Source organism: Bombina bombina, chromosome 3, assembly GCF_027579735.1.
Source record: "Bombina bombina isolate aBomBom1 chromosome 3, aBomBom1.pri, whole genome shotgun sequence".
In the NCBI taxonomy this organism is placed as follows: domain Eukaryota; kingdom Metazoa; phylum Chordata; class Amphibia; order Anura; family Bombinatoridae; genus Bombina; species Bombina bombina.
This window is the reverse complement of record NC_069501.1, coordinates 1,256,822,624-1,257,110,981: the sequence shown is the minus strand read 5'-3', so window position 1 is coordinate 1,257,110,981 and position 288,358 is coordinate 1,256,822,624. Positions and strand designations below refer to the sequence as shown.

At 40.6% G+C, this 288,358-nt stretch overlaps 2 protein-coding genes across 2 annotated transcripts in view; one reads left to right on the top strand and one right to left on the bottom strand.

Annotated features, from left to right (window-relative positions):
• The window catches only part of XNDC1N (XRCC1 N-terminal domain containing 1, N-terminal like), a 446,185-nt gene extending 351,377 nt beyond the window's left edge, over positions 1 to 94,808 (bottom strand). Inside the window, exons 1-2 of the mRNA XM_053705638.1 lie at positions 94,724 to 94,808; positions 40,962 to 41,052 (exon numbers count right to left, since the gene is read on the bottom strand). Coding sequence (XP_053561613.1) covers positions 40,962 to 41,006 — 45 coding nt within the window. The 5' untranslated portion in view covers positions 41,007 to 41,052; positions 94,724 to 94,808. The remainder of the gene's footprint in view (positions 1 to 40,961; positions 41,053 to 94,723) is intronic.
• Positions 94,809 to 95,869: 1,061 nt separating this feature from the next.
• RNF121 (ring finger protein 121) lies at positions 95,870 to 221,613 on the top strand. The gene is made up of 9 exons (XM_053708793.1): positions 95,870 to 95,985; positions 106,448 to 106,485; positions 123,123 to 123,264; positions 134,449 to 134,603; positions 152,020 to 152,127; positions 152,285 to 152,405; positions 182,194 to 182,327; positions 184,288 to 184,389; positions 220,310 to 221,613. Exons 1-9 carry the CDS (start codon positions 95,923 to 95,925, stop codon positions 220,428 to 220,430), a joined length of 984 nt encoding a protein of 327 aa, XP_053564768.1. The 5' UTR covers positions 95,870 to 95,922; the 3' UTR covers positions 220,431 to 221,613.
• Positions 221,614 to 288,358: the final 66,745 nt, after the last annotated feature.

The following is a 288,358-nucleotide window of genomic DNA, read 5'->3' as shown; positions in this document are numbered from 1 at the left end:
TGAACAAACATTTTCTTAAGGTAACCCTCTAACTTTTTATCCATTGGATCTGAAAAAGCACAGCTATCCTCCACCGGGATAGTGGTACGCTTAGCTAAGGTAGAAACTGCTCCCTCCACCTTAGGGACCGTTTGCCATAAGTCCCTTGTGGTGGCGTCTATTGGAAACATTTTTCTAAATATCGGAGGGGGTGAGAACGGCACACCGGGTCTATCCCACTCCTTAGTAACAATTTCAGTAAGTCTCTTAGGTATAGGAAAAACCTCAGTACTCGTCGGTACCGCAAAATATTTATCCAACCTACACATTTTCTCTGGTATTGCAACTGTGTTACAATCATTCAGAGCCGCTAACACCTCCCCTAGTAATACACGGAGGTTTTCCAGTTTAAATTTAAAATTTGAAATATCTGAATCCAGTCTGTTTGGATCAGAACCGTCACCCACAGAATGAAGTTCTCCGTCCTCATGTTCTGCCACCTGTGACGCAGTGTCTGACATGGCTCTAATATTATCAGCGCACTCTGTTCTCACCCCAGAGTGATCACGCTTACCTCTTAGTTCTGGTAATTTAGCCAAAACCTCAGTCATAACAGTAGCCATATCCTGTAATGTGATTTGTAATGGCCGCCCAGATGTACTCGGCGCTACAATATCACGCACCTCCCGAGCGGGAGATGCAGGTACTGACACGTGAGGCGAGTTAGTCGGCATAACTCTCCCCTCGTTGTTTGGTGAAATTTGTTCAATTTGTACAGATTGACTTTTATTTAAAGTAGCATCAATACAGTTAGTACATAAATTTCTATTGGGCTCCACTTTGGCATTGCAACAAATGACACAGGTATCATCCTCTGAATCAGACATGTTTAACACACTAGCAAATAAACTTGCAACTTGGAAATACAATTCAATTAGAATAATATTAAAACGTACTGTGCCTTTAAGAAGCACAGAAGATCTATGACAGTTGAAAATTAATAAATTGAAACAGTTATAGCCTCAATCCTTGTAAACAACACAACTTTAGCAAAGGTTTAATCCCATTAGCAAAGATAACAAATTCTGAAAGCAGGAAACAAATTACAGAATAAACGTTTTTTATCTCAGTCAAACTATAATTCTCACAGCTCTGCTGAGAGAAATTACCTCCCTCAAAATAAGTTTTGAAGACCCCTGAGCTCTGTAGAGATGAACCGGATCATGCAGGGAATACAATGAGTTGCTAACTGAAATATTTGATGCGTAGTAAAAGCGCCAAAAAACGGCCCCTCCCCCTCACACACAGCAGTGAGGGAGAACAGAAACTGTCAGAAAACAGATTAAGCAACTGCCAAGTGGAAAAATAGTGCCCAAACATTTATTCACACAGTACCTCAGCAAATGAAAACGATTTTACATTCCACCATAGTCCTCTCACACATCCTATCTAGTCGTTGGGTGCAAGAGAATGACTGGGGGTGACGTAGAGGGGAGGAGCTATATGCAGCTCTGCTGGGTGAATCCTCTTGCACTTCCTGTTGGGGAGGAGTAATATCCCAGAAGTAATGATGACCCGTGGACTGATCACACTTAACAGAAGAAATTACACTTTTCTACATTGTAAAGTAGTGAGTGTACAGCCTGTATAACAGTGTAAATTCGCTATCCCCTCAAAATAACTCAACACACAGCCATTAATGTCTAAACCGTTGGCAACAAAAGTGAGTACACCCCTAAGTGGAAATGTCCAAATTGGTCCCAATAAGCCATTTTCCCTCCCCGGTGTCATGTGACTTGTTAGTGTTACAAGGTCTCAGGTGTGAATGGGGAGCAGGTGTGTTAAATTTAGTGTTATCGCTCTCACACTCTCTCATACTGGACACTGGAAGTTCAACATAGCACCTCATGGCAAAGAACTCTCTGAGGATCTGAAAAAAGAATTGTTGCTCTACATAAAGATGGCCTAGGCTATAAGAAGATTGCCAAGACCCTAAAACTGAGCTGCAGCACGGTGGCCAAGACCATACAGCGGTTTCACAGGACAGGTTCTGCTCAGAACAAGCCTCGCTGGTGGATGTTACCTACCGTTTAAGGATGCCCCACAGATGCTCAATAGTGTTTAGGTCTGGAGACATGCTTGGCCAGTCCATCATCTTTACCCTCAGCTTCTTTAGCAAGGCAGTGGTCGTCTTAGAGGTGTGTTTGGGGTCATTATCATGTTGGAATACTGCCCTGCGGCCCTGGCTCCGAAGGGAGGGGATCATGCTCTACTTCAGTATGTCACAATACATGTTGGAATTCATGGTTCCCTCAACGAACTGTAGCTCCCCAGTGCCGGCAGCACTCATGCAGGCCCAGACCATGACACTCCCACCACTATGCTTGATTGTAAACAAGACACACTTGTCTTTGTACTCCTCACCTGGTTGCCGCTTGACACCATCTGAACCAAATAAGTTTATCCCGGTTTCATTGTACCACAGGACATGGTTCCAGTAATCCATGTCCTTAGTCTGCTTGTCTTCAGCAAACTGTTTGCGGGCTTTCTTGTGCATCATCTTTAGAAGAGGCTTCCTTCTGGGACAACAGCCATGCAGACCAATTTGATGCGGCGTATGGTCTGAGCACTGACAGGCTGACCCCCCCCCCCCCCCACCACCACCCCTTCAACCTCTGCAGCGATGCTGGCAGCACTCAAACATCTATTTCCCAAAGAAAACCTCTGGATATGACACTGAGCATGTGCACTCAACTTCTTTGGTCGAAAATGGCGAGGCCTGTTCTGAGTGGATCCTGTCCTGTGAAACTGCTGTATGGTCTTGCCCACCGTGCTGCAGCTCAGTTTCAGGGTCTTGGCAATCTTCTTATAGCCTAGGCCATCTTTATGTAGAGCAACAATTCTTTTTTTCAGATCCTCAGAGAGTTCTTTGCCATGAGGTGCCATGTTGAACTTCCAGTCACCAGTATAAGAGAGTGTGAGAGCGATAACCCCGGATTTAACACACGTGCTCTGCATTCACACATAAAAACATAGAATTTGACAGTAGATAAGAACCAAAATGGCCCATCAAGTCTACCCATATTACATGTTACTTTTTCCTTAGGATAGCCTTATGCATGTCCCAGGCATTTTTAAATTCCTTTATAATCTTTGTGTTTACCACCTCAAATGGAAGTTTATTCCATGAATCCACCACCCTTTCGGTAAAAAAATGCTTCCTTAAATTTCTCCTGAATCTGCTACCCTCTAACTTTAGATTGTGACCCCTTGTTTTGGCATTTATTTTTTTGTGAAAAATGTTTTCAGCTTCTATTTGAAGGTTTCTATCATGTCACCTCTTTCCCTTCTATCCTCTAAACTACACATATTTAGATCATAGAGTCTTTCTTTGTACGTTTAATATTTTAGACCATGTACCATTTTAGTAGCCCTCCTTTGGACAGCTTCTAGTTTATTTATATCTTTCTGAAGATATGGTCTCCAGAACTGTACACAGTATTCCATATTTGGTCTAACTAAAGATCTGTAAAGTGGCATAAGAACCTTGCTAAGACCTTGTAACACTAACGAGTCACATGACACCGGGAGGGAAAATGGCTAAATGGGCCCAATTTAGACATTTCCACTTAGGGGTGTATTCACTTTTGTTGCCAACGGTTTAGACATTAATGGCTGTGTTTCGAGTTATTTTGAGGGGACCGCAAATTTACACTTTTATACAGGCTGTACACTCATTACTTTACATTGTAGCCAAGTAATTTCTTCAGTGTTGTCACATGAAAAGATATAATAAAGTATTTACAAAAATGTGAGGGCTGTACTCACTTTTGTGGGATACTGTATATACTCTTATGTCGTTAGTACACTAAGGGTTCATTGTATGTTTCTGCATATGAATCAATGCTGTTAATTTTCCCGCTGAGGTGATTTCTCTTTATGTCTTGTCATCAGGGCTTTTCCTTGGTGAAATACATGTATTTTATTAGTGATCTTAGGACACTAATATCTTTATTTTTGTTACCCTAAATTTATGTATAGGGGCTCTACAATAGACAGTCTGTGACATCATGTTTCTTTCCTACATGCTATATTTCTATTGATTAGTCCATTAATATGTTTATATTTAGTTTTCCTTAAAGGCACAGTCAAGTCAAAAAAAAACTTTCATGGTTTAAATAGGGAATGTTATTTTAAACAACTTTCCAATTTACTTTTATCACCAATTTTACGGGCTCTTCTGGCAGTGGCCAGATCTTAGGGAATCGCGGTGGTTCCATTCCTGGAAGGTGAATCTGGAAAAGAGTCTCTTGGTGCCAAATACCAGGGTATGTTTTTTGGGGACGATCATAGACTCAATCTCCATGAAGATTTACATAACGGCGGTCAGAAAATTCAGGCTTCTTACTGCTTGTTTTTCACTTCTGTCCTCTGTACGTCCGTCAGTGGCTCTGTGTATGAAAGTAATTGGTCTAATGGCGGCTTCCATGGACATTATTCCTTTTGCTCGTTTCCATCTGAGACCTCTACAGTTATGCATGCTCAGACAATGGAACGGAAACCATTTGGACCTCTCTCAGAGCATAGTCCTGGAAAACCAAACGTGAGACTCTCTGTCCTGGTGGATCTCCCAGGACCATCTGTCTCAGGGCACATGCTTCCTGTGACCATCTTGGGAGATTGTGACCACGGATGCCAGTCTGTCGGGCTGGGGAGCAGTTTGGGGTTCCTTAAAGTGTCAGTAAGCCTTAAAAATAATGTTATATAATTCTGCACATAGTGCAGAATTATATAACATTATATTATCCTTATCTGTATAAACGTAATATTCCCCTTTAATTTTAAAAAAACCTGGCTGTTTTAAAGACCCGCTCTCTGCTCTGCGGGTCTTTTTTAGTCACACAGCACATCGGGCCAGCTGTATAGTCACAGCCCGGCCCGACCGCGCCATAACACAAAGTGCATATCCGCATATCCGTTTGTACAGATATGGAAAATATAATGTTATATAATTCTGCACTATGTGCAAAATTATATAACATTATTTTTAAGGTTTACTGTCCCTTTAAGAGCTCAGGGACTTTGAACTCAGGAGGAGTCTTCCCTTCCAATATTGAGAGCAATATTCGATGCTCGGGCAGCTTGGCCTCAACTGAGTTTGGTTTATCAGATTCCAATTAGACAACATTTCTTCGGTGGCGTATATCAACCACCAGGGAGGAACACGAAGCTCCTTAGCTATGAAGGAGGTGACTCGTTTTCTTCAGTGGGCGTATTCTCACAATTGCCACATATCTGCTATCCACATCCCAGGCAACTGGGAAGCAAATTATTTGAGCAGGCAGACTTTTCAAACAGGGGAGTGGGCCCTCCATCCAGAAGTGTTCTCAATGATAACGCTAAGCTTCCATATATGGATCAAGGGATCCGCAAGAAGCTCTGGTCGACACTTTGGCGGTTCCATGAGACTTCGGTCTAATTTGCCGTTTTCCACCGTTTGCTCTCCTTCCTCGGGTGATAGCCCGTATTACACGGGAACAGGCTTCGGTGATTCTGATCGCTCCAGCTTGGCCTCGCAGAATTTGGTTTGCAGACCTGGTTAAGATGGTTTTTTTCCCCGTGGAAATTGCTCTGAGAAAGTACCTTCTACTTCAGGGTCCTTTTCTACATCCAAACCTAGATTCTCTGAAGCTGACTGCTTGGAGACTGAACGCCTAGTCTTGTCTAGATGTGGGTTTCCAGAGAAAGTTATTAATACCATGCTTCAGGCTCGTAAGTCGGTAACTCGCAAGCTTTACAAAAAGATCTGGCATAAATACCTTTTTTGGTGCGAATCTAGGAGTTTCTCTTGGAGTCGGGTGAGAGTACCCCGCATACTGTCCTTTCTTCAGGATGGCCTGGAGAAAGGCTTGTCAGTCAGTATTTTGAAAGTTCAGATTTCTGCCTTGTTGATTATTTTGCATAAATGTCTGGCAGACTTGTCAAATGTTCTATCCTTTTTTCAGGCCTTGGTCAGAATCAGGCCTGTGATTAATCCTGTTGCTCCTCCATGGAGCCTTAAAGTGAAAGTAAATCCTAGCGTTTTACAAACGCTAGGATTTACTATTGAAACAAATAAAGGACACTTTCATTTATGTAGTATAAGATACTTCATGTAGAAAGCTCCTTTATTTTATTCAATCGATCGCCGCTCTTAGCTCCTACAGCAGCCCACGGCTAAAAAAAAATTTGGCTAAGAGGTGACGTTTTCACCTCTTAGAAAATAGCCGTGCAGTAAATCCCGCTCCCATGGGCGCCAAGCCCGATTTACCACACAGCTATTGGTTAAGAGGTGAAAACGTCACCTCTTAGCAAAAAATGTTTTTAGCCGTGGGCTGCAGTAGCAGCTAAAAACGGCAATCGATTGAATCAAATAAAGGAGCTTTCTACATGAAGTATCTTATACTTCATGAATGAAAGTGCCCATTATTTGTTTCAATAGTAAATCCTAGCGTTTGAAAAACGCTAGGATTTACTTTCACTTTAATCTTGTTCTTATGGTTCTGCAGCAGGCTCCGTTTGAGCCTATGCACTCTGTTGATTTTAAATTCTTTTCTTGGAAAGTTTTATTCTCGCTATTTCTTCTGCTCGTGGAGTCTCAGAGCTTTCAGCTCTGCAGTGAATCCCATTACCTTGTTTTTTATGCGGATAAGGCAGTCCTTCGTACTAAGTTGAAATTTCTTCCTAAGGTGGTGTCAGACCGCAGGATTATCTGTAAACCAGGTAAAAAGAGAGGCTTTCTTAAACTGCGTAGAGGATCTCACTTCTCTGGGAATGATTGTCCCAGTTCCTCTGGCGGAACAAGGCCAAGGTTTCTATTCCAACCAATTTGTGGTTCCCAAGAAAGAGGGAACTTTTTGTCTCATTTTGGACCTCAAGTGTCTCAACAAATGTCTCAAGGTTCCGTCCTTCAAAATGGAGAATATTCGTTCTATCCTCCCTTTAGTTCAGGAGGGTCAGTTCATAACTACCTTCGACCTGAAGGATGCGTATTTTCGCGTTCCTATTCATAAGGAACATTTCCATACCTTTGGTTTGCCTTTTTGGACAAACTCTTCCATTTTATAGCCATTCCTTTCGACCTTGTCTCTACCCCTCAAATCTTTACAAAGGTTCTACGGGCTCTTCTGACAGTGGCCAGATCTCAGGGAATCGCGGTGGCTCCATTCCTGGACGATATCTTGGTTCAGCCGCCATCTTTTCATTTAGCAAGATCTCATATGGATTCTCTGTTGTCAATTCTCTGTTCCCATGGGTGAAAGGTGAATCTGGAAAAGAGTCCCTTGGTGCCAAATACCAGGTTAGGTTTTTTTGGGGATGATCATAGACTCAATCTCCATGAAGATTTTCTTAACGGTGGTCAGAAAATTCAGGCTTCTTGCTGCTTGTTTTTCACTTCTGTCCTCTGTATGTCCGCCAGTGGCTCTGTGTATAGAAGTAATTGGTCTGATGGTGGCTTCCATGGACATTATTCCTTTTGCTCGTTTCCATCTGAGACCTCTACAGTTATGCATGCTCAGACAATGGAACGGAAACCATTCAGACCTCTCTCAGAGGATAGTCCTGGACAATCAAACGTGAAACTCTCTGTCCTGGTGGATCTCCCAGGACCATCTGTCCCAGGGCACGTGCTTCCTGTGACTATTTTAGGAAATTGTGACCACGAATGCCAGTCTGTCGGGCTGGGGAGGAGTTTGGGGTTCCTTAAGAGCTCTGGGACTTTGGAGTCAGGAGAAGTCTTGGAGTTGAGAGCAATATTTCATGCTCTGACAGCTTGGCCTCAACTGAGTTTGGTCCGGTTTATCAGATTCCAATCAGACAACATTTCTCGAGTGGCGTATATCAACCACCAGGGAGGAACACGGAGCTCCTTAGCTATGAAGGTGACTCGCTTTCTTCAGTGGGCAAAGTCTCACAATTGCCACATATCTGCTATCCACATACCAGGAAACTGGGAAGCGGATTATTTGAGCAGGCAGACTTTTCAACTAGGGAAGTGGGCCCTCCAACCTGGAAGTGTTCTCAATGATAACTTTCAGGTGGGGGTTCAGGAGAAGGATGTAATGGCGTCTTGTCTAAACGCTAAGCTTCCATATATGGATCAAGATCAAGGGGATCCACAAGCAGCTCTGGTCTACGCTTTTGCAGTTCCATGAGACTTCGGTCTAATTTGTCATTTTCCACCGTTTACTCTCCTTCCTCGGGTGATAGCTCGTATCACACAGGAGCAGGCTTCGGTAATTCTGATCGCTCCAGCTTGGCCTCGCAGAATTTGGTTTGCGGACCTGGTAAAGATGTCGTTTTTTTTCCCATGGAAAGTGCCTCTGAAAAAGTACCTGCTACTTCAGGGTCCTTTTCTACATCCAAACCTAGATTCCTTAAAGCTGACTGCTTGGGGATTGAATGCCTAGTCTTGTCTAGATGTGGGTTTCCAGAGAAGGTTATTAATACCATGCTTCAGGCTCGTAAGTCGGTAACTTGCAAGATTTACAAAAAGGTCTGGCATAAATACCTTTTTTGGTGCAACTCTAGGGGTTTCTACATGCCACTGGAAAGAAAGCAAAATGTATGCTTATCTGATAAATTATTTTCTTTCTTGGCATGGAGAGTCCACAACCCACCTTTAATTTAATTTTAAGACGGCTTTGGTCAATTTTAAACCTCAGGCAGATCTATACCGTTGTGTCCTCTTCTCTTTCCATATTCCTACGGCTGAATGACAGGGGGTTTATGGGAAGTGGGAGTGATACTTAACAGCTTTGCTGGTGTGTTCTTTGCCTCCTCCTGGTGGCCAGGAGTTGAATTCCCACTAGTAATTGAACGAATTTGTGGACTCTCCATGCCAGGAAAGAATATAATTTTTAAGGTAAGCATAAATTTTGTTTTTGACATGAGTGTCCCTTTAAATGAAAAAGTTGTTTTATTTCTAATGTTTATAGCTCCTCTTTATTTTAAAAAAAGCCTTACAAGATACAGCATAGAAATTAAAACAACTTTCTGAATTACCTGTGTTATCAAACTTGCTTCATTCTATTGCCATCCTTTGTTGAAGGAGTAGCAATGCACTACTGGAAGCCAACACACAAGGTGAGACAATGACAAGAGGCACATACAAGCAGTCACTAATCAGCAGCTAGCTTTCCAAGATAGCTATTGGTTCAATTTCTAAGTTGAACAATAAAGGTGAGAGGGGACAACCTTGTCTTGTACCTCTGTTTCATTTAATCAAATTAGACTCCTCACCATTGACAAAGACTGGCTGTAGGATATTTATATAAGGCTTTTGCTATAGCAACAAACCTTTCCCCAAAACTATAATTTTACTAAAACTGTAAATGAAGACATATTATTTTATCAAAAGCTTTTTCTGCATTAATAGTACTGGATCAGATATGTTAGTAGTTAAATCTTCAAATGTTTCCATCTCCTGAGAATCTATAAAACTAATAACACATATTTAATATTTCCCTTGATGATCTACCCTTAAAGGGACACTGAATCCAATTTTTTTTTCTTTTGTGATTCAGATAGATCATGCAATTTTAAGCAACTTTCTAGTTTATTCCTATTTCCACTTTTTCTTCGTTCTCTTGCTATCTTTATTTGAAAAATAAGGCATCTAAGCTTTTTTTCTTGGTTCAGAACTCTGGACAGCAATTTTTTATTGGTGGATAAATTAATCCACCAATCAGCAAGGACAACCCAGGTTGTTAACAAAAATGGGCTGGCATCTAAACTTACATTCTTGCATTTCAAATAAAGATACCAAGAGAATAAAGAAAATCTGATAATAGGAGTAAATTAGAAAGTTGCTTAAAATTTCATGGTCTATCTGAATCACGAAAGAAAAAAAATTTGGGTTCAGTGTCACTTTAACCCCTTAGTGACCAGAGCACTTTTCCATTTTCTGTCCGTTTGGGACCAAGGCTATTTTTACATTTCTGCGGTGTTTGTGTTTAGCTGAAATTTTCCTCTTACTCATTTACTGTACTTACACATATTATATACCGTTTTTCTCGCCATTAAATGGACTTTCTAAAAATACCATTATTTTCATCATATCTTATCATTTACTATAAAAAAAATTATAAAATATGAGGAAAAATGGAAAAAAACACACTTTTTCTAACTTTGAACCCCAAAATCTGTTACATATCTACAACCACCAAAAAACAACCATGCTAAATAGATTCTAAATTTTGTCCTGAGTTTAGAAATACCCAATGTTTACATCTTCTTTGCTTTTTTGTAACTTATAGGGCCATAAATACAAGTAGCACTTTTCTATTTTAAAACCATTTTTTTTTTTCAAAATTAACGCTAGTTACATTCGAACACTAATATCTTTCAGGAATCCCTGAAAATCCATTGACATGTATATATTTTTTTTAGAAGACATCCCAAAGTATTGATCTAGGCCCATTTTGGTATATTTCATGCCACCATTTCCCCGCCAAATGCGATCAAATACAAAAAATCGTTCACTTTTTCACAAATTTTTTCACAAACTTTCAGTTTCTCACTGAAATTATTTACAAACTGCTTGTGCAATTATGGCATAAATGGTTGTAAATTCTTCTCTGGGATCCCCTTTGTTCAGAAATAGCAGACATATATGGCTTTGGCATTGCTTTTTGGTAATTAGAAGGCCGCTAAATGCCACTGCGCACCACACGTGTAATATGCCCAGCAGTGAAGGGGTTAATTAGGGAGCATGTAAGGAGCTTTTTGGGGTATTTTTAGCTTTAGTGTAGTGTAGTAGACAACCCCAAGTATTGATCTAGGCCCATTTTGGTATATTTCATGCCACCATTTCACCGCCAAATGCGATCAAATTAAAAAAAAACGTTAAATTTTTCACAATTTTAGGTTTCTCACTGAAATCATTTACAAACAGCTTGTGCAATTATGGCACAAATGGTTGTAAATGCTTCTCTGGGATCCCCTTTGTTCAGAAATAGCAGACATATATGACTTTGGCGTTGCTTTTTGGTAATTAGAATGCTGCTAAATGGCGCTGCGCATCACACGTGTATTATGGCTAGCAGTGAAGGGGTTAATTAGGTAGCTTGTAGGGAGCTTGCAGGGTTAATTTTAGCTTTAGTGTAGAGATCAGCCTCCCACCTGAAACATCAGACCCCCTGATCCCTCCCAAACATCTCTCTTCCCTCCCCTACCCCACAAATGTCCCCGCCATCTTAAGTACTGGCATTTTTTTTTACACTTTACTTGTAACTTTTTTTCTGTAGTGTAGCGGTTCCCACCCGCTCCCGCCCCGTGCACGCACCCGCCCGCCACCCCACGTGCACGCCCCCGAAGGCTCCGTCCCCGATCCCGCCCCCCTCCACCTTACAGAGCTCACCGATGGCCGCCCACCCGCCTCCCAAGTCGGCTCCCACCCACCAACGATACCGGCCATCGATGTCCGGTGCAGAGAGGGCCACAGAGTGGCTCTCTGTGCATCGGATGGCCAGAAAGTGTTATTGCAGGATGCCTCGATGTCGAGGCATCACTGCAATAACCGGAAAGCAGCTGGAAGAGAGCAGGATCGCTTCCAGCTGCTTTCCAGACTGAGGACGTGCAGGGTACGTCCTTGGATGTTAACTGACATCCTTTAGAGGACGTACCCTGAACGTCCTCGGTCGTTAAGGGGTTAACCCCTTAATGACCAACGACGTATGGGGTACGTCCTGCAAAAAAATGCAGTTAATGACCAAGGACGTACCCCATACGTCGTTGGTCTTTGAAAGCAGTGAAAGCGATCCTGATAGCTTCCAGCTGCTTTCATGTTATTGCAGTGATGCCTCAATATTGAGGCATCCTGCAATAACTGTTTTTAGCCATCCGATGCAGAGAGAGCCACTCTGTGGCCCTCTCTGCATCGGCTATCGATGGCCGTTATTGTTGGTGGGTGGGAGGCGGGTGGGCAGTCATTGGTGGAGGAGGGGGGAGGGATCTTGTGCGTGCGCGCGCGTGCACGGGCGCGCGCGTGCACGTGAGATCTATGAAAACAGCATCAATATGCTGTAGATCTGGAGGGTGGGAAAGAGGACTGGGGAGGGTGGGATTTTAAAATCAAGGCATCTGGGAGAGGGTGGGGGGCTGGATGTTGAGGGGGGGCAGCTACACTACAGAAATAAATAAAATATATAAAAATAAATAAAAAATACATTATTATTTTTCAAACTGGGTACTGGCAGACAGCTGCCAGTACCCAATATGGTGCACAATAAAGGCGGGGGGGGGGGGTTAAAGAGCTGTTTGGGGGGGATCAGGGAGGTTGGGGGCTAAGGGGGGTCCTACACAGCAGAAGAATTTTTTTTAAAAAAACTAAAACCCCCCAAAAAACTTTTATTTTAGTACTGGCAGACTTTCTGCCAGTACTTAAGATGGCGGGGACAATTGTGGGGTGGGGGAGGGAAGGGAGCTGTTTGGGAGGGATCAGGGGGTGGGATGTGCCAGGTGGGAGGCTGATCTCTACACTAAAGCTAAAATTAACCCTGCAAGCTCCCTACAAGCTACCTAATTAACTCCTTCACTGCTAGACATAATATACGTGTGATGCGCAGCGGCATTTAGCGACCTTCTAACTACCAAAAAGCAACGCCAAAGCCATATATGTCTGCTATTTCTGAACAAAGGGGATCCCAGAGAAGCATTTACAACAATTTGTACCATAATTACACAAGCTGTATGTAAATAATTTCAGTGAGAAACCTAAAATTGTGAAATATTTAAAGTTTTTTTTAATTTGATCGCATTTGGCGGTGAAATGGTGGCATGAAATATACCAAAATAGGCCTAGATCAATACTTGTGGTTGTTTACTACACTACACTAAAGCTAAAATTAACCCTACAAGCTCCCTAATTAACCCCTTCACTGCTTCGCATAATACACGTGTGGTGCGCAGTGGCATTTAGCGGCCTTCTAATTACCAAAAAGCAACGTAAAAGCCATATATGTCTGCTATTTCTGAACAAAGGGGATCCCAGAGAAGCATTTAAAACCATTTGTGCAATAATTGCACAAGCTGTTTGTAAATAATTTCAGTGAGAAACCTAAAGTTTGTGAAAAAAATTGTGAAAAAGTGAACTTTTTTTTTTATTTGATCGCATTTGGCGGTGAAATGGTGGCATGAAATATACCAAAATGGGCCTAGATCAATACTTTGGGATGTCTTCTAAATATATATATATACATGTCAATGGCTATTCAGGGATTCCTGACAGATATCAGTGTCCCAATGTAACTAGCGCTAATTTTGAAAAAAAGTGGTTTTGAAATAGCAAAGTGCTACTTTTATTTAGTGCCCTATAACTTTCAAAAAAAGCAAAGAACATGTAAACATTGGGTATTTCTAAACTCAGGACAAAATTTAGAAACTATTTAGCATGGGTGTTTTTTGGTGGTTGTAGATGTGCAACAGATTTTGGGGGTCAAAGTTTGAAAAAAAAAAAAATTTCTGTTTTCCTCTGGTCTCTAAGGGGTTAATGAAAGGCAGTTTGATCTTCATGCAAATTTTATTTAAGTTTTGTAATCGATCAGTCAGAATCTTGGTCAAAATTTTGAAGTCAATATTTAACAATGCAATAGGTCTGTATGGCTCTAATTTTTCAGGTAATTTCACAGGTTTTAAAATCAGACATATTGATTAATTTGTAAAATCCTGATTTGATGGATACACCCTCTCCAAAAAATGATACATGTTTACTAAAAGTTGTGTAGTTAGTTGTAAAGATTTATAATATAGATTTATAGTAATCAGCAGCTAGCCCCCAGTAGGCACTGCTGCTTCTGAGCCTATGTATGCTTTTCAACCAAGGCAACTAAAAGAACAAAATAAATTACATAATATAAGTAAATTGGAAAGTTGTTAAAAAACATAATTTATGCTTACCTGATAAATTTATTTCTCTTGTAGTGTAGTCAGTCCACGGGTCATCCATTACTTATGGAATATATCTCTTCCTAACAGGAAGCTGCAAGAGGATCACCCAAGCAGAGCTGCTATATAGCTCCTCCCCTCACATGTCATATTCAGTCATTCAACCAAAACCAGACGAGAAAGGAGAAACCATAGGGTGCAGTGGTGACTGGAGTTTAATTAAAATTTAGATCGGCCTTAAAGACAGGGCGGGCCGTGGACTGACTACACTACAAGAGAAATAAATTTATCAGGTAAGCATAAATTATGTTTTCTCTTGTTAAGTGTAGTCAGTCCACGGGTCATCCATTACTTATGGAATACCAATACCAAAGCTAAAGTACACGGATGAAGGGAGGGACAAGGCAGGAACATTAAACAGAAGGAACCACTGCCTGAAGTACCTTTCTCCCCAAAATAGCCTCCGAAGAAGCAAAAACATAATTTATGCTTACCTGATAAATTCCTTTCTTCTGTAGTGTGATCAGTCCACGGGTCATCATTACTTTTGGGATATTACTCCTCCCCAACAGGAAGTGCAAGAGGATTCACCCAGCAGAGCTGCATATAGCTCCTCCCCTCTACGTCACTCCCAGTCATTCGACCAAGGACCAACGAGAAAGGAAAAGCCAAGGGTGAAGTGGTGACTGGAGTATAAATTAAAAAATATTTACCTGCCTTAAAAACAGGGCGGGCCGTGGACTGATCACACTACAGAAGAAAGGAATTTATCAGGTAAGCATAAATTATGTTTTCTTCTGTTAAGTGTGATCAGTCCACGGGTCATCATTACTTCTGGGATACCAATACCAAAGCAAAAGTACACGGATGACGGGAGGGATAGGCAGGCTCTTTATACAGAAGGAACCACTGCCTGAAGAACCTTTCTCCCAAAAATAGCCTCCGAAGAAGCAAAAGTGTCAAATTTGTAAAATCTGGAAAAAGTATGAAGCGAAGACCAAGTTGCAGCCTTGCAAATCTGTTCAACAGAGGCCTCATTCTTGAAGGCCCAAGTGGAAGCCACAGCTCTAGTAGAATGAGCTGTAATTCTTTCAGGAGGCTGCTGTCCAGCAGTCTCATAAGCTAAACGAATTATGCTACGAAGCCAAAAAGAAAGAGAGGTAGCGGAAGCTTTTTGACCTCTCCTCTGCCCAGAGTAAATGACAAACAGAGAAGACGTTTGTCGAAATTCCTTAGTTGCCTGTAAGTAAAATTTTAGAGCACGGACTACATCCAGGTTGTGCAGTAGACGTTCCTTCTTTGAAGAAGGATTTGGGCATAAAGAAGGAACAACAATCTCTTGATTGATATTCCTGTTAGTAACTACCTTAGGTAAGAACCCAGGTTTAGTACGCAGGACTACCTTATCCGAATGAAAAATCAAATAAGGAGAATCACAATGTAAGGCTGATAATTCAGAGACTCTTCGAGCCGAGGAAATAGCCATTAAAAATAGAACTTTCCAAGATAACAACTTTATATCAATGGAATGAAGGGGTTCAAACGGAACGCCCTGTAAAACATTAAGAACAAGGTTTAAACTCCATGGTGGAGCAACAGTTTTAAACACAGGCTTAATTCTGGCCAAAGCCTGACAAAAAGCCTGGACGTCAGGAACTTCTGACAGACGTTTGTGTAACAGAATGGACAGAGCTGAGATCTGTCCCTTTAATGAACTAGCAGATAAATCCTTTTCTAAACCTTCTTGTAGAAAAGACAATATCCTAGGAATCCTAACCTTACTCCAAGAGTAACCTTTGGATTCACACCAATATAGGTATTTACGCCATATCTTATGGTAAATCTTTCTGGTAACAGGTTTCCTAGCCTGTATTAAGGTATCAATAACTGACTCAGAAAATCCACGTCTTGATAAAATCAAGCGTTCAATTTCCAAGCAGTCAGCTTCAGAGAAATTAGATTTTGATGTTTGAAGGGACCCTGTATCAGAAGGTCCTGTTTCAGAGGTAGAGACCAAGGTGGACAGGATGACATGTCCACCAGGTCTGCATACCAAGTCCTGCGTGGCCACGCAGGTGCTATTAGAATCACTGATGCTCTCTCTTGTTTGATTCTGGCAATCAATCGAGGAAGCAACGGGAAGGGTGGAAACACGTAAGCCATCCTGAAGTCCCAAGGTGCTGTCAGAGCATCTATCAGGACTGCTCCTGGATCCCTGGATCTGGACCCGTAACGAGGAAGCTTGGCGTTCTGTCGAGACGCCATGAGATCTATCTCTGGTTTGCCCCAACGTCGAAGTATTTGGGCAAAGACCTCCGGATGAAGTTCCCACTCCCCCGGATGAAAAGTCTGACGACTTAAGAAATCCGCCTCCCAGTTCTCCACTCCCGGGATGTGGATTGCTGACAGGTGGCAAGAGTGAGACTCTGCCCAGCAAATTATCTATGATACTTCCATCATAGCTAGGGAGCTTCTTGTCCCTCCCTGATGGTTGATGTAAGCTACAGTCGTGATGTTGTCCGACTGAAACCTGATGAACCCCCGAGTTGTCAACTGGGGCCAAGCCAGGAGGGCATTGAGAACTGCTCTCAATTCCAGAATGTTTATTGGCAGGAGACTCTCCTCCTGACTCCATTGTCCCTGAGCCTTCAGAGAATTCCAGACGGCACCCCAACCTAGAAGGCTGGCGTCTGTTGTTACAATTGTCCAGTCTGGTCTGCTGAATGGCATCCCCCTGGACAGATGTGGCCGAGAAAGCCACCATAGAAGAGAATTTCTGGTCTCTTGATCCAGATTCAGAGAAGGGGATAAGTCTGAGTAATCCCCATTCCACTGACTTAGCATGCACAGTTGCAGTGGTCTGAGGTGTAAGCGTGCAAAGGGTACTATGTCCATTGCCGCTACCATTAAGCCGATTACCTCCATGCATTGAGCCACTGACGGGTGTTGAATGGAATGAAGGGTGCGGCAAGCACTTTGAAGTCTTGTTAGCCTGTCCTCTGTCAGGTAAATCTTCATTTCTACAGAATCTATAAGAGTCCCCAGGAAGGGAACTCTTGTGAGTGGAACGAGTGAACTTTTCTTTTCGTTCACCTTCCATCCATGTGACCTTAGAAATGCCAGCACTAACTCTGTATGAGACTTGGCAGTTTGAAAGCTTGAAGCTTGTATCAGAATGTCGTCTAGGTATGGAGCTACCGAGATTCCCCGCGGTCTTAGTACCGCCAGAAGAGCACCCAGAACCTTTGTGAAGATTCTTGGAGCTGTAGCCAATCCGAAAGGAAGAGCCACAAACTGGTAATGCCTGTCTAGGAAGGCAAACCTTAGGTACCGATAATGATCTTTGTGAATCGGTATGTGAAGGTAAGCATCTTTTAAATCTACAGTGGTCATGTATTGACCCTCTTGGATCATAGGTAAAATTGTCCGAATAGTCTCCATCTTGAACGATGGAACTCTTAGGAATTTGTTTAGGATCTTTAAGTCCAGGATTGGTCTGAAAGTTCCCTCTTTTTTGGGAACCACAAACAGATTTGAGTAAAACCCCTGTCCCTGTTCCGATCGTGGAACTGGATGGATTACTCCCATTAACAAGAGCTCTTGTACGCAGCGTAGAAACGCCTCTTTCTTTGTCTGGATTGTTGACAAACTTGACAGATGAAATCTCTCTCTTGGAGGAGAGTATTTGAAGTCCAGAAGGTATCCCTGAGATATTATCTCTAGCGCCCAGGGATCCTGAACATCTCTTGCCCAAGCCTGGGCGAAGAGAGAAAGTCTGCCCCCCACTAGATCCGATCCCGGATCGGGGGCCCTCAATTCATGCTGTTTTAGGGGCAGCAGCAGGTTTCCTAGTCTGCTTGCCCTTGTTCCAGGACTGGTTAGGTTTCCAGCCTTGTCTGTAGCGAGCAACAGCTCCTTCCTGTTTTGGTGCAGAGGAAGTTGATGCTGCTCCTGCTTTGAAATTACGAAAGGAACGAAAATTAGACTGTCTAGTCTTGGCTTTGGCTTTGTCCTGAGGCAGGGCATGGCCTTTACCTCCTGTAATGTCAGCGATAATCTCTTTCAACCCGGGCCCGAATAAGGTCTGCCCTTTGAAAGGTATATTAAGCAATTTAGACTTAGAAGTAACATCAGCTGACCAGGATTTTAGCCACAGCGCCCTGCGTGCCTGAATGGCGAATCCTGAATTCTTCGCCGTAAGTTTAGTAAGATGTACTACGGCCTCCGAAATGAATGAATTAGCTAGTTTAAGGACTCTAAGCCTGTCCGTAATGTCGTCCAGAGTAGCTGAACCAATGTTCTCTTCCAGAGACTCAATCCAGAATGCCGCTGCAGCCGTGATCGGCGCAATGCATGCAAGGGGTTGCAATATAAAACCTTGTTGAACAAACATTTTCTTAAGGTAACCCTCTAACTTTTTATCCATTGGATCTGAAAAAGCACAGCTATCCTCCACCGGGATAGTGGTACGCTTAGCTAAGGTAGAAACTGCTCCCTCCACCTTAGGGACCGTTTGCCATAAGTCCCTTGTGGTGGCGTCTATTGGAAACATTTTTCTAAATATCGGAGGGGGTGAGAACGGCACACCGGGTCTATCCCACTCCTTAGTAACAATTTCAGTAAGTCTCTTAGGTATAGGAAAAACCTCAGTACTCGTCGGTACCGCAAAATATTTATCCAACCTACACATTTTCTCTGGTATTGCAACTGTGTTACAATCATTCAGAGCCGCTAACACCTCCCCTAGTAATACACGGAGGTTTTCCAGTTTAAATTTAAAATTTGAAATATCTGAATCCAGTCTGTTTGGATCAGAACCGTCACCCACAGAATGAAGTTCTCCGTCCTCATGTTCTGCCACCTGTGACGCAGTGTCTGACATGGCCCTAATATTATCAGCGCACTCTGTTCTCACCCCAGAGTGATCCCGCTTACCTCTTAGTTCTGGTAATTTAGCCAAAACCTCAGTCATAACAGTAGCCATATCCTGTAATGTGATTTGTAATGGCCGCCCAGATGTACTCGGCGCTACAATATCACGCACCTCCCTCTGAGCGGGAGATGTAGGTACTGACACGTGAGGCGAGTTAGTCGGCATAACTCTCCCCTCGTTGTTTGGTGAAATTTGTTCAATTTGTACAGATTGACTTTTATTTAAAGTAGCATCAATACAGTTAGTACATAAATTTCTATTGGGCTCCACTTTGGCATTGCAACAAATGACACAGGTATCATCCTCTGAATCAGACATGTTTAACACACTAGCAAATAAACTTGCAACTTGGAAATACAATTCAATTAGAATAATATTAAAATGTACTGTGCCTTTAAGAAGCACAGAAGATCTATGACAGTTGAAAATTAATAAATTGAAACAGTTATAGCCTCAATCCTTGTAAACAACACAACTTTAGCAAAGGTTTAATCCCATTAGCAAAGATAACAAATTCTGAAAGCAGGAAACAAATTACAGAATAAACGTTTTTTATCTCAGTCAAACTATAATTCTCACAGCTCTGCTGAGAGAAATTACCTCCCTCAAAATAAGTTTGAAGACCCCTGAGCTCTGTAGAGATGAACCGGATCATGCAGGGAATACAATGAGTTGCTGATTGAAATATTTGATGCATAGAAAAAGCGCCAAAAAACGGCCCCTCCCCCTCACACACAGCAGTGAGGGAGAACAGAAACTGTCAGAAAAACAGATTAAGCAACTGCCAAGTGGAAAAATAGTGCCCAAACATTTATTCACACAGTACCTCAGCAAATGAAAACGATTTTACATTCCAGCAAAAACGTTAAACATAATCTCTAGTTATTAAACAGCTTTATGTATTTCTTACAGTGTAATTCTAGTGAAGTACCATTCCCCAGAATACTGAAGTGTAAAGTATACATACATGACATTATATCGGTATGGCAGGATTTTCTCAAATTCCATTGTCAGAAAATAAAAACTGCTACATACCTCTATGCAGATTCATCTGCCCGCTGTCCCCTGATCTGAAGTTTACCTCACTCCTCAGATGGCCGAGAACAGCAATATGATCTTAACTACTCCGGCTAAAATCATAGCAAAACTCTGGTAGATTCTTCTTCAAACTCTGCCAGAGAGGTAATAACACACTCCGGTGCTATTTTAAAATAACAAACTTTTGATTGAAGATATAAAACAGAATTTATGTTTACCTGATAAATTACTTTCTCCAACGGTGTGTCCGGTCCACGGCGTCATCCTTACTTGTGGGATATTCTCTTCCCCAACAGGAAATGGCAAAGAGCCCAGCAAAGCTGGTCACATGATCCCTCCTAGGCTCCGCCTACCCCAGTCATTCGACCGACGTTAAGGAGGAATATTTGCATAGGAGAAACCATATGGTACCGTGGTGACTGTAGTTAAAGAAAATAAATTATCAGACCTGATTAAAAAACCAGGGCGGGCCGTGGACCGGACACACCGTTGGAGAAAGTAATTTATCAGGTAAACATAAATTCTGTTTTCTCCAACATAGGTGTGTCCGGTCCACGGCGTCATCCTTACTTGTGGGAACCAATACCAAAGCTTTAGGACACGGATGAAGGGAGGGAGCAAATCAGGTCACCTAAATGGAAGGCACCACGGTTTGCAAAACCTTTCTCCCAAAAATAGCCTCAGAAGAAGCAAAAGTATCAAACTTGTAAAATTTGGTAAAAGTGTGCAGTGAAGACCAAGTCGCTGCCCTACATATCTGATCAACAGAAGCCTCGTTCTTGAAGGCCCATGTGGAAGCCACAGCCCTAGTGGAATGAGCTGTGATTCTTTCGGGAGGCTGCCGTCCGGCAGTCTCGTAAGCCAATCTGATGATGCTTTTAATCCAAAAAGAGAGAGAGGTAGAAGTTGCTTTTTGACCTCTCCTTTTACCGGAATAAACAACAAACAAGGAAGATGTTTGTCTAAAATCCTTTGTAGCATCTAAATAGAATTTTAGAGCGCGAACAACATCCAAATTGTGCAACAAACGTTCCTTCTTTGAAACTGGTTTCGGACACAGAGAAGGTACGATAATCTCCTGGTTAATGTTTTTGTTAGAAACAACTTTTGGAAGAAAACCAGGTTTAGTACGTAAAACCACCTTATCTGCATGGAACACCAGATAAGGAGGAGAACACTGCAGAGCAGATAATTCTGAAACTCTTCTGGCAGAAGAAATTGCAACTAAAAACAAAACTTTCCAAGATAATAATTTAATATCAACGGAATGCAAGGGTTCAAACGGAACCCCCTGAAGAACTGAAAGAACTAAATTGAGACTCCAAGGAGGAGTCAAAGGTTTGTAAACAGGCTTAATTCTAACCAGAGCCTGAACAAAGGCTTGAACATCTGGCACAGCAGCCAGTTTTTTGTGAAGTAACACTGACAAGGCAGAAATCTGTCCCTTCAGGGAACTTGCAGATAATCCTTTTTCCAATCCTTCTTGAAGGAAGGATAGAATCCTAGGAATCTTAACCTTGTCCCAAGGGAATCCTTTAGATTCACACCAACAGATATATTTTTTCCAAATTTTGTGGTAAATCTTTCTAGTTACAGGCTTTCTGGCCTGAACAAGAGTATCGATAACAGAATCTGAGAACCCTCGCTTCGATAAAATCAAGCGTTCAATCTCCAAGCAGTCAGCTGGAGTGAAACCAGATTCGGATGTTCGAACGGACCCTGAACAAGAAGGTCTCGTCTCAAAGGTAGCTTCCAAGGTGGAGCCGATGACATATTCACCAGATCTGCATACCAAGTCCTGCGTGGCCACGCAGGAGCTATCAAAATCACTGACGCCCTCTCCTGATTGATCCTGGCTACCAGCCTGGGGATGAGAGGAAACGGCGGGAACACATAAGCTAGTTTGAAGGTCCAAGGTGCTACTAGTGCATCCACTAGAGCCGCCTTGGGATCCCTGGATCTGGACCCGTAGCAAGGAACTTTGAAGTTCTGACGAGAGGCCATCAGATCCATGTCTGGAATGCCCCACAGCTGAGTGACTTGGGCAAAGATTTCCGGATGGAGTTCCCACTCCCCCGGATGCAATGTCTGACGACTCAGAAAATCCGCTTCCCAATTTTCCACTCCTGGGATGTGGATAGCAGACAGGTGGCAGGAGTGAGACTCCGCCCATAGAATGATTTTGGTCACTTCTTCCATCGCTAGGGAACTCCTTGTTCCCCCCTGATGGTTGATGTACGCAACAGTTGTCATGTTGTCTGATTGAAACCGTATGAACTTGGCCCTCGCTAGCTGAGGCCAAGCCTTGAGAGCATTGAATATCGCTCTCAGTTCCAGAATATTTATCGGTAGAAGAGATTCTTCCCGAGACCAAAGACCCTGAGCTTTCAGGGATCCCCAGACCGCGCCCCAGCCCATCAGACTGGCGTCGGTCGTGACAATGACCCACTCTGGTCTGCGGAATGACATCCCTTGTGACAGGTTGTCCAGGGACAGCCACCAACGGAGTGAGTCTCTGGTCCTCTGTTTACCTGTATCTTCGGAGACAAGTCTGTATAGTCCCCATTCCACTGACTGAGCATGCACAGTTGTAATGGTCTTAGATGAATGCGCGCAAAAGGAACTATGTCCATTGCCGCTACCATCAACCCGATCACTTCCATGCACTGAGCTATGGAAGGAAGAGGAACGGAATGAAGTATCCGACAAGAGTCTAGAAGTTTTGTTTTTCTGGCCTCTGTTAGAAAAATCCTCATTTCTAAGGAGTCTATAATTGTTCCCAAGAAGGGAACCCTTGTTGACGGGGATAGAGAACTCTTTTCCACGTTCACTTTCCATCCGTGAGATCTGAGAAAGGCCAGGACGATGTCCGTGTGAGCCTTTGCTTGAGGAAGGGACGACGCTTGAATCAGAATGTCGTCCAAGTAAGGTACTACAGCAATGCCCCTTGGTCTTAGCACAGCTAGAAGGGACCCTAGTACCTTTGTGAAAATCCTTGGAGCAGTGGCTAATCCGAAAGGAAGCGCCACGAACTGGTAATGTTTGTCCAGGAATGCGAACCTTAGGAACCGATGATGTTCCTTGTGGATAGGAATATGTAGATACGCATCCTTTAAATCCACCGTGGTCATGAATTGACCTTCCTGGATGGAAGGAAGAATAGTTCGAATGGTTTCCATCTTGAACGATGGAACCTTGAGAAACTTGTTTAAGATCTTGAGATCTAAGATTGGTCTGAACGTTCCCTCTTTTTTGGGAACTATGAACAGATTGGAGTAGAACCCCATCCCTTGTTCTCTTAATGGAACAGGATGAATCACTCCCATTTTTAACAGGTCTTCTACACAATGTAAGAATGCCTGTCTTTTTATGTGGTCTGAAGACAACTGAGACCTGTGGAACCTCCCCCTTGGGGGAAGTCCCTTGAATTCCAGAAGATAACCTTGGGAGACTATTTCTAGCGCCCAAGGATCCAGAACATCTCTTGCCCAAGCCTGAGCGAAGAGAGAGAGTCTGCCCCCCACCAGATCCGGTCCCGGATCGGGGGCCAACATTTCATGCAGTCTTGGTAGCAGTGGCAGGTTTCTTGGCCTGCTTTCCCTTGTTCCAGCCTTGCATTGGTCTCCAAGCTGGCTTGGCTTGAGAAGTATTACCCTCTTGCTTAGAGGACGTAGCACCTTGGGCTGGTCCGTTTCTACGAAAGGGACGAAAATTAGGTTTATTTTTTGCCTTGAAAGGCCGATCCTGAGGAAGGGCGTGGCCCTTACCCCCAGTGATATCAGAGATAATCTCTTTCAAGTCAGGGCCAAACAGCGTTTTCCCCTTGAAAGGAATGTTAAGTAGCTTGTTCTTGGAAGACGCATCAGCCGACCAAGATTTCAACCAAAGCGCTCTGCGCGCCACAATAGCAAACCCAGAATTCTTAGCCGCTAACCTAGCCAATTGCAAAGTGGCGTCTAGGGTGAAAGAATTAGCCAATTTGAGAGCATTGATTCTGTCCATAATCTCCTCATAAGGAGGAGAATCACTATCGACCGCCTTTATCGGCTCATCGAACCAGAAACATGCGGCTGTAACGACAGGGACAATGCATGAAATTGGTTGTAGAAGGTAACCCTGCTGAACAAACATCTTTTTAAGCAAACCTTCTAATTTTTTATCCATAGGATCTTTGAAAGCACAACTATCCTCTATGGGTATAGTGGTGCGTTTGTTTAAAGTGGAAACCGCTCCCTCGACCTTGGGGACTGTCTGCCATAAGTCCTTTCTGGGGTCGACCATAGGAAACAATTTTTTAAATATGGGGGGAGGGACGAAAGGAATACCGGGCCTTTCCCATTCTTTATTAACAATGTCCGCCACCCGCTTGGGTATAGGAAAAGCTTCTGGGAGCCCCGGCACCTCTAGGAACTTGTCCATTTTACATAGTTTCTCTGGGATGACCAACTTGTCACAATCATCCAGAGTGGATAATACCTCCTTAAGCAGAATGCGGAGATGTTCCAACTTAAATTTAAATGCAATCACATCAGGTTCAGCCTGTTGAGAAATGTTCCCTGAATCAGTAATTTCTCCCTCAGACAAAACCTCCCTGGCCCCATCAGACTGGGTTAGGGGCCCTTCAGAGATATTAATATCAGCGTTGTCATGCTCTTCAGTATCTAAAACAGAGCAGCCGCGCTTACGCTGACAAGTGTTCATTTTGGCTAAAATGTTTCTGACAGAATTATCCATTACAGCCGTTAATTGTTGCATAGTAAGGAGTATTGGCGCGCTAGATGTACTAGGGGCCTCCTGAGTGGGCAAGACTCGTGTAGACGAAGGAGGGAATGATGCAGTACCATGCTTACTCCCCTCACTTGAGGAATCATCTTGGGCATCATTGTCATTATCACATAAATCACATTTATTTAAATGAATAGGAATTCTGGCTTCCCCACATTCAGAACACAGTCTATCTGGTAGTTCAGACATGTTAAACAGGCATAAACTTGAAAACAAAGTACAAAAACGTTTTAAAATAAAACCGTTACTGTCACTTTAAATTTTAAACTGAACACACTTTATTACTGCAATTGCGAAAAAACATGAAGGAATTGTTCAAAATTCACCAAATTTTCACCACAGTGTCTTAAAGCCTTAAAAGTATTGCACACCAAATTTGGAAGCTTTAACCCTTAAAATAACGGAACCGGAGCCGTTTTAAACTTTAACCCCTTTACAGTCCCTGGTATCTGCTTTGCTGAGACCCAACCAAGCCCAAAGGGGAATACGATACCAAATGACGCCTTCAGAAAGTCTTTTCTAAGTATCAGAGCTCCTCTCACATGCGACTGCATGCCATGCCTCTCAAAAACAAGTGCGCCACACCGGCGCGAAAATGAGGCTCTGCTTATGCTTTGGGAAAGCCCCTAAGGAATAAGGTGTCTAATACAGTGCCTGCCGATATTATTATATCAAAATACCCAGATAAAATGATTCCTCAAGGCTAAATATGTGTTAATAATGAATCGATTTAGCCCAGAAAAAGTCTACAGTCTTAATAAGCCCTTGTGAAGCCCTTATTTACGATCGTAATAAACATGGCTTACCGGATCCCATAGGGAAAATGACAGCTTCCAGCATTACATCGTCTTGTTAGAATGTGTCATACCTCAAGCAGCAAGAGACTGCACACTGTTCCCCCAACTGAAGTTAATTGCTCTCAACAGTCCTGTGTGGAACAGCCATGGATTTTAGTTACGGTTGCTAAAATCATTTTCCTCATACAAACAGAAATCTTCATCTCTTTTCTGTTTCTGAGTAAATAGTACATACCAGCACTATTTCAAAATAACAAACTCTTGATTGAATAATAAAAACTACAGTTAAACACTAAAAAACTCTAAGCCATCTCCGTGGAGATGTTGCCTGTACAACGGCAAAGAGAATGACGGGGTAGGCGGAGCCTAGGAGGGATCATGTGACCAGCTTTGCTGGGCTCTTTGCCATTTCCTGTTGGGGAAGAGAATATCCCACAAGTAAGGATGACGCCGTGGACCGGACACACCTATGTTGGAGAAAACTAAGTATAATCACCATAGTCCTCTCACACATCCTATCTAGTCGTTGGGTGCAAGAGAATGACTGGGAGTGACGTAGAGGGGAGGAGCTATATGCAGCTCTGCTGGGTGAATCCTCTTGCACTTCCTGTTGGGGAGGAGTAATATCCCAGAAGTAATGATGACCCGTGGACTGATCACACTTAACAGAAGAAAGTGTCAAATTTGTAAAATTTTGAAAAAGTGTGAAGTGAAGACCAAGTTGCAGCCTTGCAAATCTGTTCAACAGAGGCCTCATTTTTAAAGGCCCAGGTGGAAGCCACAGCTCTAGTAGAATGAGCTGTAATCCTTTCAGGAGGCTGCTGTCCAGCAGTCTCATAGGCTAAACGTATTATGCTACGAAGCCAAAAAGAGAGAGAGGTAGCAGAAGCCTTTTGACCTCTTCTCTGTCCAGAGTAAACGACAAACAGGGAAGAAGTTTGACAAAAATCTTTAGTTGCCTGCAAATAGAACTTCAGAGCACGGACTACGTCCAGATTATGCAAAAGTCGTTCCTTCTTTGAAGAAGGGTTAGGACACAGTGATGGAACAACAATCTCTTGATTGATATTCCTGTTAGTAACTACCTTAGGTAAGAACCCAGGTTTAGTACGCAGAACTACCTTGTCTGAATGAAAAATCAGATAAGGAGAATCACAATGTAAGGCAGATAACTCAGAGACTCTTCGAGCCGAGGAAATAGCCATCAAAAACAAAACCTTCCAGGATAACAGCTTGATATCAATGGAATGAAGGGGTTCAAATGCAACGCCTTGAAGTACGTTAAGAACTAAGTTTAAGCTCCACGGCGGAGCAACAGTCTTAAACAAAGGCTTAATCCTAGCTAAAGCCTGACAAAAAGCCTGAACGTCTGGAACTTCAGCCAGACGTTTGTGTAGAAGAATAGACAGAGCAGAAATCTGTCCCTTTAACGACCTAGCAGATAAGCCCTTTTCTAAACCCTCTTGTAGAAAGGACAATATCCTATGAATCCTAACCTTACTCCATGAGTAACACTTGGATTCGCACCAATATAAATATTTACGCCATATCTTATGGTAAATTTTTCTGGTAACAGGCTTCCTAGCCTGTATTAAGGTGTCAATAACCGACTCCGAGAAGCCACGCTTTGATAGAATCAAGCGTTCAATCTCCATGCAGTCAGCCTCAGAGAAATTAGATTTGGATGGTTGAAAGGACCCTGAATTAGAAGGTCCTGTCTCAGAGGCAGAGACCACGGTGGACAGGACGACATGTCCACTAGGTCTGCATACCAGGTCCTGCGTGGCCACGCAGGCGCTATCAGAATCACTGAAGCTCTCTCCTGTTTGATCTTGGCAATCAAACGAGGAAGCATCGGAAATGGTGGAAACACATAAGCCATGTTGAAGACCCAAGGGGCTGTCAGAGCATCTATCAGCACCGCTCCCGGGTCCCTGGACCTGGATCCGTAACAAGGAAGCTTGGCGTTCTGGCGAGACGCCATGAGATCCAGATCTGGTTTGCCCCAACGATGAATCAGTTGAGCAAAGACCTCCGGATGAAGTTCCCACTCCCCCAGATGAAAAGTCTGGCGACTTAGAAAATCCGCCTCCCAGTTCTCCACGCCTGGGATGTAAATCGCTGACAGGTGGCAAGAGTGAGACTCTGCCCAGCGAATTATCTTTGAGACTTCCAACATCGCTAGGGAACTTCTGGTTCCCCCTTGATGGTTGATGTAAGCCACAGTCGTGATGTTGTCCGACTGAAATCTGATGAACCTCAGAGTTGCTAACTGAGGCCAAGCTAGGAGAGCATTGAATATTGCTCTTAATTCCAGAATATTTATTGGGAGGAGTTTCTCCTCCTGAGTCCATAATCCCTAAGCCTTCAGGGAGTTCCAGACTGCGCCCCAGCCTAGAAGGCTGGCGTCTGTTGTTATAATCGTCCAATCTGGCCTGCGAAAGGTCATCCCCTTGGACAGATGTGGCCGAGAAAGCCACCATAGAAGAGAATCTCTGGTCTCTTGATCCAGATTTAGTAGGGGGGACAAATCTGAGTAATCCCCGTTCCACTGACTTAGCATGCACAATTGCAGCGGTCTGAGATGCAGGCGCGCAAATGGTACTATGTCCATTGCCGCTACCATTAAGCCGATTACTTCCATGCACTGAGCTACTGACGGGTGTGGAATGGAATGAAGGACACGGCAAGCATTTAGAAGTTTTGATAACCTGGCCTCTGTCAGGTAAATTTTCATCTCTACAGAATCTATAAGAGTCCCTAGAAAGGGAACCCTTGTAAGTGGTAATAGAGAACTCTTTTCCACGTTCACCTTCCACCCATGCGACCTCAGAAATGCCAGAACTATCTCTGTATGAGACTTGGCAGTTTGAAAACTTGAAGCTTGTATCAGAATGTCGTCTAGGTACGGTGTCACCGCTATGCCTCGCGGTCTTAGTACCGCCAGAAGTGAGCCCAGAACTTTTGTAAAGATTCTTGGAGCCGTAGCTAATCCGAAGGGAAGAGCTACAAACTGGTAATGCCTGTCTAGGAAAGCAAATCTTAGGTACCGATAATGATCCCTGTGAATCGGTATGTGAAGGTAGGCATCCTTTAAGTCCACTGTGGTCATGTACTGACCCTCTTGGATCATGGGAAGGATGGTTCGAATAGTTTCCATTTTGAATGATGGAACTCTTAGGAATTTGTTTAGGATTTTTAAGTCCAAGATTGGTCTGAAGGTTCCCTCTTTCTTGGGAACCACAAATAGATTTGAATAGAATCCTTGCCCGTGTTCCGTCAGTGGAACTGGGTGGATCACCCCCATTAGTAAGAGGTCTTGTACACAGCGTAGAAACACCTCTTTCTTTATTTGGTTTGCTGATAACCTTGAAAGATGAAATCTCCCTTGTGGAGAAGTTTTGAAGTCCAGGAGATATCCCTGAGATATGATCTCCAACGCCCAGGGATCCTGGACATCTCTTGCCCAAGCCTGGGCGAAGAGAGAAAGTCTGCCCCCCACTAGATCCGTTTCCGGATAGGGGGCCCTCTCTTCATGCTGTCTTAGGGGCAGCAGCAGGTTTCTTGGCCTGCTTGCCCTTGTTCCAGGACTGGTTAACTTTCCAGCCCTGCCTGTAACGAGCAACAGCTCCTTCCTGTTTTGGAGCGGAGGAAGTTGATGCTGCTCCTGCCTTGAAGTTACGAAAGGCACGAAAATTAGACTGTTTGGCCTTTGATTTGGCCCTGTCCTGAGGTAGAGCATGGCCCTTACCTCCCGTAATGTCAGCTATAATTTCTTTCAAGCCGGGCCCGAATAAGGTCTGCCCTTTGAAAGGAATATTAAGCAATTTAGATTTTCAGCTGACCAGGATTTAAGCCATAGCGCTCTGCACGCTTGGATGGCGAATCCGGAGTTCTTAGCCATAAGTTTGGTTAAATGTACGACGGCATCAGAAACAAATGCGTTAGCTAGCTTAAGTGCTTTAAGCTTGTTCATAATTTCATCCAATGGAGCTGTGCGAATGGCCTCTTCCAGAGACTCAAACCAGAATGCCGCCGCAGCAGTGACAGGTGCAATGCATGCAAGGGGCTGTAAGATAAAACCTTGTTGAACAAACATTTTCTTAAGGTAACCCTCTAATTTCTTATCCATTGTATCTGAAAAGGCACAACTATCCTCCACCGGGATAGTGGTACGCTTAGCTAAAGTAGAAACTGCTCCCTCCACCTTAGGGACCGTCTGCCATAAGTCTCGTGTGGTGGCGTCTATAGGAAACATATTCCTAAATATGGGAGGAGGGGAAAAAGGCACACCAGGTCTATCCCACTCCTTGCTAATAATCTCTGTAAGCCTTTTAGGTATAGGAAACACGTCAGTACACACCGGTACCGCATAGTATCTATCCAACCTACATAATTTTTCTGGAATTGCAACCGTGTTACAATCATTCAGAGGCGCTAATACCTCCCCTAGCAATATGCGGAGGTTCTCAAGCTTAAATTTAAAATTAGAAATCTCTGAATCCAGTCTCCCTGGATCAGATCCGTCACCCACAGAATGAAGCTCTCCGTCTTCATGTTCTGCAAACTGTGACGCAGTATCTGACATGGCTCTCACCTCATCCGCGCGCTCTGTCCTTAACCCAGAGCTATCGCGCTTGCCTCTTAATTCTGGCAATTTAGATAAAACTTCTGTCATAACAGTAGCCATGTCTTGCAAAGTGATTTGTAAGGGCCTCCCTGATGTACTTGGCGCCACAAAATCACGCACCTCCTGAGCGGGAGGCGAAGGTACTGACACGTGAGGAGAGTTAGTCGGCATAACTTCCCCCTCGTTGTCTGGTGATAATTTCTTTACATGTAAAGATTGACTTTTATTTAAAGTAACATCAATGCAATTAGTACACAAATTTCTATTGGGCTCCACATTGGCCTTTAAACATAGTGAACAAAGAGATTCATCTGTGTCAGACATGTTTAAACAGACTAGCAATGAGACTAGCAAGCTTGGAAATACTTTTCTAAATAAATTTACAAGCAATATAAAAAACGCTACTGTGCCTTTAAGAAGCATAAAAAGCTGTCACAGTTGAAATAACAATGAACCAAAATAGTTATAGCAACCAATTTTTCACAGTAAATGTATTAAGTTAGCAAAGGATTGCACCCACCAGCAAATGGATGATTAACCCCTTAATACCCAAAAACGGATAACAATTTAATAATTAACGTTTTTATCACAGTCAAAACACACTGTCACAGGTCTGCTGTGACTGATTACCTCCCTCAAAATGAATTTTGAAGACCCCTGAGCTCTCTAGAGACGATCTGGATCATGGAGGATGAAGTAGACAGATTGTGACTGAATTTTTACTGCGCAAAAAAGCGCTAAAATAGGCCCCTCCCACTCATATTACAACAGTGGGGAAGCTCAGATAACTGTTTCTATGCAGAAAACAAAGATGGCCATGTGGTAAAAATCATGCCCCAATAAGTTTTATCACCAAGTACCTCACAAAAAACGATTAACATGCCAGTAAACGTTTTGAACATACATTTCAAAAGTTATGAAGTGTTATTAATAAGCCTGCTACCAGTCGCTTTTACTGCAGTTAAGGCTCACACATTACTTCAGTATTAACAGTATTTTCAGAGTCAATTCCATTCCTTAGAAAAATACATTCAGTGTACACACACTCATCAGCCTAATACCAGTCGCTATCACTGCATTTAAGGCTGAACTTACTTTACATTGGTATCAGCAGTATTTTCTCAGTCAATTCCATTCCTCAGAAAAATAATTTACTGCACATACCTCGTTTTGCAGGGGGGCCCTGCATGCTATTCCCCTTTTCTGAAGTTACCTCACTCCTCAGATGAGAACAGCCAGTGGATCATAGTTACGTCTGCTAAGATCATAGAAAACGCAGGCAGATTCTTCTTCTAATGCTGCCTGAGAACAAACAGCACACTCCGGTGCCATTTAAAATAACAAACTTTTGATTGAAGAAATAAACTAAGTTAAAAAACACCACAGACCTCTCACAGCGACCTATCTTTAGTTAGGCTGCAAGAGAATGACTGAATGACATGTGAGGGGAGGAGCTATATAGCAGCTCTGCTTGGGTGATCCTCTTGCAGCTTCCTGTTAGGAAGAGATATATTCCATAAGTAATGGATGACCCGTGGACTGACTACACTTAACAAGAGAAATTGTATGCTCTATCTAAATCATGAAAGAAAACTTTTGGGTTGCGTGGCTCTTTATCTGTTTACATGAATATTGTATTTTAATACATCATGGACTTTAAAATGAATGACAAGTTTGACAATATGCATAATATAATGGTTCCTCATCAGTTCACTGTAAATTCTAATGTTAAATGATATTTAAGCCGATATCACCATGCAGTAATTGATGCTAAGAAGGTAAAGACTGTATTATTATTATTGGTATACATTTGGGCATTTTAAGAATTACACAATAATCCTGGAAGTTACAGATATTAATAGTTTGAAAAATAAATATATAAATATATAGATATGTAACAGTGAAACAGTGGCATAAACTGTACAATTGATCTGTTTTATACAGCTTATAATATTTTTGAACAAATTATTTTTGCTCTATAATTTCTTTTGTTTCACTTCTTATCTCCAATTTAACTCTAGTTTTAATTCATTCAATTTTAAGTGTTACCATAATAATAATGTTAAAGTACACTGATAACTTTTTGGGGGATGTAATATATATATCCCCTTAATGAGCAGCGTCGTAAGCTGTAAGATACTGGTCGTTATGCCCTTAAAGGGCCACTAAACCCAAAATCTTTCTTTCATGATTCAGATAGAGAATAGAAATTTAAACAACACTACAATTTACTTCCAGTATTTATTTTGCTTCATTTTTTTAAATATCCTTATTTGAAGAAAAAGCAATGCACATGGTGAGCCAATCACACAATGCTTCTATGTGCAGCAACCAATCAGCAGCTAGTGAGCATATCTAGATATGATTTTCATCAAAGAATATGAAGAGAATAAAACAAATTAGATAATATAAGTAAATTAGAAAGATGTTTAAAATTGCATTCTCTTTCTAAATCATAAAAGAAAAAATGTGGGTGGCATGTCCCTTTAAGGACCTGCAGTCCTGGGCTTCTCTCTTCTGCAATCTCGTTTAAAAGAGCGAGATTGCGCTATTTTATTTATCAAATTCTACAATAAAAGCTAGTGCGCATGCGGAATTTCTTATGACGCTAAAAAAAGCCAGACCCTTGAGAAGAACTGATTAAGTGCTCCAAGAAAACCTGACACATAATAGCTGTGTAAGCACCGGGTTCATCTGTTTCTCACAAGCTTTACACTCAGGCCGAGCTGACTAAGTTTTCGCTTGTTACAATATTCAGCTGCAGAACCGCTGAGCACACACAATATTTATTATCAATGATTGTTTATTTCTCTAAGCAAACCTCTATGTTTTGAGCTCATTTTACTCAAATTAAACAGTTACAATATGTAGAAGCCTACAATTTTAATAAAACATATTGTAAAACAGTAAAATACAGTAAGTATCAACCGTATTTGATTTCCTTATTGTAACTTCGTACGCGACCGATCACCAGTCTGGCAGTCACAAGTACTGCCTGCAGCCTAAGGGTTGAGGGAGGGGGGAAATAATTGATTTAAAATCGATCAGGGAGGGGGTAGGATATTGAGGGGGGGCAGCTACACTATGGAAACATGGGGTACAAAATAAAAATAATAAAAATGAGCACATTTTTAAGAAACTGGTTACTGGCAGACAGCTGCCAGTACCTAAGATGGCCACAAAAAGGAAGGAGGAGGGGTCTCTAGAGGTTGGGGAGTTAGGAGGGAACCTACACTGCAGAAATATATATATATATATATATATATATATATATATATATATATATATATATATATAATAATAAAATCCTTTAAAAAAAAACATAATTTATGCTTACCTGATAAATTTATTTCTCTTGTAGTGTATCCAGTCCACGGATCATCCATTACTTGTGGGATATTCTCCTTCCCAACAGGAAGCTGCAAGAGGATCACCCACAGCAGAGCTGTCTATATAGCTCCTCCCCTAACTGCCACTACCAGTCATTCGACCGAAGACAAGCAAGAGAAAGGAGAAACTATAGGGTGCAGTGGTGACTGTAGTTTAAAAATAAAAAACACCTGCCTTAAAATGACAGGGCGGGCCGTGGACTGGATACACCACAAGAGAAATAAATTTATCAGGTAAGCATAAATTATGTTTTCTCTTGTAAGGTGTATCCAGTCCACGGATCATCCATTACTTGTGGGATACCAATACCAAAGCTATAGGACACGGATGAAGGGAGGGACAAGGCAGGTGCTTAAACGGAAGGCACCACTGCCTGCAAGACCTTTCTCCCAAAAATAGCCTCCGAAGAAGCAAAAGTATCACATTTTAAAAACCCATGTGGAAGCTACCGCTCTAGTAGAATGAGCTGTAATCCTTTTAGGAGGCTGCTGGCCAGCAGTCTCATAAGCTAAGCGTATTATACTCCTTAGCCAAAAGAAAGAGAGGTTGCCGAAGCCTTTTGGCCTCTCCTCTGTCCAGAGTAGACAACAAACAATGCAGATGATTGACGAAAATCTTTAGTAGCTTGTAAATAAAACTTTAAAGCACGAACCACGTCAAGATTGTGTAAAAGACGTTCCTTCTTTGAAGAAGGATTAGGACACAGTGACGGTACAACAATCTCCTGATTGATATTTTTATTAGATACCACCTTAGGCAAAAAAACAGGTTTGGTACGTAACACTACCTTATCTGCATGAAAAATGAGATAAGGGGAATCACACTGTAAGGCAGATAACTCCGAAACTCTTCGACCCAAGGAGATAGCTACTAAAAACAGAACCTTCCAGGATAAGAGCTTAATATCTATGGAATGCAAAGGTTCCAACGGAACCCCTTGAAGAACTAAATTTAAACTCCAAGGCGGAGCAACAGGTTTAAACACAGGCTTGATTCTGACTAAAGCCTGACAAAACGCCTGCACGTCTGGAACCTCAGCCAGAAGTTTGTGCAAAAGAATAGACAGAGCAGAAATCTGTCCTTTTAAGGAACTAGCTAACAAACCCTTCTCCAATCCTTCTTGGAGAAAAGATAATATCCTAGGAATCCTGACCTTACTCCATGAGTAACCCTTGGATTCACACCAATGAAGATATTTACACCATATCTTATGATAGATTTTCCTGGTGACAGGCTTTCGCGCCTGTATTAAGGTATCAATGACCGACTTGGAGAAACCACGCTTTGATAAATCAAGCGTTCAATCTCCAAGCAGTCAGACGCAGAGAAATTAGATTTGGATGGTTGAAAGGACCCTGAAGTAGAAGGTCCTGCCTCAGAGGCAGAGTCCATGGTGGAAAGGATGACATGTCCACCAGATCTGCATACCAAGTCCTGCGTGGCCACGCAGGTGCTATCAAAATTACCGATGCTCTCTCCTGTTTGATCTTGGCAATCAGACGAGGGAGCAGAGGAAACGGCGTTGAAGGACCAAGGCGCTGCTAGAGCATCTATCAGTGCTGCCTTGGGATCCCTGGACCTGGATCCGTAACAAGGAAGCTTGGCGTTCTGGCGAGACGCCATGAGATCCAGTTCTGGTTTGCCCCAACGTTGAATCAACTGTGCAAACACCTCCGGATGGAGCTCCCACTCCCCCGGATGAAAAGTCTGACGACTTAGAAAATCTGCCTCCCAGTTCTCTACTCCTGGGATATGGATAGCTGATAGATGGCAAGAGTGAATCTCTGCCCATTGAATTACCTTTGAAACCTCCAACATCGCTAGGGAACTCCTTGTTCCCCCTTGATGGTTGATGTAAGCTACAGTCGTGATGTTGTCCGACTGAAATCTGATGAACCTCACTGCCGCTAGCTGAGGCCAAGCCTGAAGAGCATTGAATATCGCTCTTAGTTCCAGAATGTTTATTGGAAGGAGTGCCTCCCCCTGAGCATTCAGAGAGTTCCAGACTGCACCCCAGCCCAGAAGGCTGGCATCTGTTGTTACTATTGTCCAATCTGGCCTGCGGAAGGTCATACCTTTGGACAGATGGACCCGAGATAGCCACCAGAGAAGAGAATCCCTGGTCTCTTGATCCAGATTTAGTAGAGGGGAAAAATCTGTGTAATCCCCATTCCACTGACTGAGCATGCAGAGTTGCAGCGGTCTGAGATGTAGGCGGGCAAACGGAACTATGTCCATTGCCGCTACCATTAAGCCGATTACTTCCATACACTGAGCCACCGAAGGGCGAGAAGTATAATAAAGAACACGGCAGGAATTTAGAAGTTTTGAACACCTGTCCTCTGTCAGGTAAATCCTCATTTCTACAGAATATATCAGAGTTCCCAGGAAGGAAACTCTTGTGAGAGGGGATAGAGAACTCTTCTTTTCGTTCACTTTCCACCCATGAGACCTCAGGAATGCCAGAACAATGTCCGTATGGGACTTGGCAATTTGGAAATTCAACGCCTGTATCAGAATGTCGTCTAAGTAAGGGGCTACTGCTATGCCCCGCGGCCTTAGGACCTCCAGAAGTGACCCCAGAACCTTCGTAAAGATTCTTGGTGCCGTAGCTAACCCAAAGGGAAGAGCCACAAACTGGTAATGCCTGTCTAGGAAGGCGAACCTGAGAAACCGATGATGATCTTTGTGTATCGGAATGTGAAGATAAGCATCCTTTAAGTCCACGGTAGTCATGTATTGACCCTCCTGGATCATAGGTAGGATGGTTCGAATAGTCTCCATCTTGAAAGATGGGACCCTGAGAAATTTGTTTAAGAGAAAGATTGGTCTGAAGGTTCCCTCTTTCTTGGGAACCACAAAGAGATTTGAATAGAAGCCTTGCCCCTGTTCCTCCTTTTGGAACTGGGTGGATCACTCCCATAACTAGGAGGTCTTGAACACAATGTAAGAATGCCTCTCTCTTTATCTGGTCTGCAGATAATTGTGAGAGGTGAAATCTTCCTTTTGGGGAAGAAGCTTTGAAGTCCAGAAGATATCCCTGGGACACAATTTCCAACGCCCAGGGATCCTGGACATCTCTTGCCCAAGCCTGGGCGAAGAGAGAAAGTCTGCCCCCTACTAGATCCGTTACCGGATCGGGCTGATCTTTCATGCTGTCTTAGAGGCAGCAGCAGGCTTCTTGGCCTGCTAACCTTTGTTCCAGGCCTGGTTAGGTCTCCAGACCGGCTTGGACTGGGCAAAATTTCCCTCTTGTTTTGCATTAGAGGGAGTTGATGCCGCGCTCGTCTTAAAGTTTTGAAAGGCACGAAAATTAGTTTGTTTGGTCCTTAATTTATTAGACCTATCCTGAGGAAGGGCATGACCTTTTCCTCCAGTAATATCAGAAATGATCTCCTTCAGTCCAGGCCCGAATAGGGTCTGCCCCTTGAAGGGAATGTTGAGAAGCTTAGACTTTGAAGTAACGTCAGCTGACCAGGATTTAAGCCATAGCGCCCAACGTGCCTGTATAGCAAAACCTGAGTTCTTAGCCGTTAGTTTGGTTAAATGAACAACGGCGTCAGAAACAAATGAATTGGCTAGCTTAAGCGCTTTAAGCTTGTCAAGTATATCATCCAATGGAGTTTCTACCTTTAAGGCCTCTTCCAGAGACTCAAACCAGAAGGCCGCAGCAGCAGTGACCGGGGCAATGCATGCAAGAGGCTGGAGAATAAAACCTTGTTAAATAAACATTTTCTTAAGGTAACCCTCTAACTTTTTATCCATTGGATCTAGGAAAGCACAACTGTCCTCGACGGGAATAGTTGTACGCTTAACTAGGGTAGAAACTGCTCCCTCCACCTTAGGGACCGTTTGCCATAAGTCCCGTGTAGCGGCATCTATTGGAAACATTTTCTTAAAAATAGGAGGGGGAGAGAACGGTACACCTTGTCTATCCCATTCCTTAGTAATAATTTCTGAAAACCTTTTAGGTATTGGAAAAACATCAGTGTAAACAGGCACTGCATAGTATTTATCAAATCTACACAATTTATCTGGCACTATAATGGTGTCACAGTCATCCAGAGTAGCTAAAACCTCCCTGAGCAACACGAGGAGGTGTTCAAGCTTAAATTTAAATGTAGACATATCAGAACCAGGTTGAAGCATCTTCCCTGAGTCAGAAAAATCACCCACAGAAAGAAGCTCTCCTGCCTCATCTTCTGCATATTGTGAGGGGATATCAGACATAGCTACTAAAGCGTCAGAGAGTTCTGTATTTTTTCTAGTCCCAGAGCTGTCTCGCTTTCCTTGTAACCCTGGTAGTTTGGACAATACCGCTGTAAGGGTATGATCCATAACTGCCGCCATGTCTTGTAAAGTAAACGCCATGGGCGCGCTAGATGTACTTGGCGCCACTTGAGCGGGAGTCAAAGGTTCTAACACATGGGGAGAGTTAGTCGGCATAACTTCCCCCTTGTCAATTTCCTCTGGTGATAAATCTTTGAAAGACAGAATATGATCTTTATAACTTAAAGTAAAATCAGTACATTTGGTACACATTCTAAGAGGGGGTTCCACAATGGCTTCTAAACATAATGAACAAGGAGTTTCCTCTATGTCAGACATGTTTAAACAGACTAGCAATGAGACCAACAAGCTTGGAAAACACTTTGATAAATGTAAACAAGCAAAAAATAAAAACGGTACTGTGCCTTTAAGAGAAACAAATTTTGTCAGAAATTGAAAAACAGTGATAAAAAGCAGTAAATCTTACGAAATTTTTACAGTGTGTATAATAGACTAACAGAGCATTGCACCCACTTGCAAATGGATGATTAACCCCTTAGTTTCAAAACCGGATCAAAAAAACGATATAAACGTTTTTTTAACTCTGCTGTGGCCCTACCTGCCCATACAACGACTTTTGAAGGCACAAAAACCCTTTGTAGAGGTCCTATGTGTTCAGGAGACTCCTTCAGGGAAGCTGGAAGTCTCAAGCTGCAAAAACTACTGCACGATTTAGGCCTGAAATTAGACCCCTCCCAACCTGTACTCACAGTGAGAGGGCCATAAAAAACTATCCCTAGGCAAAATCTAGCCAGCCATGTGGAAAAAAACTGGGCCCCAATAAAGTTTTATCAACAATATGTAGAAAAAAACATTTAAACACTTCCAGCAAACGTTATCTTATTTTCAGTAATGTGAGAAAGTAATAAGAATATTACCTTTTACAGCAAGCATGATACTAGTCGTTATTAAATCACTGTAATCAGGCTTACCTTAAATAAATCCGGTATTAACAGCATTTTCTAGCATATTCATTTCTCTAGAAAAATTTAAACTGCACATACCTCATAGCAGGAGACCCTGCACGCCATTCCCCCAGCTGAAGTTACCTCATCTCTTCAGTTATGTGTGAGAACAGCAATGGATCTTAGTTATAACCTGCTAAGATCATCAAAAACCACAGGCAGACTCTTCTTCAACTTTCTGCCTGAGGCTAAAACAGTACAACTCCGTTACCATTTGAAAATAATAAACTTTTGATTGAAGATAAACTACATAAATTCACCACATCTCTCTAGCTACTTCCTATCGTGTCGAGAGCTGCAAGAGAATGACTGGTAGTGGCAGTTAGGGGAGGAGCTATATAGACAGCTCTGCTGTGGGTGATCCTCTTGCAGCTTCCTGTTGGGAAGGAGAATATCCCACAAGTAATGGATGATCCGTGGACTGGATACACCTTACAAGAGAAAAAGGCTTTAATTTTAGTACTGGCAGACTTTCTGCCAGTACTTAAGATGGCGGTGACAATTGTGGGATAGGGGAGGGAAGAAAGCTGTTGAGGACTTCGGCCCGGCTTGGATGAAGACGTCTCCCGGTAAGTCGATCTTCAGGGGGTTAGTGTTAGGTTTTTTAAGGGTGTATTGGGTGGGTTCTATTTTTAGGTTAGGGACTTTGGGCAGCAAAAGAGCTAACTGCCCTTTTAAGGGCAATGCCCATCCAAATGCCCTTTTCAGGGCAATGGGGAGCTTAGGTTTTTTTAGATAATATTTTATTTGGGGGGTTGGTTGTGTGGGTGGTGGGTTTTACTGTTTGTATTTTTTTACAGGTAAAAGAGCGGATTACTTTGGGGCAATGCCCCGCAAAAGGCCCTTTTAAGGGCTATTGGTAGTTTAGTTTAGGGTTTTTTTTATTTTATTTTTAATAACTATTTAATAACTATTCTACCTAGTTAAAATAAATACAAACTTGCCTGTAAAATAAAAATAAACTCTAAGCTAGCTACAATGTAACTATTAGTTATATTGTAGCTAGCTTAGGGTTTATTTTATAGGTAAGTATTTAGTATTAAATAGGAATAATTTAGTTAATGATAGGAATATTTATTTAGCTTTATTTAAATTATATTTAAGTTAGTGGGTGTTAGGTTTAGGGTTAGACTTAGGTTTAGGGGTTAATAACTTTAATATAGTGGCGGCGACGTTGGGGGTGGCAGATTAGGGGTTAATAAATATAATGTAGGTGTCGGCGACATTGGGGAAGGCAGATTATGGGTTAATAAATATAATGTAGGTGTCGGCGACTTTGGGGAAGGCAGATTAGGAGTTAATAAATAGTATGTAGGTGTCGGCGATGTTGGGGGCAGTAGATTAGGGGTTCATAACTATAATGCAGGTGGCGGCGGTGTCCGGAGCGGCAGATTAGGGGTTAATAATATAATGCAGGTGTCAGCAATGTCAGGGGCGGCAGATTAGGGGTTAATAAGTGTAAGATTAGGGGTGTTTAGACTCGGGTTCATGTTAGGGTGTTAGGTGTAGACATAAATTTTATTTCCCCATAGGAATCAATGGGTATGCGTTAAGGAGTTTTTCGCTGCTTTTTGGCAGGTGTTAGACTTTTTTTCAGCCGGCTCTCCCCGTTGATTCCTATGGGGAAATCGTGCACGAGCACGTTACACCAGCTCACCGCTGACTTAAGCAGCGCTGGTATTCGAGTGCAGTAATGAGCAAAATTTTGCTCAACGCTCACTGCTTGTCTTTTAACAACGGGTTTCTGAAAACTTGTAATACCAGTGCTGCATGTAAGTGAGCGGTGAGAGAAAACGGCTTGTTAGCACCGCACCGCCTCTAACGCAAAACTCGTAATCTAGGTATATGAGTTTTGTTTTTTAATGAGTTGAGGGTGTCTCTCTTTCACACCCAGAACCCTGCATAACAAGACAAATAATTTTCAAGCTAACATTTGCATTTCTAATTTATTTGTTTGTTATAGGTTTTTTTGTTTGTTTTTGATGGATCTTGCAGTGCTGACAAGACTTTTTAGATAATCTCGCAGAGAGGAGCGCTTTAAATCATCAGGCCCTTATTAACAAGCCACATTTTAAAAATGTCCTAGGACAGAACAGATTAATTAGTGCCAATGAGATCTACTCACCAGTAAATAGCAGATCATACAATATATTTATAACGGGTCTGAAATCAGAAAGTGAAACACTTACCTGTGAACTGAATGACACAATGTGCTTGATTCTTATTGGGGCCATTATTAGAGCTTTTGTTGTTTTAGATACTTGTATTAAAGTGTTGGTCCTAAAATAAAAAGTATTAAAAAAAAAAAAAAGGCTTTTTAGACAAACTCAAAAGGCTCCACTTGGAAACAATTCCAGGAACAAAAAATATTATTGTTAAAATAAACATGTTATTTTTGCCTTTTTGTAATCAACAGGAGTAGTTATTTAGAATTTAGCCTCACCAAGAGAGCTATTACAGTGATACTAAACACTTGGACTGGTGTCCAGAAATGGGACAGTGGGACATTGTGTGAGCATATAATCTCACACAGCACATGGATAATTGTTATACATGTTTTATTTTACACTTTGCACAAAAACAAGCCTGTCTTTATACTTATTATTCTTTATTAAAGGGATATGAAACCCAAAAACTTTCTTTTGTGATTCAAGCAGATCATATAATTTTTTAAAAAGTTTCCACTTTACTTATATTATAAAATTATCTTCATTCCCATGATATTCTGTGTTGAAGAATTACTTAGTTAGGCATCTATAGCACTAGATAGCATTCTTGCTTAACTGCTGCCATATAGTGCTTCACAAATGGGCCGGCTCCTGCTTTTCAAAAGAAGATACTAAAGAACAAAGAAAAATTGAGAATAGGAGTATAAAGTTGTTTAAAATTGCATGCTCTATCTGAATCATGAAATAAATATTTTGGTTTTCATATCCTTTAAAGTTCTCCACTGAAGACAGTGTTAACTCCATAATACGTTTGAACGCAGCATCCATCTCGTGGCAGTGTTTCACTTACCAGATGGTCCTTACAGCTCTCTTTCTAGTAGCACTCCCCAATATATATATATATATATATATATATATATATATATATATATATATATATATATATATATATATATATATATATATATATATATATCTCTATAGCTATATAGGGTCTGCCTAGGTAGATTACCATACTAGTTCTTCATTGCAACAATGCACAGGGCTAGTGAAACATAGAAAGGCACTGTGTTGCCAAGGTGGAAGGAGTAATATAACACTGTTTTCCTACATACTGCAAGGCAGATCCCGTCGGAAACGGAGTACATCTGTGATCAAGTCCTGAAGAATACCCAACCCATTACTGGCTATGAGTTTAAAAAAGGTCTGTTTCCTGAATTCAAGTAGCTAACTTTGTCCTTTCCTAAAAGAGTATTATCAAGTACAGTCTCCTGATCTTAAGTTGTCAAATTAGTCAGTTCCAGAATAAGTGTTCTGCCAACTAAAGTCATGTATTAAGTAGCTGATCAGGACCATATACAGTTGCAAGAAAAACATAATTTATGTAAGAATTTACCTGATAAATTAATTTCTTTCATATTGGCAAGAGTCCATGAGCTAGTGACGTATGGGATATACAATCCTACCAGGAGGGGCAAAGTTTCCCAAACCTCAAAATGCCTATAAATACACCCCTCACCACACCCACAATTCAGTTTAACGAATAGCCAAGAAGTGGGGTGATAATGAAAGGAGTAAAAAGCATCAACAAAGGAATTTGGAAATAATTCTGCTTTATAAAAAAAAATCATAACCACCATAAAAAGGGTGGGCCTCATGGACCCTTGCCAATATGAAAGAAATGAATTTATCAGGTAAGTTCTTACATAAATTATGTTTTCTTTCATATAATTGGCAAATGTCCATGAGCTAGTGACGTATGGGATAGTAATACCCAAGATGTGGAACTCCACACAAGAGTCACTAGAGAGGGAGGGATAAAAATAAACAGCCATTTCTCGCTGAAAAAATAATCCACAACCCAAAATATAACTTATTCTCATAATGAAAAGAAAAACTTAAAACATCAGCAGAAGAATCAAACTGAAACAGCTGCCTGAAGAACTTTTCTACCAAAAACTGCTTCTGAAGAAGCAAAAACATAAAAATGGTAGAATTTAGTAAATGTATGCAAAGAGGACCAAGTTGCTGCTTTGCAAATCTGATCAACTGAAGCTTCATTCTTAAAAGCCCACAAAGTGGAGACTGATCTAGAAGAATGAGCTGTAATTCTCTGAGGCGGGGCCTGACCTGACTCCAAATAAGCTTGATGAATCAAAAGCTTTAACCAAGAAGCCAAGGAAATAGCAGAAGCCTTCTGACCTTTCCTAGGACCAGAAAAGATAACAACTAGACTAGAAGTCTTCCTGAAATCTTTAGTAGCTTCAGCATAATATTTCAAAGCTCTCACCACATCCAAAGAATGTAAGGATCTTTTCAAAGAATTCTTAGGATTAGGACACAAAGAAGGGACAACAATTTCTCTACTAATGTTGTTAGAATTCACAATTTTAGGCAAAAATTTAAATGAAGTCCGCAAAACCGCCTTATCCTGATGAAAAATCAGAAAAGGAGATTCACAAGAAAGAGCAGATATCTCAGAAACTCTTCTAGCAGAAGAGATGGCCAAAAGGCACAACACTTTCCAAGAAAGTAGTTTCATGTCCAAAGAATATATAGGCTCAAACGGAGGGGCCTGTAAAGCCTTCAAAACCAAATTAAGACCCCAAGGAGGAGAAATTGATTTAATGACGGGCTTAATACGAACTAAAGCCTGTACAAAACTGTGAATATCAGGAAGTTTAGCAATCATTCTGTGAAATAAAACAGAAAGAGCAGCGATTTGTCCCTTCAAGGAACTTGCAGACAAACCATTATCCAAACCATCCTGAAGAAACTGTAGAATTCTAAAAGAATGCCAAGAGAATTTATGAGAACACCAGAAAATGTACGTCTTCCAAACTCGATAATAAATCTTTCTAGAGACAGATTTACGAGCTTGTAACATAGTATTAATCACTGAGTCAGAAAAACCTCTATGACTTAGTACTAAGCGTTCAATTTCCAAACCTTCAAATTTAATGATTTGAGATCCTGATGTAAAAACGGACTTTGAGACAGTAGGTTCAGCCTTAACGGAAATGTGGCCAAGGTTGGCAACTGGACATCCGAACAAGATCCGCATACCAAAACCTGTGTGCCATGCTGGAGCCACCAGCAACACAAACGATTGTTCCATGATGATTTTGGATATCACTCTTGGAAGAAGAACTACAGGCAAGAAAATGTAAGCAGGATGATAACACCAAGGAAGTGTCAGCGCATGCACTGCTTCCGCCTGAACATCCCTGGACCTGTACAGGTATCTGGGAAGTTTCTTGTTTAGATGAGAAGCCATGAGATATATCTCTGGAAGACCCCACATCTGAACAATCTGAGAAAACACATCTGGATGGAGAGACCACTCCCCTGGATGTAAAGTCTGACGGCTGAGATAAGCCGCCTCCCAATTGTCTACACCTGGGATATGTGCCGCAGAGATTAGACAGGAGCTGGATTCCGCCCAAGCAAGTATCCAAGATACTTCTTTCATAGCTTGGGGACTGGGAGTCCCACCCTGATGATTGACATATGCCACTGTTGTGATATTGTCTGTCTGAAAACAAATTTGAATGGTTCTCTCTTTAACAGAGGCCAAAAATGAAGAGCTCTGAGAATTGCACAGAGTTCTAAAATATTGATTGGTAATCTCGCCTCTTGAGATTTCCAAACCCCTTGTGCTGTCAGAGATCCCCAACCTGAAAGACTTGCGTCTGTAGTGATCACAGTCCAGGTTGGCCAAACAAAGGAAGCCCCTTGAACTAAACGCTGGTGATCTAACCACCACGTCAGGGAGTGTTGAACATTGGGATTTAAAGATATTAACTGTGATATCTTTGTATAATTCCTGCACCATTGATTCAGCATACAAAGCTGGAGGAGGTTTCATGTGAAAGCGAGCAAAAGGAATCGCGTCCGATGCTGCAGTCATGAGGCCTAAAACTTCCATGCACTTAGCTACTGAAGGGAATGACTGAGACTGAAGGTGCCGACAGGCTGCAACCAATTTCAAACGTCTCTTGTCTGTTAGAGACAGAGTCATGGACACCTAAAAAGGTGACCCTTGTCTGAGGAATCAAAAAACTTTTTAGTAAATTGATCCTCCAACCATGTTTTTAAAGAAACACTAGTTGATTTGTGTGAGATTCTGCAGAACGTAAAGACTGAGCTAGTACCAAGATATCGTCCAAATAAGGAAACACCGCAATACCCTGCTCTCTGATTACAGAGAGTAGGGCACCTTGAACCTTTGAAAAGATTCTTGGAGCTAATGCTAGGCCAAATGGAAGAGCAACAAATTGGTAATGCTTGTCTAGAAAAGAGAATCTCAGGAACTGAAAATGTTCTGGATGAATCGGAATATGAAGGTATGCATCCTGCAAGTCTATTGTAGACATATAATGTCCTTGCTGAACAAAAGGCAGAATAGTCCTTATAGTCACCATCTTGAAAGATGGTACTCTTACATAACGATTCAAAATTTTCAGATTCAGAACTGCTCTGAATGAATTTTCCTTCTTTGGGACAATGAATAGATTTGAATAAAACCCCAGACCTTGTTCCTGAAAAGGAACCGGCATGATTACCCCTGAAGATTCCAGGTCTGAAACACACTTCAGGAAGGCCTGAGCTTTTACTGGATTTGCTGGGATGGGTGAGAGAAAAAAAATCTTCTCACAGGAGGTCTTACTCTGAATCCTATTCGATACCCTTGAGAGACAATGCTCTGAATCCATTGATTTTGGACAGAATTTATCCAAAAATCCTTGATAAACCTTAATCTGCCCCCTACCAGCTGAACTGGAATGAGAGCCGCACCTTCATGCGGACTTAGGGGCTGACTTTGTTTTTTTTAAAAGGCTTGGATTTATTCCAATTTGAGGAAGGCTTCCAATTGGAAACAGATTCCTTGGGGGAAGATTTAGATTTTTGTTCCTTATTTTGACGAAAGGAACGAAAACGGTTAGAAGCCTTAGAGATTTACCCTTAGGTTTTTTTATCCTGAGGCAGAAAAAACCCTTTTCCTCCAGTAACAGTTGAAATAATAGAATTCAACTGAGAACCAAATAAATTATTACCTTGGAAAGATAATAATCTAGACTTAGATGTCATATCAGCATTCCAAGATTTAAGCCATAAAGCTCTTCTAGCTAAAATAGCTAAAGACATGGATCTAACATCAATTTTGATAATATCAAAAATGGCATCACAAATAAAATGATTAGCATGTTGCAGTAAGCGAACAATGCTAGATATGTCAGAATCCAATTCTTGTTGCGCTAAATTCTCCAACCATAAAGTTGATGCAGCCGCAACATCAGCCAAATAAATTGCAGGCCTGAGAAGATGACCTGAATATAAATAGGCTTTCCTTAGATAGGATTCAAGTTTCCTATCTAAAGGATCTTTAAAAGAAGTACTATCGTCCATAGGAATAGTGATACGTTTAGCAAGAGTAGAAATAGCCCCATCAACTTTGGGGATCTTTTCCCAAATCTCTATAGAAATTGCTGGTAAAGGATACAATTGTTTAAACCTTGAAGAAGGAAAAAAAGGAGTACCTGGCTTATTCCATTCCTTAGAAATCATATCAGAAATAGCATCAGGAATAGGAAAAACCTCTGAAGTAACCACAGGAGGTTTAAAAACAGCATTTAAAAACGTTTACTAGTCTTAATGTCAAGAGGACTAGCTTCCTCAATATCCAAAGTAATTAACACTTCTTTTAACAAAGAACGAATATACTCTATTTTAAACAAATAAGTAGATTAGTCAGTGTCAATATCTGAGGAGGGATCTTCTGAATCAGATAGATCCTCATCAGAGGAGGATAAATCATTATGTTGTCGGTCATTTGAAATTTAATCCACTTTAAGATAAGTTTTAAAAGACCTTTTACGTTTATTAGAAGGCGGAAATGCAGACAAAGCCTTCCGAATAGAATCAGTAACAAATTCTTTAAAATTCATAGGTATATCATGTACATTAGAAGTTGAGGGAACTGCAACTGGCAATGTACTATTACTGATGGATACATTCTCTGCATGTAAAACTTTATCATGACAACTATTACAAATGACATTCGGAGATATAATTTCGACAATCTTACAACAAATGCACTTAGCTTTGGTAGAACCGATGTCCAGCAAAGTTCCAACAGATACTTATGAGGCAGGAACAGATTGAGACATCTTGCAAAATGTAAAAGAAAAAACAAGATATAAAGCAAAATTATCAATTTCCTTATATGACAGTTTCAGGAATGGGAAAAAATGCAAACAGCATAGCCCTCTGACATAGAGAAAGGCGAGAAGCAAACAGCAATGGGGTATAAAATGAATGAAAAATTTGGCGCCAAGTATGACGCACAACATAAGAGAAATTTTTTTGGCGCCAACAATATCCGGAAATGACACACTTGCGACACTAACGACAAAACCGTGTGTAAGGCTTCTGCGTCAACTACGACTCCGGAAATGACGAACTTGCGTCAACGGACGTACTTTTCGCGCCAAAAAAAATCTCGCACCAAGAATGACGCAATAAAGTCAAGCATTTGGCGCACCCACGGGCCTAATGCTGCCCGCAATCTGTAAGAAAATAGTAGTCAATTTGAAAAAAGACTAAACCCCAGGTAAGAAAAGAATATTTCTTAATATGTTTATTTCCCAAATATGAAACTGACAGTCTGCACAAGGAAATACATGAACCCAACTCATGGCAAATATAAGTACAATACATATATTTAGAACTTTATATAAATGCATAAAGTGCCAGATCATAGCTGGGGTGTATTAAGTAATATAAAACATACTTACCAAAAAAGACACCTCTCCACATATAGCAGATAGCCAAACCAGTACTGAAACAGTTATCAGTAGAGGTAATGGTATATGAGAGTATATCGTCGATCTGAAAAGGGAGGTAGGAGATGAATCTCTACGACCGATAACAGAGAACCTATGAAATAGACCCCCGTTAGGAAAATCATTGCATTCAATAGGTGATACTCTCTTCACGTCCCTCTGACATTCACTGTACTCAGAGGAATCGGGCTTCAAAAAAAGCTGAGAAGCGCATGTCAATGTAGAAATCTTAGCACAAACTTACTTCACCACCTCCATAGGAGGCAAAGTTTGTAAAACTGAATTCTGGGTGTGGTGAGGGGTGTATTTATAGGCATTTTGAGGTTTGGGAAGCTTGCCCCTCCTGGTAGGATTGTATATCCCATACGTCACTAGCTCATGGACTCTTGCCAATTACATGAAAGAAAAGTTTTTGAACCCTTTGGAATTACCTGGATTTCTGCATAAATAAACAAGGCTTAGATTACAAGTGCAGCACAAAAATGTTATTAAAAGTTTAAAGTCAAATACCACTCAAGCAAAAGCCTAGGGCGCACTAAAATTTGGATGTTGGATAAAGTGTGTGTGCTTAACTTCTCACATATTAGAATTCTTTGGGGGTGATTTGAATACATCTTTTAGGCTATCGCTTGATTGCTAAACCGAAGGTCTTATATTGGAGTTCTTCACTAACAAAGAATGCTTTTTTATTGTTTATAGTTTTGTTATTGAAATAAATTATTTCAAAGGATATGGTATATGATGACAAGGTGCTGGCATTGGAAGGGCTCAAAGGTTTAAATAGAGAAAAGAAATGGGATGCATAATATCTGTGGCAACAGGGAATAATGCACACCTAATAAATGTTTATTCTCCAGGAAACAGTTAGGATACATATATACAGGTTGTAGGTGGCGCAATAGATGGTAACTCCCACTGTTAAGAGAATATTACGGTAATAATAAAAAGGATGTATATACATATAAAATATAATCAGATAATGACTGATCTTTAACTAATAATTCGTTCAAACACTCAATAAAATTAAATACATAAGTTTATTAATGTGGTATAAACAGTAAAATTGAATATATAAGACACCGGTGTCAGCATAAAATATGTCCTAAAATGTCAGTAGATAACAAATAAAGTATTTAAAACAAATGCTGCAATGTAAAGTTTAATGAATGACAGTACCCCTGGTTTTAAAAGTATTTCTAAAAACTGGGCACTCATTCATTCAACTTTACATTAACTTTAAGTCTTAGTGGATACCACTTGGCCACAACTCGAAAAGAAAGTGACTTTATAATGCTTCTCACAACATATGCTATTTTGAACCTAGGTTCAAGTCAAGACTCCACTTTAACTGCACAAGTTTAACATAAATGTAGTACAAAGCAGAAAACATTACAAGCATATACGACTCTACTGGTAGTAGAGCACTGAGTACTAAGAAGCAAAATATAAATAAAACACTTAATTTATGCTTACCAGATAAATTCCTTTCCTTCCGGATAGGGAGAGTCCACGGCTTCACTCCTTACTGTTGGGAAATACAACACCTGGCCACCAGGAGGAAGCAAAAACACCCTAGCCAAAGGCTTAAAGGGACATGAAACCCAATTTTTTTATTTCGTTATTTAGAAAGAGCATGTCATTTTAAACAACTTTATAATTTACTTCTATTATCTAATTTGCTTCATTCTCTTGATATCACTTGCTGAAAAGCATATCTAGATATGCTCAGTAGCTGCTGATTGGTTGCTGCACATAGAGGCCTTGTGCGATTGGCTCACACATGTGCATTGCTATTTCTTCAACAAAGGATATCTAAAGAATTGAGCAATTTAGATAATAGAAGTAAATTGGAAAGTTGTTTAAAATTACATGCCCTATCTTAATCATGAAAGTTTAATTTTGACTAGACTGTCCCTTTAAATATCCCTCCCACTTCCTCATTACCCCAGTCATTCTGTTGAGGGAACAAGGAAAAGTAGGAGAAACATTAGGGTATAAATGGTGCCAGAAGAATAAAATAAATAACAGGGGACCGCCCATAGACAAGAAAAAATGGGCGGGGGCCGTGGACACTCCCTATCCGGAAGGAAAGGAATTTATCTGGTAAGCATAATTTATGTTTTCCTTCCTAAGATAGCCAAGCTCTAGAGGACACTGAATGAATAACGGGAGGGAACAAAAAGGAAGAGGCAGACCCTATTCTGAGGGCACCACAGCCTGCAAAACTTTTCTCCCGAAAGCTGCTTCAGCCGAAGCAAAAACATCAAACTTGTAAAGCTTTGAAAAAGTATGTAAAGGGACCAGGTAGCCGCCTTACAAATCTGATCCATAGAGGCCTTGTTCTTAAATGAGTCGTTATCCTCTCAGGAGGATGATGTCCTGCTGTCTCGTAAGCTAAACGGATGACACTCCTTAACCAAAAAGATAGGGAAGTCGAAGTAGCCTTCTGCCCCTTACACTTCCCCGAATAAAAAACAAAGAGGAAGATTGTCTAAACTCTTTAGTAGCCTGAAGATAGAACTCAAAGGTGTGAACCACATCCAAATTGTGAAGTAAGCATTCTTTCGATAAAGAAGGATTAGGACACAAGGAAGGAACCACAATCTCTTGATTGATCTGACACAACCTTAGGAAGAAAATATAATTTAGTTTGTAAAACTGCCTTATCTGCATGAAAAATCAGATAAGGGGGCTCACATTGCAAAGCAGAGTTCTCAGAAACTGCGCACAGAGGCAATAGCTGATAATAAGAGAACCTTCCAAGATAACAATTTAATGTCAACGGAATGCAGAGGCTCAAACAGAACCTGTTGCAAAACCCGAAGAACAACATTAGGCTCCAAGGAGGATCCCCAGATCTAAACACAGGTCTGATCCTAATCAGAGCCTTAACAAAGGACTGCACGTCTGGAAGCTCAGCCAGTCTCTTGTGCAATAAAAACGACAGGGCCGAAATCTGTCCCTTCAGGGAACTAGCAGAAAGACCCTTCTCCAGTTTATCCTGGAGAAAAGATAAGATCCTGGCATCCTTAACTCTGTGCCAAGACAAACCCCGCTCTTCACACCAGAATAAGTAGATTCTTCACACCTTGTGGTAGATACGCCGAGTAACTGGTTTACGAGCTTGAATAAGAGTATCAATGACACTCTCAGAGAAACCTCTCTTGGCTAAGACTAAGCGTTCAATCTCCACGCAGTCAGCCTCCGAGAATCTAGATTTTGGTGAACAAATTAAAGGACCAGTCAACACAGTAGATTTGCATAATCAACAAATGCAAGATAACAAGACAATGCAATAGCACTTAGTCTGAACTTCAAATGAGTAGTAGATTTTTTTTCTGACAATTTTAAAGTTATGTCTTTTTCCACTCCCCCTGTACCATGTGACAGCCATCAGCCATTCACAAATGCATACACGTACCATGTGACAGCCATCAGCCATTCACAAATGCATACACACTTATTCTTGCACATGCTCAGTAGAAGCTGGTGACTCAAAAAGTTTAAATATAAAAAGACTGTGCACATTTAGTTAATAGAAGTAAATTGGAAAGTTGTTTAAAATGGCATGCTCTATCTGATTAATGAAAGTTTAATTTTGATTGAGTGTCCCTTTAACTTTGTATCAGCAGGTCTCTGCGACAAGGTAACTTCCACGGAGGAGATGAGGACATCTCCACTAGATCCGCAAACCAAGTCCTTCGCGGCCACGATGGAGCAATCAGGAATACTGGTACCCGCTCCTGCTTGATGTGGGCCACCTCTCGAGGAAGAAGCGGTAATGGAGGAAAAAGATATGAGTTTAAACCTCCAGGGCACTGCTAGTGCATTTATTAGATCCGCTTGGTTATATTGTCTGATTGGAATCTGATAAACTGGGACGAACCTAGAAGTAGCCAAGCCTTCAAGGCCTTCAAGATTGCCCGTAGTACCAAAATATTGATCGGGAGGGAGGACTCCTCCTGCATACACAACCCCTGTGCCTTCCTGGCACCCCAAACAGCTCCCCATCCGGATAGGCTTGCGCCGTAGTCACAATCTCCCAGGATTAAGAGCATGTCCCTCGGGACAGATGATCTGGACAGAGCCACCAAGAGAGCAATTCTCTTGACCGGCTGTCTAATACAATCTGTTGAGACAGATCTGAATGATCGCCCTGCCACTGCCTCAGCATGCACAGTTGTAAAGGTCTGAGAAGGAACCTGGCAAAAGGAATGATGGCCATGCAGGGCACCATGAGACTCATCACCTCCATACACTGAGCAACAGAGGGACTCAAGGAGGTCCGGAGGGCAAAACATGCCGGTTAGCTTGCAACATCTCTGGTCTGTTAGAAATATCCTCATGGATATGGAGTCTATTATAGTACCCAGGAATTCCACCCTGGTACTTGGGAACTCCAGGTTTATCTTCCACCTATGTGCCTTTATTTTGCGTTTGTTAGAGCAAGGTAATGCACTGAGGACCGCAGACACCGCCATTTGTAACTGCGCGGCAAAGTCCACAGAAAGAAGGCCCCCTCCGGATGGAGGATTAGATGTGCTACAGGGAACTGCATGTGGAGTGGATAATGTAGCAAGGGTAATAATCTCACGGGACGCCGAGTCCTAAAAGATAAACTGCTCAGAGGGACTAAGAGCCTTAGCAGGCTTGTCTCCCTTCTTAGACTTTATAACGGTGTTAAGGCATGTGGAACATAATTGAGTGGGCGGGAAAATCATGGCCTCCTCACAATATAAACAGGTATAATTTAGTACAGGAGTACCTTCTAACATGTCAGAGTCCTCCATAGCTCAAGTTATACCCACAGAAGGACCCAAATAAAAACAGAATTTATGCTTACCTGATAAATTTCTCTCTCTCTTACGGTGTGTCCGGTCCACGGCTTCATCATTACTTGTGGGATATTCTCAATCCCTACAGGAAGTGGCAAAGAGAGCACACAGCAGAGCTGTCCATATAGCTCCCCTCAGGCTCCGCCCCCCAGTCATTCGACCGACGGTTAGGAGAAAAAGGAGAACCATAGGGTGCAGTGGTGACTGTAGTTTACAAAAATAAATTTAAACCTGACTAAATTGCCAGGGTGGGCCGTGGACCGGACACACAGTAAGAGAAAGAAATTTATCAGGTAAGCATAAATTCTGTTTTCTCTTACATTGGTCTGTCCGGTCCACGGCTTCATCCTTACTTGTGGGAACCAATACCAAAGCTTAAGGACACGGATGAAGGGAGGGAAACAGTCAGGTAACCTAAACGGAAGGCACCACTGCTTGCAAAACCTGTCTCCCAAAAATAGCCTCCGAAGAAGCAAAAGTATCGAATTTGTAAAATTTAGCAAATGTATGCAGTGAAGACCAAGTCGCTGCCTTACAGATCTGTTCAACAGAAGCCTCATTCTTGAAAGCCCATGTGGAAGCCACAGCTCTAGTGGAATGAGCTGTAATTCGTTCAGGAGGCTGCCTTCCAGCAGTCTCATAAGCCAACCGGATGATGCTTTTCAGCCAGAACGACAGAGAGGTTTGTCTGAAGTCTTTAGTTGCTTTTAGATAAAACTTTAAAGCACGAACCACATCAAGATTGTGTAACAGACGTTCCTTGTTAGAAATTGGGTTAGGACACAGAGAAGGAACAACTATTTCCTGGTTAATATTCTTATTGGAAACCACTTTTGGAAGAAATCCAGGTTTGGTACACAAAACCACCTTATCTGTATGGAACACCAGATAGGGTGAATTACACTGCAAAGCAGACAATTCAGAAACTCTTCTAGCAGAAGAAATAGCTACTAAAAACAAAACTTTCCACGATAGTAACTTAATATCTATGGAATGTAGGGGTTCAAACGGAACCCCTTGAAGAACTGAAAGAACTAAAATTTAGACTCCATGGAGGAGCCACAGGTCTGTAGACAGGCTTAATTCTGACTAAGGGCTGTACAAACGCCTGAACATCTGGCACGGTTGCCAGACGCTTATGCAACAGAACTGACAGAGCAGATATCTGTCCCTTTAGAGAACTAGCTGCCAACCCTATCTCCAATCCTTCTTGGAGAAAGGATAGCAACCTTGGAATCCTAACCTTACTCCATGAGTAACCTTTGGATTCGCACCAACAAAGATATTTCCTCCATATCTTATGATAAATTTTCCTGGTAACAGGCTTTCTAGCCTGGATCAGAGTATCTATAACTGATTTAGCTAGAATTAAGCGTTCAATCTCCAAGCAGTCAGTTGCAGAAAAACCAGGTTTGGATGCTTGAATGGACCTTGGATTAGAAGGTCCTGTCTCAAAGGTAGCTTCCATGGTGGAGCCCATGACATATCCACCAGGTCTGCATACCAAGTCCTTCGTGGCCACGCAGAAGCTATCAGGATTACCGAAGCCTTCTCCTGCTTGATTCTGGCTACTAGCCGGGAGAGAAGGGGAAACGGTGGAAAGACATAAGCTAGATTGAACGACCAAGGCGCCACTAAGGCATCTACCAATGTCGCCTTGGGATCCCTGGACCTGGACCCGTAACGTGGAAGCTTGGAGTTCTGGCGTTACGCCATGAGATCCAGATCTGGGAAGCCCCATAGTCGGGTTAACTGGGCGAAAACCTCCGGGTGGAGTTCCCACTCCCCTGGATGGAATGTCTGATGACTCAGATAATCCGCCTCCCAGTTGTCCACTCCTGGGATGTAAATTGCGGATAGATGGCAGGAGTGATCCTCTGCCCATTTGATTATCTTGGATACTTCCCTCATCGCCAGGGAACTCTTTGTTCCTCCCTGATGATTGATGTACGCTACAGTCGTGATGTTGTCCGACTGAAATCTGATGAATTTGGCCTCCGCTAGTTGGGGCCAAGCCTGGAGCGCATTGAATATCGCTCTCAATTCCAAAATGTTTATCGGGAGAAGAGATTCTTCCCGAGACCATAGACCCTGAGCTTTCAGGGAGTCCCAGACCGCACCCCAGCCTAAGAGGCTGGCGTCGGTCGTGACAACGATCCACTCCGGTCTGCGGAAACTCATTCCCTGAGACAACCACCAGAGGAATGAGTCTCTGGTTTTCTGGTCCATTTGTATCTGGGGAAACAAATCTGCATAATCCCCATTCCACTGTTTGAGCATGCACAGTTGCAGTGGTCTTAGATGATGAATTTGAGCAAAAGGAACCACGTCCATTGCCGCAACCATTAGACCTATTACCTCCATGCACTGAGCCACAGAAGGCTGAGGAATGGCATGAAGAACTCGACAAGTGTTCGAAAGTTTTGACTTCCTGACCTCCGTCAGAAAGATTTTCATTTCTACCGAGTCTATAATTGTTCCCAGGAAGGGAACCCTTGCGAACGGGGACAGAGAACTTTTTTCTACGTTCACCTTCCACCCGTGAGACCTTAGAAAGGCCAGAACAATGTCCGTATGAGCCTTTGCTCTGTGAAAGGACGACGCTTGTATTAGGATGTCGTCTAGGTAAGGTGCTACAGCAATGCCCCTTGGTCTTAGTACCGCTAGAAGGGACCCTAGCACCTTTGTGAAAATTCTGGGAGCAGTGGCCAACCCGAAGGGAAGAGCCACGAACTGATAATGTTTGTCCAGAAAGGCGAACCTCAGGAACTGATGGTGATCTTTGTGGATAGGAATATGCAGGTACGCATCCTTTAAGTCCTCGGTAGTCATATATTGACCCTCCTGGATCATTGGTAAGATTGTCCGAATGGTTTCCATTTTGAATGATGGAACTCTGAGGAATTTGTTTAGGATTTTTAAGTCCAGGATTGGCCTGAAAGTTCCTTATTTTTTGGGAACTACAAACAGGTTTGAGTAAAAACCCAGTCCTTGTTCTGCTGTTGGAACTGGGTGTATCACTCCCATTTTTAGAAGGTCTTCTACGCAACGTAAGAATGCCTGACTCTTTGTCTGGTCTAAAGACAAGCGAGAAATGTGGAACCTTCCCCTTGGAGGAAGGTTCTTGAATTCCAGAAAGGTACCCCTGAGTGACAATTTCTAACGCCCAGGGATCCGGAACATCTCTTGCCTAGGCCTGAGCAAAGAGAGAGAGTCTGCCCCCTACTAGATCCGGTCCCGGATCGGGGGCTACCCTTTCATGCTGTCTTGGTAGCAGCAGTAGGCTTCTTGGCCTGTTTACCCTTATTCCAGCCTTGCAGGGGTTTCCATGCTGGTTTGGACTGGGAAGCGTTACCCTCTTGCTTAGTGGCTGTAGCGGAAGAAGCAGGTCCGTTCCTGAAATTGCGAAAGGAACGAAAATTAGACTTGTTTTTAGCTTTGGAAGGTCTATCCTGTGGAAGGGCATGGCCCTTTCCCCCAGTGATATCTGAAATAATCTCTTTCAACTCTGGCCCGAATAGGGTCTTACCCTTGAAAGGAATATTCAGCAATTTTGTTTTGGACGACACATCTGCCGACCAAGATTTTAGCCAAAGCGCTCTGCGCGCCACGATTGCAAATCCAGAATTTTTTGCCGCTAATTTCACTAACTGAAAAGCGGCATCTGTAATAAAAGAATTAGCCAACTTCAGGGCGTGAATTCTGTCCATGACCTCATCATAAGAAGCCTCCTTCTGGAGCAAGTTTTCTAGTTCCTCAAACCAAAAAGCCGCTGCAGTGCTTACAGGAATAATGCAAGAAATAGGTTGAAGAAGAAAACCTTGTTGAACAAATATTTTCTTAAGTAAACCTTCTAATTTGTTATCCATAGGATCTTTGAAAGCGCAACTGTCTTCTATTGGTATAGTTGTGTGCTTAGCTAGTGTTGAAACTGCCCCCTTGTAACATATCTCAGCCTAATGTCACTATCCCTTTAAGACTTCCTTCTCTGACTGCTGCATTTGGGCAGTATTCACATTCAGCTTGCTTGCCTGCCTGATTAATCATTCATGCACCTGATTTACCTCAGCCTCTTTTTAAGCCTTCTCAGGTCTAATGTGCTTTGCATTAACATTGAAGTGTGATCCTGAACAACAGAGGCTTGTGTTAGTTTTCTGCTTGAACTTACCAACTATTCCAAGATACAGCATTTTCTATTACCTATGCTAAATATCATCAAACCGCAAGTATCAAAAATATCTCCATTCTGTTTCCTGGACGCAGCTACTTAACAATCTCTGAATTTTATTATAAATCTACTATGCTTTTGCTTACCATCACTCTCTAATTACAATAACATCATCTTACTCAGAACTTTATAACTATTTCTGTGCTTCTAGTTTCATTGCTGAAATAACCTGCAACAAACCTAGTTTGATCAAACAGTAATTAATGCCTGAGACTTGTAACTTGTCTATCACTTGTGCTGCTCTAATTATACTGATATACAGCTTTACATAATATAATGAACTGTGAACCTGCAACAAACCTTGGTTTGAATATAAATGCACAAAACAGTAATTAATGCCTAAGACTTGCAACCTGTTTATCACTTGTGCTGCTGTGTTTAACCCTGACATACAACCTTATAAAACATTATGTACTGTGAACCTACAACAAACCTTAGTTTGCATCTAAGTATCAAACTTCTACCTGTTTACTTTGGAGCCTGAACATTGCTATATATTTCTCTCATTGAATCCTGCAGCTACTCCTGTTAACTAATTATAACTCACAGTGAAGCCAGTATATATTGTAAACAAATATTGCACCCTCCATTAATTCTTCAATAACTTCTAGCAACTATGAATCACAGAATATCATCTATCCACGTCCAGGATACTCTTCCCCGGGTCAGAAGTCGGTGTCTTCAAATCCCTATCACTGCCCCGAGGGTCTGTTTCTTGAGCGCATGTACACCGGATCATGACACCCCTCTACCTTAGGGACCGTCTGCCACGCGTCCCTTCTGGGGTCAACAATGGGGAACATTTTCTTAAATATAGGGGGGGGGGGGAACAAAAGGTACACCTGGCCTTTCCCACTCCCTAGTCACGATATCCGCCACCCTCTTAGGTATCGGAAACGCGTCAGTGTGTACCGGGACCTCTAAGAATGTGTCCATTTTACACAATTTTTCTGGGACCACCAAGGGGTCACAATCCTCAAGTGTAGCCAGGACCTCCTTAAGCAGGGCGCGGAGGTGTTCTAGCTTAAATTTAAATGCTATGGTATCTGGCTCTGCCTGTTGAGAAATTTCTCCTGTGTCAGAAATTTCTCCCTCAGACAGGCCCTCCCTCACCGCCAAGTCAGATTGTTGTGAGGGCACTACAGAAATTATCCGCTGCGTCTGATTGCTCATTTTCTGTATTTAAAACTGAGCTATCGCGCTTCCTTGGAAATGCTGGCAGTTTGGATAAAAATGCTGCGAGAGAATTATCCATTACTGCTGCTAACTGTTGTAAAGTAATAGGGATCGATGCCCTAGAGGTGCTGGGCATCGCTTGCGCGGGCATTACTGGTGTCGACACAGAAGGAGAAGATAGAGTACTATCCTCACTACCTTCAGCTAAAGATACATCTTGGGCTACATTTTTAAGTGTCACTGTATGGTCCTTAAACTGCTTGGAAGCTATAGCACACTTCAAACATAAATTCAATGGGGGTACCGCCATGGCTTTTAAACATATAGAACAAGGGCTATCTGAAGGCTCAGACATGTATGACAGAGTTAGACAGCACTATAATGCAAGAAAAAATACTTTTGAAAAAAACGTTACTGTGTCTTTAAATAATAAAAGTGCACACTTTTACCAACACATCAAATAACCATCAAATAAACATCCGATCTTAATGAAATTTTCACCACAGTATCCTAATGCTTTGAAAAGATTGCACACACATTTTCAGATCAATTAACCCCTTAATGCCCAAACCGGAGCTAAAAACAGCAGTTAACCGGTTAAACACACTACAGCACGATGCCACAGCCTCTACTGTGGCTTTTACCTTCCTTAGGGATTATTTGATGAAGAAATAAGCCTCTCTGAAGTCCCCTCTGAGGTCTCTGGACTCCACACGTGAAGTTGCATGAACTGTCTAGCCAAAAACAACTGCGCAATTGAGGCGCGAAAATGAGGCCCCCTCCCTCTTCATTACAGAGTGCTGGGGCCTTTGAGGTAGATTAGGAGTCTAATCCAGTGCCAGGCGAATAAAAAAAAACAGAATTTATGTTTACCTGATAAATTACTTTCTCCAACGGTGTGTCCGGTCCACGGCGTCATCCTTACTTGTGGGATATTCTCTTCCCCAACAGGAAATGGCAAAGAGCCCAGCAAAGCTGGTCACATGATCCCTCCTAGGCTCCGCCTACCCCAGTCATTCGACCGACGTTAAGGAGGAATATTTGCATAGGAGAAACCATATGGTACCGTGGTGACTGTAGTTAAAGAAAATAAATTATCAGACCTGATTAAAAAAACCAGGGCGGGCCGTGGACCGGGCCACACCGTTGGAGAAAGTAATTTATCAGGTAAACATAAATTCTGTTTTCTCCAACATAGGTGTGTCCGGTCCACGGCGTCATCCTTACTTGTGGGAACCAATACCAAAGCTTTAGGACACGGATGAAGGGAGGGAGCAAATCAGGTCACCTAAATGGAAGGCACCACGGCTTGCAAAACCTTTCTCCCAAAAATAGCCTCAGAAGAAGCAAAAGTATCAAACTTGTAAAATTTGGTAAAAGTGTGCAGTGAAGACCAAGTCGCTGCCCTACATATCTGATCAACAGAAGCCTCGTTCTTGAAGGCCCATGTGGAAGCCACAGCCCTAGTGGAATGAGCTGTGATTCTTTCGGGAGGCTGCCGTCCGGCAGTCTCGTAAGCCAATCTGATGATGCTTTTAATCCAAAAAGAGAGAGAGGTAGAAGTTGCTTTTTGACCTCTCCTTTTACCGGAATAAACAACAAACAAGGAAGATGTTTGTCTAAAATCCTTTGTAGCATCTAAATAGAATTTTAGAGCGCGAACAACATCCAAATTGTGCAACAAACGTTCCTTCTTTGAAACTGGTTTCGGACACAGAGAAGGTACGATAATCTCCTGGTTAATGTTTTTGTTAGAAACAACTTTTGGAAGAAAACCAGGTTTAGTACGTAAAACCACCTTATCTGCATGGAACACCAGATAAGGAGGAGAACACTGCAGAGCAGATAATTCTGAAACTCTTCTGGCAGAAGAAATTGCAACTAAAAACAAAACTTTCCAAGATAATAACTTAATATCAACGGAATGTAAGGGTTCAAACGGAACCCCCTGAAGAACTGAAAGAACTAAATTGAGACTCCAAGGAGGAGTCAAAGGTTTGTAAACAGGCTTAATTCTAACCAGAGCCTGAACAAAGGCTTGAACATCTGGCACAGCAGCCAGTTTTTTGTGAAGTAACACCGACAAGGCAGAAATCTGTCCCTTCAGGGAACTTGCAGATAATCCTTTTTCCAATCCTTCTTGAAGGAAGGATAGAATCCTAGGAATCTTAACCTTGTCCCAAGGGAATCCTTTAGATTCACACCAACAGATATATTTTTTCCAAATTTTGTGGTAAATCTTTCTAGTTACAGGCTTTCTGGCCTGAACAAGAGTATCGATAACAGAATCTGAGAACCCTCGCTTCGATAAAATCAAGCGTTCAATCTCCAAGCAGTCAGCTGGAGTGAAACCAGATTCGGATGTTCGAACGGACCCTGAACAAGAAGGTCTCGTCTCAAAGGTAGCTTCCAAGGTGGAGCCGATGACATATTCACCAGATCTGCATACCAAGTCCTGCGTGGCCACGCAGGAGCTATCAAGATCACCGACGCCCTCTCCTGATTGATCCTGGCTACCAGCCTGGGGATGAGAGGAAACGGCGGGAACACATAAGCTAGTTTGAAGGTCCAAGGTGCTACTAGTGCATCCACTAGAGCCGCCTTGGGATCCCTGGATCTGGACCCGTAGCAAGGAACTTTGAAGTTCTGACGAGAGGCCATCAGATCCATGTCTGGAATGCCCCACAGCTGAGTGACTTGGGCAAAGATTTCCGGATGGAGTTCCCACTCCCCCGGATGCAATGTCTGACGACTCAGAAAATCCGCTTCCCAATTTTCCACTCCTGGGATGTGGATAGCAGACAGGTGGCAGGAGTGAGACTCCGCCCATAGAATGATTTTGGTCACTTCTTCCATCGCTAGGGAACTCCTTGTTCCCCCCTGATGGTTGATGTACGCAACAGTTGTCATGTTGTCTGATTGAAACCGTATGAACTTGGCCCTCGCTAGCTGAGGCCAAGCCTTGAGAGCATTGAATATCGCTCTCAGTTCCAGAATATTTATCGGTAGAAGAGATTCTTCCCGAGACCAAAGACCCTGAGCTTTCAGGGATCCCCAGACCGCGCCCCAGCCCATCAGACTGGCGTCGGTCGTGACAATGACCCACTCTGGTCTGCGGAATGTCATCCCTTGTGACAGGTTGTCCAGGGACAGCCACCAACGGAGTGAGTCTCTGGTCCTCTGATTTACTTGTATCTTCGGAGACAAGTCTGTATAGTCCCCATTCCACTGACTGAGCATGCACAGTTGTAATGGTCTTAGATGAATGCGCGCAAAAGGAACTATGTCCATTGCCGCTACCATCAACCCGATCACTTCCATGCACTGAGCTATGGAAGGAAGAGGAACGGAATGAAGTATCCGACAAGAGTCTAGAAGTTTTGTTTTTCTGGCCTCTGTCAGAAAAATCCTCATTTCTAAGGAGTCTATTATTGTTCCCAAGAAGGGAACCCTTGTTGACGGGGATAGAGAACTCTTTTCCACGTTCACTTTCCATCCGTGAGATCTGAGAAAGGCCAGGACAATGTCCGTGTGAGCCTTTGCTTGAGGAAGGGACGACGCTTGAATCAGAATGTCGTCCAAGTAAGGTACTACAGCAATGCCCCTTGGTCTTAGCACAGCTAGAAGGGACCCTAGTACCTTTGTGAAAATCCTTGGAGCAGTGGCTAATCCGAAAGGAAGCGCCACGAACTGGTAATGTTTGTCCAGGAATGCGAACCTTAGGAACCGATGATGTTCCTTGTGGATAGGAATATGTAGATACGCATCCTTTAAATCCACCGTGGTCATGAATTGACCTTCCTGGATGGAAGGAAGAATAGTTCGAATGGTTTCCATCTTGAACGATGGAACCTTGAGAAACTTGTTTAAGATCTTGAGATCTAAGATTGGTCTGAACGTTCCCCTCTTTTTTGGGAACTATGAACAGATTGGAGTAGAACCCCATCCCTTGTTCTCTTAATGGAACAGGATGAATCACTCCCATTTTTAACAGGTCTTCTACACAATGTAAGAATGCCTGTCTTTTTATGTGGTCTGAAGACAACTGAGACCTGTGGAACCTCCCCCTTGGGGGAAGCCCCTTGAATTCCAGAAGATAACCTTGGGAGACTATTTCTAGCGCCCAAGGATCCAGAACATCTCTTGCCCAAGCCTGAGCGAAGAGAGAGAGTCTGCCCCCCACCAGATCCGGTCCCGGATCGGGGGCCAACATTTCATGCTGTCTTGGTAGCAGTGGCAGGTTTCTTGGCCTGCTTTCCCTTGTTCCAGCCTTGCATTGGTCTCCAAGCTGGCTTGGCTTGAGAAGTATTACCCTCTTGCTTAGAGGACGTAGCACCTTGGGCTGGTCCGTTTCTACGAAAGGGACGAAAATTAGGTTTATTTTTTGCCTTGAAAGGCCGATCCTGAGGAAGGGCGTGGCCCTTACCCCCAGTGATATCAGAGATAATCTCTTTCAAGTCAGGGCCAAACAGCGTTTTCCCCTTGAAAGGAATGTTAAGTAGCTTGTTCTTGGAAGACGCATCAGCCGACCAAGATTTCAACCAAAGCGCTCTGCGCGCCACAATAGCAAACCCAGAATTCTTAGCCGCTAACCTAGCCAATTGCAAAGTGGCGTCTAGGGTGAAAGAATTAGCCAATTTGAGAGCATTGATTCTGTCCATAATCTCCTCAAAAGGAGGAGAATCACTATCGACCGCCTTTATCAGATCATCGAACCAGAAACATGCGGCTGTAGCGACAGGGACAATGCATGAAATTGGTTGTAGAAGGTAACCTTGCTGAACAAACATCTTTTTAAGCAAACCTTCTAATTTTTTATCCATAGGATCTTTGAAAGCACAACTATCCTCTATGGGTATAGTGGTGCGTTTGTTTAAAGTGGAAACCGCTCCCTCGACCTTGGGGACTGTCTGCCATAAGTCCTTTCTGGGGTCGACCATAGGAAACAATTTTTTAAATATGGGGGGAGGGACGAAAGGAATACCGGGCCTTTCCCATTCTTTATTAACAATGTCCGCCACCCGCTTGGGTATAGGAAAAGCTTCTGGGAGCCCCGGCACCTCTAGGAACTTGTCCATTTTACATAGTTTCTCTGGGATGACCAACTTGTCACAATCATCCAGAGTGGATAATACCTCCTTAAGCAGAATGCGGAGATGTTCCAACTTAAATTTAAATGCAATCACATCAGGTTCAGCCTGTTGAGAAATGTTCCCTGAATCAGTAATTTCTCCCTCAGACAAAACCTCCCTGGCCCCATCAGACTGGGTTAGGGGCCCTTCAGAAATATTAATATCAGCGTCGTCATGCTCTTCAGTATCTAAAACAGAGCAGCCGCGCTTACGCTGATAAGTGTTCATTTTGGCTAAAATGTTTTTGACAGAATTATCCATTACAGCCGTTAATTGTTGCATAGTAAGGAGTATTGGCGCGCTAGATGTACTAGGGGCCTCCTGAGTGGGCAAGACTCGTGTAGACGAAGGAGGGAATGATGCAGTACCATGCTTACTCCCCTCACTTGAGGAATCATCTTGGGCATCATTGTCATTATCACATAAATCACATTTATTTAAATGAATAGGAATTCTGGCTTCCCCACATTCAGAACACAGTCTATCTGGTAGTTCAGACATGTTAAACAGGCATAAACTTGATAACAAAGTACAAAAAACGTTTTAAAATAAAACCGTTACTGTCACTTTAAATTTTAAACTGAACACACTTTATTACTGCAATTGCGAAATAACATGAAGGAATTGTTCAAAATTCACCAAATTTTCACCACAGTGTCTTAAAGCCTTAAAAGTATTGCACACCAAATTTGGAAGCTTTAACCCTTAAAATAACGGAACCGGAGCCGTTTTAAACTTTAACCCCTTTACAGTCCCTGGTATCTGCTTTGCTGAGACCCAACCAAGCCCAAAGGGGAATACGATACCAAATGACGCCTTCAGAAAGTCTTTTCTAAGTATCAGAGCTCCTCTCACATGCGACTGCATGCCATGCCTCTCAAAAACAAGTGCGCCACACCGGCGCGAAAATGAGGCTCTGCTTATGCTTTGGGAAAGCCCCTAAAGAATAAGGTGTCTAATACAGTGCCTGCCGATATTATTATATCAAAATACCCAGATAAAATGATTCCTCAAGGCTAAATATGTGTTAATAATGAATCGATTTAGCCCAGAAAAAGTCTACAGTCTTAATAAGCCCTTGTGAAGCCCTTATTTACGATCGTAATAAACATGGCTTACCGGATCCCATAGGGAAAATGACAGCTTCCAGCATTACATCGTCTTGTTAGAATGTGTCATACCTCAAGCAGCAAGAGACTGCACACTGTTCCCCCAACTGAAGTTAATTGCTCTCAACAGTCCTGTGTGGAACAGCCATGGATTTTAGTGACGGTTGCTAAAATCATTTTCCTCATACAAACAGAAATCTTCATCTCTTTTCTGTTTCTGAGTAAATAGTACATACCAGCACTATTTCAAAATAACAAACTCTTGATTGAATAATAAAAACTACAGTTAAACACTAAAAAACTCTAAGCCATCTCCGTGGAGATGTTGCCTGTACAACGGCAAAGAGAATGACTGGGGTAGGCGGAGCCTAGGAGGGATCATGTGACCAGCTTTGCTGGGCTCTTTGCCATTTCCTGTTGGGGAAGAGAATATCCCACAAGTAAGGATGACGCCGTGGACCGGACACACCTATGTTGGAGAAAACCATAAGCGTTTTATAAGTTTCACAAAACACCATATCCAATCTTAAATCATGCTAATAAGCAATCGATTAAGCCCAAAATAGTGACAACCAGAAATTAAGCCCTTAATTTAAGCCATCATTTTATACAGAGTCTGAGAAAAATGGCTTACCTACCCCTGTGGGGATTTCTGACAGTCTTCTAGCATTACTGAGTCTTGTTAGAAAAATGACTGATCATACCTGAAGCAGTTAAGCCTGCAAACTGTTCCCCCCAACTGAAGTTCTCCGGTATTCAACAGTCCTGCGTGGGAACAGCAATGGATTTTAGTTACTGGTGCTAAAATCACATTCCTCTAAGCAGAAATCTTCATCTCTTTCTGCTTTAGAGTAAATAGTACAAGCCGGCACTATTTTAAAATAACAAACTTTTGATAGAAGAAATAAAAACTACAAATCTAACACCACAAACTCTTTACCCTCCCGTGGAGATGCTACTTGTTAGAGCGGCAAAGAGAATGACTGGGGGGGGGCGGAGCCTGAGGGGAGCTATATGGACAGCTCTGCTGTGTGCTCTCTTTGCCACTTCCTGTAGGGATTGAGAATATCCCACAAGTAAGGATGAAGCCGTGGACCGGACACACCAATGTAAGAGAAAACGTTTTTTATTATAGAAAACTGCACCTTTATACTCCCAATGGCTGGGGCATTTACCACCTCCTAGACCTAGACAGTTAACAGAGTAAACGCTCTCCTCAGGTTCAAGTCTCAGCCGAAATGGAGGAAATGAACATAGACCACACCCGGTCACATAGAGTGCATGACAGTACTTCCCTGTTATTACAAGTACAGCAAGTAATAGGAGCTGTGCAACACTTTAGAAAACGAAAGTAAAACCTGTTTGTTCCAAACCAAAAACACACAGTCTATCAGCCCAGGAAAAAAAAATCACACAAAGCAGCATGTAAATAATTAATGCCCTGATTAATTAGCCCCAACTGTTCAATAAACCCTTTCAGAGAATATTAACCCTGGATCCTATCAAGGTATAAAGGAGCCACAGTGTGACCCTGTTATAGCGTTTTATGTGTAAAAATTTAAACAATCTTACCTCCAGGATCCATGCTGTGGAACAGAACACAGCCTCTCAAGTGTGACAGTCTTATAGCAGCGCTACTGACCTGGACTTGAGTGAGAGAAAGCAGGCAGTGAAACTCATCAACACTGATTGCATAGGAGCTGTTAGCAGTAGTCTGGATGGTTTCGCAGAAAAACTTTCCCTGCATCTCCAGACTCTAACTTTCAACAATACTCTCACTGAGAGGTTGACATGATTACTTAAAACGCCAGTCCTATCTCGAAGGGCAGATAACCTTTTTCAGGACTCTCCAAATCTTCTGCCACCTCCTAACGTGACAAAAGGCAAAGAATGACTGGGGTAATGAGGAAGTGGGAGATATATTTAAGCATTTGGCTGGGGTGTCTTTGCCTCCTCCTGGTGGCCAGGTGTTGTATTTCCCAACAGTAAGGAATGAAGATGTGGACTCTCCCTATCTTAGGAAGGAAATACTCATACATTTAAATCACTGATGAGAATTACTACAGACTGTCACAAATGTAAACATCTGGTGTCCGATTACAAGAGATATTCAGTCTGGTGTGCTATCCAAAGCAAGATCAAGAGTAATCCACACAAATCATTTGAGCAGTGAGAAAAGATTTAAAATAATGAGGCTGTCTTTTCAACTTAAAGGTAAATTAAATTCAAAATATTCTCTCATGAACATTATTATTAAAATTCTTAAAAAATTGTTGATGTTGAAACAGAAAGTATATTTTTGATAACTAATCAAAAGGTACATATGTTCACTTGCTGATTAATACAATTCTCAAAGTTCTACTGGTGTACAGTGACATGCTCCATGATCTGCAACCGATATTTATGAAGCAATGGTATACATTATTATTGCAGTATAACTTGCAAATAACATGTAAACATTGGGTATTTCTAAACTCAGGACAAAATTTAGAAACTATTTAGCATGTGTGTTTTTTGGTGGTTGTAGATGTGTAACAGATTTTGGGGGTCAAATTTAGAAAAAAAATTGTTTTTTTTTCAATTTTTTCATCTTTCTTTTTATTTTTTATAGTACATATAATGGTATCTTTAGAAAGTCTATTTAATGGCGAGAAAAACGGTATATAATATGTGTGGGTACAGTAAATGAGTAGGAGGAAAATTACAGCTAAACGCAAACACTGCAGAAATGTAAAAATAGCCCAGGTCCTTAACGGTAAGAAAATTTTAAAATGGTCTGGTCACTAAGGGTTTAAGTGAACAAATGAATACATACTCAAATTTGTTAGAGAATGTAATTTTTGTACTAGCAACCTAAAAACTGTGTTTAACCCCTGCAAAGCGGTTAGTCATAGATGAAGAAACAGCTGTTGAGCCAATTAGCAGCAGAGGTTGCAGAACCCATCCGTGCTACTGCTGATTGGCCCACTGGATCAGAACCAGCAGTTTATTGGTACTATCTGCGACTCTTGAATGGTACATTGTGGGGTTTAAACACAACGACTTGCAGTGTCTATTTGAAGGTTTAGGAATCAGAAGTCTATACCACTGATTTTCAAACCTGTCCTCAGGCCTCCCTAACAGTCCAGATTTTGCAGATATCTGAACAAGAGCACAGTTGAAATAATCAGCTGATTAGTAAACATGGTTATTTTACCTGCTCCCACCTAAGGCCTGTTAGGGAGGCCTGAGGACAGGTTTAAAAACTAGTGGTATAGACTTATGATTCCTAAACCTTTAAATAGACACTGCAAGTTGTTGTGTTTAAACCCCACAATGTACCGTTCAAGAGTCGCAGATAGTACCAATAAACTGCTGGTTCTGATCCAGTGGGCCAATCAGCAGTAGCACAGATGGGTTCTGCAACCCCTGCTGCTAATTGGCTCAACAGCTGTTTCTTCATCTATGACTAACCGCTTTGCAGGGGTTAAACACAGAGTTTTTGGGTTGCTAGTGCAAAAATTACATTCTCTAACAAATTTGAGTATGTATTAATTTGTTCACTTAAACCCTTAGTGACCAGACCATTTTAAAATGTTCTTACCGTTAAGGACCTGGGCTATTTTTACATTTCTGCAGTGTTTGTGTTTAGCTGTAATTTTCCTCCTACTCATTTACTGTACCCACACATATTATATACCGTTTTTCCCGCCATTAAATAGACTTTCTAAAGATACCATTATATGTACTATAAAAAATAAAAACAAATAATTATGAAAAAATTTAAAAAACTAATTTTTTCTAAATTTGACCCCCAAAATCTGTTACACATCTATAACCACCAAAAAAACACATGCTAAATAGTTTCTAAATTTTGTCCTGAGTTTAGAAATACCCAATGTTTACATGTTCTTTGCAAGTTATACGGCAATAAGTACAAGTAGCACTTTGCTATTTCCAAACCATTTTTTTTTTTTTTTTTAATTAGCGAAAGCTACATTGTAACACTGATATTTGTCAGGAATCCCTAAATAACCCTTCATCTGTATATATATATTTATTTTTAAAAGAAGACAACATAAGGTATTAAACTTGGGGTATTTTGACTCTTTTCATGCAACCATTTTACCACCAATTTTTTGACACAAATAGCAATTTAAGAATACATGTACTGAAAAAAAAACAAAATTTATGCTTACCTGATAAATTCATTTCTCCTGTAGTGTGGTCAGTCCACGGGTCATCATTACTTCTGGGATATTATCTCCTCCCCTACAGGAAGTGCAAGAGGATTCACCCAGCAGAGTTGCTATATAGCTCCTCCCCCCTACGTCACCTCCAGTCATTCGACCAAAGGACCAACGAGAAAGGAGAAGCCGAAGGGTGTAGTGGTGACAGGAGTATAATCCAAAAATTTTTTTAGCCTGCCATAAAAAACAGGGCGGGCCGTGGACTGACCACACTACAGGAGAAATGAATTTATCAGGTAAGCATAAATTTTGTTTTCTCCTGTTAAGTGTGGTCAGTCCACGGGTCATCATTACTTCTGGGATACCAATACCAAAGCAAAAGTACACGGATGACGGGAGGGACAGGCAGGCTCCTTATACGGAGGGAACCACTGCCTGAAGAACCTTTCTCCCAAAAACAGCCTCCGAAGAAGCAAAAGTGTCAAATTTGTAAAATTTGGAAAAAGTATGAAGAGAAGACCAAGTTGCAGCCTTGCAAATCTGTTCAACAGAAGCCTCATTCTTAAAGGCCCAAGTGGAAGCCACAGCTCTAGTAGAATGAGCTGTAATTCTTTCAGGAGGCTGCTGTCCAGCAGTCTCATAGGCTAATCGTATTATGCTACGAAGCCAAAAAGAGAGAGGTAGCCGAAGCTTTTTGACCTCTCCTCTGACCAGAATAAACGACAAACAGGGAAGACGTTTGACGAAAATCCTTAGTTGCCTGTAGATAAAATTTCAAGGCACGGACTACATCTAGATTGTGTAGCAGACGTTCCTTCTTCGAGGAAGGATTAGGACACAAAGATGGAACAACAATCTCTTGATTGATATTCCTGTTAGTGACCACCTTAGGTAGGAACCCAGGTTTAGTACGCAGAACTACCTTGTCTGAATGAAAAATCAGATAAGGAGAATCACAATGTAAAGCAGATAACTCAGAAACTCTTCGAGCCGAGGAAATAGCCATTAAAAACAGAACTTTCCAAGATAACAACTTGATATCAATGGAATGAAGGGGTTCAAACGGAACACCCTGTAAAACATTAAGAACTAAGTTCAAACTCCATGGTGGAGCAACAGTTTTAAACACAGGCTTGATCCTAGCTAAAGCCTGACAAAAAGCTTGAACGTCCGGAACTTCTGACAGACGTTTGTGTAAGAGAATGGACAGAGCTGAAATCTGTCCCTTTAAAGAACTAGCAGATAACCCCTTTTCTAAACCTTCTTGTAGAAAAGACAATATCCTTGGAATCCTAACCTTACTCCATGAGTAACTCTTGGATTCGCACCAATATAAGTATTTACGCCATATTTTATGGTAAATCCTTCTGGTAACAGGCTTCCTAGCCTGTATTAAGGTATCAATAACTGGCTCAGAAAAACCACGTTTTGATTAAATCAAGCGTTCAATTTCCAAGCAGTCAGCTTCAGAGAAGTTAGATTTTGATGTTTGAATGGACCCTGGATCAGAAGGTCCTGTTTCAGAGGTAGAGACCAAGGCGGACAGGATGACATGTCCACTAGATCTGCATACCAAGTCCTGCGTGGCCATGCAGGTGCTATTAGAATCACTGATGCTCTCTCCTGTTTGATTCTGGCAATCAATTGAGGAAGCATCGGGAAGGGTGGAAACACATAAGCCATCCCGAAGGTCCAAGGTGCTGTCAAACCATCTATCAGAACCGCTCCCGGATCCCTGGATCTGGACCCGTAGCGAGGAAGCTTGGCGTTCTGACGAGACGCCATGAGATCTATCTCTGGTTTGCCCCAACGTCGAAGTATCTGGGCAAAGACCTCCGGATGAAGTTCCCACTCCCCCGGATGAAAAGTCTGACGACTTAAGAAATCCGCCTCCCAGTTCTCCACTCCCGGGATGTGGATTGCAGACAGGTGGCAAGAGTGAGACTCTGCCCAGCGAATTATCTTTGATACTTCCATCATTGCTAGGGAGCTTCTTGTCCCTCCCTGATGGTTGATGTAAGCTACAGTCGTGATGTTGTCCGACTGAAACCTGATGAACCCCCGAGTTGTTAACTGGGGCCAAGCCAGAAGGGCATTGAGAACTGCTCTCAATTCCAGAATGTTTATTGGAAGGAGACTCTCCTCCTGATTCCATAGTCCCTGAGCCTTCAGAGAATTCCAGACAGCACCCCAACCTAGAAGGCTGGCGTCTGTCGTTACAATTGTCCAGTCTGGCCTGCTGAATGGCATGCCCCTGGACAGGTGTGGCCGATAAAGCCACCATAGAAGAGAATTTCTGGTCTCTTGATTCAGATTCAGAGTGGGGGACAAATCTGAGTAATCCCCATTCCACTGACTTAGCATGCACAATTGCAGCGGTCTGAGATGTAGGCGTGCAAAAGGTACTATGTCCATTGCCGCTACCATTAAGCCGATCACCTCCATGCATTGAGCTACTGACGGGTGTTGAATGGAATGAAGGACCCGGCATGCATTTTGAAGCTTTGTTAACCTGTCTTCTGTCAGGTAAATCTTCATTTCTACAGAATCTATCAGAGTCCCCAAGAAGGGAACTCTTGTGAGTGGAAAGAGAGAACTCTTCTTTTCGTTCACCTTCCATCCATGCGACCTTACAAATGCCAGTACTAACTCTGTATGAGAATTGGCAGTTTGAAAGCTTGAAGCTTGTATCAGAATGTCGTCTAGGTACGGAGCTACCGAAATTCCTCGCGGTCTTAGTACCGCCAGAAGAGTACCCAGAACCTTTGTGAAGATTCTTGGAGCTGTAGCCAGTCCGAATGGAAGAGCTACAAACTGGTAATGCCTGTCTAGAAAGGCAAACCTTAGATACCGGTAATGATTTCTGTGAATCGGTATGTGAAGGTAAGCATCCTTTAAATCCACTGTGGTCATGTACTGACCCTCTTGGATCATGGGCAAAATTGTTCGAATCGTTTCCATCTTGAACGATGGAACTCTTAGGAATTTGTTTAGGATCTTTAAATCCAAGATTGGCCTGAAAGTTCCCTCTTTTTTGGGAACTACAAACAGATTTGAGTAAAACCCTTGTCCTTGTTCCGACCGCGGAACTGGATGGATCACTCCCATTAATAAAAGATCTTGTACGCAGCGTAGGAACGCTTCTTTCTTTATTTGGTTTGTTGACAACCTTGACAGATGAAATCTCCCTCTTGGGGGAGAGGTTTTGAAGTCCAGAAGGTATCCCTGAGATATGATCTCTAACGCCCAGGGATCCTGAACATCTCTTGCCCAAGCCTGGGCGAAGAGAGAAAGTCTGCCCCCTACTAGATCCGGTCCCGGATCGGGGGCCTTCGATTCATGCTGTCTTAGGGGCAGCAGCAGGTTTCCTGGCCTGCTTGCCCTTGTTCCAGGACTGGTTAGGTTTCCAGCCTTGTCTGTAGCGAGCAACAGCTCCTTCCTGTTTTGGTGCAGAGGAAGTTGATGCAGTTCCTGCTTTGAAATTACGAAAGGAACGAAAATTAGACTGTCTAGCCCTAGGTTTGGCTTTGTCCTGAGGCAGGGCATGGCCTTTACCTCCTGTAATGTCAGCGATAATCTCTTTCAACCCGGGCCCAAATAAGGTCTGCCCTTTGAAAGGTATATTAAGCAATTTAGATTTAGAAGTAACATCAGCTGACCAGGATTTTAGCCACAGTGCTCTGCGTGCCTGAATGGCAAATCCGGAATTCTTAGCCGTAAGTTTAGTTAAATGTACTACGGCATCTGAAATAAATGAGTTAGCTAACTTAAGGGCTTTAAGTTTGTCTGTAATCTCATCTAGTGTAGATGATTGAAGTGTCTCTTCCAGAGACTCAAACCAAAATGCTGCTGCAGCCGTGACAGGCGCAATACATGCAAGAGGTTGCAATATAAAACCTTGTTGAACAAACATTTTCTTAAGGTAACCCTCTAATTTTTTATCCATTGGATCTGAAAAGGCACAGCTATCCTCCACCGGGATAGTGGTACACTTAGCTAAAGTACAAACTGCTCCCTCCACCTTAGGGACCGTTTGCCATAAGTCCCGTGTGGTGGCGTCTATTGGAAACATTTTTCTAAATATCGGAGGAGGTGAGAACGGCACACCGGGCCTATCCCACTCCTTAGTAACAATTTCAGTAAGTCTCTTAGGTATAGGAAAAACATCAGTACTCGCCGGTACCGCAAAATATTTATCCAACCTACACATTTTCTCTGGTATTGCAACTGTGTTACAATCATTCAGAGCCGCTAACACCTCCCCTAGTAATACACGGAGGTTTTCCAGCTTAAATTTAAAATTTGAAATATCTGAATCCAATCTGTTTGGATCAGAACCGTCACCCACAGAATGAAGTTCTCCGTCCTCATGTTCTGCCGCCTGTGACGCAGTGTCTGACATGGCCCTAATATTATCAGCGCACTCTGTTCTCACCCCAGAGTGATCACGCTTGCCTCTAAGTTCTGGTAATTTAGCCAAAACTTCAGTCATAACAGTAGCCATATCCTGTAATGTGATTTGAAATGGCCGCCCAGATGTACTCGGCGCTACAATATCACGCACCTCCCGAGCGGGAGATGCAGGTACTGACACGTGAGGCGAGTTAGTCGGCATAACTCTCCCCTCGTTGTCTGGTGAAATATGTTCAATTTGTACAGATTGACTTTTATTTAAAGTAGCATCAACACAGTTAGTACATAAACTTCTATTGGGCTCCACTTTGGCATTAGCACATATAGCACATGTATCTTCCTCTGAATCAGACATGTTTAACACACTAGCAATTAACTAGCAACTTGGAAATGCTTTTTCAAGTAATTTACAATAATACGAAAACGAACTGTGCCTATAAGAAGCACAGAAAAAATTATGACAGTTGAAAATAATTAAGTTATAGCATCAATCTTTGTCAGAAATATACAATTTTAGCAAAGGATTGTTCCCATTAGCAAAGGATAACTAACCCGGGCAGCAGAAAAAATACACAAATAAACGTTTTTTATCACAGTCAACTACAATCTTCCCAGCTCTGCTGTGATGATTACCTCCCTCAAAAAAAGGCTTTGGAGATCCCTGAGTTCTGTAGAGATGAACCGGATCATGCAGGAAGAAAATGAACCTCTGACTGAGTTTTTTGATGCGTAGTAAAAGCGCCAAAAATGGCCCCTCCCCCTCACACATAACAGTGAGAGAGATCAGTGAACTGCTTTAATTTAAACAAAACTATTGCCAAGTGGAAAAAATAGTGCCCAAAACATTATTTCACCCAGTACCTCAGAGAAATAAACGTTTTTACATGCCAGCAAAAAAACGTTTAACCTCAATAAATTAATTGTTATTTAAAACCTATTGCAAGTCCCTGCAAATTAGGTTAAGTCTATGCATACAGTATAATCCAGTGAAGTACCATTCCCCAGAATACTGAAGTGTAAAATATACATACATGACAGCCTGATACCAGCTACATCTACTGCATTTAAGGCTGAGTTTACATTATAACGGTATGGCAGGATTTTCTCATCAATTCCATGTCAGAAAATAACAAACTGCTACATACCTCTTTGCAGATTAATCTGCCCGCTGTCCCATGATCTGAAGTTTACCTCTCCTCAGATGGCCGAGAAACAGCAATATGATCTTAACTACTCCGGCTAAAATCATAGAAAAACTCAGGTAGATTCTTCTTCAAATTCTACCAGAGAAGGAATAACACACTCCGGTGCTATTATAAAATAACAAACTTTTGATTGAAGGTATAAAACTAAGTATAATCACCACAGTCCTCTCACACATCCTATCTATTCGTTGGGTGCAAGAGAATGACTGGAGGTGACGTAGGGGGGAGGAGCTATATAGCAACTCTGCTGGGTGAATCCTCTTGCACTTCCTGTAGGGGAGGAGATAATATCCCAGAAGTAATGATGACCCGTGGACTGACCACACTTAACAGGAGAAATTAAGGTTTACTGTCAAAGAACACCCCAATATGTGTTCAGCAACTTCTCCTGAGTACAGTGATACCACCCATGTATAAGTGTGTTGGGTTCTCTGGGGGCTAAAAGGCCTTATTTTTAGGGGGCGCATTCCAGTTTTCCAACTTGGAATTTTCACATCAGGTCATCATGCACCCATGTTCTATTTGGGACATTTTTGAAGCTGGCCAATGTAATTAACCCCCATTAAACCATATATTTTTAAAAACTAGACACCCTAGGGTATTTGAAATGAAAATGGTATTTTAATACTTTCCATGCACTAATTCAACCACCAGTCTTTGTCAAACTTTTGGGTAGTAATTTTTTGTGTTATTTTTCACACACGTTGTACTTTAGGCATGGATTCTCAGTTCCTGTTATGTGTTACTGCCAAAGAACACCCCAATATGTGTTGAGCAACATCTCCTGAGTACAGTGATACCACCTATGCATAGGTTTGCTGGCTTGTTTGGGGGGTGCAACGCCAAACTTCTGACATGTGTTTGTGATTTTGTTTCACATTCAAAAAATCTTTTTGGGGCCTTTCTACATACCCCAATTTATTTAATTGCCATGAACGCGCATATATTTGAAAAGTCGACACCCCAATGTATTGTATATGGAGTGTTTTGATGCCTTTGATGCAACTGTTTTATCCAAAGAAATTGGAGAAAGAATATGGTGGTAATTTTTTATTTTTACACGCACATTTGTTGTTTTCTGCAAGACCTCCTGAGTACACGCATGTCACCCATGCATAGGTTTGCCAGGATTTTGAGAAGGTTCAGTTACAATTGTATGACTTGTAAGTTGAAAGTGAGAGTATTTCTTCTGATAGGCCTATCTTTAGTTTGGGGCCTATTGCATACCCCAGTTTTATTTATTGCCATGAAAAAGTATATATTTGAAACGTTGACACCCCAAAAAAAAAATTGGACCAAATTGTCATACCGCTTGAAGCAGTCCCCAATGCAGAGTCCAGGCTGTCCAGGGCAATCAGGACAGTAAAAGGTGGTGTCCTTTCTCTGTCCCCTCTTGGTACAAACTGATAGGCATTTTTTATTTTATTTTTAGGATTCTGCGCATTAGTAGGGATTTTGAAAATAAAATTGGTAGCCCCAACTCTGCTCTTTCCCATTACCACCCGGGGAGCAGGTGCATCTTGGTACAAAATCCACAAAATGATCTGGAGCTGAAAATGTAAAAAAGTCAGTTTCATTCCGGGGTTTGCTTTTTTGAACAACAAAAAAGTGTTGTGTGTTGCAATCTGCATTAAGTAAATTGCAACCTTTTTGTACCAGGCCCTTGTCTTCTGCATAATTGGGTAGGGCTGCAGCAGTTGATCTGCCAGATTAACCCCACCCATATGCCAGTTATAAGCCTTGATGCACACTGGCTTCCTTGTGCTCTCAGCTCTGCCACTTACATAGACCTCCACAGTCCGCTCAATGTGGATGGTGGTAAGAAGGTACACATCCTTCTTGTCTCTGTAGTTAACTGCCAACAGCTCCTCTTGGCGCAGAGCTAAGGTCTCCCCCCTTCGTAGCCGGTTGCGTGCAAGTTGTCAAGGGAAACATGTGTGGTTCTTTCTAATTGTACCGCAAGCTACAGTAGCTTAACCAAAAAGACACTTGTATAGGACACTTGTATAGAAATTGTCTAGATACCCTTTGTTCATCAGGGGTAATATCAGGGCCCAGACAATCTTGACAGTGGTTCCCATATCTTCTAGGCAACCTGAAGGGTCAAGGTGGATATCCTTTCCCTCGTACACCCGGAAGGCTTGAGTATACCCAGTCTCGATCTTACAGAGCTTATACACCTTTACTCCATACCTGGAGTGCTTGGAAGGAATATAATTAATCCCAGCCTTCCCTTATACTTCCTCAGGGATTCATCCACGCATAAAGTATATGCAAACCTGGAAGCAACATGGGTAATCAGGGGGCGTGTTTTATACAGTCTGTCAAACTGGGGATGCACCCTAGGGGGGCACAGGCTGTTGTCGCTGAAGTGCATGAAATGTAGAATCATTTCATACCTCTTCCTCGACATACACTGGGAGAAAATGGGGGTAGAGCAGATGGGGCTACTGCCCCAATAGGAGCGGATGGAGGGTTTCTTTATGATGCCCATCAGCATAGTCAATGCCCAGCATTTTTTCTGGAACATCGATGGGGGCCCATTGCTGCTTTGCCAAATAGGAATCAGGCATTGCAGCACGGAACTGATGGGCATATAAATTAGTTTGGGCGACAATGTTCCCCAATACTACATTACCCAGAAACACCTCCATAAATTGTTGGGGGCTAAATCCTGCGACATCCACATTGATGCCAGGATTTGCAGCGAAGGGTGGGATATCTGGCCTCTGGTGATGAGGCGCTACCCACTCCTCAGCTGCAATGCCAGCTGGAGCAACATGTCTCCTTCTGGCAGGGGGGCTAGCAGCCACAGATACATTACTATCAGTTGACACTGTATCTAGTGATGCATCTGAGCACTTTGCAGGCTCACTAATATGGTCTGAGTTAGACATAGAGGCGTATGACTCTAACGCAAGGATGGCATACGCCTCCTTAGCACTATATGTTCTCTGTGACTTGATTTATTTTTATCTGTCACAAAAAAAAAAAAATTACTAAAAAAAAATGCACACAATTTAAACTAACTAAAATTAGCTAAATGGCTCTGAAAATAGCCTTTGGGTCTCACAACAAAAATTCACAGAGAACAAAAAAGTGCTGCTGTGCAAGAGCCAATGATTTAAATGTATCATTGGCAAGCTAAGGGTTAATGGCTCTGAAAATGGCCTTTGAGTCTCACAATTTTTTACAAAAATTAAATAAAACTCACCAAAAAAATTACTAAAAAAAAATTAACCCCTAAGAAAATGCATAGAGAGCAGAAAAAGTGCTGCTGTGGCTCTGAAAAGAAAAAACAGAATTTATGCTTACCTGATAAATTACTTTCTCCAACGGTGTGTCCGGTCCACGGCGTCATCCTTACTTGTGGGAATATCTCTTCCCCAACAGGAAATGGCAAAGAGTCCCAGCAAAGCTGGCCATATAGTCCCTCCTAGGCTCCGCCCACCCCAGTCATTCGACCGACGGACAGGAGGAAAAAATAGGAGAAACCATAGGGTGCCGTGGTGACTGTAGTTAGAGAAAATAATTCATCAAACCTGATTAAAAAACCAGGGCGGGCCGTGGACCGGACACACCGTTGGAGAAAGTAATTTATCAGGTAAGCATAAATTCTGTTTTCTCCAACATTGGTGTGTCCGGTCCACGGCGTCATCCTTACTTGTGGGAACCAATACCAAAGCTTTAGGACACGGATGAAGGGAGGGAGCAAATCAGGTTACCTAAACAGAAGGCACCACGGCTTGCAAAACCTTTCTCCCAAAAATAGCCTCCGAAGAAACAAAAGTATCAAATTTGTAAAATTTGGCAAAAGTGTGCAGTGAAGACCAAGTCGCTGCCTTACATATCTGATCAACAGAAGCCTCATTCTTGAAGGCCCATGTGGAAGCCACAGCCCTAGTAGAGTGAGCTGTGATTCTTTCAGGAGGCTGCCGTCCAGCAGTCTCGTAAGCCAATCGGATGATGCTTTTAAGCCAAAAGGAAAGAGAGGTAGAAGTCGCTTTTTGACCTCTCCTTTTACCAGAATAGACGACAAACAGAGAAGATGTTTGTCTGAACTCTTTTGTAGCTTCTAAATAGAATTTTAGATTAGTTTTGTACTCTTAGTACGCAAAACAACCTTATCCGAATGGAACACCAGATAGGGCGGAGTACACTGCAGAGCAGATAGCTCAGAAACTCTTCTAGCAGAAGAAATAGCAACCAAGAACAAAACTTTCCAAGATAACAACTTAATATCTATGGAATGTAAAGGTTCAAACGGAACCCCTTGGAGAACTGAAAGAACTAGATTTAAACTAAAGGGAGGAGTCAAAGGTCTGTAAACAGGCTTGATCCTAACCAGAGCCTGAACAAATGCTTGAACATCTGGCACAGCTGCCAGTCGTTTGTGTAGTAAGACAGATAAAGCAGAAATCTGTCCCTTTAGAGAACTCGCTGATAAACGTTTATCCAAACCTTCTTGTAGAAAGGAAAGGATCTTAGGAATTTTGATCTTATTCCATGGGAATCCCTTGGATTCACACCAGCAGATATATCTTTTCCATATTTTATGGCAAATTTTTCTAGTTACCGGTTTTCTGGCTTGAACCAGAGTATCTATCACAGAATCTGAAAACCCACGCTTTGATAGAATCAAGCGTTCAATTTCCAAGCCGTCAGCTGGAGGGAGACCAGATTTGGATGTTCGAATGGACCCTGTACAAGAAGGTCCTGTCTCAAAGGTAGCTTCCATGGTGGAGCCGATGACATATTCACCAGGTCTGCATACCAAGTCCTGCGTGGCCACGCAGGAGCTATCAAGATCACCGAGGCCCTCTCCTGCTTGATCCTGGCTACCAGCCTGGGAATGAGAGGAAACGGTGGAAACACATAAGCTAGGTTGAAGGACCAAGGCGCTACTAGTGCATCCACTAGAGTCGCCTTGGGATCCCTGGATCTGGACCCGTAGCAAGGAACCTTGAAGTTCTGACGAGACGCCATCAGATCCATGTCTGGAATGCCCCATAATTGAGTTAATTGGGCAAAGATCTCCGGGTGAAGTTCCCACTCCCCCGGATGGAATGTCTGACGACTCAGATAATCCGCCTCCCAGTTTTCCACTCCTGGGATGTGGATCGCAGATAGGTGGCAGGAGTGATCCTCTGCCCATTCTATTATTTTGGTCACTTCTCTCATCGCCAGGGAACTCCTTGTTCCCCCCTGATGATTGATATAAGCAACAGTCGTCATGTTGTCTGATTGGAATCTTATGAATCTGGCCTTTGCTAGTTGAGGCCAAGCCCTGAGAGCATTGAATATCGCTCTCAGTTCCAGAATGTTTATCGGGAGGAGAGACTCTTCCCGAGACCAAAGTCCCTGAGCTTTCAGGGATTCCCAGACCGCGCCCCAGCCCACTAGACTGGCGTCGGTCGTGACGATGACCCACTCTGGTCTGCGAAAGCTCATTCCCTGGGACAGGTGGTCCAGGGTTAGCCACCAACGGAGTGAGTCTCTGGTCTTCTGATCTACTTGAATCACTGGAGACAAGTCTGTATAGTCCCCATTCCACTGTTTCAGCATGCACAGTTGTAATGGTCTTAGATGAATTCGCGCAAAAGGAAATATGTCCATTGCTGCAACCATCAACCCTACTACTTCCATGCACTGAGCTACGGAAGGACGAGGAATAGAATGAAGAACTTGACAAGCGTTTAGAAGTTTTGACTTTCTGAGTTCTGTCAGGAAAATCCTCATTTCTAAAGAATCTATTATTGTTCCCAAGAAGGGAACTCTTGTCGACGGAGACAGGGAACTTTTTTCTATGTTCACCTTCCATCCGTGAGATCTGAGAAAGGCCAGAACGATTGTATCAATAGTATCTCTCAGCGCTCATAATATCCCAATGATGCTTAATGACAGATGGGGTACCTAGCTGCCCCAAAAAATGGTTGAGAAATGTTGATTGTATGACAGAAAGCGCCTAATTAAAGGCTATGGGAATTAGGTTTGGGAAATATCGTATATATCTGTTATTCCTAATATGATTAATTCTCATATGTGTAGGAATGTATGCCGGAATACTGTATAGAAATATATACAATTTATTTCTTCATACAATTAATAAACATATAATAGAAACATACATTTAAAAAACATGGATCCATGTGAGAGTATACAAATATAATAAATTACGATCTTTGTTCATGAAATACAATAAAATAACATAATAATTCCTAAATTGGTTTCTTAAAAATCTCTAAATCAGTTCCTAAATTAGTTTCTTAAAATCTCTAAAAAACTTTTATAAAATTCTTACAAAATTGATTAAAACATATAATCCGTTGTGGTCCCTAACCGGTTAGGGTGATTTGATATTCTCAAAACAGTATTAGTCTCTTACTTGGTGTGAATTCAATAATAAAAATGTGAGACAAAAAATGTGAAGCAAAAAATAGAGTGTGAAACACAAAATTTCTTTGTGTGTTGTAATAGTGATAAAAAATATTTTGAAAAAATGTGTGAAAAAAGCTTCTAAAATAGATTCAAAAAACTTTTAAAACGTGAAGTCCAATGTTCAAAAATCAAAAAGTGAAGCTAATATAAAAAACAACATAAAATTCTTCCGTGTTTTAAATCCAAAATGGTGGTTGTGGTGGTTGTGAAATACCAAATGTGTTGAAAAATATGGAGAAAAAATAAATGATGAATTAAATCCAAATCCTTATCAAATAATAAGTCTGTGATTTCTATGGGTGTAGAAAATTAAAATTGGTGTGAATCTTCCTTCTCCTTAACAAATGGTTTGTTGTTGATATATTGATTCTAAGGTATTCGGTCTGTGATGAAAGACTCTATCCTTATCAAACCTGTAAACAACAAAATAACATAGTGCAATAATGCTACAAATGTAATGGAAATAATGAAAATCTGCTCACCAATGACTGTCAACGCGTTTCGGCCTCTCAGTAAGGCCTTTCTCAAGACTATAGTTTCTGGTGAGTTATGGTGGCTATTTATGGCGCTTTGTGCCAATCAAAGGGTAATGATTTTGGCGCCAAAAAAACGCTGTTCAAGCGTAACCCGGAAGTGGTATTCATACTTCTCTTTCCGTTTTTTTTTTCTGGGGCTCTTTTTCTTGTATATTTACTTGTTTTCCCCCTTAAATTTGATGTTATATCAATTTATTATTGTTGTCGATGCACTTAGTGTTGTTGTCTTTGTAAAACTCTACTTTTATTTTAACCTTAACCGGATGTTTGCGCCTGTACGGAAAACCGGAAGTGACGTCATTGCATATTGCGTCACTTCCGGTATGTTCGTTGTTTACAAACATACTCGTTTCCATGCCGATACTTCCGGTGTTTATGAAATATTACGGATTTTACTCAGCAATGAAATTGCAGTTTTTTGGTACTAATGCGGTTTGGGATATATTATTATCATAAAAATAAAATAAATGTCATGAATAACAATACTAATAATCTCAGATTTACATATGAAATGAGCAGAGAAGGAATTACCTTTTTGGACCTTAAAATTGAGATAACAAATGGCAAGCTCGAGACGTCCACTTACTTTAAGGAAGTGGACTGCAATAATTATATACACAAGGAAAGCTGCCATCTCGAAAGATGGAAAACGAATATACCGAAAGGACAATTCCTAAGGCTGAAAAAGAACTGCTCAGACTCAAATAAATGGGAGGAACAAGCAACCACCATGAAAGAAAATTTTTTGGAAAGAGGCTATGACGAAGAGACTCTTAATCAGAACATTGAAGAAGTAAGACAAAAAGATAGGAAAGATCTCCTAATCTATAAATCGAAGAAAATAAACATCAACCTTGAAGAAGATCGACTCACTATTCCCTTCATTACAGAGTTTAGCGAGAACAGACGAACTGTGGAAAGAATCATAGAAAAGCACTGGCCACTTTTAAGAAATGATGAGGTGATAGGAGAGAAACTAACAACTCGACCTTTTTTTATATACAAGAAAACAGAGAATCTGAAGAGTAAACTATCACCCAGCGTACCTAGAAATATAATAAATAAGACCAAAGATGTGTTTGGTAAAGAAATCAAAGGTTTCTTTCCCTGCTTGACTTGCAAAGCCTGCAAAAGAGGTATCAAAACAAAAGAATTTACCTCAACTAATACAAAGGTCAAATATAAGATCAATGACCTGATAAGGTGTACCAGCAAAGGAGTCATTTATTTGATATGGTGCAGTTGTGGACTTCAATATATAGGACAAACATCCAGAATCCTTAAAGATAGAATCAGGGAACACCTATTGAAGGTCAAACACAAAAGCACAGAGACTGCACTTTACAAACACTTTACAAATCACCATCAGGGAAACAAAAAAGATTTCCATTACACAGGGGTACAACTAGTAAAACCGAATTGGAGAGGAGGGGACTACGAAAAAAGTCTACTTACTGCCGAATCAAGATGGATTTTCGATATCGATAGTTTATACCCTAGGGGCTTAAACAACAGAGAAGACCTCTTACATCTACTAAACCTGAAATAACAACCTATATAATCTCGTGTAGGATGACACATAGCCACTCAGCATGTATTTTCATACTAGCTCCTAAAGCTATAAGTCACTGGAAACTTTATTATATATACAGTACCAGTAGATAACTAAATAAAATAGTTTCCCCCACCATTTTAGGGTGGATACTTAACTTGAACAAAGACACAAGGGTAGGTGTCCTAGATCCATAATATTATTGGGGAATTCTTAAATCACATGAAAGATATCCCAAAAATAATAGGATAATAGACAATTATAGATACTCCTCCCCATGTAGTTTTAACAATTAGTGGACCAGTACACCTAGGGGACATAACCACAGACAGAATATATCCATATTGTCCTAACATAGAAACACACATAGCTAGACCACCAAAATTAAGATTAAGTCTTTTTTAGCGATCATCATATTGTCAGCTATTTGTAGGGATTATACTGTTATCCAAGCCAGAACTCATTTAAATTATTATGCATTTCATTAAATTATTATGCATTTTATTAATTTTACCAAACAAATTTTATTCCTTTTATTATATATTTTGTATTATATTTCTTATCCGAAACCGCTTTTTAATAGCATTAGTACCAGATACCTCAATTAGTAATTTTATCGTTTAGATTTAGACCTTTTTTTAGCGATTATTATATTGCCAGTTATCTGTAAGGACCATTTTGTTATTCATGCCAGAACCTAATAGAACCCAATTTATTATATTTTTTCCGATTTTTTATCGACTTTTATCAAGTAGATTTTATCCCTTTATTTTATATATATTTTTATGATAATAATATATCCCAAACCGCATTAGTACCAAAAAACTGCAATTTCATTGCTGAGTAAAATCCGTAATATTTCATAAACACCGGAAGTATCGGCATGGAAACGAGTATGTTTGTAAACAACGAACATACCGGAAGTGACGCAATATGCAATGACGTCACTTCCGGTTTTCCGTACAGGCGCAAACATCCGGTAGCTAAGGTTAAAATAAAAGTAGAGTTTTACAAAGACAACAACACTAAGTGCATCGACAACAATAATAAATTGATATAACATCAAATTTAAGGGGGAAAACAAGTAAATATACAAGAAAAAGAGCCCCAGAAAAAAAAACGGAAAGAGAAGTATGAATACCACTTCCGGGTTACGCTTGAACAGCGTTTTTTTTGGCGCCAAAATCATTACCCTTTGATTGGCACAAAGCGCCATAAATAGCCACCATAACTCACCAGAAACTATAGTCTTGAGAAAGGCCTTACTGAGAGGCCGAAACGCGTTGACAGTCATTGGTGAGCAGATTTTCATTATTTCCATTACATTTGTAGCATTATTGCACTATGTTATTTTGTTGTTTACAGGTTTGATAAGGATAGAGTCTTTCATCACAGACCGAATACCTTAGAATCAATATATCAACAACAAACCATTTGTTAAGGAGAAGGAAGATTCACACCAATTTTAATTTTCTACACCCATAGAAATCACAGACTTATTATTTGATAAGGATTTGGATTTAATTCATCATTTATTTTTTCTCCATATTTTTCAACACATTTGGTATTTCACAACCACCACAACCACCATTTTGGATTTAAAACACGGAAGAATTTTATGTTGTTTTTTATATTAGCTTCACTTTTTGATTTTTGAACATTGGACTTCACGTTTTAAAAGTTTTTTGAATCTATTTTAGAAGCTTTTTTCACACATTTTTTCAAAATATTTTTTATCACTATTACAACACACAAAGAAATTTTGTGTTTCACACTCTATTTTTTGCTTCACATTTTTTGTCTCACATTTTTATTATTGAATTCACACCAAGTAAGAGACTAATACTGTTTTGAGAATATCAAATCACCCTAACCGGTTAGGGACCACAACGGATTATATGTTTTAATCAATTTTGTAAGAATTTTATAAAAGTTTTTTAGAGATTTTAAGAAACTAATTTAGGAACTGATTTAGAGATTTTTAAGAAACCAATTTAGGAATTATTATGTTATTTTATTGTATTTCATGAACAAAGATCGTAATTTATTATATTTGTATACTCTCACATGGATCCATGTTTTTTAAATGTATGTTTCTATTATATGTTTATTAATTGTATGAAGAAATAAATTGTATATATTTCTATACAGTATTCCGGCATACATTCCTACACATATGAGAATTAATCATATTAGGAATAACAGATATATACGATATTTCCCAAACCTAATTCCCATAGCCTTTAATTAGGCGCTTTCTGACATACAATCAACAAAGGCCAGAACGATGTCTGTGTGAGCCTTTGCCTTTGAAAGAGACGACGCTTGTATTAGAATGTCGTCCAAGTACGGTACTACTGCAATGCCCCTTGGTCTCAGAACCGCTAGAAGGGACCCGAATACCTTTGTGAAAATCCTTGGAGCAGTGGCTAACCCGAATGGGAGGGCCACAAACTGGTAATGTTTGTCCAGAAAGGCGAACCTTAGGAACTGATGATGTTCTTTGTGGATAGGAATATGAAGATACGCATCCTTTAGATCCACGGTAGTCATAAATTGACCTTCCTGGATTGTAGGTGGAATCGTTCGAATGGTTTCCATTTTGAACGATGGTACTCTGAGAAATTTGTTTAGGATCTTTAAATCCAGAATTGGTCTGAAAGTTCCCTCTTTCTTGGGAACTACAAACAGATTTGAGTAAAATCCCATTCTTTGTTCCGCCGATGGAACTGGGTGTATCACTCCCATCTTTAACAGGTCTTCTACACAATGTAAGAATGCCTGTCTCTTTATTTGGTTTGAGGATAAGTGAGACATGTGGAACCTTCCCCTTGGGGGTAGTTCCTTGAATTCCAGAAGATAACCCTGAGAAACTATTTCTAGAGTCCAGGGATCCTGAACATCTCTTGCCCAAGCCTGAGCAAAGAGAGAGAGTCTGCCCCCTACTAGATCCGGTCCCGGATCGGAGGCTACTCCTTCATGCTGTTTTGTTAGCAGCAGCAGGCTTCTTGGCCTGCTTACCCTTGTTCCAGCCTTGCATCGGTTTCCAGGCTGGTTTGGTTTGTGAAGCATTACCCTCTTGCTTAGAGGATGCAGAATTAGAGGCCGGTCCGTTCCTGAAGTTACGAAAGGAACGAAAATTAGACTTATTCTTGGCTTTGAAAGGCCTATCTTGTGGGAGGGCGTGGCCCTTTCCCCCAGTGATGTCTGAGATAATCTCTTTCAATTCTGGCCCAAAGAGAGTTTTACCCTTGAAGGGAATATTAAGCAATTTTGTCTTGGATGATACATCCGCTGACCAAGACTTTAGTCAAAGCGCTCTGCGAGCCACAATTGCAAACCCTGAATTTTTCGCCGCTAATCTAGCTAATTGCAAAGCGGCATCTAAAATAAAAGAATTAGCCAACTTAAGTGCGTGAACTCTGTCCATAACTTCCTCATATGGAGTCTCTCTACTGAGCGACTTTTCTAGTTCCTCGAACCAGAACCACGCTGCTGTAGATACAGGAACAATGCACGAAATGGGTTGCAGAAGGTAACCTTGCTGTACAAAAATCTTTTTAAGCAAACCCTCCAATTTTTTATCCATAGGATCTTTGAAAGCACAATTATCCTCGATAGGAATAGTAGTGCGCTTGTTTAGAGTAGAAACTGCCCCCCTCGACCTTAGGGACTGTCTGCCATAAGTCCTTTCTTGGGTCGACCATAGGAAATAATTTCTTAAATATAGGAGGGGGGACAAAAGGTATGCCGGGCTTCTCCCACTCCTTATTCACTATGTCCGCCACCCGCTTGGGTATAGGAAAAGCGTCGGGGTGCACCGGGACCTCTAGGAACTTGTCCATCTTGCATAATTTTTCTGGAATGACCAGGTTGTCACAATCATCCAGAGTAGATAACACCTCCTTAAGCAGTGCGCGGAGATGCTCTAATTTAAATTTAAATGTCACAACATCAGGTTCAGCCTGTTGAGAAATTTTTCCTGAATCTGAAATTTCCCCATCTGACAAAACCTCCCTCATGGCTCCTTCAGATTGGTGTGAGGGTATGACAGAGCAATTATCATCAGCGCCCTCCTGCTCTTCAGTGTTTAAAACAGAGCAATCGCGCTTTCTCTGATATGCAGGCATTTTGGATAAAATATTTGCTATGGAGTTATCCATTACTGCCGTCAATTGCTGCATAGTAATAAGCATTGGCGCGCTAGAAGTACTAGGGGCCTCCTGCGTGGGCAAAACTGGCATAGACACAGAAGGAGATGATGTAGAACTATGTCTACTCCCTTCATCTGATGAAACATCTTGGGCAATTTTACTATCTGTGGCAGTACTGTCCTTACTTTGTTTGGACGCTATGGCACAATTATCACATAATTTTGAAGGGGGAGACACATTGACTTTCATACATATAGAACATAGCTTATCTGAAGGTACAGACATGTTAAACAGGCTTAAACTTGTCAATAAAGCACAAAAACCGTTTTAAAACAAAACCGTTACTGTCTCTTTAAATTTTAAACAGAGCACACTTTATTACTGAATATGTGAAAAAGTATGAAGGAATTGTTCAAAATTCACCAAAATTTCACCACAGTGTCTTAAAGCATTCAAAGTATTGCACACCAATTTTCAGAGCTTTAACCCTTAAAATAACGAAACCGGAGCCGGTTACAGTTTTAACCCCTCTAAAGTCCCAACTACAGCCTTTGCTGCGACTCTACCAAACCCAGGGGGGAATACGATACCAAAAGAAGCCTTCTAGGAACTTTTCCAACTACTTTCAGATCCTCACACATGCATCTGCATGTCTTGCTCTCAAAAGTAACTGCGCAGTAATGGCGCAAAAATGAGGCTCAGCCTACAACTGGGAAGGCCCTTCCAGACTGGAAAGGTGTCTAACACAGTGCCTGACGTTAAAAAACGTTCCCCAAGTTTATAAGAGTGAATAACAAGTATAAACATGTATAAAATGCCCAAATAAAGCAATCGATTTTGCCCTAAAAGTGTCTACCAGTTTTATAGCCCATATTAAGCCCTTTATTCTGTTTGAGACTAAGAAAATGGCTTACCGGTCCCCATGAGGGGAAATGACAGCCTTCCAGCATTACACAGTCTTGTTAGAAATATGGCTAGTCATACCTTAAGCAGAAAAGTCTGCTAACTGTTTCCCCCAACTGAAGTTACTTCATCTCAACAGTCCTATGTGGAAACAGCAAACGATTTTAGTTACTGTCTGCTAAAATCATCTTCCTCTCAAACAGAACTCTTCATCTTTTTCTGTTCAGAGTAAATAGTACATACCAGCACTATTTTAAAATAACAAACTCTTGATAGTAGAATAAAAAACTACAACTAAACACCACATACTCTTAACCATCTCCGTGGAGATGTTTCCTGTGCAACGGCAAAGAGAATGACTGGGGTGGGCGGAGCCTAGGAGGGACTATATGGCCAGCTTTGCTGGGACTCTTTGCCATTTCCTGTTGGGGAAGAGATATTCCCACAAGTAAGGATGACACCATGGACCGGACACACCAATGTTGGAGAAAGGGGTCTCACAATTTTTAACAAATATTCTTTTAGCTAAATCTCTCTCCCTAAACACAGATCTCTCTCACTAAAACACAAGTGAGGAGAGGGAGGGAGATCCACACTGGTCAGAGTCAATATTTACTAATACTGACAAGGACAAATTGGATGTTTTATTATTATTAGAAATTTAATTATAGGGGCAAGCTCAGATTGGATGACCCTAGCCTGCCCCTACGATGAGGCAGGCTAGGGACACCCCCAGAAGCCCCATGATGCACTGGGCAGCGCCATCTTTGAAGCCATATGGGCGAGGGGGGCTATATGGGGTGGGGGTTTATAATAAAATATTTTTTTTTCATTAATAAATATAACTTACTGAGTGCCTCGACCCACCGAGGCACTCAGCACACAGTCAGAGCATCAGAAGCCTGTCCGATGGCTTCAGATGCTCTGCTTGACTGCTGGGCTCCACTTAAAGCAAAACCGTAAGTGATCACTCCGTGGGAGTGATCAAAATGGGGCCCGGCAGTCAGGAACATTATTGCAGGATACCTCAACATTGAGGCATCGGCTGCAATACTGTTTGAGCAGCTGGAAGCGATCTCGATCGCTTCCAGCGATCAGATTACAGAGGACGTGCCGGTCACGTCCTTGGTCCTTAATGACTGCTTTTTGTAGGACGTGCCTAGCACGTCCTCGGTCGTTAAGGGGTTAAAGGCCATTTAAATGTTAATAATCAAGTAACAGTGGTTGGGAGTCTGGGCTGTTTAAGGGATCAGATGATTTCCAAATGATATATAACACTTATACCTATATAAGCAGCAGCTCTGGTGTCAGAAGCACCTTGTTGAGCTGTTAATTACACCCAGCCTTAAATGGACTTGAAACCCAAATATTTTCTTATGTGATTCAGACAGAGCACACAATTATAAAAAAAAAAAACATTTTCAATTTACTTCTACCAAATTTCCTTCGTACTCAATTGTATTTGTTGATGACACATCCAGATAAGTAGCGTGCACATTTCTGCAGCAGTACATGATACGAAACACTGCTGCCACCTATTCTTCTTGCAAATGTATAATAGTTATAAAACTGCTGCCATATATTGCTCCAGTAATTGGCATCTTTTTGTTAAAAAGCAGGTAGGAAGGTGGAGGAGTGTGTTCCTACAGTTACGTTCACTTACTCCGGCTCCAGGAAACCCCGCTGAGTCGTTGAGTACACGTACATCCGGTGCGCAGCACACAGGCAGGGAGTCGCTACTAGGCAACGGATCCATGTTGCCACAATACAGCAAAATAGGACACAATGAGTAGCGACTCAGGAGATCAAAAAATGGGTAAAAAAATGCAATCTTTATTCTAATAACTTAAAGGGACACTAAACGCCCAAAAAATATTTCATGATTCAGGTAGAGAATACAATTTTAATTTGCTTCATTCTTTAGATATCCTTGTTGAAGAAATAGCAATGCACATGGGTGAGCCAATCACACAAGGCATCTATGTGCATCTACCAATCAGCAGCTACTGAGCATATCTAGATATGCTTTACAGCAAAGCACATCAAGAGAATAAAGCAAATTAGATAATAGAAGTAAATTAAAAAGTTGTTTAAAATTGCTTGCTCTTTCCAAATCATGAAAGAAAAAATTTGGGTTTCATGTCCCTTTAAAGGGACACTGAACCCAAATTTTTTCTTTTGTGATTCAGATAGAGCATGAAATTTTAAACAACTTTCTAATTTACTCATATTATCAAATTTTCTTCATTTTCTTGGTATCTTTATTTAAAATGCAAGAATGTAAGTTTAGATGCCGGACCATTTTTTGGTAAACAACCTGGGTTGTCCTTGCTGATTGGTGGATAAGTTCATCCACCAATAAAAAAGTGCTGTCCACAGTACTGAACCAAAAAAAAACAGTTTAGATGCCTTGTTTTTCAAATAAAGATAGCAAGAGAATGAAGAAAAATTGATAATAGGAGTAAATTAGAAAGTTGCTGCTCTATCTGAATCATGAAAGAAAAAATATGGGTTCAGTGTCCCTTTAAAAGTGATCTGTGATGGCCCACAAGAGAGATGTCTGACATGTTTCGCGCCCCCTACTGGCGCTTATTTATAGACATGTCTCCCTAAGGAGAGCACTCTCATATATACCTCAGATGTTAACCCTTAAAGTGAAGGTAAAGTTTATTAAATTTGAGTATATATGAATGATTTATTTGACCATATAATAAGCTAATCGCTAACTTTATTTAATATATATTTTTATATTTTTAATGTATTTATATCTATATATTTCCCTACCGCGTCTAAGATATCTCCTCCCAACCTCTATTTCCGGATACTAGGTGCTGTGACGTATAGAGCGGTCCCACCCGCTCTATACGTAAGATCAGAAGCATGTTACATTCAAAATGCGCATGCGCAAATTGACTATCAATCACTAATGCGCATGCGATAGTCGGCGAAACAGATTAAAAAAAAGGGGAACGCGCTTCTACTCAGAAATGAAGACTGTAGCGCATGAGCATAGCATCAAGTAGGCGGATGACGTGTGGTCACGGCCGCCTATCGGCCAGATTTTCAACTGGCTGATCGAAAAACGTGACCAGGATATTAAAAAAAAAAAAAAACGGGTTGATTTTGCGGAGCTGAAAAAGGGGAACTAAAACCAAGATAACTGTATTTATAATAAATATTTAAAAAAATCATGAATGAAACTCCTATTTATTTGTAACATAGAATTTGATTGGGGATCAGCGTCAAGGTAACTTTACCTTCACTTTAATGTGCAAGATAATAAAAAATGGTAACTGGTTAAAAACAAAAGGTAATCATGCAGGCTATCGCGTAAATATGGCACATTATTTTATACATTATAATACGTTTGCAAAAGGAGGTAAAACATACAACTTGCTATCCATGTTAAACAGTTTTTTTATACACAAAAAGAAATTATTAATGTATTACCTCCCCAACCAATTTAGGTCTTCATATGTCTACATATAACATACTAGCATATGGTATAATGTGTCATAGTAGGGCTGGGCGATATGGGCAAAAAAAAATAATATTGCGATTTTCTTATAAATGACTATAACACCTTCATTTTGCATTAAAAAATGTATATAACACTACAGAATCTTAATGTACATGTTTCTCAATGTCCAATACACTCTTGGAGCATAACAATACAAAACATAAAATAGTTAAAATAAAATGTGCTGCCTGTGATGTGATTAAATAGTAGCCACTAGCCAGTTATTAGGTCTTATGACACACAACATGGTCATGTTTTCTTGGACAGTCATTCTAACTGTGGACAATGGTATGATTAACAAATGAAGTAGTGTAAGCTACATACATATATATATATATATATATATATATATATATATATATATATATATATATACACACACACACACACTTTATATATATATATATATATACACACATACACACACACACATATACATACACAGACATATATAATATACAATAAATATATATATATATATATATTTATTTTTTCTTATTTTTTTAAACATTTCAATTTGACTGCAAATGAGCCCTGCTCCTGTCCAGGAATCCAATACAGGCATATTAGCAGTAGGGGTGGGGGGCTGCTCCTTTCACAAATGCTGTGCCTTGCTGATATCAAATACATTGTAGATGCAGTTAAGTTAACCCAGCAGCAGAGGGGACTGCAGTTTTAGCCTTTTTGGCAGCCGTGGGGTTAACTGCATCTGCTATGTATTTGAGCTGTTTCTCAGAGAGCAGGAGATTGTGTGGGAGGTTCCATAATGATTACATACCCTAAGTTTCAGACTGCAGACATCCCTATGGGGAAATATAAGTGGCTTTCCCTTCTCTTCGTTCCTGCATAGGCTCTGCTTTTAGACTTCTATAGATTGATTGATCGGACTGAGGTCATTTTACAAATGTGTGCTAAAAGCAACCACTAGATGGAGCTGGTTTGCAAGAAATCACATACAAATCAATGCATTACAGCCACTTCTGAGGATTTTTTTTTTTTTAGCAAAAAATTGTGACTCTCGCGGTTTTAAATCACATATGCGATTAATCGTGCACCCCTATGTCATAGTATAATGAAGCAGCTAATAAGAGTAGAGGCTTGCTTTAGGGACATTTACAATTATTTACATAGATAACATATCCCATTCTCTATTCATACCCTTTGGTATGCTGGTATGTAATTTTAGTATCCAATATAATTCTTTTTTATCTAAGATATGATCCCTATTCCCTCCTCTGCTAGGTACTGTTGTTATGTCTATAATTTGAATGGTGATAGCCTCTATGCTGGTGAAGTGTGTGCCATTGAAGTGTGATGCCACAGCCGAATCTTGATTGTAATATTTAGTGTCCCTGCCATGTTCGCTATATCTAGTCCTGGCCTCTCGTGAGGTTCTACCCACATACTGAAAATGACAGTATTTACAAGTTAGTAGGTACACAACATACTTGGTACCGCAATTAGCATAAAAAATAATATTGTGGGAATCAACATTAGCTGTTGGATTAAACATATACACTGCTGCCATCTAGTGCTCAAAAGTGTACAACAGCTGCCATATAGTGCTCCAGACAAGTTTATGCTACTTGATATAAAACCCTGCATCTTTAGTAAAAAAACAAATATGTTTAATAAAAAGAAACATTGTTTTAAAAAAACAGCAAACAACTTACTATTTTTCTAGCTAAATGAGCACTTAGAAATTCTCAGTGTAGCCACTGTCTGCAGCTAGATAAGGAAGCTACCATTACACTGCCATATGCTTTTTGCAGCAAACGTCCTCTACTGAGTGTGGGCAAGATGTCTCCTAGCAACACTTAAAAGGAAAAGCAGCTGCTCTCTGCCTGTCAAAACCACAGCCCCCTTGTAGGGCTGTGACAGGAAGTAATAAACCCTTAATAGATGAAGTTTGAAGAAGAAAAAAAAAAAAGTTAAAATAATTGTGAAGTGATGAATACTACATATTACAATGATTTATTTTAAGTGTTATCCACTGCTTATTGATTTTTTTATTAAAACAGACTGTTTATTATATCCGTTTGATAGTAGAAAATTACATTCACTAACACGTTATTAGAGCATATATTTTTACGTCTATCATCCCTGCACTACTAAGTGTTTAACCACTGCAAAGGAGTTACACACAAAGTAGAAGTGCTGCTCGTCCAATCAGCAGAGCTAGTCACACTACGCAGATGTGCAACTAGCACCGCTAACTAGATCAGCGGCAGTTTCTGCTCTGAAACAGAAGTGCTCTGCGGGTCCTGTGCAGCTTATCTACTGTGTGTGTAACCCCTCTGGTGAGGTGACGCACATTAGTGCAGGGTCAAGTCATAAAATGACATGCTCTTACAAATATGTGCAAGTCATTTTTCGACTATTATAGCCCTTTAAAGGGACACTGAACCCAATTTTTTTTCTTTTGTGATTCAGATAGAGCATGCAATTTTAAGCAACTTTCTCATTTACTCCTATTATCAATTTTTCTTCATTATCTTGCTATCTTTATTTGAAAAAGAAGGCATCTAAGCTTTTTTTTGGTTTAGTACTCTGGACAGCACTTTTTTTATTGGTGGATGAATTTATTCACCAATCAGCAAGAACAACCCATGTTGTTAACCAAAAATGGGCCAGCATCTAAACTTACATTTCAAATAAAGATACCAAGAGAATGAAGAAAATTTGATAATAGGAGTAAATTAGAAAGTTGCTTAAAATGTCATGCTCTATCTGAATCACAAAAGAAAAAATATGGGTTCAGTGTCCCTTTAAGTATGTTCTTTAAAGTGAAGGTCCATTTTGATGAATTAGTGCCCGGTTTTTAATAAAACAATTAAAAACAAGGGCACTTTAATTCATCAAAATTGACATTTCACCATTTTCTTCAAAAACGTACCTTTTAATCCTGAATGCTGCTCCAGCGATTCCCCCAGGCGTCGTAAAACTCTGCTTATGTCAGAAACGACGAATCAGACTTCCTCCCATCACTACTCCCCCCCCCCCCCGGGGGAATCTTGGCCTGATGCAACGCTGTGATTGGAGGAAGACTGATTCGTCATTTTGGACCCACGAAGACAGCTTGCGGAGGAAGTGCTGGAGCGGCTGCCAGGATTAAAAGGTAGGTTTTTGAAGAAAACAGTGAAATGTCAATTTTGAGGAATTAAAGTGCCCTTGTTTTTAATAGGTTTATTAAAAACCGGATACTAATTCATCAAAATGGACCTTCACTTTAATATAGATACCATAACAGGGAAAAACTTGATCTCACATGGTTTTATAGCAAATAAATAAGTTAAATGCCTTTTCGCCATTATGAAGATCACTTTTAGCAGAGTTTACACGGCATTTATTTCTTAGCTTTATAATAAAAACATCAGGCACATTCCCCACTGTGAAACGATATGGCATGAGGAAAACCAGGCAAGATCAGTGAAACATTTTGGTGTTAGGAAACATAAGCAACTTTGCTTTCCCTAAACACAGGATATGCCGCCAGCAACATGCGATCCCCCTCAGTAAACAAGCTGCGCGAAGCTGGGACAAGGGTGCAGCCCCCATATTTACTCACCTCAGCTGTATGTGGCGGGAAATCCTTAAATATATTTGTGCTGTTACTATGGAGATCCCACCTCGCGCTACATGGGCGTGGCATAATAAGATTGTCAACTGGATCTGGCGGGTAAAAACTGCAGCCTATAAAATGTATAAAACAAATGTTCCCGCCCATTAATTTTTCTAGCCAATCAGAAGTTTGTAAATTTCTTGCGCTGTCAAACATTCATTTTTTACATTTTTTTTTCTAGACAAGAAAACAAATACACTGTACGACCGCAAAGCAGTATGGGAATTTGAGTGGAATGCCACTTTGCTGTGCACATTTTTTTTATAAAGCTTTATTGTTTTAAGACATCTAAAGTTTTATTCTATGGATATAACTTTATTTTTCTGAAGCTTCCTTTAGAGAGAAAATGTGTGGGATGTTTGGACAGAAGAACATATTTAGGTCAAAGGCCTGCATATATTGTCTTTTTGTCTACATGGTTAAAAAAACATGTTGCACCAATATAGATTGGAATAAAAACAGCGTTATTGTTATAAACGTAAATTCCGTGGAATATTGCTGTTATATATATTGTATAATATAGATATAATATTGAGCATTTTATTTGTAGCTGATCTTGAAAGTTATATGAAGATCATCAAAATATCACTTCACTACTATGATCACGGGAACTGAGCTGGGATGTAGGCAACATATGTACATTGGCTGGCATTCTTAGGATATGATTTAAAACCATAGAGGTCTTATCCTAATGCCCGTGTATCTATTATCAAATGCACTTTGGGAGCTAGCTGATTGTATCTGGTGAGCCAATTATATGAGGCATATGTGTGTAGCCATATAGGAAAAGCACAATGAATGAATGCATGCCATGTAGGTGTAGGCGGGCAAATCAAACGGACTACGGACCAATCACATAATACATAGGAAATAGGCGTTACTGCATTATCTGATTGGTCCGTGAAGTCACTGGCTGGACAAACCATAAGGTCGTGTTGCCACTGTGCCGCTAGCGCCTTGTGTTTACACAGTTTTGGGTGTAGCAAGATGGCTGCCAACAGTAAAGCCCAATGACATTCCACGCAGATGAGCGTCTAACAGCGTGATGACGCTCAAACTTCAAGCAACTGATTGGTGTAGCCAAGCCGCCGGAAAGAAATCGCTGATTGGTCAGATGCTCCCGGAACCCGCTGTCGTGGCGCAAGATGGCGGCGGCTGTGTTAGAGGTGGATATTGGAGGAGCCGGGGCTCGTGAGGTAGCAGATGAGGTAACGATGCTTCAGACTAGGGGTACTGGTAATAAGATGAGGGCATTTGCATCAAGGTATTGTCTAATGACTTCTCAGTTCAGTGCATTATCACGAGATATTATTGTGTATTAGTGACAGGAGGAGAAGCCTCCCATTCGAGGGCGACTACTGGGGGTTACTTACAGGTATAGAAAATTCTCATCTGGAGCTGACATGAAAAGAAGCTTCACTCTTGCAGTGACCGAGAGGAGTAAAGGGGATGGTAAACGAGGACCTCTCAAATTTTGGCGTTGACTGATAGATGGACAGTTCCAGGGGGACAAGTGGGGCTAACAGTGGAGGACCACGGGCTTACGTCTGCAAGGCGTCTGGGAGTTGACCGCTGGAGGGCCCTTTTCATTGGGGGGGGGTGACAGCTGGAGGGCCCTTTTCATTGGGGGGTGACAGCTGGAGGGCCCTTTTCATGGGGGGGGGGGGTGACAGCTGGAAGGCCCTTTTCATGGGGGGGGGGGGGGTGACAGCTGGAAGGCCCTTTTCATTACGGGGGGGGGGTGACAGCTGGAGGACCCTCTTCATGGGGGGGGGTGACAGCTGGAGGACCCTCTTCATGGGGGGGGGGTGACAGCTGGAGGACCCTCTTCATGGGGGGGGGGGTGACAGCTGGAGGGCCCTCTTCATGGGGGGGGGATGACAGCTGAAGGGCCCTTTTCATGGGGTGGGGGGATGACAGCTGAAGGGCCCTTTTCATGGGGGGGGGGATGACAGCTGAAGGGCCCTTTTCATGGGGGGGGGATGACAGCTGAAGGGCCCTTTTCATGGGGGGGGGGATGACAGCTGAAGGGCCCTTTTCATGGGGGGGGGGATGACAGCTGAAGGGCCCTTTTCATGGGGGGGGGGGATGACAGCTGAAGGGCCCTTTTCATGGGGGGGGGGATGACAGCTGAAGGGCCCTTTTCATGGGGGGGGGGGATGACAGCTGAAGGGCCCTTTTCATGGGGGGGGGGATGACAGCTGAAGGGCCCTTTTCATGGGGGGGGGGGATGACAGCTGAAGGGCCCTTTTCATGGGGGGGGGGGGATGACAGCTGAAGGGCCCTTTTCATGGGGGGGGGGGGGGTGACAGCTGAAGGGCCCTTTTCATGGGGGGGGGGATGACAGCTGAAGGGCCCTTTTCATGGGGGGGGGGGGATGACAGCTGAAGGGCCCTTTTCATGGGGGGGGGGATGACAGCTGAAGGGCCCTTTTCATGGGGGGGGGGGGATGACAGCTGAAGGGCCCTTTTCATAGGGCGGGGGGATGACGGCTGAAGGGCCCTTTTCATAGGGCGGGGGGATGACGGCTGAAGGGCCCTTTTCATAGGGGGAGGGTGACGGCTGAGGGGCCCTTTTCATAGGGGGGGAGGGTGACAGCTGAGGGGCCCTTTTCATAGGGGGAGAGGGTGACAGCTGGAGGGCGCTTTTCTTTGGGGAGTGACAGACAGATGGCGCCCCCTGCCCTTTGTTGGCGGGTGAGAGCTTGTGCGCCCTGCCCTTTTTGTTGACACAAGATTGATGCGTTTCACGTGCAACATCTGGCTCTTTCTTAAAGGGACATAAAAATCACATTTTTCTTTCATGATTCAGACATAGAATACAATTTAAACAACTTACCAATTTACTTCTATTATCTAATTTGCTTTATTCTCTTGGTATCATTTGTTAAAGAAGCAGCAATGCACTACCGGGGACTAGCTGAATGCACTGGGTGAGACAATAACATATGTGCTGTCACCATTTAACAGCTCCTGAGCCCAACTAGGTATCCTTTTCAACAAAGGTTACCAAGAGAACAAAACACATTAGATACTGGAAGTAAACTGGAAAGTTGTTTGAAATCACATGCTCTATCTGAAACATGAAAGAGAAAAAATTGGGTTTTATGTCTTTTTTTTTATTTTTTTATTTTTATTGAGGTATTGTACATACATAATATACAAAGAAAGGAAACAGAGTTTATCCAGTTATATAGGATCATGACAGAAGGGTATACGCAGATAACCTGAGGCATATGTCTGAGTAAAGTGCAGCTCCAAAAATTGTGGATTTACAAGTCATTTCCAGGGTATTAATGTCATTAGGAAAAGAAAACAAAGCCTAGTAAAACCAACATAAGATGCTCCATGTAGAAATATAGAGGTAATATGAACTGCATGTATCATACATAGTGGAAAAGCATTATTAATATAACTGGATTATTGGCTGTATATAAATTTAACTATATAGAGATGAAACCTCATTTTATGTTTGTTGGTAAAGAATAGGGCAGGTGTGCATAATCGAATACTCTGCAAGTTAAACCTGATATTGCCATCTATATGGGAGAAAAAGCGTCCCTAGAAATGTAAAGTAGTCAGTAATATATGATGACTAGGGAGTGAGTTATGAGTATAGTACACACCTGCATATATTGATATATTATTTAGGGGGGGGGGAGTCAGCGGGCCAGAGCCGCTCTAGATTGGGAGAGGGGGGGGTAGGGAGAGACAAGTGAGATGATGTGACTACTAATTGTAGATGAGAAAAGTAATAATGAAACAATATTATATTATTATAAATTTAAGGACACTATTAACACTGTTAACAATATAATAAACTTATATGCAGGCTTATATACCATTAAACCTCCCTCCAGGAGAGCCCTCCAGATTCTTTCTCAGTCTTATGGGTCATGAAATGTCCTAGAGCTTATGTAGGGCGAGTATATAGTCTGATCAGACTATAAATGAACCTGTCACCTGTTTCAAATGTGCTATAGGGTATATGCTCAGAACTCTAGCTGTAGGACTAATGCTATGGGAAGTTGAATAAAATCTCAGCAGTAGATCTAGCAATAAGTGGTGATAACCCATCATATGGAATCAAAATATTAGTATGGCAGGGAGAGTGGGGGATGAAAAAAATCTTGGCAATTTTAAGTTGCGACAAGTGTTTTTTGTAGAATGGTTTTATGAGAAGGTGAGAGCACATAAAAGAAAAAAACAGAGGTGTGTCTAGTTAAAGTGCTGAGCTAGTTCCAATAACCCTTTAGTGTTAATATTCTACTCTCTAGATATCCCCATTGTTTCAGTAACTGTCCTAAGCTCCCTGGTTTAGTGGTTTAGAGGCATATGCATATTAAAATGGTGTTCCTGTGGCTATTAGGTTTCTGAGAACATGTGAACAATAACAAAACATCAGACAGTAATTTTGCAAAAATACTCAAACAGCATGAGTCAATAACTAGTCCAACATAGGCATGGGGGCACATTATATGCGGAGCTGACATTGTAATTTAGTATTTAGCCCACACCTGACCTTTAAGGTTTCCGTGCGTGAAAAGCGGTTGTCCCCTGTACGTCCATATTACCCAAAGTGTAAACATGAAGATGTGAGCCTTGGTTCCAAAACGGCAGACGATCAAATGAAGCATATCTTCTGACTTCGAGAGGGAGCGTGCTGCTGCCTTCTCTCGTCTGTTATGGGAGGCTAACAGATCATGGACCTCGTGGCTGTATCAGACTTTTTGTGGAGCTGGAAACAGGGACGTTACAGTCAGAGGGCTCCAATAGCGGTCGGTGAGGATAGTATCTGCGTTAGGACTCACAGGCTTATTGCTCAGAATATCGTCAATGTCTGATGGAGAGCCATAATAGCCAGATGCGCCCCAGCTTCCTCCGGTCTGCTGGCTCACAGAAGGGAAATTCTCCTGCTGTGTTCCGCGCACAGAGACCGGGTAAGTTATCTGTGGTAGTTGCATTGCCAGCTCCAGGATTGCCATTAGACTCTGTCTGAAATCTGCAAAGTAGATGTCCATATTTGAGAGGATCGTACTTTCCTCCCCATCAAGCGACCCCATATTATTGTGGATATCTGAAGGCCTGGTAGGCTGCTCCTAGAGTATGTTAGAAGTGAATCTGGGTTGTACGGATATCTTCCTATGTGTCCTGTTAGAGGGTGGGGGTTTCGTGGCCCTGATCTGAATAATTAACTATAAAAGAATGCTAATCCGGATCTTTGATATGAAGCTGTAGTGTATGGTTAATCCTCTGAGATTAGTTTTCTCCCAACTTCGCTATCATGATGCAAATGGAGAGCCGGAGGATCAGACGATCAGGGCCTCTTCATGTAGGAGAATTGCGCCGCAGCTCCTGCTCTAAAATAATAAGTTTTGAGAGCTTGAGTCTCTGTAGCTGGAAGCACAGTAGAAATATAAAGGGTTTTTTTGAGCAGATTACTCAATTCGTTATAAATATAGCTTATATTAGCAGGAGCTGCAAAGAAACACACGTCTCTTCTCTTTCAGTGGCAAACTCAGCCCCCCGGTTTTATGTCCCTTTTAAATATTTTTTTGTTAACCATATTTTAGGGGTTGACAAATACCACAATTTAGTACCATAGGTCTTGAATTTCTACTTCTGACTTCTATCCTTTTGGATTATTTAGTTATGTAATTATACACCATCGTCTCACTACTACAGTGTGTGTCTTGCTCCTCCAGTATTCTTTGTGGCTCTTAAATTTGAAATACATTTCTCTTCCTGTTTTATTCTGTTTATTTCTTTGTAATAATGTAGACACTATAATGTCCCTTTCAAGCCTATATTTAGACCGTTGTTATATACTAATTTATCAGGTAATTACAGCAGTATTTCGGTGATTTTTGTTGGTTCCCACCGGGTAGTGCAATAGTTTTGATTATAGTTTTTATGACATTTTACTGGAGGCATCTGCCATATTTATTCCAGACCCAAGGCTTATTGTTAACCATTTTTTCTTGTAGTTCTTTCCTGTTGTCCCTGTTAATGGTCACTGTACAACCTGAAAGCTGATATAGTGGTTTGGTTTATCTGTCTTGTGAAATATTGTGCTGGGGTAATAAGAAATCGGAATAAGAAATGTTTTGTTTATGAGGATTTTATAAGGTAGACCAGAAGTTCCTGGCAATGTCTTCACGTAATTTATCACCTTCCAAAGTCTTTTCTTTTATTATCTATAATGAGATGCCTAACTTCCTGAGTCACAATAGGAAAAAACATGTAAAACTGGTGTAGCAGTGAAACGTTAAATCTCCTTCAGGCTGTGATCCAGATCTTTATCTAGATGGTGACATAGGCTGGACCTTTAGAATTGTCAAAACGGTCACTATCAGTGCTTGAAAACTTTACTAAATGTAGACCGTATATTAATTTGTACAATATCTTATTGCAGGGCTCTACAAATGTGTTCAAAACGATGGGTATTCCCATATAAAATAACATAAAACAAGAAAATATTAATAAATATAAAATAAAATGTGTGTATAGTATATTCATAAATATATATTTACAGACGATCACATATTTCCATTTGTGTGTGTATAGTATATTCATATATATATATATTTACAGACAATCACATATTTCCATTTGTGTGTATGTGTATATATATATATATATATATATATATATATATATATATATATATATATATATATATATATAAAGTTGTATGTGTACTCACAGCACTTTCTATAATCCAACAGATTTATTTATTAAACATATATCATCAAGTAAGAGTCAACGTTTCAGCTATGTCAGTTAGCCTTTCTCATGACAATCTACAAATACAATGTCAATAGTTAATCATATGAACACATAATGAGACTACATAAAATTCAACAAATAATTAATACCTTATCCCATTATAAATTTACAACATATACATAAATCCACAACATTTTAAAAAACTGTTATTAGCATATTACTAAGTGGGGTGGCATACAGATATTGTCTAAGGAAGCATTTCTTCATTTAAGCAGCACTTAATGAATATGGCCATGTATGCTAATTTATATCTGTCTTATACATATATTTCAAGCGAGAGCCCATAAAATATTATTCTTTAACAGGTATTTCTATTTATTGCTTGACTGAGCCCCCAATGATGCATCCTTGATAACAAACACAGAATCCTACATTTGCATAATGTTAAATGACTACATACAAAACATTCCTTACACTCTGTCAATATTCTGTGTTCTAAGTCGCCATTCCGGATCAGCGCTTCTCAAACCAGGCTCGCACCCTGGTTGAAATACCCGCGGTGTTATGACCCGCCATGACGACCTAAGCGTCACTGAAAGGGGTGTGTCACAGCTCTCTGTTACTCTCATGTTTAAAATTGTCAACAAATTGTAACATAGTGCCGATTCTCGCTTCTGTTATAATACAGAGGCAATATGGTTCCGCAACTATTGCTTCTAAGTGCGCCCATCAAGCTCCACTGGATTTAACTAAGTTAATGCCGATCGCTTACCTACCCAAAAGCACACCAAAGGTCCTAATTATATATTTACATAATTACCCACCCACTTCATAAACTGACTGTACTTCATTGATATTTATATGATAATCGGAAAATCGCACAAATCTAATCTTTTAGGTCACAGTATTATTGTTTACATGATACTACCCAAATCTAAACTACAAACAGCGTATGGTACAGGTGCATGCATATATGGGGTTGGTCATGTCCATACATATGGATCCCTATTACCACCAAACCCCAACCAATGGAAGGGCAAAAAACTGAAACTCCTGGTATGCCTACATTTAACAAACCTCCTAACCACTTATCAAAAGAACAGGGAAAAATCTAAATGTGTATTTAGCCCTTTGGGATTCATAGTCCCCAACCTGTGGATCCATTGAGCTTCTCTTTTTAATATCTCTTTGTCCCTATAACCCCCTTTTTTAAGGGGGGATCCTATGAATTAACATTGTTCTGAGCATGGCCACAGTATGCCCATTTGTCCAAAAAATGTCGAGCCACAGGTTGGTCACTACATCCATCTTTTGTAAGCTGCCCTAATGGTGCTCTTGTGATTCGCCAAACATTCTCTGAACATAGTGCAGGTTTTCCCTACATGAAATTGCCCACACTGGCAAATTATAATATAAACCACATAGTCAGAGGTGCATTTAAGTCTGTCTGATAGTGTATTTTTTAGATCTATAAGGGTGGCTAAAAGTGTTGCCAGACAACATCGTATTGCACGTAACGCATTTATAACCACACACACACTTACTCAAGAGGATTTAAAATTACACTAATTTAAATAACTCTTTTAGACATCTAAGCATTAAATTCATTCTGCCCTATTTACAAATGCACAAGCTGCAAATAAGGGTGTGTGGTGTGCAGGAATTACTGTAATTGTCATTTTGCTGACCTCATACACTCAAGGACACACATTTATTCATTTTTTCTTTCTAGTTGCCTTGTAATCATTAGAAATTAGAAATAATTTGACAGTCACTTACCTTATATACTCGTAGAGAGCGCTGCTGATCTACTGTTATTTTTACACATTGTAATGTAAAAAAGGAGCCACAAACAAACTCACTAGTTCAGATGTTAATGCAGTTTAAGACCTTTTCATCTACTGACCCTTAGAGCAGGGCACCACTAAACACATCATTTGCACTTTTCATAAACCATAGCGCAAAACTGAAGAGTGAAAGGGATATTAAAAAATGCTAAACATAATTATGTGTTCAAAGCAAAGATTCGCCTGAGAATAGCATTTTTAAATTATATACATTTCAGTTTTTATAAAGTAATGGGCGCTGCTATGTTGAAAGCTAGATTTTCCTTTTTATCTGTCTCTACTGCAGGGGACAGCTAGGAACATACTATTTATAAAACAGGCAACAAAAGAGTGTGCAAACAAGACTGTCTAGAAAATAGTATTGTTAAAGGGATAGTAAAGTCCAAATTAAACTTTCATGATTCAGATAGGGCATGTCATATTAAACAACTTTCTAATTTACATTTATCATTATGTTCTCTTGTTGTATTTAGTTGAAAGCTAAACCTGGGTAGGCTCATATGCCCTTGAAGACCGCCTCTGCATTTGACCATTTTTTTTACAGCTAGAGGGCGTTAGTGTATGTGTTTCATATAGATAACATTGTGCTCATGCACGTGAAGTTATTTAAGAGTCAGCACAAATTGTCTGAAATACCAGTCTGTCAAAAGATCTGAGATAAGGAGTCAGTCTGCAGAGGCTTAGATACAAGGTAATTAGAGGTAAAAAGTATATTAATATAACAGTGTTGGTTACGCAAAACTGGGGAATGGGTAATAAAGGGATTATCTATCTTTTAAACCAATAACATTTTTGGTGTTTACTATCCCTTTAAAGGGCCATAATAATTGAAATATTGCCTGCTCTTATTCAGGGGTCGGCAAAACTATTTACAATTTTGTAGCCAGTAAGAATATTTAAGAACCAGACATATTTTTAGGAACAAGACAGTGATCTTCTGCTGTAGGAATTGCAACTGATCCAACCCAAACTAGTGCTGCTGATTTGATCAGCAACAAGTTCCGCTCAGGTCATGAGCAGCACTTCTACTGTGTGTTTAACCCCTTTGTGGGTGCTCTAACAAATTAGAGCATGTCATTTTGTAACTATTCCGGCCCTTAAAAGAAAGCGTGCAAACAAGGCTGTATGGAAACCCTTTTATTTACCTATATGTCCCTATTTGTCCTCAGCAGAAGAGATGGATAAGAGGGAAACTAGGTTTCAGCAGGTCAACATCCATTACTTTATGCAAACAAAGTGGAATTGAGGAAAAACAATTTTCAAAATTACAGTATACTTAATATAAAATGTTCCCTTTTTCATATAATTTAACTCTAAACATGGTTGGTTTTCTAAATTTACACTGTTTCTAAATTAAAGGGCACCATGTTTAAACTTAAATTTCCCCTTATCTATCACTCCTGCTGAGGAAAAGTCGGGAGAGATATAAAACAGGAAATGAAAGACTGCAACCAAAGTGCTTGGAACATAGGATTGTCAAAGTAATAAACAGATTTTCCACACAGCTGTTTATTGCCTCTTATATATGTCCCCAATTGTCCTCAGCAGAAAAGAAAGTAGTCAATAGAAACTAAACCTATACACTTATTTCATCACAAAGTCCCTCTAGCAGGCCTGATTATATGGATGTCTGTGAAATGCAGCTGAATGATCAGTGTATGGGTTAGACATTTTATCAACCTAAATACTCTGGGTTATCCTGTACCTGTATGATTACAGAAGTGCCTGAGGGGGTGGTCTCTGACACATGCTGTAGTCCAGTGTGATACATATGCTTGCTTTGTAATCAGGGATTAGATAAGCCATCTGCCACTGTTGGTTAGTTGTGATTTTGTAACTAGATTTCTAGCACACACAAGATTCACAGACAATGTCTCCTTAATCCAGAGCTCAGCATTTTTATAATAAATGAATACATTTCTTAATAAGTACCGTTGAGAGCTCAGAACAAGGTTTGTACTTTCTGATAAATACATTTCTCTACATATGATGTAGACAATATTGGTTACTGGTGGATATATAGTTTTGTGTCTTCTTGGAGAAGCTAGATATCTCCCAGAATTCTTCAGGGTTTCTTTCCCTTTCTATATAACCCCTCTGCAGAGTTCTCCACAGCCGTGCGGTACTATTAAATAGCACTATAGCATTTTGTTACTGTAAAGTTTCTTAATTTAACGCACAGTATATACAATTAGCAAAACGTGGACTTTCATTGATTAAATCTTTCTAACATGCTGTAGACAAATACTGGCAGGAAGGGGTTAAAAAATCATTAAGTATTTTTAGTAATAAATGTCCTTTTAAACAGGGCATATGCCAAGACAAAATCATTGGCATTGCGAAGAACTTATTTGTCTTGTAAATGCAGTGCTGGTACCAGTTGGGTCAGCATGACCTTGTTTGCTGAGACAGCTGGTATGATGGTCTAGCCTGGTCTGTCACTGGTACGAGGCACTGGCAGAGTGCGATTATGGTCTTCTGTTGCTTCCTACAAATCACCCTATAGAGAGAGCTATAGCTTATTGTTATGGGGACCATATGTTTTACTGTCATTTACAATAAACGTAAAACTACTGCAGCTGTCTTGTTTGCACTGGTTTTGCCTGTATTGTGTAGGTAAGGGCTTGTTTGCTTGGATGATCTGCACTTTATTGAAGTTGGATCTTATTCATCTTTCTTGCCGTCTGCTTGGCTGAACAAATAGTATTTGTGCTTTTTCTTTTAGGGTGACAAGAAAACCTGGCTTTCTGTAAATGTATATATGGGCAGTGTTATTTGCAATCTTGTTCTGCCAGGTCTGTCGCTGTCTTATGCAACTGTAATTTATGTAAAAAGACATCAAACCCTTTAATCTTGCTCTCCAGAAATGACCTGTCCATTCTGCACCCAACAAAACTGCTGTGTATATTTACCAAAAACACCATTTGTTTTCTACCCTCTGGGACTGCGCTCTGTAACCAGCAGTGGTCTGTCAGATGCTGGGTTGTGTAGCTCTGGTTTAGTTTAACTGGAATATCCTGCAGATGTTCTGATGTGGTTGTAATTAATAGTACAAATGCCATTTTGCCCTGATTTTGTGCTGCTCTTTTCTGCAGGTAGATCTGTCTGACCTGGCTCCTGAAGAACGATGGAGGTGAGTGATTATCTCGCCTTGGCAAGGAGGCATGTTATGTGTACACATAGTTCACCTTACAGGTTCATACAATATTAATATCCCTGTCAAATGTAATTACTTTACGTCAGTCGGAGTTGGCACTTAAATGCTAAGTAGTATTCTTATTTATGTATAAAGCACCAGTATTTTATTAAGCACCGCCTATCGCCCATAACCTTTTTGTATACAATTCTGCTAGTCCCGCACTCCTTTGGAGCCATAAGGAATATTCTGTAACCTGCACAATGCTACAAAATAAATGCTGGTTTAAGCAATTTGCTGCTACAGGTTTAGGAAGTGTGTGACAAACCACAATTTATGTGCACTAGAGCCATTTAATGTCCCTTTACATCCTCAGGATTGCCTTATACTTATCCCAGGCATTCCTTACTAAGTCTATGCGCCAGCTCCTCTGAGGTAGGTTTACTTGATCTCCGGGTACACAATGGGACAGACTTGAAATAAAATTAGATGCATAAAACAGACTAATTAAAAAACATAAATAAAGCTAGAGAAGCAGTGCCCTGCTGAAGAGCTTACAAGGTGATGGGTAAGGAAACGCATAGGGACCGATTTTATCAAGCCGTCAATCGGCTCCAATGCATTTGTTTCCACGCACGCCTTTCGGCTCATTCGAAACATGAGTTAACAGAAAGCGGTCTTAAGACCGCTGCTCCTTAACTCGTCTGCCACCTCTTTGGTGGCGGACAGCAATCAGCCCGATTGGATACAATCAGGTTGATTGACACCCCTGCTAGCGGCTGCAAATTTGCAGGGGGCAGCATTGCACAAGCATTTCTTGTGAAATGATAAATGCCGACAGCATATGCTGTCAGCATTTATCAATGTGCGGCGGACATGATTCACTACAGCAGATCATGTCCACTTGCACTATAATAAATCGGCCCCATAGTGTGGTGAATTATTCTATACAAATATTAAGAAACACATGTATAATTTAAAGGGACAGTTTACCATAAATTTGTCTCACCTTTAATTTGTTCCCAGTGATCCTTTTTATCTGGCTGAAGTGTATGAAATTGTTTGCAAATAGCTCCTTTATCCTTATTTGAAAGAGCTAATTTCTTTCATGTAATTAGCAAGAGTCCATGAGCTAGTGACGTATGGGATATACATTCCTACCAGGAGGGGCAAAGTTTCCCAAACCTTAAAATGCCTATAAATACACCCCTCACCACACCCACAATTCAGTTTTACAAACTTTGCCTCCGATGGAGGTGGTGAAGTAAGTTTGTGCTAGATTCTACGTTGATATGCGCTCCGCAGCAAGTTGGAGCCCGGTTTTCCTCTCAGCGTGCAGTGAATGTCAGAGGGATGTGAGGAGAGTATTGCCTATTTGAATGCAGTGATCTCCTTCTACGGGGTCTATTTCATAGGTTCTCTGTTATCGGTCGTAGAGATTCATCTCTTACCTCCCTTTTCAGATCGACGATATACTCTTATATATACCATTACCTCTGCTGATTCTCGTTTCAGTACTGGTTTGGCTTTCTACAAACATGTAGATGAGTGTCCTGGGGTAAGTAAATCTTATTTTCTGTGACACTCTAAGCTATGGTTTCATATTTGGGATAATGCATTTGAATTAATCATTTTTTTCTTACCTTCAAAAATTTGACTCTGTTTTTCCTGTGGGCTGTTAGGCTCGCGGGGGCTGAAAATGCTTCATTTTATTGCGTCATTCTTGGCGCGGACTTTTTTGGCGCAAAAATTATTTTCCGTTTCTGGCGTCATACGTGTCGCCGGAAGTTGCGTCATTTTTTGACGTTATTTTGCGCCAAAAATGTCGGCGTTCCGGATGTGGCGTCATTTTTGGCGCCAAAAGCATTTAGGCGCCAAATAATGTGGGCGTCTTATTTGGCGCTAAAAAATAAGGGCGTCGCTTTTGTCTCCACATTATTTAAGTCTTATTTTTTCAGTGCTTCTGGTTGCTAGAAGCTTGTTCTTTGGCATTTTTTCCCATTCCTGAAACTGTCATTTAAGGAATTTGATCAATTTTGCTTTATATGTTGTTTTTTTCTCTTACATATTGCAAGATGTCTCACGTTGCATCTGAGTCAGAAGATACTACAGGAAAATCGCTGTCTACTGCTGGAGCTACCAAGCTAAGTGTATCTGCTATAATTTTTGGTATCTGTTTCTCCAGCTGTTGTTTGTATTGCATGTCATGACAAACTTATTAATGCAGATAAAATTTCCTTTAGTACTGTTACATTACCTGTTGCTGTTCCGTCAACATCTAATTTTCAGAGTGTTCCTGATAAACATAAGAGATTTTATTTTTTAAATCCATTAAGAAGGCTATGTCTGTTATTTCTCCTTCTAGTTTACATAAAAGTCTTTTAAAACTTCTCTTTTTTCAGATGAATTTTTAAATGAACATCATCATTCTGATACTGATAATGGTTCTTCTGGTTCAGAGGTTTCTGTCTCAGAGGTTGATGCTGATAAATCTTTGTATTTGTTCAAGATGGAATTTATTCGTTCTTTATTTAAAGAATTATTAATTGCATTAGAAATAGAGGATTCTGGTCCTCTTGATACTAAATCTAAACGTTTAAATAAGGTTTTTAAATCTCCTGTAGTTATTCCAGAAGTGTTTAATCTCCCTGATGCTATTTCTGAAGTAATTTCCAGGGAATGGAATAATTTGGGTAATTCTTTTACTCCTTCTAAACGTTTAAGCAATTATATCCTGTGCCATCTGACAGATTAGAGTTTTTTTGGGACAAAATCCCTAAGGTTATGGGGCTGTCTCTACTCCTGCTAAATGTGCTACTATTCCTACGGCAGATAGTAATTCATTTAGGGATCCTTTAGATAGGAAAAATTGAATCCTTTCTAAGAAAAGCTTACTTATGTTCAGGTAATCTTCTTAGACTTGCTATATTTTTAGCGGATGTTGCTGCAGCTTCAACTTTTTGGTTAGAAGCTTTAGCGCAACAAGTAACAGATCATAATTTTATAGCATTATTATTATTCTATAACATGCTAATAATTTTATTGGTGATACCATCTTTTGATATCATTAGAGTTGATGTCAGGTATATGTCTCTAGCTATTTTAGCTAGAACAGCTTTATGGATTAAACTTGGAATACTGATATGTCTTCTAAGTCAACTTTGCTTTCCCTTTCTTTTCAGGGTAATAAATTATTATTTCAACTGTTTCTGGAAGGAAGGGAACTTTTTTTACCAAAGGATAAAAAATCTAAGGTAAATTTAGGTCTAATGATCATTTCGTTCCTTTCCTCACAATAAGGAACAAAAGCCTGATCCTTCATTCTCAGGAGCGGTATCAGTTTGGAAACTATTTCCAGTTTGGAATATATCCAAGCCTTTTAGAAAACCTATAGCCAGCTCCTAAGTACCCATGAAGGTGCGGACCTTATTGCAGCTCAGCTGGTATGAGGCAGATTACGTTTTCTTCAAAGAAATTTTGATCAATTCTGTTCTCAATTTCTGGTTTCAGAACATTGTTTCAGAAAGGTACAGAATTGGCTTCAGTTAAGGCCTCCTGCTAAGAGATTTTTTTCTTTCCCGTGTCCCAGTTAACACAGCAAAGGCTCAGCATTTCTGAAATATGTTTCAGATTTAGAGTTGGCTGGAGTAATTATGCCAGTTCCAGTTCTGGAACAGGGGCTGGGGTTTTATTTTATCTCTTCATTGTACTAAAGAAGGTCAATTCCTTCAGACCAGTTTCGGATCTATCAATATTGAATCGTTATGTAAGGATACCAACATTCAAGATGGTTACTGTAGGACTGTCCTGCCTTTTGTTTAGCAAGGGCATTATATGTCTACAATAGATTTACAGGATGTGTATCTACATATTCCGATTCATCCAGATCACTTTTTGTGTCTGAGATTCTCTTTTTAGACAAGCATTACCAGTTTTGTGGCTCTACCGTTTGGCCTAGCCTCAGTTCCAAGAATTTCTTTCAAAGGTTCTCGGTGCCCTTCTTTCTGTAATCAGAGAACAGGGTTTTTTGGTATTTCCTTATTGGACAATATCTGGGTACTTGCTCAGTCTTCTCATTTTCAAAGAATCTCATACGAATCGACTTGTGTTGTTTCTTCAAGTTCATGGTTGGAGGATCAATTTACCAATCAGTTCATTGATTCCTCAGACAAGTGTAACCTTTTTAGGTTTCTAGAATAGATTCAGTGTCTATGACTCTGTCCTTGTCAGACAAGAGAAGTTTAACATTGATATCAGCTTGTCAAAACCTTCAGTCACAATCATTCCCTTTGGTAGCCTTATGCATGGAAATTTTAGGTCTTAGGACTGCCGCATCAGATGCGATCTCCTTTGCTCGTTTTCACATGCGACCTCTTCAGCTCTGTATGCTGAACCAATGGTGCAGGGATTACTCAAAGATATCTCAATTAATATCTTTAAACCGATTATACGACACTCTCTGATATGGTGGGCAGATCACCATCGTTTAGTTCAGGGGGCTTCTTTGTTCTTCCGACCTGGACTATAATCTCAACAGATGCAAGTCTTACAGGTTGGGGAGCTGTGTGGGGGTATCTGACGGCACAAGGGGTTTGGGAATCTCAGGAGGTGAGATTTCTGATCTATATTTGGAACTCCGTGCAATTTCAGAGCTCTTCAGTCTTGGCCTCTTCTGAAGAGAGAGTTGTTCATTTGTTTTCAGATAGACAATGTCACAACTGTGGCATACATCAATCATCAAGGAGGGACTCACAGTCCTCTGGCTATGAAAGAAGTATCTCGAATTTTGGTTTGGGCGGAATCCAGCTCCTGTCTAATCTCTGCGGTTCATATCCCAGGTATGGACAATTGGAAAGCGGATTATCTCAGTCGCCAAACGTTGCACCTGGGCGAATGGTCTTCACCCAGAGGTATTTCCTCAGATTGTTCAAATGTGGGAACTCTCAGAAATAGATCTGATGGTTTCTCATCTAAACAAGAAACTTCCCTGGTATCTGTCCGGATCCAGGGATCCTCGGGCGGAGGCAGTGGATGCATTATCTCTTCCTTACAAGTGTCATCCTGCCTATATCTTTCCGCCTCTAGTTCTTCTTCCAAGGGTATTCTTAATATTCTAAAGGAATGCTCGTTTGTCCTGCTGGTAGCTCCAGCATGGCCTCACAGGTTTTGGTATGCGGATCTTGTCCGGATGGCCTCTTGCCAGCTGTGGACTCTTCCGTTAAGATCAGTCTTTCTGTCTCAAGGTTCTTTTTTCCATCAGGATCTCAAAACCTTAATTTTAAGGTGTGGAGTTTGAACGCTTGATTCTTGGTCAAAGAGGTTTCTCTGTCTCTGTGATTGATACTATGTGACAGGCTCGTAAATCTGTATCTAGAGAGATATATTATAGAGTCTGGAAGACTTATATTTCTTCAGGATGGTTTAGATAAAGGTTTGTCCGCAAGTTTCTTGAAAGACAAATCTCTGCTCTTTCTGTTCTTTTTCATAGAAGGATTGCTAATCTTCCTGATATTCATTGTTTTGTACAAGCTTTGGTTTGTATAAAACCTGTCATTAAGTCAATTTCTCCTCTTTGGAGTTTGAATTTGGTTCTGGGGGCTCTTCAAGCTTCTCCTTTTGAACCCATGCATTCTTTGGTCGTTATATTACTTTCTTGGAAAGTTTTTTGTTTCTTTTGGCCATCTCTTCTGCCAGAAGAATCTCTGAATTATCTACTCTTTTTTGTGAGTCTCCTTTTCTGATTTTGCATCAGGATAAGGCGGTGCTGCGAACTTCTTTTGAATTTTTTACCTAAGGTTGTGAATTCTAACAACGTTAGTAGAGAAATTGTGGTTCCTTCATTATGTCCTAATCCTATGAATTCTAAGGAGAAATCATTGCATTTTTTGGATGCTGTTAGAGCTTTGTATTATTATGTTGAAGCTACTAAGTCTTTCCGAAAGACTTCTAGTCTATTTATTTGTCATCTTTTCCGGTTCTAGAAAAGACCAGAAAGCTTCTGCCATTTCTTTGGCATCTTGGTTGAAATCTTTATTTCATCATGCCTATGTTGAGTCGGGTAACACTCCGCCTCAAAGGATTACAGCTCATTCTACTAGGTCAGTTTCTACTTCCTGGGCGTTTAAGAATGAAGCTTCGGTTGATCAGATTTGCAAAACAGCAACTTGGTCCTCTTTGCATACTTTTACTAAATTCTACCATTTTGAGTTTTCTTCTTCTGAAGCAGTTTTTGGTAGAAACGTACTTCAGGCAGTGGTTTCAGTTTGAATCTTCTGCTTATGTTTTTTCATTAAAATTTTATTCTGGGTGTGGATTATTTTCAGCAGGAATTGGCTGTCTTTATTTTATCCCTCCCTCTCTAGTGACTCTTGTGTGGAAAGATCCACATCTTGGGTAGTCATTATCCCATACGTCACTAGCTCATGGACTCTTGCTAATTACATGAAAGAAAACATAATTTATGTAAGAACTTACCTGATAAATTCATTTCTTTCATATTAGCAAGAGTCCATGAGGCCCGCCCTTTTTTTGTGGTGGTTATGATTTTTTTGTATAAAGCACAATTATTCCAATTCCTTATTTTATATGCTTTCGCACTTTTTTCTTATCACCCCACTTCTTGGCTATTCGTTAAACTGAATTGTGGGTGTGGTGAGGGGTGTATTTATAGGCATTTTAAGGTTTGGGAAACTTTGCCCCTCCTGGTAGGAATGTATATCCCATACGTCACTAGCTCATGGACTCTTGCTAATATGAAAGAAATGAATTTATCAGGTAAGTTCTTACATAAATTATGTTTTTCTTCTTAAATGGAAAGAGTCCACAGCTGCATTCATTATTTTTGGGAAATAAAACCTGGCCACCAGGAGGAGGCAAAGACACCCCAGCCAAAGGCTTAAATACTCCTCCCACTCCCCTCATCCCCCAGTCATTCTTTGCCTTTTGTCCCAGGAGGTTGGCAGAGACGTGTCCGAATTTTTAGTTTTTTTGTCTCTTATGGAGGGTAGTACTCTTCGTCATGGGACAGGAGTTTTAAGTAGTCCTGTCAGTCTCTCAGTCAGAGCATGGATGAAAGTTAGTCTGGAGATGCAGGGAGAGTCTTTCTGTGAAACCATCCCGACTCATATTAACAGCTCCTCAAGCAATCGGCGTTGTCAACTTCGCTCTGCTGCCTGCTTTCTTCTCTCAAGTCCATGGCGGAGGCGATGCTACTATTAGTCACACTTGAGGCTGTATTCCTGTTCCATGGCATTGATTCCGGTAAGATCGTTTCATTTTACTTTATCGTCAGTGTACTGTAATGTGCGTGTCCCCCCGGAGGTTGCAGCACGTTATCGCTTCCACATAATGTTGGCGATTGTTCGTCTGCAGAGTCCAGACATTTCTTTGAGAATGTGCTCGTGCCCTATTGTCCCGGGCCTTCCGCCTTGGGGAGGGCCTCTACATTTCCCCGTGGGTGTAACTGTCCCTGAGTGTTGTGCCTTTCGTTACAGGATTGCGCGACTTTGCGTATTGCTCAGACATGTTTTTCAGTTATTGAATGACCCTATCGTTACCAGATACTGGGATTTTCAGTCTGCCAATCGAATGGTGCACCTCATTAGACATTTGGGGATGAGGTAATCTCCTGATTGTCATTTGTTTGAGATCATTCCCAGTTTTTGAAAGATAGGGCTCTGTTTGGCTGGTCCTGCGGGTAGGCCTGTGTCTTTTTGGGTGTTAACCTCTGGGTTGCCTTATATTTTATTTGTATCCGATGGGATGTCTTATTTGTTTTTGTTTCCTTCGGGAACCTTCTGGGATTGATACTCTATTACTTCTTAAGAAGTTGTTTTGGACATGTTAGTCCTATGTTAAATATGTCTGTTTTCTGTTTTTTCCCCTATGAGGGAGAATTTATGCAGCTTGCCGGTTAGGATCCTAGGTACAGGCTGGTCCTGTCGGGTTCGTTCTGTCTTGCGGCTGTTCAGACACGTGATGCTGTTCTGCTCGGCTGGTTCGGTAGAAGCACCGAATGCTCAGGTTATCGTTGTTTTTCATGTTCAACTAAACCTTTGAGAGGACCTGTGGGTCCGTGAGGTGGGAAGGATTGTTTCAGTCCTTATAGCCTTCAGTCATAGATGGCCGCTGCGTCACTCTATCTGACATCTGATTTCATCAGAATCTAGAGCCTCAACCATATGGTGGAGGGTTGGAGGGCTTAACGCCCCTTACTGCTGTTGAGCTGTTTGGCCTACATTTTTTTTACCTGGATTTGTCCTTTTGGGCTTGATCCAACTGCTTGTACAGGATAGCTGTCTAGCATGCGGAAGGTTTGCAGTTTGAAACCAGTTGTAGCTCTCCACACCTTGCAGGTGTGCGCGTAAGCTGTTTCTAGATGCAGCTCTTACTCTTTGTCGTGTACTGTCTGTGAGTTATAAGAGACCTTTGAGTCTTCTTCCATTATCTCCGGGTGAGTTGGATCTCCTTTTAGGGATCTGTATTTCCGGGTGATGGTTGTTCCTTGCGCGGACTTAGTTTAGCTCAGGGTTTTCCGGAGCTGGGTAGGCTTAGTGCCTTTCTCTTTCTTGTGCCTCTGCTTGTGCAGAGGTGATAGGGAGACTAGTCCTACTGTAGGATTTTTTTGACCTTGAGGTATCCCTTGGTTGTCCTGAGGCTTTGCGAAGTTTCTTCATACGACTTCTAGCCTTGCTCCTTGGAGCGTTGGACTTTAGATAGGGGTGGTTCCTTCCTTTGGTGTGGGCTTTCGAGTTCTCGCTATCCGGATTCTCTGGATATGCATCCATATCCCTTGTGTCTGGCTTTTTGGCCAGTTGGGGTGTTTAGTTCTAGGGTAAGGTTTGCCTGAACTATTAGGTGCCTGGACCTGTTTTTCTCCCTGAGACTTCCGGTTGCTGAAGCTTCGCTTGGCCTTTTTCCTGACCAAGTTTTTGGTGGTTTTGGAATCTTGGATCTCAGGGCTGGTCGGGGTGTTCCACGGTTGTGGGAACTTGGGCCCAGATGATCCTCCGTGGTCTGGGTTTCAGGCTTCAAACCTGTAGCTGTCTAGGGACAGAGTGGTTCAGTTCCACCTTCCATCTTCCTGACCGGGTCATGGTTGGCCAGGTTTTTGGAGTATTTTTTACTCTTTGCCACAAGAGTAGCCCATGTCATCTTGTGGTTAGCTGTGTGGCTTGCGCCTCAAGGGTTGTTGGTTCATACCCAGCTGCTGGCGCTGGAGGTCCAATTTCTGGTGCGCCTTAGGGTTGCATTCCCCTTGTCAGCTTGTCAGTGTTCCTGTGGATTCCCTGCTCTGCAGGCAAATGGGTTGGCTATGCCTCTGCTTGGCAAGCTATTTGTAGGGAGGTCCTTTTCTAGGACATCTGTGTTGGAAATTTATCTTCCTATTAGCCGGTGGCTTCGGGCCTTGAGGAGTTGCTGCCCTTCCGGCATCATCCCTTTTCTTTAGGGGATATCCTCCTCCCTATGGAGGTTGAGTCCTTGCTTGGGGCTTCTGGCGGAAAGGTGGTATTGGTTCCCCCTGGGGTCTTGCTGGCTCCAAGTCAGACTTGTTGGGCCTTTATTTGGATAGATACTTCGGTCTATGGCCTTGTTGTCTGTTTTCAGAGTCGGGTTGTACTCCTACTCTGTGGGGATGGCTGTGCTATCCTTGTGCTCGTTCCTGTACCTGTTTCGGGATTCTTTGTTCCCCTGTGTTGGATCCCTGAGGCTGGGTTTGGATCTGCAGGTCAAGATGGCCAAGCAGTCTAAGGCGCTGCATTTGGGTCGCTGTCTCCTCTGGATGTGTGAGCTTGAGTCTATCCTGTTAGCTCAGTCTGCTAAGGTATACATTTTCCTTTCAACTTGCTCTATTGATTTCAGAAGAGGGTTTACTCTTCCTTCGGGTTCTGAGGGTATACTCTCCTTCTTGGGGTGGCCTAGATTGAGGTTTTGTGTTCCCCTTTTTAGTGACCTTTGTGTAGTCTGGAGACTTAGGTTGCCTGGAGCGTGCTCTCTGTCGGGGGGTTACTTTTGTGGTCTGTTTCTTGGTTGACTGCTTCTTCCTCGCAAGTACCCTCTGTGTCGTCCTGTTATGGACTCTGTGTTCTCAAATTTGGGGTTTCTCACCTGGGTGTGTTACACACTTTTTCATGGTCAAATGCCTTGGTATTCTATGGTCAGACTCTGGGAGGACTTTGCCTCTTCAGTGGCATTCCGTGCTTGCAGGATATTGGAGAGGCATATGTTCTGTCTCTGTGCCTGGTATAGGTGTGGCCTCCTTTCCCTGTTTGGGTCCCTTTGGTTCTCTGTGAGCTGGGCTCACTCTTGGAGGAGATCTTTTTTTGTACTAGGGGACCTTTTGGTTTCCTCGGTTCTCCTTTGCCTTGTCCCCTTGGGTTTCGGCTGGTGTCTCCTTCATTTGTGGGGGGTGAGCGGTGGGGGGCCGTTTGTTGGGTGACGGTGTCTCCTGGAGGTCTGTTGGGTCAGGCGAGTTTTGCGGTCTCTAGTTTGACTTCTGGACTAACTGTGAGTTAATGTCATTGGGGCTTTTCCTTTTAAAATTTTCTCGGCTTCGGGCGAAGCTGTTTTTTTTTTTTTTGTTTGTTTGTTTTTTTTTTTTTTATTGGGTAGAGGCTCAGGCCTGGTGCCCTCAGTATGAGCCGCTTATTGTACCCTCCCTTATTGGCATTCATTGTCCTCTATAGCTTGGGTATTGTTTTCCCAAAAGTAATGAATACAGCTGTGGACTCTTTCCATTTAAGAAGATAAACATAAATTATGCTTACCTGATAATTTCCTTTTCTGATGGAAAGAGTCCACAGCTCCCCACCCCTAATTTTATGTGGGGGCGTCCTTATATTCTTCTGACACCTTTCACTCTGATATTTCTTCTACTGTTCCTCGGCAGAATGACTGGGGGATGAGGGAAGTGGGAGGAGTATTTAAGACTTTGGCTGGGGTGTCTTTGCCTCCTCCTGGTGGCCAGGTTCTTATTTTATTTCCAAAAGTATAATGAATGCAGCTGTGGACTCTTTCCATCAGAAGAAAAGGAAATTTATCAGGTAAGCATAATTTGTTTTTACATGCGGTATCCCTACCTATACTTAATGGGACATGAAACCCAAACATTTTCTTGCATTATTCAGATAGAGAATACAATTTTAAACACCTTCCTAATTTACTTCTATTATCTAATCTGTTTTTATTTTTTCTTGGTATCATTTTGTTGAAGAAGAATCAATGCACTAATGCTTTCTAACTGAACACATGGGTGAGCCAATCACAATCGGTGTGTGATAGATATATATGAAGCCACCAATCAACAGCTAGAACCTAGGTTCTCTGCTGCTCCTGAACTTGCCTAGATACACCTTTCAGCAAAGGATAACAAGAAAAGGAAGCAAATTAAATAATAGAAGTAAATTGTAAAGTTATTTGAAATTGTATTCTCTATCTGAATTATGAAAGAAAAATGTTGGGTTTCATGTCCCTTTTAAGTATAGGCTATTTACAATCTATGTAAACACAGCCAGCAGAAGAAATTACACTCCCAGTGAGGTGTAGGAAAGATAAAGAAAACAATGAAAATTTAACATTTTATTACTTAAGTATTGGACTATAGTTTACAGACAGATATAAGATAAGTAAGCATGTGTGTGTACAGAAAGTGATATAATAATGAGATCTGAATTTAGGTGCAAGCTCAAGCCATTTTTATGGGTTGTAATTCAAAGAACAAAACCAGCTCTTTCATATACAGAAATAATCAGAAATGAACCATTGTCCATACATTTTATACTATACAAGTCGCAGTACAAATTCCCTTTAAAATGCTGATTCTCCTGTCTATAAAGGGATTATCTGCAATTAAAGGCACACTGTACCCAAGCTTTACTAACCGCAGCATTTACACACTGACTCTGCTTTATTGGTTTAGACGGAAACAACTGCAAGTTCAACAAAAAAACATTGATCTATTTACGACAGGAACACAATTATTAATAAAAAAAATGGTATCTGTTAGAACTTATCGGGCTTTCTTTGAGAGCATACTGGTCTAGACTCAAGAGCAAGACTTTGTTTCAAACACCACACACTGCTGCCATATAGTGCTCTGAACCTATGCATGTTCCTGCGCCTACCTCAGTATGCTCTCATGAAAAGGATCTAAGTTTCAGCAAAGGAGACCAAAAGAAAATTGGAAATTGACAACAAAATATAAGCAATTTCTATATCTTGGCCCATACCCTGGGTAATACTTACCAGTGAGACCCCCTCTCCTGAGGGGCGTGGACATAGTTATCCACTCCCCTCATTTACTATATAAGCTTGAGTAGGACACCACCCCTTCCTTCTCCTAGAAATGTCCAGCTAATAACAGGTGAGCCAAGCAAGGGCGGGACCTGGTAAGTATTACCCAGGGTATGGGCCAAGATATAGAAATTGCTTATATTTTGTTGTTAATGTCCAATTATCTTGGCCCCACTGATAATACTTACCAGTGAGAGAATACAACACAGCTATAAATAGGGTGGGAAAGAAATAAAAACATTGATATAAAATCCGTAAAGATGAAACTAAAGACAAAATCTTCCAACCAAACCTAGCAGAAGCTGACAGGCAAACAACAAGTTTGAAAAATAGAGACAAAAGTTCCATAGTTTCTGTAAGCCATATAGAATATCTGTACAACCAAACCAAAGATGTTAGGGATACCCCTGCTTATCAGGACTGAAAGAAGGAAAAAAGAATGTCAGACAACATTGGTAACAGTTCTCAAGATTATTCCTTAAAATAAGGCATGGCAGTACCACATAAAGTAACTAAAATTCTAAACATCTCCTAGTGTTGAAATATTGTCTGGAAAATGGTTTCAATGAGAGACCAGGTAGAAACAAAACTAAGAAGGATCGAAAAGTAAGAACCCAGGATGAACCCAGACTTGAACCCAAGATTGCATAACCAAGAGATCTAAATCCTCAGGTGTTGGAGCACAAGCATCTTACAAAAAGACCAAAAGTTTTTAATTAACTTGAGATGGTCTTATTTGCAGAATGCCAACAGAAAGCAGAATATCTGCTATTAAAGCATTATATGGGACCATCCAAAAGGAAAAACAGATCAAGAATTGAACAATACAAAAAGTTGTAAGTTTACAAGAGTGCAAACAAAACATTAAGGCAACAAAAATAAACTGTAGTTAACAGACACTTTCATCAGCCAAGTCTTAAATCTAAATACTATAAATATGAAATATCTATGGGAGTTTGTGGACCTTAGCACTTGTCCCAAAATTTGCCTCCAGGCCTCCACAACAGAATAGAACAGACATGGTAAATAATAATCTTATATCCCACCTGTGCCCCAAAAAATAAGGCCCACTTACGGAAGCCAGAGAATAGGCCCGAAAGTCAGTACCCCAGAGGGAACTAAAGTCTGCATGACAAAAGAGAAGGATACAAATAATGTTATCTTTTCCTTAAAAAGTCTCTAGTAGATATGGAATCAGGAAAAACAGAGAAAACACATATATCCGAGTTCACTCCCAAAACAGAGTATCCAATCCTAGTGCTTGACATCTGGCAAAAAAAGAGATCTATTGTGAATTTGACAAAAGAAACTAGAAGCCATTGATTCATATATAGAAGATCCCATTTGTCCACAATCCTTACAAAAACTAAATTGTAAAGTTAGCAATCTGTTGGAAAGACCTACTCCCTGCAACGGAAGTCTGTGCTGAAAACACAAAACCTGAAATATGAATGGCTATCAAACTTGCATTCAGCCCGCAAAAATATATAATAAAGTTCTCCTTCAGGTCTGACTTCTTGTTATGTCATTGCAAAATGAACCAATTTGGCTCAGGATAGACTTCTGACAGATTATACATTCTGAATTCACAAAAGAAGAGCTTCCTTTATACAACTGAAAAGGGAGAATGCAGTGAAAGAAAAGCTAGCTTTTACTAGAAATAACGGATCAAAAAACTAGAAAATATAACCCCCAGCTATTCAAAAACGTATGAACTGAAAGTTAGCGTTTAATTTAAAAGATTCTTAGGGAGTGGAAATATATCAGAGCAAAAATGAAATCTAATTCAAAATGTCTCTAAGTTGGAAAGTTTCTTGCAAGCAGAGTCAAGGCAGCAAATGAATAGGATTCAAAAAAACATGAAGAGCTGAAAAGGAAACCACCCCTCTTGCCCCTAGTTTGGGACAGAGAATCTTAATCTTGAAAATTAATAGAAAAATAGACCCTTGCCCTATACAGGCCCCTGTAGTTGCTCCTGATTCCTCTTAGGCTGTAACAGGCTGAGGCTCAAGCTGACCTGGATCATTCTCATCTTCCATGATGATATGCAATAAGAACGAGCAAGACACCAAAATGTCAGATCCCCAAAACGATGTGCTTAAGACCGGTATCTTCGTAGGGAAAAGAAACGCTGCTGTTGAAAGCTGCGCCAAGGCTTTAAGAGTTTATGCGCGCGCACAAAAAAAGACAGCCCTCAGACGCAGCTCCCGTGACGTTCCTTACCAATGACATCATGGAAACATGGCGGCCCCCACAAGGAAACCGTACGGAACGGTTATTCATACCGCCAATTCAAGTGACAGCAGCCACAGCACGAATGGCGCAGACAACTGGAGGATACCAGTTCACATACAGGCTAAAGTAAGCCAATTTAAAATGACACATCCATTGTCTTTGTTTCCAGCCCAGAAGGAGAAAAAACGGAAAGGGACTCCTAGCCCTGTCCACCTAACAGGCTGGCAAAAAAACTAGGAGGAGGAAGGGGTAGTGTCCTACTCAAGCTTATATAGTAAATGAGGGGAGTGGATAACTCTGTCCACGCCCCTCAGGAGAGGGGATCCCACTGGCAAATATTACCAGTGGGGCCAAGATAGCGGGAATAAAACACAATCAGAGAATATCTCAAATGCAGATCAGTAAATGCTCATGTGGTGTTATCTATATAGGAGAGACTTGTAAGCAAATAGAGGATACATGGGCACAAGTCCAATATTAGATGTAGGAATAAGGAGGCCCCTGTATCCCCTCATGTTTTGGAAGTTGGACATTTTAAGCCAACTCAGGTTTCATATCAAAGAAAAAGAAGTGAGTACTCCAAGAAGAGGAGGAGCTAGGGATATCAAAAGGCCAAGAAATGTATTGGATATTTAAGGGGACATTAAACCCAAAACGTTTCCTTCATGATTCAGATACAGCATACAGTTTTAAATATCTTTCCGCTTTACTGTTATCTTGTTTGGTTAGTTCTCTTGGTATCCTTTGTCGAAAATCATTCCTTGATAGGTTCAGCGGCTGGAAGATTGCTGTTAATTGCAGCTGCACTTTTATGGCTCTTGTCGTTGGTTTACTGATGCGCTCAGCTAGGTCTCAGTTGTGCATTGCTGCCCTTTCAACAAAGGAGAAAATTACGCAAAATTTAAAATGGAAGAAATTATAAAGATGTTTAAAATTGCATGCTTTATCTGAATCATGAAAGAGAAAAAAAATTGGGTTTCATGTCCCTTTAAGAAATTTTAACTCCTAAAGGCCTTGACCGAGATTTTGATTGATTGCTGTTTATATAAAATGTATACAAGATATTTTATATGAGAAACAAATCTGTTGAAAATGGTGCTCTTATGTAACTCATTTTTAATTGTGTACAAATATTTTTATGCTTTTAATTTTTAGGACAAAAATGATTTCCCTGCATGTGATGTATTTTATACTCCATAGGGTTACATTTTGTAGATGGTGTTAATAAGATGTTGCTGTGAGATCTGACAGTGTATGAAAGGCATAGATGTTTGTATATTCAGGTATATAAGACTAAGGGGTAGATTCAGCAAGCTGCGGCGGAAAGGGGCGCAAATTCACGCCATCTGTCCGCCGCAGCTCGCTTTTGGTAGGCTGAATTCCAATGCTGGAATTCAGCATTGCACAAGAACACAATTTTGCGCTCTTGTTCACCGCCACCCCTTGCCCTCGCAAGCTAATAATGCGCGGGCAGGAGCTGTCAATCTCCCCGGTCGGACGAGCCCGGGGAAATTGAAATTTGCCACCTAAAAGGTGGCGGAAGGATAGGAAAGCAGTGTGCTTGTTGAATACGGACTGCAGATTCTCTTGTGAGAACCTGCAGTCATAGGCAGGCGAAGCCTGCTGAAGGGTTTTATAAATTGACCCCTAAGTGCCTATAGCGGACTTGAAACATTGCCTGTTTTTTGTTTGGACCTATTGACAAGATAACAGAATAAAAGTCCTAACTACAAAGGGCTGGAACATCTGTTGATTCTGTTCGATTAGAGTTTACTCATTTACAGAGGTTAAACACGGCTATATGTCAGAAGCACATTAAAGCATTCTCTGTTTGCACTAGTTTGTCCCTTTAAGCTATTTGTCCCCGCCGTTTCTATTGGAAATGTATTCCATGAAGCAACCACATTTTATGAATATAAGGGCTTAGGTAAATTTCTTAGACCTACAAATAACATAGGTTGCTTGACACAGTATTTTGCAGATATTTTGACTTAGACATTCTGGCATCTCTCTGAGTAATTGACAAATAAATTTGTTGTATTATTAAACGTGAGTTTTATGTGTTTCCCAATGTTCACTTGTAACCATTAGATCTATTTTGATTTCAGAGTGGAACATGCGCGTATGCACGCCAAGCACCGGGGTCACGAGGCCATGCATGCCGAGATGGTCCTTATCCTCATCGCCACACTGGTGGTGGCTCAGCTACTCCTGGTGCAGTGGAAGCAAAGACATCAGCGCTCGTACAATGTAAGATTGTCCTCTTCCCTTTCTGACCTTCACACTGACCTCTGTATAGGTCTTCAAAGTCTTCATACTGTGCGATGTGCACGTTATTCCCCAGCAGATTGTCTAGTTTATTTAAACCCACATTTTTTTTCTTTCATGATACAGATAGAGCATGTACTAACTGTCATGCCATGATTAAGGGGAAAGAGTTTATGCACCCTAGAACAGGCCGCAAATATAAAATAAAAGGGTACTACACTTGTGAAACAACATTTTATTGTTTATCTAATTAAATGCCCGTGCTCTTTAATTTATATTGGGGAGTCCACAAGGAAAGGCAGGGAAAGAATGAACCAACACAAGTCCAATGTGAGGTGTGGCCATACAGAGGCCCCGGTATCAAACCATTTTATTTAAGTTAAATGAGATGGCAAATTATAGACCACTTAGGGATATTGAGAGGTGGTGGAGACAGGGAGAGGATGCTTAAGCAGAGAGAAACTTACTGGATCCACCAGTTGGACAGTATGTACCCGAAAGGGTTAAATAGGGAAATTAGACTTTTCAGTATTTATCTGAAACTGTGTGCATTCTCCCCTGTCTCTCCAACTAGTCCTCTAACTTTTTTTCTTAAAAATTATATTTGATCTGAAGCATTTCGGTTTAAATCTTTTGAGGTTTACTTAGAGGTTGGTCCTCTATTAACTGTGTTTTTAAAGATATTAAAGAGTTAAATGGTTGATGTAATAAAGTGTATGTACCATTAGGTGGAGCAATTGTCTTACATGAAATGTGTTTTGCTAAATCTGTAATTAACTCTTAATTGATCAGCCTATATAGTGTGTATATGGGTTTAGTTGTTGCATATGCATGATTAAGGCCAGAGGGGCTGAAACGTTGCATGTTTTAATGTGAAAATAAAGGTTTAATCACTTAAAGGGACACTGAACCCAAATTTTTTCTTTTGTGATTCAGATAGAGCATGACATTTTTTTATAATTTTTATTTACAGCAAAAAGAGATATAACAATATAAACAGTACCTGTCCCCCACCTCGCAGGGTGGGAAGGTATACAGGTGTTAAACACAAATAGGGAAACAAATCAGATAAGTACATATCATACAAAAATTAAAGTATTTCATGTGTCAATCTGAAGTCATCTGGTCTCATATCTCTTTCTTGAGTTTTTATTTTCTATAAACAATAATTAGATTCTATCAGCGAATAATCTAGACAAACCAAACAAAATGTATATCAGGAGCATTTCAGTACACTTGTTTGTTGACCATAAAGTAAAAAACAAACAAAATAAAAAATGAATAAATGGAGAAGAAAAAAAAATAAAAACATTTTTTGATTAAAAGGATTATGTAGTAGTTCCCTTCCCCCGCCTCTCCAATATTCTCAGTGGTCTAATAAGTGTGTTATGTTACCAAATCCCTAGTAAGATCAATTCGGTGTCTTTTTAAAAGGATAAATTATATACTCAATCTTGCTCGGGGGGAGGGCTTTAATAAATTGGGTCCATTTGGAAAAAAAGCTCCTTATGTCTTTATCATTTTGTAAGTTAGTATCAAGTTGTTCAATGATACATTGCTTCATTAAGCAGTTTTTAACTTCAGTGATACTTGAAGACGTTTTTGTTTTCCATTTTTTTAGAATCAAGTATCTGACCGCTAAAATGACCATATTTATAATTTTATTATTATCATGTATTATGCCAGGATTGTCTGCAAAGAAGACTATCCTCCTGGGGGAGAATTTAAAAGAGGGAACCTTGACTATGTTGTTAAGTCAGTATTGTACTTTGAGCCAAAAGTTATACATTTTTGGGCAGTCCCAGATCATATGCAGAAGACCGGTGGCGTTAAGTGAACATTTTGGGCATTTATTGAACCCAGTATTCCTACATTTGAAGCCCTTTTTTGGGGTAAAATAAGTCATATGGAGGAGCCTTATATGCGACTCCCTCCAAGAAGCAGACAGAGTAACTCTAGAAGCCTCATGAATCGAGTATGTGAGAAGAGCTGGATCTAAATAGTCCTGTCCAAGCATTAAGGACCATTTAGAGTGGAGTTTTTCCATTGTGTCGGGCCCTTTAGATGAGGTCAGAGTTTGATATATGAATGAGATTGACGTAAACCCATTTTTGACTAAGATTAACCAATTCTCCACCTCTCCCAGCGACCAATCCCAAACGTAGTCACCGATCTGTTTAAGGGCAAAGTGTCTCACCTGGAGGTACGCAAAAAAGTTTTGGTTAGGGATATGAAATTCCTGCCTAAGGGAGTTGAACGTCGTAATGCATCTCCTTTCGAAGTCCAACAGTTGTTCAACCTTTATCAAACCTAACGTTGCCCAATTAGAAAATAGGGTGGACCGAAATCCTACTGGGAACTGGGGGTTATTTGTTATTGGGGTATATCTTGAAATCTCAGGTTTAATGTGAAGAGAGAGGCAGATTTTTCTCCACATGCAGATTGGATTAAATATAGATCTTTTCCTTATTTCTATAGGTATTTTTACCATTACAATGAATCAGGGCTGTTAGTGAGAATGGGTATACTATATTAATCTCTAATTCTCCGTTTGTTATATAATTACTATTGGTAAGCCAGTCTGCTACAATTCGTGCGAGAAATACTTGATTGTATAAGCGAAGATTGGGGAGAGATAATCCTCCTAGGTTTCTGGGTAGGGCTAATCTAGCTAGCGAAATTCTCGGTTTTCTGTTCTGCCAAATAAATGTTCGTAAGGCAGTATTAAATGATATGACATCCTTTGCTCTAAGAAGCAATGGGGTGTTCTGGAGAACATATAAGATTTTGGGAAGAAGAACCATTTTGTAGAGGGCTATGCGCCCCGATAACGAGAGAGGGAGGATCTGCCAGTTTTTTAAGTTTTTTTTTTTTTTATATTAGTTAAAACCGGGGATATGATGAGAGTATACCAATTGTCAGGATTGGATGATATCCAAATGCCTAAATATTTAAATGAATCCCGCACTATATTAAAAGGAATAGATGTCAAAGAATCCTGAGTCTGTCTAACCCATAGCATCTCCGATTTCGCAGCATTTACATTATAACCTGAGAATAGTCCAAATTGTTGAATTATAGAGAGGAGTTTTGGTTTATTTCTAGAGGTGTTTGATATGTAGACCAGTACATCATCAGCGTATAGAGCGATTTGCAGTATTTTTTTATTAATCCTAATTCCGTCTAATTGTTGCCTAATCTGAATCGCGAGGGGTTTGATAGTCAGATCAAATAGATAAAAAAATTTGGGTTCAGTGTCCCTTTAAGTTTACCTGGGGCTGTGGACCTTTTGAAATACTGCTTGCTTGATTGGTGGCTGCATTCAGCAATAGGAGTAAATTAGAAAGTTTCTTAAGATTACATGCTCTATCTGAATCATGAAAGAAGAAAATTGGGTTCAGTGTCCCTTTTAAGAAGAGAACCCTCTGAGATATGCAGTATGCTTTAGTTCTTAAAGGGACAAGTCAACATAAAACTTTCATCATTCCGACACAGCTTGCAATTTAAACAAACAAAACACTTTCCAATTTTTTTTTATTTTTTTAGCGTTCTGTTGTAATGTGTGTGTCTCCTTCACATCCTGAAGCTGCATACATAAACAGCTCTCAAGCTAAAATTCGCCTTTCTAAATTTAACTCTACGGAAGTAAGCACAATGTTATCTATATGACACACATGAACAAGCACTGTCTAACTCTGAAAAGCTTATAAAATGCAAGAGGCAGCCTGTAGGGGCTTAGAAACAGGCAGAGGTTTAGAGGCTATCAAGTAAATTAATCTAACAATGTTGGGTGTGCAAAGCTGGTGAATGGGTAGTAAAGGCTTTATCTCTTTATACAATAATAAAAAAATCAAATAGACTGTCCCTTTAAGGGACTAAACTGTACTGACGAGACTTATTTGATAATCTCACCAGACCAGAGAGCTTAGATCATCACCTTTAGTATTCATAAAGCGGTGGTTGCTGCCATGTTGTAACCTAGATTTCCTTCCTTTCTGAGGCCAATCGGGCACAGCTAGAGTGTGCAACTAATGACTGGGTGTGGCATAAAGCGGTTCTACATCTGCACTTCCATCTCAAACAGAAATTGAAACACTTACAATGTTTCTAATTAAATTAGTAAAAATAGGGACAACAAATGTAATAAAAGTATACATTGTAAAGGGTTTGTTTTTACATTTAATTTTTACACATTTTATATTATAATTACAAAGAATGTCAATTTAACCACAGAGAAGAGCAGCAAAGCATTTTATTAATCTTTCTGGTTTTTATTAGTGGAAACAGAATATTTTTTTTTTGTTTGCTAATTCTCTGAACACTATTTACTACCCCTTGGAGTATTTAATATAACCTTAGTGTTAACCTTTTATCTGCCTGAGTGCTCAGCAGTGTGTTATAGCCCCTCAGTAAGAGTAGTGATGTTTTTTTAGTGCTACTCTTCAAATATATTGCTACTTGGTGGTAAATTCTATTATATATTGTTTCTACAGAATTATTCTTTCCTAAGACATGGAGAGTCCATCGTCATTCCAATTACTAGTGGGATATTCACTCCTGGCCAGCAGGAGGAGGCAATGAGCACCCCAGTAAAGTCAAATGTGACTTCCCTTACCCATAATCCCCATTCATTCTCTTGGCCTCTGTCAATGGAGGACGGGAAGTTGGTGTCTCAAGATTTTTATTCCTTTTTCTGGTACTTTTCCCTGCAAGCAAGGATTTGGGTTTAGCTGTGTCCACGTCAATCTTTTGAGTAAGAGTAGCGGTGGCTTTTAAGCAGTTAGAAAGTGGTGAGGTGGTCCTTGCTTTGTTTTCTAACGTATTTGCTGCCCTTGGTATAGAAAGCCAGAGTTGGTTACTCTATTCTTTCTTTTTATAAAGATCTCTGATAGGAGTATGTGTCCTTTCACACATTGTGAGCTGTCTTCCTGCCCGACAGCTAGATTTGCAGGTAAGTGCTTTTGCCTCCTAGGTACTGGAGACTTGCACTATATATCTCTGCATTGGATTTCTGGGACATATATAAATCCTTTATAGAGGGTTTGTTTCTGGGCAGTGTGCAGGCACTTTTTATGTATGTGGAGACTAAGGGGTTAATATCTTCCCTTGCTGTTATGGGATGATAACTCTGGGGCTCAGGTTGATTTAACTGGGAAACGGTTCACTTTTCTCTTTCTAGTGTTAATTTGTCCTAAGACTCTTGCGCTTTAAAGTTATTTTCGCAGTTCTTTTTGTGCCAGTCATGTGACTGTCGGATCTTCCGCTTAAGACTGAGCGGAGCGGTGTAGTACTGATGTGAGTGTTTTCTCTGTGAGGTGGAAGGCGACTTGTTTGCTGCTTTATACAAAGTATTGCTGATATTTGGTGAATGTGAGGTAGGGCACCTCAGACTGTCTGAGGTGTAGAGGCGAAATATTTGTAATTTTTACTTAGCGTTTTTGGCGCTCTAAAGCTAAAGTCTGTTTTCATTCCTTTAATTAGGGAAATTACTCAGCTATGGACACTGAGCAGGAGGCTGTTCCTTTTGATAAATGTTTATTATGCTTAGAGGCCCAAATTGTTTTGCCTATGCAATTTTGCTCCTCATGTTTAGATAGAACTTTAAAATTTAAAGATAAATTAATACCTTTCGAGTCTTTTGTCTCTCAGGATATGCCACAGCTTTCTCCTCAAATTTTGCAAGCCTCTATGGCGTCGCATACAGTGCCCTGCGGTTCCTCTCAGCCTCCTGGAGGCGTGTTTTTGCCTGTAGATTTTGCTGAACAGATATCTTCTGCAGTTTCTGCGGCTTTATCCGTTTTTTCCCATATTTGGGAAGCGCAAGAGGAAATCAAAGCATATTGCTGATAAGGTGTCTGTCCCATCTGCTGCTGCGATGGTTGACCTCCCCCATAAGTCTGATGAGGATAATACCTCGGTAGCTTCTGAGTGTGAAATCTCAGATTCTGACAGTATAAATCCTTTGAATGATTCTGAAGAGGTAAACTTCTTCAGATTTAAGCTTCAACACCTTCGTTTACTTCTAAAGGAGGTACTGGGTACTTTGGACAACTATGATTCTTCTGTCACTGTCAACCCTAAAAAAATCTAGTATGCTTAACAAACACTATTATGTTCCTTCCTCTGTGGAAGTGTTCCTTGTTCCAGACCGTGTGTCGGAGAGCATTGCGCAGGGATTCCTTTTACCCCGTCCCCTGTCTTTAAAAAGATGTTTCCTGTTGCTGACTCCATTCGAGACTCATGGCGTACTGTGCCTAAGGTGGAAGGGGCTATTTCTACTCTGGCCAAGAGAACCACAATTCCTATAGAGGATAACTGTTCTTTTAAGGATCCTATGGACAAAAAGCTGGAGGCTTATTTAAAGAAAATGTATGTTCATCAGGGTCTACAATGGCAACTTGCAGTTTGTATTGCCACGGTGACAATTGCAGCATCTTATTGGTTTGATGCTTTGTCCGATTTTGATTTTAAAGGAGACTCAGAGGAGATCCAAGATAGGATTAAGGCTCTCAAACTGGCCAATTCCTTTATCTCTGATGCTAACATGCAAGTCATTAGACTAGGAGCCAAGATGTCTGGCTTCACTGTCCTAGCCCGCAAGGCTCTGTGGCTTAAATCTTGGTCAGCGGATGTTACGTCCAAGCTCCTGTCGCTACCTTATAAGGGTAAGACCCTTTTTGGTCCTGGTCTGGCGGATATAATTTCTGAAATTACAGGTGGAAAGGGGTCCTTTCTACCACAAGACAAGAAGAATAGAACTAAGGGAAGTCAAAGTTCTAATTTTCGCTCCTTTCATAACTTCAAAGGTCAAAAGTCTTCCTCTCCCTCCTCCAACCCGGAGCAGTTCAAGTCCTCTTGGAGACCCAATCAGACTTGGAATAAGGGGAAGCAATCAAAGAAGCCTTCATCTGAAACTAAGTCAGCATGAAGGGTCTGCCCCTGGTTCAGGATTGGATCAAGTGGGGGGGCAGACTTTCCTTGTTTCGACAAGCTTGGATACGCAATGTCCCAGACCCTTGTGCTGTGGACATAGTATCTCAGGGTTACAAAATAGAATTCAAGTCTCATCCTCCCAGGGCAGATTCCTCCTATCAAGGCTATCTGCAGATCAGGTAAAAAGAGAGGCATTCTTAAGCTGCGTTCATGACCTTTCCTTCCTGGGGTGATTGTTGCAGTTCCTGTAAGGGAACGGGGACTAGGGTTCTATTCAAATCTGTGGTTCCCATAAAAGAGGGAACTTTTCGTCCCATTTTAGACCTAAAGTGTCAACAAATTTCTCAGGTTACCATCCTTCAAAATGGAAACCTTTTCTACATTCCCACGGATGGAAACTGAATCTGGAAAAGAGTTCCCTTGTTCCAACTACAAGGGTGTGTTTCTTAGGGACCATCATAGATTCCCTATCTATGAAGATTTTTCTGACGGAGGTCAGAAAATCCAAACTTCTCTCCTCTTGCCTCTCTCTCCAGTCTACTGTTCGGCTCAATGCATGGAGGTAATTGGTCTGATGGTCGCTTCCATGGACATCATTCATTTTGCTCGATTCCATTTGAGAGCTCTACAATTATGCATGCTTAGACAATGGAACGGAGACCATGCTTAGACAATAGAACGGAGACCATTCAAATCTGTCTCTGAGGATAGATCTGGACCAGTTGACAAGAGACTCTCTTTCGTGGTGGATTTCTCAGGATCATCTGTCTCAGGGCACATGCTTCCGGAGACCCTCCTGGGTGATTGTAACCAACCGATGCCAGCCTTCTAGGCGGGGGGCAGTCTGGGACTCGTTAAGGGCTCAAGGCCTATGTACACGGGAGAATTCTTCTCTCCCCATAAACTTCTTGGAATTGAGAGCAATCAATGCCCTGATGGCTTGGCCTCAATCGTCTTTAGCCCGGTTTATCAGGTTCCAGTCGGACATCACCTCAGTGGCTTACATCATCAATCACCAGGGAGGAACTCATAGTTCTTTGGCCATGAAGGAGGTGGCTTGGATTATTCAGTGGGCGGTAGCTCACGATTGTCTTCTAACTGGGAGACAGATTTTCTGAGCAGACAGACCTTTCATCCCTGGGAGTGGGCTCTCCATCCGAAGGTGTTCTCCAGGTTAACCCTCAAGTGGGGGTGCCGGAGTTGGATCTGATGGAGTCTTGTCAGAACGCCAAGCTTCCAAGGTACGGTTCAAGGTCAAGAGATCCTCAGGCCGCCCTGATAGATGCTCTGGCATTTCTATTGGATTTCGGTCTAGCATACCTGTTTCCTCTGTTTGCTCTCTTTCCACGAGTCATTGCTCGTATGAAACAGGAGAGAGCATCTGTAATTCTGATAGCTCCTGCATGGCCTCGCAGGATCTGGTTTGCAGACCTGGTGAGGATATCTTCTCTTCCACCTTAAAGGTTACCTCTGAAGAAGGACCTTCTAACTCAGGGTCTTTTCCTCCATCCAAATCTAGTTTCTCTAAAGCTGACTGCTTGAAGATTGAACGATTAGTTTTGGCTAAGCGTGGATTTTCTGAATCTGTTATGGATACCATGCTTCAAGCTTGCAAGCCGGTTACTGGCAAGATTTACTATAAGGTATGGCGCAAATACCTTTTATTGGTGTGAATCGAAAGGCTTCTCGTGGAGCAGGGTCAGGATTCCTAGAATTTTGTCTTTTCTCCAGGAAGGTTTGGAGAAGGGTTTGTCTGTCAGTTCCTTGAAGGGTCAGATTTCTGCACTGTCTATCCTTTTACACAAACGTCTGGCAGATGTGCCAGATGTTCAATTTTTCTGTCAGACCTTGGTCAGAATCAGACCTGTGTTTAAGCCTTTTAGTCCTCCTTGGAGCCTTAACCTAGTTCTTAGAGGTTTGCAGCAGGCTCCGTTTGAACCAATGCATTCTGTAGATATTAAGTTGTTATCTTGGAAAGTTTTTTTTCTTATTGCTATTTCCTCTGCTTGTAGAGTTTCTGAGCTCTCGACTCTGCAGTGTGATTCGCCTTACCTTTTTATTTTTCATGCGGATAAGCCGGTCCTTCGTACTAAATTGGAGTTTCTCCCTAAGGTGGTTTTGGATCGAAACATTAATCAGGAAATTGTTGTTCCTTCCTTTTGTCCTAATCCTCATAAGGAACGTATTTTGCATAACTTGGATGTTAGAAACATAGAATTTGACAGTAGATAAGAACCAAAAAGGCCCATCAAGTCTGCCCATATTACATGTTTCTTTTTCCTTAGGATAGCCTTATGCATGTACCAGGCATGTTTTAATTCATTTACAGTCTTTGTGTTTACCACCTCAAATGGAGGTTTATTCCATGAATCCACCAACCTTTCTGTAAAAAAAATGCTTCCACAACACATGTTGTGCGTGCTTTTAAAATTTTTACCTACAGGCTACTAAAGATTTTTGCCAGTCTTCTGCCCTGTTTGTTTCTCAGGAAAGTGTAAGGGTCAGAAGCTAACTTCTACTTCTCTTTTCCTCTGGTTGAGAAGTATGATTCGTTTTGCTCATGAGACTGCCGGACAGAGAATTACGGCTCATTCCACTAGGGCTGTCTCCTCTTCTTGGGCTTTCAAAAATGAAGCTTCTGTGGAACAGATTTGCAAGGCGGAAACATGGTCGTCTCTGCATACTTTTTCCAAATTTGATACTTTTGCCTTGGGAGAAAGGTTCTTCAAGTGGTGGTGCCTTCTGTTTAGGTCTGCCTGTCTTATTCTCCCTCCCTGTTCATTCCGTGTCCTCTAGCTTGAGTATTGGTTCCCACTAGTAACAATGTGGATTATCCATGTCTTAGGAAAGAAAATAATAAAATGTATGCTTACCTGATACATTTCTTTCTTTCCGGAGATGGAGAGTCCACAACCCCACCCTTCAGATTAGACAGTATTTTTTTTATTATTATTACTTAACCTCAGGCACCTCTACACCTTTTGTGTTATCATCTTTTTCCATTTCCCTTCGGTTGAATGACTGGGGGTTATGGGTAAGGGAAATTACACTTAACAGCTTTGCTGGGGTGCTCTTTGCCTCCTCCTGCTGGCCAGGAGTGAATATCCCACTAGTAATTGGAATGACGTTGTGGACTCTCCTTGTCCAGAAAGAAAAAAATTTATCAGGTAAGCATTTTTACATGAACTGGGAGTTCTGAAGATAAAGTCTGTGATCCGCTTAGAATCTAACTACATCAGGGATGTGGAATTCCTATAGCCCGATGCCCGGGACATGCAGTTTTGTGTCCCGGACATGTGGTTTCTTATTGCAGGCAAGCAGACAGCAGCATGGCTAATGCTGTTTTTTTTTTTTGTTTGTTTGTTTTTTTTTTGTTTTTTTTTTCCCCTTTTTATAGCACACAGCCGTTTCAGCGCATGTCTCACGTCTCAGCTGTTACTATGGGAGGCTCAGCTTGGTCTCTGCTTTAGTACTGCCATACGTTTAATGACAACTAATGCAGCAAATGATGCAGGCACATGGCAACATGGCATTTAAATTATAAAGTTTGCCATGTCCCTGCATAGGTTACACACACACATCTAAAAAAAATATTTTTTTTTTTTATTTAACCTAGCCTTTCACGGTTTGCAAAGCTTACTCCTGAATTTAAGAAGTTAAAGGAACAGTCTACTCCAGAATTTTATTGTTTAAAAAGATAGATAATCCCTTTATTACTCATTCCACAGATTTACATAACCAACACAGTTATATCATCTAGTCTAGTGTAATCAAGCATTTCAATGCATATAAATAGCCTCATGAGGTTGTCTCCATTAAGTTTAGGGTTTTTTTTTTTTTTTTTTTTTTTTTTTTTATAAAGTAAGCTACAATTCTCATTTGGAAATCTGTTTAATCTCACTACCTACTTGCATTTGTTGATTAAGTATTGTTAGGTCTGTCTCCTTATCAATAAAAACCTTATTTAAATTGTTTTGATTTAAATTATTTTGCAAATCAGTACAAGTAGATTGTCACGAGGGACAAGTAGATTGGGCTCCCGCTTTAGTCCCTTGGACAAGTAGTTGTTTTGTTTTTTTAAATTTCCACACCCCTGCTACATATACACCAGACCGCTCCCCTCTTTGTTCTGGTTTTTCAGAACCTTACATTAGCCTTTTCCTCCCCAGGTGCACAGCACTGGACCTTTCGTGCAGAGTGTGCAGCCTGTAAAACCGTTTTCTCTTACCTCAGATGGTGACCCTGTTCCAGATGTGGATCGTACCCGTGTACTTCACAGTCAAGCTCCACTGGTGGAGATTCCTCATCATCTGGATCCTTTTCTCCATTGTCACCGCATTTATCACCTATAGAGCGACCCGAAAACCCTTAGAACAGACGACGCCCAGGTGAGATTTACGTGCGCACACAGGAGCTGCGACCTTCACTATTAACTGCAGGTTGTGTACAGATGTATCTCTTGTTGTCTGGTAATTTTTATATTGTGATGAATATTTAAATTTTAGGATTTATGATGCTTTCTGTTTAGAGGATTCTTATGATTATACGACTTTTACAGTTTCTGCATTTACAGCCTACTATGTTCAGCTGAATACAGTGCTTCAGTTACTGCTTCTTTAAATTATTTGCCATTAAATTTTACTGCAGTTCATGATGGTACAGAGACTCGGGGATCCAACTAACTTTATTTTCATATCTGTTTGTTATGCTTGTGTGCAAGTGTCATTTAAAGACTTAACTGTAAAACACCAGTTACAGTCCTGCATCTATGGGCTCAAAGGCACAGTCTACTCAAGAATTGTTATTGTATAAAAGATAGATAATCCCTTTATTACCCATTCCCATGGTTATATTAATACACTTTTTACCTCTGATTAACTTGTATCTAAGTCTCTGCAGACTGCCCCTTATCTCAGTTCTTTTGTCAAATTTACATTTAAGCCAAACAATGCGGACTCATAAATAACTCCATGGGTGTGAGCACGTTATCTATGGCTAACATGAACTAGCACTGTCTAACTGTGAAAAACTTAAATTTTACTGATAAGAGGCAAACTTCTAGGGCTTAGAAATTATGAGCCTACCTAGGTTTAGCATTCAACAAAGAATATTAGGAGAACAAAGTAAATTGGAAAGTTGTTGAAAAGCTCATGCCTTATCTGAATCCTGAAAGTTTCATTTTTGACTTGATTGTCCCTTTAATGCACAGGTCAAGATTTGTATTGTTTAGTTGTGAAATTACTTGTATCCTTTAAGTCATTTCACTTATTCAGGGCTTTGTTTTAATTCCTAAGAAAGGCAAACCACAATGTGCACGACCTGTCAGTTCCTTAAAAGGGAGCACTGACAGATGACACCACAACTGCATGTGTAATACCTAAACCAGGTCTTAACCAATCCAGTCCCTGGAGAGAAATATATCAAAATAAATTTCTGGCTCCTATATACTAAACAAATGTGTTAAGCACTGGTCCAAACATCTTTATCGTTGATTCCATTTAAAGGGAAAAGAAAGTAAAATTTTATAGACAGACCATGCACTTTACTTTTTATTATAAAATTTAACTTTTTTCTGTTATCCTTTGTTGAAAAGCATACCTAGGTAGGCTCAGGAGACGCAATGCACTAATGGGAGCTAGCTGCTGATTGGTGGCTCTTGTCATTGGCTCACCAGATTTGTTCAGCTACCTTCCAGTAGTGCATTAAAGCTCTGGGGCTAACATTAACCATGTGTTTAACCCTTAGAAATATTTACAAGCAATAATGCAATAATAATGTTATAACACAAGTGTCTTTTTGTCCCTTTTTAAATAGCAAAACTGACAAACTTAGACACCAGATTCATTTCTCGAACATTGGTGTGTCCGGTCCACAGCGTCATCCTTACTTGTGGGATATTCTCTTCCCCAACAGGAAATGGCAAAGAGTCCCAGCAAAGCTGGTCACATGATCCCTCCTAGGCTCCGCCCACCCCAGTCATTCTCTTTGCCGTTGCACAGGCAACATCTCCACGGAGATGGTTAAGAGTTTTTTGGTGTTTGTTATTTTAAAATAGTGCTGGTATGTACTATTTACTCTGAAACAGAAAAGGATGAAGATTTCTGTTTGTAAGAGGAAGATGATTTTAGCAGACAGTAACTAAAATCGATTGCTGTTTCCACACAGGACTGTTGAGATGAAGTAACTTCAGTTGGGGGAAACAGTTAGCAGACTTTTCTGCTTAAGGTATGACTAGCCATATTTCTAACAAGACCATGTAATGCTGGAAGGCTGTCATTTCCCCTCATGGGGACCGGTAAGCCATTTTCTTAGTTAAACATAAAAGAATAAAGGGCTTCAAAAAGGGCTTAAAAACTGGTAGACATTTTTCTGGGCTAAAACGATTGCTTTACTAGGCATATTATGCAGATTCTAACTAATTATTGGTATTATAATCTTGGGGAACGTTTAGAAAAACGGCAGGCACTGTGTTGGACACCTTTTTCAGATGGGGGCCTTTCTAGTTATAGACAGAGCCTCATTTTCGCGCCATTAATGCGCAGTTGTTTTTGGAGAGCAAGGCATGCAGATGCATGTGTCAGGAGCTAAGAATCACTGAAAAAGCTTATAGAAGGCGTCTTGTGGTATCGTATTCCCCTCTGGGCTTGGTTGGGTCTCAGCAAAGCATATAGCTGGGACTGTATAGGGGTTAAATGTAAAAACGGCTTAATTTAAGGGTTAAAGCTCTGAAATTTGGTGTGCAATACTTTTAATGCTTTAAGACACTGTGGTGAAATTTTGGTGAATTTTGAACAATTCCTTCATACTTTTTCACATATTCAGTAATAAAGTGTTTTCAGTTTGAAATTTAAAGTGACAGTAACGGTTTTATTTTAAAACGTTTTTTGTGCTTTGTTGACAAGTTTAAGCCTGTTTAACATGTCTGTACCATCAGATAAGCTATGTTCTATATGTATGAAAGCCAATGTGTCTCCCCATTTAAATTTATGTGATAATTGTGCCATAGTGTCCAAACAAAGTAAGGACAGTAATGCCACAGATGATATTGCCCAAGATGATTCCTCAAATGAAGGGAGTAAACATACTACATCATCCCCTACTGTGTCTACACCAGTTATGCCCACACAGGAGGCCCCTAGTACATCTAGTGCGCCAATACTTATTACCATGCAACAATTAACGGCTGTAATGGATAACTCCATAGCAAATCTTTTATCCAAAATGCCTACTTATCAGAGAAAGCGCGATTGCTCTGTTTTAAACACTGAAGAGCAAGAGGACGCTGATGATAACTGTTCTGACATACCCTCACACCAATCTCAAGGGGGCATGAGGGAGGTTTTGTCTGATGGAGAAATTTCAGATTCAGGAAAAATTTCTCATCAAGCTGAACCGGATGTTGTGACATTTAAATTTAAATTAGAACATCTCCGCGCACTGCTTAAGGAGGTGTTATCTACTCTGGATGATTGTGACAATTTGGTCATTCCAGAGAAATTATGTAAGATGGACAAGTTCCTAGAGGTTCCGGTGCCCCCCGACGCTTTTCCTATACCCAAGCGGGTGGCGGACATAGTAAATAAAGAGTGGGAAAGGCCCGGCATACCTTTTGTTCCCCCCCCTATATTTAAGAAATTATTTCCTATAGTCGACCCCAGAAAGGACTTATGGCAGACAGTCCCCAAGGTCGAGGGGGCGGTTTCTACTCTAAACAAACGCACTACTATTCCTATCGAAGATAGTTGTGCTTTCAAAGATCCTATGGATAAGAAATTAGAGGGTTTGCTTAAAAAGATTTTTGTACAGCAAGGTTACCTTCTACAACCAATTTCATGCATTGTTCCTGTCACTACGGCAGCGTGTTTCTGGTTCGAGGAACTAGAAAAATCGCTCAGTAAAGAATCTTCGTATGAGGAGGTTATGGACAGAGTTCAAGCACTTAAATTGGCTAACTCTTTTTTGTTTTAGATGCCGCTTTGCAATTAGCTAGATTAGCGGCGAAAAATTCAGGGTTTGCTATCGTGGCGCGCAGAGCGCTTTGGCTAAAGTCTTGGTCAGCGGATGTGTCTTCCAAGACAAAATTGCTTAACATTCCTTTCAAAGGTAAAACATTATTTGGACCTGATTTGAAAGAGATTATTTCAGACATCACTGGTGGAAAGGGCCACGCCCTCCCACAGGATAGGTCTTTTAAGGCTAAAAATAAGCCTAATTTTCGTCCCTTTCGCAGAAACGGACCAGTCTCTAATTCTGTATCCTCTAAGCAAGAGGGTAATACTTCACAACCCAAACCAGCCTGGAAACCAATGCAAGGCTGGAACAAGGGTAAGCAGGCCAAGAAGCCTATCACTGCTACCAAAACAGCATGAAGGGATAGCCCCCGATCCGGGACCGGATCTAGTGGGGGGCAGACTTTCTCTCTTTGCTCAGGCTTGGGCAAGAGATGTTCAGGATCCTTGGGCGCTAGAAATAGTTTCTCAAGGTTATCTCCTGGAATTCAAGGAACTACCCCCAAGGGGAAGGTTCCACAGGTCTCAATTATCTTCAAACCAAATAAAGAGACAGGCATTCTTACATTGTGTAGAAGACCTGTTAAAGATGGGAGTGATACATCCAATTCCAATAAGAGAACAAGGAATGGGGTTTTTATTCCAATCTGTTCATAGTTCCCAAAAAAGAGGGAACATTCAGACCAATTTTGGATCTAAAGATCCTAAACAAATTTCTCAGGGTACCATCGTTCAAAATGGAAACTATTCGTACGATCCTACCTACTATCCAGGAAAATCAATTTATGACTACCGTGGATTTAAAGGATGCGTACCTACATATTCCTATCCACAAGGAACATCATCAGTTCCTAAGGTTCGCTTTTCTGGACAAGCATTACCAGTTTGTGGCACTTCCATTCGGATTAGCCACTGCTCCAAGGATTTTCACAAAGGTACTAGGGTCTCTTCTAGCGGTTCTAAGACCAAGGGGCATTGCAGTAGTACCTTACTTGGACGACATCCTGATTCAAGCGTCGTCCCTGTCAAAAGCAAAGGCTCATACGGACATCGTCCTAGCCTTTCTCAGATCTCACGGATGGAAGGTGAACAAAGAAAAAAGTTCTCTGTCCCCGTCAACAAGAGTTCCCTTCTTGGGAACAATAATAGATTCCTTAGAAATGAGGATTTTTCTGACAGAGGTCAGAAAATCAAAACTTCTAAGCTCTTGTCAAGTACTTCATTCTGTTCCTCGTCCTTCCATAGCGCAGTGCATGGAAGTAATTGGATTGATGGTTGCAACAATGGACATAGTTCCTTTTGCACGAATTCATCTAAGACCATTACAACTGTGCATGCTCAGACAGTGGAATGGGGATTATACAGACTTGTCTCCGACGATTCAAGTAGATCAAAAGACCAGAGATTCACTCCGTTGGTGGCTGACCCTGGACAATCTGTCACAGGGAATGAGCTTCCGCAGACCAGAGTGGGTCATTGTCACGACCGACGCCAGCCTAGTGGGCTGGGGCGCGGTCTGGGAATCCCTGTAAGCTCAGGGTCTATGGTCTCGGGAAGAGTCTCTTCTCCCGATAAACATTCTGGAACTGAAAGCGATATTCAATGCTCTCAGAGCTTGGCCTCAACTAGCAAAGGCCAAATTCATAAGTTTTCAGTCAGACAACATGACGACCGTTGCATATATCAATCATCAGGGGGGAACAAGGAGTTCCCTGGCGATGAAAGAAGTGACCAAGATAATTCAATGGGCGGAGGATCACTCCTGCCACTTGTCTGCGATCCACATCCCAGGAGTGGAAAATTGGGAAGCGGATTTTCTGAGTCGTCAGACATTCCATCCGGGGGAGTGGGAACTCCATCCGGAAATCTTTGCCCAAATAATTCAATTATGGGGCATTCCAGACATGGATCTGATGGCGTCTTGTCAGAACTTCAAGGTTCCTTGCTACGGGTCCAGATCCAGGGATCCCAAGGCGACCCTAGTAGATGCACTAGTAGCACCTTGGACCTTCAACCTAGCTTATGTATTCCCACCGTTTCCTCTCATCCCCAGGCTGGTAGCCAGGATCAATCAGGAGAGGGCCTCGGTGATCTTGATAGCTCCTGCGTGGCCACGCAGGACTTGGTATGCAGACCTGGTGAATATGTCATCGGCTCCACCATGGAAGCTACCTTTGAGACAGGACCTTCTTGTTCAGGGTCCATTCGAACATCCGAATCTGGTTTCCCTCCAACTGACGGCTTGGAGATTGAACGCTTGATTTTATCAAAGCGTGGGTTTTCAGATTCTGTAATAGATACTCTGATTCAGGCTAGAAAGCCTGTAACTAGAAAAATTTACCATAAAATATGGAAAAAATATATCTGTTGGTGTGAATCTAAAGGATTCCCATGGAACAAGATAAAAATTCCTAAGATTCTATCCTTTCTACAAGAAGGTTTGGAGAAAGGATTATCTACAAGTTCTCTGAAGGGACAGATCTCTGCTTTATCTGTTTTACTTCACAAAAGACTGGCAGCTGTGCCAGATGTTCAAGCATTTGTTCAGGCTCTGGTTAGGATCAAGCCTGTTTACAGACCTTTGACTCCTCCCTGGAGTCTAAATCTAGTTCTTCAAGGGATTCCGTTTGAACCCTTACATTCCGTAGATATTAAGTTATTATCTTGGAAAGTTTTGTTTTTGGTTGCAATTTCTTCTGCTAGAAGAGTTTCAGAGTTATCTGCTCTGCAGTGTTCTCCGCCCTATCTGGTGTTCCATGCAGATAAGGTGGTTTTGCGTACTAAGCCTGGTTTTCTTCCGAAAGTTGTTTCCAACAAAAATATTAACCAGGAGATAGTTGTACCTTCTTTGTGTCCGAATCCAGTTTCAAAGAAGGAACGTTTGTTACACAATTTGGACGTAGTCCGTGCTCTAAAATTCTATTTAGAGGCTACTAAAGATTTCAGACAAACATCTTCCTTGTTTGTTGTTTATTCTGGTAAAAGGAGAGGTCAAAAAGCGACTTCTACATCTCTTTCCTTTTGGGTAAAGAGCATTATCCGATTGGCTTATGAGACTGCGGGACGGCAGCCTCCTGAAAGAATCACAGCTCACTCCACTAGGGCTGTGGCTTCCACATGGGCCTTCAAGAACGAGGCTTCTGTTGACCAGATATGTAAGGCAGCGACTTGGTCTTCACTGCACACTTTTGCCAAATTTTACAAATTTGATACTTTTGCTTCTTCGGAGGCTATTTTTGGGAGAAAGGTTTTGCAAGCTGTGGTGCCTTCCATTTAGGTGACCTGATTTGCTCCCTCCCTTCATCCGTGTCCTAAAGCTTTGGTATTGGTTCCCACAAGTAAGGATGACGCCGTGGACCGGACACACCAATGTTGGAGAAAACAGAATTTATGCTTACCTGATAAATTACTTTCTCCAACGGTGTGTCAGGTCCACGGCCCGCCCTGGTTTTTTAATCAGGTCTGATAAATTATTTTCTCTAACTACAGTCACCACGGTATCATATGGTTTCTCCTATATATATTTCCTCCTGTCCGTCGGTCGAATGACTGGGGTGGGCGGAGCCTAGGAGGGATCATGTGACCAGCTTTGCTGGGACTCTTTGCCATTTCCTGTTGGGGAAGAGAATATCCCACAAGTAAGGATGACGCCGTGGACCGGACACACCGTTGGAGAAAGTAATTTATCAGGTAAGCATAAATTCTGTTTTTTCTGAGCTTACATAGTAATTCCTAAAGGCTTCATACAAAAAAGTGGACATTAAACACAAAATGTAAGTTAAAAAATATAAATAAATAGGAAAATGTAGCCGCTTCACGCCGGGCTTTAATGCTGAAGGATGGCATGGAATGTCCTTCCTTATTTGGCGCCCTGCACCCTCCTGATTTTAGGAAATGGGAAATCAGACTGTGGGGCGTGCCTAGCATCATAGGCAGTCCCCCATGATCCGATTCCGGCCTTGAAATCACGCAATCTCATAGACGATCGCGTGATTTTGTTTTTCCAACACAATCGGCTTAGGCATGAAGTATATTTTCATTGTTTATGTTGCTTATTGAACTTCCTCCCAGAGCTTAATCAACTTCCTCCCTCTACATACTATACTATGATTGTTTAGAGTAGTGCACAAACTCATTTACAGCTAGCCCTAATTCAGTGTTTCTCAAACATGGTCCTCAAGTACCCCCAACAGGCCAGGTTTTCATTATAGCTGAACCAGTGCACAGGTGAAATAATCGGCTGATCAGTAACCATGGTTACTAACCTGCTCTCACCCTTCATCTGACTGGAAAGATGCAACTTTTGTGCTAAGCTGTTCTAAGAAAGTGACCATTTAAATGCATTTAAAAATATATATTTGTTTCTTCTTAATTAATGATTATATATCTCATACAAACTAATATACAGGGACATTGTATTGTAATACCCCCCCCCCCCTTCAATGTGTTCCCAATGATCCATTTTACTTGTTAAAATAGTTCCTTTACCTTTTTATTTTGACATTTAAAATAGCTGTTTCTCCAACATAGGTGTGTCCGGTCCACGGCGTCATCCTTACTTGTGGGATATTCTCTTCCCCAACAGGAAATGGCAAAGAGCCCAGCAAAGCTGGTCACATGATCCCTCCTAGGCTCCGCCTACCCCAGTCATTCTCTTTGCCGTTGTACAGGCAACATCTCCACGGAGATGGCTTAGAGTTTTTTAGTGTTTAACTGTAGTTTTTATTATTCAATCAAGAGTTTGTTATTTTAAAATAGTGCTGGTATGTACTATTTACTCAGAAACAGAAAAGAGATGAAGATTTCTGTTTGTATGAGGAAAATGATTTTAGCACCGTAACTAAAATCCATGGCTGTTCCACACAGGACTGTTGAGAGCAATTAACTTCAGTTGGGGGAACAGTGTGCAGTCTCTTACTGCTTGAGGTATGACACATTCTAACAAGACGATGTAATGCTGGAAGCTGTCATTTTCCCTATGGGATCCGGTAAGCCATGTTTATTAAGATAGTAAATAAGGGCTTCACAAGGGCTTATTAAGACTGTAGACTTTTTCTGGGCTAAATCGATTCATTATTAACACATATTTAGCCTTGAGGAATCATTTATTCTGGGTATTTTGATATGATTATATCGGCAGGCACTGTTTTAGACACCTTATTCTTTAGGGGCTTTCCCTAATCATAGTCAGAGCCTCATTTTCGCGCCGGTATGGCGCACTTGTTTTTGAGGACAGCATGGCATGCAGCTGCATGTGTGTGGAGCTCTGATACATAGAAAAGTCTTTCTGAAGGCATCATTTGGTATCGTATTCCCCTTTGGGCTTGGTTGGGTCTCAGCAAAGCAGATTCCAGGGACTGTAAGGGGGTTAAATATAAAAACGGCTCCGGTTCCGTTATTTTAAGGGTTAAAGCTTCCAAATTTGGTGTGCAATACTTTTAAGGCTTTAAGACACTGTGGTGAAATTTTGGTGAATTTTGAACAATTCCTTCATACTTTTTCGCAATTGCAATAATAAAGTGTGTTTAGTTTAAAATTTAAAGTGACAGTAACGGTTTTATTTTAAAACGTTTTTTGTGCTTTGTTATCAAGTTTATGCCTGTTTAACATGTCTGAACTACCAGATAGATTGTGTTCTGACTGTGGGGAAACCAAGGTTCCTTCTCATTTAACTATATGTATTTTATGTCATAAAAAAAATTTAGTAAAAATGATGCCCAAGATGATTCCTCAAGTGAGGGGAGTAAGCATGGTACTGCATCATCCCCTCCTTCGTCTACACCAGTCTTGCCCATACAGGAGGCCCCTAGTACATCTAGTGCGCCAATACTCCTTACTATGCAACATTTAACGGCTGTAATGGATAATTCTATCAAAAACATTTTAGCCAATATGCCCACTTATCAGCGAAAGCGCGACTGCTCTGTTTTAGAAAATTCTGTAGAGCATGAGAACGCTGATGATATGGTTTCTGAAGGGCCCCTACACCAGTCTGAGGGGGCCAGGGAGGTTTTGTCTGAGGGAGAAATTTCAGATTCAGGAAACATTTCTCAACAAGCTGAACCTGATGTGATTACTTTTAAATTTAAGTTGGAACATCTCCGCGCTCTGCTTAAGGAGGTGTTATCCAATTTGGATGATTGTGATTATCTGGTCATTCCAGAACCACTATGTAAAATGGAAAAGTTCTTAGAGGCCCCGGGGCCCCCCGAAGCTTTTCCTATATCCAAGCGGGTGGCGTACATTGTTAGTAAAGAATGGGACAGGCCCGGTATACCTTTAGTACCTCCCCCCATATTTATAAAATTGTTTTCCTATAGTCGACCCCAGAAAGGACTGATGGCAGACAGTCCCCAAGGTCGAGGGGGCGGTTTCTACTCTACACAAGCGCGCCACTATACCCATAGAAGATAGTTGTGCTTTCCAAGATCCTATGGATAAAAAATTAGAAGGTCTGCTAAAGATGTTTGTTCAGCAAGGTTCCCTTCTACAACCAATTGCATGCATTGTCCCTGTCACTGCAGCCGCGTGTTTCTAGTTTGATGAGCTAGGAAAGGCGATTATTAGTAATTCTTCTTCTTATGAGGAGATTATGGACAGAATTCGTGCTCTTAAATTGGCTAATTCTTTCACCCTAGACGCCACCTTGCAATTGGCTAGGTTAGCGGCGAAAAAATTCTGGGTTTGCTATTGTGGCGCAGAGCGCTTTGGTTAAAATCTTGGGCAGCGGATGCGTCTTCCAAGAACAAATTGCTTGACATTCCTTTCAAGGGGAAAACACTCTTTGGCCCTGACTTGAAAGAGATTATCTCTGATATCACTGGGGGCAAGGGCCACGCCCTTCCTCAGGATAGGTCTTTTCAAGACCAAAAATAAACCTAAGTTTCGTCCCTTTCGCAGAAACGGATCAGCCCCAAGGGCTACGTCCTCTAAGCAGGAAGGTAATACTTCTCAAGCCAATCCAGCCTGGAGACCTATGCAAGGCTGGAGCAAAGGAAAGCAGGCCAGGAAACCTGCCACTGCTACCAAGACAGCATGAAATGCGGGCCCCCGATCCGGGACCGGATCTGGTGGGGGGCAGACTCTCTCTCTTCGCTCAGGCTTGGGAAAGAGATGTTCTGGATCCTTGGGCGCTAGAAATAGTCTCCCAAGGTTATTCTCTGGAGTTCAAGGGGCTTCCTCCAAGGGGGAGGTTCCACAGGTCTCAGTTGTCTTCAGACCACATAAGAAGACAGGCATTCTTACATTGGGTAGAAGACCTGCTAAAAATGGGAGTGATTCATCCTGTTCCATTAGGAGAACAAGGGATGGGGTTCTACTCCAATCTGTTCATAGTTCCCAAAAAAGAGGGAACGTTCAGACCAATCTTAGATCTCAAGATCTTGAACAAGTTTCTCAAGGTTCCATCGTTCAAGATGGAAACCATTCGAACACTTCTTCCTTCCTTCCATCCAGGAAGGTCAATTCATGACCAAGGTGGATTTCAAGGATGCGTATCTACATATTCCTATCCACAAGGAACATCATCGGTTCCTAAGGTTTGCATTCCTGGACAAGCATTTCCAGTTCGTGGCATTTTCTTTCGGATTAGCCACTGCTCCTAGGATTTTCTCATAGGTACTAGGGTCCCTTCTGGCGGTGCTAAGACCAAGGGGCATTGCTGTAGTACCTTACTTGGACGACATTCTGATTCGAGCGTCGTCCCTTCCTCAGGTAAAGGCTCACACGGACATTGTCCTGGCCTTTCTCAGATCTCACGGATGGAAAGTGAACGTGGAAAAGAGTTCTCTATCTCCGTCAACGAGGGTTCCCTTCTTGGGAACTATAATAGACTCCTTAGAAATGAGGATTTTTCTGACAGAAGCCAGAAAAACAAAACTTCTAGACTCTTGTCGGATACTTCATTCCGTTCCTCTTCCTTCCATAGCGCAGTGCATGGAAGTGATAGGTTTGATGGTAGCGGCAATGGACATAGTTCCTTTTGTGCGCATTCATCTAAGACCATTACAACTGTTCATGCTCAGTCAGTGGAATGGGGACTATTCAGACTTGTCTCCGAAGATACAAGTAAATCAGAGGACCAGAGACTCATTCCGTTGGTGGCTGTCCCTGGACAACCTGTCACAAGGGATGACCTTCCGCAGACCAGAGTGGGTCATTGTCACGACCGACGCCAGTCTGATGGGCTGGGGCGCGGTCTGGGGATCCCTGAAAGCTCAGGGTCTTTGGTCTCGGGTAGAATCTCTTCTACCGATAAATATTCTGGAACTGAGAGCGATATTCAATGCTCTCAAAGCTTGGCCTCAGCTAGCGAGGGCCAAGTTCATACATCAACCATCAGGGGGGAACAAGGAGTTCCCTAGCGATGGAAGAAGTGACCAAAATCATTCTATGGGCGGAGTCTCACTCCTGCCACCTGTCTGCTATCCACATCCCAGGAGTGGAAAATTGGGAAGCGGATTTTCTGAGTCGTCAGACATTGCATCCGGGGGAGTGGGAACTCCATCCGGAAATCTTTGCCCAAGTCACTCAACCGTGGGGCATTCCAGACATGGATCTGATGGCCTCTCGTCAGAACTTCAGAGTTCCTTACTACGGGTACAGATCCAGGGATCCCAAGGCGGCTCTAGTGGATGCACTAGTAGCACCTTGGACCTTCAAACTAGCTTATGTGTTCCCGCCGTTTCCTCTCATCCCCAGGCTGGTAGCCAGGATCAATCAGGAGAGGGCGTCGGTGATTTTGATAGCTCCTGCGTGGCCACGCAGGACTTGGTATGCAGATCTGGTGAATATGTCATCGGCTCCACCATGGAAGCTACCTTTGAGAGACCTTCTTGTTCTAGGTCCGTTCGACCCACTCCAGCTGACTGCTTGGAGATTGAACGCTTGATCTTATCAAAGCGAGGGTTCTCAGATTCTGTTATTAATACTCTTGTTCAGGCCTGAAAGCCTGTAACCAGAAAAATTACCACATAATTTGGTATATCTGTTGGTGTGAATCTGCAGGATTCCCTTGGGACAAGGTTAAGATTCCTAAGAGTCTATCCTTCCTTCGAGAAGGATTGGAAAAAGGATTATCTGCAAGTTCCTTGATGGGACAGATTTCTGCCTTGTCTGTGTTACTTCACAAAAAGCTGGCAGCTGTGCCAGATGTTCTAGCCTTTGTTCAGGCTCTGGTTAGAATCAAGCCTGTTTACAAAATTTTGACTCCTCCTTGGAGTCTCAACCTAGTTCTTTCAGTTCTTCAGGGGGTTCCGTTTGAACCCTTACATTCCGTTGATATTAAGTTATTATCTTGGAAAGTTTTGTTTTTGGTTGCAATTTCTTCTGCTAGAAGAGTTTCAGAATTATCTGCTCTGCAGTGTTCTTCTCCTTATCTGGTGTTCCATGCAGATAAGGTGGTTTTGCGTACTAAACCTGGTTTTCTTCCAAAAGTTGTTTCTAACAAAAACATTAACCAGGAGATAGTTGTGCCTTCTTTGTGTCCTAATCCAGTTTCAAAGAAGGAACGTTTGTTGCACAACTTGGATGTAGTTCGTGCTCTCAAATTTTACTTAGCAGCTACTAAGGATTTCAGACAAACTTTGTCTTTGTTTGTTGTTTATTCTGGTAAACGGAGAGGTCAAAAAGCAACTTCTACCTCTCTCTCCTTCTGGATTAAAAGCATTATCCGATTGGCTTATGAGACTGCCGGACGGCAGCCTCCTGAAAGAATCACAGCTCACTCCACTAGGGCTGTGGCTTCCACATGGGCCTTCAAGAACGAGGCTTCTGTTGATCAGATATGTAAGGCAGCGACTTGGTCTTCACTGCACACTTTTTCTAAATTTTACAAATTTGATACTTTTGCTTCTTCTGAGGCTATTTTTGGGAGAAAGGTTTTGCAAGCCGTGGTGCCTTCCATTTAGGTGACCTGATTTGCTCCCTCCCTTCATCCGTGTCCTAAAGCTTTGGTATTGGTTCCCACAAGTAAGGATGACGCCGTGGACCGGACACACCTATGTTGGAGAAAACAGAATTTATGTTTACCTGATAAATTACTTTCTCCAACGGTGTGTCCGGTCCACGGCCCGCCCTGGTTTTTTTAATCAGGTCTGATAATTTATTTTCTTTAACTACAGTCACCACGGTAACGTATGGTTTCTCCTATGCAAATATTCCTCCTTAACGTCGGTCGAATGACTGGGGTAGGCGGAGCCTAGGAGGGATCATGTGACCAGCTTTGCTGGGCTCTTTGCCATTTCCTGTTGGGGAAGAGAATATCCCACAAGTAAGGATGACGCCGTGGACCGGACACACCGTTGGAGAAAGTAATTTATCAGGTAAACATAAATTCTGTTTTTTGCATGTTGAAAACACATTCGTCACTGAAATGTCATTACTGTGCTATTGGTTGTAGGAAAGCTATATAAAAAGAGGCAGCAAAAATCAACCTCTCCGTGTACGCTGCCTAATAATGTACCTTCATGTCTGAGAGTAATTTTACAATGAATAATGCAACTTTATTTTGTCAAATGAGCATATTTTTTTGTTTCTGTCCCCTAGAACAAATAACCATAGCTAACCAATCACAAACAAATACACAGATATAGCAGGAACTCTGGCTGCCCATGTGCAGCTAAAGGGATACCAATCACAAACAAATACACCGATATAGCAGGAACTCTGGCTGCCCATGTGCAGCTAAAGGGATACCAATCACAAACAAATACACAGATATAGCAGGAACTCTGGCTGCCCATGTGCAGCTAAAGGGATACCAATCACAAACAAATACACAGATATAGCAGGAACTCTGGCTGCCCATGTGCAGCTAAAGGGATACCAATCACAAACAAATACACCGATATAGCAGGAACTCTGGCTGCCCATGTGCAGCTAAAGGGATACCAATCACAAACAAATACACAGATATAGCAGGAACTCTGGCTGCCCATGTGCAGCTAAAGGGATACCAATCACAAACAAATACACAGATATAGCAGGAACTCTCGCTGCCCATGTGCAGCTAAAGGGATACCAATCACAAACAAATACACAGATATAGCAGGAACTCTCACTGCCCATGTGCAGCTAAAGGGATACCAATCACAAACAAATACACAGATATAGCAGGAGCTCTGGATGCCCATGTGCAGCTAAAGGGATACCAATCACAAACAAATACACCGATATAGCAGGAGCTCTGGCTGCCCATGTGCAGCTAAAGGGATACCAATCACAAACAAATACACCGATATAGCAGGAACTCTGGCTGCCCATGTGCAGCTAAAGGGATACCAATCACAAACAAATACACCGATATAGCAGGAACTCTCACTGCCCATGTGCAGCTAAAGGGATACCAATCACAAACAAATACACCGATATAGCAGGAACTCTGGCTGCCCATGTGCAGCTAAAGGGATACCAATCACAAACAAATACACCGATATAGCAGGAACTCTGGCTGCCCATGTGCAGCTAAAGGGATACCAATCACAAACAAATACACCGATATAGCAGGAACTCTGGCTGCCCATGTGCAGCTAAAGGGATACCAATCACAAACAAATACACAGATATAGCAGGAACTCTCGCTGCCCATGTGCAGCTAAAGGGATACCAATCACAAACAAATACACAGATATAGCAGGAACTCTCGCTGCCCATGTGCAGCTAAAGGGATACCAATCACAAACAAATACACCGATATAGCAGGAACTCTGGCTGCCCATGTGCAGCTAAAGGGATACCAATCACAAACAAATACACCGATATAGCAGGAACTCTGGCTGCCCATGTGCAGCTAAAGGGATACCAATCACAAACAAATACACAGATATAGCAGGAACTCTCACTGCCCATGTGCAGCTAAAGGGATATGAAACCCAGAAGTTTTCTTTTGTGACTCAGACAGAACAGACCATTTTTAATAACGTTTCCAATTTACTTCTATTATGAAATTTGCTTTGTTCCTATGATATTCTGTGTTGAAGAGATACCTAGGTAGCATCTGGAGCACTACATGGTAGGAAATGGTGCTGCCATCTAGTGCTCTTGCAAAACTGCTGCCATATAGTGCTCCAGAAATGGGCCGGCTCCTAAGCATCCGGTCCTGCTTTTCAACAAATGATACCAAGAGAACAAAGACAAATTGCGACAAGAAATAAATTAGAAAGTTGATTTAAAATCGTATGCTCTATCTGAATCGTGAAATAAAAATGTTGGGTTTCAAATCCCTTTAAGGAAAGAGACTGTTGTAGCCAGGTTGTTTAGCATTGATTCAGCTTAGTTAATTATTGCAATTTTTAGAATATCAGGTATTTAAACAGACAAATATTCATTTTTCACACCTTAACTACCTTGTATGCTTACTGCTATTTTAAAGAATACTTTTCCTATCATGATTGTTGATGCAAAACTGATAATCCACCTTAAAAAAGCAAATGAGTTCGGAGAATGTGAGGCAGGAGGGGTGTAATCAAAATCTCAGATAAATTAGCTAAAAGTATTAACCCAAGCCTCCCTGGGAGAAAGTGTAACAAGTACAGGTGGCCTTCGTTTTACAACGGTTCAATTTACACCGTTTCAGAATAACAACCTTTTTTTTCCAGTCATGTGACTGCTATTGAAAAGCATTGAGAAGCAGTGCATTTATTAAAATAGCCAGTAGGTTGAGCTGTCCGCTTGTGTTGCAGCAAAGCCAAGAAAGCTGAAATTAATCAGTTTAACCAGACCTGAGCTATCGAGCAGATTTCAAAGGAACAAGATCTTCCTGTCTATAAATCAATCCAGATTGGAATGCATAGAAAGAACTGTTTGCAGAAAAATGCAAGTGAAGTCTGTGTTGTGTGATTATTTTATTAGGTTTATAATGCTGTTTAGCAAATGTTTTTGTTCATTTAAATTTGTTTAATTATATATTCTGCATTGTGTGGTTATTTTATTAGGTTTATAATGCTGTTTAGCATTTAAAGTCTTCATTTCAAAGCTTTGAAAATAATGTATTAGGTGTTACTTATGACAATTTTGAGAGGGGCCTGGAACCTATCTCCCTCACTTCCCATTGACTTAAATTATAAACTGGGTTTCAATTTACAACGGTTTCAATTTACAACCATTCGTTCTGGAACCTAACCCCGGCGTAAACTGAGGGCTATCTGTACTCGGCTCTTTTTTTCTCTACTCGGCTATATGTAAAACTAAGAGGGAGGTGGGAGGGATTTTAAGCTCTGATATTGGTTCTTGACCACCTCCTAGTGGCGCGAAATATATCCCATATGTTATGGAGGACTGTAGACCATTAGCGTTCTGAAAGAAAATAATTTACCAGGTAAGCATAAATTTTGTTTTACCTTATGTTTGACTTTTTCTGTTGGTTGTAATTTATATTCTTGCTCAGATTAGTAGTAATAAAAATTAGTTTTTGGTAATATGATTGTATGTGTCTGCACATTTTACAAGTATTCCCCATCGTGCATTCTCTTCTCCTCCCCCCCCCCCCCCCCCACATAAGTAAAAATCTAAATCATGAAAAAAAATGTTGTTTCATAAGTGCAGAAATTGTATTTATGGCAGCTGAAAACATTTTGTTTTGTCTGTTTGATAATGGGAATTATTTATTCCGTGTGTCGTCATTTATTCCTTTTGTTAAAAATATTGTGAAAGTGCTTCCTTTTTATCCTGTTTACATATAGCAAATCTTCAAATGATGTAGATTTAAAAATATTCAAAATCAGTTAATTTTTTTTAGTTTTCAGCGTTTCCTGGCCTAGCTGAAGCGCCATTTCATCTCACGTATCTGTGTCCGCAGGTTGGTTTACAAATGGTTTCTCCTGCTGTACAAGCTGAGCTACGCTACTGGGATTGTGGGATATGTGGCGGTGATGTTCACGCTCTTCGGTCTGAATTTATTGTTCAGGTGCGTCTGAATTCTTGTTTCAGTATGTTTTGTGCCTGTAAGGCTTTGCAAGCTTATCTGGCTGTGTAGAAACCCAAGGGTTAAGTTGTTACATGAGGTTTGCGCAACACAACAGGATCTTCATTTATAAACATCATTTGTTTCTCTTTATTCACAGAATAAAGCCAGAAGATGCCATGGACTTTGGCATCTCTCTTCTCTTCTATGGTCTTTATTATGGCGTTCTTGGCCGGGACTTTGCAGAGATGTGTGCGGATTACATGGCATCAACAATAGGGGTAAGAGAATCATTGTATTACAATGTGTTATGCCTGAGCTTGGGTAGACTTTATGGGCACAAGCTTCTTGCTCGGTTGTACAGTGAGTACCAGTTTGTGCGTCAGGATAACATGGTCTTTTGTCTGTGTTGGCAAATCTGAGAGCAATTATAAATGACAAAAAAGGACTTCACAGGGTTCTATAACCTGCTTCTCTCTTAACCTTTGTATATGTGGGGGCTTTTTTTTTTTAGAGATAATGTTTCAGGACTTACCAGTGTATTTTGCATTATATTTGCAATCTCTCTGCATATTGATTGTGTTTCCTACTGATACTGATGATCTGCTATGTGACAATTACATCCTAAATATCCTGTCATTAAGCTTTATGTACACTAGGTGGCACCAGAGAGTGTTGGATAACTTCACATTACTATATACTAAGCTTTCCTTTCCTTGTGTTTATGTAAACTTTACAAAAATAACTTGTATTAACATTTTCTCTCCTGGTTAGTACCTATTCCCCTATAGGAGTACCTCATATTTATCCATCAGTAAGCCTTGCTGACAAAGCAGTGAATCATGAAGTATTTTGTTTACTTACTAATTAGTTTTTTTATTTAGTAACAGATATTCCTCTTGCCTTTATAGAATGAGTGCACGATTGTCTGCACTGGATCATTTGTTTTATGATGCTGCCACTAAAGGGACATAAAACCCAAACTCTTTCTTTCATGATTCAGGTAGAACATAACATTTTAAACAACTTTACAATTTACTTTTATTATCACATTTCCTTTGGGTTTTTTTTTTGTTATCCTTTGTTGAAAATCAGGAAGGTAAGGTCATGTAGTGCTCTAGAGATGTGCACACTATCCATCTAGATATCTCTTCAACAAAGAAAAACAAGAGAACAAAGCAAATTTGATAGTAGACGTAAGTTAGAAACTTTTCTATCTGAATCATGAAAGAAAAAATATGGGTTTCAAAGCTCAGCACACTGGATCCCAAACTAAAGTCTGTTTAGTCATGCAGTCCTTCGCTTAGGCAGTAGAGGGAGACATTTTCAGTAGAATTTTTTTTTTTTTTTTTTTTTTCAAAATGCATTACAGTTTCGTTCCTTTACCTAATAAAGCTTCATTTTTGTGTCCCTGTCATCTAATACAGCTCCATGTAGAAAGCTCCTTTATTTAATTCATTCAATCGCCGTTTTTACCTTGTACAGCAGCCCACGGAAAAAAAAATATTCTGCTAAGAGGTGACTTTTTCACCTCTTAGCTAATAGCCGTGCGGTAAATCCAGCTTGGGGCCCATGGGAGCCGGATTTACCGTACGGCTATTGGCTAAGAGGTGAAAACGTCACCTCTTAGCCAAAAAAATATTTTTCCGTGGGCTCCTGTTCAAGGTAAAAACGGCAATCGATTGAATCAAATAAAGGAGCTTTCTACATGAAGTAGGATTTACTTTCACTTTAAAATAACAGATATATACTTAGAGGTTGAAGGACAAAAAAAGGCAAAAGGGCTAAAGACTATACATCAGTAAAAGGACACATCCTTGCAAATTTATTTATAGAGTACATATAATCAGCAATATCAAGGGATCTGCTAAAAATTGTGCAAACAGGTAATAGTGACATCAATTCATATAACCAATGCCATCAATCTAGGGCTAGGTGTAAATAACAAGCTCGGCACTATATCATGCAAAGCATATTCCCAAATCACATGAGTTTATATAAACAATCCAAATTATGACTCCTATTTTATTTCTGGGTTGCACATACGACAGGAGTAGTTGTAAACTTAAAAAGAAACTTGGTGTCCTAAAAAAGTGAAAAGTAAAATGTGTGTAGACGTCCTTTAGGCTAAGGGCATAACCATAAAACACAATACCATGTGCAGGAGCTCATTGGAGTAAAGCAGCTGGTGCTGTGCACAGACCAACTAATTGCAAAGCAACTAATCGATTATGCCGATTAGTTGTTGCAGCTCACGTTCTGTGTAACAGAATCAGATTTAACAGATTTTCTTTCTAATGACACGGTGAGTCCACGGATCATCATAATTACTATTGGGAATATCACTCCTGACCAGCAGGAGGAGGCAAAGAGCACCACAGCAAAGCTGTTAAATAACACTCCCCTTACCCACAACCCCCAGTCATTCTCTTTGCTTGTATCAGTTACAAGGAAGGGGTAACGTTACCTGTCTGATTCTTCTATCAATAGTTTATTTTTTGAACAGTTCAGGTTTGTTCTGGGTTTTTTTCTGGAGTTTAGCTGTAGTCCACTTCAGTCTCTTCAGTCTCTTCAGTGGAGCAGTGGTGGCTTTTAAGCTTTTGGGAACTGGGAGGGTATAATCCCTTCTGTGCCTCCCAGGTTGTGAGTTGCCTTTTGGTAAAAAGACTATGTAGGTTTACTTAGTCTTTTTCTTTCTGTTTCCACAAGTCCATGTTGGGAAGGAAGCCTTTCAAACCTAGTGAGCTGCCTTACTGCCGGGCAGATTATCATGGAGGTAAGTGCTGTTTTTTATTTTTAAGAAGGTTCAGAAAATGTTGGCACTTATGGGGTTAATCTTTGGAGAACTTGTTTTATATGTGGGCAGTTTTTTATGGGGCACTGTGAGGACAGTCTTAAGTTTAGCAGACGATTTTTATTTTTTGTTTGGCTCTGTTTGGGAGTGTTTGTTTTTGTACTCCTTATTTGGCTCCTTTATTAGTTGGCACTTAGTTTGTGTGTTTCTGTGGTCAGCCTTAGTCTGCTGACAGTTCACTTGGCAATTTTTATTCCTCCTGGCGTCTGTCTGTAGTGATGTCGGCCGGGAGGTGTTTGCATACGCCCACGATGGGCGAGGCTTCTACAGCACGAGTTTTGCGCGCGTTTTGAGGAGGAAGTACTCTACTAGGTCTTCCTGTCGGCTCCGGTCATTCTGATGAAATGAATAGTTCTCAAGTGCGGTCAGTCTGGAGAGCGTGTGGTAACAGTGGGGGAGTCTGGATCATCTCTGCTACCTTACTTGTTGAGATGCATAGGTGCTGCAGGGTATTTTTATTGTATTTTTTTTCTGAGTTATATGTTTAACGTTGGTCTCTTAAGGGGACAGTAACGTTTTAATTTTTTATTTTTTTTTGCTGCTGCAGTTTTCTGACTTTTTGAATTTGCCTTTTTGTGTTAGGATGGATCAAGAGGGCTTGCAAGATGTTACTTGCTCTTTATGCCTTGATGCTAATGTGGAGCCACCTATCCCTTTCTGTTCCTCATGTATAGAGAGAACAGTTCAGTATAGGGATAGACTTTTTGATTCTGAGCCTTCATTTTCTAAGGAGAATGTTGTTCAGGAGTCTCCTGTAAAAGCTATACCGCAGCTTTCTCCCCAATCACCCCAGTCTCAATCCTCTTCTCATGCAGTGCCCTGCCTCTCGTATCAGGTTGGTTTTTCATTGCAGGATATGGCTACTCGCATAACCTCTGCTGTATCTGAGGCTTTCTCTTCTTTTCCTGTTTTGCAGGGGAAGCACAAAAGGAAGTTTAAAGGTTCTGACTCTGTTGGAGTTATGTCAAAAGTTTCTTCCCATAAGTCTGAGGAAGAAGATACTTCAGTAGCGTCTGAAGGTTAAATTTCAGATTCTGATAGTGTAATTCCTTCTGCTTATTCTGAGGTGGTTTCTTTCAGATTTAAGCTGGAGCACCTCCGTTTGTTACTTAGGGAGGTTTTAGCTACCTTGGATGACTGATTCAACAGTCATAGTTACTCCCAAGAAGGTTAGTAAGCTTAATAAGTTTTTTTATGTTCTCTCCGTGTCGGAAGTTTTTTCTGTTCCGGATTGGGTTTCAGAGATTATTTCTCGGGAATGGGAGAAGCCTAGAATTCCTTTTTCCCCTTCTCCTATTTTTAGGAAGATGTTTCCTATTGCGGATTCTATTAAGGAATCTTGGCAGATGGTTCCTAAGGTAGAGGGAGCTATTTCCACTTTGGCTAAGAGGACTACTATTCCTATTGAGGATAGTTGTTCTTTTAAAGATCCCATGGATAAGAAGTTGGAGGCTTTGCTTAAAAGGAGACTTCTCTGGAGGAAATCCAGGATAGAATTAAGGCTTTAAAAGTGGCCAATTCTTTTATTGCAGATGCTTCTTTACAGGTCATCAAGTTGGGAGCAGAGATTTCTGGCTTTGCTGTTCTGGCACGCAGGGCTTTATGGTTAAAGTCCTGGTCTGTGGATGTATCATCCAAATCTAAGCTTTTATCCATTCCTTACAAAGGGAAGACTTTGTTTGGGCCTGGTTTGGCTGAAATTGTTTTGGATATTATTGGTGGGAAGGGCATTCTCTTCCTCAGGATAAGAGAAATAAGCAGAAGGGTGGTCAGTAATTTTCGTTCCCTTCGTAACTTATCTGGTAAGTCTTCCTCCTCCAAACAGGATCAGTCCAAGCCTTCTTGGAGACACAATCAGTCCTGGAGCAAGGGGAAGCAATCTAAGAAGCCTGCCGCTGACTCAAAGTCAGCATGAGCGGTCTGCCCCCGATCCAGGAGTGGATTGTGTGGGGGGCAGGCTGTCTTTTTTTCGCTCATGCCTGGGTTTCGAGATGTTCCAGATCCCTGGGTGGTAGATATTATGTCCCAGAGAAAATTCTAAATTTTTCCTCCCAGGGGCAGGTTACATCTATCAAGGTTATCTGTAGACCAGATAAAAAGAGAGGCATTCCTAAGTTGTGTTTAGGATCTTTCCAACATGAGATTGATCGTTCCTGTTCAGGAGCAGGGTTTAGGTTTTTATTCCAATCTGTTAATCATTTCCAAAAAGGAGGGAACTTTCAGACCCATCCTGGATCTAAAGTGTGTAAACAAGTTTCTCAGATTTCCCTCTTTCAAGATGGCAACTATTCGGTCAATTCTTTTTCTGGTTCAAGAGGGTCAATTCATGATTACAGTAGATCTAAAAGATGCGTATCTTGCTTTCCTAGACAAGCATCTTCAGTTTTGGTATTGCAACAGCTCCCAGGGTGTTCTCAAAGGTTCTGGGTGCGTTGCTGGCAGTTATCAGATTGCAGGGGGTTGCAGTAGCTCCTTATCTGGACAACATTTAGTTCAGGCGCCATTTTTTCAACTAGCAAACTCCCACACGGAGTTGTTGTCTTTTCTGCAATCCTACGGTTGGAAGGTGAATTTAGGAAAAAGTTCCTTGATTCCGGCTACAAGAGTGGTATTCTTGGGAACCATTATAGATTCTCTGGCAATGAAGATCTTTTTGACAGAAGCAAGGAATTAAAAAATGTTCAATTCATGTCTGGCTCTTCAGTCATCTCTTCATCCGTCGGTGGCCCAGTGTATGGAGGTTATTGGTCTGATGGTTTCGGTCATGGACATCATTCCGTTTGCCCGGTTTCATCTCAGACCTCTGCAGTTATGCATGCTGAGACAGTGGAACGGGGATTTCACGGATCCGTCTCCAAAGATTGTTCTAGATCAGGCTGCAAGAGATTATCTTCTGTGGTGGTTGTTTCCGGATCGTCTCTCTCAGGGAACCTGTTTTCAAAGGCCTACCTGGGTGATCGTGACCACGGATGCCAGTCTGCTGTCTGTGGTTCTCTAAAGGCTCAGGGTCTGTGGACCCGGGAGGAATCGGCTTTTCCTATAAATGTTTTAGAGCTGAGGGCAATCTTCAATGTTCTTCTAGCCTGGCCTCATTTGGCTTCAACCCAGTTCATCAGATTTCAGTCGGACAATATAACATCCGTGGCTTACATCAATCATCAGGGAGGAACTCTGAGTTCCTTGGCGATGAAGGAGGTAGCCATGATTATTCAGTTGGTGGTAACTCACAATTGCTCTCTGTCTGTGATCCACATTCCAGGGGTGGACAATTGGGAAGCGGATTTTCTGAGCAGACAGTGTTTTGATCCGGGGGAGTTGGACCTTTATCCGGAGGTGTTTTCCAGTTTGATTCTCAGGTGGGGTCAACTGGTGTTGGATTTTATGGCATCTCGTCGCAATGCCAAGCTTCCGAAGTACGGTTCGAGGTCAAGGGATCCTCAAGCGGTTTTAATAGATGCTCTAGCAGTTCCTTGGAAGTTCAGTCTGGCATACGTGTTTCCTCTGTTTACCCTTCTTCCTCAAGTTATTGCTCAGATCCGACAGGAGAGGGCATCAGTAATTCTCATTGCACCGGCGTGGCCTCACAGGATCTGGTATGCAGATCTGGTGGAGATGTTATCCTTTCCACCTTGGAGTCTTCCGTTGAGGGAGGGCCTTCTACTTCAGGGTCCCTTCCTTCATCCAAATCTTGTTTCTCTGAAGCTTGTTTCTCTGAGTCGGTTATTGAAACTATGATTCAGGCGCGTACGCCTGTGACTAGAAAAAATCATTTATGTAAGAACTTACCTGATAAATTCATTTCTTTCATATTGGCAAGAGTCCATGAGCTAGTGACGTATGGGATATACATTCCTACCAGGAGGGGCAAAGTTTCCCAAACCTCAAAATGCCTATAAATACACCCCCCACCACACCCACAATTCAGTTTAACGAGTAGCCAAGAAGTGGGGTGATAAGAAAGGAGCGAGAGCATCAACAAGGAATTGGAATAATTGTGCTTTATACAAAAAAATCATAACCACCATAAAAAAGGGTGGGCCTCATGGACTCTTGCCAATATGAAAGAAATGAATTTATCAGGTAAGTTCTTACATAAATCATGTTTTCTTTCATGTAATTGGCAAGAGTCCATGAGCTAGTGACGCATGGGATAGCAAATACCCAAGATGTGGAACTCCACGCAAGAGTCACTAGAGAGGGAGGGATAAAAATAAACGGCCAATTCCGCTGAAAAATAAATCTACAACCCAAATCAAGTTTTAATCTTTATAATAAAAAAAACTGAAATTATAAGCAGAAGAATCAAACTGAAACAGCTGCCTGAAGTACTTTTCTACCAAAAACTGCTTCTGAAGAAGAGAACATCAAAATGGTAGAATTTAGTAAAAGTATGCAAAGAAGACCAAGTTGCTGCTTTGCAAATCTGATCCACTGAAGCTTCATTCTTAAAAGCCCAGGAAGTAGAAACTGACCTAGTAGAATGAGCCGTAATCCTCTGAGGCGGGGATTTACCCGAATCCAAATAAGCATGATGAATTAAAAGCTTCAACCAAGATGCCAAAGAAACGGCAGAAGCCTTCTGACCTTTCCTAGAACCAGAAAAGATAACAAATAGACTACAAGTCTTTCTGAAATCTTTAGTAGCTTCAACATATTTCAAAGCTCTAACCACATCCAATGAATGTAAAGATCTCTCCAGAGAATTCTTTGGATTAGGACACAATGAAGGGACAACAATTTCTCTACTAATGTTGTTGGAATTCACAACTTTAGGTAAAAATTTAAATGAAGTCCGCAAAACCGCCTTATCCTGATGAAAAATCAGAAAGGGAGACTCACAAGAAAGAGCAGATAATTCAGAAACTCTTCTAGCAGAAGAAATGGCCAACAGGAACAATACTTTCCAAGAAAGTAATTTAATGTCCAGAGAATGCACAGGCTTAAACGGAGGAGCCTGTAAAGACCTCAAAACCAAATTAAGACTCCGAGGAGAGATTGACTTAATGACAGGCTTGATACGAACCAAAGCCTGTACAAAGCAATGAATATTAGGAAGATTAGCAATTTTTCTGTGGAACAGAACAGAAAGAGCAGAGATTTGTCCTTTCAAGGAACTTGCAGACACACCCTTATCTAAACCATCATGAAGAAACTGTAAAATTCTAGGAATTGTAAAAGAATGCCAGGAGAATTTATGAGAAGAACACCATGAAATGTAAGTCTTCCAAACTCTGTAATAAATCTTTCTAGATACAGATTTACGAGCCTGCGACATAGTATTAATCGCTGAGTCAGAGGAAACCCCTATGACTAAGCACTAAGCGTTCAATCTCCATACCTTCAAATTTAATAATTTGAGATCCTGATGGAAAAATGGGCCTTGAGATAGAAGGTCTGGCCTTAACGGAAGTGGCCAAGGTTGGCAACTGGACATCCGAACAAGATCCGCATACCAAAACCTGTGAGGCCCTGCTGGAGCCACCAGCAGTACAAATGAACGCTCCATTATGATTTTGGAAATCACTCTTGGAAGAAGAGAACTAGAGGCGGAAAGATATAAGCAGGTTGATAATTCCAAGGAAGTGAGAACGCATCCACTGCTTCCGCCTGAGGATCCCTGGACAGATACCTGTGAAGTTTCCTGTTTAGATGAGAAGCCATCAGATCTATTTCTGGAAGCCCCCACATCTGAACAATCTCTGAAGAAACACATCTGGGTGAAGACCATTCTCCCGAATGTAAAGTCTGGCGACTGAGATAATCCGCTTCCCAATCGTCTATACCTAGGATATGGACTGCAGAAATTAGACAGGAGCTGGATTCCGCCTATGCAAGTATCAGAGATACTTCTTTCATAGCTTGAGGACTGTGAGTCCCACCTTGATGATTGACATATGCCACGGTTGTGACATTGTCTGTTTGAAAACAAATAAACGGTTCTTTCTTCAGAAGAGGCCAAAACTGAAGAGCTCTGAGAATCGCATTGTTCCAAAATATTGACTGGTAATCTCTCCTCTTGAGATTTCCAAACTCCCTGCGCTGTCAGAGATCCCCAGACAGCTCCCCAACCTGAAAGACTTGCATCTGTTGTGATCACAGTCCAAGCTGGACGAACAAAAGAACCCCCTTGAACTAAACGATGGTGATCTAACCACCAAGTCAGAGATAGTCGAACATTGGGATTTAAGGATATTAATTGTGATATATTTGTATAATCCCTGCACCATTGGCTCAGCATACAAAGCTGAAGAGGTCTCATGTGAAAACGAGCAAAGGGGATCGCATCCGATGCTGCAGTCATGAGACCTAAAACCTCCATGCACATAGCTACTGAAGGGAATGATTGAAACTGAAGGTTTCGACAAGCTGAAATCAATTTCAGACGTCTTTTGTCTGTTAGAGACAAAGTCATGGATAGTGAATCTATTTGGAATCCTAAAAAGTTTACCCTTGTCTGAGGAATCAAGGAACATTTTGGTAAATTGATCCTCCAACCATGTCTTTGAAGAAACAACACTAGTTTATTCGTGTGAGATTCTGCAGAATGTAAAGACTGAGCAAGTACCAAGATATCGTCCAAATAAGGAAACACTGCAATACCCCGCTCTCTGATTACAGAGAGTAGGGCACCGAGAACCTTTGAAAAGATCCTTGGAGCTGTTGCTAGGCCAGAAGGAAGAGCAACAAATTGGTAATGCTTGTCTAGAAAAGAGAATCTCAGGAACTGATAGTGATCTGGATGAATCAGAATATGAAGATATGCATCCTGTAAGTCTATTGTGGACATATAATTCCCTTGCTGAACAAAAGGCAGAATAGTCCTTATAGTCACCATCTTGAATGTTGGTATTCTTACATAACGATTCAAAATGTTGAGATCCAGAACTGGTCTGAAAGAATTCTCCTTCTTTGGAACAATGAAAAGATTGGAATAAAACCCCAGACCCCGTTCCTGAAAAGGAACTGGCACAATTACCCCAGATACCTCCTAGGTCTGAAACACACTTCAGGAAAGCCTGAGCCTTTACTGGGTTCACTGGAATGCGTGTTATGGCATTACAAATGAAATTATTAGCATGTTGAATTAACTTAACAATGCTATACACATTATGATCTGGTACTTGTTGTGCTAAAGTTTCCAACCAAAAGGTTGAAGCAGCAGCAACATCAGCCAAAGAAATAGCAGGCCTAAGAAGATGACCTGAACATAAATAAGCCTTCCTTAGAAAAGATTCAAGTTTCCTATCTAAAGGATCTTTAAAAGAAGTACTATCTGCCGTAGGAATAGTAGTACGTTTAGCAAGAGTAGAGATGGCCCCATCAACTTTGGGGATCTTTTCCCAAAACTCCAATCTATCAGTTGGCAAAGGATACAGTTTCTTAAACCTTGAAGGAGTAAAATAAGTACCCAGTCTATTCCATTCCCTAGAAATTACATCTGAAATAGCATCAGGAACTGGAAAAACCTCTGGAATAACTACATGAGGTTTAAAAACCGAATTTAAACGTTTACTGGTTTTAATATCAAGAGGACTAGTCTCCTCCATATCTAATGCAATCAACACCTCTTTTAATAAGGAACGAATATACTCCATTTTAAATAAATGAGGATTTGTCAGTGTCAATATCTGAGGTAGAATCTTCTGAACAAGATAGATCCTCATCTGAGATAGATAAATCAGAATGCTGTTGGTCATTTAAAGGGACAGTCAATTAAAAAAAAAATATTTCATGATTTAAATAGGGCATGCCATTTTAAACAACTTTCCAATTTTGCTTTGTTCTCTTAGTATTCTTAGTTGAAAGCTAAACCTAGGAGGTTCATATGCTAATTTCTTAGACCTTGAAGACTGCCTCTAATCTGAATACATTTTGACCACTAGAGGGCATTAGTTCACATGTTTCATATAGATAACATTGAGCTCATGCACATAAAGTGACCTAGGAGTGAGCACTGATTGGCTAAACTGCATGTCTGTCAAAAGAACTGAAATAAGGGGGCAGTCAGCAGAAGCTTAGATACAAGATAATTACAGAGGTAAAACGTGTATATTATAACTGTGTTGGTAATGCAAAACTGGGGAATGGGTAATAAAGGGATTATCTTTCTTTTTAAACAACAAAAATTCTGGTGTTGACTGTCCCTTTTAAAACTTCTCATAAATTTGATGAATTTTTAAAGACCTTTTACGTTTATTAGAAGGTGTTATGACAGACAAAGCCTGAATGGAATTAGAAACAAATTCTCTCACATTAACAGGAATATCCTGAACATTAGATGTTGAAGGAACAACAACAGGTAATTGATTATTACTAATGGAAATATTGTCTGCTTTTGAAAGTTTATCATGACAACTAGCACAAACTACAGCCGGAGGAACAGTTACCACAAGTTTACAACAAATGCACTTAGCTTTGGTAGAACCGACATCAGGCAGCAGGTTTCCAGTAGTAGATTCTGATACAGGGTCAGCTTGAGACATCTTGCAATATGTAATAGAAAAAATAACATATAAAGCAAAATTTTCAATTTCCCGTTATGACAGTTTCAGGAATGGGAAAAAATGCAAACAAAATAAGCCTCTGGAAACCAGAAGCAAAATGAAATAAGAACTTAAATAATGTCAAAAATCTGTAAGAAGGAAATATAGTGATTAACCTGAATCATGGCAAATATAATTACAAACATTATATTTAGAATTTTACATATAAAGCGCCAAACCATAGCTGAGAGTGTCTTAAATAAAAGGAAAACATACTTGCCAAAAGACACTCGTCTACATAAAGTAGATAGCCAAACCAGTACTGAAACGAGAATCAGTATAGATATCAGTCTTTATCTTGGAAAGTTCCTTTTGGGTAGCTAATTCCTCGACTCGTAGAGTCTCCAAGTTATCTGTGTTACAATGTGATTCTCCTTATCTGGTCCTTCGTACGGGTAAGGTAGTCCTGCGTACCAACCTGGGTTTTTTCCTAAGGTGGTATCTAACAAGTACATCACTCAAGAGATAGTTGTTCCATGCTTGTATCCTAATCCTTCCTCAAAGAAGGAACGTCTATTACACAATATTGGACGTGGTTTGTGCTTTAAAGTTTTACTTACAAGCTAAGAGTATATCGTCGATCTGAAAAGGGAGGTAGGAGATGAATCTCTACGACCGATAACAGAGAACCTATGAAATAGATCCCTGTTAGGATGACCATTGTATTCAATAGGTAATACTCCCTTCACATCCCTCTGTCATTCACTGCACTCTGAGAGAAACCGGGCTTCAGCACGCTGCGAAGCGCATGTCAACGTAGAAATCTAGCACAAACTTACTTCACCACCTCCATAGGAGGCAAAGTTTGTAAAACTGAATTGCGGGTGTGGTGGGGGTGTATTTATAGGCATTTTGAGGTTTGGGAAACTTTGCCCCTTTTGGTAGGAATGTATATCCCATACGTCACTAGCTCATGGACTCTTGCCAATTATATGAAAGAAAGATTTATTACAAAATATGGCTTAAATATCTGTATTGGTGTGAATCTAAGGGCCACTCTTGGAATAGAGTCAGGATTCCTAGGATTTTGTCTTTTCTCCAGGACGGCCTGGAGTAGGGTTTATCTGCTAGTACCCTGAAGGGTCAAATTTCTGCCTTATCTATTTTGTTGCATAAACGTCTGGCGGATGTGCCAGGCGTTCAGTCTTTTTGTCAGGCTCTGGTTAGAATCCGGCCTATGGTTAAGTTTGTGACTCCTCCATGGAGTCTTAATTTAGTTCTGACAGTTCAACAGGCTCTGTTTGAGCCTATGCATTCTTTGGATATTAAGTTGTTAACCTGGAAGGTTTTGTTTTTGGTTGCTATCTCTTCGGCTCGAAGAGTTTCGGAGCTCTCAGCGTTGCAGTGTGAAGCTCCTTTTCTTATTTTTCATTCTGATAAGGTAGTATTACGTACTGCTTTAGGTTTTCTTCCTACGGTTGTTTCAGATAATATTAATCAAGAGATTGTTGTTCCTTCTTTGTGTCTTAATCCTTCTTCTCATAAGGAACGTTTGTTTCACAACCTTGATGTAGTTTGTGCTTTGAAATATTATTTACAGCTGACTAAGGATTTTCGCCAGTCTTCTTCTTTATTTGTTATCTTTTCTGGGAAGTGTAAGGGTCAGAAAGCTACGGCTACTTTGCTTTCTTTTTGGTTGAGGCGTATTATTGGCTTGGTCAGCAGCCTCCTGAGAAAATCACGGCCCACTCCACGAGGACTGTTTCTTCTACCTGGGCTTTCAAAAATGGTGCCTCTGTAGATCAGATTTGCAAGGCTGCCACTTGGTCATCTTTACACACTTTCTAAATTTTACAAATGTTATACTTTTGCTTAAAGGGACAGTATACACTCATTTTCATATAACTGCATGTAATAGACACTACTATAAAGAATAAGATGCACAGATACCGATATAAAAATCCAGTATAAAACTGTTTAAAAACTTACTTAGAAGCTTTCAGTTTAGCTTTGTTGAAAAGGTAGCTGGAAAGCCCACTGCAAGTGGGAAATAAGACACTTTTCCCCCCTCCCCCTTCTTTTGCATATGAAAAGACCCTTTACACAAACAGGAGCAAGCTGGAGAAGGTATATATCAGTATTCACATAAAACTTTGGGGCTTGGTTAGGAGTCTGAAAATCGGAGCAATTTTATTTGAAAATAAGCAAAACTAAACATTTTTTTTTTTTTTAAAAACTTCATGGGCTATATAAATAGATCTACAAAACATTTATGCAAAGAAAAAATGAGTGTATAATGTCCCTTTAAGCGGAGGCTGTTTTTGGGAGAAAGGGTTCTTCAAGCAGTGGTGCCTTCGGTTTAGGCTAACTTTCTTGTCCCTCCCTTTTCATCCGTGTCCTCTAGCTTGGGTATTGATTCCCAATAGTAATTATGATGATCCTTGGACTCACCGTGTCATTAGAAAGAAAATGAAATGTATGCTTACCTGATAAGTTTGTTTCTTTCTTGACACGATGAGTTCAGGGCCTGCCCTGTATTTTCAGACTGTTTATTTTTACATAAACCTCAGGCACCTATGCACCTTTTTATTACTTCCTTTCTCCTTTCCCTTTGGTCGAATGACTGGGGGTTGTGGGTAAGGGGAGTGATATTTAAAAGCTTTGCTGCGGTGCTCTTTGCCTCCTCCTCCTGGTCAGAAGTGATATTCCCATTAGTAATTATGATGATCCGTGGACTCGCCGTGTCAAGAAAGAAACAAATTTATCAGGTAAGCATAAATGTATTTATTTTTTATACTAATTATGCAAATAAAGTATAGTCCTAGAAAACTATTATATGCAAAACAGTAAGTCAAGTAATGACCTTAAACAGCAGCTCTAGGCTGGCATCAAAGTTGAAATATGCTTCACAATAATTTTAAAGAAAACGGTAAAAAAAAAAAAAACGAAATAACCAAAAATGCCATTTTCGGCCGAAGCGTTTCTGCATCCGAAATTTCGGTGCATCCCTAATATATAGTAAATTAAAAATGAACCGTTTTTCTGACTCAGATTATTGGAAGCTCACATTGCAGACTAAACAAGCATAACCGTTCCCAGCAGAGGTAATAAGGTAATGCATAACAATTCAGTTTGCTAACACAATAACTGTGGCTAGCTTTGTCTATCCTGTATCAAGTCCAGATTGGCTCCTACAAATAAGGCAGCAGTAGAGGGGGATTTTCCACTGAAACAAACAATTACAGCAAGAAAGCTGCAGAAACCTCTTGTAGTTTCAAGGCGTTTTATATCCCTTTAACGGGAACTTGTAATCACGCTAATGAAAGAGCAGTGATTAAACATTCGACTTTATCATTGTAACTGATGCTTAGTGGGTATAGCAGTTCTTCCACGATTTGGTCTCCTCCAGTAGAATTGGAAGTTTTTCTTGATCAGCCAGTGAGTGCTAGCAGTGGGGAAGGCAGCCTAGGACAGACCCTGCCACCTAAGAGAGCTCATCTAAACAATAAACTGTTTTGCTCTTCGTTCTCTTGTGCATTTCCCCTGCTCTGACAGGCCGTGTAGATGTTACTTAGTAACCTGGTTATGTTTGCGTGTTGTGTCTTCATATGGCTACAATGTTGTATTTTTTTGTAAACTACATGAGCGATCTCGAAAACTAACTTTTGTTTTAGGGCATTGAGAGCATGCAGCTCAGTTTATTTCATAATGTGGTGAGAATCCACGAGCCATCACGTGTGGGATTCTACTACTGGCAAAGATACCCAACATACCAAGATCTTTTAATCCCTCCCACTTCCCTGTACTCCTTTTGTCTTTATCTCCACAGGCGAATGTTAAGAATTGAGGTGCTCCTGGTACGTTGACAGGGTTCTCAGACCTACTTGAGTCTCATTTTTCCCCTCAGAGAGCTGGGAATAGGACAGAGGTGTGTAAGGAATAATTGGGCAGTGAAATAAATTCTCCCGTGGGGAGTTTGTCTTAAGCCTGACACAGGTTTTGAGGGATTTATCCCATAGCCTCCTCCTGTTGGTGTCCTCTGCTGGTTTTACACAGCATTGCATGGGTTCTCTACTAGAAGCAGAGTTTCTACAGCTGGGTAAGTACAGTAGAGGGCATACTGCTGTACCAGATGCATTCACATAGCCCACAGGTTATTAGCAGATACATTATGTATATCCTCACTACGCATTCTTTTAATAGGCGATGAACATGTTGCGCAACATAGTTTGTGCTATGGAAACGTTGTTACTGTGTTTCGTCTGTGCTATGTTTGTTGCCAGTTTGACATATTTTTATTACATATTTTTGGCTCTGAGGGGGTATTTGAGGTACACTTGTGTACGACTGCTTCTGTTGCATTAGTGGTAGTATATTCCACTACACTCATTCTCTCCATTGCAGGGGCAATACTCTTACTAAGGCACACTTCTGTCCAGCAGCACTAGTGTTAACTATTTTTCCCCACCTAGCTTTGCTCCCGCTCTTTTCCTTCCTCAGTGCCTCAGAAGCCAGACAGATGGCTCAGCATGCTAAGGCACTGTGGCTGAGGTCTGTAGCAACCCAAGCACTTCTGATTGCTTTGTAGCAGGTTAGATTTGACATAAATCATTATTTAAATCACTAGCAGTAAGACTCAATGTAAATCATGGTTTTCTACATAAAGGTTTCAGTTTTAAGAATAACTTTTCAGATTATTTTTCCTGATTTAGTTCTATACCAATAGAAATCAAGTTCAATCCGATTGGCTGATCCAATCAGCAAATCAGATTGAGCTCGCATTCTATTGGCTGATCGGAACAGCCAATAGAATGCGAGCTCAATCTGATTGGCTGATCGGATCAGCCAATCGGATTGAACTTGATTCTGATTGGCTGATTCCATCAGCCAATCAGAATATTCCTACCTTAATTCCGATTGGCTGATAGAATCCTATCAGCCAATCGGAATTTGAGGGACGCCATCTTGGATGACGTCATTTAAAGGAACCGTCATTCGTCGTTCAGTCGTCGGCCAGGATGGATGTTCCGCGGTGGAGGTCTTCAGGATGCTGCCGCTTCGCTCCGGATGGATGCCGCTTGGATGAAGACTTCAATCGGATGGAAGACCTCTTCTGGCCCGCTTGGATGAAGACTTCAGCCGGATCATGGACCTCTTCAGCCCCCCGCTTGGGCTTGGATCAGGACATTGGAGGAGCTCTTCTGGACCGATCGGTGAACCTGGTATGGTGAAGACAAGGTAGGATGATCTTCAGGGGCTTAGTGATAGGTTTATTTAAGGGGGGTTTGGGTTAGATTAGGGGTATGTGGGTGGTGGGTTGTAATGTTGGGGGGGGGTATTGTATTTTTTTCTGTTACAGGCAAAAGAGCTGAACTTCTTGGGGCATGCCCCGCAAAGGGCCCTGTTCAGGGCTCGTAAGGTAAAAGAGCTTTGAACTTTAGTAATTTAGAATAGGGTAGGGCATTTTTTTTATTTTGGGTGGCTTTGTTATTTTATTAGGGGGCTTAGACTAGGTGTAAGTAGTTTTAAATTGTTGTAATATTTTTCTTATGTTTGTAAATATTTTTTTATTTTTTGTAACTTATTTCTTTTTTATTTTTTGTACTTTAGCTAGTTTATTTAATTGTATTTCTTTGTAGCAATTGTATTTAATTTATTGATAGTGTAGTGTTAGGTTAATTGTAGGTAATTGTAGGTAGTTTATTTAATTAATTTATTGATAGTGTAGTGTTAGGTTTATTTGTAACTTAGGTTAGGATTTATTTTACAGGTAAATTTGTAATTATTTTAACTATTTTAGCTATTAAATAGTTCTTAACTATTTAATAGCTATTGTACCTGGTTAAAATAAATTCAAAGTTACCTGTAAAATAAATATAAATCCTAAAATAGCTATAATATAATTATAATTTATATTGTAGCTATATTAGGATTTATTTTACAGGTAAGTATTTAGCTTTAAATAGGAATTATTTATTTAATAAGAGATTAATTTCGTTAGATTTAAATTATATTTAACTTAGGGGGGTGTTAGTATTAGGGTTAGACTTAGCTTTAGGGGTTAATACATTTATTAGAATAGCGGCGAGATTCGGTCGGCAGATTAGGGGTTAATAATTGAAGTTAGGTGTTGGCGATGTTAGGGAGGGCAGATTAGGGGTTAATACTATTTATGATAGGGTTAGTGAGGCGGATTAGGGGTTAATAACTTTATTATAGTAGCGCTCAGGTCCGGTCGGCAGATTAGGGGTTAATAAGTGTAGGCAGGTGGAGGCGACGTTGTGGGGGGCAGATTAGGGGTTAATAAATATAATATAGGGGTCGGCGGTGTTAGGGGCAAGCAGATTAGGGGTACATAAGGATAACGTAGGTGGCGGCGCTTTGCGGTCGGCAGAATAGGGGTTAATAAGTGTAGACAGGTGGAGGCGACGTTGAGGGGGGCAGATTAGGGGTTAATAAATATAATACAGGGGTCGGCGGTGTTAGGGGCAGCAGATTAGGGGTACATAAGGATAACGTAGGTGGCGGTCGGCAGATTAGGGGTTAAAAAATTTTTTTCGAGTGTCGGCGATGTGGGGGGACCTCGGTTTAGGGGTACATAGGTAGTTTATGGGTGTTAGTGTACTTTAGAGCACAGTAGTTAAGAGCTTTATAAACCGGCGTTAGCCCAGAAAGCTCTTAACTACTGACTTTTTTCCTGCGGCTGGAGTTTTGTCGTTAGATGTCTAACGCTCACTTCAGAAACGACTCTAAATACCGGAGTTAGAGAAATCCCATTGAAAAGATAGGATACGCAATTGACGTAAGGGGATCTGCGGTATGGAAAAGTCGCGGCTGGAAAGTGAGCGTTAGACCCTATTTTGAGTGACTCCAAATACCGGCGGTAGCCTAAAACCAGCGTTAGGAGCCTCTAACGCTGGTTTTCACGGCTAACGCCAAACTCTAAATCTAGGCCTGAGCTTCTTGAAACTTAGAGTTGATCCTGTGTACATAGATTTGCAGGGGAGCAATGACATTACAGCTTTAATGGTTCAGATAGAGAATGCAATGTTAATAGAACTCTGGCCATCCCTAGAGAGTCTGACTCTGGACAAATGGCAAGGGGGTGAAACGGGATAGATTGATGTTTGTTTCTCAATATTCTAAGCAAAGCTATATGATTCAGAAAAGTATCCATAAACAATTTGGGTTTTGTATCCCTTTAATCTCATCTTCTATTAACTTTTGGGGATAAGCCCTTTGAAGAAGCTTCTGACCCATTTCATGTAGTCTCAATCTGGCTGTTTCATCACTTGCAACAATACGTCTGACCCTTAAAAATTGGCAAGTGCAATTAATGGATTATTGGCAACTTGTTTGTATACTGACTTGTCTGAAAGCTGTTGTAAAAGTTCTGATTTATAATCATTTTTATTCAGCACTACTATTGCCCTGACTTTATCCGCTTCCTTCAGCTCAGATCTAAGTTAAGATTTAAAGGGACAGTACACTATAAAATTGTTTCTCCCTTAAAGGGACAGTCTACAGTAGAATGTTTGTTTTAAAAGATAGATAATACCTTTATTACCCATTCCCCAGTTTTACATAACCAACACTGTGATATTAATATACTTTTTACCTCTGTGATTACCTTGTATCTAGGAACCTTCTTCCAGCCCCCTGATCACATGACTGTGACTGTTTATTATCTATTGACTTGCATTTAGTATTGTCTTGTGCTAACTCTTAAATAACTCCCTGTGCATTAACACAGTGTTATCTATATGACCCACATGAACTTATCAGTCTCTTGTTGTGAAAAGCAATTTAAAAAGCATGTGATAAGAGGCAGCCCTCAAGAGCTTATAAATTAGCATATGAGCCTACCTAGGTTTAGTTTCAAATAAGAATACCAAGAGAACAAAGCAAATTTGATGATAAAAGTACATTGGAAAGTTGATTAAAATTAAAAGTCCTATCTGAATAATGAAAGTTTAGTTTTGACTAGACTGTCCCTTTAATGTGTTTCCAATAACTTTTTTTTTTACCAGCTGCAGAGTATAAAGTGTGAGATTTGTTATTTGTTTCTAAGAATTAACTGATTTTGTGTTTTGAAGCCACAACCTAATAAAATGGGTTGAGCTTGTAGGTATAATCAGATCTCATTACTTTATCACATTGTGTACATATACATCCTGCTTTATCTTATATCTGTCCATAAACCAATCACCAATACTTGGAGAGAACAATGGAAAATTAACATTTTATTACCTTATCTCTTCTATATCCCACTGGGAGTGTAATTTCTTCTACTGGCTGTGATTACACAGCTTGGCCTTGAGGCCAAAAACTTTCAGGATAGGTGGGGATACTACAGGCTAAATAAACTATTTCAAATGCCAGTATAAGGGTAATGGAAATACTTGTAAATAATTTAATACACTCCAGCAGGTAAAGTGGACCATTGGGAACAAATTAAAGGGGAGAAATGGTTTGAGTAAACTGTCCCTTTAAGGCTTGGTACCAGTTGATTCAGGATCCTCTGGTACTAGTTAATGGTGTCCCAAGGTTACAGAATATGCTTCTGGTTAAGACCTCCATGAGGAAGGTTTCTTCTGTCCCATGTTTCAAAGGACTCCAAGAAGGCGAGTGTCTTCTTTCAGTGTTCTCATGTTCTGGGACTCATGGGTTTGATAATTCCGGTACCAGATATGGAACATGGTCAATGTCTTATTCCAATTTTTTATCATCCCAAAGGAGGGAAATTTCAGGCCTATTTTGGATCTGTAAAATGTAAACAGGTTTCTGAATCTTCCTACATTCAAAATGGAAACCATATGTACCATTTTTACCTCTGGTCCAACTGGGTCAGTTTGTTTCCACCCTAGAAGGTATTGTTTCTTTTAGCAATTTCTTTTGCCAGAGAAGTTTCTGAATTGACTGCTGTCTTGCGTGATACCTTGTTGTTTTTCTTCAGGATAAGGTTGTGCTACACACAGTATATTTCTTTCCTAGATATGGTGAGTCCACGGCTTGAGTAGTTGGGAATATCACTCCTGAGCAGCAGGAGGAGGCACAGCTAAACTGTTAAGTATCACTCCCTTACCCACAACCTCCAGTCATTCTCTTTGCTTTCAGTGCTTGGAGGAGGTGAAGTTTAGGTGTCTGAAGAAAAATTTTGATTTCATCTACAAGCAAGTTTTAGGGTATAGCCGGATTCCACGTCATTCCTTGTAGTCAGGTAGTGGTGGCTTTAAAGCAGTTAGGAACTTGTAAAGAGGTACTTACTGCGTTTTCCTAACAATTGCTGCCCTAGTTTAGAAAGCCAGAGTTGGCTACTCTGTTCTTTCGTTTTCAAAGGTCTCTGTGAGGAACTGTGTCCTCTCATACCTTGTAACTGTCTACATGCCGGACAGTGGAGCAGGTAAGTGCTTTTTCTTCCAGTTGGGGAGACACTTTTTTTTTTTATTGGGACATAAATAATCCTGTTGTATGGTTTACACTGGGGCATGAAGCAGGCACTGTAACATGTGTGAGACTAACATTTAAACTTTTAAAAAGAAAGGGTAAAATTGTATTTATTAGGCTTTATTTTCTGACACATATTTACTTGATAAAACAAAACAAGTTTAAACTAAAAGTAAGGATGAATATTCTATTTCAGCAGCTTATTCATTCCCCCTTTGCTTTAAAATAAAACAATGCAACATTTTAAACTGTCAGGTTTGAAAAAAACGGTTATTTCTGGTACTTGGTGTACCAGGAAGTAGTGCCTCTCTGTGTCACAGCAGTAATTTGACAGTTGCAAGGATAGCACATAGCAAAAGCAACAGCCCTGAAGCTGAGGTCCCAGGTTCAGTCCCAGGGTTTGACTGTACCCCCTCCTCAAGGATCTCTCCGAGGGCCACCAGGCTTATACATTTTAGCTGGGAATCGATCCTAATTTGGGATCAAATGTAAAGTGTATTTTTTCATTGGCTTATTTTAATTGAATATTAAAATATTTTAAACTTATCTGTACAAATTTATTTACTGTTTCACAACATGTCTGTTATGGAGCAAGCGCCTGCTCTCAAGAATTCATGCTTATGCTCCTATGCAATTTTGTTCTTCATGTGTCAAGAAAACCTTGCAAAATAAAGGTAACATTTTTAAACCTAATGTTTCTCAGGATGATGCTGTTAAAATAATACCTCGGCTTTCTCCTGCTACGTCCCAAGCCTCAATGGCGTCTCATGCAGTGCCCTGCAATTCCTCTAACTCCTAGTGGAGTTTAATTATAAGCAGAAATTGCTGCCCAGGTATCGTCGACAGTATCTGCGGCATTAGCTGCCATACCCAGATAACAGGGAAAACGCAAGAGGAAATCTAGAAATTCATTGCCTGTCCTCAGTTCTGCTTCCCAAGTTGCCCTTTCTCATAAGTCTGATGAGGAAGATACATCGGGACTTTCTGAGGGTGAAATCTCAGATTCGGACAGTATAATTCCTTTTTCTGAGACTGAGGTGGTATCTTTCAGATTTAAGAAGAAAAAATGGGGTTTATTTAGCAGCGCTAAAAAAAGCTAGGAAATGATGATACCAATCTAATTTCTGTTTTATACAATCTATTTTATTTAAAAATTCTTATAACACATAAAAACAACAGCAAATGCTTTTCCTAATTAATAAAGGGACGTCTCCCTTATACAACACTTATAAAAACAGACTAGAACCATATAATCCTAGAATTTAAGGTATAAAGGAATTAATTCTATAGATAACATATGGCAAGCAACAAATTTCTAAGATAAATGGTGAATTAAATATTTAAAAGGCACAAATGTATCAATCCTAATAGCTTTACAGTTCTTCAGTAACAAATTCAGTTATAAAGTTACACAGTTACTTTCCTTGGACATATAATTGGCTCAGGTGTGCTGGATAGTTAAAAAGGCAAAAAACAGCCAATATTCTGATTTAGGTGCCAAAGCAATCGTGGTTAATGGAAATGGTTAATTTAACAGATGAATACCTTGATGTCTTTAAAGTTCAGTTTGCGTGTTTTAAAAAACGTAGTGCAAATTAGTGTAGAGGTACCTTAATCTGTCCTGGTTGCAACCGCTGATTATCTTCACTGTGAGGGATTCACAGACTGTTTGTTCCTGGTGCTTCTGATAAGTCACCTGACCTTCTCTTTGATTCAGAGGTCAGGGGTGATGATCCGTTCTGGTGATGTAGTTATCCTTTTTTTGTTTTCCTTTCTTCTTGCAGGGTCAGGAGAAAAGTTTAAAGTTGCAGGGTCACACAGCTTTGTGACAGTAGTAAATGAAGTTTAGTAGAGTGTAGCAGGTCCCATTCAACGCGTTTCACCCTTCTGGGCTTTATCAAGAATTCTTGATAAAGCCCAGAAGGGTGAAACGCGTTGAATGGGACCTGCAACTTTAAACTTTTCTCCTGACCCTGCAAGTTAAAATCTACCTTTGGTAACTTCAGGGAATACGGTGTTACTGCTAAACACTGACCAAAGATTTCTTCAAACCTTAAGAAGTCTGAGGGAACCCAGATGAAAACAATATTTGGGCTATAAGAAGAAAGGAAAACAAAAAAAGGATAACTACATCACCAGAACGGATCATCACCCCTGACCTCTGAATCAAAGAGAAGGTCAGGTGACTTATCAGAAGCACCAGGAACAAACAGTCTGTGAATCCCTCACAGTGAAGATAATCAGCGGTTGCAACCAGGACAGATTAAGGTACCTCTACACTAATTTGCACTACGTTTTTTAAAACACGCAAACTGAACTTTAAAGACATCAAGGTATTCATCTGTTAAATTAACCATTTCCATTAACCACGATTGCTTTGGCACCTAAATCAGAATATTGGCTGTTTTTTGCCTTTTTAACTATCCAGCACACCTGAGCCAATTATATGTCCAAGGAAAGTAACTGTGTAACTTTATAACTGAATTTGTTACTGAAGAACTGTAAAGCTATTAGGATTGATACATTTGTGCCTTTTAAATATTTAATTCACCATTTATCTTAGAAATTTGTTGCTTGCCATATGTTATCTATAGAATTAATTCCTTTATACCTTAAATTCTAGGATTATATGGTTCTAGTCTGTTTTTATAAGTGTTGTATAAGGGAGACGTCCCTTTATTAATTAGGAAAAGCATTTGCTGTTGTTTTTATGTGTTATAAGAATTTTTAAATAAAATAGATTGTATAAAACATAAATTAGATTGGTATCATCATTTCCTAGCTTTTTTTTAGCGCTGCTAAATAAACCCCATTTTTTCTTCTTATCCACCATTTAGTTCTCTTTGAGGGAAGAACTTTTTTAGCAGCAGGAATCCACCTTTAGGCGCTCCTATCACACTACACATAAATCTTTCAGATTTAACACCTTCATGTATTGTTAAAGGAGGTTTTAGTTACTTTAGATGACACCGATACCCCTGTCGTTGTCACTCCTAAGAAATCTAGTAAACGTAATAGTTTCTTTGATGAAACTTCTGAGGTTTTTCCTGTGCCGGACCGTGCTAGGTAGATTATCTCACAGGAATGGGAGAAACAAGGGGTGTCTTTCCCCCTCCCCCCCCCCCCACCGTCTCCCATTTTTAAGAAAATGTTTCCTGTCAAGGACTCCATTAAAGACCCTTGGTATACTGTACCCAAAGTTAAAGGGGCCATTTCCACTATGGCTAAGAGAACCACTAATCCTATTTAGGATTGCTGCTCTTTTAAGGATCCAATGAACAAGAAGCTTGAGGCTTATTTGAAAAAGATTTGTGTTCATCAAGGTCTCCAATGGCAACCTGCGGTGTATTGCGACTGTGAATAGTGCAGCATCTTATTGGTTCGATGCCTTGTCTGATTCTCTTCAAGTAGAGACTTCCTTAGATGAACTTCAATATAGGATTAAAGCTCTTAAATTGGCCAATTCCTTTATTGCAGATACCATTTTACAGGTTGTTAGACTAGGAGCTAAAACTTCTAGGTTCGCTGTCCTAGCCCGCAGGGCGTTATAGTTGAAATCCTGGTCTGCGGACGTTTCCTCTAAAGTCAAGCTTCTGGTGATTCCTTACAAGGGCAAAACCTTGTTTGGACCTGGTTTGGCAGAAATTATCTCTGATATTACGAATGGAAAAAGGGTCTTTTCTACCTCAAGATAAGAAGAATAGGCCTAAAGGACGTCAAAGTAATTTTCATTCCTTTCATAACTTCAGAGGAAAAGTCCAAGCAGGAACAATCCAAGTCTTCTTACAAACCCACTCAGTCTTGGTACAAGGGACAACAATCAAAGAAACCAGCAGATGATTCCAAATCAGCATGAAGGGTTTGCCCCCGATCCAGGATCGGATCAGGTGGGGGGCAGACTTTCTCAGTTCTTTCAAGCCTGGATAACGAGATGTCCCAGATCCCTGGACTGTAGACATAGTATAACAGGGTTACAAATTGGAATTTGAGACTTTTTCTCCCAGAGGCAGATTCCTTCTCTCAAGATGATCTGCAGACCAGATAAAAAGAGAGGCATTCTTGAAATATATAGAACATCTTTCCTCCCTGGGAGTGATAGTTCCAGTTCCAGTGCAGGAACAGGGTCTCGGGTTCTACTCCAACCTATTTGTGGTTCCTAAAAAAGAGGGAACTTTCTGTCCCATTCTAGACTTGTAGTGTCTAAACAAGTTTCTCAAAGTTCCATCCTACAAGATGGAGACTATACACTCCATTCTTCCTTTAGTAGAAGAGGGTCAGTTCATGACAATCATAGACCTAAATGATGCGTATCTTCATGTTCCTATTCACAGGGACCATCACAGATTCCTGAGATTTGCCTTTCTGGACAAACCTTTCCAGTTTGTGACCCTTCCATTTGGTCTAGCCACGGCTCACAGAATTTTTTCAAAGGTTCTGGGGCTCTTTTGGCAGTGATCCGTTCTCGTGGAATTGCTGTGGCACCTACCTGGACGACATATATATATATATCAGGCGCCATCTTTTCAACAAGCAAAATCTCACACAGAGGTTGCCTTTTCTTCGTTCCCACGGATAGAATGTGAATCTGGAAAAAGAGTGTTCTTAGGGACCATAATAGATTCTCTATTGATGAAGATTTTTCTGACAGAGGTTAGGAAAAACAAAATAATTTCCTCTTGCCTCTTTCTTCAGTCTACTGCTCATCCTTCAATGACTCAATGTATGGAGGTAATCGGTCTGATGGTGGCTTCCATGGACATCATTCCTTTTGCTCAATTCCATTTGAGAGTTCTTCAGTTGTGCATGCTCAGACAATGGAATGGCGGCCATGCGGATCTATCTCAGAGAATAGAGTTAGATCAGTCATCAAGGGACTTTCTCCCATGGTGGATTTCTCAGGAACATCTGTCTCAGGGCACATGCTTTCGAAGACCTTCCTGGCTGATTGTGACCACGGACGCCAACCTGCTGGGCTGGGGAGCAGTCTAGAACTTGTTAAAAGCTCAGGGCCTTTGGACTCGGGAGGAGTCGACTCTTCCCATCAACATCTTGGAGTTGAGGGTGATTTACAATGCTCTATTGGCTTGACCTCAGTTGTCTCAGCCCAGTTAATCAGGTTCCCGTCGGACAACATAACCTCTGTGGCTTACATCAATCACCAGGGAGGAACTCTTGAGTTCCTTAGCCATGAAGGAGGTTACTCGGATTCTTCAGTGGACAGAAACCCACAATTGCTGTCTATCTGCCATTCACATTCCAGGAGTAGTCAACTGGGAAGCAGTTTTCTGAGCAGACTTTTTATCCCGGGGAGTGGGAACTCAATTCGGAGGTGGTTTCCAGCTTAGTCCTCAAATGGGGGGTACCGAAGTTAGATTGGATGGCGTCCCATTAGAATGCCAATCTTCCAAGGTACGGTTCAAGGTCAAGAGATCTGCAGGCCATTCTGATAGATGCTCTGGCGGTTCCTTGGATTTTCAGGTTGGCATACCTGTTTCCTCTGTTTGCTCTCCTTCCACAAGTCATTGCTCGTATTAAACAGGAGAGGACGTCGGTGATTCTAATAGCCCCTGCGTGGCCTTGCAGGATCTGGTTTGCAGACCTAGTGGAGGTGTCATCTCTCCCACCTTGGAGACTACCTCTGAGGAAGGACCTCCTGATTCAGGGTCCCTTCATCCAAATCTCGTTTCTCTGAAGCTGACTGCTTGGAGATTGAACGCTTAATTCTGTCTAAGCCGAGTAATATTCCCAACAGTAATTACTCAAGCCGTGGACTCACCATATCCGGAAATAAATACATTTATTAGGTAAGCATAAACTTTGTTTTTTCTACTTAAGTTAGCATCTTTGGAAAACATTAACCAAGAGACTGTAGTTCCTCCTTTGTGTCTTAACCCAAAGAATTCTAAGAAGAGAATTACACAATTTTAGATGTTTGACAAGCTTTAAAATATTTTATTAACAAATTACTTAGGATTTTAGGCAATTTACTAGTTTATTTGTTCATTACTCTGGTCCACGTAAGGGTCAAAAAGCTACAGCTGTTACTTTGGCTTCTTGGTTAAAGCAATTAATAAGACTTACTTGAAGGCGGGTAAGTCTCCACCAAAACTCATCACGGCTCATTCTACTAGATAAGTTTCCACTTTTTTGGTGTTCAGAAATGAGGCTTCTGTGGAACTGATCTCTCTGTATCTGAAAGCTTAACGTTCTTACTCAGAGCTGTCGTGGTAATGAGATTTCATGCTATTTTCTACCAGTCTGCACTCCTAGTCTAATTCCTTTGTCTGGCTAAATTCTGACAGTAAGGGCTACACTATACATTACAGACCTGGCAATGGGGGGGGGGGGTAATGGAGATGTTTTCATTGACCTTTGATTGATTTCTGCAAGAATTCACAACCTTGCTTTATTGTTGGAAAATTTTTGTTAGACTTTTAGTTGGACATTATTGTAGGAAATTGTAATTGGACCGTTACTTAAAGGGACACTGAACTCAAATTTTTTCTTTTATGGTTCAGATAGAGCATGCAATTTTAAGCAACTTTCTAATTTACTCCTAGAATTTTTTTATTCGTTCTCTTGCTATCTTTATTTGAAAAAGAAGGCATCTAAGCTTTTTTGGTTCAGACTCTGGACAGCACTTTTTTATTGGTGGATGAATTTATCCACCAATCAGCAAGGACAACCCAGGTTGTTCACCAAAAATGGGCCGGCATCTGAACTTACATTCTTGCATTTCAAATAAAGATATCAAGAGAATGAAGACAATTTGATAATAGGAGTAAATTAGAAATTGCTTAAAATGTCATGCTCTATCTGAATCACAAAAGAAAAAATTTGGGTTCAGTGTCCCTTTAAACTAGACTCGAAATTAAATTTGCCCCTAAAGTCTTTAGTTATGCTGTGCAAAACACTTTGTAATGTACTTCATGTTGCCGCCTCCTAGTGTAATTAAAAAATTGTTTTTGTTTTTCATTTCCCACAAAAGGTTGAAGTGCAAACTCTAATGTAAAGTTATTGCTAGCTCTGTGACCGCACTCTTTGTTGCCATACTGTATGCATAAGCAAAAGTTTTATGTCCCATTTAAGTGCCAGAGGGCCTTCGTGTACTCTGCCATGTCTTTACTTAGCATTTCCCCAGCCTTCGTGTACTCTGCCATGTCTTTACTTAGCATTTCCCAAGCCTTCGTGTACTCTAGCATGTCTTTACTTAGCATTTCCCAAGCCTTCGTGTACTCTAGCATGTCTTTACTTAGCATTTCCCAAGCCTTCGTGTACTCTGCCATGTCTTTACTTAGCATTTCCCAAGCCTTCGTGTACTCTGGCATGTCTTTACTTAGCATTTCCCAAGCCTTCGTGTACTCTGGCATGTCTTTACTTAGCATTTCCCCAGCCTTCGTGTACTCTAGCATGTCTTTACTTAGCATTTCCCAAGCCTTCGTGTACTCTAGCATGTCTTTACTTAGCATTTCCCAAGCCTTCGTGTACTCTAGCATGTCTTTACTTAGCATTTCCCAAGCCTTCGTGTACTCTGCCATGTCTTTACTTAGCATTTCCCAAGCCTTCGTGTACTCTGGCATGTCTTTACTTAGCATTTCCCCAGCCTTCGTGTACTCTGCCATGTCTTTACTTAGCATTTCCCAAGCCTTCGTGTACTCTGCCATGTCTTTACTTAGCATTTCCCAAGCCTTCGTGTACTCTGCCATGTCTTTACTTAGCATTTCCCAAGCCTTCGTGTACTCTGCCATGTCTTTACTTAGCATTTCCCAAGCCTTCGTGTACTCTAGCATGTCTTTACTTAGCATTTCCCAAGCCTTCGTGTACTCTGCCATGTCTTTACTTAGCATTTCCCAAGCCTTCGTGTACTCTGGCATGTCTTTACTTAGCATTTCCCCAGCCTTCGTGTACTCTAGCATGTCTTTACTTGGCATTTCCCAAGCCTTCGTGTACTCTGCCATGTCTTTACTTAGCATTTCCCAAGCCTTCGTGTACTCTAGCATGTCTTTACTTAGCATTTCCCAAGCCTTCGTGTACTCTGGCATGTCTTTACTTAGCATTTCCCAATCCTGAGAAATAAGTCTCGTCTTATGTACTCAGCATTCTGATGAAAAGCTGAGGTCAGTTTCCTCAATATCATGCAAATTCATGCAAACTAGTCTCAGGCTAACGAGTTGCTTTAAAAAAAAAAAAAAAAAAATCCGTTATCTTGGTTTTGATTTCTGCAATTCTTGGCAGTGCTGTGTACGTGGAAGAGTTTATGGGAAACCCCCCTGAAAAAAAATAATAATAATCTGTTTAAAGGGACATGATGCCCAAATGTTGAAACACTTGTAAGAGATGCAGCATAGCTGTAAAAAGCTGACTAGAAGATATCACCTGAACATCTCTATGTAAAAGAGATATTTTACCTCACAATTTCCTAATTTTTCACACCCAACTGTAAAGAGACTTTAAGCAGCCAGTCAACAGAATTGTTGTTTTAAAAAGATAGATAATCCCTTTAATATGAATTCCCCAGTTTTGCGTGACCAACACCGTTATAATAATGTTTTACCTCTAATTACCTTGTATCTAAACCTCTGCAAACCGCCCCCTTATTTCAGTTCTTTTGACAGACTTGCATTTTAGACCATCAGTGCTGACTCCTAGGTAACTTCACATGCGTGAGCTCAATGTTATCTATATGGCACACATGAACTAATGCCATCTAGTGGTGAAAAAACTGTCAAAATGCATTCAGAAAAGAGGCGGCCTTCAAGGTCTAAGAAATTAGCATATGAGCCTACCTAGGTTTAGCTTTCAACTAAGAATACCTAGAGAACAAAGCTAAATTGGTGATAAAAGTAAATTGGAAAGTTGTTAAAAATGACATGCCCTACCTGAATCCAGAAAGTTTATTTTGGACTTGACTGTCCCTTTAAGCAGCCAATCAGTATGCTAGTGCCAGGACTTGCTAGGGAGCGTGCATCTGACATGTGCAGCACATTCATGTTATTTTCCTATTCAGTTTAAAGAACTTTACTATGAAATCCCATGAGATCACAGCAAAGCAATGCATGACCTGAGCACTACTGATTGGTCATCTTTTTATTTTATTTTTTTTGTACTTGCCGCTGGACAGTAACTGAAATATTTGTTGGCTTTTTACAGTTATGCTGCATCACTTTCAAGTGATTTAGTATATGAGTATTATGTCCCTTTTAAGTTGTGTTACTAAATATTATATATACACATGTGCTGTATTTGGATGCTTGATGTGATTTCCCCCCCCTTGTTTCTTTGCAGTTTTACAGCGCATCAGGGATGCCCACGAAGCACCTCTCAGACAGCGTATGTGCAGTATGCGGTCAGCAGATTTTTGTAGATGTCAATGAAGAGGGTATAATCGAGAATACTTACAGGCTATCCTGCAACCATGTGTATCCTTTGCATTTGTCGCACAGCTAGGTTATCTACAGGTTATGCCTTATATGTAGCTACATGCAAGTTTGGTGGTGTAAATACGTATATTAAGTACTAGCAGTGGTCACCATTGGCACAGCATTATCTTTTAACTGCTTGGATCCCGGAAGGACAGGGGGAGATGCATTACTGTCTTCTCTGTTAGCCAAGGGTTTAAAAGACTTGATGGTAAAGTTTCCCATTTATAAAAACAGAGCCAGTGATCTATCAGATTTTTCTACCTTATTAGAATTTGTTACCTCTGAGTGTTTATTCTCAGTATTAAGTAATCGCACTCCACATATGTGAAAAAGGAATGTGTGCAATGTGATTATGTAATTAGCAGCATGCGCACTGATAAGGAAGTTGTCCTGTTGGATTTTGCTGCTGGCTAATAAATGCGTGCATGCCGACTTCAATCAGTTGTCACGGTCGCCGATAAGTGTCCTGTCCCCACACACACACACACACATACAGTATATATCTATGAATATATATTATATATACATATAATATCGTTTTTATATGTAATTTTTATTTATATATTTTGTGTGCAGGGGACACTTTCATTGTCCACTGTGAGAAGTGACTAAACTCTGCATGCACGCATTTATTAGCCAGCAGCAGAATCTGCAACCTCTCAGTGCGCATGTTGCTAATTACATAATTGCATTCCACTTATTCCGTTTTCACATATGTGGAGTGCAGATTACGTAATACTGAGCATTCGTTCTCAGAGGTAGTAAATTCTGATACGTTGGCAAAACCTGATAGAACAATGGAATGTTAGTGATATTTTAGAGTTTAATTCATCAGTTGTAGTGAAGAAGCGCTATAACTTGTTAAAATAGATATGAAATTCAAATTCCCTGCGCTCTGCCACCAACTTCAAAAGTCAAGTTTTTCTGTGAGCTAATGGTTTGAATTGTTGTCCAATCAGCGCTCTAGCTATAAGAAAGTGCCCTATGGGGAGAGCACAGATTGAAGAACAGTTCAAACCTTTAGCTCACAGAAAAATGTGCTTGTGAAGTGGGCAGCGGAGCGCAGGGAATATGAATTTTGTCTATATTAAAAAGTAAGTTCTGAATGAAAATTCCATCTAAAATATCACTAACAGTCCGGATCTGATTATCTAAAGGGGAGACTTTACCCTCACTTTAAAGGGACACAAAGATCAAGAATAAACTTTCGTGATTCAGATAAGAGGAGTTTTAAGAGAATATTCACTTGGATACTGTTATCAGATCTACTTCTTTGGTGAAAAGCATTGCTAAGTAGGCTCAGGAGCAGCAGTGCATTACTGGGAGCTAGCTGGTGATTGGTAGCTATGCACACATCCGATAGCTCACAGTAGTGCTTTGCTGATCCTGAGCTGACTTTAACTATGTGTTTGTTCTAGTTGCAGGGGTTAAACACAGTTAAATAAAATGCTCTAACACAGTTTTCTCTTTACTTTTATGTCACTTTAAGATTTTGTAGTGAAAACAGTTTTTCTTTCATGATTCAGATAGAGCAGAAACTTTCTAATTTACTCCAATTAATGTTTCTTCATTCTCTTGGTATCTTTATTTGAAAAGCAGAAATATAAGCTTAGGGGCTGGCTCATTTATGTTCAGCACCCGGGTAGCCACCAAATCAGCAAGTGCTGCCCAGGGTCCTGATATGGGCCGGCTCTATCTAATGCTCTATCTGAATGATGAAAGAAAAAATGTGGGTTTAATATCCCTTTAAATAATCACAAAATTATTATTTTACATTTATTTTCTTTCTTGTACATAAAACAAACCATATGTTTACAGTCTAAGGTGTCTCTGATCTACTGCATTAGTCAATATAATAAATTGATAGCATTCCAGAATAATAAACTGTATTTGTATTTTTGTTTTATTCTAAAAAAAATATAAATGGAAAATCTTTCCTTAACCTGTTAATTACCAGTTTCCACGAGTTCTGCATCCGTGGCTGGTGCATTGTGGGAAAGAAGCAGACGTGTCCGTACTGCAAGGAAAAGGTGGACCTGAAGAGGATGTTTAGTAACCCGTATCCTTTTACGCAGATTATGTGGTGGGTGATTTGTACCTTTTTGTTCATCAGCATTAAACATCAGTCGTACTGAAAAAAAGCTAAGGGAAGCCAGCCAGTGTCTCTGCAGTCTAATAGTGACTTCCATTTAATTAGTCATGTGATTCCACTTATGGGACCGCCTCCTTTTAACTTTTACTCTCTACTATTCTGTTCTTAAAGGGACAGGCTACTTGAGAAATTGTTTAAAAAGTTAGCTAATCCCTTTATTACTGATTCCCCAGTTTTGCATAACCAACAGTTATATTAATATACTTTTTACCTCTGTGATTACCTTGTATCTAAACCTCTGCAGACCGCCCCTTGTCTCAGTGCAATTTATAATCTTGCATTTTAGCCAATTAGCGCTGTCTCATGCGTAATATTATCTATTTAATAACAATAAAAAAAAATTCAAGTAGACTGTTCCTTTTAAGAAGCATTGTGAGAGATGCGTGCAACCTAGCGTGAGTCTACAGAGACAATACACAAAGGATAAAAACACTAAGGGCTCTTAGAACCTGCAGCTAAAGAAGTAAAGATTACATAGCGTGCCTGATACAGGATTATCAAATCATAGTGGTGGTCATTGATGGTCCTATAAGAGATGGGTATAAATATGATCAGAGAAAATGTATTTATTTGTAGAGCGCAGTGCTATAAAAACCAGTATGATATGCAAATTGTACACCAAATGAGTCCTGCCAAGAGCTTCTAACTGTTGTGGATCAGCTTTCAAGACTGTGACCTACAGAACACTTGGGCTTGTAAGATTACATGGTCATGTGATCACTGTGAAAGCCTGTTATGACATGTGACCCCTACCATAAGCACACATGTCAAGCAAAGTGTTATTTCTTTCATCTAAGTGGCAAGAGTCCATGAGCTAGTGACGTTTGGGATATACATTCCTACCAGAAGGGATTGAAGTTTCCCAAACCTCAAATGCTTATAAATACACCGCCCACCTCACTCATACCTCAGTTTTACAAAATTTGCTTCCTTAGGAGGTGGTGAAGCAAGATGTGTTTGATTTCTTCCGTGAAAGGTGCTTCTAAGCATATTGAAACCCAGTTACTCTCCAAGTACAGTGTTTGTCTGAGGGATGTGAAGGGAGTATTGCCTGATGACACATGTTTTCGCCCATGGGAAATCTATTCTAGGGCTCTCTGTAAATTTGGTCGTGGAGATTCATCTGCCACCTCCCTTTACAGGTCGACATTATACTCTACCATTACCTCTGCTGATATGTTTCAGTACTGGTTTGGCTGTCTGCTATATGTGGATGGGTGTCTTACACAGTAAGTATATTCTTTTATTATATAAGACACTCTCAGCTATGGATTGGGCACTTTTTAAGTAAAGTTGCTATATATTGTTTGTATACATGCCTTGAGTCAGTAATTCAGTGCTCTTTTTTTTAGCGACTTTATTTGTGGCTAAATATTTGCCAAGGTTGGTAGAGTCTGTGAAACATACAGGGTTTTTTTGGAGCTAGCAATTTATTTAAACATTAGGATGCTAAGTATTATGTTAGTCTCATAGAATGTTGATAATCACATTTATGCAGCTATAATAGAAGTATCTATTAGGCTTTATTTTGGTACATTTTAGTTTTTTTGTATATACAATTAAAATTCTTTCCTGCTTTTTAGAGTGATAGGTGTATTAGAAATCCTCTTTAGCTTTGCATGTCGCGCATTTGATAATGCTAATTGTCATAGGTTGATGTGTCGTGGTGTGCCATTTTTTTGGTGCCAAAAATGAAAAATTTTCCTGCCAAAATTGCTGTTAAAAGCTCCGTCCCCAGCTCATTCAGTGTTCTCAGTAAACACTTAGCTGTCATGCAGCATTTTATGAATCAGTTTTCTTTTTTCTAATTGTTTTAGCTCTGTTTCCCATTCTCTCAAGCTTGTTTTATATATATATATATATGTGTGTATATATATATATATATATATATATATATATATAAAAATAAATTTGCAGAATTAATTTTTAATTTTTTTCTAATTTTTTGTTTTTGATTTGAGCTGCCTAAACAGGTATTTAACAAAGCTAAGTATGCATGTTGTAATAAAGCTGATCTAAATTATTCAGCTCTATTATGTGGCTCTTGTTTAACAAATTGTTAAATATATCTATATGAGTAAAAATACACAGTTATTCCATTTCAGTCTAAATGTACATAGCATTACTGCAAAAATGTAAGATTTTATTGCTACAGCTATAGAGAAGGCAATGACTGCTCTTTTGCCTTCAAATAAATGTAAAAGGATTTTGCAACATTTTCTTAAGCTTAGTGAATTAAAGGGACATTAAACCCCAAAAATGTCTTTCATGATTCAGATAGAGAATACAATTTTTAAAAAGTTTCCAATTTACTTCTATTATCAAATTGATTTACTTCTCATGTTATTCTTTAATGAGATACCTAGGTAGGTAGCGTGCACATGCCTGAAGCCCTACATGACAGTAAATAGTGCTGTTGCTAATGTATACCATGGTTGCAAAACTGCTGCAGTCACGTGCACACTCTTGAGCTTACATTTCTGCTTTTCAAATAAGGATAACAAGAAAACTAAAAAAAATATGATAATAAAAGTAAATTAGAAAGTTGTTTAAAATTTGATGATCTAAATCATGAAAGAAAAAAATTGGGTTTTATGTCCCTTTAAGTTCTGATCTTCAGCATACTGATGTATCCTCTACTGATGGGGGGGTCTTCTCTGATTTAGAAGATGCCACGTCAGAGACTGATATAGACAAATCTTTTTTTATTTAAGTTAAAATATATTCATTCTCTCTTAAAGGAAGTTTTGCTTACTTTGGGTATTGATGAGTCTCCTGATGATAAAGCTAGTAATTGTCTAAATTCTGTATTTAAGACTATTGTTATTACTCCTGAAGTATTTCCTATTCCTGATGCTATCTCTAATGGGATTGCTAAAGAATGATCTAAGCCTGGTACCTCCCTTAACCCTTCTTCTAGGTTTAAGAAATTGTATCCTTTACCTGTAGCCAAGGATCATTTAGATAGGAAGCTTGAATCTTATCCAAGAAGGGCATATTTATATTCTGGCTATATTCTTAGACCTGTTATATCTATGGCTTATGTTGCTGCTGCTTCTACTTTTTGGTTGGACAGTTTAGCACAGCAGTTGTCTTCAGATTCTAAATTATCTAACATTGTTTTACTTCAACATGCAAATCATTTTATTTGTGATGCTATATTTAATGTTAGGAAGATCAATGTCAAATCCATGTCTTTAGCCATTTTAACTAAAAGAGCTTTATGGCTTAAATTTTGGAATGCTGACATGGTGTAAAAACATAATTTATGTAAGAACTTACCTGATAAATTAATTTCTTTCATATTGGCAAGAGTCCATGAGCTAGTGACGTATGGGATATACATTCCTACCAGGAGGGGCAAAGTTTCCCAAACCTCAAAATGCCTATAAATACACCCCCACCACACCCACAATTCAGTTCAACGAATAGCCAAGAAGTGGGGTGATAAGAAAGGAGCGAAAGCATCAACAAGGAACTGGAATAATTGTGCTTTATACAAAAAAATCATAACCACCACAAAAAGGGTGGGCCTCATGGACTCTTGCCAATATGAAAGAAATGAATTTATCAGGTAAGTTCTTACATAAATTATGTTTCTCCAACATTGGTGTGTCCGGTCCACGGCGTCATTCATTACTTGTGGGATATTCTCTTCCCTAACAGGAAATGGCAAAGAGCACAGCAAAAGCTGTCCATATAGCCCCTCCTTGGCTCCACCCCCCCAGTCATTCTCTTTGCCGCTCTGAACAAGTAGCATCTCCACGGAGATGGTGAAGAGTATGTGGTGTTTAGTTGTAGTTTTTTATTCTTCTATCAAAAGTTTGTTATTTTGAAATGGTACTGGTATGTACTATTTACTCTGAAACAGAAAGAGATGAAGAGTTCTGTTTTAAAGAAGAGTATGATTTTAGCAGCAGTAACTAAAATCAATTGCTGTTCCCACGCAGGACTGTTGAGCCTAGAGAACTTCAGTTGGGGGGAACAGTTTGCAGACTTTTCTGCTCAAGGTATGACTAGCCATTTTTCTAACAAGACTGTGTAATGCTGGAAGGCTGTCATTTTCCCTCATGGGGATCGGTAAGCCATTTTCTTAGACTCAGATAGAATAAAGGGCTTATTATGGGTTAATAACTGGTGCACAATTTTAAGGGCTAAATCGATTGTTTATTAAGTTATTATTAAGGTTTTGAAGTGGATTTCAAACTTTTTAATATTTGGGGAACGTTTTTATCGCCAGGCACTAGTTAAGACACCTTCCCAGTCAGGAAGGGCCTTTCTCTGTAGTAGGCAGAGCCTCATTTTCGCGCCATTATTGCACAGTTTCTTTTGAGTGCAGTACATGCAGCTGCATGTGAGAGGGTCTGGTATCCACAGAAAACGTTTCTAGAAGGCTGGAATTGGTATCGTATACCCCCCTGGGATAAGTGAAGTCGCAGCAAAGGCTGTGGCTGGGACTGTAGTGGGGTTAAATTGCAAAACGGCTCCGGTTTCCGTATTTTAAGGGTTTACAGCTTCAAAACTGGGGTGCAATACTTTGAATGCATTAAGACACTGTGGTGAAATTTTGGTAAAGTTTGGATAATTCCTTCATAGTTTTTCACATATTCAGTAATAAAGTGTGCCCTGTTTTAACATTTAAAGAGACAGTAACGGTTTTGTTTAAAAACGGTTTTTCTCCAACTTTGGTGTGTCCGGTCCACGGCGTCATCCTTACTTGTGGGATATTCTCTTCCCCAACAGGAAATGGCAAAGAGTCCCAGCAAAGCTGGTCACATGATCCCTCCTAGGTTCCGCCCACCCCAGTCATTCTCTTTGCCGTTGCACAGGCAACATCTCCACGGAGATGGTTAAGAGTTTTTTGGTGTTTAAATGTAGTTTTATTCTTCTATCAAGTGTTTGTTATTTTAAAATAGTGCTGGTATGTACTATTTACTCTGAAACAGAAAAGGATGAAGATTTCTGTTTGTAAGAGGAAGATGATTTTAGCAGACAGTAACTAAAATCGATTGCTGTTTCCACACAGGACTGTTGAGATGAAGTAACTTCAGTTGGGGGAAACAGTTAGCAGTCTTTTCTGCTTAAGGTATGACTAGCCATATTTCTAACAAGACCATGTAATGCTGGAAGGCTGTCATTTCCCCTCATGGGGACCGGTAAGCCATTTTCTTAGTTAAACATAAAAGAATAAAGGGCTTCAAAAAGGGCTTAAAAACTGGTAGACATTTTTCTGGGCTAAAACAATTGCTTTACTAGGCATATTATGCAGATTCTAACTAATTATTGGTATTATAATCTTGGGGAACGTTTAGAAAAACGGCAGGCACTGTGTTGGACACCTTTTTCAGATGGGGGCCTTTCTAGTTATAGACAGAGCCTCATTCTGGGACTGTATAGGGGTTAAATGTAAAAACGGCTCCGGTTCCGTTAATTTAAGGGTTAAAGCTCTGAAATTTGGTGTGCAATACTTTTAATGCTTTAAGACACTGGTGAAATTTTGGTGAATTTTGAACAATTCCTTCATACTTTTTCACATATTCAGTAATAAAGTGTTTTCAGTTTGAAATTTAAAGTGACAGTAACGGTTTTATTTTAAAACGTTTTTTGTGCTTTGTTGACAAGTTTAAGCCTGTTTAACATGTCTGTACCATCAGATAAGCTATGTTCTATATGTATGAAAGCCAATGTGTCTCCCCATTTAAATTTATGTGATAATTGTGCCATAGTGTCCAAACAAAGTAAGGACAGTAATGCAACAGATAATATTGCCCAAGATGATTCCTTAAATGAGGGGAGTAAACATGATACTACATCATCCCCTACTGTGTCTACACCAGTTATGCCCACACAGGAGGCCCCTAGTACATCTAGTGCGCCAATACTTATTACCATGCAACAATTAACGGCTGTAATGGATAACTCCATAGCAAATCTTTTATCCAAAATGCCTACTTATCAGAGAAAGCGCGATTGCTCTGTTTTAAACACTGAAGAGCAAGAGGACGCTGATGATAACTGTTCTGACATGCCCTCACACCAATCTGATTAGTACATTAGTACATCTCCGCGCACTGCTTAAGGAGGTGTTATCTACTCTGGATGATTGTGACAATTTGGTCATTCCAGAGAAATTATGTAAGATGGACAAGTTCCTAGAGGTTCCGGTGCCCCCCGACGCTTTTCCTATACCCAAGCGGGTGGCGGACATAGTAAATAAAGAGTGGGAAAGGCCCGGCATACCTTTTGTTCCCCCCTATATTTAAGAAATTATTTCCTATAGTCGACCCCAGAAAGGACTTATGGCAGACAGTCCCCAAGGTCGAGGGGGCGGTTTATACTCTAAACAAACGCACTACTATTCCTATCGAAGATAGTTGTGCTTTCAAAGATCCTATGGATAAGAAATTAGAAGGTTTGCTTAAAAAGATTTTTGTACAGCAAGGTTACATTCTACAACCAATTTCATGCATTGTTCCTGTCACTACGGCAGCGTGTTTCTGGTTCGAGGAACTAGAAAAATCGCTCAGTAAAGAATCTTCGTATGAGGAGGTTATGGACAGAGTTCAAGCACTTAAATTGGCTAACTCTTTTGTTTTAGATGCCGCTTTGCAATTAGCTAGATTAGCGGCGAAAAATTCAGGGTTTGCTGTCGTGGCGCGCAGAGTGCTTTGGCTAAAGTCTTGGTCAGCGGATGTGTCTTCCAAGACAAAATTAACATTCCTTTCAAGGGTAAAACATTATTTGGACCTGATTTGAAAGAGATTATTTCAGACATCACTGGGGGAAAGGGCCACGCCCTCCCACAGGATAGGTCTTTTAAGGCTAATAATAAGCCTAATTTTCGTCCCTTTCGCAGAAACGGACCAGTCTCTAATTCTGTATCCTCTAAGCAAGAGGGTAATACTTCACAACCCAAACCAGCCTGGAAACCAATGCAAGGCTGGAACAAGGGTAAGCAGGCCAAGAAGCCTACCACTGCTACCAAAACAGCATGAAGGGATAGCCTCCGATCCGGGACCGGATCTAGTGGGGGGCAGACTTTCTCTCTTTGCTCAGGCTTGGGCAAGAGATGTTCAGGATCCTTGGGCGCTAGAAATAGTTTCTCAAGGTTATCTCCTGGAATTCAAGGAACTACCCCCAAGGGGAAGGTTCCACAGGTCTCAATTATCTTCAAACCAAATAAAGAGACAGGCATTCTTACATTGTGTAGAAGACCTGTTAAAGATGGGAGTGATACATCCAGTTCCAATAAGAGAACAAGGAATGGGATTTTATTCCAATCTGTTCATAGTTCCCAAAAAAGAGGGAACATTCAGACCAATTTTGGATCTAAAGATCCTAAACAAATTTCTCAGGGTACCATCGTTCAAAATGGAAACTATTCGAACGATCCTACCTACTATCCAGGAAAATCAATTTATGACTACCGTGGATTTAAAGGATGCGTACCTACATATTCCTATCCACAAGGAACATCATCAGTTCCTAAGGTTCGCTTTTCTGGACAAGCATTACCAGTTTGTGGCACTTCCATTTGGATTAGCCACTGCTCCAAGGATTTTCACAAAGGTACTAGGGTCCCTTCTAGCGGTTCTAAGACCAAGGGGCATTGCAGTAGTACCTTACTTGGACGACATCCTGATTCAAGCGTCGTCCCTGTCAAAAGCAAAGGCTCATACGGACATCGTCCTAGCCTTTCTCAGATCTCACGGATGGAAGGTGAACAAAGAAAAAAGTTCTCTGTCCCCGTCAACAAGAGTTCCCTTCTTGGGAACAATAATAGATTCCTTAGAAATGAGGATTTTTCTGACAGAGGTCAGAAAATCAAAACTTCTAAGCTCTTGTCAAGTACTTCATTCTGTTCCTCGTCCTTCCATAGCGCAGTGCATGTAAGTAATAGGATTGATGGTTGCAACAATGGACATAGTTCCTTTTGCACAAATTCATCTAAGACCATTACAACTGTGCATGCTCAGACAGTGGAATGGGGATTATACAGACTTGTCTCCGACGATTCAAGTAGATCAAAAGACCAGAGATTCACTCCGTTGGTGGCTGACCCTGGACAATCTGTCACAGGGAATGAGCTTCCGCAGACCAGAGTGGGTCATTGTCACGACAGACGCCAGCCTAGTGGGCTGGGGCGCGGTCTGGGAATCCCTGAAAGCTCAGGGTCTATGGTCTCGGGAAGAGTCTCTTCTCCCGATAAACATTCTGGAACTGAGAGCGATATTCAATGCTCTCAGAGCTTGGCCTCAACTAGCAAAGGCCAAATTCATAAAAGTTTCAGTCAGACAACATGACGACCGTTGCATATATCAATCATCAGGGGGGAACAAGGACTTCCCTGGCGATGAAAGAAGTGACCAAGATAATTCAATGGGCGGAGGATCACTCCTGCCACTTGTCTGCGATCCACATCCCAGGAGTGGAAAATTGGGAAGCGGATTTTCTGAGTCGTCAGACATTCCATCCGGGGGAGTGGGAACTCCATCCGGAAATCTTTGCCCAAATAACTCAATTATGGGGCATTCCAGACATGGATCTGATGGCGTCTCGTCAGAACTTCAAGGTTCCTTGCTACGGGTCCAGATCCAGGGATCCCAAGGCGACTCTAGTAGATGCACTAGTAGCACCTTGGACCTTCAACCTAGCTTCTGTATTCCCACCGTTTCCTCTCATCCCCAGGCTGGTAGCCAGGATCAATCAGGAGAGGGCCTCGGTGATCTTGATAGCTCCTGCGTGGCCACTCAGGACTTGGTATGCAGACCAGGTGAATATGTCATCGGCTCCACCATGGAAGCTACCTTTGAGACAGGACCTTCTTGTTCAGGGTCCATTCGAACATCCGAATCTGGTTTCCCTCCAACTGACGGCTTGGAGATTGAACACTTGATTTTATCAAAGCGTGGGTTTTCAGATTCTGTAATAGATACTCTGATTCAGGCTAGAAAGCCTGTAACTAGAAAAATTTACCATAAAATATGGAAAAAATATATCTGTTGGTGTGAATCTAAAGGCTTCCCATGGAACAAGATAAAAATTCCTAAGATTCTATCCTTTCTACAAGAAGGTTTGGAGAAAGGATTATCTGCAAGTTCTCTGAAGGGACAGATCTCTGCTTTATCTGTTTTACTTCACAAAAGACTGGCAGCTGTGCCAGATGTTCAAGCATTTGTTCAGGCTCTGGTTAGGATCAAGCCTGTTTACAGACCTTTGACTCCTCCCTGGAGTCTAAATCTAGTTCTTTCAGTTCTTCAAGGGGTTCCGTTTGAACCCTTACATTCCGTAGATATTAAGTTATTATCTTGGAAAGTTTTGTTTTTGGTTGCAATTTCTTCTGCTAGAAGAGTTTCAGAGTTATCTGCTCTGCAGTGTTCTCCGCCCTATCTGGTGTTCCATGCAAATAAGGTGGTTTTCTTCCGAAAGTTGTTTCCAACAAAAATATTAACCAGGAGATAGTTTTTGGGAGAGAGGTTTTGCAAGCCGTGGTGCCTTCCATTTAGGTGACCTGATTTGCTCCCTCCCTTCATCCGTGTCCTAAAGCTTTGGTATTGGTTCCCACAAGTAAGGATGACGCCGTGGACCGGACACACCAATGTTGGAGAAAACAGAATTTATGCTTACCTGATAAATTACTTTCTCCAACGGTGTGTCCGGTCCACGGCCCGCCCTGGTTTTTTAATCAGGTCTGATTAATTATTTTCTCTAACTACAGTCACCACGTTATCATATGGTTTCTCCTATATATATTTCCTCCTGTCCGTCGGTCGAATGACTGGGGTGGGCGGAACCTAGGAGGGATCATGTGACCAGCTTTGCTGGGACTCTTTGCCATTTCCTGTTGGGGAAGAGAATATCCCACAAGTAAGGATGACGCCGTGGACCGAACACACCGTTGGAGAAAGTAATTTATCAGGTAAGCATAAATTCTGTTTTGTGCTTTATTAACCAGTTTAAGCCTGTTTAACATGTCTGTACCTTCAGATAAGTCATGTTCTGTATGTATGGAGGCCAAGGTGGTTGCTCCTTCAAATGTATGTGATAATTGTGCCATAGCGTCCAAACAAAGTAAGGACAGTACTGTCACATTTAGTAAGGTTGCCCAGGATGATTCCTCAGATGAAGGAAGTAGGGATAGTTCTGCATCCTCTCCTGTGTCTATACCAGTTATGCCCGCGCAGGCGACCCCTAGTACTTCTAGCTCGCCAATGCTTGTTACTATGCAACAATTGACGGCAGTAATGGATAACTCATAGCTAATATTTTATCCAAAATGCCAGCATTTCAGAGAGAGCGCGATTGCTCTGTTTTAAACACTGTAGAGCAGGAGGGCGCTGATGATAATTTTTCTGTCATACCCTCACACCAGTCTGAAGTGGCAGTGAGGGAGGGTTTGTCAGATGGAGAAATTTCTGATACAGGAAGAATTTCTCAGCAGGCAGAACCTGATGTTGTGACATTTAAATTAGAGCATCTCCGCGCATTACTTAAGGAGGTGCTATCTACTCTGGATGATTGTAACAATCTGGTCATCCCAGAAAAATTTTGCAAGATGGACAAGTTCCTAGAGGTCCCGGTGCACCCTGATGCCTTTCCGATACCTAAAAGGGTGGCGGACATTGTGAATAAGGAGTGGGAGAAGCCAGGCATACCTTTTTGTCCCTCCTCCTATATTTAAGAAATTGTTCCCCATGGTTGACCCCAGGAAGGACACATGGCAAACAGTCCCTAAGGTCGAGGGGGCGGTTTCTACACTAGCCAAACGCACGACCATTCCCATTGAGGACAATTGTGCTTTCAAAGATCCTATGGATAAAAAATTGGAGGGCTTGCTTAAAAAGATTTTTGTACAGCAAGGATACCTCCTTCAACCTATTTCGTGCATTATTCCTGTCACTACAGCTGCGTGGTTCTGGTTCGAGGAACTGGAAGTGTCGCTCAGTAGGGAGACTCCATATGAGGAGGTCATGGACAGAATTCACGCACTTAAGTTAGCTATTTTAGACGCCGCTTTGCAGTTAGCGAAATTAGCGGCAAAAAATTCAGGGTTTGCAATTGTGGCGCGTAGAGCACTCTGGCTAAAGTCTTGGTCGGCGGATGTATCTTCCAAGACAAAATTGCTTAATATTCCTTTCAAAGGTAAGACACTTTTTGGGCCAGAATTGAAGGAAATTATTTCAGATATCACTGGGGGAAAGGGCCATGCCCTCCCACAAGATAGGCCTTTCAATAAGTCCAATTTTCGTTCCTTTCGCAACTTCAGGAACGGACCGGCTTCTAACTCTGCAGCCTCTAGACAAGAGGGTAACTCTCTTCCCAGACTAAACCAGCTTGGAAACCAATGCAAGGCTGGAACAAGGGTAAACAAGCCAAGAAGCCTGCTGCTGCTACCAAAACAGCATGAAGGGGTAGCCCCCGATCCGGGACCTGATCTAGTAAGGGACAGACTCTCTCTCTTTGCTCAGGCTTTTGCAAGAGATGTTCAGGATCCCTGGGCACTAGAAATAGTCTCTCAGGGTTATCTTCTAGAATTCAAGGAACTACCCCAAGGGGAAGGTTCCACATTTCTCACTTATCTTCAAACCAAATAAAGAGACAGGCATTCTTACATTGTGTAGAAGACCTGTTAAAGATGAGAGTGATACACCCAGTTCCAACTGTGGAACAAGGTCAGGGGTTTTACTCAAATCTGTTTGTAGTTCCCAAAAAAGAGGGAACCTTCAGACCAATTCTGGATTTAAAAATTCTAAACAAATTTCTCAGAGTTCCATCGTTCAAAATGGAAACCATTCGAACAATTTTACCTGCAATCCAGGAGGGTCAATATATGACTACCGTGGATTTAAAGGATGCGTATCTACATATTCCTATCCACAAAGATCATCATCAGTTCCTAAGGTTCACCTTTCTGGACAAACATTATCAGTTCGTGGCTCTTAAATTCGGACTAGCCACTGCTCCCAGAATTTTCACACAAGTGCTCGGGTCCCTTCTAGCGGTTCTAAGACCAAGGGGCATTGCAGTGGCACCTTACCTGGACGACATTCTAATTCAAGCGTCGTCTCTTTCCAAGGCAAAGGCTCATACAGACATAGTTCTAGCCTTTCTCAGATCTCACGGGTGGAAGGTGAACGTAGAAAAGAGTTCCCTGTATCCGTCGACAAGAGTTCCCTTTTTGGGAACAATAATAGATTCTTTAGAAATGAAGATCTTCTTGACAGAAGTCAGAAAGTCAGAGCTTCGAAACGTTTGTCAAGTTCTTCTCTCTATTCTACAGCCTTCCATAGCTCAGTGCATGGAAGTAGTAGGGTTGATGGTGGCAGTAATGGATATAGTTCCTTTTGCTCGAATTCATCTAAGACCATTACAACTGTGCATGCTCAAGCAGTGGAATGGGGATTATACAGACTTGTCCCCAAAGATTCAAGTAGACCAGATAACCAGAGACTCACTCCGTTGGTGGTTGTCCCAGGATCACCTGTCTCAGGGAATGAGTTTCCGCAGACCAAAGTGGGTCATTGTCACGACCGACGCCAGTCTATTAGGCTGGGGCGCGGTCTGGGACTCCCTGAAAGCTCAGGGTCTATGGTCTCGTTAAGAGTCTCTTCTTCCGATAAACATACTGGAACTGAGAGCGATATTCAATGCTCTCCAGGCTTGGCCTCAACTAGCAAAGGCCGGATTCATAAGATTCCAGTCGGACAACATGACGACTGTACATCAATCATCAGGGGGGAACAAAGAGTTCATTGGCGATGAGAGAGGTATCCAAAATCATCAAATGGGCGGAGGATCACTCCTGCCACCTATCTGCAATCCACATCCCAGGAGTAGACAACTGGGAGGCGAATGACTTGAGTCGTCAGTCTTTCCATCCGGGGGAGTGGGAACTCCACCCGGAGGTGTTTGCCCAGTTGACTCAATTATGGGGCATTCCAGACATGGATCTGATGGCGTCTCGTCAGAACTTCAAGGTTCCTTGCTACGGGTCCAGATCCAGGGATCCCAAGGCGACTCTAGTGGATGCATTAGTGGCGCCTTGGTCGTTCAACCTAGCTTATGCGTTTCCTCTCCTCCCCAGGCTTGTAGCCAGGATCAAACAGGAGAAGGCCTCACGCAGGACTTGGTATGCAGACCTGGTGAATGTCATCGGCTCCACCATGGAAGCTACCTTTGAGACAGGATCTTCTAATACAAGGTCCATTCGAACATCCAAATCTAGTTTCTCTACAGCTGACTGCTTGGAAATTGAACGTTTGATTTTATCCAAGCGTGGGTTTTCAGATTCTGTGATAGATACTCTGGTCCAAGCCAGAAAACCTGTGACTACAAAGATTTACCATAAAATATGGAAAAGATATATCTGTTGGTGTGAATCCAAGGGATTCTCCTGGAGTAAGATTAAAATTCCTAAGATCCTCTCCTTTCTTCAAGACGGTTTGGATAAGGGATTGTCAGCGAGTTCTCTAAAAGGACAGATTTCTGCTTTATCTGTCTTGTTACACAAACGACTGGCAGCTGTGCCAGATATACAAGCTTTTGTACAGGCTTTGGTCAGAATCAAGCCTGTTTACAGACCTTTGACTCCTCCTTGGAGTCTAAATTTAGTTCTTTCAGTTCTTCAAGGGGTTCCGTTTGAACCTCTACATTCCATAGATATTAAGTTTCTATCTTGGAAAGTTCTGTTTTTGGTTGCTATTTCTTCTGCAAGAAGAGTTTCTGAATTATCTGCTTTGCAGTGTAATCCACCCTATCTGGTGTTCCATGCTGATAAGGTCGTTTTGCGTACTAAGCCTGGTTTTCTTCCGAAAGTTGTTTCCAACAGGAATATTAACCAGGAAATAGTTGTTCCTTCTCTGTTTCCGAATCCAGTTTCAAAGAAGGAACGTTTGTTACACAATTTAGATGTAGTTCGTGCTTTAAAGTTCTATTTAGAAGCAACTAAGGATTTTAGACAAACCTCATCTTTGTTTGTCGTTTACTCTGGTAAGAGGAGAGGACAAAAAGCTACGGCTACCTCTCTGTCTTTCTGGCTGAAAAGCATTATCCGATTGGCTTATGAGACTGCCGGACGGCAGCCTCCTGAACGAATCACAGCTCACTCCACTAGAGCTGTGGCCTCCACATGGGCCTTCAAGAACGAGGCTTCTGTTGATCAGATATGTAAGGCAGCGACTTGGTCTTCTCTGCACACTTTTGCCAAATTTTACAAATTTGATACTTTTGCTTCTTCGGAGGCTTTTTTTGGGAGAAAGGTCTTGCAAGCCGTGGTGCCTTCCGTTTAGGTAACCTGATTTGTTCCCTCCCTTCATCCGTGTCCTAAAGCTTTGGTATTGGTTCCCACAAGTAATGGATGACGCCGTGGACCGGACACACCAATGTTGCAGAAAACAGAATTTATGCTTACCTGATAAATTACTTTCTCCAACGGTGTGTCCTGTCCACGGCCCGCCCTGGTTTTTTAATCAGGTTTGAAAAATGTATTTCTCTATACACTACAGTCACCACTGCACCCTATAGTTTCTCCTTTTTTTTTTTTTCTCCTAACCGTCGGTCGAATGACGGGGGGCGGAGCCAAGGAGGGGCTATATGGACAGCTTTTGCTGTGCTCTTTGCCATTTCCTGTTAGGGAAGAGAATATCCCACAAGTAATGGATGACGCCGTGGACCGGACACACCGTTGGAGAAAGTAATTTATCAGGTAAGCATAAATTATGTTTTTCATTCATGTAATTGGCAAGATTCCATGAGCTAGTGATGTATGGGATAGCAAATACCCAAGATGTGGAACTCCACGCAAGAGTCACTAGAGAGGGAAGGATAAAAATAAAGACAGCCATTCTTTGAAAAAAGAATCCACAACCCAAATCAAAAAGTTTTAATCTTTATAATGAAAAAAACTGAAATTATAAGCAGAAGAATCAAACTGAAACAGCTGCCTGAAGAACTTTTCTACCAAAAACTGCTTCTGAAGAAGAGAAAACATCAAAATGGTAGAATTTAGTAAAAGTATGCAAAGAAGACCAAGTTGCTGCTTTGCAAATCTGATCAACAGAAGCTTCATTCTTAAAAGCCCAGGAAGTAGAAACTGACCTAGTAGAATGAGCCGTAATCCTCTGAGGCAGGGATTTACCTGACTCCAAATAAGCATGATGAATCAAAAGCTTTAACCAAGACGCCAAAGAAATGGCAGAAGCCTTCTGACCTTTCCTAGGACCAGAAAAGATAACAAATAGACTAGAAGTCTTTCTGAAATCTTTAGTAGCTTTAAGATAATATTTCAAAGCTCTAACCACATCCAAAGAATGCAAAGATCTCTCCAAAGAATTCTTAGCATTAGGACATAACGAAGGGACAACAATTTCTCTACTAATGTTGTTGGAATTCACAACTTTAGGTAAAAATTTAAATGAAGTCCACAAAACCGCCTTATCCTGATGAAAAATCAGAAAAGGAGACTCACAAGAAAGAGCAGATAATTCAGAAACTCTTCTAGCAGAAGAGATGGCCAAAAGAAACAATACTTTCCAAGAAAGTAGTTTAATGTCCATAGAATGCATCGGCTCAAACGGAGGAGCCTGTAAATCCCTCAAAACCAAATTAAGACTCCAAGGAGGAGAAATTGGCTTAATGACAGGCTTGATACGAACCAAAGCCTGTACAAAACAATGAATGTCAGGAAGATTAGCAATTTTTCTGTGAAACAGAACAGAAAGAGAAGAGATTTGTCCTTTCAAGGAACTTGCAGACAAACCCTTATCCAAACCATCCTGAAGAAACTGTAAAATTCTAGGAATTCTAAAAGAATGCCAAGAGAATTTATGAGAAGAACACCATGAAATGTAAGTCTTCCAAACTCGGTAATAAATCTTTCTAGACACAGATTTGCGAGCCTGCAACATAGTATTAATAACTGAGTCAGAGAAACCTCTATGACTAAGCACTAAACGTTCAATCTCCATACCTTCAAATTTAATGATTTGAGATCCTGATGGAAAAATGGACCTTGAGATAGAAGGTCTGGCCTTAACGGAAGTGGCCAAGATTGGCAACTGGACATCCGAACAAGATCCGCATACCAAAACCTGTGTGGCCATGCTGGAGCCACCAGCAGTACAAATGAACGCTCCATTATGATTTTGGAAATCACTCTTGGAAGAAGAACTAGAGGCGGAAAGATATAAGCAGGTTGATAATTCCAAGGAAGTGACAACGCATCCACTGCTTCCGCCTGAGGATCCCTGGACAGATACCTGTGAAGTTTCCTGTTTAGATGAGAAGCCATCAGATCTATTTCTGGAAGCCCCCACATCTGAACAATCTGAAGAAACACATCTGGGTGAAGAGACCATTCTCCCGAATCTAAAGTCTGGCGACTGAGATAATCCGCTTCCCAATTGTCTATACCTGGGATATGGACCGCAGAGATTAGACAAGAGCTGGATTCCGCCCACGCAAGTATCCGAGATACTTCTTTCATAGCTTGAGGACTGTGAGTCCCACCTTGATGATTGACATACGCCACGGTTGTGACATTGTCTGTCTGAAAACAAATAAACGGTTCTCTCTTCAGAAGAGGCCAAAACTGAAGAGCTCTGAGAATCGCACAGAGTTCCAAAATATTGATTGGTAATCTCGCCTCTTGAGATTTCCAAACCCCCTGCACTGTCAGAGATCCCCAGACAGCTCCCCAACCTGAAAGACTTGCATCTGTTGAAATCACAATCCAGGGGTTGGACGAACAAAAGAGGCCCCCTGGACCAAACGGTGGTGATCTAACCACCAAGTCAGAGATAGTTGAATATTGGGATTTAAGGATATCAATTGTGATATCTTAGTATAATCCCTGCACCATTGGCTTAGCATACAAAGCTGAAGAGGTCTCATGTGAAAACAAGCAGAGGGGATCGCGTCCGATGCTGCAGTCATGAGACCTAAAACCTCCATGCACATAGCTACTGAAGGGAATGACTGAGACTGAAGGTTCCGACAAGCTGAAACCAATTTCAGACGTCTTTTTTGTCTGTTAGAGACAAAGTCATGGATACTGAATCTATTTGGAATCCTAAAAAGGTTACCCTTGTCTGAGGAATCAAGGAATTTTTTGGTAAATTGATCCTCCAACCATGTCTTTGAAGAAACAACACTAGTTGATTTGTGTGAGATTCTGCAGAATGTAAAGACTGAGCAAGTACCAAGATATCGTCCAAATAAGGAAACACCGCAATACCCCGCTCTCTAATTTCAGAGAGTAGGGCACCGAGAACCTTTGAAAAAATCCTTGGAGCTGTTGCTAGGCCAAAAGGAAGAGCAACAAATCTGAAGTTTTTAATCAATTTGTAAGGGTCCCAACTTTCAAGATGGTGACTATAAGGACTATTCTGCCTTTTGTTCAGCAAGGTCATATGTCCACGATAGACTTACAGGATGCATATCTTCACATTCCGATTCATCCAGACCACTATCAGTTTCTGAGATTCTCTTTTCTAGACAAGCATTACCGGTTTGTTGCTCTTGCATTTGGCCTAGCAACAGTTTCAAGAATCTTTTCGAAGGTTCTCGGTGCCCTATCTGTAATCAGAGATCAGGGTATTGCGGTGTTTCCTTATTTAGACAATATCTTGGTACTGGCTCAATCTTTACATTTAGCAGAATCTCACACAAATCAACTGGTGTTGTTTCTTCAAAGACATGGTTGGAGGATTAATTTACCAAAGAGTTCCTTGATTCCTCAGCAAGGGTCACCTTTTTAGGGTTTCCAGTTAGATTCAGTGTCCATGCCTCTGTCTTTAACAGACAAGAGACGAATGAAATTGGTTTCTGCCTGTCAAAACCGTCAGTCTCGATCATTCCCTTCAGTGGCTATGTGCATGGAAGTTTTAGGTCTGACGGCCGCATTGAACACGATCCCCTTTGCTCGTTTTCATATGAGACCTCTGCAGCTTTGCATGCTGAATAAATGGTGCAGGGATTATATTCGGATATCACAGTTGATATACTTAAATCCCAACATTCAGATCTCTCTGTCCTGGTGGTTAGACCATCATTGGATTATTCAAGGGGCCTCTTTTTTGTTCGTCCTGCTTGGACTGTGATTTCAACAGATGCAAGTCTCAGAGGTTGGGGAGCTGTTTGGGGGTCTCTGACAGTACAAGGAGTTTGGAATCCTCAAGAGGCGAGGTTACTAATCAATATTTTAGAACTCCGTTGCTATTTTCAGGGCTCTTCAGGCTTGGCCGCTATTAAAGAGAGAATTATTCATTCGTTTTCAGACAGACAATATCACAACTGTGGCATATGTCAATCATCAAGGGGGGACTCGCAGTCCTTTAGCGATGAAAGCAGTATCTCGGATACTGTCTTGGGCGGATTCCAATTCCAGTCTAATTTCTGCGATATATATACCAGGTGTAGACAATTGGGGAGTGGATTATCTCAGCCGCCAGTTCTTATATCCAGGGGAGTGGTCTCTCCATCCAGATGTATTTTATCAGATTGTACAGATGTGGGTGGGGTCTTCCAGAAAAAGATCTGATGGCATTCCATCTAAACAAGAAGCTTCCCTGGTACCTTTCCGGGTCCAGGGATCTTCAGGCGGAGATGGTGGATGCATTAGCAGTTCCTTGGTTTTACCAACCTGCTTATATTTTTCCGCCTCTAGTTCTCCTTCCAAGGGGGATTTCCAAGATCATAATATAACAATTGCATGGCCTCACAGGTTTTGGTATGCAGATCTTGTCCGGATATCCAGTTGCCAACCTTGGCCACTTCTGTTAAGGTCAGACCTTCTGTCTCAAGGGACGTTTTCCATCAGGATCTCAAATTGCTAAATTTGAAGGTATGGAAATTGAACGCTTTAGTGGTTTCTCTGACTCAGTGGTTAATACTATGCTTCAGACTTTTAGGTCTGTTCCAAGGAAGATTTATTATCTGGTTTGGAAAACCTATATTTCATGGGGTTCTTCTCATAAATTTTCTTGGCATTCTATTAGAATTCCTAGAATTTTACAGTTACTTCAGGATGGTTTGGATAAAGGTTTGTCTGCAAGTACTTTGAAGGGACACATCTCTGCTCTTTCTGTTTTCTTTCATAGAAAGATTGCTAAGCTTCCTGATATTCACTGTTTTGTTCATGCTTTGGTTCGTATCAAGCCTGTTATTAAATCAATTTCTCCTCCTTGGAGTATTAATTTGTTTTTAAAAGCTTTGCATGCTCCTCAGTTTGAGCCTATGCATTCTCTGGATATTAAACTACTTACTTGGAAAGTGTTGTTCCTTTTGGCTATCTCTTCTGTTAGAGGTTTCTGAATTGTCTGCTCTCTCTTGTGAGTCTCCTTTTCTGATTTTTCATCAGGATAAAGCTGTTTTGAGGACTTTGTTTAAATTTCTTCCCAAGGTTGTGAATTCTAACAACATTACTAAGGAAATTGTTGTTCCTTCTTTGTGTTATAATCCTAAGAATGCTCTTGAAAGATCTTTACATTCTTTGGATTTGTAAGAGCTTTGAAATACTATGTCGTAGCTACTAAGGATTTTATAAAGACTTCTAGTCTATTTGTCTTTTCTGATTCCAGGAAAGGCCAGAAATCTTCCATTTCTTTGGCATCATGGTTAAAGCTTTTGATTCACAAGGCTTATTTGGAGTTGGGACAGTCTCCGCCTCAGATAATTACAGCTCATTCTACTAGATCAGTCGCCACTTCTTGGGCTTTTAAGAATGGAGCTTCAGTTGATCAGATTTCAAAGCAGCAACTTGGTCTTCTTTGCATACATTTACTAAATTCTACCATTTTGCTGTATTTGCCTCTGCAGCAGCAGTCTTTGGTAGAAAAGTTATTCAGGCAGCTGTCTCAGTTTTGATTCTTCTGCTTATGATTTAAGTGTGTTTCTTGTAATTTATAAGAGACTTATTTTTTTGTGGATTTAATTTTTTCAGCGGAAATGGCTGTTTTTATCCCTCCCTTTCTAGTGACTCTTCTGTGGTCTCACACATCTTGGGTATTTCTATCCCATATGTCACTAGCTCATGGACTCTTGCCAAATACATGAAAGAAAACATAATTTATGTAAGAACTTACCTGATAAATTCATTTCTTTCATATTGGCAAGAGTCCATGAGGCCCACCCTTTTTATGGTGGTTATGATTTTTGTATAAAAGCACAATTATTTTTCCAGTTCCTCTTTTTCTATTCTTTTTTACTCCTTTTTTCACCCTACTAGGCATTTTGAGATTTGGGAAACTTTGCCCCTCCTAGGAGGATTGTATATCCCATACGTCACTAGCTCATGGACTCTTGCCAATATGAAAGAAATGAATTTATCAGGTAAGTTCCTACATAAATTATGTTTTTATAGTGGGCTGGCACCCTAAGGGTGTTTAACTGCCAGACAGGTGTCGCACAGAAATTAATAGTGATCCAATATATAAAACAGGGTAAAAGACCCACAACATATATTAGACATACATGAACACAAAAAACAAGAAGAAAGACTCGCAGAAAGGTCCAAGGGGTAGATTGTGTCTGTTTGTGGTCTGTTCCCCAGGACTCCCCAGCCACCAGACCGCCGCTTCCTTAACCTCTTCATTACCTCTAAGGTCGCGAAATTCAATCTCCGCGGTCGAGTCCGACCTAGGAGGTTGACAGCTCCTGCCCGCGCGTGCTTGGCTGTGCGCGGGCAGGGGGCGGGGTTGCACGCGAGTGCAAAATTGCGCTCGTGAGCAATGTTTCTTCTGTTAAGTGTGATCAGTCCACGGGTCATCATTACTTCTGGGATATTACTCCTCCCCAACAGGAAGTGCAAGAGGATTCACCCAGCAGAGCTGCATATAGCTCCTCCCCTCTACGTCACTCCCAGTCATTCTCTTGCACCCAACGACTAGATAGGATGTGTGAGAGGACTATGGTGATTATACTTAGTTTTATATCTTCAATCAAAAATTTGTTATTTTAAAATAGCACCGGAGTGTGTTATTACCTCTCTGGCAGAGTTTGAAGAAGAATCTACCAGAGTTTTGCTATGATTTTAGCCGGAGTAGTTAAGATCATATTGCTGTTCTCGGCCATCTGAGGAGTGAGGTAAACTTCAGATCAGGGGACAGCGGGCAGATGAATCTGCATAGAGGTATGTAGCAGTTTTTATTTTCTGACAATGGAATTGATGAGAAAATCCTGCCATACCGATATAATGTCATGTATGTATACTTTACACTTCAGTATTCTGGGGAATGGTACTTCACTAGAATTACACTGTAAGAAATACATAAAGCTGTTTAATAACTAGAGATTATGTTTAACGTTTTTGCTGGAATGTAAAATCGTTTTCATTTGCTGAGGTACTGTGTGAATAAATGTTTGGGCACTATTTTTCCACTTGGAAGTTGCTTAATCTGTTTTTCTGACAGTTTCTGTTCTCCCTCACTGCTGTGTGTGAGGGGGAGGGGCCGTTTTTTGGCGCTTTTTCTATGCATCAAATATTTCAGTCAGCAACTCATTGTATTCCCTGCATGATCCGGTTCATCTCTACAGAGCTCAGGGGTCTTCAAACTTATTTTGAGGGAGGTAATTTCTCTCAGCAGAGCTGTGAGAATTATAGTTTGACTGAGATAAAAAACGTTTATTCTGTAATTTGTTTCCTGCTTTCAGAATTTATCTTTGCTAATGGGATTAAACCTTTGCTAAAGTTGTGTTGTTTACAAGGATTGAGGCTATAACTGTTTCAATTTATTAATTTTCAACTGTCATAGATCTTCTGTGCTTCTTAAAGGCACAGTACATTTTAATATTATTCTAATTGAATTGTATTTCCAAGTTGCAAGTTTATTTGCTAGTGTGTTAAACATGTCTGATTCAGAGGATGATACCTGTGTCATTTGTTGCAATGCCAAAGTGGAGCCCAATAGAAATTTATGTACTAACTGTATTGATGCTACTTTAAATAAAAGTCAATCTGTACAAATTGAACAAATTTCACCAAACAACGAGGGGAGAGTTATGCCGACTAACTCGCCTCACGTGTCAGTACCTACATCTCTCGCTCAGAGGGAGGTGCGTGATATTGTAGCGCCGAGTACATCTGGGCGGCCATTACAAATCACATTACAGGATATGGCTACTGTTATGACTGAGGTTTTGGCTAAATTACCAGAACTAAGAGGTAAGCGTGATCACTCTGGGGTGAGAACAGAGTGCGCTGATAATATTAGGGCCATGTCAGACACTGCGTCACAGGTGGCAGAACATGAGGAAGGAGAACTTCATTCTGTGGGTGACGGTTCTGATCCAAACAGACTGGATTCAGATATTTCAAATTTTAAATTTAAACTGGAAAACCTCCGTGTATTACTAGGGGAGGTGTTAGCGGCTCTGAATGATTGTAACACAGTTGCAATACCAGAGAAAATGTGTAGGTTGGATAAATATTTTGCGGTACCGACGAGTACTGAGGTTTTTCCTATACCTAAGAGACTTACTGAAATTGTTACTAAGGAGTGGGATAGACCCGGTGTGCCGTTCTCACCCCCTCCGATATTTAGAAAAATGTTTCCAATAGACGCCACCACAAGGGACTTATGGCAAACGGTCCCTAAGGTGGAGGGAGCAGTTTCTACCTTAGCTAAGCGTACCACTATCCCGGTGGAGGATAGCTGTGCTTTTTCAGATCCAATGGATAAAAAGTTAGAGGGTTACCTTAAGAAAATGTTTGTTCAACAAGGTTTTATATTGCAACCCCTTGCATGCATTGCGCCGATCACGGCTGCAGCGGCATTCTGGATTGAGTCTCTGGAAGAGAACATTGGTTCAGCTACTCTGGACGACATTACGGACAGGCTTAGAGTCCTTAAACTAGCTAATTCATTCATTTCGGAGGCCGTAGTACATCTTACTAAACTTACGGCGAAGAATTCAGGATTCGCCATTCAGGCACGCAGGGCGCTGTGGCTAAAATCCTGGTCAGCTGATGTTACTTCTAAGTCTAAATTGCTTAATATACCTTTCAAAGGGCAGACCTTATTCGGGCCCGGGTTGAAAGAGATTATCGCTGACATTACAGGAGGTAAAGGCCATGCCCTGCCTCAGGACAAAGCCAAAGCCAAGACTAGACAGTCTAATTTTCGTTCCTTTCGTAATTTCAAAGCAGGAGCAGCATCAACTTCCTCTGCACCAAAACAGGAAGGAGCTGTTGCTCGCTACAGACAAGGCTGGAAACCTAACCAGTCCTGGAACAAGGGCAAGCAGACTAGGAAACCTGCTGCTGCCCCTAAAACAGCATGAATTGAGGGCCCCCGATCCGGGATCGGATCTAGTGGGGGGCAGACTTTCTCTCTTCGCCCAGGCTTGGGCAAGAGATGTTCAGGATCCCTGGGCGCTAGAGATAATATCTCAGGGATACCTTCTGGACTTCAAATACTCTCCTCCAAGAGAGAGATTTCATCTGTCAAGATTGTCAACAATCCAGACAAAGAAAGAGGCGTTTCTACGCTGCGTACAAGAGCTCTTGTTAATGGGAGTAATCCATCCAGTTCCACGATCGGAACAGGGACAGGGGTTTTACTCAAATCTGTTTGTGGTTCCCAAAAAAGAGGGAACTTTCAGACCAATCCTGGACTTAAAGATCCTAAACAAATTCCTAAGAGTTCCATCGTTCAAGATGGAGACTATTCGGACAATTTTACCTATGATCCAAGAGGGTCAATACATGACCACTGTAGATTTAAAAGATGCTTACCTTCACATACCGATTCACAAAGATCATTATCGGTACCTAAGGTTTGCCTTCCTAGACAGGCATTACCAGTTTGTGGCTCTTCCATTCGGATTGGCTACAGCTCCAAGAATCTTCACAAAGGTTCTGGGTGCTCTTCTGGCGGTACTAAGACCGCGGGGAATCTCGGTAGCTCCATACCTAGACGACATTCTGATACAAGCTTCAAGCTTTCAAACTGCCAAGTCTCATACAGAGTTAGTGCTGGCATTTCTAAGGTCACATGGATGGAAGGTGAACGAAAAGAAAAGTTCACTCGTTCCACTCACAAGAGTTCCCTTCCTGGGGACTCTTATAGATTCTGTAGAAATGAAGATTTACCTGACAGAGGACAGGCTAACAAGACTTCAAAGTGCTTGCCGCACCCTTCATTCCATTCAACACCCGTCAGTGGCTCAATGCATGGAGGTAATCGGCTTAATGGTAGCGGCAATGGACATAGTACCCTTTGCACGCTTACACCTCAGACCACTGCAACTGTGCATGCTAAGTCAGTGGAATGGGGATTACTCAGACTTATCCCCTTCTCTGAATCTGGATCAAGAGACCAGAAATTCTCTTCTATGGTGGCTTTCTCGGCCACATCTGTCCAGGGGGATGCCATTCAGCAGACCAGACTGGACAATTGTAACAACAGACGCCAGCCTTCTAGGTTGGGGTGCCGTCTGGAATTCTCTGAAGGCTCAGGGACAATGGAGTCAGGAGGAGAGTCTCCTGCCAATAAACATTCTGGAATTGAGAGCAGTTCTCAATGCCCTCCTGGCTTGGCCCCAGTTGACAACTCGGGGGTTCATCAGGTTTCAGTCGGACAACATCACGACTGTAGCTTACATCAACCATCAGGGAGGGACAAGAAGCTCCCTAGCTATGATGGAAGTATCAAAGATAATTTGCTGGGCAGAGTCTCACTCTTGCCACCTGTCAGCAATCCACATCCCGGGAGTGGAGAACTGGGAGGCGGATTTCTTAAGTCGTCAGACTTTTCATCCGGGGGAGTGGGAACTTCATCCGGAGGTCTTTGCCCAAATACTTCGACGTTGGGGCAAACCAGAGATAGATCTCATGGCGTCTCGACAGAACGCCAAGCTTCCTCGTTACGGGTCCAGATCCAGGGATCCAGGAGCAGTCCTGATAGATGCTCTGACAGCACCTTGGGACTTCAGGATGGCTTACGTGTTTCCACCCTTCCCGTTGCTTCCTCGATTGATTGCCAGAATCAAACAAGAGAGAGCATCAGTGATTCTAATAGCACCTGCGTGGCCACGCAGGACTTGGTATGCAGACCTGGTGGACATGTCATCCTGTCCACCTTGGTCTCTACCTCTGAAACAGGACCTTCTGATACAGGGTCCCTTCAAACATCAAAATCTAACTTCTCTGAAGCTGACTGCTTGGAAATTGAACGCTTGATTTTATCAAGACGTGGATTTTCTGAGTCAGTTATTGATACCTTAATACAGGCTAGGAAACCTGTTACCAGAAAGATTTACCATAAGATATGGCGTAAATACCTATATTGGTGTGAATCCAAAGGTTACTCTTGGAGTAAGGTTAGGATTCCTAGGATATTGTCTTTTCTACAAGAAGGTTTAGAAAAGGGTTTATCTGCTAGTTCATTAAAGGGACAGATCTCAGCTCTGTCCATTCTGTTACACAAACGTCTGTCAGAATTTCCTGACGTCCAGGCTTTTTGTCAGGCTTTGGCCAGAATTAAGCCTGTGTTTAAAACTGTTGCTCCACCATGGAGTTTAAACCTTGTTCTTAATGTTTTACAGGGCGTTCCGTTTGAACCCCTTCATTCCATTGATATAAAGTTGTTATCTTGGAAAGTTCTATTTTTAATGGCTATTTCCTCGGCTCGAAGAGTCTCTGAATTATCAGCCTTACATTGTGATTCTCCTTATTTGATTTTTCATTCGGATAAGGTAGTCCTGCGTACTAAACCTGGGTTCTTACCTAAGGTAGTTACTAACAGGAATATCAATCAAGAGATTGTTGTTCCTTCTTTATGCCCAAATCCTTCTTCAAAGAAGGAACGTCTACTGCACAACCTGGATGTAGTCCGTGCTCTAAAATTTTACTTACAGGCAACTAAGGAATTTCGACAAACGTCTTCTCTGTTTGTCATTTACTCTGGGCAGAGGAGAGGTCAAAAAGCTTCCGCTACCTCTCTTTCTTTTTGGCTTCGTAGCATAATTCGTTTAGCTTATGAGACTGCTGGACAGCAGCCTCCTGAAAGAATTACAGCTCATTCTACTAGAGCTGTGGCTTCCACTTGGGCCTTCAAGAATGAGGCCTCTGTTGAACAGATTTGCAAGGCTGCAACTTGGTCTTCGCTTCATACTTTTTCCAAATTTTACAAATTTGACACTTTTGCTTCTTCGGAGGCTATTTTTGGGAGAAAGGTTCTTCAGGCAGTGGTTCCTTCTGTATAAAGAGCCTGCCTATCCCTCCCGTCATCCGTGTACTTTTGCTTTGGTATTGGTATCCCAGAAGTAATGATGACCCGTGGACTGATCACACTTAACAGAAGAAAACATAATTTATGCTTACCTGATAAATTCCTTTCTTCTGTAGTGTGATCAGTCCACGGCCCGCCCTGTTTTTGAGTCAGGTAAATATTTTTTAATTTATACTCCAGTCACCACTTCATCCTTGGCTTTTCCTTTCTCGTTGGTCCTTGGTCGAATGACTGGGAGTGACGTAGAGGGGAGGAGCTATATGCAGCTCTGCTGGGTGAATCCTCTTGCACTTCCTGTTGGGGAGGAGTAATATCCCAGAAGTAATGATGACCCGTGGACTGATCACACTACAGAAGAAAGGAATTTATCAGGTAAGCATAAATTATGTTTTTTTACCTGTGGGTAACTTGGCCCCGCCACAGGCGAGCTTAACGTGCCCCTGTACGCCTCGGCTTTGATAAATCTAGCCCTAAGGCCACCTTTAATCTGAAAGCATTTTGACAGTTTTTCACCACTAGGGGGCATTAGTGTGTTTCACATAGAAAACATTGAGCTCACGCACATGAATTTACTGTGGAGTGAGCACTGATTTACTAAAATGCAAGTCTGTCAAATGATCTGAAATAAGGGGGCAGTCTGCAGAGGCATAGATACAAGGTTATTACAGGGGTAAAACGTATTATAACTGTGTTGGTTATGCAAAACTGGGGAATGGGTAATAAAGGGATTATCAATTTTTTTAAGCAACAAAAATTCTGGTGTTGACTGTCCCTTTTAATATACTTTTTACCTCTGTAATTACATTAGTATCCATCTATATCGCATATCTATCTCTCTGTCTATCTGTATCGATAATCTATTACCTCTTATATATGTATCTATTGCAGTGATTTTTAACCTTTTTCTTGCCGTGGCACACTTTTTTACATTAAAAAATCCTGTGGCACACCACCATCCCAAAATGTTACAAAATGACACATTGTAGTCTAATACAGCATATATATATATATATATATATATATATATATATATATATATATATATATATATATATATATATATATATATATATATATATTAGAAAAAAGGAGGGGCACCTGCGCTAAAAACTCTAACAATTTGTGAGAAATAGCTGTTTTGCAACAATAGTAGTAGTAGTGATATATATGCGTGCTGCCACTGATACAGTGTACCCGTGTCACTGTTAGGAATGTGAATAGGAAAGAGGAAATCAAGAGGGCGCACAGCTTGGCACTGGAATAGATATTGGCTATTTGTAAAGTAAGTTTGTTACTTTCTGAACAGTGATGTTATAGTAGTGGAATACAGGAAGAGGGCATAAAAAATAATAAATAATAATAATGTCCTTGGATTGTTATTGTAAAAAAGTTCAGTATTATACTTTAGAATATTCGACACTTCTTTGTCTGAGGTAAGTGATTTTGTGCTTACCAGAGGTAACCTCAATCATATGAGGTAAGTTGTAGACTTGTTTGGATTAGAGATGTTTCTTTGGCTCTTGTCCGGTCGATTTGGCTTTGTTCTTTGCTGGAGGAATCTTTCTTTTGATGGAACCCTTGGGATCTTTGTTTCCAGGGGACTCCTGGCAGTGGTAAGTTGTTTTGAATGAAAATCCTGGACTCTCTGGTATCGTTTGTTGAAAGGCAATGTAAAATCCTGGACTCTCTTTATCCTCTTGGTGATGAGAATCTGGGTTGTCTCAGGTGTTAATATCGGTTGAGATGAAATGAGAAAAGAAAACAAGAATATAGTGTAATAATGTTTAAAAAAGCTCTTTTTATTAGAACTAAGTTAATGTGCTTACATCAAATGCCCTCAGAGTATGAGGTAAGTGATAGACATGGAATGAGTATTTCGATCTCCTGGTCTGTTCTCTGGTTGGCTGTAGTGCAAAGTTTGCACAATGCAGTATGTGAATCTTTAAAGCAGTTCAGCCTGCTAGTGTATAGCTGATAGCTGACCGCTTTATGTGGTTCTTATAAACGGCTCAATCTGCTGGCTGTGTTATGTGGTCAGTAAAACCACTGTGTTTTAATTCTATTAGGCTAAAGCGCCTGAGTAGTCAGTTGGTGGATTCAAAAAGTGCGTATGTGTTACCCGCCGATCTGAGGTATGATACACAGCGGGATATGCTCACAGAGGCATATGAATAATAGTGGGTACAATAGCTCAAAAGTTCTGTTACCCGTTGGTGTAAATATGATGCCGTGCCGCAATGTAGCAAATGGATGTCCGCCCACCTTTAGATAATCCTTACGCGTTTCGAAGTGATCAATCACTTCTTCATCAGAGGTAAAAAGTTGAATGGACAGAAGTCGGCATCGTTAGAATTTAAAGGTCTGCGGTGGGCGTGTTTTTTCCAAATTGTCCAATTGCGGCTAAGTTGTAATGACGTCAGACGTGTCGGTTGTCATAGTGACCATGCTTCGTAGACTTATGGGAATTGGTAGTCAGTGTCTGCTAGGTCCTAAAGTCGCTCCTATTTTTCAGTCAATCTTAGTATTGCTACTTGAGCGTATGCTTAAGGTCCTAGATAGTAATAAGATCTTTTCTTTTGCTTAGATGTTAATTTGGAGAACATTAACTAGAGAATAATACATAATAATAACGTGATTTAATGTTTATGGCCCAGTGTTGGAATTAAACAATTTTATTCTGTATTAATTTCTTTGAAGTTTATTGGTTATGAATTTTAGACAAAGGTGGATGTATGGGAGGTAGTGTAAAGTGTATTAGCCTTAGATTTTCAATTTGCTGGTAATGTTAATGTAAGTTTGTTACCTATTTATTGTCTTTTTCTATGGCTAAACATAAATTGCTGATTATTGTGGGTGATTTTTAAAGGATTTCTATAAAAATGCTGCCAGATCTATATCTTCATTTAATCCTATAGGGCTCATTGTGCCCATATAGTGAATCCAGAAAGTTTCTCTCTGGCGAAGCTTAAGGAATCTGTCTCCTCCTCTGCGTGGTATTTGAATTTGTTCTAAAATTGTGCCTCTAAGTGTTTTTGGATCTTTATTGTGAATTTTTTTGAAGTGTCTCGAAATACTATGGCCCTTGTAGCCTGCCTCTGTTTTTCAGATGTTCAAGCAGTCTTTTCTTATATGGGCGTTTTGTACGCCCAATGTATTGTAGATTGCAAGTGCACTCCAGTAGATATACTACGTAGGTGCTTTTACAGTTAGTGAGGGTATTTATTTCACTTTTTTTTGAAGGAAAAGTTTTTGATTAAACTATTTTTGTTGCTTTTTTGCTTTCATAAGCATGTTCACAGCTCTTGCAATTGGCCCTGTTGCACTTAAAAAAACCTTTTGTGTTTGTGGATAACCAATTTGTTTTCTTGGTGGTGTCTTTGAGTCTGCTGGGTGCCAATAGTTGTTTTAGGCATCTGTTCTTTCTAAATGTAATCTTTGGTGCAGAGCCTATGCTGTTTTTCAGGAATTTGTCTTGCTCTAATATTGGCCAATATTTTTTCAGTATTTTTCTAATTTCTGGGGCTGCTTCATTGAAAGTTGTAACCATACCTATTTTTTTGGTACTTTTGTTTGGTTTCTCTATCTTTTTTTGCAGTCAGAAGTTGTGTTCTATCTAGTCTTTGCACTTTCTTAAGGGAGTTGTCAATTAGTTTTTTAGGGTAATTTTTCTGTATCAGTTTTTCCCTGAGTAGTTCAGCTTCTTGTTTGAAATCGCTGTCTTTTGTGCAATTTCTTTTTAGGCGCTGAAATTGCCCGTAGGGGATGTTGTGGATCCATGGTTTGTAATGTCCACTATCTGCTCTTAGGTACCCATTACAGTCGGTGCTTTTTCTATAAAGTTTTGTGTAAATATTTGTATTTTCATTGAACAATATTAGATCAAGAAACTCTATTGAGTTTTGTTCAGTTTTTGAAGTGAATTGTAAGTTAAAAGCATTATTGTTAATATGTTGTAAAAAATTGGTGGTGGTGGGGGTATCTCCTTCCCATATCAGTAGGATATCATCGATATATCTGCCCCACCAGATAATGTTTTGTTGGAAGGGGTTATTTTGGTGAATATAGGTATCTTCCCACATCCCCATATATAGGTTGGCGTAGCTAGGTGCCATGGTTGTACCCATAGCGGTTCCGCTGATTTGCAAGTAATAAGAGTTATTGAATTCGAAATAATTCTTTTCTAAGACAAATCTGATACATTCAATAATGAAATTTTGATGTTCATTTGATAGATCTGTATCGTTTAGAATTTGTGTCATTGCAGCAATCCCCTTTTCATGGGGTATACTGGTGTATAGGGAAGACGCATCCAGTGTCATCCATTGGTATGTGTCTTTCCATTTGATTTCTGTAATTTTAGCTATAGTGTCTGTAGAATCTCTTAGGTAAGATTTAAGTTGTGGTACTAGTGGTTTTAGGTAAAAGTCTGCGTATTCGGAAATTCTGGCCGTCAGGGAGTCTATGCCTGAGACTATTGGCGAGCCCGGGGGATTAGCCTGGTCTTTGTGGATTTTTGGTAAGTGGTAAAAAATGGCTTTATTTGGAAATGCATGTGTTAAGTATTTGTGTTCATTTTTGTTCAGTAAGTTCAAATGATTTGCTATGTCTATCATCGAATTATACTGTTTTTGAAATATGGTAGTCGGATCCCCTGATAGTTTTTTATATGTCTCAGGGTCATTTAGCAATCTGTTTGCCTCTGTGAGGTAGTCAGTTCTATTTTGTATGACCAGTCCTCCTCCCTTATCAGCTTCCCTCAGAACTATGTCTTTCATGTCTTTGATTGATTCTAAAGCTGCTTTTTCATGTTTCTTTAGATTATCTTTTTTGATTGAATAGTTTTCACAAAGTGATTGTAGATCCTTTTGTACTAACTCACTAAAGGTAGGGATGGCATTACCTTTGGATTGTGTCGGAAAGAATATAGAGGAGGGTTTGAGATTGGAGTGTTTTTTAGTTTGAATTTGTGTTTGAGTTACATTACTATTGTATAATTCCTCCAGCGTATTTAGTAAATCCAGATCTGTGTCTGAGATGTTTTTTAGAAAGTCATTGTTATCTTTTGCATTGAGTTTCTTGAAATGTCTACATAATGTGAGTTTTCTTATAAATTTGTTGAAGTCTATGTATAAATTGAAAGGATTGGGCCCTTTTGTAGGTGCAAAATTTAGTCCTTTTGACAGAATACTTAATTCATTTTCTGTGAAGGAATGGGACGACAGATTGAATATTTTTAGAAGTTGCTCTCCTGTTTGCCCCTTTTTGGGGTTCTGGGTTCTTCCTGTTCTTCCTCTGTTTCCCACCAGTTTCCGAATACGCAGACTTTTACCTAAAACCACTAGTACCACAACTTAAATCTTACCTAAGAGATTCTACAGACACTATAGCTAAAATTACAGAAATCAAATGGAAAGACACATACCAATGGATGACACTGGATGTGTCTTCCCTATACACCAGTATACCCCATGAAAAGGGGATTGCTGCAATGACACAAATTCTAAACGATACAGATCTATCAAATGAACATCAAAATTTCATTATTGAATGTATCAGATTTGTCTTAGAAAAGAATTATTTCGAATTCAATAACTCTTATTACTTGCAAATCAGCGGAACCGCTATGGGTACAACCATGGCACCTAGCTACGCCAACCTATATATGGGGATGTGGGAAGATACCTATATTCACCAAAATAACCCCTTCCAACAAAACATTATCTGGTGGGGCAGATATATCGATGATATCCTACTGATATGGGAAGGAGATACCACCACCAATTTTTTACAACATATAACAATAATGCTTTTAACTTACAATTCACTTCAAAAACTGAACAAAACTCAATAGAGTTTCTTGATCTAATATTGTTCAATGAAAATACAAATATTTACACAAAACTTTATAGAAAAAGCACCGACTGTAATGGGTACCTAAGAGCAGATAGTGGACATTACAAACCATGGATCCACAACATCCCCTACGGGCAATTTCAGCGCCTAAAAAGAAATTGCACAAAAGACAGCGATTTCAAACAAGAAGCTGAACTACTCAGGGAAAAACTGATACAGAAATATTACCCTAAAAAACTAATTGACAACTCCCTTAAGAAAGTGCAAAGACTAGATAGAACACAACTTCTGACTGCAAAAAAAGATATAGAGAAACCAAACAAAAGTACCAAAAAAATAGGTATGGTTATAACTTTCAATGAAGCAGCCCCAGAAATTAGAAAAATACTGAAAAAATATTGGCCAATATTAGAGCAAGACCAATTCCTGAAAAACAGCATAGGCTCTGCACCAAAGATTACATTTAGAAAGAACAGATGCCTAAAACAACTATTGGCACCCAGCAGACTCAAAGACACCACCAAGAAAACAAATTGGTTATCCACAAACACAAAAGGTTTTTTTAAGTGCAACAGGGCCAATTGCAAGAGCTGTGAACATGCTTATGAAAGCAAAAAAGCAACAAAAATAATTCAATCAAAAACTTTTCCTTCAAAAAAATGTGAAATAAATACCCTCACTAACTGTAAAAGCACCTACGTAGTATATCTACTGGAGTGCACTTGCAATCTACAATACATTGGGCGTACAAAACGCCCATATAAGAAAAGACTGCTTGAACATCTGAAAAACATAGAGGCAGGCTACAAGGGCCATAGTATTTCGAGACACTTCAAAAAAATTCACAATAAAGATCCAAAAACACTTAGAGGCACAATTTTAGAACAAATTCAAATACCACGCAGAGGAGGAGACAGATTCCTTAAGCTTCGCCAGAGAGAAACTTTCTGGATTCACTATATGGGCACAATGAGCCCTATGGGATTAAATGAAGATATAGATCTGGCAGCATTTTTATAGAAATCCTTTAAAAATCACCCACAATAATCAGCAATTTATGTTTAGCCATAGAAAAAGACAATAAATAGGTAACAAAATTACATTAACATTACCAGCAAATTGAAAATCTAAGGCTAATACACTTTACACTACCTCCCATACCTCCACCTTTGTCTAAAATTCATAACCAATAAACTTCAAAGAAATTAATACAGAATAAAATTGTTTAATTCCAACACTGGGCCATAAACATTAAATCACGTTATTATCATGTATTATTCTCTAGTTAATGTTCTCCAAATTAACATCTAAGCAAAAGAAAAGATCTTATTACTATCTAGGACCTTAAGCATACGCTCAAGTAGCAATACTAAGATTGACTGAAAAATAGGAGAGACTTTAAGACCTAGCAGACACTGACTACCAATTCCCATAAGTCTACGAAGCATGGTCACTATGACAACCGACACGTCTGACGTCATTACAACTTAGCCGCAATTGGACAATTTGGAAAAAACACGCCCACCGCAGACCTTTAAATTCTAACAATGCCGACTTCTGTCCATTCCACTTTTTACCTCTGATGAAGAAGTGACTGATCACTTCGAAACGCGTAAGGATTAGCTAAAGGTGGGCGGACATCCATTTGCTACATTGCGGCACGGCATCATACTTACACCAACGGGTAACAGAACTTTTGAGCTATTGTACCCACTATTATTCATATGCCTCTGTGAGCATATCCCGCTGTGTATCATACCTCAGATCGGCGGGTAACACATACGCACTTTTTGAATCCACCAACTGACTACTCAGGCGCTTTAGCCTAATAGAATTAAAACACAGTGGTTTTACTGACCACATAACACAGCCAGCAGATTGAGCTGTTTATAAGAACCACATAAAGCGGTCAGCTATCAGCTACACACTAGCAGGCGGAACTGCTTTAAAGATTCACATACTGCATTGTGCAAACTTTGCACTACAGCCAACCAGAGAACAGACCAGGAGATCGAAATACTCATTCCATGTCTATCACTTACCTCATACTCTGAGGGCATTTGATGTAAGCACATTAACTTAGTTCTAATAAAAAGAGCTTTTTTAAACATTATTACACTATATTCTTGTTTTCTTTTCTCATTTCATCTCAACCGATATGAACACCTGAGACAACCCAGATTCTCATCACCAAGAGGATAAAGAGAGTCCAGGATTTTACATTGCCTTTCAACAAACGATACCAGAGAGTCCAGGATTTTCATTCAAAACAACTTACCACTGCCAGGAGTCCCCTGGAAACAAAGATCCCAAGGGTTCCATCAAAAGAAAGATTCCTCCAGCAAAGAACAAAGCCAAATCGACCAGACAAGAGCCAAAGAAACATCTCTAACCCAAACAAGTCTACAACTTACCTCATATGATTGAGGTTACCTCTGGTAAGCACAAAATCACTTACCTCAGACAAAGAAGTGTCGAATATTCTAAAGTATAATACTGAACTTTTTTACAATAACAATCCAAGGACATTATTATTATTTATTATTTTTTATGCCCTCTTCCTGTATTCCACTACTATAACATCACTGTTCAGAAAGTAACAAACTTACTTTACAAATAGCCAATATCTATTCCAGTGCCAAGCTGTGCGCCCTCTTGATTTCCTCTTTCCTATTCACATATATATATATATGTATACACATACACACAAACACACACATACTGTATGTATTGTGCTGTTATGCCATGCCTCCTACAAACTACCCCTGCACTGGGAGTAAAAAACAAGCAAAGTTTAAAAAATGTCACACTGTTGTCAGTCTGCCGTGGCACACCTGAGGATCTCTCACGGCACACTGTTTGAAAAACACTGATCTATTGCATATCTATCTCTGTCTATCTCTATCGATCATCTATCTATTACCTATCGCTATCTATGCATGTATCGATCATCTATCTATCTCTGTCTGTCTATATCTGTATCGATCATCTATCTATCTATTATCTTTGTACTTATGTATCTTTCATCTATCTATCACCTATCTGTCTTTATCTCTATCGGTCTACCTATCTGTGCAGGGTGTATTTATGCACCTACCACAACCCCTTCCTCCTTTTGTAATATAAATGTGTGTGCTGTGTATACCTACCAACCTTCCATTTCAATTCTTAACCGTCCTGCCTACATATTGTCATCTCGGGTATTTTTGTGGGACGACCGGATCTCCTTGAGAAGAGTAAATTACTTCCTTGGATATACAGAGACCTTGTCTTGACACAGGTTATAGGACAAATGGGAGACAATTATCACCTTTCTTAGAATGTAGCCATTTGTTTCACAGACAGAGACATGTATTTTATATCAAATATAGGTGTACATTCTAACTATAAATGTATATACCAAGAAGTAGGTTTTCCCCTTATTATACTAAGACTTGGTCATTTATCTAACACTTTAATGTCCATCTTGCATCACAGTGCATGCCTGTGTATATCTTGTATTACATTGTCATATCTCATGTTACATGGGCTGCTATGTATGGGCCTGAAGCTGCTAATAATAAAGTGTAAATTAAATATAACTCGGGGAGGTAGTGACGAAAAATAACAATACAGGACTCTTTCTTCTCTTATCTCCTTGTCTAAATGGGGAAATTCCCTCCTAATTATGGACACTTTTTTTCATATGATCTGATCATTGTTGCTTATCTTCAATCACTTTTTTTCCTTAACCAAATTCCAACCAGATGGGAGAGACCCCACGTCATGTACGGACAACTACTGGACTGGTTACGATACCTTGTTGCTTGGCAACCTGTCATTATAGGACTTGTACAGGGCATCAACTACTGTCTGGGACTGGAATAAATCTGTTCTTCCCTACCACTCTTGCCAACAGCGACCACTGAACGTGGCAGCTAGGACGGGTGGAGCACCTCCTGATCAAGATTTTAACCTTTGGATTTGGCTCTGTGGGACTGCACAGACTCCATGCTATGCAGTGTTAGCAGTTGCCCACCCTGGAGGGGCTCTTGTTGTATTATTTATTTATTACAACATTATTTTTTCTCGGCATTACAGAATTTCTTGATTTTGTACATTGTTTAGTATCATTTTTAGCAATTTCAGTGTACACAAGGCCGTGCATATCCTTTTAGTACCAAAGGAGTTCCGCACCTTTTAGCCACCAAACTTGCAATAGCCAAGGAGGACGAGCTTCAGTTCAAGTTGGTTATGACATTAGCCAAGAGGCACCATTTGCATTTCTTTCATCCTGCAAATAATTTGATACTAAATACATTTTCCACTTGGAGCTAACTTTAAATTCTGTGTATAACAAAGTGGTACATAATTTGACATTCAGAGTATACAGTCAGCCTCAGAAATACCCCACTAACTTCCTCCTTGCTGCTGTACCTTGGGTTGACTGTGGGCTGTTACCATTGATCGGTGTCTCAGAAATATATATCATATTCAGATGATTTTTTTTTATAGTCCAGTGATATTTTATTAAAATGCTTAATGTATCTGACATTTTATTGAAGTATATAAAAAACAAATCTGTATATTTCTTTGTTCTGAAATTTCTGGCGTTGTTGGGCAGTGTTATGATAATGTAGCAGTGTCTCCAGGTCAAGCTGGGCATGCGATTTTGGGCTGATTAGAAGAGTTTAAAGGGACGGTGGACACTCTGAGATTGTAGTATAAAATGCTAAACCATGCACAGTAAAACCACTGTGCAGTATGCTTTCATTATTTATTTTTTATCCCTTTTCCTGTTATTTAAGTTTGCAAATGATGTATAACATGTTCCTGAAAACTGAAAGAGCACACAGCAGGTTTCACAAGCTTAGCATTGCCACATATCTGTCTGTAATATGCAGTTTGTATTAATTTCTGCTGAAGCCAAACAATGTAGATTTCTATAACACAATGACAGTGTGCAGCCCTGTTATCTCCAAACTCAAGTCCAGGTTAGCTCCTCCAAATAAATAGGTGGCTTGAGTTTGACCATTGAAATACAATCGCAGCAAATAAAGTGTTAATCTGTTGTTGTTTTTATATATATTCAACCTCTGCTGATATATTAATGTATTGGAAGACTACAGAGAATGTTTTAATCATTTTAAAAATGTGCTGTTCAATTTGAGTGCTATACTTTTACGACACTTTAAAGTGAAAGTCAATCCTAGCGTTTTTTTGAAACGCTAGGATTGACTATTGTAACAAATAAAGGGGACTTTCATTCATGAGGTATAACATACTTCTTGTAGAAAGCTACTTTATTTGTTTCAACCGATCCCCGTTCTTAGCTGCTAACGAAGCCCACAGCAAAACATTTTTTTTGCTAAGATTTCATTTTCACCTCTTAGCAAAAACGTAACTCTGGCTCCCAAGGGCGGCAAGCCGGATTTACCGCACGGCTATTGGCTAAGAGGTGAAAACGTCACCACTCAAGCAAAACCGCAATCTGCCGTGGGCTTTCTTAGCAGCTCAGAACGGTTGAAACAAACAAAGGCGCTTTCTACATGAAGTATCTTATACTTAATGAATCCTAGCGTTTCAAAAATGCTATGATTGACTTTCACTTTAAACCGCTTTAAAATGTACAGCCCTTTCTCCAACATAGGTGTGTCCGGTCCACGGCGTCATCCTTACTTGTGGGATATTCTCTTCCCCAACAGGAAATGGCAAAGAGCCCAGCAAAGCTGGTCACATGATCCCTCCTAGGCTCCGCCTACCCCAGTCATTCTCTTTGCCGTTGTACAGGCAACATCTCCACGGAGATGGCTTAGAGTTTTTTAGTGTTTAACTGTAGTTTTTATTATTCAATCAAGAGTTTGTTATTTTGAAATAGTGCTGGTATGTACTATTTACTCAGAAACAGAAAAGAGATGAAGATTTCTGTTTGTATGAGGAAAATGATTTTAGCAACCGTCACTAAAATCCATGGCTGTTCCACACAGGACTGTTGAGAGCAATTAACTTCAGTTGGGGGAACAGTGAGCAGTCTCTTGCTGCTTGAGGTATGACACATTCTAACAAGACGATGTAATGCTGGAAGCTGTCATTTTCCCTATGGGATCCGGTAAGCCATGTTTATTACGATCTTAAATAAGGGCTTCACAAGGGCTTATTAAGACTGTAGACTTTTTCTGGGCTAAATCGATTCATTATTAACACATATTTAGCCTTGAGGAATCATTTATTCTGGGTATTTTGATATAATAATATCGGCAGGCACTGTTTTAGACACCTTATTCTTTAGGGGCTTTCCCAAATCATAGGCAGAGCCTCATTTTCGCGCCGGTGTTGCGCACTTGTTTTTGAGAGGCATGACATGCAGTCGCATGTGAGAGGAGCTCTGATACTTAGAAAAGACTTTCTGAAGGCGTCATTTGGTATCGTATTCCCCTTTGGGCTTGGTTGGGTCTCAGCAAAGCAGATACCAGGGACTGTAAAGGGGTTAAAGTTAAAAACGGCTCCGGTTCCGTTATTTTAAGGGTTAAAGCTTCCAAATTTGGTGTGCAATACTTTTAAGGCTTTAAGACACTGTGGTGAAAATTTGGTGAATTTTGAACAATTCCTTCATGTTTTTTCGCAATTGCAGTAATAAAGTGTGTTCAGTTTAAAATTTAAAGCGACAGTAACGGTTTTATTTTAAAACGTTTTTTGTACTTTGTTATCAAGTTTATGCCTGTTTAACATGTCTGAACTACCAGATAGACTGTGTTCTGAATGTGGGGAAGCCAGAATTCCCATTCATTTAAATAAATGTGATTTATGTGACAATGACAATGATGCCCAAGATGATTCCTCAAGTGAGGGGAGTAAGCATGGTACTGCATCATTCCCTCCTTCGTCTACACGAGTCTTGCCCACTCAGGAGGCCCCTAGTACATCTAGCGCGCCAATACTCCTTACTATGCAACAATTAACGGCTGTAATGGATAATTCTGTCAAAAACATTTTAGCCAAAATGCACACTTATCAGCGTAAGCGCGACTGCTCTGTTTTAGATACTGAAGAGCATGACGACGCTGATAATAATGGTTCTGAAGGGCCCCTAACCCAGTCTGATGGGGCCAGGGAGGTTTTGTCTGAGGGAGAAATTACTGATTCAGGGAACATTTCTCAACAAGCTGAACCTGATGTGATTACGTTTAAATTTAAGTTGGAACATCTCCGCATTCTGCTTAAGGAGGTATTATCCACTCTGGATGATTGTGACAAGTTGGTCATCCCAGAGAAACTATGTAAAATGGACAAGTTCCTAGAGGTCCCGGGGCTCCCAGAAGCTTTTCCTATACCCAAGCGGGTGGCGGACATTGTTAATAAAGAATGGGAAAGGCCCGGTATTCCTTTCGTCCCTCCCCCCATATTTAAAAAATTGTTTCCTATGGTCGACCCCAGAAAGGACTTATGGCAGACAGTCCCCAAGGTCGAGGGAGCGGTTTCCACTTTAAACAAACGCACCACTATACCCATAGAGGATAGTTGTGCTTTCAAAGATCCTATGGATAAAAAATTAGAAGGTTTACTTAAAAAGATGTTTGTTCAGCAGGGTTACCTTCTACAACCAATTTCATGCATTGTCCCTGTAGCTACAGCCGCATGTTTCTGGTTCGATGAGCTGATAAAGGCAGTCGATAGTGATTCTCCTCCTTATGAGGAGATTATGGACAGAATCAATGCTCTCAAATTGGCTAATTCTTTCACCCTAGACGCCACTTTGCAATTGGCTAGGTTAGCGGCTAAGAATTCTGGGTTTGCTATTGTGGCGCGCAGAGCGCTTTGGTTGAAATCTTGGTCAGCTGATGCGTCTTCCAAGAACAAGCTACTTAACATTCCTTTCAAGGGGAAAACGCTGTTTGGCCCTGACTTGAAAGAGATTATCTCTGATATCACTGGGGGTAAGGGCCACGCCCTTCCTCAGGATCGGCCTTTCAAGGCAAAAAATAAACCTAATTTTCGTCCCTTTCGTAGAAATGGACCAGCCCAAAGTGCTACGTCCTCTAAGCAAGAGGGTAATACTTCTCAAGCCAAGCCAGCTTGGAGACCAATGCAAGGCTGGAACAAGGGAAAGCAGGCCAAGAAACCTGCCACTGCTACCAAGACAGCATGAAATGTTGGCCCCCGATCCGGGACCGGATCTGGTGGGGGGCAGACTCTCTCTCTTCGCTCAGGCTTGGGCAAGAGATGTTCTGGATCCTTGGGCGCTAGAAATAGTCTCCCAAGGTTATCTTCTGGAATTCAAGGGGCTTCCCCCAAGGGGGAGGTTCCACAGGTCTCAGTTGTCTTCAGACCACATAAAAAGACAGGCATTCTTACATTGTGTAGAAGACCTGTTAAAAATGGGAGTGATTCATCCTGTTCCATTAAGAGAACAAGGGATGGGGTTCTACTCCAATCTGTTCATAGTTCCCAAAAAAGAGGGAACGTTCAGACCAATCTTAGATCTCAAGATCTTAAACAAGTTTCTCAAGGTTCCATCGTTCAAGATGGAAACCATTCGAACTATTCTTCCTTCCATCCAGGAAGGTCAATTCATGACCACAGTGGATTTAAAGGATGCGTATCTACATATTCCTATCCACAAGGAACATCATCGGTTCCTAAGGTTCGCATTCCTGGACAAGCATTACCAGTTCGTGGCGCTTCCTTTCGGATTAGCCACTGCTCCAAGGATTTTCACAAAGGTACTAGGGTCCCTTCTAGCTGTGCTAAGACCAAGGGGCATTGCTGTAGTACCTTACTTGGACGACATTCTGATTCAAGCGTCGTCCCTTCCTCAAGCAAAGGCTCACACGGACATTGTCCTGGCCTTTCTCAGATCTCACGGATGGAAAGTGAACGTGGAAAAGAGTTCTCTATCTCCGTCAACAAGGGTTCCCTTCTTGGGAACAATAATAGACTCCTTAGAAATGAGGATTTTTCTGACAGAGGCCAGAAAAACAAAACTTCTAGACTCTTGTCGGATACTTCATTCCGTTCCTCTTCCTTCCATAGCGCAGTGCATGGAAGTGATCGGTTTGATGGTAGCGGCAATGGACATAGTTCCTTTTGCGCGCATTCATCTAAGACCATTACAACTGTGCATGCTCAGTCAGTGGAATGGGGACTATACAGACTTGTCTCCGAAGATACAAGTAAATCAGAGGACCAGAGACTCACTCCGTTGGTGGCTGTCCCTGGACAACCTGTCACAAGGGATGACATTCCGCAGACCGGAGTGGGTCATCGTCACGACCGACGCCAGTCTGATGGGCTGGGGCGCGGTCTGGGGATCCCTGAAAGCTCAGGGTCTTTGGTCTCGGGAAGAATCTCTTCTACCGATAAATATTCTGGAACTGAGAGCGATATTTAATGCTCTCAAGGCTTGGCCTCAGCTAGCGAGGGCCAAGTTCATACGGTTTCAATCAGACAACATGACAACTGTTGCGTACATCAACCATCAGGGGGGAACAAGGAGTTCCCTAGCGATGGAAGAAGTGACCAAAATCATTCTATGGGCGGAGTCTCACTCCTGCCACCTGTCTGCTATCCACATCCCAGGAGTGGAAAATTGGGAAGCGGATTTTCTGAGTCGTCAGACATTGCATCCGGGGGAGTGGGAACTCCATCCGGAAATCTTTGCCCAAGTCACTCAGCTGTGGGGCATTCCAGACATGGATCTGATGGCCTCTCGTCAGAACTTCAAAGTTCCTTGCTACGGGTCCAGATCCAGGGATCCCAAGGCGGCTCTAGTGGATGCACTAGTAGCACCTTGGACCTTCAAACTAGCTTATGTGTTCCCGCCGTTTCCTCTCATCCCCAGGCTGGTAGCCAGGATCAATCAGGAGAGGGCGTCGGTGATCTTGATAGCTCCTGCGTGGCCACGCAGGACTTGGTATGCAGATCTGGTGAATATGTCATCGGCTCCACCTTGGAAGCTACCTTTGAGACGAGACCTTCTTGTTCAGGGTCCGTTCGAACATCCGAATCTGGTTTCACTCCAGCTGACTGCTTGGAGATTGAACGCTTGATCTTATCCAAGCGAGGGTTCTCAGATTCTGTTATCGATACTCTTGTTCAGGCCAGAAAGCCTGTAACTAGAAAGATTTACCACAAAATTTGGAAAAAATATATCTGTTGGTGTGAATCTAAAGGATTCCCTTGGGACAAGGTTAAGATTCCTAAGATTCTATCCTTCCTTCAAGAAGGATTGGAAAAAGGATTATCTGCTAGTTCCCTGAAGGGACAGATTTCTGCCTTGTCTGTGTTACTTCACAAAAAGCTGGCAGCTGTGCCAGATGTTCAAGCCTTTGTTCAGGCTCTGGTTAGAATTAAGCCTGTTTACAAACCTTTGACTCCTCCTTGGAGTCTCAACTTAGTTCTTTCAGTACTTCAGGGGGTTCCGTTTGAACCCTTACATTCCGTTGATATTAAGTTATTATCTTGGAAAGTTTTGTTTTTAGTTGCAATTTCTTCTGCTAGAAGAGTTTCAGAATTATCTGCTCTGCAGTGTTCTCCTCCTTATCTGGTGTTCCATGCAGATAAGGTGGTTTTACGTACTAAACCTGGTTTTCTTCCAAAAGTTGTTTCTAACAAAAACATTAACCAGGAGATTATCGTACCTTCTCTGTGTCCGAAACCAGTTTCAAAGAAGGAACGTTTGTTGCACAATTTGGATGTTGTTCGCGCTCTAAAATTCTATTTAGATGCTACAAAGGATTTTAGACAAACATCTTCCTTGTTTGTTGTTTATTCCGGTAAAAGGAGAGGTCAAAAAGCAACTTCTACCTCTCTCTCTTTTTGGATTAAAAGCATCATCAGATTGGCTTACGAGACTGCCGGACGGCAGCCTCCCGAAAGAATCACGGCTCATTCCACTAGGGCTGTGGCTTCCACATGGGCCTTCAAGAACGAGGCTTCTGCACACTTTTACCAAATTTTACAAGTTTGATACTTTTGCTTCTTCTGAGGCTATTTTTGGGAGAAAGGTTTTGCAAGCCGTGGTGCCTTCCATTTAGGTGACCTGATTTGCTCCCTCCCTTCATCCGTGTCCTAAAGCTTTGGTATTGGTTCCCACAAGTAAGGATGACGCCGTGGACCGGACACACCTATGTTGGAGAAAACAGAATTTATGTTTACCTGATAAATTACTTTCTCCAACGGTGTGTCCGGTCCACGGCCCGCCCTGGTTTTTTTTAATCAGGTCTGATAATTTATTTTCTTTAACTACAGTCACCACGGTACCATATGGTTTCTCCTATGCAAATATTCCTCCTTAACGTCGGTCGAATGACTGGGGTAGGCGGAGCCTAGGAGGGATCATGTGACCAGCTTTGCTGGGCTCTTTGCCATTTCCTGTTGGGGAAGAGAATATCCCACAAGTAAGGATGACGCCGTGGACCGGACACACCGTTGGAGAAAGTAATTTATCAGGTAAACATAAATTCTGTTTTTTTAAAAAGGACATAAAACCCACATGGTTTTCATGATTCAGATAGTGTACAATAATAAAAAATGCTTCAAATTGACTTTGTTCTCTTGGTATTCTTTATTGGGAAAGCAAGTACGTAAGAGCATTTTATAGCAGCAGTTTTGCAAGAATCGTTTTAACAATCTTCTTCACCTTTTGCACAGTGTATAACATTGCTAAAAACATTGTTGTGGAACTGCTGCCATAGTTCTCCAGGCACATGCACAATTCTGAGCCAAGGTATGCCCTTCAACAAAGGATACTAAGTGAACAATGTAAATTTGATAGCATAAGTACATTTTTGGGTTTGGTTTTTTTTACTGTATGTTCTATTGGAATCATGAAAGAGAAATTCTGGGTTTCTTAGATGTATGTTCAGGTTTTACTAACTTGTCGTAAAGAAAGCTGTGGCTTCTTGTTTAAGTATGAATAGTATCCCTCTGTTATGTTAGTGTTTGTATTAGTAATCACATTTGTTTGTATGTTGTGATTCTCACATTAGTGATGGGAAGAATACAAGCGTTTGCTTAAGCCGCTCCCCTCTGCGCGGTGTGTAAAGATGACTTACCTGACAGAGCATGACAAACATGACTATGTATGAATAATGTGTTGCTGTTGTGCCGTCTGTGCTTTATAACAGACATTTACTTGTGACTCTTACGTGATGTCAGTTTTGTGGAATGCACCTTGAAAAGAACGTAAGGTAAATTTAATCTATGATTAAGTCTGAAATCTTCTGATAAGTTTTAAAAACAAACAACACCTTAATACTCTGTCTTCAAAGCCGCTCTCCTCTTTTAACTCTTGCAAGTGCTAGTTGAGGAAGCGCTGCTACTTCATACAGGGATCCACCATCTTGGAACTTAAATATACTCAAGTGGTGGTGCCGGCTTTTTGACTGCTTTATTGTGTGCCTTTGCATAACATGCATAATACACTTCTGCTCTATATATAACTCCTGGGTTTTTTGTGTGTAATAAGCCATAAAAAAAAGCTGTCACTGATCTGTCACAGGGTGCAGGAATACTTAAAAGGACATAATACCCAGAGGCTAAATCACTTGAAAGTGATTCAACGTAACTGCAAAAAAACTGACAAGGAAATATTACACAAGGCAATTTTATTTAAAATGTCTTCAGCTCACAATTAGAGCTGCAACAACTAATCGTTATAATCGATAATAATCAATTATGAAAATAATTGTCAACGAATCTCATAATCAATTAGTTTGTCTATGCACAACACCAGCTGCTTCACTTCAATGAGCTCCTGCACATGGTATTGGGTTTTATGGTTATGCACTTAGCCTAAAGGACGTCTACAGACGTTTACTTTTCACTTCTTCAGGACTGTATAAGTTAACTACTCCTTGCTTATGTGCAATCCAGAAATAATAGAAGTCATCATTTGGATTGTTTACATTAAATCAAGTGATTTGGGACTGTGCTTTGCATTATATAGTGCCAAGCTTGTTATTTACACCCAGCACTAGATTAATGGGAGTTATTTGTATTGATGTGCACTATCTGTTTGCACAATTATTAGCGGTTTGCCTGGTATTGCTGATTATATGTATTGTATAGATAAAGGTGTAAGACTTAGTCCTGTTGTTGATATAAAGTCCTTAACGCTTTTGACTTTTTTTTTTTTATATATTTTTAAAGTATATATCTGTTATTTTTAGGGCGGACTAGATATTTTTCCCTAACCTTATAGCTGGTTATTTATCATTGCATATAGCTATTCAAGATATTTTTTATGTTGGAATGAAGTCCAGGCTTAATTTGTTGAGAGGCCCCTTGCCAGGGTCGAAAACACGTTGCATTGGTAAAGCTAACAAAGATAAATATCCCACTTTCGTGAAATTGTCAAAACCCTACTTCTGCATCTCAGACACCTCAACACCACCTGAGCGCCTCTTCTCTGCTGCAGGCAAAATGAATTGCAAAAAGAGAGCCAGCCTCAGCCAGGAGCATGTGGACATGTTACCATTTCTCCAACATTGGTGTGTCCGGTCCACTGCGTCATCCATTACTTGTGGGATATTCTCCTCCCCTACAGGGAAAAGCAAGGAGAGCACACAGCAAGAGCTGTCCATATAGCTCCCCCTCTGGCTCCGCCACCCCAGTCATTCTCCTTGCCGCTCTGAACAAGTAGCATCTCCACAGGGATGGTGAGGAGTTTGTGGTGTTAGTTGTAGTTTTTTTATTTCTTCTATCAAGAGTTTGTTATTTTAAAATTGTGCTGGTATGTACTATTTACTCTGAAACAGAAAGAGATGAAGAGTTCTGTTTAAAAGAGGAGTATGATTTTAGCAGCAGTAACTAAAATCGATTGCTGTTCCCACACAGGACTGTTGAGATGAGAGAACTTCAGTTGGGGGGGAACAGTTTGCAGACTTTTCTGCTCAAGGTATGACTAGCCATTTTCTAACAAGACTGTGTAATGCTGGAAGGCTGTCATTTTTCCCTCATGGGGATCGGTAAGCCATTTTCTTAGACTTAGAAAGAATAAAGGGCTTATTATGGGCTATTAACTGGTGGACACTCTTAAGGGCTAAATTGATTGTTTATTTAAGTTTTTATTTAAAGTTTGAAGTGAATTTCACACTTTTATTATTTGGGGAACGTTTTTTTATCGCCAGGCACTAGTTAAGACACCTTCCCAGTCAGGAAGGGCCTTTCACTGTATTAGGCAGAGCCTCATTTTCGCGCCATTATTGCACAGTTTGTTTTAAGTACAGTGCATGCAGATGCATGTGAGAGGGTCTGGTGTCCACTGAAAAAGTTCCTAGAAGGCTTGAAATACCCCCCTGGGATAGTTGAAGTCACAACAAAGGCTGTGGCTGGGACTGTAGTGGGGTTAAAATTGCAAACAGCTCCGGTTTCCACATTTTAAGGGTTTACAGCTTGAAAATTGGGGTGCAATACTTTGAATGCATTAAGACACTGTTGTGAAAAGATTGGTAAAGATTGGATAATTCCTTCATAGTTTTTCACATATTCAGTAATAAAGTGTGCCCTGCTTAACATTTAAAGAGACGGTAACGGTTTTGTTTTAAAATGGTTTTTGTACTTTATTAACCAGTTTAAGCCTATTTAACATGTCTGTACCTTCTGATAGATCATGTTCTGTATGTATGGAAGCCAATGTGGTTCCCCCTTCAAATATATGTGATAATTGTGCCATAGCATCCAAACACAGTAAGGACAGTATTGTCACAAATAGTAAGGTTGCCCAGGATGATTCCTCAGATGAAGGAAGTAGAGAGAGTTCTACTTCTTCTTCTTCTCCTTCTGTGTCTATACCTGTTATGCCCGCGCAGGCGACCCCTAGTACTTCTAGCGCGCCAATGCTTGTTACTATGTAACAATTGACGGCAGTAATGGATAACTCCATAGCTAATATTTTATCCAAAATGCCAGCATTTCAGAGAAAGCGCGATTGCTCTGTTTTAAACACTGTAGAGCAGGAGGGCGCTGATGATGATTTTTCTGTCATACCCTCACACCAGTCTGAAGTGGCAGTGAGGGAGGGTATCTCAGATGGAGAAATTTCTGATACAGGAAGAATTTCTCAGCAGGCAGAACCTGATGTTGTGACATTTAAATCGGAGCATCTCCGCGCATTACTTAAGGAGGTGCTATCTACTCTGGATGATTGTGACAATCTGGTCATCCCAGAAAACTTGTGCAAGATGGACAAGTTCCTAGAGGTCCCGGTGCACCCTGATGCCTTTTCAATACCTAAACGGGTGGCAGACATAGTGAATAAGGAGTGGGAGAAGCCAGGCATACCTTTTGTCCCTCCTCCTATATTTAAGAAATTGTTCCCTATGGTCGACCCCAGGAAGGACATATGGCAAACAGTCCCTAAGGTCGAGGGGGCGTTTTCTACACTAGCCAAACGCACGACCATTCCCATTGAGGACAATTGTGTTTTCAAAGATCCTATGGATAAAAAAATTGGAAGGTTTGCTTAAAAAGATTTTTGTACAGCAAGGTTACCTCCTTCAACCTATTTCGTGCATTATTCCTGTCACTACAGCAGCGTGGTTCTGGTTTGAGGAACTGGAAAAGTCGCTCAGTAGGGAGACTCCGTATGAGGAAGTCATGGACAGAATTCACGCACATAAGTTAGCTAATTCCTTTATTTTAGACGCCGCTTTGCAGTTAGCGAGATTAGCTGCGAAAAATTCAGGGTTTGCAATTGTGGCGCGCAGAGCGCTCTGGCTAAAGTCTTGGTCGGCGGATGTATCTTCCAAGACAAAATTGCTTAATATCCCTTTCAAAGGTAAGACCCTTTTTGGGCCAGAATTGAAAGAAATTATTTCAGACATCACTGGGGGAAAGGGCCATGCCCTCCCACAGGATAGGCCTTTCAAGGCTAAGGATAAGTCAAATTTTCGTTCCTTTCGCAATTTCAGGAACGGACCGGCTTCTAACTCGGCAGCCTCTAGACAATAGGGTAACGCTTCCCAGACTAAACCAGCTTGGAAACCAATGCAAGGCTGGAATAAGGGTAAACAGGCCAAGAAGCCTGCTGCTGCTACCAAGACAGCATGAAGGGGTAGCCCCCGATCCGGGACCGGATCTAGTAGGGGACAGACTCTCTCTCTTTGCTCAGGCTTGGGCAAGAGATGTTCAGGATCCCTGGACACTAGAAATAGTCTCTCAGGGTTATCTTCTAGAATTCAAGGAACTACCCCAAGGGGAAGGTTCCACATTTCTCACTTATCTTCAAACCAAATAAGTAGACAGGCATTCTTACATTGTGTAGAAGACCTGTTAAAGATGGGAGTGATACACCCAGTTCCAACTGTGGAACAAGGTCAGGGGTTTTTACTCAAATCTGTTTGTAGTTCCCAAAGAAGAGGGAACTTTCAGACCAATTCTGGATTTAAAAATTCTAAACAAATTTCTCAGAGTTCCATCGTTCAAAATGGAAACCATTCGAACAATTTTACCTACAATCCAGGAGGGTCAATATATGACTACCGTGGATTTAAAGGATGCGTATCTACATATTCCTATCCACAAAGATCATCATCAGTTCCTAAGGTTCGCCTTTCTGGACAAACATTATCAGTTCGTGGCTCTCCCATTCGGACTAGCCACTGCTCCCAGAATTTTCACAAAGGTGCTCGGGTCCCTTCTAGCGGTTCTAAGACCAAGGGGCATTGCAGTGGCACCTTATCTGGACGACATTCTAATTCAAGCGTCGTCTCTTTCCAAGGCAAAGGCTCATACAGACATTGTTCTAGCCTTTCTCAGATCTCACGGGTGGAAGGTGAACGTAGAAAGAGTTCCCTGTCTCCGTCGACAAGAGTTCCCTTTTTGGGAACAATAATAGATTCTTTTGAAATGAAGATCTTCCTGACAGAAGTCAGAAAGTCAAAGCTTCTAAACGCTTGTCAAGTTCTTCTCTCTATTCTGCAGCCTTCCATAGCTCAGTGCATGGAAGTAGTAGGGTTGATGGTTGCATAGTTCCTTTTGCTCTAATTCATCTAAGACCATTACAACTGTGCATGCTCCAGTAGACAGGATCACCTGTCTCAGGGAACGAGTTTCTGCAGACCAAAGTGGGTCATTGTCACGACCGACGCCAGTCTATCAGGCTGGGTCGCGGTCTGGGATTCCCTGAAAACTCAGGGTTTATGGTCTCGGGAAGAGTCTCTTCTCCCGATCAACATCCTGGAACTGAGAGCGATATTCAATGCTCTCCGGGCTTGGCCTCATCTAGCGAAGGCCGGATACATAAGATTCCAGTCAGATAACATGACGACTGTAGCTTACATCAACCATCAGGGAGGAACAAGGAGTTCCTTGGCGATGAGAGAGGTATCCAAGACCATCAAATGGGGGAGGATCACTCCTGCCACCTATCTGCAATCCACATCCCAGGAGTAGACAACTGGGAGGCGGATTATCTGAGTCGTCAGATTTTCTATCCGGGGGAGTGGGAACTCCACCTGGAGGTGTTTGCCCAGTTGACTCAATTATGGGGCATTCCAGACATGGATCTGATGGCGTCTCGTCAGAACTTCAAGGTTCCTTGCTACGGGTCCAGATCCAGGGATCCCAAGGCCACTCTAGTGGATGCATTAGTGGCGCCTTGGTCGTTCAACCTAGCTTATGCGTTTCCGCCGTTCCCTCTCCTTCCCAGGCTTGTAGCCAGGATCAAACAGGAGAAGGCCTTGGTGATTCTGATAGCTCCTGCGTGGCCGCGCAGGACTTGGTATGCAGACCTGGCGAATATGTCATCGGCTCCACCATGGAAGCTACCTTTTGAGACAGGATCTTCTAGTACAAGGTCCATTCGAACATCCAAATCTAATTTCTCTGCAGCTGACTGCTTGGAAATTGAACGTTTGATTTTATCCAAGCGTGGGTTTTCAGATTCAGTGATAGATCCAGAAAACCTGTGTCTAGAAAGATTTACCATAAAATATGGAAAAGATATATCTGTTGGTGTGAATCCAAGGGATTCTCCTGGAGTAAGATTAAAATTCCTAAGATCCTCTCCTTTCTCCAAGAAGGTTTGGATAAGGGATTGTCAGCGAGTTCTCTAAAAGGACAGATTTCTGCTTTATCTGTCTTGTTATACAAACGACTGGCAGCTGTGCCAGAGGTACAAGCTTTTGTACAGGCTTTGGTCAGAATCAAACCTGTTTACAGACCCTTGACTCCTCCTTGGAGTCTAAATTTAGTTCTTTCAGTTCTTCAGGGGGTTCCGTTTGAACCCTTACATTCCATAGATATCAAGTTGCTATCTTGGAAAGTTCTGTTTTTGGTTGCTATTTCTTCTGCTAGAAGAGTTTCTGGATTATCTGCTTTGCAGTGTGATCCACCCTATCTGGTGTTCCATTCAGATAAGGTTATTTTGCGTACCAAGCCTGGTTTTCTTCCAAATGTTGTTTCCAACATGAATATTAACCAGGAAATAGTTGTTCCTTCTCTGTGCCCGAATCCAGTTTCAAAGAAGGAATGTTTGTTACACAATTTAGATGTAGTCCGTGCTTTAAAGTTCTATTTAGAAGCAACAAAGAATTTTAGACAAACCTCATCCTTGTTTGTCGTTTACTCTGGTAAGAGGAGAGGACAAAAAGCTATTGCTACCTCTCTTTCTTTCTGGCTGAAAAGCATTATCCGATTGGCTTATGAGACTGCCGGACGGCAGCCTCCTGAACGAATCACAGCTCACTCCACTAGGGCTGTGGCTTCCACATGGTCCTTCAAGAACGAGGCTTCTGTTAATCAGATATGTAAGGCAGCGACTTGGTCTTCTCTGCACACTTTTGCCAAATTTGATATTTTTGCTTCTTCGGGGGCTGTTTTTGGGAGAGAGGTTTTGCAAGCCGTGGTGCCTTCTGTTTAGGTAACCTGATTTGCTCCCTCCCTTCATCCGTGTCCTAAAGCTTTGGTATTGGTTCCCACAAGTAATGGATGACGCCGTGGACCGGACACACCAATGTTGGAGAAAACAGAATTTATGCTTGCCTGATAAATTACTTTCTCAGACGGTGTGTCCGGTCCACGGCCCGCCCTGGTTTTTTAATCAGGTTTGAAAAATTTTTCTTTTTCTTTATACACTACAGTCACCACGGCACCCTATAGTTTCTCCTTTTTCTCCTAACCGTCGGTCGAATGACTGGGGGCGGAGCCAGAGGGGGAGCTATATGGACAGCTCTTGCTGTGTGCTCTCCTTGCTTTTCCCTGTAGGGGAGGAGAATATCCCACAAGTAATGGATGACGCCGTGGACCGGACACACCGTTGGAGAAAGTAATTTATCAGGTAAGCATAAATTCTGTTTTTTGCATTTCAATGCAAAGGTTCTGAAAGAGTGACTAACAGAATGTTATAGCAATGACAATTTACCTCTTTTCAAACAGTTTGTGGTTTTGTTTTGCTTAATTATACAAATGTGTTCTGCTGTTTAAAAATTGGACAAACGGTTGTGTTAATGTAAAGTTTTTTTAGTCTAAAGTTTATATTTGGAACACTCAGTATGTGGATTTTATTTTAAATATAGGAAACAATTATTGATTTTTTTTATTGATTTTTTTCGATTAATCGAAAAAATAATCGGCCGATTAATCGATTATGAAAATAATAGTTAGTTGCAGCCCTATTCACAATAGTGTTTTGTGAACAATTATCCTTCCGCTACTGTCTTCTGTATATTGGGGGGGGGGGGGGAGTCAATCGACATCATCTGTGCTGTTTTACTGTGACCTCATGAGATTTTACTGAAACTGCCTTAAACTGATGCACACGCTGGCAAGTCACCAGACTAACATTCTGATTGGCTACTTAAGGTCCCTTTACGAGATGTGGCTACTGAGGGAATTTTGAAGTAAAATATCTTCCCGTTTTGTTTTTTACATAGAGATGTTAAGGTGAAATGTTCAGGTCATATTTTTCTAACTATGCTGCATCACTTTCCAGTGCTACATTTGGTTATCGTCCCATTAAGCTCCAAGATGGAAGCACCTGGTATGGAGATAGAGATTTTCTAACCAGCACCTTTTAAAGGGACACTGAACCCAAATTTTTTTCTTTCGTGATTCAGATAGAGCATGCAATTTTAAGCAACTTTCTAATTTAATACTATTATCAATTTTTCTTCATTCTCTTGCTATCTTTATTTGAAAAAGAAGGCATCTAAGCTTTTTTTTGTTTCAGACTGTGGACAGCACTTTTTTATTGGATGAATTTATCCACCAATCAGCAAGGACAACCCAGATTGTTTACAAAAAATGGGCCGGCATCTAAACTTGCATTCTTGCATTTCAAATAAAGATACTAAGAGAATGAACACATTTTGATAATAGGAGTAAATTAGAAAGGTGCTTAAAATGTCATGCTCTATCTGAATTACGAAAGAAAAAAAATTTGGGTTCAGTTTTCCTTTAAGGGGATAAAATAGAAGAACAACTTTGAAGAGAGCTGGTGACCTAGGAGGCAAAAGAAGATGTTGGGTAGTAACCACATAAATGCACTCGTGCCCCGCTGTGTAATGTCCTTTTAAGTGTAGGCTTCATTAATTCTCAGGATAGCCTTCTGCATCTTTCCCATGCAATCCTGTATTCCCTTACAGCATTCATCCGTACCACCTCTACTAGATGTCTGGTCCATGAGTCAACCGTCCTCTCTTTAAAGGGATAGTAAACACCAGAAATGTTATTGTTTAAAAAGATAATCCCTTTATTTACTATTCCCAGTTTTGCATAACCAACACTGTTATATTAAAGGGACAGTTAAGACCAAAAACTTTCATGATTCAAATAGGGCATGTCATCTAAACAACTTTCCAATTTACTTCTATCACTAATTTTGCTTTGTTCTCTTGATATTCTTAGTTGAAAGCTAAACCTAGGAGGTTCATATGCTAATTTCTTAGACCTTAAAGGCCGCCTCTAATCTGAAAGCATTTTGACAGTTTTTCACCTATGTTTCACATAGATAACATTGAGCTGATGCACGTGAATTTACCAAGGAATGAGCACTGATTGGCTAAAATGCAAGTCTGTGAAAAGAACTCAAATAAGGGGGCAGTCTGCAGAGGCTTAGATACAAGGTCATTACAGAGGTAAAATGTGTATTAATATAGCAGTGTTGGTTATGCAAAACTGGGGAATGGGTAATAAAGGGATTATCGATTAGTGTGCCTGAGCAGTGTTATCTATATGAAACACATGAACGAACGCCCTCTGTGAGAAAATGTAAAATGCATTAATTTAAGAGGTGGCCTTCAAGGGCTTACAAATTAGCATATGAGCCTACCTAGGTTTAGCTTTCAACTAAGACTAACCAGAGAACAAAGTAAATTTATGATAAAAGTAAATTAGAAAGTTGTTTAAATGACATGCCCAATTTGAATCATTAAAGTTTAATTTGGACTTTACTATCCCTTTAAAAAAGTGCAAATTCCTCTGGAGCCTGTTACTCCATACGCACACACTATTGTTAGGCAATTATGTTTATTTGTAATATGCAGAAACAAATGTGAAAGCAATTTAGTTGTACGTCTGTGTCTGCATTTAATTTCCCCTTTACTCTCAAGCTCTTTTTGTTGTTGAATATGTCAGGGGAGACTGGTATTTAAAGGGATATAATACTTATATGCTAAATCACTTAAAAGTGAGGCAGCATAACTGTAAAAAGGTGACCGAAAAGTATCACCTGAGAATCTCTATGTAAAAAAGGAAGATATTTTACCTCACAACTTCCTCAGCTCAGCAGAGTAAGTACTCTGTAAAAAGTTATATTTCATTTACTGCCCAGCTGCAGGTAAAAAAAAAAGGAAGAAATGAGCAGCAGCCAATCAGCAGTGCTGAGGTCATGCTGAGGTCATGAACTGTTTTACTGTGATCTCATGAGATTTAATAGTAAACGTCCTTAAACTGAAAAATAACATGAGTGTGCATGAGGCACGCTCCCTTGCAAGTCCCAGGACAGGCATACTGATTCGCTGATTAAAGTCCTTTGCAATGGGTTATGAATAGTTTGGAAATTTGAGGTAAAATATCTTTTTTTTTTTTTTTTTCCCCCCCGAGATGTTCATGTGATATTTTCTAGTCAGCTTTTTAAAGCTATGCAGCATCACTTTCAAGTCGTTTAATGGTATATACATACACTGCCTTAATATAGGGTTTAGTTATTCCTATCTGTGCATATTTATTTTAAAAAGCTCAGCACACTTATATACTTTACAATGCGTTATGTAGCTGTATATTTATTATACTTTGCATTTAATTTGTCCCTTTATGTATTTATATACAAATGTGAGAGCAAACTATCTACTCTCCTGTTCCAAATATTTTAATTGGATTCTCAAACTTCAAAACGGACAAAATTCCAGTCATCCCATATTTTAATACTTAGAGTTGTTAGTCCACAGGCAAACTGCGTACAGCCATCTGAACAATATTACCGTATAGCAAGGAAGGCCCATAATGAGGTTATGCCAGTTTAAAAGGATGTTTTATCACTCAATTGGAAGTGCATCATTTAAACACCATATTTATTGTCTGAATAACTAAAAATAAAACCTGTTTAAAATGTATTGTATATTCTTTTTTTAAAAATAAGTAAGAAATCCAACATGTTTATATGCTGCTCTTTCATATAGATGATATATATACAGTGTGTATATACAGTTGTGCTCATAAGTTTACATACCCTGGCAGAATTTATGATTTCTTGGCCATTTTTCAGAGAACATGAATGATAACACAAAAACTTTTCTTTCACTCATGGTTAGTGTTTGGCTGAAGCCATTTATTATCAATCAACTGTGTTTACTCTTTTTAAATCATAATGACAACAGAAACTACCCAAATGACCCTGATCAAAAGTTTACATACCCTGGTGATTTTGGCCTGATAACATGCACACAAGTTGACACAAAGGGGTTTGAATGGCTATTAAAGATAACCATCCTCACCTGTGATCGGTTTGCTTGTAATTAGTGTGTGTGTATAAAAGGTCAATGAGTTTCTTGACTCCTGACAGACCCTTGCATCTTTCATCCAGTGCTGCACTGACGTTTCTGGATTCTGAGTCATGGGGGAAACAAAGGAATTGTCAAAAGATATCTGGGAAAAGGTAGTTGAACTGTATAAAACAGGAAAGGGATATAATAAGATATCCAAGGAATTGAGAATGCAAATCAACAGTGTTCAAACTCGAATCAAGAAGTGGAAAATGAGGGGTTCTGTAGAAACCAAACCACGGTCAGGTAGAACAACTAAAATGTCAGCCACAACTGCCAGGAAAATTGTTCAGGATGCAAAGACAACCCCACAAATAACTTCAGGTGAAATACAGGACATGTGGTGTGGCTATTTCAAGATGCACAATAAGGAGACACTTGAAGAAAGATGGGCTGCATGGTCGAGTTGCCAGAAGAAAGCCATTACTATGCAAATGCTACAAAGTATCCCGCTTACAATACGCCAAACAGCACAGAGACAAGCTTCAAACCTTCTGGCACACAGTTATTTGGAGTGAAGAGACCAAAATTGAGCTTTTTGGCCACAACCATAAACGCTACATTTGGAGAGGAGTCAACAAGGCTTATGATGAAATGTCACCATTCCTAATGTGAAACATAGAGGTGGATTGCTGAGGTTTTGGGGATGTGTAAGCTACAAAGGCACAGGAAATTTGGTCAGAATTGATGGCAAGATGAACACAGTATGTTATCAACGGAATGCCTAATTTTCCACTTCTTGATTAGAGTTTGAACACTGCTGATTTGCATACTCAATTCCTTGGATATCGTTTTATATCCCTTTCCTGTTTTATACAGTTCAACTACCTTTTTCCCCAAAGATTCTTTGACAATTCTTTTTCTTTCCCCATGACTCAGAATCCAGAAACGTCAGTGCACCACTGGATGAAAGATGCAAGGGTCTGTCAGGAGTCCAGAAACTCATTAACCTTTTATACACACACTAATTACAAGAAAACAGATCACAGGTGAGGATTGTTACCTTTAATAGCCATTCAAACCGCTTTGTGTCAACTTGTATGCATGTTATAAGGCCAAAATCACCAGGGTATGTAAACTTTTGATCAGGGTTATTTGGGTAATTTCTGTTGTCATGATTTTTTTTTTTTTTTTTTAAAGTATATATCTATCTCATTGTCCCTTTACTTTTGTTTGAATGTTTTTTATTTTGTATCCCTATGCTCTGAGGGCGTGGGGGGCTGGTAATAAGCACATTTATGTCTGCACGACCTGTTGGGAGTGGTAATAAGCACATTTGTGTCTGCACGGCCTGTTCAACTTTTCAGATAACAGCAGGTGATTTATTCAGGAATAATTTTGACATTTCCAGTAATGAGGAGCAGACCCGGCAAAATAACAATAAAATCTCTTGTGTACGGGTGTTGGTCTGTGTTTTCATTCTGTCAATTATTGTCTTTATTCAAATTGTGTGTCATTTATATTAATCTGCATCTGTTGCAGCAAGACTCAGTTACAATACACTGTTCTTTTAGCTGGACAAGATTAAAATGAATCAATACAAAAATAAACTAAAAACAAGAGCCATTAGCGCTGTACAGGAAAATAAATAATGGATAACAAATTTAAAAAGAATCTTGAGAATACTTTCAATTGTCTGCTATATGGAGAATATGTCAAACAAAATATAAACCCTCTCTACAGCTTAGGAGGCCACATTTGGAAAACTTGCCTAAAAGTTTCTCTAAGCATAACACGCCTACAGAGGAACCACAGCTGCAAAGAGGAGATAGTTTCATATCAAATAGTTTTCATTTTCAGAAACCAGCCTCAATTGTTTTAAAAAGCCAGTTAGAAATATTCCTAAATCAAAATTAGATGAGACAAAAATATGTTGCACAAAATAAAGTCATAAGCAGTTCAGAACCTACAAAAACTCCACCTGCTTCTAGTGGCAAAGCGTCAACCCCAAGCTTTGCAAGAAACACTATAGCTTCTTCCTCTCGGCGTGCAAAAGATGATCCACCAGCAAAACTCACAATTTTACTACATCTAGTTCCCTCCGGTAGTTTATGGGAAAGGTTGAGCAAATGACAAAGGATACAAATCCGAAGGATAATGGCAGTGTGGTTACTCCCAAAATAATTAATAGTGTGAAAGTTAATGGAAGGACAACAGATTCTGTTAACAGCTCTACTATCAAGTCTGACACTGTACCAAATGATAAGAATATGGTGGATGAATCTTTAAAACTTAAGGACACAAGCTAGTCCACATTTGGTAAAATATAAACCCTCTCTACACTTTAGGAGGCCACTTTTGGACCTTGAATAGGCCTAATCTATAGGTTCAAAGGAGGGTTGTCTGAAATAACTGAGACCACTTGTGTGTCTCATAGGAAGAGTCTTAGGCTCAATATTATAATTAACTAAGTCATTCCCTAGGTACGTAACACCAGAATAATAAAAGGAATACGCCTTATTATGGGTGGTCGACTCTATTGGGCTATCTAAATTATTGAGAAAATAATAAAGGGGAACGATAAGGGGGAACACAGGGGATAGTGAAATGACTACAGTGATGTCTAAATGGAATGGAAGAATGTACTACAAATCTTATATATGGCTTGCAACTTATGAGTATTTAGAAACAACATAGCATAGAGACGATAAGGGTTAGCATCATTAAGTTATAACCTGTGGAGAATTTTATGCATGCACTGGTTGTGGGGGACAGGAGATATGGAGTAATCCACTATATTGGGCTTAAATACTATAAATGAGATGTCAGATTTACTTCCCAAAGAGTTGCTGGAGGGTAATCTCAGAACTATAGCATCGGCGAGCATGGGAGGGAGTGGCATCTACAAGTAGATCAAACAAGTCATAGTGGGTATGTGAATTAAGAAGTGAACACAGTGGGGTAGACTTAGCTACTGAACAGAATGTGTTACAAGGGAGGATTGACGATTAGAAAACTGTCAACTAAGAGTTGTTGTTAATACTGGTACTCTGTTATAGGTACACAAATGACCCAGAGCTATTGGCTTAGAGGAATAGTAAGCTATCTGATTGCTAGTAAACTAATACCTTACCAGTCAGTGAGGCCAACTATTGATTCTATATTTCCACACTCATTAGCTCCCCGAATCTGAGAATAGTTTCCATATTGTCCATATAGTGTGGTAAGAACTGCTGCCTATTTTGATCTACTTAGTCTGAGAGCCTATGCTAATTTAGGCAAAAATATACCAGCTGCCTCGGCCGCAGGCTGCTGGTGTAATTTAATAATAGACAGTAGGTAGAATAGGGCAAAATATTGAGCACCACATATGGAGTTGTCACTGAGCGCTCTTCTTTAAGCGTTATTTCTAAGCGTAGATATGGAGCAAGGTACCCAGTAATAATACGTTATAAAATAAAAGACTTCAACTGAATAATAAAAAAAAAATGCTATCTAGAAATCAAGAATAGGAAACCCGGACTTAAGTATGAGGTATCGGATAATCACTGGCTATGGTAACTATAGCTAGGCTTAGGTGACTTTCAGTGGTCTGTAAAACCTTTACTTTACAAACATTACAAGTCACATAATATGCTTACGTACTTATAACAAGACTTCAAGAATCAAACAGAGTCCTCATGTAAAAGTCCAGCAAAAGAACTTATTACCCCCAGTGAACCTGATCATGACTCGAAAATGTAGCTACCATCATCCTACCCCAACTCTTTAACATGGCAAACAGTCATACAATATCATTAGGCCTTGTTGGAGTTAAGGTCCGGACAATAGCAAGCAGGGTATCGAAATGCAATAAATGTAATATAGGTGCCCATGTCTGACAAACCGCACACTTGGAGTTTCGGTAGTATTGGTGTAGTCTTTTTCAGGTCATTGTTTCCAATCGGTGACCAAGGATTCTCCTGCAACCCTTGTGGTCTCAGAAAAGACCCCCTTCAAAATAACAAGGCTTCCGGCTGGAGTTATGTTTATTGGGGTAGTCCAAGCAAATTGAGTACCTTTTAGCCGACCTCCATGCCGCTGCAGTAGTGGCTTATCCTGACTCGGCACCGCTATCGGCTCCTCAAACTTAGTGGGAGGCTGCTCCAGTGTGATATGTGAGTAAGCATCCCACACTACCAGTTGTAGATCCTCTACCATCAGACTCCTTTTATAACTAAGCAGCGGCCCAACCATGTCATTCTGCAATAGGCTCTCCTGTGTCTCTAGCAGATGTGGAGTATGATGTCCCATAGGCTGGCTTCTCTCTCGTGTCGTCAGTATGCAAATGTTTCCCCTCTTTTGAAGGAAAAGGGCCTCTCAAGACGCTGGAAATGTTCGCTCAATAGCGAGTCTAGTGTTTGCATAAACAGTAAATCCTCAGGCAGCATGTTTAGTATATACTTATATGTAGGCCACCTATAGTGGCTTCTGCTGGCTATCTTTTCTTGATATAAAGAATTTTTAGGTTTGGGAAGGAGGCTAGGAGCTGCGTTGCATTGTAGAAAATCACTGCATCCTAAAGTTCATGTACAGCATTTATAGCTGTTTGCCCTGACTGAAAAGGAACTATGGGGGGTAAATGAAGATACAGGCCGCTACAGGCCTCCGCTGCGTACATCATCTATTATGGACTGCTGGGCTGAGTTGTGAAATAAATGTATATACCTGCTCCTCATATGTTAATCTGTACGATAATACTCAGGGAAGATATGGATTGTATGTTGGTTAAGTGCTAAACAGCGAATTTATCTACTCCAAATTTTGGACGATATTAAAAAGCAACCATCTTAGTCTGTGTTCAGACACGCCCCTCCAGAGCAGTGTTTTAACTAACTAATATTACAGACTTCCCTTTTCTTTGTTCTTTTTTATTTAACCTCAATGTTTTTTTTTTTGGGCGGGGGGTTTCAGCCAACCTAGAGGACTTAAAATCTCTTTACTGGGAAAACACACCTTGTACTCCTATCTTGTAGCTGTGGCCAAAGTGGGCCCTATGCGGTTTAATGCTAGGACTTGGTAGCAGCTAATATCACCAGGAGAGTGCTCTGGCAGCAGACTTTAAAGCATCTGTTTTTAGGCGATTTCTAAACTAAAGTATGTAGCATGTACTAACCTGGAGCTTACTTTAGATCTCTCAAGCTAGAGGCTGTGGTAGCCTTCACTCAGATTATGCTTGCCCAAGGTCTAGTCATAGTATGTCTGTACCAGATGTTATCAGAAAAAAAAATTCCTTCTTAATATAAGGAGAGTCCACGGCACTATTCCTTACTGTTGGAAAATACTGAACCTGGCCACCAGGAGGAGGCAAAAACACCAAATCTAAAGGCTTAAATACCTCTTCCACTTCCCCCATCTCCCAGTCATTCTTTGCCTTTCGTCACAGGAGGATGGCAGAGAAGAGTCAGAGATTTCGGAGTAGTTCCTTAGGAAGGTTAACTACTCTTCGATATGGGACTGGAGTTTTAAGTAGTCTTGTCAACCTCTTAGTAAGGGCATTGAGGAAAGTTAGAGTCTTGAGATGCAGGGAGAGTCTTTCTGCGAACACATCCAGACTGCCTGCTAACAGCTCCTAAGCAATCAGTGCTGATGAGTTTCACCCGCTGCTTGTTTTCTCACTCAAGTCCATGTCAGGAGCGATGCTACAAGACTGTCACACTTGAAAGGCTGTGTTTCTGTTCCACAGCATGGATTCTGGTAAGATCATTTACATTTTTTACACATGTTGAACACGGTAGAAGACAGGGTCACAGTGTGGCTCCTTTTATCTTAATAGAATCATGGTTTAATATCTCCTGAGGGGGATTATTGAACAGTGGGGATTAATCAAATGTGATGCTTTGATTTTATGCTGCTTTATGTGCGAGATTTTATTGGGCTCATAGGCTGTTTGTTATGTGGCTGGAACACACAGGTTTTTACTTTCACTTTGAGTGCCGTGCAGCTTCTAGCTTAGCGGGCTTTTTCTCATAGCAGGGAAGGTCCTGCGTTGCGCACCATGTGACCGGGAGTGGTCTTGCTTTCATTTCCTCTTTCCTGGCTGAGCTGGCTGTCAGAGAAGACGCTATTTCCCTGCATTGTCTGGGTTTAGGAGGTGGTGAGTGTCCCAGCCATTGGGAGTATAAAGGTGCCGTTTTTTTGAGAAATAAAGATTGTTTATTTTCTGCTGTCATTAGCTTAAGCTATGGAGGATTCTGAGATATTAGAGGGTACTCCCTCTATTCCAAATAGTAATACCTGTTTATATTGTGAGGAGGCCTTGGTATGCCCGCCCTCTCAACTATGTTCCACATGCCTTGACATTGTTATTGGATCAAAGAAGGTTAACCCTTTTAGTACCACTGAGCCTTCCACCTCTGAGGACTCGCCTTCCCGTGAGGTGCATACCCAACATTCATCTCCTTCTACACACGCAGCTTCCCGTAGCACGCTTAATCCTCCATCTGGAGGGGGCTTCTACCATCAGATTTTACCACGCAGTTAAAAACGGCAGTGTCTGAGGCCCTCGGTGCTTTACTTTGCCCTGCTAAATGCAAGCAAAAGGTTAAACATAGCTCTCTTGCCCCGGGGTCATCATGTAATTTATTGGATTTCTCTGCTCTGTCTCTGTTATCCGAGGAGGCTTCAGAGGGTGAACTTTCTGTCTGCTGCCTCTAAGCCTTCTGCTGCGGAGGAACCAGCCTTTAGACTTAAGATTGAACACTTACGTTTTCTTCTAAAGGAAGTTCTGTCTACATTAGAGGTTCCAGAGGCTGCCTGATGAACCCTTGATTCCTAAATTAGACAGAGTTTACGAGGACAGGGTAGTGCCTTTAACTTTTCCTGTGCTCTTTTAGGCTTGCTGTATTGATTCTCTGTTAAAGTAACATTGTCTGTTTAAGTATAATAGCTAACCAAGCTATTTTATAAATTATTTGCTTTGCAAGGGTTGCATTTTTATTTTAAAAAAAGGAAATAACTAAATAACTTTATTTCTAGCATTCAATTTTTTTTTTTGTTTTTCTGTCTGTGTGGGTAATTAGGGGTGGGATTATTTTCACCTGTTTGGGCCTTGCAAGCCTATAAATTTAGCACATTTACTCTGTGAGCTTGCTCTTTTAGGCTTGCTGTATTGATTCTCTGTTAAAGTAACATTGTCTGTTTAAGTATAATAGCTAACCAAGCTATTTTATAAATTATTTGCTTTGCAAGGGTTGCATTTTTATTTTAAAAAAAGGAAATAACTAAATAACTTTATTTCTAGCATTCAATTTTTTTTTTTGTTTTTCTGTCTGTGTGGGTAATTAGGGGTGGGATTATTTTCACCTGTTTGGGCCTTGCAAGCCTATAAATTTAGCACATTTACTCTGTGAGCTTGCTCTTTTAGGCTTGCTGTATTGATTCTCTGTTAAAGTAAAATTGTCTGTTTAAGTATAATAGCTAACCAAGCTATTTTATAAATTATTTGCTTTGCAAGGGTTGCATTTTTATTTTAAAAAAAGGAAATAACTAAATAACTTTATTTCTAGCATTCAATTTTTTTTTTTGTTTTTCTGTCTGTGTGGGTAATTAGGGGTGGGATTATTTTCACCTGTTTGGGCCTTGCAAGCCTATAAATTTAGCACATTTACTCTGTGAGCTTGCTCTTTTAGGCTTGCTGTATTGATTCTCTGTTAAAGTAACATTGTCTGTTTAAGTATAATAGCTAACCAAGCTATTTTATAAATTATTTGCTTTGCAAGGGTTGCATTTTTATTTTAAAAAAAGGAAATAACGAAATAACTTTATTTCTAGCATTCAATTTTTTTTTTTGTTTTTCTGTCTGTGTGGGTAATTAGGGGTGGGATTATTTTCACCTGTTTGGGCCTTGCAAGCCTATAAATTTAGCACATTTACTCTGTGAGCTTGCTCTTTTAGGCTTGCTGTATTGATTCTCTGTTAAAGTAACATTGTCTGTTTAAGTATAATAGCTAACCAAGCTATTTTATAAATTATTTGCTTTGCAAGGGTTGCATTTTTATTTTAAAAAAAGGAAATAACTAAATAACTTTATTTCTAGCATTCAATTTTTTTTTTTGTTTTTCTGTCTGTGTGGGTAATTAGGGGTGGGATTATTTTCACCTGTTTGGGCCTTGCAAGCCTATAAATTTAGCACATTTACTCTGTGAGCTTGCTCTTTTAGGCTTGCTGTATTGATTCTCTGTTAAAGTAACATTGTCTGTTTAAGTATAATAGCTAACCAAGCTATTTTATAAATTATTTGCTTTGCAAGGGTTGCATTTTTATTTTAAAAAAAGGAAATAACTAAATAACTTTATTTCTAGCATTCAATTTTTTTTTTTGTTTTTCTGTCTGTGTGGGTAATTAGGGGTGGGATTATTTTCACCTGTTTGGGCCTTGCAAGCCTATAAATTTAGCACATTTACTCTGTGAGCTTGCTCTTTTAGGCTTGCTGTATTGATTCTCTGTTAAAGTAACATTGTCTGTTTAAGTATAATAGCTAACCAAGCTATTTTATAAATTATTTGCTTTGCAAGGGTTGCATTTTTATTTTAAAAAAAGGAAATAACTAAATAACTTTATTTCTAGCATTCAATTTTTTTTTTTGTTTTTCTGTCTGTGTGGGTAATTAGGGGTGGGATTATTTTCACCTGTTTGGGCCTTGCAAGCCTATAAATTTAGCACATTTACTCTGTGAGCTTGCTCTTTTAGGCTTGCTGTATTGATTCTCTGTTAAAGTAACATTGTCTGTTTAAGTATAATAGCTAACCAAGCTATTTTATAAATTATTTGCTTTGCAAGGGTTGCATTTTTATTTTAAAAAAAGGAAATAACTAAATAACTTTATTTCTAGCATTCAATTTTTTTTTTTGTTTTTCTGTCTGTGTGGGTAATTAGGGGTGGGATTATTTTCACCTGTTTGGGCCTTGCAAGCCTATAAATTTAGCACATTTACTCTGTGAGCTTGCTCTTTTAGGCTTGCTGTATTGATTCTCTGTTAAAGTAACATTGTCTGTTTAAGTATAATAGCTAACCAAGCTATTTTATAAATTATTTGCTTTGCAAGGGTTGCATTTTTATTTTAAAAAAAGGAAATAACTAAATAACTTTATTTCTAGCATTCAATTTTTTTTTTTGTTTTTCTGTCTGTGTGGGTAATTAGGGGTGGGATTATTTTCACCTGTTTGGGCCTTGCAAGCCTATAAATTTAGCACATTTACTCTGTGAGCTTGCTCTTTTAGGCTTGCTGTATTGATTCTCTGTTAAAGTAACATTGTCTGTTTAAGTATAATAGCTAACCAAGCTATTTTATAAATTATTTGCTTTGCAAGGGTTGCATTTTTATTTTAAAAAAAGGAAATAACTAAATAACTTTATTTCTAGCATTCAATTTTTTTTTTTGTTTTTCTGTCTGTGTGGGTAATTAGGGGTGGGATTATTTTCACCTGTTTGGGCCTTGCAAGCCTATAAATTTAGCACATTTACTCTGTGAGCTTGCTCTTTTAGGCTTGCTGTATTGATTCTCTGTTAAAGTAACATTGTCTGTTTAAGTATAATAGCTAACCAAGCTATTTTATAAATTATTTGCTTTGCAAGGGTTGCATTTTTATTTTAAAAAAAGGAAATAACTAAATAACTTTATTTCTAGCATTCAATTTTTTTTTTTGTTTTTCTGTCTGTGTGGGTAATTAGGGGTGGGATTATTTTCACCTGTTTGGGCCTTGCAAGCCTATACATTTAGCACATTTACTCTGTGAGCTTGCTCTTTTAGGCTTGCTGTATTGATTCTCTGTTAAAGTAACATTGTCTGTTTAAGTATAATAGCTAACCAAGCTATTTTATAAATTATTTGCTTTGCAAGGGTTGCATTTTTATTTTAAAAAAAGGAAATAACTAAATAACTTTATTTCTAGCATTCAATTTTTTTTTTTGTTTTTCTGTCTGTGTGGGTAATTAGGGGTGGGATTATTTTCACCTGTTAGGGCCTTGCAAGCCTATAAATTTAGCACATTTACTCTGTGAGCTTGCTCTTTTAGGCTTGCTGTATTGATTCTCTGTTAAAGTAACATTGTCTGTTTAAGTATAATAGCTAACCAAGCTATTTTCTAAATTATTTGCTTTGCAAGGGTTGCATTTTTATTTTAAAAAAAGGAAATAACTAAATAACTTTATTTCTAGCATTCAATTTTTTTTTTTGTTTTTCTGTCTGTGTGGGTAATTAGGGGTGGGATTATTTTCACCTGTTTGGGCCTTGCAAGCCTATACATTTAGCACATTTACTCTGTGAGCTTGCTCTTTTAGGCTTGCTGTATTGATTCTCTGTTAAAGTAACATTGTCTGTTTAAGTATAATAGCTAACCAAGCTATTTTATAAATTATTTGCTTTGCAAGGGTTGCATTTTTATTTTAAAAAAAGGAAATAACTAAATAACTTTATTTCTAGCATTCAATTTTTTTTTTGTTTTTCTGTCTGTGTGGGTAATTAGGGGTGGGATTATTTTCACCTGTTTGGGCCTTGCAAGCCTATAAATTTAGCACATTTACTCTGTGAGCTTGCTCTTTTAGGCTTGCTGTATTGATTCTCTGTTAAAGTAACATTGTCTGTTTAAGTATAATAGCTAACCAAGCTATTTTATAAATTATTTGCTTTGCAAGGGTTGCATTTTTATTTTAAAAAAAGGAAATAACTAAATAACTTTATTTCTAGCATTCAATTTTTTTTTTTGTTTTTCTGTCTGTGTGGGTAATTAGGGGTGGGATTATTTTCACCTGTTTGGGCCTTGCAAGCCTATAAATTTAGCACATTTACTCTGTGAGCTTGCTCTTTTAGGCTTGCTGTATTGATTCTCTGTTAAAGTAACATTGTCTGTTTAAGTATAATAGCTAACCAAGCTATTTTATAAATTATTTGCTTTGCAAGGGTTGCATTTTTATTTTAAAAAAAGGAAATAACTAAATAACTTTATTTCTAGCATTCAATTTTTTTTTTTGTTTTTCTGTCTGTGTGGGTAATTAGGGGTGGGATTATTTTCACCTGTTTGGGCCTTGCAAGCCTATAAATTTAGCACATTTACTCTGTGAGCTTGCTCTTTTAGGCTTGCTGTATTGATTCTCTGTTAAAGTAACATTGTCTGTTTAAGTATAATAGCTAACCAAGCTATTTTATAAATTATTTGCTTTGCAAGGGTTGCATTTTTATTTTAAAAAAAGGAAATAACTAAATAACTTTATTTCTAGCATTCAATTTTTTTTTTTGTTTTTCTGTCTGTGTGGGTAATTAGGGGTGGGATTATTTTCACCTGTTTGGGCCTTGCAAGCCTATAAATTTAGCACATTTACTCTGTGAGCTTGCTCTTTTAGGCTTGCTGTATTGATTCTCTGTTAAAGTAACATTGTCTGTTTAAGTATAATAGCTAACCAAGCTATTTTATAAATTATTTGCTTTGCAAGGGTTGCATTTTTATTTTAAAAAAAGGAAATAACTAAATAACTTTATTTCTAGCATTCAATTTTTTTTTTTGTTTTTCTGTCTGTGTGGGTAATTAGGGGTGGGATTATTTTCACCTGTTTGGGCCTTGCAAGCCTATAAATTTAGCACATTTACTCTGTGAGCTTGCTCTTTTAGGCTTGCTGTATTGATTCTCTGTTAAAGTAACATTGTCTGTTTAAGTATAATAGCTAACCAAGCTATTTTATAAATTATTTGCTTTGCAAGGGTTGCATTTTTATTTTAAAAAAAGGAAATAACTAAATAACTTTATTTCTAGCATTCAATTTTTTTTTTTGTTTTTCTGTCTGTGTGGGTAATTAGGGGTGGGATTATTTTCACCTGTTTGGGCCTTGCAAGCCTATAAATTTAGCACATTTACTCTGTGAGCTTGCTCTTTTAGGCTTGCTGTATTGATTCTCTGTTAAAGTAACATTGTCTGTTTAAGTATAATAGCTAACCAAGCTATTTTATAAATTATTTGCTTTGCAAGGGTTGCATTTTTATTTTAAAAAAAGGAAATAACTAAATAACTTTATTTCTAGCATTCAATTTTTTTTTTTGTTTTTCTGTCTGTGTGGGTAATTAGGGGTGGGATTATTTTCACCTGTTTGGGCCTTGCAAGCCTATAAATTTAGCACATTTACTCTGTGAGCTTGCTCTTTTAGGCTTGCTGTATTGATTCTCTGTTAAAGTAACATTGTCTGTTTAAGTATAATAGTTAGCTAACCAAGGTAGTTAGGCAAACAAGGTTTTGGGGTAACCAAGGGGAAATATATTTATTTTATACTTTTAAGTTAAACCTTTTATTAAGAATGTGTGAGAATCTCATTCAGTGTACAGCTTGCAACATGTTTGCATCACTGGAGCAGCCGCTTCTGGGATTATATGTTTGTGGCAAGTGCGAGCATATTGTCTCTTTAGAAACTCGTATTGGGGATCTGGAGGAACGAATTGCAACACTACATGAAATTCAGACACTTGAAAGGGAAATGGATAGGACTGAGCTGGTTGTTAATGGTTCCAGCAGTGGGAATGGGGAGGATTCAGATGAGGAGACTCCAGGATGTAGCTGGGTCACAGTTAGAGGGCGAAGTAAGCGGAAGAGACAGGCCAGTTCTGAGCTGGTACACCCCAATAGATTTGCAAGATTAAGTGAAGATGTTGGGGATATCAGTTCAGGGGTGGCAGTGTCAGAGAGGGCCTTGTTGCCTAGTATAGTGAACAGTCCTTTAGCTGTGGAAGAGGAGCATACTATGGTGGGCAGTCCTTCAGTCATGGAAGAGGGGCATACAAGTCAGGGCCAGAGGCAGATGTTGGTGGTAGGAGACTCTATTATAAGGAAGGTTGATAGGGTAATTTGTCATCCAGACCCTTTACATAGAACAGTTTGCTGTCTTCCAGGGGCTCGTGTTAGGCATATTGTGGAGCGTATTGATAGATTGTTAGAGGGATGCGGGTCTGATCCTGCAGTCATGGTGCATATTGGTACTAATGAAGAAATCAGTGGGAGATGGAGAGTCCTAAAAAATGACTTCAGGGAGTTAGGTAGCAAGCTTAAAGCAAGGACCTCCAAAGTAATATTTTCTGAGATATTACCAGTGCCGTGTGTTAACTCAGTAAGGCAGAAGGAGCTAAGGTCTGTTAATTCATGGCTAAAAACATGGTGTAAAAATGAGGGGTTTGACTTTTTAGAACACTGGGCTGATTTTTCACTAGGGTACAAATTGTACAGTAAGGATGGATTGCACCTGAATGACATGGGTGCAGGTGTGTTGGGGGAAAGGATGGTAGCACGTTTAGAGAACCTTTTAAACTAGGCAAAGGGGGGGAGGGTCAATTAGAACAAAATAGAACAGAGAGATCAGTGTCTGAATATGTCACTCCCTTAATATCTCAAGGAAGGGATGACTTAAGAAATGTCACATTAGAAAGTATAGAGGAAAGTACACCAAGTAGCAGCAGAAAGCACATGAAAATTAAATGTATGACAACAAATGCAAGAAGCATGACAGGTAAAATGGGGGAGCTGACGCTCTTAGTTGCAGAAGAGGACTATGATGTTATCAGTATAACTGAAACTTGGTGGGATGATTCACATGACTGGGCAGTTAACTTAGAGGGGTATACATTATTTAGGAGGGACAGGAATAATAAAAGGGGTGGAGGAATCTGCATGTATATTAAACCTGACCTTAAACCTACAATAAGGGAAGATATTTATGATACAAGTGACAATGTAGAGACCCTGTGGGTTGAAATAAAGAGTGGGGGGAAAAATTCTAAAAAAATATTACTAGGAACATGCTACAAGCCTCCCAACATTAGTGACCCGGAGGAAACTCAACTACTTATCCAAATAGGTAAGGCTGCTAATAACAGTGCTGTAATTATGGGAGATTTTAACTACCCTGATATAAACTGGGCCAATGAAACTAGTAATTCAGCTAAGGGGGATAGATTTTTAAATGTTCTCAGGGATAACTTCTTGTCACAATTAATAGAGGAGCCAACTAGGAGTAAAGCTATATTGGATTTAGTGCTATCAAACAATACAGATATAATATCAAACATAGAAGTTAAAGAACATTTGGGTAACAGTGATCATAACATGGTCACATTTGAAATCTCTTTTCATATGCAGTGTTTTAAAGGCTTAACTAAGACTTTTAATTTCAAGAAAGCAAAATTCAACGATTTAAGGAAATCATTAAATAATATAAATTGGGACAATGTATTTTCTAATAAAAATACAGAGGATAAATGGATAATATTTAAAAATTTGTTAAATAAATATACATATCAATACATACCATATGGTTATAAAAATAAAAATAAAAAAACTAAGCCGTTATGGCTAAATAAAAATGTGTTAAAAGAAATTAGGAAAAAACGTAGGGCATTTAAATTATTAAAAGAAAATAGTACAGACTCAGCATACAATATTTATAAGGAATGTAACAAAGCATGCAAAAAAGCAATCAAATTAGCCAAAATTGAAAATGAAAAATTAATTGCCAAGGATTCTAAGTCTAACCCTAAAAGGTTCTTTAAGTACATAAATAGCAAAAAGTCTAAGAAGGATAATATAGGTACATTAAAATGTGTGGAGGGTAGCATGATAAATAATGACAGGGAGAAGGCTGAGGTACTAAACCAGTTTTTTTCTTCAGTATACACAAGAGAGGAACCATTGAATGATACTTTGGAACAGAATAGAACATGCCAGTCCATACCACTAACTGGGTTTTGTTTAGAGGATATCAGGAAAAAACTAAAAAATATTAAGGTAAATAAAACTCCAGGCCCAGATGGAATACACCCAAGGGTGTTAAGTGAACTTAGCACTGTTATAGACAAACCTTTACTCTTAATTTTTCAAGACTCATTATCCTCAGGCATGGTACCCCAGGATTGGCGTAAAGCTGATGTGGTGCCACTCTTCAAAAAGGGAAGCAGGGATGATCCAGGAAGCTATAGACCAGTTAGTCTGACATCAATAGTGGGGAAGATATTTGAAGGGATTATAAGGGATTATATTGATGAGCATATTCGTGTAAACAAGATTATGAGTTCTAATCAGCATGGCTTTAGGAGAAATAGATCATGTCAAACTAATCTAATTAGATTCTACGAGGAAGTAAGTAAAAATATAGATAAAGGGGAATCAGTTGATGTGATATACTTAGATTTTGCAAAGGCATTTGATACAGTGCCACATGAGAGATTAATGCACAAAATTAAGGGACTGGGAATAGCTGAAAATGTTAGCTCATGGATAAATAACTGGATAAAAGATAGGGAGCAACGAGTAGCAGTAAATGGATCATACTCAGATTGGACAAAGGTAATCAGTGGCGTCCCCCAGGGATCAGTACTGGGCCCTGTTCTTTTTAATATTTTTATAAATGACTTGGAGCAAGGATTAAATAGCGACATCTCTATTTTTGCAGATGATACTAAGTTAAGTAAGGTCATTAGGTCAGAGCAGGATGAACTCTCTTTGCAAAGGGATTTGCTAAAATTAGAACTATGGGCAAGTGAATGGAAAATGAGATTTAATACGGAAAAATGTAAGGTTCTACATTTTGGAAGTAAAAATAAGCAGGCTATGTATTTTTTAAATGGGACAAGACTTAGCCAAACACAGGAGGAAAGGGATTTGGGAGTAGTAATAGATAACAAGCTAAAGATGAGTGCACAATGCAGGGCAGCGGCTTCAAAGGCTAATAAGATACTAGCATGTATTAAAAGAGGAATGAAAATGTCCACAGCTCTCCAATGCTAGAAAATTTCTTTATTAGGACAAAATAGCGACGTTTCGAGGCCAATGCCTCTTAATCATGCATAGGCTATTACAGACTTATCACACCTTATATACCTGTTAGTTTGGCGCCACAGGGCCCACACCTGTTAAAAAATAGTGACACCTGCTGGTGTTCTTATGTATTACATTAAAAAAGCATTTATACACAATTACATATACATGCTTATAGAAATCGAATGATATACTGATGTAACAAGACAAGTTTGTATCTTTTAAAGAAAATCACATGGTTAATGTTGAACCATTTGGATAGTACCCTTATCCCAATGAAAAAGATTAATTCATGAGATGTCAGCAAGCAGGTTTATAGCAATAATGGATTTCTATTATGTACTGATCCAATATAAACTAAGATAAAAGTTTAATTCTTAATTTATCTTATGAAAATTATTTTATTAAATTATATTGGATAAGAGTATGTCTGGTTTAATATTGCTATAATGAAACTATATTGTAACCCATAAAGTGTAACCTTTATTTGAACATGCTGTAGCATACTTAAAGGTAAACTGACAGATCTAATTCTCTATTTAGGCCTCTAGGGGCCAATGTTTCTAGTTTATGAATCCACCATGATTCTTTCTGTTTTAATAAAGTTTCCCTATCTTGGCCACTTCTCTGGGGTTTTATCTGATCAATTACTTGCCATCTCATTTGACTGATATTGTGGCATTTTTCTATGAAATGACTAGATACTGGGGCCTCTTTGTTTTTACAGCGTATATTAGAGCGATGTTGGCTCATCCTATCTTTTACTTTACGGGTGGTCTCTCCCAAGTAAACCAGAGAACATGGACACTTAATCAAGTATACAACGTGTGTAGTGTCACACGTGTAGAAACCTCTGATATCATATCTTGTACCATTATGGGGATGATGAAAAAATTTGCCTTTAATTATAGAGCTACAGCTCATGCAATTTAAGCATGGGTATGTACCATAGTTTTTACTACCTATATGGGTTTGGATACTCCCTCTGCTTGGACCCACATCAGATTTTACCAAGTGATCTCTCAAATTTTTTACACGTCTGTGGGCCATTAGGGGGGGATTTTTGAAGATAGGTATTTTGTCATTACAGTCACTAAGTATATGCCAATGTTTTCTGATGCTTTTAGTAATTTCTTTACTATAGTGACTGTACTGAGAAACAAAGACCATCCTATTCTCTTTTTGTTTAGTGGTGTTATTCTTATTTTGTGGCTTTAATACCTCATATTTCTTTTCTTCAATTAGCCTAGCCGGATAGCCTCTTTCAATAAACTTATGTGCCATTTCATCTATACGTTGATTACATTTCTGTGTGTTACTTACTATTCTTTTTACGCGAAGAAGCTGGCTCTTGGGTAGAGATTCTACCAAAGGTCTTGGATGAAAGCTGTCAAATCTAAGTAAGGTGTTTTTATCAGTGTTTTTAGTATACAAATCAAACTCTAATATATTGGCAGCTTTTATGACCTTAGTATCTAAGAACGTAATACTTTCTTCACTATAAGTGATAGTCAATTCCAAACCTTGAACAGATGAATTTACCTCTCTTACAAATTTTTCCAGGGATCCAATGTCACCCCACCACACGCCAAAGACATCATCTATGAATCTCCACCAGATGGAGCCATATTCTTTAAAGATGGTATTCTCATAAATGATTTTCTCCTCTATCTCATTCATGAAAAGATTGGCGTATGACGGGGCCACATTGGATCCCATGGCTGTTCCTCTCAACTGTACATACCATTCATCTTCAAATAGAAAATAGTTCCAAAACAAAATTAATCTTAATAGTTCTTCAATGAATTTACCCTGTTTTCTAGTACATATATTGTTATTCAATAAATTTTTCATGACAATAGAAATACCTGTTTCATGTTTTATACATGTATATAAGCTTTTTACATCCATAGTGAAGAGTATGTACTTACTAGAGGGGAATTCTAGGCTTTTGGCTTTTGCAAGAAAATGATTAGTGTCCTTAATATATGAAGACATTTTGTTAACCTCTGGCTGCAAAATTTTATCTATGAATATAGAAATGTTAGAAAATACAGATTGCACACTAGAGACAATAGGCCTGCCAGGAGGCTTTTTTACATCCTTATGGACCTTAGGAACACAATAGAATATAGGGGTTCTGGGATTCTGCACAAAAAGATATTCCTTTAGCTTTTTATCTATGATATGATCATTATAAGCTTGTTCTAAAATATGTGAAATCTCTTTTTGTAATAACTTCACAGGATTGCTGTTCAGTTTTTTGTATGTTGTTTGGTCCTGTAATTGCCCCTTAATCTCTTCTATATAATATGTTCTATCCATAAGCACTAAGGCCCCACCCTTGTCTGCCCCTTTAAAGATTAAATCTTTTTGTCCATGTTCTCTGGTTTACTTGGGAGAGACCACCCGTAAAGTAAAAGATAGGATGAGCCAACATCGCTCTAATATACGCTGTAAAAACAAAGAGGCCCCAGTATCTAGTCATTTCATAGAAAAATGCCACAATATCAGTCAAATGAGATGGCAAGTAATTGATCAGATAAAACCCCAGAGAAGTGGCCAAGATAGGGAAACTTTATTAAAACAGAAAGAATCATGGTGGATTCATAAACTAGAAACATTGGCCCCTAGAGGCCTAAATAGAGAATTAGATCTGTCAGTTTACCTTTAAGTATGCTACAGCATGTTCAAATAAAGGTTACACTTTATGGGTTACAATATAGTTTCATTATAGCAATATTAAACCAGACATACTCTTATCCAATATAATTTAATAAAATAATTTTCATAAGATAAATTAAGAATTAAACTTTTATCTTAGTTTATATTGGATCAGTACATAATAGAAATCCATTATTGCTATAAACCTGCTTGCTGACATCTCATGAATTAATCTTTTTCATTGGGATAAGGGTACTATCCAAATGGTTCAACATTAACCATGTGATTTTCTTTAAAAGATACAAACTTGTCTTGTTACATCAGTATATCATTCGATTTCTATAAGCATGTATATGTAATTGTGTATAAATGCTTTTTTAATGTAATACATAAGAACACCAGCAGGTGTCACTATTTTTTAACAGGTGTGGGCCCTGTGGCGCCAAACTAACAGGTATATAAGGTGTGATAAGTCTGTAATAGCCTATGCATGATTAAGAGGCATTGGCCTCGAAACGTCGCTATTTTGTCCTAATAAAGAAATTTTCTAGCATTGGAGAGCTGTGGACATTTTCATTCTACTATACACATTTTGGTGAAGTGGCAGTTCACCTGTCTTCACGAGCACTCCTGTCCTCTAGTGCTGTTCCATATTGAACTGTTTCAGTAATACATTTTCTGCCAGGAACGAGCACATTGGAGCATATAAAATATGCAAAAGGAAAAGGATAAGGACAATAACATGGGCACTGATGGAAACAAGGTGTTTGCATATTCAGAGATCGATGCAGCAAGGATAACCACCCTAGTGAAGGGGTCTAGAGACTTTCTCAGAACAGCTCCCAGTGAAAATTTGGGAAAGGATTATGAACAACTAAGAATGAGACAAATGAAATGGGATCTACACACTACTACTTTGGCGGAGTATTACCGCGTTAAAAGAATACCCAGGGGACTACGGATGAGCACCTGCCCTACTCTGTTACGTGAGAATCAAACATATTGTAACACCTTTGAAGCAATTCTCAATAAATGCTCATACGACTTAATGGTACTTACCGTTGAGTCTCTGCTAAAGGAGATGGAGGTCCAAGATGCTAAAATCAAGCAAAGTCGTGAAGATCTGTCAAAGATGATGTCACCGGAGGATCTCACCCTATTAGAGACACAGATAGATGAAAAGATCAAGACGGCACAGAGCAAAATCAAGGAAACCAAAAGGGTTAAATTCCTTAGAGATGAGGACGATTACCGCAGAGGCTTTGTGTACAAATGGCGTCAAAGTGGTCACGGCAACCAACCAACCAATAGAAGGAGACGTAACACGCACGCACGTAATCCACGTCATCAGAGAGCGACGTCAGGAACGCCATCACAGGACAGCTCCTCCGAGCAATCGGCCTCCCCTTTAGAAGCAAGTGGAGAAGAAAGCAGCGCAGAGGAGGCAGGAAGCACAGCAAGTGGCACCAAGAAAAGCGGAATGACAACGAGGAGATATCACGGATCGAAGAAAACTCAAAACCGCAAGTAAACTGCACAATGCAGAGAGACAGTACTGTCATTAATATATCTGGACATTTGTTGACAGATCTTGAAGAAGGACTGTTAGACAAGGGCCTTTCCTTTTGTCCCTCTACTAGTATTAACTTTTTTGAGTTAGAAAAGGATCTTTATAAATTTTTCAGGAGTGTTAAGCTTAAATATTGGTTTGCAAATTATACATGTGATTACAATGCATCTCAAAAAGAAAGTTGCAGCAAATGGTCTCTTTCTGAAATGGGTCTTGTTAAAAAGAACAGCACATTTAATCCAAATGTAAATGAACACAGCATTAACACATATATAAAGCTAGTAGAACAGGATATACAAAGATTAAGAAAAACACATAACAAGAAAAAATGCTCTACTAATTTTACATCCAATGACCAAAAAGCTTTAAACTCCTTAAAAAACCAAAAAGATTTAATCTTTAAAGGGGCAGACAAGGGTGGGGCCTTAGTGCTTATGGATAGAACATATTATATAGAAGAGATTAAGGGGCAATTACAGGACCAAACAACATACAAAAAACTGAACAGCAATCCTGTGAAGTTATTACAAAAAGAGATTTCACATATTTTAGAACAAGCTTATAATGATCATATCATAGATAAAAAGCTAAAGGAATATCTTTTTGTGCAGAATCCCAGAACCCCTATATTCTATTGTGTTCCTAAGGTCCATAAGGATGTAAAAAAGCCTCCTGGCAGGCCTATTGTCTCTAGTGTGCAATCTGTATTTTCTAACATTTCTATATTCATAGATAAAATTTTGCAGCCAGAGGTTAACAAAATGTCTTCATATATTAAGGACACTAATCATTTTCTTGCAAAAGCCAAAAGCCTAGAATTCCCCTCTAGTAAGTACATACTCTTCACTATGGATGTAAAAAGCTTATATACATGTATAAAACATGAAACAGGTATTTCTATTGTCATGAAAAATTTATTGAATAACAATATATGTACTAGAAAACAGGGTAAATTCATTGAAGAACTATTAAGATTAATTTTGTTTTGGAACTATTTTCTATTTGAAGATGAATGGTATGTACAGTTGAGAGGAACAGCCATGGGATCCAATGTGGCCCCGTCATACGCCAATCTTTTCATGAATGAGATAGAGGAGAAAATCATTTATGAGAATACCATCTTTAAAGAATATGGCTCCATCTGGTGGAGATTCATAGATGATGTCTTTGGCGTGTGGTGGGGTGACATTGGATCCCTGGAAAAATTTGTAAGAGAGGTAAATTCATCTGTTCAAGGTTTGGAATTGACTATCACTTATAGTGAAGAAAGTATTACGTTCTTAGATACTAAGGTCATAAAAGCTGCCAATATATTAGAGTTTGATTTGTATACTAAAAACACTGATAAAAACACCTTACTTAGATTTGACAGCTTTCATCCAAGACCTTTGGTAGAATCTCTACCCAAGAGCCAGCTTCTTCGCGTAAAAAGAATAGTAAGTAACACACAGAAATGTAATCAACGTATAGATGAAATGGCACATAAGTTTATTGAAAGAGGCTATCCGGCTAGGCTAATTGAAGAAAAGAAATATGAGGTATTAAAGCCACAAAATAAGAATAACACCACTAAACAAAAAGAGAATAGGATGGTCTTTGTTTCTCAGTACAGTCACTATAGTAAAGAAATTACTAAAAGCATCAGAAAACATTGGCATATACTTAGTGACTGTAATGACAAAATACCTATCTTCAAAAATCCCCCCCTAATGGCCCACAGACGTGTAAAAAATTTGAGAGATCACTTGGTAAAATCTGATGTGGGTCCAAGCAGAGGGAGTATCCAAACCCATATAGGTAGTAAAAACTATGGTACATACCCATGCTTAAATTGCATGAGCTGTAGCTCTATAATTAAAGGCAAATTTTTTCATCATCCCCATAATGGTACAAGATATGATATCAGAGGTTTCTACACGTGTGACACTACACACGTTGTATACTTGATTAAGTGTCCATGTTCTCTGGTTTACTTGGGAGAGACCACCCGTAAAGTAAAAGATAGGATGAGCCAACATCGCTCTAATATACGCTGTAAAAACAAAGAGGCCCCAGTATCTAGTCATTTCATAGAAAAATGCCACAATATCAGTCAAATGAGATGGCAAGTAATTGATCAGATAAAACCCCAGAGAAGTGCCCAAGATAGGGAAACTTTATTAAAACAGAAAGAATCATGGTGGATTCATAAACTAGAAACATTGGCCCCTAGAGGCCTAAATAGAGAATTAGATCTGTCAGTTTACCTTTAAGTATGCTACAGCATGTTCAAATAAAGGTTACACTTTATGGGTTACAATATAGTTTCATTATAGCAATATTAAACCAGACATACTCTTATCCAATATAATTTAATAAAATAATTTTCATAAGATAAATTAAGAATTAAACTTTTATCTTAGTTTATATTGGATCAGTACATAATAGAAATCCATTATTGCTATAAACCTGCTTGCTGACATCTCATGAATTAATCTTTTTCATTGGGATAAGGGTACTATCCAAATGGTTCAACATTAACCATGTGATTTTCTTTAAAAGATACAAACTTGTCTTGTTACATCAGTATATCATTCGATTTCTATAAGCATGTATATGTAATTGTGTATAAATGCTTTTTTAATGTAATACATAAGAACACCAGCAGGTGTCACTATTTTTTAACAGGTGTGGGCCCTGTGGCGCCAAACTAACAGGTATATAAGGTGTGATAAGTCTGTAATAGCCTATGCATGATTAAGAGGCATTGGCCTCGAAACGTCGCTATTTTGTCCTAATAAAGAAATTTTCTAGCATTGGAGAGCTGTGGACATTTTCATTCTACTATACACATTTTGGTGAAGTGGCAGTTCACCTGTCTTCACGAGCACTCCTGTCCTCTAGTGCTGTTCCATATTGAACTGTTTCATGTATTAAAAGAGGCATTGATTCAAGGGAGGAAAGCATAATTCTGTCATTATATAAAGCCCTGGTAAGACCTCACCTTGAGTTTGGAGTGCAGTTCTGGGGACCGATTGCTAAAAAAGATATTGCAGAACTAGAAAAAGTTCAGAGAAGGGCCACAAAGCTAATAAGGGGATTGGAGAAATTAACCTATGAGGAGAGGCTAGCCAAACTGGGTCTGTTCTCTTTAGAAAAAAGGCGCTTGAGAGGTGACATGATTACTTTATATAAATATATTCAAGGCCCATATACAGAGATGGCAGAAGCTCTTTTTATTCCAAGAAAATTGTTTCTGACAAGAGGTCATAATTTAAGGTTGGAGGAAAGGAGATTTAATCTCCTGCAACGGAAACGTTTTTTCACTGTAAGAGCAATAAAATTGTGGAACTCATTACCAAAGGAGGTAGTGAATGCCAATACCATAGATACATTTAAAAATAGTCTGGATAAATTTCTGTATATAAACAAAATTCATGGATATGATTGCTAGTATTAAATGGGTCACATTTTAATGGGGTTATTTAAGCTTAACTGGAGCTTTTTGTAAGTATTTTAGATTTGTATAGGTTGAACTCGATGGACTTCAGTCTTTTTTCAACCTTATCTACTATGTACTACTACTATGTATGTAAAGATGGCGAACATTATTAAGAACAAATGGGACAGAATTGGATCTTCCTTTTCCCCTTCGTCTTCCTTGAAAAAATGATTCCCGGACTCTGAATTGGAGTTGTGGGGTTCTGTCCCTAAGGTGGATTGTGCTATCTCCACGCTTGCCAAGCGTACTACTATCCCACTTGAGGATAGCTCGTCATTCAGAGAGCCAATGGATAAGAAGATGGAAACTCTTCTAAGAAAGATGTTTCAACATACGGGATATTTATTTCAACCGGTAGCGGCCGTTGCCGCGGTTGCTAGAGCAGCTACCTACTGGTGCTTATCGGAATTGATCGAGGTGGAGGGTCCCCTCGACGTTATCCAGGAAAGAATAAAGCCCTGAGAATTGCTAATTCTTTTATCTGTGATGCAAACATGCATATTATTCACTTAATTGCTAAGGCTTCTTGCTTTTCTGTTTAGGCCCATCGGGCGCTTTGGCTGAAGTCCTGGTCTGCGGATATGACTTCTAAGTGCAGACTTCTTTCCCTCTCCTTTAAGGGAAAGATTTTATTTGGTCCAGGCCTGGACTCCATTATCTCACGGTTACAGGGGGCAAGGGTGCCTTCCTACCACAAGATAAAAAGAACAAGTCGAAGCGACAAGTTTCTAATTTTCGTTCCTTTCGTTCTGATAAATCTCAACTACAGCAACCCTCCACTAAGCCAGAGCAAATCAAGAGCACTTGGAAGCCGGCTCAGTCCTGGAATAAATCCAAGCAGTGCAAGAAGCCCACTGAGACTAAATCGTCATGATCCGGTACTGAATCATGAAGGGGCAGACTGTCGCTCTTGACGTTTGGTTCAGGGACATGCAGGATCCATGGGGCCTGGAGGTCATAGCTCAGGGATACAAGATAGGTTTCAAGTCTCATCCACCCAAGGGCAGAGTTCTCCTCTCAAGCCTGTCTTCCAGGCCAGAAAAGAGGGAAGCCTTTCTGGGGTTCGTGCGGGATTTGTCCTCCTTAGGGGTCATTGTCCCGGTACCTATCACAGAAAGAGGTTTAGGATACTATTCAAACCTTTTCATAGTCCCAAAGAAGGAGGGAACTTTCCACCCAAATTTCTAAATGTCCCCTCGTTCAAGATGGAGATGATAAGCTCCATCCTTCCAGTTAAGTAAATTATGAGTAGGAGTTAAAGGATGATAGTGTCAGACAAGTGGAGTAGCTCTCAGCAGTTCTACTCAAAATAAAGGTATAATCATAGAAAACAAATCTTTGCGCTTAAACAGCTAGACACTTTCACACTGGAGTTATACTGACTAACTATGATAAGGTGTGTTTAAAAAGACGTATAATTAAGAAACACTCTCTTCACTTTAAAGAAATAATGTAAATACTCACTTCACTTAATAAAAAAGAAGAGGTTTTACTTAAATAATAAGATCAATTACAATTGTATACCAATTCTGAAACTTGTAGAATATCTAAGTACAATGATTAGCAATATAATATATAAAGTTCAATTTTAAACAAAGTGCATCTTGCAACTAAATAAAGGGCCATCTTATAAATGCGCTAGTAAGACAAAAAGTATCTCCACTGTCTGTATATAACAAACAACATAGACGTATATAAGAGCAGATAAAAAACACTTCTACTAGGAGAGAACAGTAAATGTCTTATTAAAGGGACACTGAACTCAAATTTTTTCTTTCATGATTCAGATAGAGCATGCAATTTTAAGCAACTTTCGAATTTACTTCTATTATCAATTTTAATTCGTTCTCTTGCTATCTTTATTTGAAAAAGAAGGCATCTCAGCTAAGGAGCCAGCAAATGTTTGCTTCAGGACCATGGACAGCACTTGTTTATTGGTGCTGACCAATCAGCAAGGACAACCCAGGTTGTTCACCAAAAATGGGCCAGCATCTAAACTTACATTCTTGATTTTCAAATAAACATACCAAGAGAATGAAGAAAATTTGATAATAGGAGTAAATTAGAAAGTTGCTTAAAAATGCATGCTCTATGTGATCATGAAAGAAAATTTTTGAGTACAGTGTCCCTTTAAGTGTCTCTTTTAAGGCTCCGTTATATATCTTTTTAGATGAGTGTCTTAGAACAAAAAATTTGGTAATGTTCCAAGTTAACAGGCTCTAGCCTGATCACAATGTTACAGAAAAATCCGTAGTACAATTCGATATCAGAGTACACCTTCCCTCCGTTCTTCACAGATCACTTACCTCTTTTTCCACTTTGGGTGTTTGTTGTGTAGTGGTATAAACCTGTATTTGACAGACCACTTACCCATGTGTGATCTAGGTATTTAGTGAGAGCTGTCTTCTCCGGAGCGGTGCAGTGACTCAAGTTGGCGTTCTCCTCGTGTCTTTCGTCAACTTCTTCTGGGTTCGTGACGTCTCTTTTTCAAGTGATCTCCTTACAGCAAATGGTGGTGCTTAGATTCATCAAGCAAACAACAGAGCTCTCTATGTGTTAGATTTTTGGACCTTTGAGTACCATCTACACGTTTCAGCCTCAGCCTTTATTAAGATACTTCTAGTGTGGTCCTTTACTTCTTTTATAGGTGTTTCTTCATGAGTGACTTTTTCTGAAAACCTCAGACTTCCCACTTAGTTCAGGAAGGACCGTTCATGACCACTATAGATCTGAAGGATGCTTACCTTCACATTCCAATCCACAAGGATCACTTCCAGTTTCTAAGTTTGCGTTCCTGGACCAGCACTTCCAGTTCATTGCACTTTGATTTGGTCTAGCTACTGCTCCAAGGATTTTTACAAAGGTTCTAGGGGCTCTTCTAGCCGTTGCCAGAATCCGGGGTATAGCAGTAGCTCCGTACTTGGACAATATTCTGGTACAAGCACCATCTTTTTGTCTGGCGGAGGGTCATTCAGAATCTCTTCTCTCTCTTCTTCGATCTCATGGATGGAAGATAAACCTAGAAAAGAGTTCTCTTATTCCAAGCACCAGGGCGGAATTCCTGGGTACTATAATAGATTCCATATCCATGAGGATATTTCTAACAAACCAGAGACGTTGCAAGCTAGCTTCGGCATGTCTTGTACTCCAGACCTCCTTAAGGCTCTCTGTGGCTCAGTGTATGGAGGTGATTGGTCTCATGGTGTCCAGCATGAACATCATTCCCTTTGCCAGGTTTCGTCTCAGACCGTTGCAACTGTGCATGCTGAGGCAGTGGAACATCAATCATTCAGATCTGTCTCAACAGATTTCTCTGGACAACCGGTCGAGAGAATCGCTCTCTTGGTGGCTATGCTCTGTCCAGATCATCTGTCTGTGGGACATCCTTCTTAAGACTATCCTGGGAGATTGGACTACAAATGCAAGTCTATCAGGATGCTGAACTGTTTGGGGTGCCAAGAAGGCACAGGGTCTCCCTCTCGAATCAACATTCTGGAACTTCAGGCAATCTTTAATGCTCTGAAGGCTTGGCTCCTTCTGTGTTCGTCCCAGTTTATAAGATTCCAATCAGACAATATAACCTCGGTGGCTTACATCAACCACCAGGGGGGGGAACGAGAAGCTCCCTAGCAATGATGGAAGTATCTCGGATTCTTTAGTGGGCGGAAGCCCACAGCTGTTCACTTGCAGCATTCTATATTCCGGGTGTGGACAACTGGGAAGCAGATTTTCTCAGCAGACAATCCTTTCATCCGGGGCAATGGTCTCTCCATCCCGAAGTGTTTGAGCAGATATGCAACAGGTGGAGGACGCTGGAGATAGATCTCATGGCATCCCAGCTTAATACCAATCTACCCAGATATGGGTCGAGGTCCAGGGATCCTCAGGCAGAGCTATTATATGCATTAGCAGTGCCTTGGAAACTTAGTCTAATTTACCTTTTCCACTGTTACCACTCCTTCCTCGTGTAGTGGCTCGCATCAAGCAGGAGCTGGCATCAGTGATACTGATTGCTTCATCGTGGCCGTGAAGGATGTGGTTCGCGGATCTACTGGAACAAGGTCCTTTTGTTAATCAAAATCTAGATTCTCTGAACGCCTTGTTCTAGCCAAGAGAGGTTTTTCTGAGAGAGTTATTGATACTCTCATTCAAGCTTGTAAGCCGGTTACTTGTCGCATCTATCATAAGGTGTGCAGAACCTACTTATTCTGGTGTGAAGAGCGTGGATTTTCCTAGCATAAAGTTAAGATTGCCAGGATCCTGTCGTTTTTCCAGCATGGACTGGAGAAGTGCCTTTCTGCCAGTTCCCTGAGGGGACAGATTTCGGCCCTCTCTGTTTTACTGCAGAAGAGGTTCTCGGAGCTTCCAGATGTACAGTCCTTTGTTAAGGCTCTGACTAGGATCAGACCTGTGTTTAGATCTAGGCTCCCCCTTGGAGTCTAAATCTTGTTCTTAAGGTGTTGCAACGGGCTCCGTTTGAGCCTATGCATGAAATTGACATTAAATTGTTTTCCTGGAAGGTTCTTTTTCTACTGGCTATTGCTTCAGACTGCAACATCAATCAAGAGATTGTGGTTCCTTCCTTGTGTCCCAATCCTTCTTCTTCGAAGGAACGTTTTCTTCATAATTTGGACGTGGTTCGCGTCTTGAAGTTCTATCTTCAGGTTACTAAGGATTTTAGTCAAACATCTTCCTTGTTTGTTGTCTATTCTGGGAAGCATAAAGGTCAGAAGATCTCTTCGACTTCCTTATCTTTTTGATTAAGGAGTGTTATCCGTTTTGCTTATGAGATAGCAGGACATAAACCTCCTCAGAGGATTACGGCTCATTCTACTAGAGCAGTGGCTTCCTCTTGGGCCTTTAAGGACGAGGCCTCTATGAATCAGATTTGTAAGGTGGCTACCTGGTCCTCCTTACATACTTTTTCTAAATTTTACAAGTTTAATGTTTTTGCTTCAGCTGAAGCAGCTTTCAGGAGAAAGGTTTTGCAGGCTGTGGTGCCCTCAGATTACGGTCCGCCTCTCTTTTCCATCTAAAGGGGAGGAGAGTCCATGGCTTCATTAATTACTGTTGGGAATTATGAACCTGGCCACCAGGAGGAGGCAAAGACATCCCAGCCAAAGGCTTAAATACCTCCCCCACTTCCCTCATCTCCCAGTCATTCTTTGCTTTTCATCACAGGAGGACAGCAGAGAAGTGCCAAAGATCGGAGTAGTCTTTTATGGACATTGGGACTTTTAAGTAGTCCTGTCAACCTCTCAGTGAGAGCGCGTTAGAGAGTTCTCCCTCTTTAACTAGGTCTCATTCCTGTGTTTATTGTGAGATTCTGGTAGATCAGCCTGCTCAACTATGTTCCACATGCCTTAATAAAGTTATGACATCTAAAAGTAAACGGATGTCTAGTACTACTGAGCTGTCCCGTGAGGTGTGTTCCCTGCATCCATCTCCAATTGCACATGCAGTGCCCCACGGTCCAACCATTACTCCTGCGGGAGAGATTCGTTGGCCGTCAGATTTTGCGGATCAACTGCAAACGACAGTATCGGAAGTGATCCATGCCTTACCACGTTCTGGTAAGCGCAAGCGTAGGGCGCATCATGGCGACTCGGCCCAGGGGTTGTCTATGCCTGTGGAAGTATCAGAGGCATTATACAATGACAATGACGAGGCCCACTCCGACCCTTCGGAAGAGGCCCCTTCTGGGTCGGAGTCCGTGTCATCTAAACCTCCGGATGTGGAGGAGCCTGACTTTAGGTTTAGGATGGAGAATTTGCACTTGCTACTCTAGAGGTTCCGTAACCAAAGCTTCCGGAAGAACCTGCAATTCTTAAGCTTGATAAGGTATATGAGGACAGGGTGGTGCCTCAGGCCTTCCCAGTTCCTGTTGAGATGGCAAATATTATTAAGAATGAATGGGAGCGATTAGTTTCTTCCTTTTCCCCTTCTTCTTCCTTTAAGAAACTGTTCCCCGTTCCGGACTCTCAGCTTGAGCTGTGGGGTACTGTCCCTAAGGTGGATGGTGCTATTTCCACGTTCGTGAAGTGGACAACTATTCCCCTTGAGGATAGTTCGTCGTTTAAAGAGCCCATGGATAAAAAGTTGAAAAACATGTTAAGGAAGATGTTTCCACACAAAAGGTTTGTTTTTCAGCCGGCAGTGTCCGTAGCCGCGGTTGCTGGAGCTCTGACATATTGGTGTGAATCCCTGTGTGAAATGGTTGAGGGGGAGACTTCCATCGACGAGATACAGGATAAGATTAAGGCGCTGAAGATCGCCAATTCTTTCATCTGTGATACCAATATGCAAATTATTCCCCTGAACGCTAAGGTGTCAGGTTTATCCGTTTTAGCTCGCAGGTCTCTGTGGCTAAAGTCTTGGTCTGCGGACATGACCTCTAAGTCAAGGCTGTTGTCCCTGCCTTTTCAAGGAAAGATTCGATCATATCCACGGTTTTGAGAGGCAAGGGAGCTTTCCAACCGCAGGATAAGAAGGCTAAGCTTAAAGGATCTACTTTTCATCCCTTTCATGCGGACAAGGCCCAACGCCAGCAGCCCTCCCCAAAAGTAGACCAGTCCAAAGAAACTTGGAAGCCGGTTCATTCTTGGAACAAGTCTAAGCAGAGCAAGAAGCCCGCCGTGACAAAATCGGCATGAAAGGGCGGCCCCCGACCGGTCTCGGGAACCAAGTAGGGGCAGATTATCTCTCTTCTCAGAAGCATGGTTGCAGGACGTTCAGGACCCCTGGGTTCTGGAAGTTGTCGCCCAGGGTTACAGGATAAGGTTCAGATCCCATCCGCCCAGGGGCAGATTCCTCCTGTCAAACCTGTCTTCAAGACCGGAAAAGAGAGAAGCCTTCCTAGAATCAGGGCTAGGATTTTTGGCCACACAGGCAAGGATAAATTTTGCCGCCCCCCCACCCAAGATTACATACCATCCCTATATATATATATATATATATATATATATATATATACCTACATTCATATACAGTGAAAAATAATATAATATGTACAGCAGCAGTATGAAGTAACACCTGGTTAAAAATAAATGACATTCCTACAGAGGACATCATGCATGAAAATTCTAAAAACCTAGAGGTATATATTTTTTTCCAGCTGTACATGAATAAAAGCATTTTACTACAAATGAATCTATTAAAGTCCAAATAGTTTCATGTATATTAATAATAAGCAGTGCAGGTATTAGAGGGTAGTCTGTAGACCTGGGCAACTGCTTGCAAATTAATGCATAAATCATATCTACTTGTTTTTATCAATAGTTTGAATTATACACATGAGAGCTATTTGCTGATTTTTCATTATTAGGTCCCTTTTGTCATCTACACTCTACATTAAGTTTGGTTACAATAATAAAGACAAGTAGTAAAGTTGCTGTAAGTAGGAATAAATGTCCAATTTATTTAGTGTAGGAAATAGGAGGTGAATTGATTGGTGCGAGTAACACCTCAGAGCTGCCAGCAACTATAACAAGTCATTAGGGCTACTGCATGCCTGTTAGAGATTTGTATTGATAACATGTCACTATTTAAATTGGGATGCTAACGTTAACCCAAATGCCAGCACATCTCTATCATATATTTGCATCCTTAACCAATATCCCGTTGTTATGAGCTTCTAAAGTGTTCATATGATAGAATTCAGGTCACTGCAGCAATCATTCCTGTTCATTTCAAAATCATTTCAAACACCTTTAATAAAAAAAATTGTCATATAAAGGGTGCACTTAATGTGCATGTTTTAAATGTTTTGTTTAATGTCCATTTAAGAATGCTGCAGTTTAACGAACCCTGCAACATGCTACAATGATTTCTTAGGTAAATTAATAAGCTAATTAATATCAGGCCCTAAATGGCAAAAAAAAACACACACAAAACCCATTAAACCTACTTAAAAAACTTGCTGTTGCTGCAACACCTTCCGCTGAGCCCAGGCTGCAAGATGTTCCCCTGATCATGCTGCTATCCAGACTGAGAAAGTTGTGAAATACAAGCCCCGGTTTAGCGTGCACTGTCTCCAAGGAGCACTGCACAGAGTAAGGATTGGCTGCACGTGTAAAATTGACCTGCAGCCAGAAACAAGCGTCTCTGCTGCTGCACGGAGCTCGCCTGGTATCCAGGTTGGGTGGGCCTGACACTTTAGCTCTGGTGTTCTGTACCGGCATTGGGCTCTGCAGTCTGCACGTCAGTCAAATTATACAAACAAACTACAGACTGATGTGCTGGCTTGGCCCCGGGACCTATCGCTCCGCAGTTTGCACTCTGCAGCAAGCAACTAATATATATTTTTTAAATAATATCATTTATCATATATAATTGCCGGCGTTGCCACTCTAACTTTGTGCCCCCCTCCTTGGGTGCCCTAAGGCGGCTGCGCAGTTTGCCTTATGCCAAGTGGCGGGCCTGCCTAGAATGTGTGAGGGATCTCTCCTCTCTAGGTGTTATCGTACCAGTACACCAAGCAGAAAGGGGTCTAGGGTACTATTCAAATCTTTTTGTGGTTCCAAAGAAGGAGGGCACGTTCCGCCCGATTCTGGACCTAAAGTGTTTAAATAAAAGTTTCAGATCCAGAGTCATTGCTGTGGTGCCCTATCTGAATGATATCCAAGTCCAAGCGCCATCGCTCAGTCTCGCAGAGGATCATTCAAGGGCGCTTCTTTTGCTCCAATCTCACTGTTGGAAGATGAACTCAGGAAGGAGTTACCTGGTTCCCAGCAACAGGGTGGAGTTCCAGGGCACGATAATAGACTCTATGTCCATGAAAATATTTCTCACAGACCATCAACACAGGAAGATTGTGTCCTCTTGTCTTGCCCTTTAGTCCTCCTCAAGCCCCTCGGTGGCTCAGTGTATGGAGGTGATCGGACGGAGGTGCATGGTTTCCAGCATAGACGTCATTCCATTCACCAGGTTCCATCTCAGACCTCTTCAATTGTGCATGTTGAGACAGTGGAACGGCGATCATTCAGATCTATCACAGCAGATATCCATGGATGCTCCAACTCAGATCTCCCTCTCTTGGTGGATCCGTCCAGAGCAACTGTCCATGGGGACATCCTTCTTGGGAGATTGTGACCACGGACGCAAGTCTGGCAGGATGGTGAGCTTTTTGGGGTGCCAGGATGGCACAAGGAAAATAGTCCCGGGAGGAGTCTCTCCTTCTGATAAATATTCTGGAACTCCAAGCAATCTACAATGCTCTGAAGGCTTTGTGGACAACTGGGAAGCAGACTTTCTCAGCAGACAATCCTTCCATCCGTTGGAATGGTCTCTTCATCCCAAAATGTTTGCAGAGATTTGTCTAAGGTGGGGAATGCTGGAGATAGATCTCATGGCATCCAGACTCAATTGCCAGCTACCCCGATATGGGTTGATGTCCAGGGATCCCCAGGCAGAGCTGATAGATGCCTTGGGGGTTCAGCCTAACTTACATTTTTCCACTGTTACCACTTCTACCTCGTATAGTGGCACGCATCAAACAGGAGTGAGCTTCGGCCATTCTGTTTGCTCCATCGTGGCCACAGAGGACGTGGTTTGCGGATCTGGTGGGGATGTCATCCTCTCCGTTGTGGAGATTACCCTGTCGCAGGGATCTGCTGGAACAGGGCCCTTTTCATCATCAAAATCTCGATTCTCTGAGGCTGACTGCGTGGAGATTGAACGCCTAGTCTTGGCCAAGAGAGGCTTTTCTGAGAGTGTGATTAATACTCTAATTCAGGCAAGGAAGCCAGTCACTCGTTGCATCTACCATAAGGTGTGGAGGACTTACTTGTCCTGGTGTGAGAAGCATGGATATCCTTGGCATAAGGTGAAAGTATCCAGGATTCTGTCCTTTCTCCAGGATGGTTTGGAGAAGGGTCTTGTCGCCAGTTCCTTAAGGGGACAGATGTCGGCATTATCAGTCTTGGCAGAGGAAGAAGCTATTTAATTTTTAAATAGCCAAAAGAAGCTAAAACATCCTGTGAGTCCAAGCTTACCCTTATGCTTTTTACTCTGAGGCAAAAATGCTCCTTTACCCCCGGTAACTGTGGCAATAATAGCATCTAGTCCTGACCCAAAAAGGATTTTATCCTGAAAGGAAAGAACTAATAGCCTGCAGATCTATAGTTCACCTTGCCAAAACAGCACAAACAGCATTGGAAATGATTCACATCAACACCAAGAATACTTTGTCAAAAATAAAGATGCTTGCAGTTCTCAAGAGCTTTATGTGATCCTGGATCGTTTCAAGAGTAGTTTCCCCAGAAATTAATCCTGGAAGGTTGTCACAACAAACCGCAGTAGCAGCAGCAGGCATACAAATAAAACCTGCAAGCTAAAAGGACCATCTGTGAAAGCCTTTAAAATTTCTTTCAAAGGGATCATTAAAAGAAGTGCTATCCTCCAAAAGTATAGCAGTACGCATGGCAAGAGTGGATTTAGCTGCATCCATATTAAGAACTTTGAACATGGCAGTCAGAATAAATGAATACATAGCTTATGCTATTCCTTAGAAATAAGGTAAAAAACTTTATCCGGCATGGGAAAAGTAGAAGGCTGTTTGCTAGTGGCCTTAAAAATGTCAGTTTTTTTTAACAGGTTGCTTGTCTTTAGATGGAAAATCCTCTACTTCCAAAGCAATTAAAATCTCCTGTAATAGGGGCGGAGCTTGGCCATTCAGTGAAATTGCCTCAAAGGAAGACAGGTCTTAGGCCCACACTTCCCATACCCAGTAAATATAGCCAGCCACATCCCTATACATCCCTCCCCCCCCCCCAAGAGAAGGCTAACACCCCTGGAGCACAAAAATATAGGTGGTAAGGAAAAGAGAGGCAACCGCCACACACGCTGCACATTTCTTAGCCGACATCCGGATGGGCCACAGGCAATCTGCGCACTAGCCCGCATATACAGGTGCAATCCCGGTCGCCACAAAGGGCATACTTTAAGCAGCCAAACAAGCTCCAAAAAACGGAGTAGATTACAGACCGATCTGCAAGTAAATAAAAGAAGGTACCGCTTGAAGGGGCTTGGAGAACCGGAATGGAGGCACACACCACGTGACCCAGTCGGAGCTCATCAAGCAGCAGTGGGTAGGCAAGTTCATCCCACACATAAAAGACCCCAGTCAGTCTTAAGGGTTAACTACCCTGCACATAACCCACTCATCCTGGGTACAAGCCCTCTGGGAGAATACCCCACCACCTTATCAAGGGAGTTACTAGTGAGGTTTATCTTAAGGGAACGCAGCACACTATCTTGCAGCAACATGCCCTGCTACATACAGAACAAGCTGCTTTACCAGCCCTAAGATCACAGTACCCTACGAACATCTATGACCGCTCTTCACAGGTCAGTGCAATCAGCAACAGGGGGCCAAGCTAAAGTGGACCTACTACCTACTCCTCAGGTGCATCAAACTCCACTCTTTAATCTACCTGCCTGACAGGCTCCACACAGAACCTACAGATCACTCCTGATACCAAACACTGACCTGTCTACATTCTCCCACGACATTACAATATCCAGAACATTCCAGGTCGTAAAATGAACAAACCAGACGGTCCTACCAACTCCAGAATGCTACAACAATACTTAAAACCACCAGACCCCAATCTGGCTCTCTCTTCCACTGCCTCAAATAACCATTTGCAGTCAGAAATGCCACAGAACCAACCCTCTCTAACATCCAACTCCTCAGGTCTCACTAAGGAAGATCTAAAGTCACTATGCACTAAAGATGGCATCAAGGAAATGATGTCAGAGGTAAAGACCTGGTATGGCAACCTAAAAAGGGACTTGACAAGAGTAAAACAAAGAACCACAAACCTGGAAGAAAATCATAACATTACATCCAACAACATCCAACATATATCCCGTTTAGTGTATGAACAGGATGTGACCATACACCATCTTCTGGAGAAAGTAGAAGATTTGGACAACAGAGGCAGAAGGAACAATCTCCGGATACGTGGAATACCAGAGACCCTCCAACCAGTGGCACTAGAAGGCTGTCTCCAAGCTCTATTTCGGACTGTCAAGGGTGATAACAGTGCCCCAGAATTGACTATTGAAAGAGCACACTTCGCTCTCCGAGCCAAACCTCCACCTAAAGCACCTTTAAGAGATGTAATAGTTAAATTACTTCACTTTAAGGATAAAGAGGAAATCCTAAAACACTCAAGGCAAAAACAGGACATCACACACGCTGGCAACCGTATTCAAATCTTAGCAGACCTAAGTCTGTCAACCCTTCAGAAGAGAAGGGACCAGAAGAGAAGGGACCTCAACTACATCACCACAACTCTACGGTAAAATAAGATAGCTTACAGGTGGGGCTTTCCAGTCAGCATCATAGCGACCAGAGGAGACACCACGTCAGTTTTCAAAATCAAAGAGGACCTACCCCACTATCGTGAAGATTTCTATCCACCCTCCGGTACCTTTAAAGGAGTAAAAATCCTGACTTTCAACCACACCTCGACAGACAACAGCTTCCACCACATGATATGACTGGAACAGACACTGACAGGCAACTGCCTATAGCAAATACCAGTTCAGGCCACAGGGACTCTTGCCTGCCTACCGACTGCTCATAATCACCTGCTCGAGGGGACTCTCGCTAATCTAAAATGGCTACAGGTCGTATATCATATATGTTTACATTTTTAATGCTTGGGTTTGGGGGCGGGGATACTGCCCTAATTGTTATATTTACTTGTTTCTTTATTGCTAATTTTGTTGTATTACTTTTTATAACGACTATTTTGATACCTGTCTAGCAAAACCTGTTAGTTTATCTTGGTTCTTTACATTATTGTCATACTCCATACCTCTCTCTTGATCGTGACCCATTCTCCCTTTATGGACAGGACAACACACCCAAACACACTGGTGGTGGGAACTAAATGGCGGATCTGCAGGCATCACAACCGTGCCCCCTTAAATTGATCTCAATTAATGCTAAAGAACTTAATAGCCCAGAAAAAGATTGATAGCTTTTAATCAGCTATACAAAGTTTCAGGGGATAGCCTATACATACAGGAAACACACTTTAAAAATTAGAAAGAGCCCACATAAAGACCCTAATGGGACATACATAATAGTATCTGGCTTGCTGTTTAATATGCATGTGACACTAACAAATGTATACCTACCTAACCAAGGGCAACACACAATATACAAGCAAATGGCTCAGCTACTGCTGAAACACACAAGATGCACCTTGTTCCAAGGAGGGGACTTTAATCTTCCACTAGACCCTGCGTGTGATACCTCAGTGGGCAAAACAAGCACACCGCAAAAAGGTCATAAAGGCCATAAATACTTGCAACACTTGCAACATCTCAAACTCCATGACATCTGGAGGACAATGAACCCCACAATTCAAGACTACACATTCTACTCTCACCCACATCACACATACACCAGGATCGAATACCTCATTATGGATCAGATAGGACTTTCAATGATTGGCAACTCCACCATTCTTCCAATTACCTGGTCCAACCACGCCCCAGTATAGTGCACAATAGCGTGGCCAAGCACTCCCACACACCCCTTGATGTGGAGGTTAGACAAACTCACTCTTGACAACTCCCTGATAAAATTGGAAATCGATACGGCATTAGGACATTACTTTAGGAAAAATACTACCAACAGCAAACCCAACATATATTATGGGAAGCCCACAAATGCGTAGTAAGAGGAGAATTTATTAAGTGAAAAAGCAAGGGAAGTTAAAAACAATTGTCAATTCTTAAACTCCACCCTGTCCCAAATCAGATATTGGGAATCGGAACATTAAAAAAATCTCACCTCAAAAAAAATATATTGGAATGTCTGACAAAAACAAGGTGCGACCTTAGCAACCACCTTGTAAAAGAATACCAACACAAAGCTACTTTATAACAACAAAGTTACTTTGACTTAAACAACAAAGCAGGCTCCTCCTTGGCCAAGGCACTTATACAGAAGACGGACAGCTGAACACACACATACACACAATATCAACGCAACATGCCAAATCCATAAGGACAGCAAGAATATAGCGGAGACATTCAGGCAATACTATGAGAAACTATATAACCTCCAAAACGACTGTAGACAAGACGAAATAGATAGCTTCCTAACTGACTTACAACTACACACGCTAGGCACTGAAGACTTTGAGCTCCTAGATTCACCAATCACACCCAAAGAAATTAAGACAGTCAATCAAAATATGCCCAACCGGAAAAGTCCAGGACCAGGCGGCTTAGGTATAAAATACTACAAAACATACATACACTATATGTTGACCCCCTAACATCTTTATTTAATTCATTGTTAAAAGAGAGAGGTTTCACTAACCAAATGTTGGAGGTGCATATTATAGTACTCCCCAAACAGGGAAAAAGCCCTGATAAACTAGAGAACTTTCATTACATCTCTCTTTTGAATTCTGATATCAAAATGTATGCCTGATGCCCAAAATGATACACCCAAAGACAACACGCTGAAGGTACTACAATTAAAATCATACACCCAACACCACCTAATCCCCCTGGTCCTCATCTCTACCGATGCTGAAAAAGCGTTCAATAGGGTCCATAGGCAATTCTTAAATATAGTCCTGCATAAAATGAAATTTAGCGAAGCCTTCATAGACCAAATATTCACACTATACCAACACCCTGCAGCCTGGGTCAATGTAAATGGCCTCTTATCTGATAGATTCTCTATCCGGAACAGCACAAGGCAGGGTTGCCCGATTTCACCAATCCTCTTCGCCATCTCCATTGAAGCCCTAGCTCAGAAAATTTGGGCAGATACACAAATGTCAGGGATACACTCCAAAACATGTGAACACAAACTAGTGTTATAAGCGGACAACATCCTGCTCACATTAACCAATATTGAAATATTTTTGGCTAAAACACTGACTATTTTCAGAGAATATGGCGAGATTTCAAATTTCCACCTCAACTTAACTTAGTCTGAACTATTGAACATTACACATAACCCTGACTCCCTAACTGGGATACTCCAAAATTGCCCACTAAACACAACAATCCAAAATGAAATACTTGGGGATTTATCTTTCTCCAGATCCACAAGTTATGTTCCAAGCTAATTATAAAACATTAGAAAACACTCTAGTCACAGACTTATCCAGTTGGAAAAACAAATCAATCTCCTGGGTGGTCTGGATTAACGTGATCAAAATGAACGTACTACCCAGATTACTGTAGTTGCTCCAAACCACGCCTATCCCAATACCAACAAACTACCTACAAAAAATACAGACTATTATAGAGCAATACATCTGGGGAGACGTTAGACCTAGAGTAGCCAAGAAAACACTCTATCTTCCTAAAGACAGGGTGGGGGGCTTGGGGTACCCACATATATAAGCAATTCCAACAGCAGGTTACTGTTCAGCACTCTGTTTTTGAGGTTATTTATCCGTGCAAGCTGCAAGGGTCCATACCAAAAAAACCAAAAATAAGTAGAAAGTTCAAGCTGCAGCAGCACTGAATAAAAAGATTTTTATTTTTATTTTTGCCAAAAAGTCAATACAACGTTTCGGACCAACTGTATATGTTATACATGATTAAGGACAGTTGGTCCGAAACGTTGTATTAACTTTTTGGCAAAAATAAAAATAAAAATCTTTTTATTCAGTGCTGCTGCAGCTTGAACTTTCCACATATATAAGCAAGCAATTACCCTACACAGACTCTTAGACTGGTTCTACAATGATCCCAATAAAGAATCGGTACGGCTGTATTGTGATATCCTGGAAGCCAGAAACGCCAGCCTAACGGCTTGGCTCACAGTGAAGGACAAACCAGCAGCAACATTAACTCACCCACTATTCCTAGACTTTTACACTATCTGGGACAAGATCCTGCTCACCTCAACAGATATATATTCAAAGTTTTCCCCACTGACACCTACCTACCAAAACCCTACAGTGCCATGGAACCACAAAGAGAAGAGACAAGGCCATAGGGCACCCTTTATGGATGGGACACTATCAGCATTAATAGAAGAGAACAAACTTAAACCACTTAATATGATTAAAGAAAACATACCTGACATAACCATGAGTTGGCTCTCACACTTTCAACTTAATCACTTCCTCACTTCCAGGCATAAACACAACCTCACAAGACAAGTGACACCCTTTGAAAACATCTGCCTGCGAGACGCTCCCACACAGAAGACACCCACTTACTTCCTTCATATACTAAAGCCTGGGAGAAGGAATTACAAACTGACATACATTTCCAAGATTGGCAGGTAGCATTCCAGATCACAAAAAAAGCTTCATTCTCTACAAGAGTGCAGGAGTCTAGCTACAAATTTTCTATCTAGGTGGTATCTTACCCCCAGTAGGCTACAGCACATATACAAAAGGGGAAGTGCTGGAGAGATTGCGGGGGTGATGGAACACCCACACACATCTGGTGGGACTGCCCCAAGCTGGACACATACTGGGTAGCGTTTTTCAGGGTAATCACTACCGAATAGCCCCAAAACACTCCCAAACTCGAGAACAAAATGAATAGAGCTTTAATGCTGATTATGTTAAACAGTGCCAAGATGCTAATCCCAAAACACTGGAAGTCTCAGATTGCCCCAATGGTCGATGAGTGGAAACAGCATGTGGACACTCTAATTCACTTAGGCCTAGATTTAGAGTTTGGCGGTAGCCATCAAAACCAGCGTTAGAGGCTCCTAACGCTGGTTTTTACCGCCCTCTGGTATTTGGAGTCAGTCATTAAAGGGTCTAACGCTCACTTTGCAGCCACAACTTTTCCATACCGCAGATCCCCTTACGTCAATTGCGTATCCTATCTTTTCAATGGGATCTTTCTAACTCCGGTATTTAGAGTCGTGGCTGAAGTGAGCGTTAGAAATCTAACGACAAAACTCCAGCCGCAGAAAAAAGTCAGTAGTTAAGAGCTTTCTGGGCTAACGCCGGTTTATAAAGCTCTTAACTACTGTGCTCTAAAGTACACTAACACCCATAAACTACCTATACACCCCTAAACCGAGGTCCCCCCACATCGCCGCCACTCGATTAAATTTTTTTAACCCCTAATCTGCCAACCGCCACCTACGTTATACTTATGTACCCCTAATCTGCTGCCCCTAACACCGCCGACCCCTATATTATATTTATTAACCCCTAACCTGCCCCCCACAACGTCGCCGCCAGCTACCTACAATAATTAACCCCTAATCTGCCGCTCCGTAAACCGCCGCTACCTACATTATCCCTATGTACCCCTAATCTGCTGCCCCTAACACCGCCGACCCCTATATTATATTTATTAACCCCTAATCTGCCCCCCTCAACGTCTCCTCCACCTGCCTACACTTATTAACCCCTAATCTGCCGAGCGGACCGCACCGCTACTATAATAAAGTTATTAACCCCTAATCCGCCTCACCCCCGCCTCAATAACCCTATAATAAATAGTATTAACCCCTAATCTGCCCTCCCTAACATCGCCGACACCTAACTTCAATTATTAACCCCTAATCTGCCGACCGGACCTCACTGCTACTGTAATAAATGGATTAACCCCTAAAGCTAAGTCTAACCCTAACACCCCCCTAAGTTAAATATAATTTAAATCTAACTAAATAAATTAACTCTTATTAAATAAATTATTCCTATTTAAAGCTAAATACTTACCTGTAAAATAAATCCTAATATAGCTACAATATAAATTATAATTATATTATAGCTATTTTAGGATTTATATTTATTTTACAGGTAACTTTGTATTTATTTTAACCAGGTACAATAGCTATTAAATAGTTAAGAACTATTTAATAGCTAAAATAGTTAAAATAATTACAAATTTACCTGTAAAATAAATCCTAACCTAAGTTACAATTAAACCTAACACTACACTATCAATAAATAAATTAAATAAAATACCTACAATTACCTACAATTAAACCTAACACTACACTATCAATAAATTAATTAAATACAATATCTACAAATAAATACAATGAAATAAACTAACTAAAGTACAAAAAATAAAAAAGAACTAAGTTACAAAAAATAAAAAAATATTTACAAACATCAGAAAAATATTACAACAATTTTAAACTAATTACACCTACTCTAAGCCCCCTAATAAAATAACAAAGACCCCCAAAATAAGAAAATGCCCTACCCTATTCTAAATTACAAAAGTTCAAAGTTCTTTTACCTTACCAGCCCTGAACAGGGCCCTTTGCGGGGCATGCCCCAAAGAATTCAGCTCTTTTGCCTGTAAAAAAACCACATACAATACCCCCCCCCCAACATTACAACCCACCACCCACATACCCCTAATCTAACCCAAACCCCCCTTAAATAAACCTAACACTAAGCCCCTGAAGATCTTCCTACCTTATCTTCACCATACCAGGTTCTTTGTTATTTTATTAGGGGGCTTAGAGTAGGTGTAATTAGTTTAAAATTGTTGTAATATTTTTCTGTTGTTTGTAAATATTTTTTTATTTTTTGTAACTTAGTTCTTTTTTATTTTTTGTACTTTAGTTAGTTTATTTCATTGTATTTATTTGTAGATATTGTATTTAATTAATTTATTGATAGTGTAGTGTTAGGTTTAATTGTAGGTAATTGTAGGTATTTTATTTAATTTATTTATTGATAGTGTAGTGTTAGGTTTAATTGTAACTTAGGTTAGGATTTATGTTACAGGTAAATTTGTAATTATTTTAACTATTTTAGCTATTAAATAGTTCTTAACTATTTAATAGCTATTGTACCTGGTTAAAATAAATACAAAGTTACCTGTAAAATAAATATAAATCCTAAAATAGCTATAATATAATTATAATTTATATTGTAGCTATATTAGAATTTATTTTACAGGTAAGTATTTAGCTTTAAATAGGAATAATTTATTTAATAAGAGTTCATTTATTTTGTTAGATTAAAATTATATTTAATTTAGGGGGGTGTTAGTGTTAGGGTTAGACTTAGCTTTAGGGGTTAATATATTTATTAGAATAGCGGTGAGCTCCAGTCGGCAGATTAGGGGTTAATGTTTGAAGTTAGGTGTCGGCGATGTTAGGGAGGGCAGATTAGGGGTTAATACTATTTCTTATAGGGTTATTGAGGCGGGAGTGAGGCGGATTAGGGGTTAATAACTTTATTATAGTAGCGGTGCGGTCCGCTCGGCAGATTAGGGGTTAATAAGTGTAGGCAGGTGGAGGCGACGTTGGGGGAGGCAGATTAGGGGTTAATAAATATAATATAGGGGTCGGCGATGTTAGGGCAGCAGATTAGGGGTACATAGGGATAATGTAAGTAGCGGCGGTTTACGGAGCGGCAGATTAGGGGTTAAAAAAAATATGCAGGTGTCAGCGATAGCGGGGGCGGCAGATTAGGGGTTAATAAGTGTAAGGTTAGGGGTGTTTAGACTCGGGGTACATGTTAGGGTGTTAGGTGCAGACGTAGGAAGTGTTTCCCCATAGCAAACAATGGGGCTGCGTTAGGAGCTGAACGCGGCTTTTTTGCAGGTGTTAGGTTTTTTTTCAGCTCGAACAGCCCCATTGTTTTCTATGGGGGAATCGTGCACGAGCACGTTTTTGAAGATGGCCGCGTCCGTAAGCACAGCTGGTATCGAGAGTTGAAGTTGCGTTAAATATGCTCTACGCTCCTTTTTTGGAGCCTAACGCAGCCATTCTGTGAACTCTCAATACCAGCGGTATTTAAAAGGTGCGGCCAGAAAAAAGCATGCGTAGCTAACGCACCCCTTTGGCCGCAAAACTCTAAATCTAGGCCTTAGAGAGGTATCACAATATAGGGGACAACAGACATACATGAACTCATGCTAGAGCAGTGGACTAAATGCAGAACTCGCCCAGAGTAGAGAGTATCCGGACCTTTAAGTAACAGCAAAAAGACAGAGAGACTTCGACCTACCCTCACCCTACCTACCACATCACCCACAAAACAACTCTGACAATACTTCATGCACACACAGCATGGTATATACACAGGCTACAGTACCTAACTGGAACCCCTTTAACCAGTGGTGTAGTGACTATGCAATGGAGACAACAATTTGGGATACACATCAGGTTGAGAGGCTCACATTATCTCGAGATGTTTTACGAACCATTTCTAAACCTTTGACCTTTCCTTTTACATGTTTATTTTATTTATGTTCATAATGCTGCATGGGCTATGTTGCCCACCTGGACATTGATCTTTGATTTCACTTTAAAACAACCACACATGTACGTTCTACAGTTTTCAATTACATATTGTGTAAGGCACTGGTTGCCAAAGTCTCATAAGTCTTTTGTAAACACAGTATATTGAACTGCTTGTAACATTTGTTTGAATTTCAATAAAAACTTTTTTGAAACTCAAGAAAAAATAAAAAAAATATTGTTAATTGGAAAAAGAAAAATCTCCTGTAATATAGCATTAATATGTTCAAGCCTTAAATTAAAGGACACATCAGTCACAGTGGCAGGGTCCTGGGATTCAGAAAATCTGACCTCAGAAGAGGAAACTTTTGATTCATAAGTACCCCTTTTTTATATGGGAAAACTACAAAGGCTGCTTTTAAGGAATAAATCAAAGAACAGAGAAAGATTACTTTTCCAACCTTACTTGCATTCGCATTTACCTGCTTGAGGCATAACACCCTACAATTCATTAAGGGCAGAGAATCCCCCTTCGGTGTAACCATGATGAGCCATGGACCCTTCAAATCGCTGATAAAAGGGAAGAGCAGTAAAACTCTGTCTAGATTTAAACACAGGCTCAGCATATGGAGTACACAGCTGAGCAGGGACACACACCTAAAAAATCTCTACAAAGCAAACACAAGTTGGAAGGAGTTAAATTATCAGAGGATCTCCTTGTAATGGATCAGCTAACGATCCAGAGACCTGAGCTGCACCAACTTGCTCCTTATAGTAAGATAGTAGCTTAAGTATCAGAGAGAGATGGAAGTATATAAGCAGTAAGGAAACGCACAGGTTGTTTACTAAAGGGATGCAATAGACAGAAGTGACACAAAGTAAAACTGAATAATTTATATAAGGGAACACAGGCAATAAAAATGTTAACCCTTCACACACCCTTGCTTTTGGTGAGCACTAAGATTTTAGCACTGTTGAGTAAATACCTCCGGAGTCACTAAAGTGCCTTTAAACTGCTATATAAATTGTGTGGTGTATTTATATGTCCCCAGACTATGTGAATCATATGTACATATTCATACTAATACTGATATGAAGGTGCAAAGTACTTACCTGTTAGCGCTTTCGATCATTGTGCTTACCTAAACTGCAGACAACTTCCAGTAGACAAACCCATCCAAGGCAGTGCAAGCACAGTGCTAAGGGTCAGACAAGGAACAGTATCTGCATTTTACATGTGATGCCTGTGACATTTCAACACTGGTAAAATATTTTATACTGCCTGGCTGAAAACACCTCTTTCCCTCTGTCCTTCATAGATGCTTTGAAGAGAAAATGGGTTATAGATTGGTTAGAGAACCCCTATCAATGACAAGTAGATCAACACTTCACAATTCATCTAACTCCATACTGGAGGCAACAAAATGCCTTCATTCAGGGTAAGGTGGAGGGATTTAAAACTCTGATATGATGGGGTGTTTTGCATTCTCCTGAAGGGTAATTTCCCCCACTATAATGTCTTGTGGACTCTCACCATCTGATAAAAGAAAGAAGTGTTTCAGCTGAATAATTGGTGCTAAGATAAACAATACTTTGTTTATCAAGGGCTACTTGCACTTCTTGTGTCCAAGAGAAAGAGACTTAATATTGGGTGAGGGGAGTAATGTCTGCATTGAATTTACAATATCACTCTGCACAAAAGCCTTGGTCCCCTTAATGCAATAGAGTCCAGACAAGGCCATATATCTCATCCTCCTTCTTAACAAAGAATATTCCATCTCCAGACCGGAAGTAGATGGTCTAAAAAACATAATTTATGTAAGAACTTACCTGATAAATTCATTTCTTTCATATTAGCAAGAGTCCATGAGCTAGTGACGTATGGGATATACATTCCTACCAGGAGGGGCAAAGTTTCCCAAACCTTAAAATGCCTATAAATACACCCCTCACCACACCCACAATTCAGTTTAACGAATAGCCAAGAAGTGGGGTGATAAGAAAAAAGTGCGAAAGCATATAAAATAAGGAATTGGAATAATTGTGCTTTATACAAAAAAATCATAACCACCACAAAAAAGGGCGGGCCTCATGGACTCTTGCTAATATGAAAGAAATGAATTTATCAGGTAAGTTCTTACATAAATTATGTTTTCTTTCATGTAATTAGCAAGAGTCCATGAGCTAGTGACGTATGGGATAATGACTACCCAAGATGTGGATCTTTCCACACAAGAGTCACTAGAGAGGGAGGGATAAAATAAAGACAGCCAATTCCTGCTGAAAATAATCCACACCCAAAATAAAGTTTAATGAAAAACATAAGCAGAAGATTCAAACTGAAACCGCTGCCTGAAGTACTTTTCTACCAAAAACTGCTTCAGAAGAAGAAAAAACAACAAAATGGTAGAATTTGGTAAAAGTATGCAAAGAGGACCAAGTTGCCGCTTTGCAAATCTGATCAACCGAAGCTTCATTCCTAAATGCCCAGGAAGTAGAAACTGAACTAGTAGAATGAGCTGTAATCCTATGAGGCGGAGTCTTACCCGACTCAACATAGGCAAGATGAATTAAAGATTTCAACCAAGATGCCAAAGAAATGGCAGAAGTTTTCTGGCCTTTCTAAAACCGGAAAAGATAACAAATAAACTAGAAGTCTTTCGGAAAGACTTAGTAGCTTCAACATAATATTTCAAAGCTCTAATAACATCCAAAGAATGCAACGATTTCTCCTTAGAATTCTTAGGATTAGGACATAATGAAGGAACCACAATGTCTCTACTAATGTTGTTGGAATTCACAACTTAGGTAAAAATTCAAAAGAAGTTCGCAACACCGCCTTATCCTGATGAAAAATCAGAAAAGGAGACTCACAAGAAAGAGCAGATAATTCAGAAACTCTTCTGGCAGAAGAGATGGCCAAAAGGAACAAAACTTTCCAAGAAAGTAATTTAATATCCAATGAATGCATAGGTTCAAATGGAGGAGCTTGAAGAGCCCCCAGAACCAAATTCAAACTCCAAGGAGGAGAAATTGACTTAATGACAGGCTTTATACGAACCAAAGCTTGTACAAAACAATGAATATCAGGAAGAATAGCAATCTTTCTGTGAAAAAGAACAGAAAGAGCAGAGATTTGACCTTTCAAGGAATTTGCGGACAAACCCTTATCTAAACCATCCTGAAGAAACTGTAATATTCTCGGTATTCTAAAAGAATGCCAAGAAAAATGATGAGAAAGACACCAAGAAATACAAGTCTTCCAGACTCTATAATATATCTCTCTGGATACAGATTTACGAGCCTGTAACATAGTATTAATCACAGAGTCAGAGAAACCTCTTTGACCAAGAATCAAGCGTTCAATCTCCATACCTTTAAATTTAAGGATTTCAGATCCTGATGGAAAAAAGGACCTTGAGACACAAGGTCTGGTCTTAACGGACGAGTCCACGGTTGGCAAGAGGCCATCCGGACAAAATCCGCATACCAAAACCTGTGAGGCCATGCCGGAGCTACCAGCAGAACAAACGAGCATTCCTTCAGAATCTTGGAGATTACTCTTGGAAGAAGAACTAGAGGCGGAAAGATATAGGCAGGATGATACTTCCAAGGAAGAGATAATGCATCCACTGCCTCCGCCTGAGGATCCCGGGATCTGGACAGATACCTGGGAAGTTTCTTGTTTAGATGAGAGGCCATCAGATCTATTTCTGGAAGTTCCCACATTTGAACAATCTGAAGAAATACCTCTGGGTGAAGAGACCATTCGCCCGGATGCAACGTTTGGCGACTGAGATAATCCGCTTTCCAATTGTCCATACCTGGGATATGAACCGCAGAGATTAGACAGGAGCTGGATTCCGCCCAAACCAAAATTCGAGATACTTCTTTCATAGCCAGAGGACTGTGAGTCCCTCCTTGATGATTGATGTATGCCACAGTTGTGACATTGTCTATCTGAAAACAAATGAACAACTCTCTCTTCAGAAGAGGCCAAAACTGAAGAGCTCTGAAAATTGCACGGAGTTCCAAAATATTGATCGGAAATCTCACCTCCTGAGATTCCCAAACCCCTTGTGCCGTCAGATACCCCCACACAGCTCCCCAACCTGTAAGACTTGCATCTGTTGAGATTATAGTCCAGGTCGGACGAACAAAGAAGCCCCTTGAACTAAACGATGGTGATCTGTCCACCATGTCAGAGAGTGTCGTAAAATCGGTTTAAAGATATTAATAGAGATATCTTTGAGTAATCCCTGCACCATTGGTTCAGCATACAGAGCTGAAGAGGTCGCATGTGAAAACGAGCAAAGGAGATCGCATCTGATGCGGCAGTCCTAAGACCCAACATTTCCATGCATAAGGCTACCAAAGGGAATGATTGTGACTGAAGGTTTTGACAAGCTGATATCAATGTTAAACTTCTCCTGACTGACAAGGACAGAGTCATAGACACTGAATTTATCTAGAACCCAAAAAAGGTTACCCTTGTCTGAGGAATCAATGAACTGATTGGTAAATTGATCCTCCAACCATGAACTTGAAGAAACAACACAAGTCGATTCGTATGAGATTCTTCGAAAATGAGAAGACTGAGCAAGTACCAAGATATCGTCCAAATAAGGAAATACCAAAACCCTATTCTCTGATTACAGAAAGAAGGGCACCGAGAACCTTTGAAAAAAATTCTTGGAACTGAGGCTAGGCCAAACGGTAGAGCCACAAAACTGGTAATGCTTGTCTAAAAAGAGAATCTCAGACACTAAAAGTGATCTGGATGAATCGGAATATGCAGATACACATCCTGTAAATCTATTGTAGACATATAATGCCCTTGCTAAACAAAAGGCAGGATAGTCCTACAGTAACCATCTTGAATGTTGGTATCCTAACATAACGATTCAATAATGATAGATCCGGAACTGGTCTGAAGGAATTGACCTTCTTTGGTACAATGAAGAGATAAAATAAAACCCCAGCCCCTGTTCCAGAACTGGAACTGGCATAAATACTCCAGCCAACTCTAGATCTGAAACACATTTCAGAAATGCTGAGCCTTTGCTGTGTTAACTGGGACACGGGAAAGAAAAGAATCTCTTAGCAGGAGGCCTTAACTTGAAGCCAATTCTGTACCTTTCTGAAACAATGTTTCTGAAACCAGAGATTAAGAACGGAA

Excerpts from the sequence above, each read along its gene's own strand:
- RNF121 (XM_053708793.1), top strand. The coding sequence starts at position 95,923 with ATGGCGGCGGCTGTGTTAGAGGTGGATATTGGAGGAGCCGGGGCTCGT. Across the intron at positions 134,604-152,019 it reads TTAGAACAGACGACGCCCAG|GTTGGTTTACAAATGGTTTC; the intron begins GTGAGATTTACG and ends CTGTGTCCGCAG. Across the intron at positions 184,390-220,309 it reads AAGAGGATGTTTAGTAACCC|ATGGGAGAGACCCCACGTCA; the intron begins GTATCCTTTTAC and ends AATTCCAACCAG.